Source organism: Saccopteryx leptura, chromosome 4 (assembly GCF_036850995.1).
Source record: "Saccopteryx leptura isolate mSacLep1 chromosome 4, mSacLep1_pri_phased_curated, whole genome shotgun sequence".
NCBI lineage: Eukaryota > Metazoa > Chordata > Mammalia > Chiroptera > Emballonuridae > Saccopteryx > Saccopteryx leptura.
The window spans coordinates 214,822,298-215,060,464 of NC_089506.1; the positions used below are offsets into that span (position 1 = coordinate 214,822,298).

Here is a 238,167-nt window from a genome sequence, read left to right on the forward strand (position 1 = left end):
CAGGCTCCCTGTCCCCCAGGCCCCCAGGGAAGCACTGGGTCATCGTGAGTCATCAGACTGAGTGCCTTCCCTACACGCTCTCCTGCAACACCAGGTGGAGGAGGCTCCCAGGTCTTCGAGGAAGAGAGACGGGGCCTCTGAGGGCCACACCCACTGAGCGCCAGTGTCACAGGGGCAGTGCAGAGTGGCCTCCTGACCCTGCTAGGCCTACAGGCACCCCCACCCTACTTCCAGATGACCAGCTTCTCCTCGAGCCCAGGGCATACTGTCCAGTTACAGCAAACGCGGTGTCTGCACTCGGAGGCCCCCAGACTCACACCCTGGTGTCGGCGGACCATGGGGGGTCAGGCCATGGCTGTGGCAGCTGGCCCCCTTGGTCACTCCTCCATCCCTAAGTCCCTCCCCACAAGGGCATGAGGCTCCTGTTCTGCCCTTCCCCTTGGGGTTCTTTCCCCACCCCCACCTCCAGCACCTGTCCCGCGCCCACCCTGTCCTCTGCTGCATGCAGGGAGGACTTGCCTGTGAGCTGCCCACGCCCGCACACCCCGGATCCTGGTAGAGCACCCCCACCCCGCCCAGACTCCCAGCTGCACAGCCTGCGATGGGACTGGCCACCGGCCCCGTCCTGTTATCGCCCCCTCCCCAGGCACAGCCCCCCAGTAGCAGACACTTGTCTGGGCTGCAGCCTGTGGTGTGGGCCCAGCTCACCTCTGCCTCATTGGAGGTGGTGCTGCATGTGGCCCACGACATCCTGCAGTAGCTGAGAATGCACGGACAGCCCTCCCTACCCTCGAACTCCTTCTGCGGCACGGTGAGTCTGCGCAGGGCACCTCTCCCATCTCCCACAGTGTGCGTCCCCTCCCCCTTTCCTTTATACAGGCATGGTTCAGGACTCACGAGGGCCCGCGCCTGGTCTCCCAAGACTACCCGTCCGCCCACTAGCTGGGCACCAAGGCCTGCCTGCCGCTCTGTGTCCAGGCCGCCCTCCACGTGCTCTCACGGAGCTGTCCTGGCTGATGTCGTGACTGGACCATTGTCCTGGCCCTTGGGGTGAGGCTGGTGGCTGGGCTCAGGACGGAACATCTCCTGAAGGCCTCCCCTTCACTTGCTCTCATAGGAAAACTTCTAGGCACTGAAGCTGCTTCTAGAAGGCCTCACGCCTGAAACCGCTGTCCTCTTCAACATGCAGAGGTGATCACACAGCACCTGAGTTGCCAGAAGCGAGCCCTGCTGAAGATGTAAGAGCACAGTCACGGCAAGGGGCCCGCCCCAGGGTTGGCTCCCGCACTGACAGTCCAGGTGGGCCTGGGTCTCGGGTTCAGCAGGCATGTCTGACCTGTTTCTTTTGAAAAACAGAGAGGGTGAGCTGCCCCCAGAATGTCAAACAGCTGGCATACTCGAACCAGCTGCCTTGCTCCACCTTACAGAGGACTCACGTGCGGGGTCAGCTCAAAGATCACCGCAGCCTTCCACACATCCCTGTCCTGCTTACCTGCTGTACCCACACCGCGTGGTGCTGCCGCCCGGTGCCTGGGTGGGGTTCTGAGCAGTCATGGCATGGAACTGGGGGTGCCACTTCATGTTGAAAGTGAACGGTGGCCACTCAGAGCAAGCCGCCAAGAGTTCAGACAAAGCCCTGCTTTTGCACCTGCCAGCCAGACTCCCAGGGCCGCGGCCCCAGCCTGGGTGAGGACACACTAGTGGCCCAATGCATGTCCACTCTGCTCACTCACTTTGTGTGGCTTGTGTGCCTTTGAAGGTGCAGTTAAGTAAACACCAGGACCCCCAAGGGAACCCCTCAGGGTGTGCGGGCACACATAGCAAAACCAGAGCCAGCCTGTGCCAGAATGTTCTGCGCCTATGCAGACCCAGGGCCCCAACTATGTAGGTGAGCTGCTGCGAAATGCAGCCCATTGCCATCTTCCTGTCCCACTGGTGTCACCACAGCCAACAAGTGGCATCTGTCCCTGTCTCCCGGCAGGGACAAACCAGTTGTGGTGGCAGTTCTGACCCGGCAGGATTCATCCAAAGGGTAGTTTTGTCATCATCAAAGGGAAGTTTTGTCATCAAGGCCCCGGGGTTGGCCCTTGGCTACTCAGGACCCTCCACCTACTGGTGGTTCGGTGCCCAGCTGCCCTGTCTTCACTCCTTAGGTGTCCCTGGCTGCTCAACCTTTGTCATTTCTTTTTCTTTTCTTTTTTTTTTCCCAATTTTTTTTTTAATTTTATTTTTTATTTATTTATTTTAGAGGAGAGAGAGAGAGAAAGAGAGAGAGAAGGGGGGAGAAGCAGGGAGCATCAACTCCCATATGTGCCTTGACCGGGCAAGCCCAAGGTTTTTTTTTTTAACTTTTTTTTTTCAATTTTTATTTATTCATTTTGGAGAAGAGAGAGAGAGAGAAAGAGAGGAGAGACAGAGAGAGAGAAGGAGGGAGGAGCTGGAAGCATCAACTCCCATATGTGCCTTGACCAGGCAAGCCCAGTGTTTCGAACCAGCGACCTCAGCATTTCCAGGTTGACGCTTTATCCACTGCGCCACCACAGGTCAGGCCAATTTTTTTTTATATTTTTATTTTATTTTTTTACAGAGACAGAGAGAGTCAGAGAAAGGGATAGACAGGGACAGACAGACAGGAACGAAGAGATGAGAAGCATCAATCATTAGTTTTTCGTTGCGCATTGTGACACCTTAGTTGTTCATTGATTGCTTTCTCATATGTGCCTTGACCGCGGGCCTTCAGCAGACCGAATAACCCCTTGCTTGAGCCAGCAACCTTGGGCTCAAGCTGGTGGGCTTTTGCTCAAACCAGATGAGCGCACGCTCAAGCTGGTGACTTCGGGGTCTTGAACCTGGGTATTCCGCATCCCAGTTCGATGCTCTATCCACTGCGCCACTGCCTGGTCAGACTCTTTTTCTTTTTCTTTTTTTTTTTTTTTTTGGCACTTTAGTTGTTCATTGATTGCTTCCCATATGTGTCTTCACCAAGGGGGCTCCAGCCAAGCCAGTGACCCATTGCTCAAGCTGGCAACCTTGGGGTTTCTTTTTTTTAGATTTTATTTATTGGCCCTGGCCAGTTGGCTCAGTGGTAGAGCGTCAGCCTGGCCTGCAGGAGTCCCGGGGTTCGATTCCGGGCCAGGACACACAGGAGAAGCGCTCATCTGCTTCTCCACCCCTCCCCCTCTCCTTCCTCTCTGTCTCTCTCTTCCCCTCCCACAGCCAAAGCTCCATTGGAGCAAAGTTGGCCCGGGTGCTGAGGATGGCTCTATGGCCTCCACCTCAGGCGCTAGAATGGCTCTGGTTGCAACACAGCAACGCCCCAGATGGGCAGAGCATCGCCCCCTGGTGGGCGTGCTGGGTGGATCCCAGTTGGGCGCATGCGGGAGTCTGTCTGACTGCCTCCCCCTTTCCAACTTCAGAAAAATACAAAAAATATATATATATATTTTATTTATTCACTTTAGAGAGAGAAGAGAGAAGGGCTAGGAGCAGAAAGCATCAACTCCCATATGTGCCTCGACCAGGCAAGCCCAGGGTTTCAAACCGGCGACCTCAATGTGCCAGGTCAACACTTTATTCACCTCGCCACCACAGGTCAGGTTCAACCTTTGTCATTTCACAGTAAGTGCCTGCTCACATGGGAGGAGAAGGAGGTCCTGAAGCCAGAGGGTCCTGCTGGGGCTGGTGGGATAGATGAGGGGTTAGCAGCCTGGGTCTGTGAAAGCTGCCTTCCTAGAGCAAGGCAGTGATGCCATGGATCTCACCTGCTCCCACAGCCTGTCACAGGCCTTCCGCTCCCTCCACAGACCTTCCTTCCAAAGGCCAAACGTCAAGGCCACAAACTACCTGCTGCTGAGCGGTTTCATGTTGTTAATAGAATATTTGTGACTTTCTTTAGTCAATGCGCTCAGAGAGAGAAGTCACTTTGCAGCGTGTGACACCAGAGGGGCTGAGACCTCGGCCATATCTGGCATTTCCATGGGGGGGGCCAGCCCACCCGAGGAGCCATGGCCACGCCCTCCTGCTTGGACCACAGCACTGTTAGGATAAACCGCGTTAACCACAGTGACTTCCCTGAGACTTTGTAACTCAAGAGGCTGTGCCGACCAGGGCCAGCTGCCCACCCTTGATTTCCTTGGAATCGTTTGTTGTATGTTTTACACTCATGCATCTAAGAGCTTAAATTATTTTTGCAAATCATTTTTGAACTTTCAAAGATTATGTAAAAACTGTTTATAGTTTTTTTATGAGCTCTATTTAACCAAGTAAAATAAAAAATTTCTGGTTGGCTCAGTGGTAGAGCATCGGCCTGGCATGCAGGAGTCCCGGGTTCAATTCCCGGCCAGGGCACACAGGAGAAGCGCCCATCTGATTCTCCACCCCTCCCCCTCTCCTTCCTCTCTGTCTCTCTCTTCCCCTCCCGCAGCCAAGGCTCCATTGGAGCAAGGTTGGCCCGGGCGCTGAGGATGGCTCCATGGCCTCTGCCTCAGGCGCTAGAATGGCTCTGGTTGCAACAGAGCAACGCCCCAGATGGGCAGAGCATTGCCCCCTGGTGGGCATGCCGGGTGAATCCCGGTTGGGCGCATGCGGGAGTCTGTCTGACTGCCTCCCTGTTTCCAACTTCAGAAAAATACAAAAAAAAAATTTTCTTTGGTGGTTTTCCAACCTCCAGGTTTGCCTTTTCCCGGTTCAGTTTCCAGGGATGGAAAACAAGTCTGCATGTTCTCCCTAGAGCTGCAGGGGCCATTGTCACTGTGCCTCAGGCACAGGGCATGGGGGGTGGGGCTGTTGTAACCCCAAGGCTCCCATGGCCTCCCTGGGAGAGAGGACTGTTGGGCCAGGCCCTCCCTGTGCCCCTGCCTGTCACAGTCCTGCAGCATTGGCCACTTGTCTTTTGGCTTCCCCACCTGTGCCTCTGGAGGGTTGTGTGTAGGGTCTGAGTCTCCACCCCACCCCACCCCTAGTGGTCTCTGAAGCACAGCTTCAGAAACAGGCAGTGGGGTTCTTTTTTTTCTTTTTTAAGCGAGAGGAGGGGAAATAGAGAGACAGACTCCCACGTGTGCCCCGACCGGGATCTACCTGGCAACCCCGTCTGGGGCTGATGCTCAGATCAACCAAGCCACTGACTGCGAGAGGGGCAGAGAGAAAAGGGAGAGGGGGGAGAAGCAGATGGTTACTTCTCATGTGTGCCCTGACTGGGGATCGAACCTGGGATATCTGCATGCCGGGCTGACGCTCTAGCCACTGAGCCAACCAGCCAGGGCCGCAGTGGTGTTCCTGCTAGAGGTCCTGTCACCTTTGCCTGGGCTGCCTGCCCTCTCTCAGCGGGGAGCCATGCAGAGGAAAGCCCCAGTCTCTGGAAAACCCAAGTGGCGCTGTCCCCATACATGGAGCTGGAGCCGACAGTGGCTGAGGGTGGCACTGGATGGCTCAGAGGTGACCTAGTGACAGGCTGAAGATTGGAGCCACACTGAGAATAGGCAGGGACAGCACCCATCTGTGGGTCCTGTCTGGTTGGGGCATTCCCTTCCCATCCTCTCTGAGCCCTCCTCCAGGACGCTGCCCAGAAGGTGTCAAGGCAACTCACACACCATCTTTTTATTGTTCCTGAACTGAAAGCATCACTGCCACAGGGTCTCGTGTCCCCCACCTCCCATGCTTGCCATGGTCCCTGGGAGGCCTGGCCTGAGTCACCCTGTCCCGTGAGGGGCCTCTGCAGGTGTGCGGCTTGGGGCTGCAGTTTCTAGGCCAGCGAGGAGCTCTCACCACCAGCCTAGTTAGTTGAGCTAATTTCAGAAAGGTGTTTGGTCTCCCTGGACCCACTCTGGGAGTCTGGGAATTGGCACTCAGCTGGAGCACAAGCTGTCACTGCTTCTCATGTGTTCCCCTCCCACCATGAATCCTTGGGTCTTTGAGCTTTCTGGACTGGCCCAGTTCCCCTGGGTGGCTCCAGTGAGGGGGACCGCCTGCACCTGGACATGTTTGGGGTCCACAGTCCACCTCCCAGGAATGTTAGAAATAGGAGTCACAGGATTCCCCAACTCTCACCAAGAAGGTGGGCTTTGGCCCTGGCCAGTTAGCTCAGTGATAGAGCATCAGCCCAGCATGTGGAAGTCCCAGGTTCAATTCCCAGTCAGGACACAGGAGAAGTGACCATCTGCTTCTCAACCCTTCCCCCTCCTCCTTCTCTCTCTCTTCCCCACCCGCAGCCATGGCTCAAATGGTTTGAGCAAGAGGCTCCAGGTGCTGAGGATGGCTCCATGGCCTCACCTCAAGTGCTAAAATAGCTCAGCTGCAGAGCAACGGTCCCAGATGGGCAGAGCATGGCCTGGTAGGGGGCTTGTCAGGTTGATCCTGGTCAGGGCACATCCAGGAGTCTGTCTCTGCCTCCCGCCTCTCACTTAATAAAAAATTTTAAAAAAGGAAAGGAAGGAAGGTGGGCTTCCTGGGCTCGCACAAGCAGACATTCTTCAGCTTGGCCACCAAGCGCAGCTCTGGCCCTCAACACATGGGCCTGCCTGAGTCAGCACAATGGTCTCTTAACCCCAACTGTCCCCATAGCAGGTTTAACCGGTGCTCAGAGACTGGTTCAACATGGAGGCAGGGGAAGTGCCGGATCTGTGTCCCACACAGCTCCCACCCGCAGGCCCGGCTGCGCTGTGCTGCGGATGCCCAGGTGACCTCCAGTGTGGGTCTCTGAGCCCTGCCAGCAGTCCTTAGTGGATTTTAGCTGTGACCACGCAGAACCTCCTCATTTCACAATGGAGAATTCAAACAGCCCCTGCAAAGGGGTCCACACCTAGCCAGGTCACATCAAGGCTTCTCTTGGGACACTCAGGCCAGAGCCTGGTCCCGGATACTCAGTTCTACCTGTGCCCTCCGAGAGGGGACTGGGTAGGGGGGCCTGGCCAGCCTCGGTCTCAGTCCAAACCTTGAGTCATCTTGGGAACTAACAAGAACCCCTGCCCTGAGCCTCCCAACAGTGTGAACAGGGCCCCCAACCCCAGGAGAGCCCCAAGCAGCCCTGTCACAGCACGGGACGGGCCAGGCAGGCCCAGGGGGTGGGGTAGAGAGAGGCCATGCAACCATCTGCCCTGAGGGAAATGTGGATGCCCTTGGTTCTAAGCCCTCCACCCACCCACCCAAATCCGTAATAAAAATAATCCCTGGCTTCCCTGATGTGCCCTAGTTTCCGAGTGCCTCCTGGTCTGTCATCACGTACATGCTCGAGGGGCCAGGAAGTATCACTGACCCCTTTTACAGAATCACAACAGGAAGGACCCAGGTGTCTGAAGGAGCAGGGGGCACCCCATCCTAACTTTCAAGCGGAGCAGAGTGACTGGTCATAGCGGTCTAGCCCAGGGGAGGCCACAGAAGCACCTGCTAAGTGCCTGTTCCAGGCCTCCCCTGGGGGAGCCTTGGGCTCCAGCTTCCTTGGGTCCTTGTTTGGAGAGCTGGGCCCTGCCACCTAGGGACCTGCCCAGGATACAGCCTGGCACCTGCGTCACCCAGTGGGCCGGGGCCAGGGGGTGGGGGAGGTACAGTTTCCCTAAGAGTGGAGCAGGGCAGTGGGCCCACTGGGCACACCCAGGGCATCTCTGAGAAGAGGGTGCAGTCTTGCACTGGTGGCATCCACCCTGAGGGCTGAAGGGCAAAGCAGAAGGACCTTAAGGCTCAAGGCCAGAGCTGACTTCGCACTGCATCTCCCACCCCTGGAGGCTGACCCAGCCAGGCTAAGTCTCCTGTGCGGGGTGGGGAGAGTGAGGGCGGTGCCAGGGCCTGGCCCCAGGTGGCTGGAGTGGGCGGGCACCTGCTGGGCTTTGCCTGCCTGTGTGCTAGGTTCACTCGTCCATCACTTAGCCCTCGCGATCACTTTGCCATCACTTGATCCTTGTCATCACTTCTCCCTCACCGTCACCGCCCAAGGTAGGTCTGATGAACCGGTCCCTTAGGCTGAGCAGGGAAGTGAGACCCAGGGTTCTGAGCCTTGTCCAGCTCTAACTGGGCTGAACTGGACAGACCTAACCCGAGAGGAGAAGCCTCTGATTCCCTGTCTTCCAGCGATGGGTAGCCGCTCTGAGAGTCCCAAGGGGCCAGGCCAGCCGTGCGTTGGACCCCTCTGTGTGCGGGCGGGTGGGGCGGGGCAGCCAACAGGAAGGCGAGCCGCGTCCGTCAGTGCGCCGTGCGCGCCGCCCGCAGTGCCCGCCAAGCACCGTGCTGGGGGCGGTGTAGGTTGTGGGGCAGGCAGGGTGCGTGGGACTGGAAGCCGGGCTTGGCAACCGCTGCGCACAGGTAGGGCCCGCCAGTGGAGGAGGGGTCTGTGGCCAGGGCCACTGCTGTCCCTACACTGGGATGCCCCCCACCACCACCTGGCTGTCCGCGTGAGAACCTCCTCTGGGGTCGGGGTGCTGGAACTTGGGGCCTCTGGCGGAGGAGCTCCTGCACACCTCCCCTTGCTGCCCCTCAGAGATGCTCTGCTTCCGTGGGCTGTCACCCTGGCTCCCAGCTCCCCGGCCCACACTACCTCCCCATCAGCCACTCTCCCGGATCACCACAAAACCAAGGCCCTCCCCCACCACCCCACCGTCCCAGCCCGGGATGGAGACCGTCCACCAGGAGCCCCTGATACAACCTAAGGCAGGCAGGGTCAGACTTCTGTCGGCATCTGTGGTGCCCTGCCCATCCTCCCAAGGTCAAGAAAGCCGATCCCTTGATTCCCAACCAAAGTGTTGGGGGTAGTGGCCAGGGGACAGTGAGAAATACCCTGGGTCCCTGGAACGGGCTGGGATGGGGGAAGCAAAAAACAACTCATTTGCCCTCAACTGGCTTAATCCACTGAGAGGTCTCAACCTGTGGCTTTGCCAGGCTGGTTCACAAGCATAAACTAGGCCATGTAGGTTGTCAAGTTCTAGAGGAGACATTGGACAGCAGGAAACTGTAGCTGTTCTGCATCCTGGACCTCCTGCGCGGCCTCTGACCCCCAAGACCCCCCCCCAGGAACCCCAACCCCCAGCCAGAGATGCAAAATGCAGTCAAATCCTCGTAGCCCCAGGATTAACTCGACCTCCATAGGGGTTTTGTCCATGCAAAGTGGGAGGGCACACATGCCAGCAGCCACACAAGCTCCTGCGCCCTATGTGATGGTCTGGGCTGTGCCTCTGCAAGCAGGAGTGGAAAGTGGGCCTTGCAGCTGGGGAGCGAGGGGAACCCATCTTCGCTATGTGCCAGTCCCACTATCTCCCTGTCTCCCCAGCAGGGACCATGTTCCATCCCTCTCCAACCCAGTGGCCCAGCTGTGCTAAAGCTTTAATTGGATGGAAAGTTTCCACTGCAGTTAATTAGCTCCATGGAGGGGGGGCACATTCACCTACACATTGGGCCTCAGACCCAGGCCCTGCACCTCAGGGCTGTGTACCTGGGAAGCACAAGGGGCTGGTGGTATGACCCCAGGGACCACCCTGGGCTGTGGGTTGGGAGTCAGTGTGCGATGGGGCTCCATTTATGTGGGGGGCTTCACGGGGGGGTGGGGAGGGAACCTTGGGATGACTGCAGGCTGACAGCTCCAGGGTTCTACTGCCTCTTCCTGTGTCCTCCAGCCCCAGGCTGGCCTCTTCCGAAGCCCCCGACGCCATGGAGGAGTGGGATGTGCCCCAGATGAAAAAGGAGGTTGAGAGCCTCAAGTACCAGCTGGCCTTCAAAAGGGAGATGTCATCGAAGACCATTCCTGAGTGAGTGCCTCAACACACCCAGGGCCAGCTGTTGATTTGCATCTCATTTCCCTGCCTGTGTTCATTTGCATAAGCTAAGATCAAATCCTCACAGGTAGCCACTGGGCAGCACTTCTGAGGGGTCAGGTGCCCACTGCTCACCCATTCTCCCTACCCACAGGCTTCTCAAGTGGATCGAGGATGGAATCCCCAAGGACCCCTTCCTGAACCCTGACCTCATGAAAAACAACCCGTGGGTGGAGAAGGGCAAGTGTGCCATCCTGTGACCCCACACCTCACGCCCAGGTCCACGCTCTTTGTGAAGGGAGCAGCTCTGTAAAGGGGACATTTATAAAGACTTTCCAAGGTATCTGTGCTTTTGTACATTTTCTAAGAACGGGTGTCCTGTGTGGATCTGGGGATGTCCAGCATGAGCCCAGTGTCCAGTGTAGGTATCAGTCATGAACATCAGGTATGTGGAGTAGATCTGGGCATCCAGCCTGGATCTGTGACCAGGGCATCCGCTGTAACCCTGGGAGTAGTGAGGACTAGGGTGTCCAGTGTGACCCTGAGGTGCCGGTGGGACCCAGCTACAGCAGGTCCCTGATATGCAGGCTGCGTCGCACAGCATTGGAGACGCCCTCCTTGAAGCGGAACCAGACGTCACTCCTGCCCACTGCAGTGCCCATGCGCTGTTCAACTGCATCCGTCTCAGGGGCTGTGTCCTCTGTGGGAGCCGCAGGGTTGATCCTCTGCCTGACCCCTGACCCCTGACCCCAGCCCCCACCTGCAGCGCTCCTACCCCAAACACACCTGCACTCAGGACTGCCGCTTTCCTGATGACCACACGACCGAAGAAATCCCTCTCGGCCTGAAGAGGGTGGCTAGTCAGGCTCATGGGGGCACACAGAAGACACTCCCTGCCACCAGGGGAGAGCTCTCCGAAGGAGAACGGGTCTCCTGGCACCTCTGAGCAGTGGCCCTCGGCCGGGGCTTAGACATCTCTCCCAGCCCCTCCCCATCATTGCACGCTGGCCTGCTCAGCAAGTCTTCCTGCCCCACCCCTCACAGCCCAGATCAGACCCTCACAGGCAGCAGGAAGCAATTCTGAGGGGCCGGGAACCCACTGCCCACCCGTCTCCCCACCCTCACAGCTGCCTGCTCCGTCGGGGAGGGCCAGGGTAGCAGGTGCCAGTGGAACGCACCCTCCTGCCCAGCTGGGAAACTGAGCCCCAGTGAAACCCTACCCTGCTGAGCAGCAGGGAGCTGGACCCTTAGCTGGGTCCCTCAGGGGAACACCGGCACAAGGTCACCCAGCCCACCTGCACGGCCCCTTCCACCCCAAACCTGGTCCTCCAGGACAGCTCTCTTCAGGATGCGCTCCAGCCGCTGCTCATGGCTACGGGGCGTGGGTGGCTGTGCCCCTCTCCCCCCAGCTTCCCTGTGTGGGTCCTGGGCCCTGGGGGCACTCTGGTCCACCTGCAGGAAGTGGGTGCAGTGACTGGGCTGGGCCATTCCAAGGGCAGTGTCCACTCGGGGGGCAGTGCCTTACCAGGCCCTGCTCTGCCCAAGCCGGAGGTGGGCTTACCTGGGGGCTGTCCGCATCTCGGGCCACGGCCTCTGCCCGCCGCATCTTCTCCACTTCAATCTCACGGGCAATGAGCTGCTTGGCCTGGTAGGTGAGGGGCTTTCGGGCAGGCAGCTCAGGAAAGTGGCAAACCTCCTCCAAGTTCCTGCTCGGGGTGGGTGGCGCAGGACACCCAGGCACCCACTCAGTGGTGACGGGGACAGGGGCAACCCACCACAATGACACCAAACGATAGGAAGTGGAAGCTGAGGACTAGGATCCAGTTCCAGCTCTGCAGTGCCCAGCCCAGGCCAGCAGGGGGCTTATCTCTGAACCTGTTCCTTCAACTGTCTATGGGCATAAGAAGGGCCATGCCCAGGGCTAGGAAGGTGGAGGGGAGTGAGACAACATGGCAGGGCCGGGACTCAGGCTGGGCTTCACGCTCAGAACCCGCCATTACTGCCTCCTTGCATTGGCACAAAGGAACATCTGCATCCCAGATACACTGGGGTCCTGCTGCCCAGAGGCGATCCATCCCCACAACCATCTCGGGACAGAAAAACAAAGCCCTGGGGTGGCTCCTGGGGGACAGCGGGCATTGAGAGTTCTGCAGTAAACCCAGGTCCTGAGGCTATGCCCAATCTGGGGGCCCGCTTCAGTCACATGTGGGCAAGAGCTAAGCTAGAACCAACAGCCCCCAAGCTCTGACACAGGAACAGACCGACACCTCGCCGAGGCCGTGCTTTTAGACTGCTGGCCCAGCCCCCAGTCCCCCGTCCCAGGTGCTGCAGAGACTCACGGCTCCAGCCTGTAGACATACTGCCCGTCGGGCGTGCGCTCCTGGCGGTAGGTTAGGTTGTAGGCAAGCATGGTGCCCACAAGGCCGGCCAGCTGCAGCTTCTCACGAGCACTGTACAGCTGCGTGCTCACCTGTGGGCAGGTAGGCAACAGGCACGGGAATGCTGAGCATGGCCAGGACCCCGGCAGCTGGCAGCTAACCCTCCTGCTGAGTAAGGCACTCACAGGACGCAGCTTAGGCACGAGGATGTCCAGGAGCAGACAGAGGGTGTCTAGGACAAGGGCTTGGGGTGCTGTTCGGCAGCGGGTGGCCGGTGCAATACCCGACACCAGCGTCTGGATCAGGTTCTGCACCTGACTTGTCCGGTTCTGGGCCTGGGGTGGAGGGTAAACCGGAATGAAGTCAGCCAGGATCCCCCAGGACCTGGGGCCCAGCCTAGACAGGGACAAGCTGCAGGGCGCACCTCCTGCTGGCCACTGGGGAAGGCAATCCTCGGCACATGGCTGGAGGCGAACAACAGGTGGAAGGCCACGGGCAGGAAGGGCTGGTAGCGCAGCAACTGGAAGCTCTGGCCGTGGTGGGCAGCCTGGCCCAGCAGGTCCTCAAAGGCCAGCCAGTCGAGTCCCACACACACGGTGCCCAGACTGGAGTCCCGCAGGCGCAGGCGCAGGAAGTTGTCAAACAGGCCCTGCGGTTGGTGGGTCCCTGAGTGCCTCCAGCGTCATCATCCACCCGCCACAGCACAGTACCTTCCTCTGGAACCCTTCACTGCCCATCTGCCCTGCCAAGTACGTCTCTTAGAAGAGCAGCAAACACCAGTGAGTGGCCACAGGGCCCTGAGGGGAGAGCAAAGGGGCCCACCTGCCACCCCCACTCTGGTTTGACCAAGATCCTGGGATGTGCAGGAAAGAAACCCCTGCACCCCTGCACCCCTCCCTAAAGTAAGTTCTGTCCATCAGGCTTGAGGGCAGAGCTCCCGCGATCCTTCTACGAGGAAGTCCCATCCCCTCCTGCCACTGCTTTGCCCACTGCACCAGGGATTTCTGGATTTGCATGGATCCCTGACCACTCACCCAAAGCGGCTTAGAGAAACAGCGTAGGCCGGGCTTTTAGTTGGGGGGGCATCTCTACCACCGCTCAGACCAAAATCCCTACCTGCTCTCTGACATGTCCCCATTTCTGCAGCTCATGTGCAGAATCAAGCCCCTCCCAACCACTGGATCCGGCTGCCCAGCTGCTGTCACTGCTGCTACCTCTCACACTGACTCCCAACTGGCAGCCAGAGATCCTACAATCAAAGACACCCCCACCCTCAGCCCACTGCCTCTCCCTCCTAGCCCATGATAGTGACCATTCCCCTCCTAGCACCAGCCAGCCCCTCCTCTGGCCCTCTGTCCTGCTCACAGTCCCCTCAGAGGCCTCTAATGCCCTGTGTCTGCCCCACCTGCTGCTTCTCTAGCTTGGCACTATCTGAATTGCCTTCTGTTCACTATCAGTGAACACTTCCCCAACCCTGGGCCCTGGAAAGAAGGTTCAGCTAAAGCATGGTTACCTGGACGACCTTCTCATGCTCACCCGCGGAGGCAGCCACATGCAGAATATGGTAGAACCGCTGTGCAGCCATGGTCAGGGGTGCCTCGGCTGCCTGATGCCCCACGCCCATGAGCCCGTCGCCCAGGAGCGTGTGGGTAGGCAGAGTTGGGTCCTGGCCCACACGTCGCCTACAGAGGGGGTGCGGAGGCTGGAGTGGAATCCCCATCCACTTTATTCCTCTTGACAGCACAGTCCCAACCCAAGAGAGCCCCAAGGAGGGAGCAGTGAGGAAGGCGGAGGCAGCCCTGAAAGCAGGGCCCAGGCAGCCTTGGGTGTCCATCAGCAAAGGTTTTGTGTGTTTGTGTGTGTGTCCTTTATATGCAGGGTTTGGTGTCCTGGGCTTGGTCACCATAGATATTGAGGTGGAGGCTGGCCCACCCTCTCATTCTGCCCATCCCATTTACCTCTGGGCACGGGGCAACTGGAAGACCTCCTGCCACACAGAGAAGAGCCCCTTGCGTTGGTCCTTGAGGCCGACTCGTGTGGTCTGCACAGCCCGCACACTCAGCTCCCGCTGGCCCCGCCCATGCAGGAACTGGACACAGGGCGTGGGAGGTAAGAGTAGCTGCCCCTGCCCCTGCCCCAGTCCCACCCCACCACAGCCAGCTTCCCCCTGCCCACCTGCAGGGTGTTGATGCAGGCACGGATGTCGTTGTCCGTTTTCTCGCAGAGGGCTGCCAGGGCACCCGGGTCAGCCTGCAAACCCTGCCGTAGGGAGATCTGCAGGAGGAAAGAGCGTGCGTATCCACCTCCCTCAGAGCCCTACCTGTGGTCACCTCCTCCCTGGAGACAGATAAGTAACTGTTCTCATCCTACAGGAGATAAAGGCTGCAGGCCCTGTGAACTGGGCCTACTGTCCACTAGGGACCCCCCACCACCAAAGTGATCCAGTCACCCTCACCCTCAGGACCTGGACCAGCTGGAGGGGTGGGGGGCTGACGGTGGCAGCAACAAAGGAGACGGGGCCCTAGGTGGGACAGGGGTAGCGTGGGGAGGGAAGGATAAGACCACAGAAGGGGTCCCGTGCCCCCACCCGCCATTAGCCATGCAGCCTGGGCCCTGGGCCCCATCCCCTGCCCTCGCTGACCTCCTGCAGCCGCTGCACAAGCCTGGATGGTAGTGTAGGCGGAAAGTGAAGCAGAAAAGCCTGCTGCCTCAGCTGCCGCAGAGAGGGCGCAAACCTGTGGATGGGCACATGGAGCAGGAAAACCTTGTAACAAATCCCAGCCTCAAATCCACTCGGTGGCCAGGTGGGGCTAGAATGTACCCTCCCAGAGGCTTCACGTGGAAGCCCTGCCCTGGGGAACACCCTGAGGCCCCCCACCCTGGAGATGCTTCCCCACTCAACTCACTGGTCATTGCAGATGCAGATGACTGGCCTCATCAAGAGACCCCCCTCTGCCCGCAGCCGTCGCCCCTCACCCGCCGGCATGGCCAGGCCTATTGGCTCCGCCTCCTTCGGGCCTCTGCGGTTGATGATGCCGAGGAGCACGTTGATGGCAGCCTGAGGGGAGGTGCAGCGGGCACAATGAGCCACAGCCCCACTGCCCACGCACCCACCACCCAATGGCCAAGTACCCAGGAGGCCCACCGTGGGGGCCCCATCGATCTCGTCAATGACCAGGCAGTTGGGCTTCCCACCAACACCCAGCACAGACTCCATCTGCGTGGCCGCCTCGATGTGGGTGCGGAAGGCCTCAGGGCTGCGGTCGTCACTGGAACCATGAAGCGGAAAAGGGACCATCAGGGGACCTGTGGCCTCAGCCAAGGCAGCAGCCAGTGTCCCTGGCAGGATGATCTCCCAGGGCCAAGTTGCTACACTTACATCTTGAGACTACCACAAAGGAGACCCCCACAACATGGCTGCCCCAGATTCCAGTGACCAAGGACCCCCCCCAAGTCCACTGCCAGTGTCCCTGGGACCCCAGCCCCACCTCTAACCCACCAGTGTCCCAGACTCAACCAGACTTATCAGGACAGACAAGAGGCCCAGAGGCCAGGCCTTCCCTTCCATTCACCTTGCATTCATTTCCACCACAGAGTACCCAGCATGCCTTGCGATCACATGGGCCAGAGTGGTCTTGCCCAGCCCAGGGGGTCCACATAGCAGAGCCACCTGCAGCCAAGACATGAAGGCATGCTGCCAACCTGCACCACGATGGAGAGGTCCCGGCCCAAACACCAAGGCTAATAATCCTGTCCTGTGAAGCTTGGTACTGGGGGATGTCCCCTCAAACACACCCCAATCACCAGATGAGAACCTGAGCGTGTTCATAGCTCAAAAATAGCACTTCAGAATGAGACAAAGCCCTGAATAAAGCAAGTGATGGTGGGAGCTGACAGGGACACAGCCATTACTGTCATGACAGCTCCCTTGAAACCACCGTCGACCACAATCATCCTTTAGGAGGTACTGGGTCCTTCAAAGACAGTCATGTCACTGACACCCCCACCAACATGTCGTCGTGCCCACAGTCATGATGGGCAGTAAATGCGTCCTATGGCCTCCGGAGGTGTAAGGGCACTAGTCAGTGAGCCTAACCCCTGGGCTTGGAGGTGTATGCCGGGCAGACAGGTAGGGCTCACTTTCTGCCTAGGCCGCCGACTCAGGTCCAGCTCAGCCTCCAGCATCTCCTCCAACACCTGCTCGTGGCTTTTCCACTTGCTGGAGGCTGTGGCCTCCTTGCCAACACAGGCCGCCTCCACACTGGGCCTAGGCTTCCGGGCTGGCCTCTCTCGGCCAAATACCACCAGGTCCCACAGCTTCAGCCACTTGAGGAGGCAGCGGTTAGTGAACTGTGGGAAGGGAGGCATTGTTTGGAGTACCGCCAACACCAAGGACTCCACATGCTGTCATAAACCCAGACACATACAAAGATGCTAAGGCTGAACAACAAGTGACCAACACACATGCACCCTTCTTGTTAGTGGCAAAGTAAGGCTTACAGAGGGGTCTCCACCCCACAGTCCTGGTTCTGACCACTCTAGAAGCCCCCACCACTCCCAGGGGCATCAGCTGCTGAGAGAAAAGGAAACAACGGCTCCAGGAATGGGATGCTCTGGATCCCCAGCCCACGGCATAGGTGACCAGCAGCATGCCAGCCCTGTGCTGGCCTCAGTTTCCCCATTTACAACTCAGCAAGGCAGACCATAGTCCCCCTCTTGACAACAAGGACGCCAGTCACACTGAGCAAATATAGGCCTCACATCATCGCTGAGCAGCTCGGTGTAATGCTGGGGTGCAAACTCATCCACCCAGAGGCAGTGTTTGGAGTCATCTTGGCTATTGGCTGGCACCTCCTCAGGGGCCTCCTCCTCCACCTCCTCTGTCCTGAGGCTGAAAATCATTGTACCCTGAGCCACCTGGCCTTAACCCCAGCAAGGATTACCCTCCCCCCACCCAGAATTCAGACTGGGGTCAGCAGTTCAGGAACAGTTGAGGGTACCCGGGGCAAAGGGCCCACTGCATCACCTGTGCAGCGTATCCGAGAGCCGCTGGGCCTCTTCGAGCAATCGCTGCTGCCGCTGTGCACAGTGGGGAGTGAGAGCAGGATGACTAAAACAGCCAGTCACCCCAGAGCCACCCCTCCACGCCCAGCAAACCCCAGCAGACCCCACCTCTCTGTCAACCTGTTCCTTCAGAGAGGCGAATGACACACCCAGGAGATCCAAATGGCCACGTCCACGCCATGGGATATCCGAGAACGAGCTCTGAGGGGGAGGAAGAGTGGCAGTCATCTCCAGAACCCCTCCTAGGACATGGAGTCACCCGAGCCCCTCCCACCATGCTCAGGGACTCAGGCTGCAACCCCAGCATCAGCAGGCCTGGAGATGGAGAAGCCCCCTCTCTGACCAGGGACTGGAAAAAAAAGCCACTAAAATGGAACCATTTTAGTGTCTAGGAGAGAGGAAAGATGGGTAAAAATAGGATAGACAGAGAAGACAATTATTATTGAGTGGATGACTAGAAACCAGGTGAGCTCCCTGAGATGTCCCCAAGGTCCTGGTGTGGATACGATGCCCAGGACCCTTTTCTGGGCAGCATTAAGCCTACCGATCCCACAGGAGGGCTGTGGCTAGCTTAGCCACCCACCCACCCCCCCCCGTGGACAAACAGCACCCACCTGCACCCCAGTGCCAACTGGGTCAGCCCGTAGCACCAGAAAGGCCCTGTCACCGCCTGTGGAGGTCACGTTGATGTAATCCTCCAGGATGGGGGGTCGCCTCAGGACCGGATTGCGAGTGGCTGGTGAGGCCGGTATCAGACCCATGTCATCACCAGCATCCACAATCCTGAAAAAGGACCAGGGCGGTCTTGGGACTCCTGCCACACGTTAATTTTCAGATAAGGTGCCCAGATCCACCCTCTGCTACCAAGCCCTTCCACAAGCCCCGAACCCCAGGCCTTGGGACTTTGTATGAGGAACAAGACACTTCCAGCCTGACCAGGCGGTGGTGCAGTGGATAGAGCGTCGGACTGGGATGCGGAGGACACAGGTTCGAGACCCTGACGTCACCAGCTTGAGTGCGGGCTCATCTGGTTTGAGCAAAGCTCTCCAGCTTGGACCCAAGGTTGCTGGCTCGAGCAAGGGGTTACTCAGTCTGCTGAAGGCCCAGGGTCAAGGCACATATGAGAAAGCAATCAATGAACAACTAAGGCGTTGCAACGAAAAACTGATGATTGATGCTTCTCATCTCTCCGTTCCTGTCTGTCTGTCTCTATCTATCCCTCTCTCTGACTCTCTCTCTGTCCCTCTCTCTGACTCTCTCTCTGTCCCTGTAAAAAAAAAAAAAAAAAAAAAAAAGAGAGAGAGAGAGAAAAAAAAAGACATTTCCAATCCCAAGAGCCTAGGACACCTGTGCCCCAAGCCACACACCCCTCACCCCACAGCTCAGCTGGGACCTCAGGACTCAGTGGGGGAGTGATGTCCTGAGGAGGGGAGTCAGGAAGCAGTGTCTCTTCCATCTCATCCTGCTCAAAGTTCAGCCTCTTGACCACCTCGATCCTGGGCCGCTTGACTTTGGGGGCTAGAGAGACACAAACAATCTCAGAAAGAACAGAGGCGCTTCCCCTGTCTCGCACCCACCCCTGTGGGGGGCCGCGGCCATACTCGGGAGCAGATCCCTGTGCCTCTGTCCGCTGGTGGCCTGCTGCCTCTTCCTGGCACCGCACTTGCGGTTCCTTGAAGGTCCACCTGGAGAAGAGGGAGCTGCAGCGTCCCCTCCAGCAATGGCCTCCTCAAACGTCAGCTGGATCCGGTCCCTAGGGGGTGACAGGGCCGCTGACCCTGCTGGGAGAGAAGAGTCACAGCAACCGCCTCAGGGCAGCCTACCTCCAGACGGTCAGCGGCGCAGGAAGGCCCCTCTCTGTCCGACGCGCCCCCGCCTCAGGTCGCGACTGCCTCCATCCTTCGCTCGCCTGCCCGCACCCATCCGAGGGGCAGGCCCGGACCCAGGAGGCAGGCCGGGACCCTGTCGAATTACAGCCGCGGCGGGCCCCGCGCGCGCACCTTCCAGCTCGGCCAGCACCTCGAGTTCGGCCGAGAACTGGCTGTCGAAGTCGTCCTCGACGCCGTACAGTTCCCGCTCGTAGTCCTCCATGGTCGTGCAGTCCCGTAGAACATGCCAGTCTCGGCTCCTGCTCCGAACCTCCCGCGCCGCAGGCCGCGCGCCACTCCCGCCCCCAGCGTCCTGGCGCCGCCAATCAACGGGCGGCGTGGCCGGCGGCACTCACCATTGGCCAGATTAAGGGGCGGGGCGGGGGCGGGGCTGCGCGCGCAGGCCGGGTGGAGCCGAGTCAAAACTTGGAGTTAGCGTCTGGGGACGTAGGCGGGGCTGCGCGGGCAGGCCAGACCTGGAGAAACGCGGCTCCGTGGCCGAACGAGAGGTCCCGGGGACGTGGCTCGAGAGGCGCGGGACGCGGGGCTGAATCCAGGGCGGGCCAGCGGCCTCGGGGGCCCGGACGGCGCAATTGGACTGCAGGTCGGTTCCGGAGTGGGCGGAGTCGCAGGAGGGGCTCGCGGCCGGGGTCCACCCGAACTCCTCGGTTTGTGCCATCACGCGCGAGGGAGGTGGAGGCTTCCTCGGAGGGGAGGTAGGGGATGGGAGTCTGCGTGAAGGGATGTGAGTGGGCGAGGGTGGACTCCACCCCTACAGCAGCGCCCTGCACCCTTGCGCCCGGCTGATCTATGCCACCTCCGGTCGTGTGCGGGCAGAGCAGCCCCTTTCCTTGACCCTCTCCCCACTCGGAGAAAGGCCCTCATCACATATTCCTGGTCTTTTGGGAAAAGTAGGTGGTAGAAGGCTGTAATACAAGACTACTCTACTCCCAAGGACTGGGTCTGGGCTAAACTGCGGGACTGCCCCGCCGTCAGAGCAATACTGGCTCCCCACACTCCCACCCAGCTGACACTCTTTACTTGTTTCAGGGGTGGGAGTATTAAGGGGCTCGGTGGATGAAGGTGCGGAGTAGGTGGACACACTTGCTTGACATACAACATCTGTGGCTTCAGACCCAGGGCTCTGGAGAGTAGAGTTGTCTATCTTAGTTGGGCTAGTCACCCCATGAACCACCACTGCACACACTTGCTCTGTTTGCAGGCGCCCACCATGGAGCCAGGCAGCATGGAGAACCTGTCCATTGTGTACCAGAGCCATGACTTCCTGGTGGTGAACAAGCACTGGGACGTGCGCATCGATAGCAAGACATGGAAGGAGACACTGACCCTCCAGAAGCAGCTGCGGCACCGCTTCCCTGAGCTGGCTGATCCAGACACCTATTACGGGTTCAGGTATGAGGGGACATAACACGGGTATTCCAAGGCAGCCTCCACTGGAGAGAGGTGGTCGCCTTCAACTCAGCCACTTCTGTCCCTTTGCAGGTTTTGTCACCAACTGGACTTCTCCACCAGTGGAGCACTCTGTGTGGCCTTGAACAAGGCAGCGGCAGGCAGTGCGTACAAGTGCTTCAAGGAACGGCGTGTCACCAAGGCTTACCTGGCTCTGGTAAGGCTTGGCCAGTCCTGGGGCTTGGGGACACCAGTGCTCAGCCCACTTCGGCAGGCCCTGAGTGTCGGGTGGGCTCCCCTGCCCTGCAGGTTCGAGGGCACATCCAGGAGAGCCAGATGACCATCAGCTATGCTATCGGCAGGAACAGCACGGAGGGTCGTGCCCACACCATGTGCATCGAGGGAACCCAGGGTACAGTGGGAAAAGGGGCAGGGGCCACAGGGCACCTTCCGCCCAGGGGGACCTGGGGTGGGTAGAGCCAACCCAGGCGACTGCCTTGTGTAGGGGTGGGCTGGGGCCGCAGGGTTGTCCCAACCAACCCTTACAGTCTCCCTATCAACCCCCCAGGCTGTGAGAACCCGAAACCAAGCCTCACGGAGCTGGTGGTTCTAGAACACGGGCTGTATGCAGGTGACCCCGTCTCCAAAGTGCTGCTGCAGCCCCTCACAGGTATGTTCAGGTGTGGGACCTGGAAGCTTCCCAGGCTCCTTAACTTACCACCCACAGTGTCCTGCCCGCAGCGTGGTAGATGCCTGGTGTCAGCGTCTCCTCAGGCAGAGCGCTGCAGCGCTCCTGTTCCGTGGGGAAGCACACTGAGACACAGAGAGATAGAGTAGCCTGTCTGGGCCCACCCCAACCTTTGCCTGCAAAGCTGACCCTCCTCTGCACATTTAACCTTGCAGCCTGAGGATTTTGCTGTATGAGTGGTGTTTTATTTTTATTGGATTTATTGGGGTGGCATGATGTTGTAAAATCATATAGATTCCAGGTATACAGTTCTGTAGTACATAATCTACATATAGCATTTTGTGTTTACCACCCCAAGTCAAGTCTTCCTTCATCATCGTCTATTCCCCCTTTACTCTGCTCCACCTACAAGTGGTCTTGCTGGTCTGGATGTGAAGCCAACAGGAAGACTGGCCTGAGTTCTCCATTCTACTGAGTGCCACCCTGGCCCTACTCTCAACAGAGGTGACCCTAGAAGTTGACTTCCATTATGAGCTTTTATGTCCTCCTCTGTAGTAGAAAGCAGGGAGGGTTTCTGTTTTCAGACATTGTATGAGGCAGCTGGGGACAGCGCTGGGTGTGATATGACCAGTGGGTGGCAATCATGGAGCAAGACGCCTGCCTCACTGGCCCTCTCTTCCCACACAGGCCGGACACACCAGCTGCGCGTGCACTGCAGTGCCCTCGGCCACCCTGTTGTGGGGGACCTGACCTACGGGCAGGCCTCGGGCCGGGAAGACCAGCCATTCCGCATGATGTTGCATGCCTTCTACCTGCGGATCCCCACGCAGACCGAGTGTGTGGAAGCCTGCACACCGGACCCCTTCGTGCCCACCCTTGATGCCTGCTGGAGCCCCCACACCCTGATACAACCGCTGGATCAGCTTGTCCAGGTCCTGCGGGCTGCCCATGATCCTAAACCCACAGAAGGGGGCCAGGAGCCCTGCAGCCCCTCCATTCGTCTGCCTGAGCCAGGCCGGCCCCCACCGCCCCCTGCCCGTCCCCCTGAGACAGAGGCACAGCGGGCCTCATGCCTTCAGTGGCTGTCAGAATGGACATTGGGGCCAGATAACTGAACACATGGGCCTAGTGTTGGGGTGCAGGATGGAACCTTCAGGTAGATGGGAACTGCAGGTCAGAACCCAGAGCCCATCCCGAGGTAGAGGTGTCCCAGCCACGGAGGACTGAGGCTCTACCCCAACTCTAGCAGCCAAACCTGAAGGACTGAAGGGCCAATAGGGGGAGCCAGGCAGCCACGATGATGGAGGATGAAGGGCCCGTGGAGTAGGACCAGCACCCCAGAGGAAACCAAGGCCTCCCAAAACACCTTTCTGACTCCAAAGCTTCACTCCCAGCCCCTGTTTTGAGACTTGCCCAGGGATTGCCCTGGAAAAGGACCTGGGTCAGCCCTTTCCTGGGTGGCCTCCTCCCCCGGCGCCTAGTCCAGCTCCCAGAGCACCCTGCTCCTCTCTGATCAGACCCTCTGCCATCACCCCAGCTCAGCTGAGCACTCTCCGCCTGCAAGTCCTGACTCATCCCTTGCCTGGCCAGTCCTGCTCGTGCCTTGGCTTCTGCCTCCACCCACATCCTGATCATCATGAGGGTACATTTGGGCCATCCTCCTGGCCTGACGTAAATACTGCTCTGTGGGGTCCTCCCACACAGCCATAGTTCGTTGGGCTTTAGCCTAGGCGCAAGGGCAGCCCAGCTTCCGCCTCTGCCCCTCACAACACACATCACTCAGCCGTAACTGAGCTCCTGAACATAGAATAAAGGCTCAGTGACTAATCTTGTGAACAACCATGAATAATTCTGATGCGGGGGTTCCGGGGGGAGCCCAGACTCCTGTACCCTTCTCTGCACCAGGCAGACTTCTGTGCCAATCCCCCCACCCCTGGAGGGCCCGGGACTGACCTCTTGGTCCTGGCTGCTGAGCTGTACCCCCATGCAGCGAGCACCTCCTGCCCTGGTTGGGAGAAGCTGGAAGATCGCCAGCCCTCCCAACCAAAGACATAGGTATGATACATCCATCGAGTCTCACCACAGTCCGTTACAGAGCTGCTGCCCCAGCCACCGTCACATCAGCCTTCTACTGTGTCAAAATGCCATGAGAGGCTGTCACCTGGACCTCTATCCAGGATGAGGCCACATGCCATGGCCTGTACATGGCTGGGCCAGATCCCTCTTTTCTCTAAGTGAGACAGGTCCTGCCATGAGGCTCCTGGGCTGGATCTACCTGTGATCACAGCAGGATCTTGGCTGGGACAGAGCCAGAAGCAGCCACCATAGGGCCTCTGCAGAGACACAGTTCCCAGCCCCTGCTCTCGACCTGTTTCCTCATCTGTAATGGGAGGGGCTCGGACAAACCAGAGGGACACCTGTAGTGGTATTCCAGGTGGCCAGATGGTTTTTGTGGTGTGCCCAACCTGACTGGCCAGGGATGTGATGGGGTAGCACCGCCAGTCCCTATTCTCGCACAGCCTGCTGTTGGCAGTTCTCACACTTGCTGAGACCTGCCCTGCCTCACCCTGTGCCCCTGCCCTCAGGTCCCCCCACATCCCACGCACAGGTGTCAGCCTGGGTGCATGGCCTGGTCATGCTTCCAACTCTGCTGTGTGGCCAAAGGCAAGTTGTTCAGCCTCTCTGGGCCCAAGTTTCCTAATCTGTGAAAACGTATGGGCTAAGGCTGACTCAGTGAGGGAGGCAGTGCGTGGAAGAACCAGGGCAAGACGTGACCACAGCCCAGCAATTGCTCTGTTGCCCTGGTTGTTGGCTGGGGCCGCCCTAGAGGCTGAGCCTCCTGCACCCGTTGTGGCCTCCTGCATTCTCTGGCTGCTTCCTGCTCCCGTGCCCTCTGAACAGTGGGAATCTCCAGCGCTGAGACTGGTGGAGGAGACCCCACTACCACGTGACATTCCACTCCCTAAACATCCTTAAACATAGAGCCATAGCAAGCTCTCAGCCAAAACCTGGACTCCGTGGGAGCAGTGTGGCTGCCAGGAGCAATCCTCAACTGGTGCCTCCAGCCGCCGGCCCCCTGACAGGTCAGTGCCTCTGCCTGGCCGGGGGCTGGTGTGTTGGTCACATGCGGCCCTGTGGTGCAGAGGGCGCTCAACCAGCAGCTGAACCCAGGCCTCTCACAGGTCGGGAAGTTCCTCCTGCAGTCATCCCTCCTGCTTAACCTCAGAGGCCTGTCTGGTGGAGTGGCCCCAGGGCACATGTGGCACACCCTCCTGGCGCCCTCATGCCTTCCCTGCTCCTGGCACGCAGGTGTGTGGCTACGCATGCTGGCTCTGCTCCAGCACCCACAGAACAGAAACACTGCCGCACACCTCACTAATGTCCCTGAAGGACACACACATGCACATAGATGTGCGTGCTCCCAGGCACACATATACAGGCTCCCGTGTGCACATGCAGACACCAGCACACACAATGGAGGTAGGGGTGCATGGGTGTGAACATATGCACGACCCCTCGGTGGGAAGGGGTTATGCTGGGTAGTCGCCAACCTTGCGCTCAATTTCCCACTCTCCTGGGGCTGGGGAGCAGGTGCTGCTGTGCTGGGGCCCCAGGGGCCGACATAGCCGCGTCACCAGGCACAGCCCCAACCCCTCCCTTACACATTGATCTGGCAGGTGTCACTACAGGAGTGAGTGGCTGCACAGGCAGCGTTCTGGGTGAGGCATGGAGGTGAGTGGGGACCCTAACACCGCAATCCTACACCGCCCCCACCCTGAGGCTCAGCTCCGGGGACTGATGTGATCAGTGGGCTGGCATCGACAGTGTCCGGAGTGTCTGGCGCACTGTTACAACCCTCTGCATCTGCCACCTGCCGCAGGGCCACAGAGCACCACCCTCTGCCACAGAAGGTCTCTGTGCTCAGGTGAGAGGTAGGGGTCAGGGTGGGGGCCACCACTAGCTGGGCCCAAAGGGCCAGGCTTCTGGTCTGATCTCTGCAGCTCTGGGAAGATAGCTGAGCCCCTCTGACCCTCCGTTTTATCCCGTGCATGGGGTTACAGTAACCTCCCCATCTTGCTCCTGGGCCATGTGGAATCCAGAGACTCACAGGTACCCCAAGCTGTGAGACTGCAAGGCTGTGCCCAGGAGTGGACAGTGTGGGCCAGACTCCCTGATGCTCCTCACCTCCCAGGGCCTGCATCCCCACGCCTCACAACTTTCGTCTCAACCATAGCTCGGCTGCCCCTGGGGTCTGCACCATGGCTTGTGTCTGGGGCCAGGCCTCAGGCCCAGAGACAGGCAGAGAGCTGCCTAGGCTGCCTAGATGTGAGGGTGGAGCCATGGCCACTCCAGGGCCGGTCGGGAAGCCACCAGGTCTCTCCCCTGTCTGCCTGTGGGGACTCACTGGGACTGCTGGCCTGTAACGAAAAAGAGCTCTTCTGTTCACTGGAGACCATCACCACCAAAGCCACAGCCTGTGGGTCCCTGAGCCCCAATCTGAGATAAGAAGGGCCTGGCTCCTCCTCAGGCAGATCCCTTTTGTTCCAAAGCTACGCCTTTTGTGGCGCTGTGCCCCTCCTTAAAGATGGGAGAGAACACAACTGCAGCCTGCTCGGGTTGCCTGTCCTGCCAGGCACCCGTCTTGCATGACCGTGGATGGCGCCCTCCTCTCCTGTGCCCCTTGGCCAAGGCTGGTGCAGGGAGACGGTGGGGCGGCCTCATCACTTCCTGTCTCCTCTCCAGCTTGTCCTGGACCCGCTGCTCAAGACCCCTGTGCCTTCCTGACACAACGTCCTGTGCGCCTTGCACGGCCATGGGCCCCAGAGCAGGTGTGATGACGCCCCTCAGAGAAGGGGCCCCCGGGGCTGCGTGGCGGAGATGTGGAGAGTGCTTGCCCTCTGCCCACCGTGCCCTCCTGAGCCTGCCGTCGAGGGTCCGGCCCCAGGATGCCCCTCCTCGCGGCTGGCTGGAGGTCACGGAAGGGAAGGAGAAAGGCAGGCATGGCACTGGGCCTGGGGTCCTGGAGGGGACCAGGCAGGGACAAGGAGAGGTAATTGCTAGAAAGGGCTCAGGAGGAGGTGGGGGTCTACCCCAGTTCCTCTGCTTGGGGTCTAGGGGCTCAGACTGTTGAGGACAGAGCCACGAAGATGGGAAGTACATGTACATGGATACACACATGTGTGGACACTGGTGAGTACACGTACAGGCCATCACATATGTGTGCACATGCTTCCAAACACAGAAAGACACATGCCACCAGGTACACATAGGTACACATCATCACCTGCATGTGTACTGCCATACCACCACATAGGCGTACTATACTGAGTATTCATTCACACACCATAGGCATGTACATGCCACCACACGCATGTGCACATCACACATACATACCATCACAGACACACACAATAATGTCGGACAAAAATGTATACAGTCAGACATACTGTCACACTCACATTCTCTTAGGCTGCAACACACAGGAGACCAGGGCCACATGGCTGCCGAGGTCTCCATGTTGGGGCGGTCACAGACGCACCCAGGACACAGGGGTCCCCGGGCAGAGTGCACTGGACGCTCCCACAAATGCTCTTGCCCTGAGGCAGGCCCAGCCACTCAAGGGGCTTCCGGCCTATTCTGTTCCAGGTGTCCTGGCGAGCCCAGGTCTCATCCTCTTCGTGTGGCTCACTGCCCACTGCTCTCGTCCCCAGGCCGAGGGCTTCACCCAGAAAGGGCTGGATGCCAGCAGGGGTGACCTGTGGGCTCGGTGAGTGCCAGCCCCTCCTGCAGGCTCTGAGTTCAAACCCAATTTCCTGCAGCTGATTCTCTGGCAGGCCCAGAGGGCAGGGAGGCCAGGCCTAGCGGGCTGGGCAGGCCCGGGGGGCAAGGGCAAAGGACCAGGCCCAGGGATGGGGGCGGGGGGCAGGGTGCACACGATGACTTGGGCATCGCTGTGGCAGGCTGCTAACTCCCGGCTCTGACCTGGGGGCCCGGCCCGCCTGCGCTGGTCACTCTCCCACCTTGCCCTGAGATGGCCTTGAGTCCGGTGCACTGCCTCAGGGTCACAGCCACATGGCTGGCAGCAGGTCCCCAGGCCATCACAGCTGGCCGGAGCGAGGAGCCCTCCGGAGCCCCACACAGCCCCCCACAGCTCACACTGCTCCCCTTGGCCCGGCAAGGCCTCAGACTTCTTTTTATCCTGAGGCTTGGCTTTGCCACCCTCTCGGGCCCCAAACAGACACTGCATCGTTTCCGCACGCTGTCCCGGGGTTTCGTGCTTAGTCTTGGCTGTCCTCTTCTTCTCTGGGGAGTTGAAGTTCACTGATCAGCCACCAGTCACTTGATCAATCAGTTGACTGAGCAGGCAAGGCTGGAGGCCCACGTTGGACCAGCTGGGCCCAGGCTAAAGTCCCAAAAGACCCCCTCCACATGCATGACTTTATAGACTCACACCATGAAGAAAATAGATGGATCTGGCTGCAGTGGCCCAGCAGGTGCCCAGGCCACATCTCCGAACCCTCAGCCATCTCTGGGACCGGCTTGGGAGGACACAAAGACCCAGCCTCTCGCAGGGACCACCCCTGCTCACAGCACAGAGCCTGGACTGGGTGCTCGCAGGACTGAGGGGGTGAAGCAGGAGCCTTGCCCCTGTCAGAGCCCTCCCTGTCATGCTTCCTCTGTCTCACTCCTTCTGTGCTGGGATCTGACCTCCATCCTCCATGCTGCAGCCCCTCCTGCCCCCACCTCCACCCCTCACCCCTGCCTCCTCTGCTCAGTGCCAACACCTCCCTCCTGCAAGGCTTCTGGTGCCAGCCAGCCAACCAGCTGTCCCAGGGCCAGCTTTCGGCTCTGATCAGGAGGATGGCATCACAACAGGTGCTCCTCAAAGCCTGGCAGGTAAGAAGCCCCGCTTGGCCTGAGTGGGCTGGGTGTTGAGGGCAAGAACGGGGTCCTAGGAGAAGGACTCTGGAGATGGGAGGAAGGGAGAGTGTCCCCGGCAGAGGACACAGGCCAGCCAGGGCAAGGACCACCCGGGCAGGACGCAGAGTGTGCTCACCTAGAGTACTAGGCCCGTGCTGGGGACGCTGGACACAGTCGTCTCCAAGCCCACTGCCAACTTCACAGCCACCCAAGCAGCATCTCTTAGCCCAACTCCAAGGGGACAGAAGCCTGCCCACCCTGTCTGTGGTTCCCCAGGACGGCTGCTTTGAATCATTTCCAGGACTCCTTAGTCAGTTGCCCACAGAACTCGGGCTCCTGTTCTTGGTTCGGTGAGGGCTTGTCCATCTGGCCTGCACTGACCCCTTCTTGCCTCCGTCTGGCACCTGGTGCCCCCTTGAGGTCCTCAGACCCCTGAGGAATGTATTCTAGCCTGCTGGCCTTTCCCCCACCTGGGCCATGAGGGGCTGCCTGAGCCCACCTCGGCTCACAGCTGACCTAAGCATGGACTGCCCTGAGTTGGAAGGGAGGGAGGGAGGAAGAAAGAGCTATCATTCTGTCTTATAATGTATAATATATATATATATATATTATAAGTTAGTATAAATCTAGTAGCAAGCCTGACCTGTGGTGGCGCAGTGGATAAAGCGTTGACCTGGAATGCTGAGGTCGCTGGTTCAAAACCCTGGGCTTGCCTGGTCAAGGCACATATGGGAGTTGATGCTTCCAGCTCCTCCCCCCTTCTCTCTCTCTCTCTCTCTCTTTCCCTTCTCTAAAATGAATAAATAAAAAGCTAAATTAAAAAAGTATAAATCTAGTAACAAAAGGAAGAAACACACACAAAAAGAAGAAAACAAAACAAAATACTAGTAATAAATTTGAAAAGACCCCCAAGTAGGCCATGCCGGACAAGAAGTCTGGGCAGGGGTGGCATTGACCTGAGGCCAGCCTGGGGTGGGTGATGGTCATGTTCAGACTGGGTTGACCCATTCTGAGGCCATTCTGATGTGAAGGTTGAGGCAGGGAGAGGAAGGCCTCAAGTCCAGGTGACACAGAGCAGGCAGAGAGGAGGAAGAAACTGGGTGATGTGGGGGCGGGCACAGGGGGCTTGAGCCCAAAGGCCCCACACTGAGGGGCGGGTGACGTGGCAGAGGGAGGGGGCTGGGCGAGGGAGTAATGCGCCTTACACCCTGCCCAGCTCAGCTGCCTGGCCAACCTGGCCGCCCTGCATGGCCTCCAGAGGGACTTTTTGCTCCACCCACCCGACCTGTTGCTCTTCTACAAGTGAGTGCCCCTCCCGCCCGCCTAATGTCCAAGAGGTGAGCATGCTTCCTCTGGTTCCAGGGGTCCTAGCTCGCCAGGGGCACCTGGGCCACCCCAGAGGACCCCTGGCTGGCCCCGCCCTCCCGACAGCCCCCAACCCACCTGCAGCCTGGGGCAGGTAAGGGAAGCCGACTGCTGGGCCTTCATCCACCGAGCCGCCCAGGGGGACACCGAGCTGCTGGCCAACCTGCCTGACCAGAGGGCCGCCCTGCAGCGCTCAGCCTTGGCCTGCCTGGTAGGCCCTGGGGCAGGATGGGAAGGGGGGAAGGGGGGAAGGGGGGAAGGGGGGAAGGGGGGAAGGGGGGAAGGGGAGAGGGCCAGGCTCCCGCTACCCTGCTGTCCTACAGGGGGCGCCCCGCCCACAGCTCAGCGCCTCAGACCTGCTGCTCCTCGGGACCCTGGTGTGTGACATGGATGCCTCCAGCATCGTGGCCTCGGACCCTCGTGTGCTGCGGAACCTGCAGCGCTGCCCCCGGCTGACCCCCGCCCAGCAGGACGCTCTCAACACAATACTGGCCAGTGGGAGGACCGTGCTTGGGTGGGTGGGTGGGGCCTGTCCCCTCTGTCCCCTCTGTCCCCTCGGTCCCCTCTGTCCAGGCCGCCCCACCTGGAGACAGGAGGCAGACAAGGGCTCGGGCCCAGGAGTTCACTGAACTCCATCACCTGGCTGACCTCCACCTTCTGAGGCAGCTCACAGCTCTACCGACCTTACAGCCTTTGGGGCACGCAGATTTGGGGGTGCTGCCAACGCCCACCGGGCCCCTCCATCCCCCTGCCCCGAAGTCTGGGTGGGAGAGCCTCTTCTGGGTAGGCAAGGTGTCCCCAGCAGGGCAGGCCCTGGGCACTGTGCGCTCAGGGAAGGACGGGCAGCCTCCCTCCCTGAGTGCAGGGGCTGTGGGGCTGCCCCAACCCTGACCCGCACCCCTTTCCCACACACCAGGCCCCCTAGCTCCTGGAAACTGGGGGGGCTTCAGGCTCTGGGACCACTGGCCACCTACATCAGGCCCAGCCTGTGGATGCAGGTGCAGGAGGTAGGACGGTGCCCTGGGGTGGGGTGGGGGGAACTGAGCAGCGGGCCCTCGTCACAGGGAGGGTTGTCCAGCCGACCCCTCACCACTCTGTCCGGGCCCGAGGGCTGACCACACAGCCACTCCAGTGCCTGAGCGGCATCTCCAGTCGTGCCCATCACAGGGTTTTCCATCTGTGGGGTGGGAAACCAGCTGACCCAGGGTGTGGAGTCTCCAGCACCCCCTGCCAGGCCGTGGGCCTGGACTTCTTTGGCAGCATGGTGGCCTCATGCCGGGCAAGGCGGCTCAGCCAGCGTGACACCAAGCGCTTTGTCACCAGTTTCCTTGAGACAAAGGCCAAGGCCAAGTCAATGTCCTCTCGGCCCAAGCGGGGCACAGGTCAGTGTAGCCACTGTGGCCCGGGGACCCGGCTCTGGACTCCTGATCCTGGGGTGGGAGCTCCCAGGGCACAGCCTCACCTGCTGCTGCACCTACCGGGGTGGGCCCAGGGTCTGTGTCTAGCACAGGTGGGTCTCAGGCAGTGAGGCTAAGACTTCTGAGTCAGGGCTTGGCTGGGAGTCGAAGTCAAGGCCAGGGTTGACTCAGTCGACTCTGCGCCAAATTCTTAGCTAAAGGTCAAGCTTGGGGAGAGAGTCAAGGATGGGTCAGGGTTCGGAGTGACGTGGAGCCCAAAATCAGCAGTAGTATCCAGCTCAAGCCATAGATGAGCGGCTGGGTCATCAACCCCACCCCACCCCACCCCTCCGCCAGTCACAGGGAGACCCTGCGTCCAAGGCAACATCACGGCGGCCACGCTGCGTGACAACCTCTTCCTGGTGCGCTACGACTGCTCACAGCTTGAGTCCTGCCTGGGCAGCCATGTGCTCAGAGCCAACCTGGACCCCCTGCTGCAGCACCCACTCCCAGCTGAGTGCCAGCGTGTCATCAAGAACAAGCTGGCTAGGGTGCGCCGAGAACCGGGTGGAGGCAGCTGGGTGGTGGGCGCTGGGGGGCGGGGCCTGACCCGCTCACCCGCCTCAGATCTACCCGAGCGGCGTCCCAGAAGAACAGCTTCGGCTTATCACCTCTCTGGTCTACCTCTACTCTGGCACCGAGATCGGCCAGTGGAACATCACGTCTAGGGACACGGTCACGGCCCTGCTGGCCTCGGATGTGGCCCTGGAGAACCAGACGGAGGTGAGGGCACAAGGGCTGGGGCAGGGTGGCAAGGATGGGGGTGGAGGACCCGCTGATCCTAGTCTCAGAAACCCCAGCCCCATCGACACCAGCCTTGCCCCCAGGCCATCCTGCAGAAGTTCCTGGACCACAAAGGCAGCATCACTGGCACCCTGCTTGTGGCCATCGGGGGCTCCCGCCTCTGCTGGATGAGCCCCCAGCAGATCCAGGCCATCCAGCCCTCGGAGTTCCGGTGAGCCTGCCCCTCAGCATGCTCACTGCGCCTTGGGCTCAGCTCCACCCTCAGCAAGGAGGACTGGAGGGGGAGACTGAGGCTCCGGGGGCGGGTGACTGAGGCCTCGGGAGGGGCCTGGCCGGCCACGACAGGTGTGTCAGTCTCCTACAGCTGCCAAAACAAAGTTCATCAGACTGAGCTTTAAAAGAACAGACGTGCTCTCTCAGTCTGGAGGCCAGAAATCTGGAGTTAAGGTGTGAGCAGGGCCAGGCTTCCCGTGAAACCCGTAGCCGCAACGTCTTCCTGCCTCTCCCAGCTTCCGGGGTTGCCGGCAATCCTCGTATTCTTTGGCTTCTGACCTCCTCACCCCATCTCTGCTTCCACCGTCATCATATGACTGCCTTTCTCTCTGTGTCTGTGTCTAAGTTGCCTTCCTCTATGACAGCAGTCATTAGCTTTTAGGGCGCACCCGAATTCAGTAGGACCTCATCGTACTTTGATTACATCTATGAATAGGAAAGACCTTATTTCCAAATAGGGTCACATTTTGAGGTTTTGGGTGGATATAAATTTGGGGAAGACACTATCAGCCCAGTATAGAGGGCAAGAGGACAGCTGTGCTTTAGGGAGAGACGGCCAGGCTCAGCCAACCAGAGGACAAGGGGCTCCCAGCCTGCCCATCAGCCTGCCGCCCCTCCCCAGGCTGGCTGGGGCCCCGGACATCTCCTCCTGCCCTCAAAGCCGAAAGGACGTGCTCTACTCCAAGGCCCGAGAGGCCTTCGGCAGTGCCAGCATCACAGCTGCCTACTACCACGCCATGCGCCCCTACCTCGGTGAGACCCCGCCCTGAGAGCAGCCACCCCTCCCCCTGAAGCCCCGCCCCTCCCCTCTCACCGCTCCCCGGCCCGCAGGCGGCGCCCCGGTGGCGGAGCTGGAGAACCTGGCCCGGGCCAACATCTCCATGGACATCTACACCTTCACCAACCTGAACCCCCATGTGCTGCAGGTCGGCCCTGGGGGCTACTCCGGGGGGGCGGAGGGGCAGGCTGGCCAAGCCTGGGGTGCCCTAGGCCACCCCTGTCACTTCTCCAGGCTGGTTCTGCCAGGTGTCAACCCTGTGCTCACTCCTTGGGGAAGCACTGCCCTGCTGGGTCTTCCCTTGGCCGCAGAGTTGGGCCCCTTTGTGACTCATTGTCTTTTCTCCATGTCCCCCCCCCCCCCACCTCTTCAAAGAGCCTAAGTGTCGACAGTGTGATGTCACTGCTGGGCCCAAACGTGGGGGACCTGCTGAAGGCACGCAGCCATCCGACCGTCAGCTCCTGGCTCCGCAGCCTGAACAGGTCGGCCCTCGGCGAGCTGGGTCTGGACACGGGCCTCTCCAGCCCCGCCGGCCCCGCCAGCCCAGTCCTGTCCACCGCTGGGTCTCGCCACACCACCCCCCGGGCTTCCCACCTAGCCGCCACGTTGGGCGGGCCTGGGAGTGACGCCCCCACCTCAGGTATAGCCCCGCTCCGAGCCCTCCCCCTCATCTGGTCTTCCCCTCCTCGGCATGGCCTTGTCTGCCCAAGGCCTCTGTGAACCCCAAACTGCTACTTGTGTCCATTCTCATACTCTCTGGTGGCCAACTCATTTGGCCAACTCATTTTCCATTTGCCTCTCTGGTGACATTTGGGTGACACTGGCTTCACCCTGTATCGTCCAGTGAGTTATTAAAGGACAAAAATCGCCTCCTCCAAAATCCACTGATTTGCATAAAGTAGGGGCCAAATCCCAAATCCCCAGGAAGGGGAAACTGAGACCTTTGTTGGGGCCCAGAACAGTGGCCACTCATGGCCTTCCCCACCCTCAGGGATGGCGTGAGCCTGGAGCCCAAAGGGAGGGGCTTACCAGGAGCTGCCAGAACAATCCTGGATGTGGCTCCCAGCAGGACTGACAGGTGCTTCCTCTGCGTTCCACCTACAGGCAGCCCACCAGCCCACCTGGGGTCCCTGCCACTTGCTGTGCTCCTGTCCTCCAGCATCCTGTGGCTGCTATATCGGGGCACCCTGGGGCCCAGTTGGGACTGCTCCCAGGGCACCTGCACAATGGCCTCTGCAGACAGCACTGTACTGGCACCTTGCGGGAAAATTGGGGCTGGTAGGCGGAGCTGGATGCCAGCCAGGCCCAGGTGCAAGCCCCAGGCCCAGGGAACCGGGCCGTGTCCCACATCCTAGGAGCCTGCAGGGCGGGTCCCTGCCCCCACTCGGCACCCAGGACTTGGAGCTGAACTGTGACTGCTGGGTCACCAGCTCTGGCCAGCTGAGGGAGACACTGCCCCCACCCTCTGGTCTCCTTCAGGACAAAGAACTGGGCAAGGGGAGGGCGTGTCCATGGTGTTTACTTTGCTGATTTTAATAAAGGACAAGGTGATCTTCCTCTGTGTGTCCCTTTGTTCTAGGCCCAAGGAGGGGCCTAGAGACCCTCTTAGCCTAGAAGAGGACTCTCACCTGCTAGGTCCTGGGGACTCACCAAGGCCATCCTGGGCTTGTTGGCCTTGCCTCAGGAGAGAAGGGGGCAATGGAACAACATCAGGAAGGCCCCAACCCACACCCACACCCAGCTTGGAGTCCCTGACCAGACAACACTCTTTTCCAAGTACACATAGAAGAGGCTGCAACTCAGGGAGTCATGTCCACAAGGTTACAGCCCTCAGACCCCCTGCCTCAGGACACCACCTCAAGGCCTCCTACCCTGTCCCCAAACCACCACAGGTCACCTCTTTGGAGGGAAAACATACTCTCTTTTTATTGGGCTCCAGTCCCCTGGGGTGGGGCAAGGACCACCCAGCCTGCTCCCACCAGGCGGGAGTCCACAGCAGGGCCCAGCTCAGCATCCAGAGCAGCGTGCTCAGTTCAGGACCAAAGCCAGGAGCAAAGTTGGGATCACAGTGAACGCAGATCCAGGTCCAAGGAGGTGGGGGCCCCCCGAGAGGGCCTCTGCACAGAACGGGGGTGACTCAGACCCTCCACCTCGCTCTGCCCCAGCCCCACCCGGCCGGCTACCCCAGCCCACCTCGAAAGCTGAGGTCTAGGACCAGGTAGCCGTTGGGAATGCCACCACGGAGCCCCAGCCCCAGGCTGTCCAGGTCGCTCTGCCGCTGCCGGAGGATCCAGTCCCGCACTGGGCTGTTCCGCTCCTCTGCCTTCAGGCCCTCCAGGTTTGGACCCAGAAGTTTCTGCACCTCGGCAATGGTCAGGGGCTGCAAGAGCCCCCTTGTGGCCGTCAGGGTCTCCCTGACTCTGTCCAGAGGGCTGCTGGACTCTGTTGTGTCCAAACCAGCCCGTATTTCACCAGCCCACGGACCCTGCCATAGCCCCTCCAGACCTTGAAGTTGGTCCTCCCGTAATAGCTGCCCCTTCTGAGTCCCCGCCCTCTCGGTGGCCCTGCCCACATCTGGACAAGCCCTTCCGGTGGCCCCTCCCTTCCCATGGCCCCATACCAGCAAGGCCTCTTTCCTCAGTTTCTTAAACGTGGCCACATCCATGCTTGTGTTATGCAGAATGAGAGCCCGCAGGTCGTCCGTGGAGGCCCCACCTGTGCCCAGGGAGAGGGGTGCTAAGCGTCAGACCTCACAACACTCCCCCGTCCAGTCTCACCCTCTGACCACCAGCTGTGAGACGCCCACTCCCTTTACTGAGATTCCCTTTTCCTAAGGAATTTCAGGACCCTGGTTGGCCTGGGGACCACCTGACTCTCCCAGTCAGGGGAGAGGCTGGAGCAGTCAAGTACCTGAGAAGGGGTCAGAACTCACAAAGCCCCAGCCCTATCTATACACCCTTACAGGGATGGAGGTCACACCACCAGGGAAAGCCCAGGGAGGCAAGAAGCTGGCAACACAGATGGCGACCTCAGGCATCCTGTCCTCCACGTCCTGGCTCACCCAGGAAGGGCTTGATCCTCGCAAAGTATGCGGAAGCGCTCATGTTGCGGAAAGCGACGTGGGCCTTGTGGTAGAGAACAGCCATCTGCAGCGGGCCGCATGCATCCAGGTCCTGAGGCCTGGCCGCCCTGGGGGTGGGGGCAGTGTGGGCCAGGACGTGAGCGGGAGCCCACACACTCCCCACCCTGGCAGACCCCTGGGACTCACTCAACAACATCCTGTTGCACAAAGCTCAGCTGCTCAGGACTGAGGGAGCAGAGGTAGGTAGGGTGAAAGCTGGCCAGCATATCCAGGGTGACCTTGTCCAGCTGGCCCCCTCCTACCAGATAACGGGCAATCAGTGCAGCCACCTGTGGGAGGAGCCCAGTGAGGTGCCTTGGGGCAGGAAGAGACGGTCCCTTCAGGACTGCCAAGCCTCACACCCCGTGCCCCCCAGGTCCGCACAACCTCACACCCTGTGCCCCCCAGGCCTGCACGACCTCACACCCTGTGCCCCCCCAGGCCCGCACAACCTCACACCCTGTGCCCCCCAGGCCCGCACAACCTCACACCCTGTGCCCCCCCAGGCCCGCACAACCTCACACCCTGTGCCCACCCCCCCCCCGCCTGCACAACCTCACACCCTGTGCCCACCCCCCCCCCGCCTGCACAACCTCACACCCTGTGCCCCCCAGGCCTGCACAACCTCACACCCTGTGCCCACCCCCCCCGCCTGCACAACCTCACACCCTGTGCCCACCCCCCCCCGCCTGCACAACCTCACACCCCATGCCCACCCCCCCAGGCCTGCACAACCTCACACCCCATGCCCACCCCCCCAGGCCCGCACAACCTCACACCCTGTGCCCCCCAGGCCTGCACAACCTCACACCCTGTGCCCCCCAGGCCCGTACAACCTCACACCCTGTGCCCACCCCCCCAGGCCCGCACAACCTCACACCCTGTGCCCCCCAGGCCCGCACAACCTCACACCCTGTGCCCACCCCCCCAGGCCCGCACAACCTCACACCCTGTGCCCCCCAGGCCTGCACAACCTCACACCCTGTGCCCCCCAGGCCCGTACAACCTCACACCCCGTGCCCCCCAGGCCCGTACGACCTCACACCCCGTGCCCCCCAGGCCCGCACAACCTCACACCCCGTGCCCCCCAGGCCCGTACGACCTCACACCCCGTGCCCCCCAGGCCCGTACGACCTCACACCCCGTGCCCCCCAGGCCCGTACGACCTCACACCCCGTGCCCCCCAGGCCCGCACAACCTCACACCCCGTGCCCCCCAGGCCTGCACAACCTCACACCCTGTGGCCCCCCCAGGCCCGCACAACCTCACACCCTGTGCCCCCCAGGCCTGCACAACCTCACACCCTGTGCCCACCCCCCCCCCAGGCCCGCACAACCTCACACCCTGTGCCCACCCCCCCAGGCCCGCACAACCTCACACCCTGTGCCCCCCCCCCAGGCCCGCACAACCTCACACCCTGTGCCCACCCCCCCAGGCCCGCACAACCTCACACCCTGTGCCCACCCCCCCAGGCCCGCACAACCTCACACCCTGTGCCCCCCCCCGGCCTGCACAACCTCACACCCTGTGCCCCCCAGGCCCGCACAACCTCACACCCTGTGCCCCCCCCCCGGCCTGCACAACCTCACACCCTGTGCCCCCCAGGCCCGCACAACCTCACACCCTGTGCCCCCCAGGCCTGCACAACCTCACACCCTGTGCCCCCCAGGCCCGCACAACCTCACACCCCGTGCCCCCCAGGCCTGCACAACCTCACACCCCGTGCCCCCCAGGCCTGCATAACCTCACACCCTGTGCCCACCCCCCCGGCCTGCACAACCTCATACTATGTACTCTCCCAAATAGGTCACCTGAGCATCCATTTTTCTCCCTTCGCTGACTTGAAGCAGAGATTTCACGGTCTCCAGGGATGTCACGTTCCACTTGTGGATGTCCTCGGGGGTGACCTCAAGGAAGAAGTAACTCAGCTGCCGGACCAGGGACTCAGGGTACCCCTGTGGGTAGAACTGCCAGGGAAATTGACCGTGAGGGCTACAGCCACTCCCCAGGTGGCTGGGGAAGGTTTGGGCGCTGCATGCAGGCAGGAACCCAGGTCATGAACTACCTGGTCCAATTTGCGCTTTAGAATGTCAAGCTGCTGGTAGGTGAAGGGAACGGCATTCACCCGGTCGATCTGCTCAGCCAGCAGGGCCCCTTCCACGCAGGCGTCCAGCTCCCACTCCTCGTAGAAGACGAGGTTTTCGTCCACCACATGGGCCTCCTTCCCTGGCGGGCAGGCCTTCTCTGCAGGGGGCAGGTAGGGGGGCCGGGCTTTTCCAGTCAACCCCCTCTTCCTCCCACACCCATGCTGACACCCTGGGCAACGAAGGACCCTCTCCAGGCCTCAATTTACCAATTAGCAAAATGGGGCATTTCCGAACACTCCTAAGTTGTCACAACTGAAGGCGCTGAGCAGCCAGAAAAGGGCCACAGAGCCAGCAGGTGAGACCCCACAGTGCCAGCCCGCACCCTCAGGGCCCCTGACACTCAGCCGGGCTGGGCCCTGTGCTCACTCTCTGTGTCCCGCAGGGCCCTCGGGAGAAGGACAGCCAGCTCAGCCCGCTGCCAGGAACCGTCCTGGGAGGCGCGCCGCAGCCGGGCAGCTGTGACAGCCTGAGGACAGAGCAGGGGTGTGACTGAGCCACACAGGGCCCAGTGTACAAGGACCCCCACTTAAAATCAGAAAACCCTCCCGTCTCCCCAGAGGGTCCTTACCTGTCCTGTGTCTGCAGTCTGGGCCCTGGAAAGTAGCGCCCACCCTGCAGGGCAGCGACACAAGGTTCGAGGGGATGGCCAGGGGCTTCTGGGGGTGCATGCCGCGGGCCCTACCCTGGAGAGGAAGGGGGCAGAGCCAGCCCCTCCCTGGCCCCCAGCCCCGCACGCACCCCACAGTGTGGAGACAGAGGGTTAGGCTCCTGTGCCCCATGATGTCAGAGCCCAGCACACCCCAGGCCAGGGCCTCCCACAGCCTCTTCCTGGGACCCCACTGCTCAGGGCGGTCAGACAGCTGCCCCACAAACACCCTCACGTTGGCCTGAGCCCCCATCACATCACTGCCCTGGTCCAGCCTCTAACCGGCGGGGCACAGCAGAAAGAGACATGGCTGAGAGAGAGCCCGCCCAGAACTCGGGCAGCGGCTAGGTTTAGGGCACCTGCCCGGACTCGAAACGCTTGCCGAGGTTTGGGAAACCTGCCTGGGACTCCAGGCAGCTGCTCAGATTTGGAATACCTGCCAGGCCTGGAGGCACCTGCTGAGGACAGGTGGCACTGTCCACAGCCTGGGGAGAAGGCATGGGGCCAGTAGAGCCTTTCCTAAGGCCCCGACCCCCTGACGATCCTGGGCTCCCTCCAGCACTCCCCCGTTCCCACCCTTCGCAGCAGCCCACCCCCATTACTCACTGAAGCCGAGAAGCAGGAGCAGGAGGCTGCCGTGGGTGGGGGTCCCGAGGACGCCCAAGGCGGGTCGAGCGCTCTGCAAGGCCATGGTCTGCGGAGGACAGCCACTCTGATGGCCCCACTGCTCACACACCCACAGCCAGTGAAAGGCTCTGAGACCCCAAGAAGGGCTCCAAGTAGAACCTGCTTAGGCTCCTGCAGCACTATCTGTCCAGCCCTGCTCTAGGGACCAAGCAGCTCACCTGGCCCGCCTGGCCTGCCCCCTCCGGGAAGCTGGTCCCTCCTGCCAGGGGGTGTGGGGTCTGAGTCAACCCGGCCCCAGCTGTGAGGGAGAGGTGGCAGGCAGACAGCCGGCCCATCCATTTCCTGAAGGCCAGGGCAGGGCAAGGGGAGGAGGCAGGGCCACCTCTGGCTCAGGCCGGCCTGTTTCCTCATTTGCACCAGGGGGGACTCATCAGTTCAGCGCTGGGGGTTCTGCTGAGTGTATCCCCCCAGCCTGGGGCATGGCCGTCTGCCCCCCCCCCCCACGCTGCCACATCCACAGCCGCTGGTGCTGGGCTTTGTGCAAACCGAGGGCTCTGGCAGGTGGACCAGGCTGGGTGGGGCCCACCTCTTGGTTCTTTTCTGAGGTCCCTCTCCAAACAGAGGCCTGGGTGGTGCCAGAGGGCAGTGCCCTTCCTGCCTGCCAGCCCCTTGGGTGGAGTAACACGTGGTCAGGCATTCCTGTGGGGGTGGGAGGTCTCCTTGACCTCTCTAGAATGGAGAAGTAGGTGGGGAAGGTTGTCCCGGGGTAGAGTGGGATTTGAAGGACACCAAGCCATCCACACTGTCCCCTCCCAGGGAGGCCCAGAGCTGGAGGCCACCTGTGGCCCCGTGGAGCAGAGCTATCCCCTCCCCAAACCTTTGTGCCTGTGTCAGCCCCACCCCTGGCTCAGAAATGGGGTTGGCACATTCATGCTCTAGCAACCCCTTTCACCTGTGCAAAGAGCCAGCCTGCAGGGAGTGTCTTGGGCAGTGGCAAGGCCCTGGGGGGTCCCTCTCCTTCCTCACCCGGCCCCAGAGGAGGTGGGAGAAAACCAGACCCCAGACCAGAAAAAGGGCAGTGGGCGGGACCAGGCAAGAGCAGCACCCCCCACCCGCCCTGCTTCTCGCCTCAGCCCCCACCCAGCTCCATGTAACCAGGGGCCCCCAGCACCCCAAGTAGGACCACCTGGGAGCCTCTGTAAGCCACCATGGGCCCTGGCCAGGTCGGGCCACAGAGACACCGGCTGTCTTAAGGCTGCAGCTTCCAAGCTTGTCAGAGCAGGACAAGTAGAAGTCAGGGTGTTGCAGCCAGCCCAGGGCACGGTTATTTATGTGCATCGTGAAAACAATTGCCAGACATTTAGCGGGTCCTGGGGGAGCAGGACAGGGTAGGACTGAGTGCCGTTCTATCTCTGACCCTGAGTTCTCTAAGACCAGCATCCACTGACTACCTGTTACTCACAAGCCAGCTGCACACTGGCTTAGGACCTACTGTGCGCTGAGCCCTGCGCAGACGCTGGCACATGCTGGAGCAGGAAAGATTCAGGATTCAGGCCCCGTCCGGGACCCTGGGTGTGGGGCCTGGCCACAGAGAGGGCTGGCCCTTCCCCACGCTCCTGCCGTGCCTCTGCTGCCAGAGCCACAGGCACCTGGGGTCTGAATGGACCACAAGCTCCTCAGAGTACAGTATGAGGTAGAGGTGACTATGATGGAGAAATGGCCAATTCCTCCCCCACCCTGAGTCATGAGCTCACAGCCTCTGGCAGGTGCCTGGCCGCAGGACGCTGGCAGAGGCTCTCTCCTGCCCAGCCAGTCCCACCCACCTGCAGAATCTCCCGGCCCAGCCCGGCCTCAGTCCCCAAGGTCTGGCCCTCAAGTGATGGAATATGAAGTCAGACCACATTCCCTGCCAACCACAGGCCTCTCTGCAGAGGGTGGGCAGGAGAGCAGATGATGGGTTTAGAACAGGTCTCAGATACAGAGGCGCTATGCAGTCAGCCCAGGGTCACACAGCAAGTCAGGAGGATCTGGTGCTAGGACAGAGCTGACTCTCAGGAAGGGGGGTGGTCATCACAACGAGGACTAGGGAGGCGGCGTCCATGGTGGCGGAGGCAATGGCTGCCCCACCTCCCCAGAGCCTGTTTGTTTGGGGCTGGTCAGGGCCCCCCACCCCAGGTGGGTCCTCGTACCAGTCTCAGCCTAACCTCTGCTCCCACCCAGAGCTGCGCGGCTGGAAGGTGCTGATGGAGACTTCCCAGCCCTCTCCTCCCCAGGTGTGCCCAAACACGTGACGCAGACCCTGACTGGGCCGCTACCCACCTCCCCAGCCCCCACAGATGAGGCTGTACTTAGCCCCTGGTGAATCTGAACACTGAGCTGGGTACTGGGAGACCCCTGCAAACACCCTGGTGCCCCCAGACCCCACCCAGGATCCACGGGGCCCCTGCCCACAGCCACTCTGACATTCCAGGGTGATGGACCAAACCTGAGCTCCTCTGCCTTGGTTTCTTCGATTGGTACGTGGGTGGTCAAGAGGCCAGCAGCCTCTCGGGCCTGTCAAAGAAAGAAATAAGGCCTTACTGGGGCAGCTGAGCGCACTGCTCACGCTCCAGGAATGTGTGGGTGGGGACCCTGCGGAGGGGCCGCCCAGGGAGGAGGGGTGCAGGGTGCAGAGCTGCTGGCCCTTCCCTTGGTGGGCGTGGGTAGAAGCCCAGGCTGACCGTCATGTACCAGGCATGTGTCTGGAGCCAAGGCCTTGCTTCATGGGCTCTTACTCTCCTATTTATCAGGAGGAGAAACTGAGGCTAAGTGAGTGGTCAAAACCCCACAGCACAGCCAGGGTGTAGTCTCCCACTGACACCCTGGCAGGGTCTCCACAGGCCACCCAACCGAGTCATTCTAGGTGGTAGCCACAGGGCCGGGATGTGACTCCCAGAGTACTGGCCACTTTCGAGTGAGTTCTGGGCTCGGGATAGTACAGTGTGGACATCGCCATGGGGTGAAACAGTCAGGTGCAAGAGCCCGGGGGTTGGGGGAGAGAAATCCAACCCACTAGCCCCAGCAAGCACACACAGCACTGCCCTGCACGAGGGTGGAGCTGGTGAGAGCCCACCTACCCCCACATTGGCTCTCTCCCAGATGGGAGGTGGAAGCCACCTTTCTGACGCTGTGGCCGCTGGCCGTTGAGTGTGGACCACATGCATGTCTGTGCTGGCCCGGCTCCAGTGCCTGCTCACTGACTCCTGAGACCACAGCCTTCGTGGAGTGACCCTGAAGCTGAAGTCCCTGGAGGCTCCCGCACCTCCCTTCCAGCCGCTCCTCCATGACTGTGTGAACAGGAGCTCCCTGTGGGGAGCTTCTCCGGTGCCAATCCTGCGGAGGTTTCTGTTTGCTGAGCCAAGTATAGACAGCGCTCACCTTTTCCGTGGGCTGGGTTTTCTCCTATATGCAGTTAAATCAATGTAATTAAACAGGCATGCCTCGCGGTGCATAAAGCATCAACCTGGAACGCTGAGGTCACCGGTTCGAAACCCTGGACTTGACTGATCAAGGCACATATGGAAGTTCGTGCTTCCTGCTCCTCCCCCCTTCTCTCTCTCTCTCTTTTCTCTCTAAAAAATGAATAAATAAAAATAAACAGGCATGTCTTGCTTTATTTTGTATACAAGGATATTTTGTATACAAGGATACTAGGGCTACTTAATGTTTTTTAAAACACATTTTAGCCTGACCAGGCAGTGGCACAGTGGATACAGATGCTGCCTTCTTTTTTTTTTTTTACAAATTGAAGGTGAGACTCTTATCCAGCAAAAATATTATGACTCACTTTATTGCAGAGGTCTAGAACTGGGCCCACAATATCTTTAAGGTGTGCCTGTACGAAATTCAGCAAGGCACAAGAATGAACTTACCGAAGTCAACAGAAGAGTGCCTTAAAAATCCTGTCTATCCACTGAAAAGTTCTGGACAAAATGTGGAAAACCAATTAATTCCCCAAGGACCTTGAGAAGTAAACAAAAGTCAGCTCTTGGAGGGGAATTGGTGTTTGGGGACAGATGCCAGCAAGGAGTGGTTCTCTCTTTGTGTGTGTGTGTGTGTGTGTGTGTGTGTGTGTGTGTGTGTGTGTGTGTGTCTGCCCTGAAGACAGTCAGAGGCGTGGCCCCGTGGTATGAGCCTTCAAGCTCTCTACCTGAGCCTCTTGCTGACCCCTGAGTCACGTGAGTGCAGCACAGACTGGAAACAGCTCCACCAAAGATGAAAAATGGGTCAGCCCCCCTCGGGAGTGGCAGAATTCCCAATTAAAGTCTAACCAAATTCATGGCCCACCGAAACAAAAGCAGGAATAGTCTTCACAGGTCTATGCAATGTGATAGTCACAATGTTCATGAGAAAATCCAAAAGTACTCAGCATAGGAAAAGCCAGGCAATTGTGACCCACTTCAAGGCAAAAGGCTAAACTGAGGCCAATGTCACAATGAGTCAGTCAGTTATTAGAATGATCAGACAAGGATACCAGGGCTATATAATGTTTTTTAAAACACATTTTAGCTTGACCAGGCAGTGGCACAGTGGATAGAGCGTCGGACTGGGATGCCAAGGACCCAGGTTCAAGACCCCGAGGTCGCCAACTTGAGCGCGGGCTCATTTGGTTTGAGCAAAAGCTCACCAGCTTGGACCCAAGGTCGCTGGCTTGAGCAAGGGGTTACTCGGTCTGCTGAAGGCCCGCGGTCAAGGCACATATGAGAAAGCAATCAATGAACAACTAAGGTGTCGCAACGAAAAACTGATGATTGTTGCTTCTCATCTCTCTGTTCCTGTCTGTCTGTCCCTGTCTATCCCTCTCTCTGACTCTCTCTGTCTCTGTAAAAAAAAAAAGAAAAGAAAAGAGGCCTGACCTGTGGTGGTGCAGTGGATAAAGCGTCGACCTGGAACACTGAGGTTGCCGGTTCGAAACCTTGGGCTTGCCTGCTCAAGGCACATATGGGAGTTGATGCTTCCTGCTCCTCCCCCTTCTCTCTCTCTCTCTCTCTCTCTCTCTCTCTCTCTAAAAATCAATAAATAAAATATTTTTTAAAAAATAAAAGAAATAAAAATAAAAACACATTTTAAATTTTTATTTATTGATTTTAGAGAGAAAAACTTTGATTTGTTGTTCCACTAATTTATGCATTCATTGGTTGGTTCTTTTGTTTAAATTTTATTTAGAAAATAAAATTTGGCCCTGGCCGGTTGGCTCAGTGGTAGAGCGTCGGCCTGGCGTGCGGGGGACCCTGGTTCGATTCCCGGCCAGGGCACATAGGAGAAGCACCCATTTGCTTCTCCACCCCCACCCCCTCCTTCCTCTCTGTCTCTCTCTTCCCCTCCCGCAGCCAAGGCTCCATTGGAGCAAAGATGGCCCGGGCGCTGGGGATGGCTCCTTGGCTGCTGCCCCAGGCGCTAGAGTGGCTCTGGTCTCGGCAGAGCGACTCCCCGGAGGGGCAGAGCATCGCCCCCTGGTGGGCAGAGCGTCGCCCCTGGTGGGCGTGCCAGGTGGATCCCGGTCGGGCTCATGCGGGAGTCTGTCTGACTGTCTCTCCCCGTTTCCAGCTTCAGAAAAATACAAAAAAAAAAAATAATAATAAAATTTAACAGGGTGTTTCAAGTAAAAGTTTCTATAGCGTTTAAACTGTTGATTATATTGTATACCCATCACCCAAAGCTATTGCAACTATACCCAACAAGGTCATGGAAAATAGGCTCTTGTGATGGAAAGGTAGGAAAAAAAAAATATATATATATATATATATATATTTTAAAAAGAACCAAATAGCCTGACCTGTGGTGGCGCAGTGGATAAAGCATAGACCTGGAAACGCTGAGGTCGCCAGTTCAAAACCCTGGGCTTGCCTGGTCAAGGAACATATGGGAGTTGATGCTTCCAGCTCCTCCTCCCTTCTCTCTCTGTCTCTCTCTCCTCTCTCTTCCTCTCTCTCCTCTCTAAAAATGAATAAATAAAATTTAAAAAAAAATTTTTAAAAAAGAACCAAATAGAAAATTTTAGAAATGACAATTTCAAAATGTGGAATTTTAAAAATTCACTGGAGGGGCTTGATAACAGGATTAATCACTTCCAAACGAGGGTTAGGTAAGAGCTTCTCAACTGCACAGCTAAATGGATTCTAAAATGTGGCCATTTCCATTGTGCTTGCATTGAGAACAATAGTTCGAGCTCAAAGATACAGCCCCTGCCCACGTGCGTGGGAATGAAGAGTTCACTTCTTGTTTTAACTCTGACGGCACGGGAAGTGTATGGAGCATGTGACTTGTGACTCACGTAACATTAGTTGTTAATATGACGCTAATGGACTGTATGTTTTGTAAGTACTGTTTTCCCTTGCAATTTTAAGTTGACTTCATTATCAAGTCTGCAGCAAATGTTAAATTCCAAAGATACTCAGTTTTCAATAACTCAGGTGAAAGGAGGGTCCTCTCTGTGAATATACTGACCAACATTGTACACTTTACATTTTTTTAGATTAATTTTTAGAGAGAGAGGAAAGAATGATAGAGACAGAGAGAGAACGAGAGGAACATCGATTTGTTGTTCTACTTATGTATGCACTCATTGGCTGATTCTTGTCTGTGCCCTGACCAGGGACTGAACCCCCAACCTTAGCATATCAGGACTATGTTCTAACCAGGTTGGCTATCAGGCCAGGCTATACCACAACTTTTCTATCCACTCATCTATTTATTGGGGTGTTGTTTTTTTTAATTGATTGATTTTAGCAAGAGAGGAAGGGAGAGAGAAAGAGAGAGAGACACTGGTCTGCTCCTTCGTGTGCCCTGACCAGGGATTGAACCGGCAACCTCCACTCTTTGAGACGAAGCTCTAACCAACCAAACTATCCGGCCAGGGCTACTTAATGTTTTTTAAAACACTTTTAAAATTTTTATTTACTGATTTTAGAGAGAAAGGGAGAGAGAGAGAGTGAGATATAAAAACTTTGATTTGTTGTTCCACTAATTTATGGATTCCTTGGTTGATTCTTTTGTTTAAATTTTATTTAGAAAATGAAATTTAACAGGGTGTTTCAAGTAAAAGTTTCTATAGTGTTTAAACTGTTGATTATATTGTGTACCCATCACCCAAAGTCACATCATTTTCCGTCATGTATATTTGTACCTTTTTACTCCCCTCCCCCACCCCTCCCCCATTTCCCCCCCTCTGGTAACCACTTCACTTTTACCTATGTCCATGAGTCTCTGTTTTATATTCCACCTATGTGTGAAATCATATAGTTCTTAGCTTTTTCTGATTTACTAATTTTACTCAGTATAAAGTTCTCAAGGTCCATCCATGTTGTCAGAAATAGCAGTATGTCGTCATTTCGTATGGCTGAGTAGTATTCTATTGTATATATGCGCCACATCTTCTTTATCCAGTCCTCTATCAAGGGACACTTTGGTTGTTTCCATGTCTTGACCACTGTGAATAATGCTGCGATGAACATGTGGGTGTGTGTGTTTTTGCATACCAATGGTTTCAAGTTTTTGCGGTAGATACCCAGTTTATATGGTAATTTTATTATTAATTTTTGGAGGGCCTGACCTGTGGTGGCGCAGTGGATAAAGCGTTGACCTGGAATGCTGAGGTTGTTGGTTCAAAACCCTGGGCTTGCCCGGTCAAGGCACATATGGGAGTTGAAGCTTCCTTCTCCTCCCCCCTTCTCTCTCTCTCTCTCTCCTCTAAAATGAATAAATAAAAATAATTTAAAAAAAAATTTTTTGGAGGAACCACCATACTTTCTTCCATAACGGTTGTACTAATTTGCATTCCCACCAGCAGTGGATGAGGGTTTCTTTTTCTCCACAGCCTCTCCAACACTTGTTATTACCTGTCTTGTTGATAATAGCCAATCTAACAGGTGTGAGGTGATATCTCATTGTGGTTTGGATTTGCATTTCTCTAATGGCATTGGTTGATTCTTGACTGGGGATCAAACCTGCAACCTTGGTGTATCAGGATGATGCTCTAACCAACTGAGCTGCCTGGTCAAGGCTCTCCACTCGTCTATGCATGGAAACTCGGGTTGCTGCCACTTCTCAGTCTTTGTAACACTGCAATGAACATAGGAGTGCATTTTTCTCTTAGTGTTAGTGTAGAGTTAGTGTTTTGGGTTTCCTCAGGTATATACCTGGGTCATAAACCACTTCCGTTTTTAAGTTTTGGAGGAGCCTCCATGCTGTTTTCCACGGTGCTTGCACCAGTCTTTATTCTCACAACAGGTTCCCAGCACGAGGGCTCCCTTTTCTCCACATCGTTGGCAGCACTTGTCATTTGCTGAATTATTGATGAGAGCAGTTCTGACAAGTATGAGGTGGTATCGCATTATGGTTTTATTTTGCATTTCTCTGATGATCAGTGACATTGGGCATCTTGTCATATATCTATTGGCCATCCGTATGCCCTATGCCCATTTTTTAACTGGATTGTTTGGGTTTTTCTGGTTGAGTTGTATAAATTCTTTATATATTTTGGTTATTAACCCCTTATCAGATGTATCATTGGCAAATATCTTCTTCCATGAAGTAGGTTGTTTTTTCATTTTGTTAATGGTTTCCTTTGATATGCAAAAACTTTTTAGTTTGATATAATCCAATTTTTTTCTTTTGTTTCCCTTGCCAAAGAAGATACATTAAAAATATATATATTACTAAGAGTAGTGTCAAGGAGTTTATTGCATATGTTTCCTTCTATGGTTTCAGGTTCTACATTTAAGTCTTTAATCATTTTGAGTTCATTCTTATATATAGTGTCACCTGACCTATGGTGGCGCACTGGATAAAGTATCGACCTAGAATGCTGAGGTTGCCAGTTCGAAACCCTGGGTTTGCCTGGTCAAAGCACATATGGGAGTTGATGCTTCCTGCTTCTCCCCCCCCTCCCCCCTCTCTAAAATGAATAAATAAGATATTTATTTTAAAAAAGGAATTAATTCTAATACATGCTACTATATGAATGAACCTTGAAAACATTATGCTCAGTGGAAAAAGCCAAACACAAATGATTCCATTTACATGAAATGTCCAGATTAGGGAAATCGATACAGACAGAAAGTATAATAGAGGTTGCCAGGGTCTTGGGAGACCAAGGAAAGGAGAGAGTCAGTGTTTAATGGGTCAGAGTTTCTTCTTGGGAATATGTAAAAGTTCTGGAGATGGATGGTGGTGATGGTTGGACGACACTGTGAATGTGCTTATGCCACTGAATTATACACTTAAAATTATTTAAATGATAAGTTTTATTTTATGTGTATTTTACCACTATAGAACATCAATAGCACTTCTTTAGGTCAGCAGCAATAACAAATTTAATAGAAAAAAATGTCATTTCTAATTAAAAAAAAATTTTTTATTGATTGATTTTAGCAAGAGAGGAAGAGAGAGAGAGACAGGAACATTGATCCATCTCTGAATATGCCCTGATCAGGGATTGAACCAGCAACCTCTTTGCTTTCGGACAATGCTCTAACCAACCGAGCTATCCGGCCAGGGAAATTTATTGATTTTTAAAGAGAGAGTAGAGAGAGAAATGAGGATGGAGCAGGGAGCAGGAAGCATCAACTCATAGTAGTTGCTTCTCATATGGGCCTTGACCGAGCAAACCCGGGTTTTCAAACCGGCAACCTCAGCATTCCAGGTCGATGCTTTATCCACTGTGCCACCGCGGGTCAGGCATGTCATTTCTAATAACAATGAGGTCCACAAAGTCCTAGAATCCAACCTAACTAATAATGCAGAATACCTTTAAAATGAACAATCTGGTATGATAAGAGGTCATGCTCCTAAAATTATTCTATAAATTCAATTCCATCCCAATAAAAATTCTAGTAGAATTTGTTTCAGGAACACAACAAATTAATTTTTATTTTTATTTTTTTATTTTTTATTTTTTTTGTATTTTTCTGAAGCTGGAAACGGGGAGAGACAGTCAGACAGACTCCCACATGCGCCCGACCGGGATCCACCCCGCACGCCCACCAGGGGCAACGCTCTGCCCACCAGGGGGCAATGCTCTGCCCCTCCGGGGCGTCGCTCTGCCGTGACCAGAGCCACTCTAGTGCCTGGGGTAGAGGCCAAGGAACCATCCCCAGCGCCCGGGCCATCCTTGCTCCAATGGAGCTGTGGCTGCGGGAGGGGAAGAGAGAGACAGAGAGGAAGGAGGGGGAGGGGGTGGAGAAGCAAATGGGCGCTTCTCCTATGTGCCCTGGCCAGGAATCGAACCCGGGTCCCCCGCATGCCAGGCCGCCGCTCTACCGCTGAGCCAACCGGCCAGGGCCAACAAATTAATTTTTAAAAAAGAAAAAGAAAAAAGAATAAATAACTGTGATCTAAAAAGAAGCAGCAAGCTCTCAGATATTAAGACAAAGCCACAGTATTAAGATAGGAACAGACAAAGGGACAGACCAGAGACTTCAAGCAAAAAAAAATACCCATGTGAACGTCAGACTTCATACATGCAGAAGGGTGGTTCCACAAAACAATCACAGGGGCTGGGGGGAGGGACAGAGCTGTGGGACAGATGGCATTGAAAAATATGACTCATTGTGTCAAGAAAAACAAAACACCCCTAGCAGCCTTCTTGTATAAGTTGGATACCAAAATGCTCAAAGACCTCCCTGGGATAGAGGAAACAACACGGATAGGAAGACAGGGCACAGTGGAGGAAAATGCCAGAACAGAAACTGCTCCACAAAGTGTGAGTAGATTTGACGTCGCCAGAATGTAAGATTCCTCTTAAATAGACAAATCAGTAGCTAACAGGGAGAAGAGATTTCCACACCTAAAAGTGCCCATGGCTTAGTAAGTGTTTTCCTCAGGGTTGTGGAAAACAAATCATAAATCAACAAGAAAAACAGGAAACCGATAGAAAGGGAGCCAAGGAAACCAGCAGGAAATCTCCCAAGAAGAAGACTGCACGCCTAGTGGTTTACGAAGACAGGCCCCACCTTTGTAGTAACCACAGAAATTCAGATTCAAACAAGGTCCACAAATTAGGAAGGTGGATAAAAACAGGTGTTGATCGTGTGGAAAGACAGATCCAAGAATAGATTTTTTTTTTTTTAAATAAAAGTAAGCGATGCTCATTAAAGAAGTGGTGGAAATCTGGACTGTGAAAAGAAGACGGATGCCCCGGATCCCACCTCCCACCAGGCTACTTTGCAGCCTGGCGCTGAGCTTCCTCCTAGTCTTGGGTTAGCATTCTGCAGGGTGTGCTCCGGCACAAGGCCGGCTTCTTGCACGCCTTTCATACCCCACACTTGATCCCTATTCGTCCGTGCTCTATGTCAGGGGTTGGCTCTAAGCACCTCCATCCAGGCTGTTGTTGGCCTTTTCACTCTAAAAAAAACAAAAACAACTCTGAGGTTGTTTATTCTACACATTTTAAAAAACTTTTTTCTCTTTTATTTTCACATGGCTAAATCTGTTCCTCGTTAGGATACCTCCAGTCACGTCTAAGAAGTCTGGCTTTGCTGGTTTGATTGCTAGTGTGGACACATTAAGCTCTAATGTGATAATCCCCATGAGGCCAAGGGCCACCAGCCAGCTCCCCTGGCAGGACAATGTTCGCAGAGGGCAGGAGCTGTGCCCCGAGCTAGTAGATTGGCTTCTGCTCTGATTTCTCAAAAAAAAAAAAAAAAGTCTGTGTCCTTAGTGTGGGCAAAATAGAAAAGGAGACCAGAGCCCACTGGCCGGGAGCCTGAAGCAGACTTATCATTGGGTCTGTGCACCTGGTTGCCTCTTCCAGGCAGCCTCCCTTGGTTGGCCCGGTCTTCCCGAGTCTGGGAGGTCAACCCTTCTCCCTGCCTCCCACGAGACTTCAACATTGTCCCGGAGGCTAGGTTCCACTGCCTTATATCAGATTCCACCTCGGCATGGCCACCACTGGCCTCAGGGGCTGGTTCTGAGAGTCACTGACCCTCTTCCTGGCTTGTGACCCCTGCCCTGCTCACTCACTGTTCCCAGCTGCCATACACACTCACAGACACACCTGCCTCGCTTCTGTGACCACCTCCTGCGGGCAGGGTGGCCTCCGGGACAGGAGCCCGGGTTGTGGAGCCGAGGTCCTGGGTCTCCCCAGGACTGGAGGACAGGGGCTAACCCAGGAGTTGTGTGAGGACTGTTCAGGACAGGAGGTGGCCCCAGGTCGCCAGCTCCACACCTCCCGTGGAAGGGGAACAGAGGCCAGAGACAGAGAAAGAGCCAAGGCCTCCGAGAATTCTGGGCCGGAGCACTGGGAGGACACCCTCGCCCTGGGGCACACAGCGCGACCTCCTGTCTCTCTGCCCACACCAAGGCAGTGGCTCCCTCCTCTAGAGCTCCCGGAGCCCCCAGCTCGGGAAAGACCTTCTCTTCTGCAACTTCCAGGGAACCCCCAGCGGCTGCCGCCGAGCGGGGTGAGTGGGAGGCAGCCCCAAAGGCGGCTGTCGTAGGTAGAGAGCAGGAGGGCCCACGATCTCACAGGCTGGGAGCGCCGAGGCTGGGCTGCCGGGGGCCTAAGTGCACGGTTTCCAGGGTGGCCCTCTCACGGGCAGCAGGCCAGGCCTGACCTTCACAAATCAGTAAAAATATCACACGGAGGGAATCAGCCAGGCTGCCAGTGACAGAGTGGCTCTCGGGTTCGGGGTCCCCCTCCGGCCGCCCACGACCCAAATGGCCCCTTGATGACGTGAGGGGCTGAATACGAAGTGTGCACGTGCAGAGGCGCCCAGGGACCTCGGGCCAGCCCAGCCCTGACGCTGTAACACACAGCCGTGACCATGATGGTGTAACACGGGGGGTTGGGGGAAACACCCCCAAAGCAGTTCACCTGCTGCCACACCCTCCAGACAGGCAGGCTGAGCGAGTCCCCTGGAGAGCGTCACTCTGCGCAAGCCTGCTGCTTCGGGACTGGGGCTCAGCCCTGCCCACGCTGTGCCCACTCTCCTGAGAAAGCAGACCAGGCAGGCTGGCCATCCGAGCCTGCAGCCCAGAGGCCCATCGACGGAGCGGGGAACTGCTGTGCCCAGCGCCCCCTAGCAAAGATGGAGGCTTCTGCTCTCAGCCTGTCTGCTGGTACTGCTTGGCCCACAGTCCCCACAGAGCTGTGGTGTCTGTGTCCCCTGTTTGGGCCTCGAGGGGCCGGGGCAGGCCCAACCTCACATGCCTGTGGACGGGTCTGCAGCGCACCTGTCCTCCCAAGTATCTGAACACTCCCACCCCACAACAAGGTCTTCTCCCTGACCTGCCCTTGCTGCTGTTTCCTGCACACACACACACACCCCCCAGGCAGGGGCGGAGGAAGGACCCCTGCAGGGCCACCTAGCTCCTGGCCCAGTATAAACCTCCTCATTAGCTGCTAATTATGCTTTGTGCCTGGCCTCCCAAGGCTGTTGCCAGACCACACCTGTTGACAAGATGTGGCTGGCCCCAGTGGGAAGAGGCCACGTGTTGATTATGGCGCTAATGATGTGCTCATTGCCCTCAGTAATTCCCCAAGTAAAACACTGGGTCTGGGATGCAAATCTCGATTGTAAAGCAAGCGGTGGGGGTACGGGGGTGGGAAGTTGGGGCTCAGACTCAGGGCCAAATTGTCACCAGTGCCTGCATGTTTTCCTATTCTCAGATTCTGAGAGCGACAGGCTCAGGACTCGCACGTGCCGGGAGCCCCCCCCCCCGTACCCCAGCATTCGGAGCCTGGAGAAACCTCAGAGGTGTGGGAGGGTGTGGAGGGACAGGCCCCGAGGCTGTGCCCCGATGCCCACCCAGACAGCGTGGGGCACCCATGACACACAAGGATGAGGGCTGATCTACCCAGAAGACCTTACGAGATCTACCCTTCTCGTAAGGAGACTCCCAGTTGACCACCCACACTAACACGCTAAATACTCCTGGTTTACACAGAGCCTGGGGTGGGTTTGGAAGGTGAGAGACACCTGGTTGGGTAGGAGGCCAGCCCTGTAGTTGGAGGGTCGCCTGAGCCAGGCCCTGGGAAACCTGTCCTCTGTTCCACACGACTGTCCACACGGGTGGGAGCCCATGGTCCAGCCCCCTCTCACTCCTCCCACCTGGCAGTTCCTGACCCCCTAAACTTGATGTGGGTAGCTTTCAGTATCTGATCCTGCAGCGCTGGGAGCAGCAGAAGGAAGCCCCCCCCCCCATGGTCCCTGGCCGCCCCTCCCCCAACCTGAGCCTGATGGCCGACATCGGGCAGGACCCTGGATGTATGTCGCTCCTCCGACAGTTCAGCCGCGCAGAGCAGGGAAGGAGCAAACCCCACTTCTGTTCAATTTCTATGGGGTCCTTGACTGACCTACAGCACAGTAACATTGGAGAATGCAATAAACTTTTCTAAATCCCATGGTTAGGAAAAGTTGACATTTATTTTGGCAAAGACAAAATATCTTTTTTTTTTTTTTTTTTTTTCCTGAAGCTGGAAACGGGGAGAGACAGTCAGACAGACTCCTGCATGCGCCCGACCGGGATCCATCTGGCACGCCCACCAGGGGCGAAGCTCTGCCCACCAGGGGGCGATGCTCTGCCCCTCTGGGGCATCGCTCTGTTGCAACCAGAGCCACTACAGCGCCTGGGGCAGAGGCCAAGGAGCTGTCACCAGCGCCCGGGCCATCTTTGCTCCAATGGAGCCTTGGCTGCGAGAGGGGAAGAGAGAGACAGAGAGGAAGGAGGGGGGGCTGGAGAACCAAATGGGCGCTTCTCCTATGTGCCCTGGCTGGGAATCGAACCCGGGTCCCTTGCACGCCAGGCCGACGCTCTACCGCTGAGCCAACTGGCCAGGGCAAAATATCTTTTACTTGTCCCCACCCTGGGTCATTTTACAGAGGCTAGCTGCCTCAGAAAGACATCTCCTAGCCCAGCCCCGGTCTGCAGCACAGCCCCTGGGTCGGGCAGCCTAGCCGGCAGGCATGGCCTGGGCTGTGTCCCCTCCAGCCCACCAGTCCCCTGAGGCCGGCCTAGCCCACATGGGAGGTGGGCGACAACCTAGTGAGATGCCTCCCGTTATGTAGCTGTCCTCCAACCCCACAAAAACCTAGACATGTGGCTGTGGGGCACTAGATGGTGGCTCCTCAAACGATACACCCAACCAGAACCTAAGGATGGGAACCTATTTGGAAAAAAAAGTTTTTGTAGATGTAATTAAGTCCTCTGAGAATCTCTAGACGAGGTTGTCCTGGATGAGGGTGGGTCCTAAATCCGATGACAAGTGCCCTTGTAAGAGAAGGGAGAAGACACGCAGGAGCTGTGTGACCACGAAGGCAGAGGCTAGAAGTGATGCTACCTATGGCCAGGGCCACCTGGAGCCTCCGGAAGCTGGACATGGCAGAAGGGTCGTCCTCTGGAGCCCTTGGAGAGGTCTCAAATCTGCCCGCGCCTTGCTTTCCAACTTCGGCCTCCAGAACTGAGAGACTAAATTTCTGTTGTTTTAAACCCCCCAATGTGTAGCCCTTTGTTACAGCTGCTCCAGGATACTAACACAGGGCCAATCCCTTGGAGGGTGAAACGGACACCAACCCACAGGAGGGGGCAGGCTGTTATAGCTTGATGGAAACCACACCTGCTCCCACCCAACCAGCAGCTGGTTGGCTCTGGGCAAACCTGTGGGCAGATCCGGAGCAGAGGCCAAGCTCTGCACCTGTTCCAGCTCAGGTAAACGGGCGCCCACACACCGTTATATGTCACACAAGCCAGCGGGCCAAGCTGACCACAGGAGCCACGGCTCCTCCACATGTCCTCAGCTGGCCCTTGACCCTCCCCACACACAGCCGCACATGTGCAAACTCTGGTATTACACATGGGAAGCGCACGGTAAGTACTCACTAATGATGATGATGAAACAATTCGCAAAATGTGAGAGCAGGCAGACCGGAGGCGAGGCGTGATGTTGGCACTAGAGCCTGAGGATCTCTAGGGACACTGTCACCCAGGCACTCCTACGGGGACGGCAAGCCCCATGGCTCCAGCCAGGGCAGAACAGGATGTGCTTACTGCTTGACCCCTGGGGCCACCTTGGGACAGGCAAGGTGTGTGTCAGCTTCTAGCCACTCATTTTAAATATAGTTTTTTTCTGTTTTTTTGTTTTGTTTTGTTTTGTTTTTGTGACAGGGATAGAGAGAAACAGAGAGAGGGACAGATAGGAACAGACAGATAGGAAGAGAGAGAGACAAGAAGCATTAATTCTTCGTTGTGGCACCTTAGTTGTTCATTGATTGCTTACTCATATATGCCTTGACCGTGGGTCTTCAGCAGACCAAGTAACCCCTTGCTCGAGCCAGCGACCTTGGGCTCAAGCTGGTGAGCTTTGCTCAAACCAGATGAGCCCGCGCTTAAGCTGGCAACCTCAGGGTCTTGAACCTGGGTCTTCCCGCAACCCAGTCTGACGCTCTATCTACTGCGCCACCGCCTGGTCAGGCTAAATATAGTTTTACTGAGATAATAGTTCACATATTATACAATTTGCCCATTTAAAGATTGAAACCAATCCAGCAGATCTACATGTCAAACTCCTCACCTCCAGTGTTGGGGGAACTATGCCCGCTGCCTTCAAATGGAAACCACCCTTTGTCCTCCAGCCAAAGCCAAAGCCCCTCCACTACAAATCCTCTTCATCACACCAACCTGATCCTGCCCCAATCCCAGCAGCACTTGTTATTGTTACAAGTATTTTGCAAACCGGCCCTGGCCGGTTGGCTCAGCGGTAGAGCGTCGGCCTAGCGTGCGGAGGACCCGGGTTCGATTCCCGGCCAGGGCACACAGGAGAAGCGCCCATTTGCTTCTCCACCCCTCCGCCGTGCTTTCCTCTCTGTCTCTCTCTTCCCCTCCCGCAGCCAAGGCTCCATTGGAGCAAAGATGGCCCGGGCGCTGGGGATAGCTCCTTGGCCTCTGCCTCAGGCGCTAGAGTGGCTCTGGTCGCAATATGGCGACGCCCAGGATGGGCAGAGCATCGCCCCCTGGTGGGCAGAGCATCGCCCCTGGTGGGTGTGCCGGGTGGATCCCGGTCGGGCGCATGCGGGAGTCTGTCTGACTGTCTCTCCCCGTTTCCAGCTTCAGAAATGAAAAAAAAAAAAAAAACAAAATAAAACAAGTATTTTGCAAACCTACTTTGGGGCATTTCAGTGAAACTAAGTTTATCTTGTGCTCAGCTAGTTATGAAAGTTTCAGCTAGTTCAGATTTCAGGCATGACATCTCAGACCTCACTCGGGTCTCCTTAGGACAAGGGGGAAGTTGCTGCGAAACAGGCTGTCCTGGGAGCCAAGAGGAGCAGCTGCAGGGCTTGAAGAGGCCACACCAACCGGTGGTCCTGGGTCCCTGGACCATGCAGCACACCCATAAGCAGGTGTGGCAGTCACCAGGTAGTGTCAACCTCAGGGCAAGAACCCCAAGAAGAGAAGGCACCCAGGCCGGGCTGGCCCCTCAGAAATTTGATATTCCCACCAATACTCTGGGCGGAGCCTGCCAGGACACCCATAGGGATGGACCTGGCTGGGGCCCAGGGAGGGATGGCCGGACTCAACCACTGGAGTTTTCTGAAAAGCCTTAACAAAAAGTGGTAATTAAATATATCAATAGCCTGGCCTGACCTGTGGTGGCGTGGTGGATCAAGCATCAACCTGGAATGCTGAGGTCGTTGGTTCAAATCCCTGGACTTGCCCGGTCAAGGCACATATGGGAGTTGATGCTTCCTGCTCCTCCCCCCTTCTCTCTCTCTCTCTCTCTCTCTCTGTCTCTCTTCTCTGAGATGAATAAATAAATAAAAGTAATTTAAATGTATCACTAGCCTGACCTGGGGTGTCATGGAGGATAAAGCATAGACCTGGAATGCTGAGGTCGCTGGTTCGAAACCCCAGGTGTGGTCAAGGCACAGATCAGAAGCAACTACTATGAGTTGATGCTTCCTGCTCCTCCCCACCCTTTCTCTCTCTCTCCTCCCTCTAAGATCAATAAATTTTTTAAAATCTTTGAATATATAATTGTATTTGACACATTTAGTAAGTAGCTCAAGAATTGAGGGTCCTGAGGCCCTGGCCAGTTGGCTTAGCGTAGAGTGTCGGCCCAGCGTGTGGAAATCTTGGGTTCAATTCCCAGCCAGGGCACACAGGAGAAGCGCCCATCTGCTTCTCCACCCCTCCCCCTCTCCTTCCTCTCTGTCTCTCTCTTCCCCTCCCGCAGCCGAGGCTCCATTGGAGCAAAGTTGGCGCAGGCACTGAGGATGGCTCCATGGCCTCTGCCTCAGGAGCTAGAATGGCTCCGATTGCAGCGGAGCAACGGCCCAGATGGGCATAGCATAGCCCCCTGGTGGGCATGCCAGGTGGATCCTGGTCAGGCACATGCGAGAGTCTGCGAGAGTCTGTCTGTCTGCCTCGAAGGAAGGAAGGAAGGAAGGAAGGAAGGAAGGAAGGAAGGAGGGAGGGAGGGAGGGAGGGAGGGAGGGAGGGAGGGAGGAAGAGAGTGGGAGGGAGGGAGGAAAGAAAAAGAAAGGAAGGAAGGACGCCAGCCCTGGAGGGATAGCTGATAGCGGTGTTGGCTGAGCATCATCCTGAAGCACAGAGGTTACTGGTTTGATCTCTGGTGAGGGCACATACAGGAACAGATCAATGTTTCTGCCTCCCTCTCTCTCTTTCCCTTTCTCTCTCTCTAAAATCAATAAAGATAAACATTTTTAAAAGATTAAAACAATAAAATAATAATTGAGTCTGACAGCTTTGGGTTTTCAAATCTTACAAATGGACTTTTCTCAGGCTGGTCTCCAAATAACAGAAAAGGGCGTGGAGGCCATCCGTGGGGCTCCGCGGGCCCGCCCGGAGCCCAAGGCTCTGCACTGAGCCGCAGTTGAGAAGAACCGCTCCCTATCGCTGTCACTTTCATTTTCTTCAGTAACTGGCGACCTTCTGGGTTCTTGGGCTGCAGTAATATGTGAAAGGAGACACACCAGAAGCAAGGCCGCTGCTTCTACGAGCTCCTGGGGCGGAGACCACCGCGCCACACACCGGGCGGGCCGGTGAGCACTGCGTGAGTGAGGGAGATGTCGTTCGTGTCCACGCAACCCCTCAGCCCATGCCCCATAGGCAGGGAAGCATGTCGGCTTCTCCGCGAGACTGAGTCCGCCAGCAGGGGGCGCGCGCCCTCCAGACACCCAGGCGCGGGGCCAGATGCGCATGCGCCACACGGTGCGCTTTCCGGCAGCGTGGCGGAATCGTCTCGTCGTTTCGCGCTGTTTGGCGACCTCTGCGCGTAGCGCCGGGCGGTAGTGTGGCCGTCATGGCGTCGCCCTTCAGCGGGGCGCTGCAGTTGACGGACCTGGATGACTTCATCGGGCCGTCTCAGGTGGGTCGGCCAGGGTGGGCAATGGCCGTGCTCAGAGGATTGAAAGGATGGTTGCCTCCTCTTGTCTCAGTTTCTCCTCCTAAGAAATGGGCTCAGGACTAAGAGACCCTGGACCGCGCCGCCGGGGCGTCCGCCACTCTGGCCGACTTCCTACCGACTGGGAAACAGAAACCCGGGAGGGCGGTGTCCCACCGGGTTATTATGCCCTACCGCGGGTTTGGGGTTGTAGGCTCTCCTTCCCGCACAGCCCAATGAAACTAGCAGGAGTCCTCAGGGCGACCGGGTTAGGGGAGTGCGCTGTCCCCCTTCACAAATGGGTGTACGGAAGCCGGAGGGTGCCAGGTAGTTGCCGCCAGTTACTCAGCTGGGGAGTGGCGGGCTCAGGAGTGGGGTTGCGAAGACCCCGCCAAGCTTCTCTGAGCCACAGCTCCTCCTGCGTACAGGTGAGATATCCCCACCCTAGTTGCTAGAGCAGAGGAGCTGGTCTGCTGGAGTCTCGCACTGACTGCTGTCCTGGAGGACAGAGCTTGCCCCTAAAGGCGACAGCAACTACACTTGAAAGAGGGTGTCGCCCTTATCTGGTGGACCTGCCTATCAATTGCCACCAGCTATGCAGGCCCAGAGCTGAAAGGGCCATAGTTGAGTCTCCGGAGGAGGAAGGGGAGGGGAACACCCCTGGGCAGGAATGAGCTCGGACAGGCTTCCTGCCCGGTCTTGCTGAGACTGGTCACTGGTCGTGTTTAGGAAGGCCATGGCCAATGGCCAGTGAGGTTCTCCTAGTGATGATGAGGCAGACAGGAAGGTGAGGAGAGAAATGAACTTTGTTCTGGGTCACTAGGCAGGGAGGTGACAACCAAGCAAATCATCAAATTCCTGCCAACCCCTAAGGCTTTCTCTCAGAAGTCAATGTAAGATTGACCACTGGCTGGGGGCCGGGGGGCAAGCCTCCTGTTTATACTGAGAAGGGTAATGGTCAATGTTGGCAGGTGTCTGCTGACAGGTTAGCATGCAAACCCACTTAGCACCAGCCTTCATTGACTGTGACCTGCAGAGTGACCCTTAGTGCCAGCAAGGTGTTTTAACATGTTCCCCGTGGGTGAGCAGGCCACCCTTCTTCTTCAGGAGCCTCTGCCCACTCAGGCCTGGTTTGGGGTCTCTTTCTGACATAGGACTGCATCAAGCCCATGAAGGTAGAGAAGAGGCTGGGAAGTGGCGTGGCCAAGATCCACATCGAAGATGACGGGAGTTACTTCCAAGTCAGTCAGGTAGGTTCTAGATCAGATGATCTGAAACTCAGGCCACTGTTCTGTCCCGTCACAAGTGCGGTGACCACGAGAACTACGTTTCCAGTCTTTTTTCACAGGTCAGATTCACTGACTGTCAGGGAGCCTGAGAGAACAGTGATGGAAGGGGCCAGGGACATAGAAGCTGAACATGGAGCTTGATTCGTTCTGATTTTCCAATTCAGACCTCTTAGTTCTTAGTGAACACCTTCTTCCTGTATTATTAGCAATGACAATATCCTGATCTAATGGTTTAAAATTCACTCCACCTACCTGCCATTTGGACTCTCAAGAACATCTGTGCCATCCCATTGACTGTAATCATCAGGTGCACCTGGCCCAGGAACCCCTTTTAAGCAAGGGGAGGAGTCTGACTAGGTGGTGGCACAATGGATAGAGCATCAGCCTGGGACTCTGAGGACCCAGGTTTGAAACCCCAGGGTTTCCGGCTTGAGCACGGGCTCACCTAACTTGAGCGCAGGGTTGCTGTCTTGAGCATGGGATCATACACATGACCCCATGGTCGCTGTCTTGAGCCCAAAGGTCACTGTCTTGAGCAAGGGGTCACTAGCTCAGCTGAAGCCCCCTGGTCAAGGCACATATGAGATGGCAATCAATGAACAACGAAGGTGCCGCAACTATGAGTTGATGCTTCTCATCTCCCTTCCTGGTTGTGTATGTGTGTGTCTCTCTCTCGCTCTCTCACTCTCATTTAAAAAAGGTGGGGGGTCTGACCAGGCGGTGGCGCAGTGGATAGAGCGTCGGACTGGGATGCAGAGGACCCAGGTTCGAGACCCCGAGGTTGCCGACTTGAGCGCGGGCTCATCTGGCTTGAGCAAAAAGCTCGTCCACTTAGACCCAGGGTCGCTGGCTCAAGCAAGGGGTTACTCGGTCTGCTGAAGGCCCACGGTCAAGGCACATATGAGAGGGCAATCAATGAACAACTAAGGTGTCGCAATGCGCAACGAAAAACTAATGATTGATGCTTCTCATCTCTCTATCCCTGTCTATCCTTCTCTCTGACTGTCTCTCTGTCTCTGTAAAAATATAAATAAATTTAAAAAAATAAAAAAGGTGGGGGGAGCCCCAGGGTGACTCCTGGCGGGGAAGGATAATGAATCAAGCCTGTACAGTAAGAGAGTTGACTATTCACTTGGTGCAGGAGGGTGAGACAAGGATCCTGCCTGATCCTGTCACAGCATGGGGGACTGGGTCCTTTTTAGGGAAAATACACCTCAAGAGGGGTCCCACGAGTGAGGGGACCCAGTTGAGTCGGGTGCCAGCGTGCCCTGCTGTCCAGAGCAACAGTGCTTGATTTGGAGGAAAGTTGGCAAGCTCACCAGCCTCCTGTGTGGCACAGCACTGCACCCCAGGGCTTTAGGCCAAGTTGAAACAAATCAGTAAATAAATAAAAACATGTGTTGCTCAAAGTGCGGCAAAGCGCAGACCTAGTGAGCTTGGCTGGGAGATCAGTCTTCTCAGCCCTCTGGTCAGATCCTCAGGCCCTGTGGCACACCTGGCCTCAGTTCAGACCGTTCCTGCTTTTGCAGAAATAAAGCGGTTCATCTGGGATCAGCTGCATCTAGGAAAAGTCACTGAGTTTGGACCTGGTGGTTTGACTCAAACACCAAGTTGCGTGTCTGCTTGGCAAAGCCTTACTTGTTGCTGTCCATTGTATCCCTCCTCGACTCCAGGTGTTGGCACTGAGCGGGTGAAGCCCACGGACACAGGCCCCACCCTCTCCCCCCTCTGCCCTCCTCCCTCCCTCCCTCCCTCCCTCCCTCCCTCCCTTCCTTCCTTCTTTCCTCCCTCCCCTCCCTTGCCCTTCTCTTCTCCTTTCAGAGCCTAGTCTTTGGCATTTTCCTCTCTTCACGGCCCCATGAGAGCAGCCTGGGGACCAGCGATCCTTCCAGGACTTCTGGAGAGTCGCAGGCCTCCAGCTGAGTTTGTACCAAAGTCAGAATTTGATGGTGCTATTTAAGTCTAGAATCTGTTTAAGTACTTCTGTAATAAATACCTTTTTAAAGTTTAGTGGCATGGAAAGCCAGCCAGCTGCCATGTTGGTTGTCAGGGTTGTAAGTAAGAGAGTCAAGGTCTCCTGTAGGCCCCGTCACCTTGAGAGCTGTTTCCTCATGCAGAGGGGCCCTGCGCTTACCAGGTTCTCATGCTTCCAGCACGGGGGGACGCAGAAGCTAGAAAAGGCCAAAATCTCCCTGGACGACTGCCTGGCCTGCAGCGGCTGTGTCACCTCAGCCGAGACTGTGCTCATCACTCAGCAGAGCCACGAGGAGCTGCGGAAGATTCTAGACGCCAATAAGGTAAGTGGTGGGCAGTCTAAGAGACTGCTCCAGCCCGGCATCAGCGCCAGCATTCTTGATTTGTCCTGTCGAGGGCTGCTCCTCTCCTGGGGCTTCCTGTGTCTCCAGGGACAACCCCTCTCAATTTTTAAGTCTAGTCAGTGACATCTCAGAGAACTACTTATCAGTATTTCAACAGTGAAGTGCCCGGCCCTAAACTTTGGGTTCTTTTATTTTTATTTTTTTTAATTATTTTAGTGAGGAAGAAGGGAGAGCGAGAGGAGAGAGAGAGAGAAGTGGGGGAGGAACAGGAAGCATCAACTGCCATATGTGCCTTGACCAGGCAACCCTGGGGTTTCGAACTGGTGATCTCAGTGTTCCAGGTCAACTCTTTACCCACTGCGCCGCCATACGTCAGGCCAACTTCGGGTTCTATATACATAAAAATGGTGTGCCCTGATGGAGTTATGTCTGCTCTTGCCGGCTCTGGCCCCCTGGGACTCTGCATACGATTTGCAAAGTGAGTGATGTGTCCTTTGCTTTGCAGACAGTGGCCCCCGGTCAGCAGAGGCTGGTTGTCATTTCAGTCTCACCCCAGTCCAGAGCATCATTGGCTGCGAGATTTCAGTTGACTCCTACAGACACTGCCAGGAAGTTAACTGCATTCTTTAAAAAACTAGGTAGGTGAGGCACCTTGGGTGAGCACTAGAGGTCGGAACATGGAGGCATTGCGGGGGGGGGGGGGGGGGGGGTCAGGCCTCCGGGTCACTGAACTTAAACATGGCAGAAACTCTGTTGTGAGTCTGACTTCAGCTTGAAGTTTCTGCTCAATGCAATGCTCGGAAGCAGTGCTGTTTAAGAGAAGCCGTCTGAGTCCTGACTGCGCTCTCCTGGGTCTGGAGTTCACCACTCTTTCTTTTTTTTTTTTTCTTTTCTTTTTTGCAATGCTACCTCTTATTTATTCCTTCTTCTGTGAAAGTATGGTTTCCAAATTAACAACAAGGCACATTTTCCAGGTCCGTGCTGGGTCTGCCTCTGAATGGCTGACCTCTGTGTAGTGCCAATAGCAGGGAGGACATGGGGTGACCCTGGTGCAGGCCACGTCCTGGGCAGGTACTAAGTGCAGGTAAAGGAAGCCAGTTGTCACATGCAAGCTTCCCAGCCAGAAACACAGGCTGTCCACAGCACCAGTGTGTCCTGTCTAGAATGGCGCGTCCTGTGGCCACTGTGAAAGGTGGACCCTCCCCTCGCCCCCGCTCCTGGCGACATGGTCAGCAGCTCCTCGCGCTTTGGCCATCTTTCACGGGGCTCAAGGGGGCGCTGCACTTCCAGGGGCGCACTACGTGTTTGACACCGCCTTCTCGAGGAGCTTCAGCCTCCTGGAGAGCCAGCGCGAGTTTGTGCGGCGATTCCGGGGACGGGCCGACTCCACGCAGCCTCTGCCCGTGCTGACTTCCGCCTGCCCAGGTGTGCTCACACTGCTAACTCCGAGCAGTGGGTATTGGCAATGCTGGACTGGGGGGCGGGGAGGATGTTGTCAGCCCAGAACAGCCTCTTTGGCAGGAGGAGGTGTTCTGAGAGTCACCTGTAGTCACTTCAGTTCCTGAAGACAGTAATCATGTGGGTGCTAGAAAAAATGAAGAGGATGTTCGTTAATGCTCTGGGACTCCTTGTACAAGACGGTCCACCCCCAGAATGTCATGTCAAGCCAACAGCGGGAGGTGACTTATGAGCCTCCCCCATCTCTTCCACGTTGGTCTCAGGCTGGATCTGCTACGCCGAGAAGACCCATGGGAGCGCCATCATCCCCTACATCAGCACCGCCAGGTCCCCACAGCAGGTCATGGGCGCCCTGGTCAAGGACTTCTTCGCCCAGCAGCAGGTAATGGGGAGTCGAGCCAGGAATGATTCAGTGAAAGACGAGCCAAGACCTGCAGTGTCCAAGGGCCCATTCACAGACTCATGGTCACTCGTGGCTGTTTGGGGCTGTGCCCACGATGTCACTCTGTCCCAACTCTAACAGGACCCCCTCACTGCTGGGGTCAGGCTGTGGCTCCACATTTCCCCATCTCTCCATGCAGCGTGTGACCCCTGATAAGCTCTTCCATGTGACAGTGATGCCCTGCTATGACAAGAAGCTGGAAGCCTCGAGGTCGGACTTTTTTAACCAGGAACACCAGACGCGAGATGTGGATTGTGTCATCACGACAGGTAGGGGTCCAGCCGCCCTGAGCCCCTGCACCTTCGGTGTGGTCCCCAAGCCCAGAGCACAGATTGGCATTGCCTGGGCCCCGCCCACAAGCACTGGCTAGAGGTGCAGAGCAGCTCGGGCCCAGCGGGAGGCAGCGGCCCTCCCCTCGAGCCTGCTTGGTATTTGCAGCTGTCTTGTCTCAGGGACCTGAAGCAGATGGGTCTCCCAGCACCACCATTGTTTGCTCTAAAATAGTCTGTATAGATCCTGGTCCGGTGGTTCAGTGGATAGAGCGTTGTCCCGATACCCTCAGGTCACGGGTTTGAGCCCCAGCCAGGGCACATACAAGAAGCACCCAGTGAAAGCACAACTAAATGGAATGACTAAGTGAAGCAATGAATTGATGCCTCTTTCTCTCTCTCTCTCACTCTCTCTCCCCCGCCTCCATTCTTCTCTTTAATCAATGAAAAAATTAAATAAAGAAATAAAATAGTCTGTATAAGGAGAAGGGTGGAGAGTTTTGTCAGCCTTTCTGGCTCACACTGGTTATCCCATGTCTGAGTTGAACAGCCTCGCAGGGTCTCCAGGTGCCTCAAAAACAGAAAAACAAAAGCTGGGCAGCTCAGACAGTCAGGGGAGGTCTCCGTGCATGAGCATGTGCCCAGATGTGATGGGTGCACGGTGTATGGGCCCCAGGTCACTGTGAGGGTGGGCGCGCTCCCGGCGGCACGGCGGCTCTCCTGAGGGTCTTCAGAGGTAGAGTCCTCTTCCTCACCCCCGAGCCAGGGAGTGGACATCTGGGCCTCACGTACCAAATTACAGGCTGCTAGGGTTACAGATCTGTTTTCCTGAGACCCCAGCTGATGAGCATCTGTGCTGTGGTTCCGTCGTAGGAGAAGTCTTCAAGTTGCTGGAAGAAGAAGGGGTCTCACTGTCAGAACTGGAGCCAGCCCCCCTGGACAGTCTGTAAGTCACCCCCTGCCATAGTGGAAGGGATGAGCATACATCTGGTGTCAGGGTCGCAGGTGTCCTGGCAGGCCGCGGAACCACATGCAGACGGGCAGTGTCCCCCTCTCTACCTCTTCCCACTGCAACTTCCGTCTGGTTGGCTCCATGCCTGCCTTGTGGTCTGTCCCGTGTCCACAGAGGTGGTCTTCAGCAGAGCTGACCCTAACTTGATACTGGTCTGAACTCACCAGGTACAGGTGACTTAGTGGAGGGGGACAGTCCTCTCCCACCTGCTGACACACTAACAAAGCCCCCAGGGGTCCGTGACCCATTCCCACTTAGAAAGCAACCATGAGAAACAGGTCACCCGGAAGCCTCAGCAGATAGCAACGCTGCTTCCCTGAGTCCTTACTCCCTCGCCCCCCCCCCCCAGGTACAGCAGTGTATCTGCCCAGGAGCCCGCCAGCCACCGAGGCGGGGGCTCGGGGGGCTACCTGGAGCATGTGTTCCGGCACGCAGCCCAAGAGCTCTTTGGAATCCACGTGGATGAGATCACCTACAGGCCCCTGAGGTCAGTGGGAAGTGCTGCCGCTGGGGCTGCCTCAGCCCTGGGCCCCTTGCTGGGTGGGCTAGGTGGAAGACAGTGAGCTGGGCTGGCGCAGACCCTGAGACACTGGACTGGAGCTGGTCCTACTTCCCAGCTTGTCCGAGCGGGCCAGAGCTCTCTGGGCCTTGGTCTTCCCATTGTAGAGATCAGTGTCCCCTGCCCACACCACGGCAGTCCAGAGCCCCTAGAGGCTCGTGGTGGCAGTGCGGTGTGCCCGGCACAGAATGTCCCACTGGGACATTGCATCCCACAAAGGGAGGGTATGGCTTTGTGTGTGACCCCATCACACCACACACTCATCTTTAGGAAGTGGGGTTCCCATTCTACAGATCAGAAAACTGAGGCTGGGGTGGGGTCACCTGCCAGCTTGTGGAGTTAAGCTTTCTGCAGTCCCTCTCCATCACTGGCCTCCCCCCTGGAGCTGGTGAGGTGACAGCATCTCTGGGGGTGGGGATGAGCACGGCCTCTGCCCCCCAGGAACAAGGACTTCCAGGAGGTGACCCTGGAGAGTGAGGGCCGCGTCCTGCTCCACTTTGCTGCAGCCTATGGCTTCCGCAACATCCAGAACCTGGTGCAGAAGCTCAAGCGAGGGCGCTGCCCGTACCATTACGTGGAAGTCATGGCCTGCCCCTCAGGTGCGCACAGCAGGCCCCTCTGCACGGACCGCAGGGCCCTCCTGGGACCAGAGCTGTGGGCAGCGGCTGTCCTGAGGGCTGGAAGGGTGTAAGTGGGGCTCTGACCCCTGGCATGCAGACAGCCTCGCCCATCCTGTCCTGCCAGGTTGCTTGAACGGTGGAGGCCAGCTCAAGGCCCCCGAGATGCCCAGCAAGGAACTCCTCCAGCAGGTTGAGAAGCTGTACGACATGGTCAGGACGGAGGCGCCGGAGGACGCGCCTGGGGTCCGGGAGCTCTACACGCACTGGCTGCACGGCGAGGGCTCAGAGCGGGCCGGCTCTCTGCTGCACACGAGCTACCACGCGGTGGAGAAGACTAGCTCTGGCCTCAGCATCAGGTGGTAGGAGGGCTCGCCGGAGCCAGTGCCGGGACCTTGAGACCCCAAGGCTTGCCCCACAAATGCTGGGTGAGCTGTGAGGCTATCCTGGAACCCACGTGCAGATGGAACTCGGGACCAGGAAAGGTGACTTCCAGCCTGCACTCACCTGGACTCCCGAGTGCAGGCCAGTTTCCGCAGACTGATGTCCATGGCGGAACCCTGGCTCTTCCTGGTTTTGGTGACCCAAGTATGTGAAGGTTTCAGCCAGTCCCGTGAAGAGCCTAAAGTGGAGCAAAGATGGGGTGCTCCCCAATTTCTAGAGCTACTCCTGAAGCTTGGGTAGGGATGGGCCCGACCTGCTGGGCTGGTCAAGCTTATAGCCCAGCATGTAGAGCCCTGTTGCACTTGGCAGAAAGGACACTGGTAGGAAAAGGGCACCCAGCCCGTGGCACCCCACATGCTGGGGAAGCTGTGCCCACTCCACCTGGCAGGCCCACCTAGGACTGGGTGTTTATTTTGACAAAGCTGTGGCCTCGGCCTGAGAACCTACGTTCTCTGCCGCTGGCTCCCCACTCAGTGGGGGGGGAGGGGACAGGACAGCCGGGCCCTGCCATCAGCCTGTCCCCACTGAGCTCCTCCCGTAATAAAGGAATCTCCCTCTGAAAAGAGCTTCTGAGAGCTTCTGCCAACATTTTAAAAAGACCTTTCAAAGCGTTCAAGTTCAAAAGCCCTGTGCACCTTGCTAGTGTATTACCCAAACACATAGGTCCTGGGCTCAAGTGTGCCCCTCTCCAAGGCCAGGCAGCCCGTTGGCGGGCCTGGAACACGCTGCCTGACTCCATAGCAAGACCGTACGGGACTCCCTTTGACTAAGGTGTACTCAGGAGCCCCTACTGCAGTGCCAAGGGGGCCTGGGACTGTAGCTGCAATGGCTCGGCCTCCCGCTCAAAGCTGGCATCTCGCTGCAGAGCACCCCCAGGACCTCAGCCAGGGCCACCTTGCCAGTGAATCTGCACACAGGCTGCTTGCTGTGGGAAGAGGGGACACCATGGGGGCTCAAGGGGAATTGTTGGGCAGGTGCTGGCAGAAAACACTTAACAAGCAGCTTCTCACCATCGCTGGTCAGCACAGTAAGAGCTGGTCCCTGGGCTCTCTCTCTCCATGTCCAGCTGACTGCCCGGGAGGCCCCAGGAACAGTGGGCTGGCCCTGAGGCGCTTGCACTGAAGTGCAGTCCCTGGTGTGAGCACAGGGCCTCCCAAGACACACTGGCTCAGGCCTTGCCGTATGCACCCAGCCTGCCCCGCATCACCCTCAGTGAGCCGGCATACCCCCGGCTAACCCAGGTCTGGTCACCCTGGGCCAGTCACGGCTGACTGCCCTGCAGTGCTGCCCCTGGGTCCCAGTTCTCCCCCGACCCTCCAGCCCTCACCGTTGAGAGCGGAGAAGTGGCCCCACCTTGGCTCATGAAAGCTTGGCCCTCACATGGACATCGCAGAGGTCCACAAACTCGAGTTTTGGCCTGAGGGAAAGGGACATGTGTGCTTATGGCCGAAGAACAGCTTCTGGAGAAAGGCGGCACCTGGGGTGCACAGCACTGCCACAGGCAGATACAGGGGAGGACCTCACGGTGGGTCTTCCCTCTCCGGACCCTAGGCAGGGCTGTGCGCAAGAGGGGTCCGCTCCACACGCAATGGGGGCCAGAAAAGGAGCCTCCGCTCCCTGCTGTAGGGACTCCTGGGAGTGCCCGTGTCCCTGGCTTCAGGTTCTAGCGACCGGTGGCTGTTGACGCCAGCCCCTTGTCAAGCCACCGCCGGCTGCAGGCCACGCCCCCCAGCGCGTTTTTTTCTACCGCTTCTGCTCCCGGCTCAGCCCCAGCAGGGTCTCGGTCCCGCAGGCCCCCTTCCTTCAACAGTCCCGGTCCCCAGGAGGCCCGCCCCGCCCATCGCTGCCCACCCCGACAGCCCACCCCCCAGCCGCCTACTTACCCGTGCAAGCCGCGTCCGCCCGCTGTGCCGGCGGCCTGACGAGCGCTGGACAGAGGCGGACTTCGGGCGCCGGGCACTGGACCTAGACAGAGCGCTGTGCTCAGCCTGCCGCCTCCTCGGCCCCGCCCCGCCCGACCCGGAACCTGCGTGCGCCTGGGACCCAAGCCCGGCGCTGGGAGTGCGTGAGCACTGGAGAGCCTTTCTGCTCCCCATGTCCCTGAGTGGGACATCTAAGCCCCTTTCCCTCAGGCCAGGGGGTGCGGGGGTCTGTCCGTCTCAGCGCTCGACAGCCACCAGGAGACACACAGAAGTCTCCCAGTGAATGTGCGAACCCGTACGGTAGGAAGGCAGGGCAACTCAGTGTCAGGGTGACAGTAGCTGCCGGGGCAGGTCCTTTTCGTGTGCCCTGTCACGTACCTGCCTGGACTGGGCGCTTTCAAGCACCCCTGGTTCCATCCGCGCCCTGGATAAATGCAGAAGTGCTGGGCTGCATTTCCCAGCTGAGGCAATTGAAACCAGAAAAAATGGGTCGCAATATATGGAAGGAGTTGTTTCCCCTCCTCCCCATCCACTGAACTACCCTGCCTGCCCTCCTGTGAGTGGGAGGGGGGAAGAGAGGGCGGGAGACTCCGGGGAACAACAGAGGCCTTGGCAACACAATCCACCGTGTCGCAGCAACAGGCCAGTTCGTGAGGCTGCACTGTGCTTGGGGCAGCCAGACTTTCTTTTGCCAATGGAACCTGCGAGAGTCCCAGGCCCCAAGCCAGGGGCCCCATCTCGGGTCACTGAGAATGTGAGTCCTTCCACGATGCTGCTGCTCCTGCCATGGGGCTGAGGTTCTCCCTGAGGCCTCGAGGACCAGGAGGGGTGCCTGGCTTCGCCACCTCAGCTAGGCTGGATATGTGAGAGTGGCTCGTGGCTCCATAAGAGTGGAGGCCACAGCCTGGGGGATGGGTGGTGGTTCCTCCCTAGGTCCTACCACTGGCTGAGGATTGGCTGCCAGAAGTCCCTGGGGATGCCCCAGCCTGGGCCGCCAGTCTTAAGACAGAGCTTCCCTCAGACCTAGAACTGAGTGAGGAGCAGCGGCTGCGGGTGAGTATGGGGGCCCTGAGGAGCTAGCAGGAGGGAGGGTGCCCATAGAATTCCACAGGTACCACCTCTCACTATGACCACCAACAGATCTCCAAGGAGCTGCTCGACCTGCAGATCGCGACCCATCGTCTGAGGCAGCAGCAGGAGGCTGAAATCTTTGAGCTGAAGAGCGAGGTGGGCGCTGATGTGTGCCCACATGTGCCAGCCCAAGTGCTTGAGGGGTGCATACTATGACCAGTGCTGTGGGGGTGCAGGTGTGCCCCATATGACAGGACACTCAGACAGCACCTGAGGCCCTGAATGTACCGCATATGCTGTGTATCTACGTGCGCCAGATGGATGTTGATCTGGCCCAGTAGGCAGGTGTACCTGCTCACCCTGGTCAACCCACAGGTCCTGCGGCTAGAGAGCCGGGTGCTGGAGCTGGAGCTGCATGGAGACCGTGCAGCCCCAGCAAAGACTGATCCAGGGCACCTTCAGGCATCTGCACAGGAGCTTGAGCACAGTGCCAGGGGTCAGGGACACTGCAACCATCGCATCCTCCAGGTCATTATGAGCACATGGAGGGCCTGGCTGTGTGGGAGCCAAATAGGGACGCAGAAGGGGAACAGTGAGGCTGGGACCTACTCTCCCATACAGGCACAGCCCGAGAACTTCCGGGCCCCTGAAAGTGAGCTACAGAAGCTGGGAAATGGCGTGAGTGTACAGCTACCTACCCTGGGGCCTGTCCAGGTTTCTCCTAGCCCAGGGTTGGGGTGGGGCAGTACAAAGGACTGAGAGCTTGGAGTCTCAGCCAGCCAGCCCCGTGTACTCTGTAGCTGCCTGGAGAAGAGAAGTGGGTGCTGGAGCAGCACAGGGCCCAGCAGCAAGCACTGGAGACGCGCGTGTGAGTGGCTGCCATTCCTGGTACAGTGAACAGTGGCTGCTCCCAAGGGGCAAAGAGTCCCTTACCCTGGATCCAACTGAACTTCTTACCCTCCTGCAGGGCAGCGCTGGGGCGACAGCTGCAGGGAGCCCAAGAGGCGGCCAGGACAGCTGGGCAGCAACTGGCTGCACAAGCTGTGGTGAGGCCCAGCCATACCCTCTTTGGGGTCCAGGGGAGGGGTCCTACAAGCTTAGTAGAGGTCGATCTCAAGGAACACAGGTTCAGGGCTGCCTCTGTCCCCAGGTGTTGTCCACCTGCCAGGGCCAGCTCCACCAGGCTGAGGCCGAGAATGCCCGGCTGCAGCTGCAACTCAAGAAACTGAATGAGGAGTACAGCATCCGACTGCAGCGCTGTGCCCGCGCCCTGGTGGTGGGTACTGGGTGGAGTGGCCTGTCACGAACGGGAGGTCCCTGGGTCCTGGGGAACCCAAGCCTGGCCTGGGTCTGCTGGGCTGCACCGCAGACCCTGCCCCACACAGGGCAGTTGAGGGAGGTGAGGGGCACTACCAAGCCCAGGCCCCACCCCATCTCCTCCAGGAGTTCGCAGATGGTGAAAGCCAAGCACCTGCAGCTGTAGGCCTTCGGACATTCCTGGAGACCGTTCTGGAGGACATCCGAGCTGCACATCACAGCCGTGAGCAACAGCTGGCCCGGGCTGCTCGCATCTATCGCAAGCGCCTGACGGATCTCAGCCAAAGGCATGAGGCGCTACTAGGCGCCCCCAGGTAGGCCCCTCCCCTGAGATGAGCACCTGGGCTGGGGTGGCTCTACATGACCTTGCGTGTGGCTTAGTGTGCAACAGGTGCTGGTGGACCCTACTGGGGCCCCTGGGATCCCCAAGGCTACCACTGATGCAGTCGCCTCAAACCTGGAGCCACCGCCCCTGCACCTGGTCACCAAGCTTAGCCACCTTCCGGAGGACCAGGCAAAGCTGGAGACACAGCTCCAGCAGCTCCAAACCCAGGTGACCCCACACTGACCTTGGGGTAGAGAACCCAGAACTCACTCTGAGAGCTCGCCTTGTTCAGCTGACTGAGACTCCCTATCACACAGCCTTATATCACTGAGAGCTCAGGATGCTGTTCTTGTTCCCACAGAAGGGACCTGACAAAGCCTCTCAGGGGAGCACATCAGAGCCACAGTGAGTGCCGTGATGGAGGTGTGGGGGAGACCTGCCAGGCGGTCACTTATTCTACCAACTCTCAATTGCTGGGTGGCAGTGAACAAGGTGGTGGGTCTGTGCCCTCAGGCCTCAGTCTGTACGGGAGGCACTAATAATTACACAACAGCCAAGTGCCTGGGGTCGGAGAGGACCTTGACGGGAGAGGGGCTGGCCTCGAATGGGAGGGTTAGGGAGAGCCCAGGAAGAGGCGCTCCAGTTGAGTTCAGAGGAGCAGGCTACCCGGTGCCTTCACAGCCCTCGTCTCTGGACCACGCGGGCTCGCCTCCAGCATAGGGGCAGGCCTCCTACCAGCATCCTTACAGACACTGGGGTCGCTTCCCAAACTGGCCTATGGCTTAACTGTCCCTGAACAGCCAGCGGGCCCTCTTGGCCTAGGTTACCCTGCCTCCCATGCAAGATGGCTCCCATAGTGGCAGGGTGGGCCCATGCTGTCCTGAACTTGTCCATAGCAGGCACCTCAAGGAGCTATGTGCTCTGACTTGAGCAGAGTCATTGGTCGGCTCCTAGGCCAACACCAGCCCTGATGTCTATTCCCTTCTTCACTCATAGGGGCCCGGAAGCTGCCTCCTGGGCTCAGATCCAACAGAAACTCCAGGACTTCTACCGTGGCACTCAGGTAGTGAGTGGGCAAGGCCTGGCCAGGGATCCTTTTTCATACCTTGTCCTAGCTTATGGTCTGTGCCCCTTCATGCCAGGCAAAGCTGGAACAGGAGCGGGCACAGCTGCTAGTCAGGGCCACGATGGCTGAGGAGCAACTTTCTGAGCTTCAAGAGTATGTGGACCAGCACTTAGGCAGGTAAGCTCTCAGAAAAGTGGGACGGGTGTGGGTCCCAAACACTAGAGGCAAGGTTTGTCCATGGCCAGGCAAGTGACTAAGTCTGGTCCCTCCGAGCAGGTACAAGCAGGAGATCCTGAGGCTGAGAAAGCTGGTGGGTTCAGAAGACTCCCAGAAAGTGGGGACCACACCTCTAGCCAAGTCTCAACGTCCAAGGACCCGCAGCCGCTAGCCAGTCATCAGATAAACTCAGATCACAACTCTGCCCAGCCAGCATGGAGCCCTCCCCACGGCCCTACTTTGGGGAGTCCTTTGACCCAACCCTCCAGAAAACAAGAGTCAGGGTGGAGCCCCCCGACTCTTTATTGTGTCCACATGGTCAGCCAGCCTGAGGACCAGGGGCCCTAGGGACCGGGTGTTGGGGCAGCCTGCCTAGCTGGCCCACCAGTATGGATGTCATAGGCCCAGACACGGTCCAGGCCCTCACCCAGCACGGCCACAGGCTTCCAGGTGGGGAGGGGGTAGCGTCCCGACACCACACGGGCCCCGTCGGGGAGTTCTGCCTGCAGTTTTCCTTCGAGCAGTGGAAGCTGTAGGAGTGAACAGAAGAGTGGGGTGAGCAGCTGGGGAGACACAGCTGTCTCCTCCCGCCTCCCCTGGCACTAGCAAATCCCAGACCTACCACGCTGGGGGCCAGGAACACGGACACATTGTGGCAATCCCTCAGGCTTACCTGTGGGAAGAAGAGGTCACCCCAGTAGGAAGAGATCTAGTGGGCATAGGGTTACCTCAATTTCTGAGGGCCAGCCCCCGCACCATCCAGGAGGCAGGGACACCTGGGGCTGTCAGCAGGGCACCCAAGCCAGAACTGGAAGCCTGGAGATCAGCGTGGTGTCTGAAGGGGTCCAGGACTTGCCAGGTTACCTTCCAGAGGTCCTCGCGGTGGTAGCAGACACTGCCAGCACAGCCTGCCCTCCAGGCATACAGCCTCGCAAGCCCCACCAGCCAAGGGTTCAGCTCATAACCCACAGCTGGGCGGAGACCGCATCTGTGGGCAGCGAGTACCTGCGGGCACCAACAGTCAGAACCAGAAGGTGGGGAGGTGCTCTGGCATGAAGCGGGCTACCCCTCCCCCCGCCCCGCCCCCCAAGTACTTACAATCCTGCCGTCGCCAGAGCCTAGGTCCACCAGCTTTCCAGAACGGCCTCGCAGCAGCGACAACACGTGCTCCACCTGCCGCACACTCGCTCCAACATAGGGCACCTGGGCAAGGAGACAGCTGTGGCTGGGAGGGCTGAAATCTGTTACTCAGGCTCTTCACCTGTCCATTCCCCAAACGAGAATCACACTGGTCGCGAAGCGGAGCTTGCCTCCGGGGCTCCTTTTTTAGCACGGGCTGTCGTGCCCCACCTGAAACGGGTTCCAAACTACAGCCCCGGTAGCTCTTAAGTGCAGTACCCTCCCCCGCTCCGCCGCAACCCAGCTCAGAGCCTCAAGGCGGGCCCCGCCCCCAGCCCTGGCCCCGCCCACTGGCCTGAGCCCCGTCCCTCCGTAGGCCCCGCCCCCTCACCTGCAGCCGCAGCGGCACTCGGCGGAAGCCGGGCTGTAACAGCAGCGCCCACACAGCGTAGGCGGCCAGGCCGGAGCCCGCCGCCACTTGCACCAGTTCCAACGCGTCCAGCCGCCGCTCACGCAGCTCAGTGAGCGCCTCGATCGGATCGTCCGGCTCCATGGCTGCGGGACACGCTGCTCAGAGCTGTCCTTCCTCGGGTACAAGACCCTCTCACCCGCCAGCAACGACGCCGGAAGTGGCGGGGCGGAGGCCCTAGCGACACAGGAAGGAGCAGACGGAACACGCGACTAGTCCCTTCGCGTTCTGCCCTGCGAGGGCTCAGGGTGCCTCTCTGGCGTTCACCCTAAAGCAGCAGTTTTTAACCGGTGTACTGCAAAATAATTTTTTTTTTTTGGTATATTCTTTATTTCTTTAGAGCAGGGCAGCATTAACTGGTTGGAGTTGTCCCCGTGGCCTCCCCTTATGTCCAAGAGAGTGTGACTTCATTTCTGGGCACACCGATGTCCATATCCAGTCAAAAGCACAACAAAGGCCACCACGTAAGGAGGCAGAGCTGTCCCTTTCTGCCTGAAGGACCTCCAACAAGTCCCCCTTTAGTGGAGAGCTCCACTAGTGTCCTTTCTCCCAGGTCTGGAGGTGGGGGCTTCCTTCCCATCACAGCTTCAGAGCCTTCCTGGGGCAGCAGCCATTGTGAGGGATGGGGGTGTCATCTGTGATTGAGATCACTTCCAGGCCCCACATTGCCCGTCCCTTGAAGGCAGACTAGTGCCCTGGCTCCAGGCCATTCGCGCCCTTGCCTGTAGCTTTGTCTGCGGCAGCTGTGCCTGCTTTCTGTGCTGCGATGCCAGTACCCTTGGCATTCCGGAATCTCTCTCTCTGTGCCGCAGGAAGTGTGGGCAAGGCACTGGTTAGTGGCAGAGACTACTCGGATCCACATGTTGTAGGACACCGTTCTGTGTGCGATGGGGACCTTCTCAAATTTCTTTCTTGCCAACCTCAGGGAGCTCTCCTGCCCTGGAATTAGAGGGTAAATGCTGAACACGTAGCAGCTCACTGCCAGAGCCCGAGCTACCATATTCTCAACTTCTGGCCGCCGCCTCTTGCTGCTGCTGGGCGCCCTTGTGAATGGTGGTGGCCGGCACCTGGACCACCGACCCTGCTTGTTGGTGGGCATGCCCATGACTGCAAGAGCCGAGCCCGCGTTCCTTACAACCTGCATGACTTGAAATTACCCCTTCCCCACCACCCCCACCCCCGCAAGAACTTTTAAAACATGTAGGACCTGCCCTACCCAGGTAGCCCAGTTGGTTAGAGTGTCATCCTGATAGGCCAAGGCTGCGGGTTTGATCCCTGGTCAGGGCACCTACAAGACTCAACCAATGTATACAAAAGTAAAATGAGCCTGACCTGTGGTGGCGCAGTGGATAGAGTGTTGACCTGGGACGCTGAGGTCACTGGTTCAGGGCCCCGAGCTTGCCTGGTCAAGGCACGTGTGGGAGTTGGTGCTTCCTGCTTCTCTCCTCCCCCCTTCGCTCTTACTCTCTCTCTCTCTCACCTCTGTCTCTAAAATAAATAAATAAAATATAATTAAAAAAGAAAAGTAAAATGAAACAACCAGTCTCTAAAATCAATAAACAACAACAGAAATACAGTACCTGACTATTTAGTCAAGGGCACTGACCTCTTTTCCCTTGGTCAAATAAAAAACATGACAACAGTGGCCCTGGCTGGTTGGCCCAGCAGTATAGCATCAGCCCAGTATGTGGATGTCCTGGGTTCAATTCCCGGCCAAGGCACACAGGAGAGGTGCCCATTTGCTTCTCCATCCTTCCCCCCTTTCCTTTCTATCTCTCTCTTTCCTCCCGCAGCCAAGGCTCCATTGGAGCAAAGTTGGCATGGGTACTGAGGATGGCACCATGGCCTCCACCTCAGGTGCTAGAATAGCTCCTGTTGCAACGGAGCAACACCCCAGATGGGCAGAGCATCACCCCCTGGTGGGCTTCCGGGGTGGATCCCAGTGGAGCGCATGCGGGAGTCTGTCTCTCTGCCTCCTTGCTTCTCACTTCAGAAAAATACAAAAAAAAAAAAAAATGCAAACAAAAAACAAACAAAAAGAAAAACATGACAACAGCCAACATAACAATAGCCTTCCAGTGTGAATTAATCAATTATATCTATTTTTTTAATCAGATCAGCAAAAAACATATTTTTTGGTGATCTGCAGAATGTTAGTGATTAGTTTATGCATACCATGAGATGATAAAGGTTGAAAATCACTGCCCTAAAGCATGGACCTTGGCCATCACTTCACAGGTTCTAAAGCCAGCAGCTAGACCTGTGGCACAATAACTTCCCTTGCCTCAGAGGCATTCCTGCCACTGTTCTTTGAATTAAGTCCACTGAAGGAACAGTCACGGGTTCCCCCCACCCATTATGCAGTAGAAGCCCTCCTGCCTTCTCATCACACTCAATACTTTTCTGCCAGTTGTCTCACCTATGAAACCCTCTTGCTGACTGCTCCTCATATAACTTTCTCACTGTCTTTTTTTTTTTTTTTTAACGAGAGAGACACAGAGGGAGAGGGACAGATAGAGACAGACAGAGGGGGGAGAGAGATGAGAAGCATCAATTATTCATTGCAGCACTTTAGTTGTTCATTGATTGCTTTCTCATATGAGCCTTGACTGGGGACTACAGCAGAGTGAGTGACCCCTTGCTCAAGCCAGCAACCTTGGGGTTTCAAACCTGGGTCCTTTGCGTCCCAGGTCAACACTCTATCCACTGCACTACAGCCTGGTCAGGCATCTTGCTGTCTTAATCTTGATCTGGCTATCAACCCTTCCTTCATTGACAAAACCCCTCAAGGCAGCTTGATGCTGACAAACCACCTTTTGACTCCCCATGATAATTTATAGGAAGTTCCTTTAACCACCCTGACCTGGTAGCTCAGCTGGTTAAAGCATCATCCAAATACACCAAAGTTGTGACTTTGGTGCCCAGTCAGGACACATACAAGAATCAACCAATAAGTGAATAAATAAGTAAAACAATAAATCAGTATCTCTCCTTTACTCTCTCTCAAACCATCAACTAAAAATGATTTTTTAAAAATAAGTTCTTCTAATGCAGATTTTCTATGGTTTACTGATCATTCTTACTTAAATGGTAAATATTGGGCAGGCTATGCTATTGTAACTGCTTTTGAAGTTATCAAGACAGAACTTTGCCTGTGGCTACCTCTGCCCAACAGAATTATACACTTCTGTCTGGCTTGTGCTCTAGCCAAAGGCAAAACCACAAACATTTATACCAACAGTTGCTATGTCTTTGGGGTAGCTCATGGCCTTTAAATGCTATGGAAACCACGATGTTTCCTAACCTCTTATGGGAATACAATTAAAAATGACTCAAGTTCAAAACCTATTAGATGCCATACACTTACCAGCCACCTTGGCTATGAAGATACTTGGACATTCCAAACTTGACTCCCTAGAGGCTAAAGGAAACCATCTCACCAGTATATTTCTGCCAAGAACACTGCTCTCAAAAGAACCAATAACCAAACCTCTGTCATGGTCCAAAGGGATGTTTCTCCAATGATAATTTAGAAAAATTGACTAGTGATACTCTAAAATTGGCCCCAGAAAAAGGAAAAACAATATTGGAACTCTAATAACTGTTGGTTCGATAAAAAGAGAGAACTCTGGCTTGGGCCAAATAACAAGCCATTCCTGCCAGAAATTCTAAATTCCATTATAGACATGCTTGAACTGTTGGTCTACTGATAAAATAATAACCTTTATGAAGGTATGGAAATGTTAATAAGGCCACAAAAAGCACCTACTTTTCTTGCTTTATCTGCCCAAAAAATAATACAGGGAAAACTGTACATATCACCCTCAGACATTTTAAATTATCCAATGGACCTGACCTATGGAGGTGCAGTGGATAGTGTTGACCTGGAACACTGAAGTCACCAGTTCGAAACTCTGGGCTTGCCTGGCCAAGGCACATATGGGAGTTGATGCTTCCTGCTCCTCCTCCCTTTTCTCTCTCTCTCCTCTTGCTCCTTCTGTTCTCTAAAATGAATAAATTTTTTTAAAAAAACTAATAGGCAAAATTTATGGACACCTTGGCCAAAAGTGTTGCCATCAGTCCTTCTAAATCCCATGTCCACCCACTTTGAAACTGAAACCCTCACTCTTTGAGACAGTCACACTGCGCCTGATTCATCTGGTCCCTACCTCTTTTGACCCTCAGCTGATGAAGGGAGATATACTGCAATACTGCAAAAGTTGAATTACGTCCATTCAAAACAGCCATGTTTCAGTTTGCAGTAGCCACATCATCTGTTGCACATGGCTAAATTCTTCTGGAGAAGTAGAAACCCAAGTACACAAAATTTCTGGGACAAGCCTACTGGTTACAGAAAATTTCATCTGATTCTCCGTGGTCCTTTGACCGGTTTAAATGGTTAACTCAGGTTTGAGCTCCTACTTTAGAACGATTATACAAACTGGATTGTATCCTGCTCCTCATTTTGTTTTGTATCATTTTCAAACTTTGTGCCTGTTGCCTGTCAAGCTTCTGGAGAAACAATGCACTAAATGATGCTGGCTTATTCCCTTGAAATGACCTTTAATGCTTAGGACCCTGACAAGAGACTTTAGATGGGAATGCCTGAGCGGCCTTCCTTCTGCCCCTTTTTGTTACTCAAATGAGACCTCAACCACTTCCAATCTTTGTGCACTTTCCCTTCTGCATGGAACACGACAACCAGGAAAGGTCTTCCCTGACACAGAGGGGAAAACCACTCAGTGTGGAAAACTGATTATCGGTTAGTGATGCTTTCAGAGAAAGATCTTGATCAAAGGGGTAAATGTGCAAACGAATCAAGGAAACCTCATAAAATCGGAGTCAGGAAGCCTTGAAGGACAAGCTTCCTGCACTCCTCACCGCACCTCGCAGACTCCAACAGAAGGAAGCCTGCCGCCTGGCCTGCGGTGGCACGCTAGACCTGGAACACTGAGGTCGCTGGTTCAAAACCCTGGGCTTGCCCGGTCAAGGCACATTGATGCTTCCTGCTCCTCCACCCTTCTCTCTCTCTCTCTTCTCTAAAATGAATAAATAAAAATAAATTTTTTTTAAAGGTTTAAAAAAAAAAAAGAAGCCTACCTCACTACTCCAGCAGGAGGAAGATCTTCTCCTCACCCAGCAACTGCCCAGCCAAGGCTTCTTGGGGTGAAAAGCCACCACCACCTGACCCTTGGCTCTCCTCTAATGGACTTTCGCTTATAACTACCTCTCCCAACTTCCCTCTTTATCATATTTTCCTATAAAATAACGTTCCCCTTTGCTCTCCAGTCTTATCTGGGTTTTACCATTTTACCCTAGTATGCAAGCCCCAAACTGCAATTCCTTGGCCACTCCCAAATAAACTCATTTTTGCTGGTAAAATGGCTATTTTATACTTAAGGTTGACATTGGGAACTGGGCTCACTGGGGAGAACATCTAGGCCTGGCTACCCTGGGTCACAGTCAGGCCCTGCATAGCTGTCTCAGGGAGACTGGTGGGGGGCTCTGCTGATCAGGGCACCCCAAAACCCAGACAAGCCTAGGAGCGGTTGCAGGGAGGACACCCTTTGGGCTCCTTCCCCCAGCTGAAGGTCTTTAACCCAAGGAGGCAGGAAACAGGATGTGCTGGAGTCTGAGGGAGAGGGGCAGGGAGGAGGGGCCGAGGCGAAGGAGACCCAGCAGACCCAAGACAGATGCCTCTCTGTGAGCGTGCTGGGAGGGGGCCGGGGGAGGGGCCAGCGCTTCCGGTGGCTGGGAGGGGGCCGGGGGGAGGGGCCAGCGCTTCTGGTGGCTGGGAGGGGGCCGGGGGGAGGGGCCAGCGCTTCTGGTGGCTGGCCCAATTATGATTGTCAGAGAAAGCCCCAGGAGCTGAGACTGCTCTCTTTCTCCAGAAAATGTCAACAACGATAAAAACTGAGTTCCCAGCCTGACCTGCGGTGGCGCAGTGGATAAAGCTTCGATCCGGAACAGGGAGGTTGCTGGTTTGAAACCCTGGGCTTGCCTGGTCAAAGCACATATGGGAGTTGATGCTTCCTGCTTCTCCCCCCTTCTCTCTCTTCCCTCCCTAAAAAAAGGAACAAATTTAAAAAACAAAACAAACAAACAAAAAAACCCCCAAAAATTGAGTTCCCAGAGGTGACCTGAAAAGCCTGGGGGTGGGAGAGACAAGTCTGGGGACAGAGCCAGGACCTCCACTTCACCCCCCTGGGTCCCAATGGCCATGAATGCCAGGAACCGTCCGCACACAGCACTCGGCCTGGTTCCTCCGCCATCCACGGCCCTGGTCTGGAGCCCCAGCAGGGATGCAGGCTGCTTCGGACACTGGGCCCACCCAAGATCCCGGCCTCCATCCCAGCACACACAGAGCACCCCGTGTGCTTGTCAGTCCTGGGCCCCAGCTGCCACCAGTGCTGAAAGACAGATGGCCCTGAGCGGCAAGAAACTGAGGTGCCCTGCTCCCAAGACCCGAGTCCTGGGAAGGAGGGCCAGCTCCTCCCGGCTCAGAGATCCTGTCTCCTTGGGGCTGTTACTGTGCCCTCCCCAGAAGGGAAGGGTGTGCCCCCGGCTCCGGGCTGGGGGAGCCTCCCACGGCACTTTCCTCTTTCCCTGCATCATCCTCGGTGCCTAGAGAGGAAGGGGTCCTGTGGGGGCCCTGAACAGCCTTGTCCCTTCCCCAGCCCCTGCCTGGAAGATAGCAGGACCCCTGGCCTCCAGCAGCACCCTTCGCTCCCTCCCCAGCAGGGAAGGCAGGGAAGGATGGGAGGCTGTTTCTAGAGTTCAGTCCTGGCATCTCCCCAGACTCGAGCTTTTCCTTCCCGGGTACTATGGGGTTGGGGCAAGCAGAATGAGCTCTTTCAGGGTTCAGAAGCCCAAGGGACCAGTGGCGGCAAATGACCCTGAGAGGCCCGACTGTGTGTATTCACCTACTGGAATCAGCAACAAGCAGGACCCCACAGGGGAGACCCCATGCCCCATGGGCTCTGGACATCGGGATGTTCAAGCCAGGGCAGGATGGGGCCAGGATAACTCTGCCGGGTCCCAGCAAGCCAGAGGGAAGTCACTACCTGGCCAGACTACAACCCCTTTCCTCTCAGGCTGGGAGTGATGCTGGCCTTCCAGCCCCAAGGGACACAACCTGCCTTAGCTCTTAGGAGTTATGGCCCCTTTTCCACTCCCGCTCTGAGCCTTGGGAGCTCCTGACCTTGGGACAAAAGCAGCAGAGCTGAAGCTCACGTGGGTGGGTAGTCCCTGCATACACCCCCACTCCACAGCAGCCCCTCTCCAGGATATGGGCATGGGTCGCTGTCCCACTCACTTACTAGTTGGTGGGCTTAGACAAGCCACCACTGCCCTCAGTCCTGTCTCCTGCAGCGTAAAGTAGGCTAGGTTCAGGTACAGGGCATTTGACCTACATTGACTACTAATCAATGTTCTTATTGGTTATTGCTATTCCCTCAGAAGCAGTTGGTACTGTGATGCCCTTTGGAGGCCACCCTCTCCCATCCACCCTCCTCCTGCCCCCCCCCCCGCCCTGCTGCCAGACCTCTCAGTCCAATGCCACCTCACAGGGGTAAAGGTGGGTGGCTTGGGGCAGCTGCATAGGCATGACTAAATTCCTGGAAGCAGGGTGCAAAGCCAAGCCAGGCCTCACCAAAACAGCTGTAGCCCATGAAGAGGAAGGTGCCAAGGCCAGGACGAACTTCACAGTGCAGCAGGGTGCGAATGGAAGCCTGTACCTGGCCGCCAGAGCCACCCACCTGGAACAGCGGCAGTGTCTGGCAGAGGGCACGGGCAGCTGCCACAGTGATTAACAGATCCTGCAGCACTGTGTCGTGGGCAACCCCGTGGGTGGTTCCCATGGGTCACTGCAGGGAGACACATTAGCTAGTGGCCGGCATGTAGGGGGTAGGCCCCAGGCTTCCCCCTCCCCTGCACTTGGTGGGGCAGAGACTCTCACCAAAGTTGCTACTGCACAAGGCCAAGAGGAACTTGGCATCTCTACAGAGCCTGCAGATACCTGGCATGCAGGAGAGATGGTGAGTGTAGGCCCTGCCCTCTCCTGGATCCCCCAGCCTCCCCGTACCAGCCAGAGGCAGAAGAGAGAAGGCAAGTGAGCAGACACCCCCCCCCCCAGGCTAGTTGGGATCCCAGGGAGCACATGTGCACAAACCGCATTTGGGTGATGCTTGCAGGCTCATATGTGTACCACACACATGTGCATAAACATGGGCTTGAGGGCTGTGCCCAGAACAAGAGGACTCACCCACCTGAAGCTCAGCATCCTGGTGCACACTCTGGCACAACAATCTTGTATATGTAGTAACCACTGTGGCCTCCCAGATCTGCCTCCAGGGCCCAAAGAGATGGGGGGGAGCAGCAGGAAGTTAGAATGGGCTCTGGAGTCTGGCCCCCAACCAGGAGGAAAAACTGACAGACCCCACCCACTATGGCAGGGGTTGGGAATCTATGGCTCGCAAGCCAGATGTGGCTCTTTTGATGGCTGCATATGGCTCGCAGACAAATCTTTAATAAAAATAATAATAACATTAAAAATATAAAAACACTCTCATGTATTAAAATCCATTCATTTCCTACCGCTCATGTTCATGGTTGCGGGTGGCTGGAGCCAATCACAGCTGTCCTCCAGACAACACCAAATTTTTATTGGATAATGCGTAAAGTACACTGGTCATTGTATGGCTCTCACGGAATTACGTTTTAATCACTTTTTTTTTTTTTTAAATTTTATTTCTTCATTTTAGAGAGGAGAGAGAGAGACAGAGAGAGGAGAGAGAGACAGGGGAGAGGAGCTGGAAGCATTAACTCCCATATGTGCCTTGACCAGGCAAGCCCAGGGTTTCAAACCGGCGACCTCAGCATTTCCAGGTCGACGCTTTATCCATTGCACCACCACAGGTCAGGCGGAATTACGTTTTAAAATATGTGGCGTTCATGGCTCTCACAGCCAAAAAGGTTCCCGACCTCTGCACTATGGGGTCCAGCTCTAAGCTCCAGGACAGCAAACAACTGGGCCTGCTGCCTTGCGGAGAGTTAGGGCGTCTCCATGGTGACACGTTCATACTGGACTTTTCTTTTATTGGGCTGGGGGAGGGAAGTCACCGCCCCGCGAGGGAGTCCTGGATAGCTTTGGGTGGAGGTTTTCTCAACACCCCCTGCCCCCCCCCCATACCTGGGTCATCCCCAGCCTCTTAAGGACCAAGCACCTGGGTTTCCCAGCCTGGCCTCCTCGTCCACCCATTCTGTCCCCTGCCAGCTTTCCCTAAGATGAGTCACGGGGATTGCCCACCCACCCTCTGGCCTGTCCTGGTGCTGCTACTCCGAAAAACTCTGTTTCTCTCTGTGCGGTGAGAACAGGCACTTCCCACCCCGCCTGGTCAGGGTGCGACTCCGGTGATTCCCACTGCTCCCTACCCAGACGGTGGGCCTGCGGCGGCAGGAAGCTACGCGGCGGCTGAGGTCGCGGTGCGGGGTGGCCTGCAGGAAGAGGGCGCGGCGCTCGCGGGGACCCCAGCGCGCGCATCGGCCCCGGACCCGGCCCTCAGCCAGCAGCCGCTCCAAGGCGCCGCCCGTCCGCTCAGCGAAGACCTGGACGCCCGCGAAGGGCCGCGCCGGCCGCAGGTAGGCGATGCGGGGCCGCGCGCGCAAGTCGGAGCCGCCCAGGGTCCGGCGCAGCGCCCCGGCCGGGGATCCCGGCCTCCGCACAGGCCAGGGACAGCTGCCCCACGCTGCCGGGCTCCAGGGTCAGGCCGCGGAGGACAGACACGCGGGGCTGACGCGGGCGTCCCGCGACCGCGCCGGGTGCCGCCCCTCCCATGCTGCCGCGCCCCGCAGCCGCACAGCTGCGTCCACTCTGTGGACAAGGAAACTGAGGCCTAGCGTCCTCTGCCTAGTGTCCGGAGGGAGGGCAGGGACACAGTGCCAGGCGGAGCGCCCCTTCCCAAATGCAACATCCCGCAGGCCCCTCCTAGGGGAGAGCGCAGCCGCAGAGGACTGGCCGCGGGGTCGTACCTGCCTCTCCAACTGCAGCGGTCCGCCGAGACGCCGGCGCGGGCGGCCGTGGCCAAAAGGCAGCCGCAGAGTGCGCAGAGCAGCGAAGGGGGCGACAGGACGCCGGGACAGGGCGGCGGGAGCGACCGGGGTCAGGCGCCTGAGCTGCAGGAGGAGGGCCGGCCGGGCTGCCAATCGCGGCCCGGTCCCGGGACTTTCGGCCAATCGCAGCGGCGTTCGCGGTGTAGAGGACACTCCCGCGACCACCGAGGCGCCTGGGAGGGGGTTCCGAGTTCTTCCTGCTCTGTGCCGCCCCTCGAGGTCCCCCCGTCCTCAGCCTTGTGCACGCGGCCCCGGTTGGCCCGCAGTTCTTCGAGCCCTTGGCCAAGATGTGGGTAGGTTTGGTGCCCACTGAAACCTGGGGCGGGGGGGGGGGGGACACGGAGAAGTGCTCATCGCGAGTGGTCTTTTCCAAGATTGGGACCTGGGCTCTCAGCCTCCATCCTGCCCCAGCCTGGGCCCAACCAACATCAGGAGGCTGCAGATACCCAAGGGAGAGCGGCCAGATGTTGGGGCTGCTGGCATCTGTTGCAGGAGCCCAGGGGCAGTCCTGCACTGCAGAATCGGACCTCAGGGGGTCCCGCCCGACATGGGACCCTGGGATGGAGTGGATTCTTCAAAATGAAATGAAAGGCCTGACCTGTGTTGGCGCAGTGGATAAAGTGTCGACCTGGAAATGCTGAGGTCGCTGGTTCAAAACCCTGGGCTTGCCTGGTCAAGGCACATATGGGAGTTGATGCTTCCTGCTCCTCCCCCCCTTCTGTCTGTCTGTCTGTCTGTCTCTCTCTCTCTCTCCTCTAAAATGAATAAATAAATAAAAATAATTTTTAAAAAAATGAAATGAAAGGACTTGGTGCACAGAAATTTCCCACAGACAGGATTTCCCCTGAGGGGAGGGACTGGGGAATGGCTGGCCAGTGGGGACTGGAGAGATTCCAGGCCTGAGCAAAGGCCCTGAGGTGGGGGACAAGTGGACAGAGCTCTCAACAACCCTGGAAATCTCTGGGGTCAGCTAACAGAGGTCTTAGCCACAAAGCCAGAAGTCTAACTTCATACCCAGTCCCTTGGGATCACTGGTATCTTTAGCAGGATCTTCGAGAACTAGTATAGATTCTCTGCCATCTGTGGGTGTGAGCCCTTCACCTCACTGTCCCTCAAACCAAGCCCTCTTGCTATCCCTGAGAGCATGGCTGACAGATGAGGCCAAATGGCCCAAGGGGAAGCAAAGGTTGGGGCAGCTGCCAGACTGAGCGTACCATTGCCCTCACCCCTGCTCCCAGGGCCCTCCCAGGCCAAAGAAGGGCAAGACACCTACAGGGCTTAGGTGGTAGGGTGAGAGCTGCAGGCTATCACTTTCACAATAGCCGAGAGGTGGACACAACTCAAGTGTCCATCAACAGATAAATAGATAGTCAAAATGTGACTACAGAATACAATTTAGCCTTAAAAAGGAAAAAAATTCTGCCTGACCAGGCGGTGGCGCAGTGGATAGAGCGTCGGACTGGGATGTGGAGGACCCAGGTTCGAGACCCTGAGGTTGCCAGCTTGAGCGTGGGCTCATCTAGTTTGAGCAAAGCTCACCAGCTTGGACCCAAGGTCACTGGCTCAAGCAAGGGGTTACTCGGTCTGCAGAAGGCCCGCGGTCAAGGCACATATGAGAAGGCAATTAATGAACAACTAGGGTGTAGCAATGCGCAACGAAAAACTGATGATTGGTGCTTCTCATCTCTCTGTTCCTGTCTGTCTGTCCCTGTTTATCCCTCTCACTGACTCTCTCTCTGTCTCTGTAAAAAAAAAAAAAAAAAAGGAAAGAAATTCTGACACATGTTATAATATGGATGAGCCTTGAGGACATTCTGCTCAGTGAAATACTGTAAGCCAATTACAAAAGGACAAATATTGATGATTATACTTCTGTGAGGCTTATTCATAGAGATAAAGTAGAATGGTGGGTGCTGGAGCTGGGAGGAATTTGGGATGGGAAATTAGTGTTTAATGGGAACGGAGTTTTGGTTTGGGATGATGAAACATCCTGGAGATGGATAGTGGTGAGAGTTGCATGACAAAGTGAATGTACTCAAACAGTACTGAACTGTACACCTAAAAGTGGTTAAAATGGTTGTATTTTACCCAATTAAAAATAAAAAGGGCCCCTGGCCGGTTGGCTCAGCGGTAGAGTGTCGGCCTGGCGTGCGGGGGACTCGGGTTCAATTCCCAGCCAGGGCACATAGGAGAAGCGCCCATTTGCTTCTCCCCCCTCCTTTCCTCTCCGTCTCTCTCTTCCCCTCCCGCAGCCAAGGCTCCATTGGAGCAAAGATGGCCCGGACGCTGGGGATGGCTCCTTGGCCGCTGCCCCAGGCGCTAGAGTGGCTCTGGTCTCGGCAGAGCGACCCCCGGAGGGTCAGAGCATCGCCCCCTGGTGGGCAGAGCGTCGCCCCTGGTGGGCGTGCCGGGTGGATCCCGGTCGGGCGCATGTGGGAGTCTGTCTCTCCCCGTTTCCAGCTTCAGAAAAATACAAAAAATAAATAAATAAATAAAAATAAAAATAAAAATAAAAAGGGACCTGACCTGGTGGTGGCGCAGTGGATAGAGCCTTGACCTGGGACTCTGAGGACCCAGGTTCGAAACCCTGAGGTCACCGGCTTGAGTGTGGGATCATAGACATGACCCCATGGTGACTGGCTTGAGCCCAAAGGTTGCTGGCTTGAAGCCCAAGGTCACTGGCTCAGCTGGAGCCCTCCTCCCCATCAAGGCACGTATGAGAAAGCAAAGAACAACTCAAGTGCCACAGCAAGTTGATGTTTCTCATCTCTCTCCCTTCCTGTCTCTCTTTAAATAATAAAAAGGGATAGCTAGGGCCTGGGCTGGGTACTAGAAGGCAAAAGAGGCACTGTAGGAGGAAGGGAAAGAGCACAGGGTCAGCTGCTATAGCTGCCCTTGCCAAGGTGGTGGATCCACTAATGCAGGGGTCCCCAAACTACGGCCCGGCGGGCTGCATGGGGCCCCCTGAGGCCATTTATCCGGCCCCCGCCGCACTTCCAGAAGGAGCACCTCTTTCATTGGTGGTCAGTGAGAGGAGCATAGTTCCCATTGAAATACTGGTCAGTTTGTTGATTTAAATTTACTTGTTCTTTATTTTAAATATTGTATTTGTTCCTGTTTTGTTTGTTTTTTTTACTTTAAAATAAGATATGTGCAGTGTGCATAGGGATTTGTTCATAGTTTTTTTTTATAGTCCGGCCCTCCAATGGTCTGAGGGACAGTGAACTGGCCCCCTGTGTAAAAAGTTTGGGGACCCCTGCACTAATGGCTGGTCACTAAAGCCTTGGCCTCCTCTGCCCAGGCTTCTAAAGTGGAGAGTGGGCTCCATGCGCCCTCTAGTGGCACTGTGGAGAAACAGCCTCAGACCCACCTCCAGCCTGCCTAAGGCCCCCAGCTCCTCACCCCAACCCTCCCCCCAGATATTGGGCGGGTGTCTGTGGATGCGAGGGAGGGGTTCCTGACAGGTGACTTGGTCCAGAAAGGGCACACATCTGCGCTTGAGCTGTCTCTTCACCAGGCCTCCCCAGCCCTAGCCTCTTCTTTGAGGGCCCCTGAAATGATGTCATTTAAAGGAGACCCCAGGGTGAGGGGGGCGGTGTTCAGGGGTAAATGGTGATACAGAGACTAGACTTGGGGTGGTGAACACAGTACAGTGTACATATGATGTGTTGTATAATTGTGCACCTGAAATCTGTATGATTTTGTTAACCAGTGTCACCCCAATAAAGTCAGTAAAAAGGGGGGAAAAAGAAGACCTGACAGGACCGCCTGTCCTCACAGCTCCTGGCCCCACCCAGGAAAACACCTAGGTGTTGTTAGCCATTGGAGGTCTGCTGCCTACGGGACAGGATGCCCGGAAGGCCATGTCTGGCTTCTGTTGCTGTGGTGCAGGACCTGACACACGGCAGGTACCTAGTAAACACCCGGAGACTGAGTGTGTGGCAGAGTGGACGAGTGAGTGAGTGAGTGAGTGCATGAACGGAGGAATATCTCAACCCTCAGGCAGCTCCCTCGATGTCTGTGCTCAGTTTGAGGGCTCCTTCACATCTCCCAGTGCCTGACCCTCCAAAAAGGGCCTTTTCCTATTCCCACTCAAAACCTAGGTCCTGGCAAGGGGCTGGAGCCAATGTTGGGACAAGGAGTAGTGTCTGAGGTGAGGTGAGCCCTGCCCTGCACAGTGCCTGTAACAGGTAGCACTGACCTCCGCAGGGAAGGCAACCCCACGGGTTGAAGGGCACCTGCCAGGAAGCCTGCAGTGCTGGGGGCACAAGCAAGGAGCAAGGCACAGCCTGGCATGGCCAGGGGCCTGGCAGAGCAGCACAGAAGCCAGAGAAGAGTGCCCAAGTCCGGAACAGGCCAAGGGCTCCAAGGCCAGGATTGCGCTAAAGGGCAACCCCCTGAACCAGGAAGTTGGCCAGTGGGAGGCAGGCAGCCAGCCAGCCCCAAGCCCATCAGCCAGAGGAGAGTTTGGACAGTGAACAGAGCCCCCATGGAAATAGTAAGAAAGCCCAGAGAGAGAGGCCAAGCCTCTCACTTGTCCAAGAGCTCCCGCCTGGGCTCCCACTCTTGCAAAGGCAGGGCAGAGAGAGAGATGTGGGCCTAGCGAAGGCCAGCTTCACCCATGTCACTGAGAGCCTGTGGCCACTCAGATGTCTGCAGTCAGGACCACTCGCACTCCTGAGTGGGGCTGGGGGCCAGGGACAGCAGGCACAGTTCCACAGCTGAGGGCCAGGGGGTGTCTGGAGCCTGCCAGAACCTATACCACTCAGTGATGTTCTCTGATGGTACTGTGAGCACAGACCTGGATCACACTTGCCCAGCCTGACTTAGGGCACCCTAGGGTGCTGAAATGACCAGCTCCACCCCAGAAACCCCGTCAGGGAGATGGTCATATCTGCCAAGTCTTCCGGGCAGCCTGTGCTGGCTCTGGTTCCCCTCGCCTGCACCCCACTCTCCTACCCCCACCCCAGGCAGTATCTAGACTTGCCACCTATGAGCCTGCCCCTGGAGACATGGGGCAGGTTTCCAGTAGCCAGGATATTTTCCTCACTTTGACAAGAAACACACACACATGCACACACACACACGCACACACGCACATGCACACATGCACACACACCTTGCATCTTCTCCAGGAGCCAAAAATGCAATTGCAGGCTGATTTGCAGCTGAGCTAAAAATAACTGCCAGACTCCAGCCAGGACTGAGAAAATATCCCATTGCTAGGAGACAACTGTTACCAGGAGACTGCCATTGCTAGGCGACAGGGTTGCCTTGGTGACAGCTAGACTCTGAGTCATCCTCAGCCCTGGCGGCTCCACCCCACTGCCTGGTAGGTGGGGCCTGGGTCCCAGGAGGAGGGAACGCAGGGAGCAGAAGCTAGGAGATAGCGGAGAGACACATCACTTGTGGTTGTCCACCCACGGCCACCACGGCTAGCCCGGGCTGAGACGTTCTCATTCCTGTAGGCATCCATTCTGGCTGCCGAGTGTTGAGTGTGTTTGGCTAAACACATTGTGGCCTGCCCAAACCCCAAGGGCCCCTCCCCAGGCACTGTCAGAGCCCCTCAGGTGGGGCTGAGGTAGTGATGGGCAGTGTCCATCTCATGACTCCATAGCAGGAGGCTTCAGGGCCAGTCTAATCACTACTGGGCATGAGGGTCACCCCACCTGTGCTGCACTAGACCTTCAGGGCACCCCCTGGGGCCCCAGGCCCACTTCCCAGGAGACCTGGGGCCTGCTGAGGGAGGGAGTATTTGGACCTAGGCTGGTGCTCGAGGGCACACATACCACTCCAGAGCCTTCCAAGGAAAGAGGCCTGATGACCTCTTGTGAGGAGCCTCAGGGTGTTTCAAAGCCACAAGGGGTGACCCCATTATGGGCATCCTCATTCCCTGATGTGACAGTGCCTCCCTCTCTCATAGCCCCAAGGTCTCGGGACAGGATGTGCCAACGGCCTTCAGTTCTCACTCCCCGGGACTCCAGAGCTGGAATTCCCCAGCAGCCTGAACTGAGGAGAGTCCATGTTCAGGCATGGAAACAAGGGACGGTGCTCCAGGTGAGTTGATGCTCTAGGGGAGGGACCTCGTACCTTCTTGGCCCAGGAGGAAGGACAGTGTGGCAGAAGCTCCAGAATAAGGGACAAGGTTGGGGGTTGGTGGCCTGTGGGCTTTGTAGGCTGCAGAACAGAGTCCTGGGAAGATGGGGACCATATCTGCACTTTGTTTTTTTGTTTTATATATATTTTTTAATTTATTCATTTTTAGAGAAGAGAGAGAGAGAGAGAAGGGGGAGGAGCAGGAGCATCAACTCCCATATGTGCCTAGACCGGGCAAGCCCAGGGTTATGAACCGGCAACCTCAGCATTCCAGGTCGACGCTTTATCCACTGCGCCACCACAGGTCAGGCCATATCTGCACTCTGAAGTGACCCCTCTGCATCACGGGGAGAATAGGTGGAGGACAGCAGGGTCAGAGCAGTGAGGAGGTAGCTGTCATCAGCCACGGAGGAGAGAGGCACCTGGCACAGAGAGGAGGGCACAGGTGGAGAGGCAAGCTGCCCACGGGAGTTCGGGAGGCAGGCCTCCCACAGCAGTATTTCATATCTCTCTGAATAACTGCTCTTTGCTCAGGTTCTTCCAAGGAAGGCAAGCTTCTCAGGCCCCTTTGAGGGCACAGCTCGCTCTCTGCAAGAAGCCCTGACACCTCCTCAGGAACAAGAACCCCAGCCCCAGGCACGAGATGAAGCTCTGCCTGCCCATCAGGACTATATCCACACTGGGGTCCATGCCAGCCTGAGCCTGTGCCCACGGGGTGGAGGCTGAGCTGGAAGACCAGCTTGCCAGCCTCGCATGCCAGAGGTGACTGGACAGGTTGCACAAAACTCTAGTCACCCCAAATGTCCTCACACATCCCATCGTGCCTGCCCATGCCAAGCCTCCTCCTGATTCACGTCCGCCCAGAGGCAAGACTGATTCTTCAGTCTCTGCCACACCAGGGAGCTGCCTTCACCCAAGCCAGGGTCCCACACACTGAAAGAACAGCACCCCCCCCCCCCAGACCAGCCAGGGTCCCGCCAGCCTGGCTCCCCCCTGCCGCTCCCATCCTCACTGGACCCTGCTTCTGGTCATAATGCTGCAAACACCAAATACCAACTGGCTCCATTTCTGTGAAGACACTCTCAGGGAGCCTCCCTCAGCCCAGACGTGAAGAGCCTACTCTGCTCTCCCCACACGTGGTCCCCCACTGTCGCTGCTCCTAGGAGTCCGCAGGATGAGTACTGTTAGCCTCTGTCCTCCTCTCTGAGCCTGCTGGGAGGCCTGGTATCTCTAGTGGTCCAGACAGCCCTCCACAGCTACCTGCCACATCCCACTTCCTCTGCCCTCTCTCCCAGTCTGGTCCCCACAAAGTAGCCGCCACCCCAGCCTCCCATCTGCTACAGAGGAAACTTGCCAGACTCCTTAAGGCCACAGGACCTTTGCACACCGGTTCCTGCACCACTCACCATCTCGCCCTTGGGGTGTCCGCTCAAGTGCCACGTCCTCAGGAGCCTTATCACCCCACCTGGAAGGCGTCACTATCACTGACCCTCTTCAACACTCATTGCACTCAAAATGATCACTTTTTAAAAATTGCTTCGAGAGAGAAAGACAGGAAGAGAGAGAGAACTATCGACTTCTTGTTCCACTTTTTTATTCATTCATTGGTTGATTCTTGTATGTGCCCTGACCTGGAATCAAACCCGCAGCCCTGGCAGTTGGGAAAACTAAGCAACCTGGCCAGGGCCAAAGTCTCAGAAATGATCTTTTGGTCATTTGTTTCTCAGCTCTGCGCGTGTGTATGTCTCCCACTGACGGGGGTTCCTGGGTCTGACACCCAGCAGGTGCTTGGAGGATGTGAGGGCCTTGAAGGGCGACTGGGCGCCCGCTCCGCAGGAGGTGCAGGAAGGGTTAGGGTTAAGGTTAGGGTCCAACCGTCATTGGCCCCGCAGGTGGCATCCTGGGGTTAGGACGAACGGGGCCGGCCCGAGTCCCACGGGACCGCCCGCCCGCGCCAAAGGGTCGAGTCTTCTGTGCACGCAGGATCTGGGGTCCCCACTGCTCTGGGCAGGCAGGGCTCGCTGCACGCCAGCTCTCCGGCCCCGCGCCCTGCCCTCCCCTCGCCTCCCTCCCTCTCGTGCCCTCCTCTTGCCCTTCCCTCCTGTCCCCGCGCAGCCGCGCGCCGACGTTTGTTATTGTGAGGGCGCCCGCGGCGAAGGTGGGGGCAGGGTGCGGGCCGGAACTGGCGCGTGCCCGTGGGCGCCGCGGCGGGAGCGCGCTGTGCGCGCGACGGGGCGGGGCGGGGCGGGGCTCGGAATCCTGGGCGCTCCCGCCCGGGCTCCCCAACCCGGATTGGCTCCGACGCCGGGAACGCGCGAGGGCGCGGCGCGTAGGGCCGGGCGGGGGGCGCGCGCGGCGCCGCCGGCGACCGCGGAGGAGCGGAGGGAGGAGGGTGGAGGAGGACCGCGGGGAGGAGGGCGAGGGGAGGGAGAAGGCGCCGCCTGGCTCCCTGCAAAGCGGCCTTATTTATCCGGGCACAGCCTCAGCCTCCCCGGTGGGAGGCTTGGGGCGGCCGATCCTCTCCCACCGGGGAGCTCCTCTCGGGTACGGCCGAGGTGGCCGGCCAGGCCGGGTACCGGACGCGGGGTGCGGCCGGGCCCTGCCGGCCAGGCCAGCACCTCCGCCGCCTCCCGCTTCTCCGGCGCCCATGCCGGGCTCCCCATGACGGGAGGACGCCCGGCGAATAGCGTGGCATGAGCCTGGAGCCCGGGCTGAGGTAAGGTGTGCTCCTGGACAGGCTGCAGGGTGGGGAGGGGCCAGGCTACGCCACCACGGCGACCACAATGAGAGGGCGGGGAGGGGGCCTGAGACAGCGCCTCTGCCACCCTGAGGACTTATGTAACCGCAGCCCCTTCCCTGGCTGTGGCCGCTGGGAGTCGGGCCCTGCCAGGCCTGCCCACAGCCCCTTACCCTAACGGAGGGCCTGGTCGAGGCCCACTCCCCATGGCAACTGGACCAAGACTGTGGGAACCAGAAATGCATGCCCGCAGCTCTCCTGAAGGGGTGAGGTCCTGGACCGTCTCTGAGCTGGCATTACCCACCTCGGCACCCGGAGCTCCTGGGCCTATGAGGTGTTAGATACGATTACACTCCGGGTGGAGCTGTGTGGACAGGTAGCCTGAGGGGCCTGTCTGCCCCTGGCCACCTTCTGTCCCTGGGCCCATATGGAGCTGCCACAGTGGAAGAAGGAGAAGGAGGGGATGGATGGGAGGGGTTTGGGCACCTGCCTGGTTAAGTAGGAGGGGTCAGGCCTTGGCCAAAGCTGGAGGGTATCAGAAGGGGAAATGGGTACCCCGAGACTTGCTGGGGAGGGGTCCTGTACTCCTGGAGTTTGAGTGGGTGGGGAGAATCGCACACCAATCACCCCAGAAGGATAAAAGTCCTGGCTATTGGAGCCTCAGGGAGCCCACAGCCCAGTGGCCACTCCTCCAGCCCCTCCCTGCTTCTGCACAAGAAGCCTTCCCTCCAGAGAGAGAGCAGATGGTGGATGCCACCTCACCTGCCCCCTCCATCGGCACCTCCCCACACCCACCACCTCCTAGGGCCCAGTGACCAGAGTCAGCTCAGGCCACCCTGGTGCCAGGAAGGCACAGGGCCCCTCTTCTACCAGGCTCCTTGAAAGCTGCTGGACAGCAGCCTAGACTCAGAAGGCCTGGTCTGGGCTGGGCCCCTGAGACGTCCTGTAGACCAGTGCGTAAGCCTGATGGAGACTCATTGGTTCAGCAGGAGGTGGCCATAGGGCTAGACCAGAGCTTTCTGGAGAGGAGAAAGTCATGCCCCGGTTGTAAACATGGGCAGTACAGGGTGGGCTGTTCAGGCCCTAGGGGATCCCTGACCTCGGCTACCCCAGTGCCTGCAGACTCCACTATCTGGCTCCCTTCACCTCAGCCATCCCTCATCTGCCCCCTCATGGGCCATGCCCGTGAGCAACCTCTAGTGCTGGGGAGGGAGGTTCATGGGACAGGCACCACCCTCCGGCTCACACCCACTTCCAGGGCACTTGAGCGAGTCCTGTCTCCCACTGATGAGAAGAAAACAAGTGGATCCGAGGTTGGGGGACCTGGAGCCCTTCAGACAGCTGGGCCCAGGCCCAGGAAGGCCTGTACTGCTGAAATCCAGAGAGACATCTCACCCTGAGGTAGGGGAAAGGGCTCCTGGCCTGGCCTGCTCTGCTGCACACAGCCCCGTTTTATGACATGTATCTGAGAGGCTGGCATGGGGGAGGCGTGGAGGTGGCAGTGAAGGAGGGTCTGTGGGGTCAGAGGGTGGCCCAGCATCTTCCCCACCAGCAAACTGGAGGAGTTTCAACCAGACCAGCTGCAGAGGATGAGCTTGGGCTACCTTCCCCCACGGGGCAGGAGAGAGGGGGCGGGGTCGAGGTAGCCACCCAAAGCAGCATGCACCAGACACCTTAGGCCTGGGCCCAGGGGTGGGTGGGTGGGGGGTGAGCTCAGGTCTTTCAGAGGAGAGGGGCTGAGATGAGGCCTGGAACACAACATCCACTCCCCAAGGCAGCAGTCTCACATGGCCGAGCTTCCCTGAGCTTGGCCAAAGACTTGAAGCACGAACTCCAGTCTCTCTCAAGGCAACGTGCGCCCTTCGCAGAGGCCCTGGTGCATGGGTGGGGCAGCCTGCACCCCAGCAGCATCTCCACGCTGGGGGCGGGAGGGGAGCGCTGCTGCTAGGACATGTGCAAAGTCAAGTGCCGGGGATGCGAATGTGCCTGACTCACGGGCTTGTCACGGAATGTGTCAGCCTGCACCATACCCCACTCCCAAGCTGCCCTGGTTGTCACCCCAGCCCCAGGGCCACCACCAGAGATCGAGCTATGGGATATTTTCTGGCTACCCACACCCCACCTAGCTTCATGGCCCTCAGCAGGCAGGGGTAAGTAGTCAGTGCTGGTTTTACTGGGGCCAGGCCCCCCAGTATCCAGGGCAGGCTGCCGCAGACGAGGCATCAGGGATGGAGGAAGAGTCCTCTGAGGTGGGGGTCCCCAGGGGTGGAGTGTTTCCTGGGAACAAGCAGTCCAAAAGAAGAGTGTCCCAGTGGTGGACATGGCAGCTTGCAACCTCTGGAAGGAGAGCAGGGGTGTGACAGGGACAACGGTGGGAGAGACCGTTCCAAGCTGGGAAGTCACAAGGATGGAAGAAGCAGAAAAAAGCGGAGAAAGAGGCCACGGGAGGTGCGCCTGGCCAGCGGCAGCCGGCCAGGGGCCCCGGATTGCCCTCTGGACCACCGAGGCTGGCCTGGGCTTTGGAAGTCAGACAGATAGGGACCTTGGGGTCAAATCCCAGCTTTATACAACTTCTAAAAAGATACTCTCTGAGTCCAGCTTTCCCCCACTGGGGTCAGGCAGTGTGTGGAGTGCTCTGACCAGCAATGGGGGGCATGGTGTGGGGAAGAGCAGGATCGCTACCATTCCTTACTCTTGCTGGTGCCTGTCCCCTTCTCCCTGAGTCTGGCCAGATTATGGGAGACAGACAGCCAGCTTCCTTAACCCCACAGCTCCCAAAGGGGAGTCTCAGCCAGAGAGGAAACATGTGGTGTCCTCTTCCTAAGGGTCAGAGCTCCAGGATCTTGGGGGCCTTCTCAGAGATTCTGGCACCAACCCAGTCTCAGTGGCCTTCCTCCCCATGGACACTGGCCTCTGCCACAACTGGGATTATTGAATTGAGCAGCAGCCCCCCACCAAGTGCCCTCCTCTTAATCTAACTGTCCTCCGGTAAGCCTCATTGGCCTCAGGCAGCCACACTCTTTCTGCATGACCCTGCTAACTGGACTGCCATTCCTCATTCATTTATTCAGCAAGCACTGAGAGACCCCGAAGCCATACCATTTCTTCTCAAGGACTCAACAGTGATGATAGCCCAGCTGACGACTGAGACGCTGGAGGTGTTTTCTCAGTGCTGGGGATCCCGTGTGTGTGGGGGCAATAGGGGCAGTGCTTACACCAAAAAATGGAAAAGAAGGAGGTTGCAGGGTTAAGGGGCACAGAGGCCTACCGAGCAAGCAGGGGAACCAGCATGTGCCCAGGCGGAGATGGGGAGGGAGGAGGAATGCAGGACAGGAATCGGGGCTGGGGAGATGGCAGGCAAGGCTGTAAGGTCGACTTGCTGGGTCTCAGGCTCTAGTGATGACCTGGAAAAGAGGCAGCTCCTTATGAAGGCTCAGCATGGCTATCGGCAGACTGTCAGCCTGGAAGTCACAAAGTTCTGTAGTCCTCGCAGGAGACTCGAGGACCCCACCGTGCTCCCCAAGTCCACGCTGGCTCCCATGCCTCACCAGGAGTCTGCTGGGGAAACACGGAGGCTCTCCCAACTGGCACCCTGATCCAGCTCTGGCTCAGGCTGATGGGGACAAGCAAGTCAAGTAGTGGCCACAGCGTCCCTCTTTCCCTGGGGCAAGCCCAGGAGCCTTAAGCCCTGGGGATCTCCCCTGGAATTCTACTCCACACTGAGCAACAACCCATGAGGGCTAGGTTAATAATAGTGCAAATGTGGCCATCTTTTTAAAAAGACTCCCAGCATTAACTCCTGGTATTTATTGACTCCTGCCTAAATGAGGAGGCAGCCCCCAGCAAACTGGCAGCTGCCCTTAACCCCTCCTAGCAAGAAACTCCAAACATGTCCCCAAGCCACACTGGGTACTGTCACAGGTACCAGGAAGGTGGGGGCTCTGCAACCCATCTGGCCAGAGGGGCCTTGTCCTAGTTCTCCCGAGCTCTCTTGCCGAACTGAGTGTGACGAGTCTCTGGAACCCGGCAGAACCATGAACAAGGTTGAGGAGCAGCAGGGCTGCCTCTAGGAAGGCAGCTCCAATCCAGGGCCTGGGGTAGGGGACTGGGAGCGCTGACTGACAGGCAGGACAGTATCTTCTGGCCAGGGATGGGGGTGTGGAAAGAGAAGCAGACAGAACTCTAACACTACCCCCAGGCTGCAGAGGGTCATCCTGCTCCTGGCCACTCCTCGTGGGTTCTCACCAGTGGCAAGTTGGTTTTCACCAGCTCGGCCCTGCGGCTTGGAGGGTGGGGATGGTTCTGTGGGCGTGTGCAAATGTGAGCGCCACTGGGGGACAGGAAGGGAGCCTCACAGTTGCCCTGGACATCCACGTGCATCCCCCCAACTCAGGAGCTCCACGTGCACACCATGGTTGGGAGCATTTTCAACCTAAATCTGCTCTTGAGTTATTTCTCCCCTGTTGCCGCCCCCGCCGCCTCCTTAGGATCTTAGACAAGCAGGGCGGCTTCTTTCCTCCCCCCTGCCCCCCTTCCTCCGCCTCCAGGGCCCATCCCAGCTAAGCTGGGTTTGCCGGATCCATCCGCCCTACACCACACCACCAGCCGCTGTCCGCGGTGGAGGCGGCTGGGCCTCGCCTCCGAGCACGCGCACAGCGGCTGTAGGGGCGCTGTCCATGGTGCTGCGCGCCGAGGGGCCAGCCGGCCGCGCCTAGTCTGTGGGAAGCGGCGGCGGAAGCTGGGTGGGCGGTGCACCCTGAGCCGTGAAATCATGGAGTCCCGCTCCAGGGACACAGAAAGTTTTCAGGCTGGGCCTGCCTCTCTAAACCCAGCAGCCCAAAGGAAGGAGCTACTGGGACAAACTAGCCCCCGGATGCTGGAGTGGGGGCCGGTTGTGGGCTTTATTCTGTTCTTCCAGGAAACACTGCTGGCCACGATGGTCCCCTTCTCCTGTAGTGACGTTAAGAGCAGCCCTCATGTTAACCCAACCCCGCTACTGTAGGAAAACTAACTCCTTGGAGCCTCAGGTTTTGAATATGACCCCCTCAGAGCGGCTGTGATGTTGAAGTCCATGATTATCCCAGTGGGCAATCAGCAGATGTTATGGATGTCATGTATCAGCTTGTGTGAAGGCATGAGCTATAGTGAGGGGCCGACCTGAGCTGCCAAGTGGGGAAGGCTTTGAGTCCAAAGCTGGTTGGCGGTCATGAAGGCCACGTGTCTGTGCCTCCTGTCAAGACATGTTAGTGCTGGCAAGGATTGTCCTGTCCAGGGCGTGGAAGCAATGGAGGGTGTGGTCCTGGAAAGAGCAAGGTAGGATTGCCCACTTCATTCCCATGGCTCCTGTCCCCTTCCACTCTGGCAGGCCATGGGGTTCAGAGCGATGTCTGTGTCACTTTCCAAGTGCTTTTTGTGAACCATGCGCTATGCTTAGCTTTTTGCACATGCTGTCTAGTGGCAGGAGTATTGTTACTTCCCAGGCTTCTAAGTGAGCAAAGTCAGGCTTGGAGAAGGGATGGCCTTGCTCAGGCCACACAGCCAAGGCGAGAGGCCTGTTCTGAGTCCAGGGTGTGACCTTGTAGGGGAAAACAGTGCACAGCCTCCTCACTGGATGTCTCGTGTGGGCTGGGCAGGATATCTGGAATGTGGAGCAGAGGTAGCACTGTGAGGGTCCCACTGCCCCTTCTCTCAAGGGCCATCTGTGGCCTGTGCCTTCTGTCACGCATTCACAGCCTTGGAGGCCTGAGAAGGGGAGAGAGGGTGGTCTCATCCCTACCCTGGAGGGAGCTCTCTTCACAGTGTTCCATAACCTGCTCTGGTCCAAGCCTCTGTTCTACCACCGACTATGACCTTGAGCAAACAAGTCATACTGCCTCAGCCTCAGTTTCCTCATCTGGTCAATGGCTGCAGTATCCACAGCATCCTGAGCCACAAAACCTGCTGTAGTCATTGAGATTCTCAGGGACTGGTGTGTGAATCTCAGAGTACTGGGACTACTCCAGAAAGTCATGCTGACACCCCAAAGTGGAGGGGACAGAGACTACCCCAAATCCTTTCCCTCAATTGTTCAGCCCCTACGAAATGGAGGCAGGCACTGATGGCAGGCATCAGGGTAGCAAAAGTGCAGGGAGCATTTATGGATGAGTGTTGTCTCTCTCCACCTCTGTTTTCTCATCTGTGAAATGTCAGAAGCCTTGTGAGTGGGTGCAGGTTGAGCTCAGTGCACACCCTAAGTGCTCAGGGACTGGCCCTCTCCATTTGCTGCTGTCAGGGAGGGGAGCTTGCACTTAGATCCTTTTCTGTCAAGTAGTTCTGGGAGTGCCCTGGTAGAGGGTGTCCAGAGACAGGAAGGGGCCCAGCTCTGCCCTGCCCTCCCAGAGAGAGCATGGAACTCACTACGGGCCCCTATCTGCAGAGTGACGGAGGAAGATGTCCAGCCCTGGAGTCGACGGCGACCCCAAGCCCCCATGCTTGCCTCGAAATGGCCTGGTGAAGTTGCCGGGCCAGCCCAATGGCCTGGGTGCAGCCAGTATCACCAAGGGCACGCCAGCTGCCAGGAACCGCCCCTGCCAGCCACTGCCCCCACCCACTCTCCCACCACCACCCAGCCTGGCTGCCCCGCTACCACGGGCTGCCTTGGCTGGGGGCCTGTGCCCCCCAGCAGGGATACCCGTTGGTGGACCAGCCTCAGCCCCAGCACCTGCGCCCCCAGTGGAACGGCCACCACTGGCCACAGATGAAAAGATCCTCAATGGCCTCTTCTGGTACTTCTCGGCCTGCGAGAAGTGTGTGCTGGCCCAGGTGTGCAAGGCCTGGCGACGTGTGCTCTACCAGCCGAAGTTCTGGGCAGGCCTCACGCCTGTGCTGCACGCCAAGGAGCTCTACAACGTGCTGCCTGGTGGTGAGAAGGAGTTTGTGAACCTGCAGGGCTTTGCTGCACGTGGCTTTGAGGGCTTCTGCTTAGTTGGAGTGTCCGACCTGGATATCTGTGAGTTCATCGACAACTACGCCCTGTCCAAGAAGGGTGTCAAGGCCATGAGCCTCAAGCGCTCCACCATCACTGATGCTGGCCTGGAGGTGTGTACTGCTTCTGGCTCGCTGGCTCAGAAGGGATGGGGATGGGGGCAGGGCCAGACAGCAGCCACTGGACAGGTGTGAGGGTGAGGGGAATTGGGGGTTGGGCCCAGAGGAAGCTCAGGCACATGAGAAGCAATATAGCTGAGGGCTGAGTCAGTGCCCTGAGGTGGGCAGGGGGAGCAGGACTAGTCACATAATTTGAGCAACTGAGTCCAAAATGAAAATGCAGGTTCCTTGCTCAAAGATGAATGAACAGTGCCAGTTGGGAGGATACTGGAGGTAATGGGAAGAGCAGGGCAAAGGGCGTCCTCTTTTAGAGTGTGGTTGAGGTGTAACACTCGCTGTAAAGTGCACTTGTACAAGAGTACAGCTCCATGTATGTTTACACACGACTCCTTCCACCCTATCTCCTACCCTCCTCACCATGCCCTGTGGGGAGGGGCATACCTGGGCAGCCTAGGTGGATGTGAAGGTCAGGTCTCCTGACCCCAAACCTACTGGTCCACAGGTGATGCTGGAGCAGATGCAGGGTGTGGTGCGCCTTGAGCTGTCTGGCTGCAACGACTTCACCGAGGCAGGGCTGTGGTCCAGCCTGAGCGCACGCATCACCTCGCTGAGCGTGAGTGACTGCATCAACGTGGCCGATGACGCAATCGCAGCCATCTCACAGCTGCTGCCCAACCTGGCCGAGCTGAGCCTGCAGGCCTACCATGTGACTGACACGGCACTGGCCTACTTCACAGCGCGCCAAGGCCACAGCACGCACACCCTGCGCCTGCTCTCCTGCTGGGAGATCACCAACCACGGCGTAGTCAATGTGGTGCACAGCCTGCCCAACCTCACGGCGCTCAGCCTCTCTGGCTGCTCTAAGGTCACTGATGATGGTGTGGAGCTGGTGGCTGAGAACCTGCGCAAGCTGCGAAGCCTCGACCTCTCGTGGTGCCCGCGTATCACTGACATGGCCCTCGAGTATGTTGCCTGCGACCTGCACCGTCTGGAGGAGCTAGTGCTGGACAGGTGTGTGTGTCCCCCACCCCCAGGCCGTGGGGGTGAACAGTTTAGTGAACAGTTCCATAAGTAGTGGGGCTACAATGAGTGGGGAGGGTGCTGAGGGGCAGGGCCCTCAAAACGCGGGCCTAGTGTGGGTGAGGCGGGGCTGTGGAAATAAAGGTGCTATTACCAGTGGGGCAGGGGGTGAGTTCACGACAGGGGCACTGCAGGAAAAAGGGTAAGGGGTCGGAGCTGAGGGGCAAGGAGAGAGGGTTTTGAAGGTGGGCAGTCCCGCTCTGTTGCAACCACAGGTGTGTACGCATCACGGACACTGGCCTCAGCTATTTATCCACCATGTCGTCCCTCCGCAGCCTCTACCTACGATGGTGCTGCCAGGTACCGGCCCTCCAAGCCTCCGAAGATTGGGGAATAGGCAGGGGAGGTGGGGGGGCGCGGGTAATGCCCCGCCCAGACAGGCCTCTGATCTGCTCCCGGCCCACTCAGATCCTGTAAGGAAGTCTGGGATACCTCTACACCCAGCGGCCGAAGTAAGCGGAGCGTGCGGAGTCCCCAGGGCCCTCAACGGCACTCCCCAGCTGCCTCCTGGCTCCGTGGGGAGCTGAGAAACCCCCGTTTTGAACCCCGCTCCCTGCCCCTCCAGCAGCTCCAGGCCAGCGGCCTGACCCCAGGAGTGGGTCTCCTACAGGGCGCGAGCGGAAATAGTTAACTCGCTCCGCCCTCCCGCCCAGGTGCAGGACTTCGGGCTGAAGCACCTCCTGGCCATGAGGAGTTTGCGTCTCCTGTCTCTGGCAGGTGAGACTACCCCCTGCTGCCCTCCTGGATAGTGACCATGCCCCCCCCCCCCCTACACACACACACTTAGTCCGACCCCGCCAATCCTGCGTCTTCATATCGGGCTGACTCGCTGTTACCAAGCTCCAGGTCAGAAGATTAAGGTGCGGGGCACACTCTAGCCCCGCCCCTGCCCCGCCCCCGGGCTCCGCCCACTCAGCCACCGCCGGGTCCCCCGCAGGATGCCCACTGCTGACAACCACCGGGCTGTCGGGCCTGGTACAGCTGCAGGACCTAGAGGAACTGGAGCTGACTAACTGCCCCGGGGCCACCCCCGAACTCTTCAAGTACTTCTCGCAGCACCTGCCCCGCTGTCTCGTCATCGAGTAGCGCGGGGCCTCCGCGCCCCCGTCACAGGAACCGTCAGGCTCTGGGCGGGGACGCGAGAGCACTACTAAGGCCCCTCTTCCTGCACCCCTTGTCCAGCGCAAGAGGCGGAGTGAATCGGGGGCTAACCCTGCCCCGGGGCTCCCCCGGCTCCTCTCCTGGCCCTGCCCAGGCAGGGAGGGGCGACGGGCGATTCCCGCCCCACGCACGCACGCACACTCGGGGATTTGTGCATGCCCCTCGCTCGCGCCCTGCACGCCCACCCTCCGCTCCTCTGCAGCCACCTCCTATCATTCGCTCGCCCGCGGGGGTGGGCGGGGGCCGGGCCTGCTCCTGTGGGGCGCTTTAAGCTCGCCAGACGGCCGCCGTTACCACCTTCCCCGCCACACCCCGCTGTCTCCCAGCGGCCCCCCCGTCTCGGGCAGGGCCCAGGGGGCTGAGGGAGACTGGGCCCCCAGAACACAAGGGCCCGGAAAAGCCCCATGGGCTGCCCGAATCTTCCACCGCACCGCGCCTAGAGCCCTCAGAAGGTACAAGGGGAAACAGGCCACCGCCAAAGCCATTGCCCGCTGAGGAGCCCAAGTCCCACCCGCCCTTCCTCCACCTCATGCCAGCCTGACCTAAGAGACCTCCCCTTTTCTTTGCCACTGTGTGAGACAGTCCCACCCCCATCCGCAGGTCTACAAGTTCTTGGGCCCTGGCCAGACTGGGGCTAAATTAGGTTGAGAGAAGAGCAGAGTGGTTGACAATGACTTTGGCATAATCAACATTAGCCCAGCCAGCTCCAGTTCATCTCAGCCCAGAAGTGGTAACAGCTAGACCCAAGCTGCAGTGACTCGGGGCCCACAGGTCTTGGGAGCAGTCCTAGGTGGACCCTATACTGCACCCCCTGTAGCCAGCTGGGCCCAGGCCTCTCAGCACCACACTTCACCCTGGGCAGGTCTGTCAGGTAGAAGCTGGAAAAGTGGGCCTCAGCCAAGGCTCAGGGTCAACAGCAGCTAGTGACTCCGATCTTCCAGTGGCCAGCACACCCATAGCACCCAGAGGAGGGAGGGCTCCTTTCTAGCTACTACCCACCCCTCCTCAGTTTCCCAAACATCTGCTTGCCCAACTCGGCTCTAACCATATTCTGTCCAATCCCAAGACTTGGAAGTCCTAGGGGATGCTGGCACATCTTGGTAATTGCTGCAGAGGGGGCTGGGACCCCTTTCCATCCCAACCTTGAACCCCAGGAGATACAGCACCCACATCTAATCTTGGGACACCCCTGCCCCCAAGTGGTTGGAAGAGAGTAACCAGTTTCCAGAGGGTGAGAGAGAGAGAGAGAGCTGGAGAGAAAGAGCGAGCGAGAGATGCAATTGAAGCAGAGAAACAGTTCAACAGCCCAAAGATCTCTCTGCCCCTGCAGTGCCCGAAGGAGGCTCCTGGCTGAAGTCAGGAGCCAGTTTCTTTGGCCCTTCCCACAGCTCCTTAGTGGGGAGGTGGCAGCTGTCCAATTGTCCAAAGTATTAATGTAACTGAAGCTGTGACATTTCCAACAACTTTAGAAAGAAAAAATAAGGGGAGAGAGGAAAACCCAACCAATCCCTAAAATCATTTTCTTATTGTACATAATGATCTCATTCTCCTGTATATGCGGAAGATATAACCTTATATTTGGTAAGTGTTTCTTGTGCTATTTTATCATGTGACCTGTTTATAAAAATATATATTAAAAAAAAAAGTTGTAAAAACACGTGTCTGAGTTGTTAGGTCATCAGACCATGGTGGGGAAGGTGTATCTGCCTAAGGGGTTCAAGTCTCTGGATTCTTGTGAACCTTTCAACTCATCAAACTTGTTGCTTCTTTCAATAAACATGTAGAGGCTTGGTGCCAAGGTGCCAGACTGGAAACCCAGCACTGACCAAAAGAGAAGGTCCCTAAGCTCTCCTTTTAAGGGTTGCGGTGGGGGTGGGGGGACAGAGGGAGCAGGAACAGAGCCAGAGTAACCAAAGAAGCCTCTTCTGCTGCGAGCACCCAAACCACTTAGTAAAAACTATTTCTGGGGATTAGGGTAGATGAGGAAGGAGGTGGAGATGGCAGGTACTAAAGTCATTACACCCAATAGTCCTTCCAAAATACCTTCAGAAGGGCAAGAATGAATCCTGTTTCATGTACAGGGTAAATGAGGTTAAGAGAGGGGCAGGGATATCCTAAAAGATCATACAGTGCAGCAAGGACAGACCAGAACTCACACTCAGGAGAGAGGGAGGCTCAGAGAGGGTCACTTGAACTGGGTTGTGTGTACAGGTGGTCAGGCACTGGAAATTTATGGAGACCAAGACAGACATGATCCCTGCCTGGTGGAGCACATATTCGTAAGCAACAGACAATGACCAGTAAACAGAAACGGGTTGTGACAAGTGGCATTGAAAGTGCTTGGAGAGGCCATGTTAGATGAAGTGGCCAGAGAAGGCCTCTGGGAATGGCACCCTCAGGTGTGGGAAGAAGACGCGTTCTGGAGAGGAAGGGGCCTAGTACAGGTGGCGGCGAGACAGGAAAGAGCTTGGCGGGCTGGAAGGAGGAATGGAAACTGCTGTGGCTGGAGGTACGCCGGGAAAGGAAGAGGCCAGGGATTTGGGATTTCCACGAAGTGGTGGGGAACTACGGGGCACTTTAGTCCAAAGAGTGGTACCTGGCTGTTGTGCGGGGTTCGGATCACTAGAAACAGGAGCCCAGGAAAGCCTTTAGAAAAACCTACTTAACCTGGGGTTCAGGGGAGATGAGGAAGGAGGCGGAAACGATTGGAGGGACTCGGACCTCGTTTAGGGACTCATGGACTTGCTGACGGACCATTAGAGGAAAATGAGCTCTGGTAATAAATATTGTAGATTAAAAAAAAAAAGACCAACCCATGAAGTGAAATCTGGGGAGACCCTCTACCTCAGGCCTGGGCCAAACCTCCGCCTCTATCGGCGCTGGTCACTGATCCGGAACTTTTTTTTTTTTAGAGAGGAGAGAGAAAGGGAGAGAGAGAAACAGAGAGAGAGAAGGGGGAGGAGCTGGAAGCATCAACTCCCATATGTGCCTTGACCAGGCAAGCCCAGGGTTTCGAACCGGCGACCTCAGCATTTCCGGGTCGACGCTTTACCCACTGCGCCACCACAGCTCAGGCAGATCCGGAACTTTTGTGGTGTGGAAGCCCGTTCCCGGTGGGGGGCCGACAATATACGGACCACTTCCGACGAGGGGCGGGAAAGAGGTTATTTCCGGTGCGTCAATTCCGGCCGACCGGGCAATTTTACTAAATGGTTCGGGTGCTCGCGGAGGAAACTTCTTCGGTTCCTCTGATCTGTTCCCGCTGCCTCCGCTCCCCCAACCACGACAACCTCCGAGCCGCCGGCATTTCCTGACTCTCCTCCCGCCAGACCCCTCAGGCTCCTTAAACGGCTCGGTCTTGAAGTCCCTCTGGGCCCTCCGCACCTCTGTCCTTCGGGCCCCCCTCTAGCCCTTCAGCTCCGTCCCGGAAGGCCCCAGAGCTGTCTGTGTGGATGGTGGTAACCACCTCACTTCTCTGTCGGGATTGGCTGACTGATGACCACTGACCGCTGAGATCTGATTGTTGAGGGGATGGAAAGGTGGCCTGGGCTGGGACTGACCAGGTAGGGTCTTCCCCACAAGTCAGACATGGGACTGACCAGCTGCAGGGTAGCTGGTCTTGGGAGCAGTCCTAGGTGAACCCTACACTGCACCCCCGGTAGCCAGCTGTGTAGAAGCTATGGCACCTTCTGACTGCCCACCTAGGGCGATGGAACATGCCTGTCAGACTGACTGACTAATGGTGGACTGCCCTGGACTGGCTCACTAAGACTGACTAGCCCAGGTCTAAGCAGCTTTGGGGGATGCAACTAAGGTGAAAGGTTTGAACCGACAGGGCCCCTCCTCTTAGGGTGACCAGGGCAGCCATCTTCACTGACCTCCTGTCTCCACTACCTGTGCAGCCATGGAGAAGATGTCCCGCGTGACTACAGCCCTGGGTGGCAGCGCACTGACGGGACATACTATGCACTGCCATCTGGATGCACCAGCCAATGCCATCAGCGTGTGCCGTGATGCGGCCCAGGTGGTCGTGGCAGGCCGCAGCATTTTCAAGATCTATGCTATTGAAGAGGAGCAGTTTGTGGAGAAGCTGAACCTGCGTGTGGGCCGCAAGCCTTCACTCAACCTAAGCTGCGCTGATGTTGTCTGGCACCAGATGGATGAGAACCTGCTGGCCACAGCAGCCACCAACGGTGTGGTAGTCACATGGAATCTGGGCCGACCATCCCGCAACAAGCAGGACCAGTTGTTCACAGAGCATAAGCGCACGGTGAACAAAGTCTGCTTCCACCCCTCTGAGGCCCACGTGCTGCTCAGTGGCTCCCAGGATGGCTTCATGAAGTGCTTCGACCTCCGCAGGAAGGACTCTGTCAGCACCTTTTCAGGTGAGGCCCTCGGAAGTGGGATGGGCAGATGTGCGTCATTATAGGTGTCTGGACTATCTAGGCAGGTTAAGAAGTACTGCGTGCACCAAAGCCCTTCAGATATGCTCCCAGAGCGCTTCCTGGAGGACGCAGGTGATCAGGGGAGGGATGGGGCAGGCTTAGTTGAAGTGTGGGGAGTAGCTGGAGTGTGGCTGCAGCTCTGATGCACTGAAGGGCCAGCAGGATTCAAAGCTGGGTATGGGATGAGGAAGAAGGCAGAGACTGAGCAGGCCCACAACCAACCTGGGTGGCTGAGCAGGTGATAGTTTCGCTGCCTCCTCTTTTCATGCCTCAGAGCTCAAGGCTGTCTCGTTGCAAGAAGTCCACCGGGACCTCCAGGGTCCTCAGCCCAGGTTTGCAGAGGAGATGGGGTGCACTGTCTAGTCCCCCCATGGTTCTTTTCCCAGCAGGCCCAGTGTTTTTTTGTTGTTGTTTGTTTGGGGTTTTTGTTGTTGTTGTTGTTGTTTGTATTTTTCTGAAGCTGGAAACTGGGAGAGACAGTCAGACAGACTCCCGCATGCGCCCGACCGGGATCCACCGGCATGCCCACCAAGGGCAACGCTCTGCCCACCAGGGGGCGATGCTCTGCCCATCCGGGGCATCGCTCTGTTGTGACCAGAGCCACTCTAGCGCCTGGGGCAGAGGCCAAGGAGCCATCCCCAGCGCCCGGGCCATCTTTGCTCCAATGGAGCCTCGGCTGCTGGAGGGGAAGAGAGAGACAGAGAGGAAGGAGAGGGAGAGGGGTGGAGAAGCAGATGGGCGCTTCTCCTGTGTGCCCTGGCCGGGAATCAAACCCAGGACTTCTGCACGCCAGGCCGATGCTCTACCACTGAGCCAACCGGCCAGGGCCTGTTTGGGGTTTTTTTTGTATTTTTCTGAAGTTGGAAACAGGGAGGCAGTTAGACAGACTCCCGCACGCACCCGACCGGGATCCACCCGGCATGCCCACCAGGGGGCGATGCTCTGCCCATCTGGGGCGTTGCTCTGTCACAACCAGAGCCATTCTAGCACCTGAGGCAGAGGCCACAGAGCCATCCTCAGCGCCAAGGCCAACTTTACTCCAATGGAGCCTTGGCTGTGGGAGGGGAGGAGAGAGACAGAGAGGAAGGAGAGGGGGAGGGTTGGAGAAGCAGATGGGTGCTTCTGTTTTTTTTATTTAAAAAAAATTTTTTTTTTGTATTTTTTTTATTTACAGAGACAGAGAGAGAGTCAGAGAGAGGGATAGATAGGGACAGACAGACAGGAATGGAGAGAGATGAGAAGCATCAATCATTAGTTTCTCGTTGCGGCACCTTAGTTGTTCATTGATTGCTTTGTCATATGTGCCTTGACTGTGGGGCTACAGCAGAGCGAGTAACCCCTTGTTCGAGCGAGCAACCTTGGGTCCAAGCTGGTGAGCTCTGCTCAAACCAGATGAGCCCGCGTTCAAATTGGCAACCTTGTGGTCTCGAACCTGGGTCCTCTGCATCCCAGTCTTACGCTCTATCCACCGCGCCACCGCCTGGTCAGGCAGGCCCAGTGTTTTTGAGCCAGTTCTCCCTTGTCCACCTCAGTGAAACCAAGTGAAGCACAGGATAAAGGCCTTGGAAAAGTGAGGGTGGGAGTCTCTGAAGACAGACCCTGAGCTACCTGTGCTGGAGTGAAGCTGGACACTGCCCTCAAAGGCTCTAAGTGTGGCAGTTTTGGGGCGTGGACATGGATCCTCAAAGACTCCAGTCTTCTGGAATTGATCTGGAGCTCCAGCTCAAGGTGGAGGGACTGGGCATAGGCTGGGGTACCCTCATCTGGGCCTCCTTCAGGGGCCTCCGAACTCCTTGGAGAGTGTGGATAGGCAGCCTAGTGAGGCTCCTGTCTACCCAGGGCTCTGATACCCAGGCCTGAAGCCGGGCCGTAGCTTTGCATAAGGATTGACATCAGAGAAAGAATCCAGAGCAAAGCGAGGTCCAGGAGTACGTCAGAAACTACCTGATGCTTGGGTGACCTGCTTCCCAGCCCAGGCATTGTGTCTGCGAGGCCTCACCTCTCCCTGTCTACTTGGGAGGGTCCACAGCCACTCTGATGGCTCCCCTCTTTGCCACTCTCCCTTCTGGAGTCCCCTGCGACCTGTCCCCCTCACCTCTCTTTCCATTGACATCCTGTCCATAGGCCAGTCTGAGAGTGTACGGGATGTCCAGTTCAGCATCCGGGACTACTTCACCTTTGCCTCCACATTTGAGAATGGCAATGTGCAGCTCTGGGACATAAGGCGGCCTGATCGTTGTGAAAGGATGTTCACAGCCCACAATGGGCCTGTCTTCTGCTGTGACTGGCACCCTGAGGACAGGTATGGAGTGGCCTTGAGGTGGGGGCAGCAGGGTGGGATGGTTGGTGCTCACGGAAGGGCTCTCTCACTGCCTCAAGTCTTATGAGACAGAGAGTGGGGAATTCTGCTACCCCAGGAAAGGAAACTGAGGGCTTCATGGGCCTTCCGTAGGGGCTGGCTGGCCACAGGTGGGCGTGACAAGATGGTGAAGGTCTGGGACATGACCACACAACGTGCCAAGGAGGTACACTGCGTGCAAACCATTGCTTCAGTGGCCAGAGTCAAGTGGCGGCCCGAGTGCCGCCACCACCTGGCTACGTGCTCCATGATGGTGGACCACAACATCTACGTGTGGGATGTGCGCAGGCCCTTTGTGCCAGCAGCCATGTTTGAGGAGCACCGCGATGTCACAACAGGCATCGCCTGGCGCCATCCACATGACCCCTCTTTCCTGCTCTCTGGCTCCAAAGACAGCACACTGTGTCAGCACCTGTTCCGTGACGCCAGCCAGCCCGTTGAGCGTGCCAATCCTGAGGGCCTCTGCTACGGTCTCTTTGGGGACCTGGCCTTTGCTGCCAAGGAGAGCCTTGTGGCCACTGAGTCAGGGCGCAAGCCCTATGCTGGGGATCGGCGCCACCCCATCTTCTTCAAGCGCAAGCTGGACCCCGCTGAGCCCTTCGCAGGGCTCGCCTCCAGTGCCCTCAGCGTCTTTGAGATGGAGCCTGGTAGTGGCAGCATGAGCTGGTTTGTTGACACCGCTGAGCGTTATGCCTTGGCTGGCCGGCCTCTGGCCGAGCTCTGTGACCATAATTCAAAAGTGGCCCGGGAACTTGGCCGAAACCAGGTAGGTGGGGCTGGGCTGAGGGGGGCCCAGGGGTCATGACCTTGAGGAAAGGTTAGCACTCCCTGAAGTACTGCACCCAGACCCTTCCCTGAGTTCAGTGCACTGACTCTCACTCGCCCCAATAACTGAGGGTGCTCAGGGCCCCAGAGCAGGGCAAACACCAGTGCCATCCTGGGGATACAGGTGTTGGGTATCCTGGAACTTAAGCCCCTTTTTCTGTCTCATTCTTGCTTTGGACTTCTAAGGTGCCTGGCCCTGTAGAGGTCCACACTGCCTTTCTCATCATCTCCCTGGGACTCCGGGCTCATTTCCACACTACCTCCCACAACTGCTTCTTTCTGTGCCCTGCAGGATGGGGGCTGGGATTTTTTGTCTTTCCTGTGGGCCTCAGTTTCCCTACCTGGAATGGGCCAGGATATTGGGACCCTGGAGCAGCTGTACACTGAGAGTTTGTGGTTCCATCCAGGCAGGCGGGGCTTCCTGCATGGGGCACACAGGACTCAGGACCCCATGAGTGACTGGTGTCCACCCCTAGGTAGCACAGACATGGACCATGCTACGGATCATCTACTGTAGCCCTGGCCTGGTGCCCACTACCAATCTCAACCACAGTGTGGGCAAGGGCAGCTCCTGTGGCCTGCCACTCATGAACAGGTAGATTCCTGGTGGTGGCTTTCTCAGCGGGTGAGACTGCAGGAGCCTACCCACCTATCCACCCTCCCTGCCCTTAGTTTCAACCTGAAGGATATGGCCCAAGGACTGGGCAGTGAGACCCGCCTGGACCGCAGCAAGGGTGACGCACGGAGTGACACGGTGCTGCTTGACTCCTCAGCCACACTCATCACCAATGAGGGTAGGCTGGAGGGCAGCACAGGACATTGTTGGAAGTGGGGCTGGGGCATCCCAAAGCAAGCCAGCAGTAAAAATCCCTCCTTCGTGGGCAGATAATGAGGAGACCGAGGGCAGTGATGTGCCTGCTGACTACCTGCTGGGTGACGCAGAGGGCGAGGAAGACGAGTTGTACCTGCTGGATCCAGAACACGCACACAGTGAGTTGGGGCTGGGAGAGCAGTGCTGGGAGGCGGAGCCAGCGGCTCAGACCGTGCCTTCCATGCCCGTGCCTCGCAGCGGAGGAGCCCGAGTATGTGCTGCCCCAGGAAGCCTTCCCGCTGCGCCATGAAATCGTGGACACGCCGCCAGGCCCTGAGAACCTACAGGACAAGGCCGACTCTCCCCACGTGAGCGGCAGTGAGGCAGATGTGGCCTCCCTGGCACCCGTGGACTCCTCCTTCTCGCTCATCTCTGTCTCACACGCACTCTACGACAGCCGCCTGCCATCCGACTTCTTCAGTGCCCTGGTGTGCGACATGCTACGCTTTTACGCTGAGCAGGGCGACGTGCAGATGGCCGTATCCGTCCTCATTGTGCTGGGTGAGCGCGTGCGCAAGGAGATCGACGAGCAGACCCAGGTTGGTGAGCGGGCGGGGGAAGGTCTTCCCGCACACTTGCCTGTGCTTGCACCCAGCATGCTGGGGTGAAACCCCTCAGCGTGCCCAAGACCCGGGCCTCCCTCCTCCCTCCCTGCACCACAGGAGCACTGGTACACGTCTTACATTGACCTGCTGCAGCGCTTCTGCCTCTGGAACGTGTCCAACCAGGTGGTCAAGCTCAGCACCAGTCGTGCTATCAGCTGTCTCAACCAGGCCTCCACTACCCTCCATGTAAACTGCAGCCACTGCAAGAGGCCCATGAGCAGCCGGGGCTGGGTCTGTGACAGGTGCCACCGCTGCGCAAGCATGTGTGCCGTCTGCCACCACGTGGTCAAGGGTTTGTTCGTGTGGTGCCAGGGCTGCAGTCACGGAGGCCACTTGCAGCACATCATGAAGTGGCTGGAGGGCAGCTCCCATTGCCCTGCTGGCTGTGGCCACCTGTGCGAGTACTCCTGACCCACTCGCACGGCTGGGAGAGGGAGGAAGCTGGAGCTTTTGAACCAAATAAATGAAGTTGAGCCACAGTCTGAGGCTGCCTGTCACTCGGTCAGTCGCGCCGCAAGCTGCCCTGTCATCTCGTAGGTCGATTCTGGTGGGCGGGTGGCAGTGTCTCCAAGGGCACTGGCAAGTTACTAGCAGTCCTAGTCTTCGCTTTTCGGAAATCCCGCCCCCTTGGGGCGGGCCAAAGGCGCCCGCTTCCGGGAGCCGTCCCAGCGCCGGGGCTGTTGCCACAACGACGGGATTCCCGTCGTGCCTTGTGGCGGCGGGCTCATGGCGGTGGGAATGCTTCCTCTATTACTGCTAGTTCTCTGGCTGCTGGTGGCTTCTGCCCGGCGAGACCCCATAGGAGACAGCGACGGAGGGTGGTGAGCGGTGCCAGGCGACCAGGGAGGGGGTGCAGTGTGGGGGGCAGCCCGGGTCGCTGACCGGCTGTGCCCACAGGCAATGGTGGGGACCTGGGGTGCCGGCGGCCGTGGCGGAAGAGGAGCACTGCACAGTGGAGCGCCGGGCCGACCTCAGCTACGCCGAGTTTGTTCAGCAGTAGGTGCATCCTTCCACACCGCCACACATCCAACGCCCAAAACCCCTCCCAGGATCTGTCACCCTGCACCGACATCACGCCCCCCACCCGTGTCTGCCTGCCACGCACCGGGACCCCATGACCTCCAGCGAGCCTATGGGGGCAGGGGGCGGGTCAGACCCGATTATAACTCTGTCCTTCCTTCCAGCTACGCCTTCTCCAGACCTGTCATTCTGCAGGGACTCACAGACAATTCAGTAAGTGCTTGCCCCTCTCTGGCCAGTTCTCCCCACTGCGAGGGGCCGGGCCCTTAAGTCCTTTCCCCACCCTCCCGCAGAGGTTCCGGGCTTTGTGCTCCCGCGAAAAACTGCTGGCGTCCTTTGGGGATAACGTGGTAAGGCTGAGCACTGCCAACACCTACTCCTACCAGAAAGGTGAGCTGCCCCACCTCACAGCCCCCCTCACTTGCCAGCATCCTAGAGCAGGGGTCGGGAACCTATGGCTCGCAAGCCAGATGTGGCTCTTGATGGCTGCATCTGGCTCGCAGACAGATCTTTAATAAAAAAAAAATGTTAAAAATATAAAAAATATATATATATATAAAACATTCTCATGTATTACAATCCATTCATTTCCTACCGCTCATGTTCCCGGTTGTGGGTGGCTGGAGCCAATCACAGCTGTCCTCCGGGACAACACCAAATTTTTATTGGTAACGCTTAACATACATGGGTAGTATGACTCTCATGGAATTATTTTAAAATATGTGGCGTTCATGGCTCTATCAGCCAAAAAGGTTCCCGACCCTTGTCCTAGAGGCATCATCCATCCAGTCCTGACCCATCCTCTTCCTTCAGTGGATCTCCTCTTCCAGGAGTATGTGGAGCAGCTGCTGCACCCACAAGACCCCACCTCCCTGGGCAATGGTGAGCACCTGGGCTGGCAGCAGTGCGGTGGGGAGGGGGCACTTGGGAATGCCCGGATGCCAGGATCCCCGCACCCTCCTGTGTTCTCTGCCGGCAGATACCCTGTACTTTTTTGGGGACAACAACTTCACTGAATGGGCATCACTCTTTCAGCACTACACCCCACCCCCATTTGTTCTGCTGGGTACCACTCCTGCTTACAGCTTTGGGATTGCAGGTGGGTGCCTTGCAGGATCAGGGGGGGACCTGGGGGGTGTGGAGTGCAAATTGGGTCAGCCACTAGCTGCTTATAACTGACCCTACAGGAACCGGCTCTGGGGTGCCCTTCCACTGGCATGGACCTGGGTTCTCAGAAGTGATCTATGGACGCAAGGTCAGTAAAAGGTGGTGGTTGAGACTTGGGGCTCACCGAGCACAACACAAAGAGTGATCCTGCTGTTTCTGCCCCCAGCGCTGGTTCCTGTATCCCCCTGAGAAGACACCTGAGTTCCACCCCAACAAGACCACTCTGGCCTGGCTCCAGGACACCTATCTGGCCCTGACACCATCTGAACGGCCCTTGGAGTGCACCGTCCAGGCTGGTGAGGTCAGTGGCTGGTAGGAAGGGGTTGGGCTGGGCTGACCAAAGGGCCCCCACTAATCCCTGTGCCCCACTCAATCCAGGTTCTGTATTTCCCTGACCGATGGTGGCATGCCACACTCAACCTTGACACCAGTGTTTTCATCTCCACCTTCCTCAGCTAGCCAGAGCGGGCAGCTGGCGAGCCCAGTCACACACCAGCACACACCCCTCTACTGCTCACAGGTTTTATTACAGAGACAGTGGTGGCAGCAGCAGCCTCAGCCCAAACCACCCTAGCCTGCTGTTTCCGGCCCAGAAAGGGATGGGGAAGGAGTGGGAGGGCTCATGGCCTACCAGCAGAACTGATGGAAGTTGGGATGGGGACACCAAAACAGGGATCCAGGGACACAAACTATGTACAGGGACTGGGGGCTACTGCCCCAAGGACCTCCTCGGCCACGGTGCCAGGCAAGGTGGGGCAAGTGGCCCTCTCATTCACTCTGCCTCAGTAGTCCTCTACCCAGCCATTCTCAGAGATAAATGCATCGATGACCTCTTTCATGGCGAGGTTGGGGATGAGCTGCTCCTGGGTCAGAGGGCTCCGGGTCACAGGATCAAAGTGGCCCACACGCTGCAGTGACAACAGGGTCAGAAGGTGCTTGGTAGGCCAGGACCCTGCCCCCAGTGCCCATGAGCCCTCACCTGCAGGTGCTCCTCAATGTCCTTGCGGTCATAGGTGATGCCACTAGGTGTGATACATGGCTCCCGCATCAGTTCAAAGCTGATTTTGCCACACAGATAGTCAGGGATGTCTCGCTTCTGCATCACACAGGGTCAGGTCAGGGATCAGGAAAGAAACAATACTCCAGTTCCTACTACCTACAGGCCCCAAAAAACACAACTCACCTTTCTCTTCTCATCCACCTGGGAGAAGAGCTCATCCATGTCTGCTAAGTACTTGTCCTGCAAAGAACCAATCAGCCATGTGTGGACTAGACATCCCTTCTCCCTTCCCGAGACACAGAAACACACAGACCCAACAGAAGTTAGGGGCACTCTAATGTCACATGCACACAAACACACAGACCCACACATGGGCCAGGGCACCCTCACGTGCTTGGCCTCGATGCAGGCCTGCTGGGCCCGGATGTGACCATCGTCCTCATCACCCTCATGGTTCCGCTGACACTCTTCAAGCTCCCTGGAGGTTGACCAGGAGCTGGTCAGAGACAGGTCTGGCCAGGAAAGGTCAGACTCCACCCCCACCTTAGGCTTGTTCAGGCCTTGTTCCCCTCCATCTCTTATTCATTGGCCTTCAATAAACACTTGTGTTAATGACTTAATGTGGTGACTTGTTTAGGGGAGAGAGACTTCCTGGAGTCTGCCACCACAGCCCACCTCTCACGCTCGGCCACAATGAGTCGTGTGAGGTAGGAGTGCAGCTCGTTCTCCTGGTGGATACGCCGCTCCTCGATGCTATTCCAGCGCTTTTTCTTGGCGATGCGCAGAGCGCTGGGGATGTCATCCCCAAAGTTGAGCCGTTGCTCCTTAGCCAGATTGTAGGCTGGGGGAACAGAGGCTTCAGGTCACCCTCTGGCCAGTCCACCCACCTGGTCCCAGGTACCCCCATAACCAACCTCGCTGCAGGTTGGCGATTGCCTCATCATAGCTCTCCATCTCCAGTTGGCATTGCCCCAGGAAGAAGTGTGCCTTCACAGACTGCCCATCCAGCTCCAGGGCGCGCCGGCAGTCAGCCAGGGCCTGCTCGTGCTGCTGCATCTTCAGGTAGCACAGTGCCCGGTTTGTATAATACACTGCCACCAGCGGGTTCCGGGTCTGGGAACCAAGGCAGGCCAGTCAGCATGCGGGAGTGATCTCTGCCTGCCTGCTCTGTCCCAGGCCCTGTCCTGGATTGGGAATCAGTGTTTGGAATCAAAATACTAGAGGTTTTACAGCTTCAAAACCTCTGAGCTGTGAGAATGAGTGAAGGGTGGTGTCCTGGCCCTGAGACCTGCCTTAGCCCTCTTGACTCCAGTACGTTTGTAAAGACATGTTACCCAGAACTGTGAAGATCCCCAGCTTTAGGCCTAGAATCTGGCCCTGCTAGTCTCAAGCGCCCTGAAGCTCCCACCCGCCATAGTTCTCCGACAACCAGCCCTGGCTTCAAAAATAGTGGCCTGGGCACCTCTGGAACCAGATCATTGAGCCCCCAGAGCCCAAGCGCCCCTCCCCCGTCAGAGCCAAGACCCTCCAAAGAACCGATGAGGACGGTCGGGCAGGCTCCACCCCCTCTACTGGCCCGGACGACGATCCCCTCCCCGGGCACGGGTGCACTTACGATGGCACGACCGTAGCAGGCCGCCGCCTCTGGGTACTTGCGGCCCACGAAAAGCCGGTTGCCCTGCTCCTTGAGCTCCTGCGCGCTCGGGCTTTTCTCCGGGCTTCCGCCAGCGGCGCCCAGCCTCGCGCAGCCCTCCTTCTCCTCCTTGCCTTTCATTGCGCCGCGCGGCACGGTCTGGGCTCCGCTCCCAAACTCCGCCCCCGGCCCGCCTAAGCCCACAGCCCGAGCCCGCAGCCCGAGCCCCGGATCCGCTCGGGCCCGGTCCAGCGACCCGCCACCGGAACTTCCGGCCGCGTGGGGCGGAGTGAGCTGGACGGACCGATAGGGGAGGGTGGGCGGGGCCACGCGTGCGCCCGACGCTCTGCGGGGGCGGGGCTGAGAGCTCTCGGCTGGAGCAACTCAAAGCCGCTACGTCGGAAGTCTGGAGAAGTTCCCGGGGCTGCCCCAGGCTGCTCCGCCCCTCATGCCGGGGTGGGAGTCGTCCTTTCAGAAGCCGGCCCCGCCCACGCCCCGCAGCCGCTCCCTCCCATCTGAAGCCCCGCCCAGCGCATGAACGTTGTGGCCGCTCACGGGCTGTTGGGACGAGAGGGTCCGAACTGCTGGGCCGCCGTCCTGGCGCGCCACGGGGAGGTGCTGTGGGCTCGCAAGAGCCCCAAGGGACGACTGGAAACCCTGGCCCAATGACAGGGCGGTGGGGGCGTCGGTAGGGCGGGCAACCCTCGCTGTCCAGACTCCCGTCACCGTTCTTCCCCAGGTACGGAGGGGATTTGCCCGCGGCCCTCAAGGGCCGAGCGGAGAAGCATGTGATACAAGACGAGCTGGAGCGGCTGCTGGCGTGGAAGTTCGCAGTGAGGGGCTTCCACTTTGGGGGGCGGAACCTCGGCGGTTGGGCCCGCCTCCTGGTGTTGAGGCTTCCTCTTGGGGGAGGTCCCTTACGGCTGACGCTATGGGGCGGGTTTCCTTGTGGGGTGGGTCCTCCTTTTGTGGGGCGAGCGCCCCTGTCGAGTTCCACCACCAGTGACCGCTCCACCTAACCCAACTCCGCTACAGAAGAGCCACTTTTGGCTCCGGCCTCAGGTTAGTGGGGAAAGCTGGTCACTTGGGCAGGTCGCAGGCAGGACCTTTTAGTGTTTTTGTGATGCGAACTGACGGCCACGTCCATGACACGGAGGTTCACTGGGAATGGCAGCCCACACTGAGGTTATTCTGACACTGGCAAGGTCAGAGTGCTGGCCTTTCACTTCCCCAGCGGTCCCGGCTGTTGGAGCTCCTGAGGGGGCAGCCTTCGTGAGCGATGAGGCAGTGACGGCAGTACCTGGCCTGCCAGCCCTGCAGTGTATTGTCAGGTACTACCTACTGTACCTGGGCCAAGTGCAGGGGCGTACCACAGCTCTGAGCCGAGGTAAGGGGACGGTTGGCGGGCTAGGAGGGCACCTGGACCTCTGGTCAGGGTGGAACGTGCAGAGCTGTTCTGAAAGGCAGAGTGGCCAGTGCCCTGGGCCCCATGCTCCCTGCGCGCATCCCTAGGCAGTGCTTTAGGGTCGTGGACCACTCACCATGTGGAGACAGAACTATGCATATGGGCTGTGGGGCAGAAGCTGTGCCCCAACCTGCTCTCTGACCTCAGCCCTAACCCAGCCACACGTGAGGATACCAGGCCAGCCACTGAACTTGGCTGTGGCCTGCTCACCCACTGTGTGTCTGTAGATGCTCAGTAAATGTTTGCTGAACTCACTCCTGACCACGAGGACCACAGCCACTGCCCTGGGGCTCCCGCCTCCCACACAGATACATCTACAGGTGCAGAGCAGCAAGGGGGAATCTAGTCTGCCCACGTGGAGGGAAGAGCCCTGGAAGTCTGCTCAGTGAGTGGGGGGAGGCTGGACCAGGCCCCAGAGCCCCAGGACAGCTGCCTCGTGCTGTGTAAAATATTTATTTATTCTCCAAAAAGGCTCAGACTGCAAGTCTTGGGGGGAGGCCAGGGTAGGGTCTCCTTTGGGGCCACCCTTGGGACCTCCACCTCCCAGCCTGGCCCAGCAGTCCTAATTCCCCCACCCCAGGCCTGGGAGGGGGGCCAGGGCTGGTGTAAGGCTTGGCCTGGACTTAGTAGGCCACAGGGTCCTCCTGCCCTCACAGAAGCAGCAGCCTTGAGATGTACATTCACAGAAGGCGGACATGCAGGCCACACCCTAGCCCATGTGGCCCCAGGAGCCCCTCATGGTGGTGGGGGGACGTGGGCACCCAGCAGGTCATAGGCGAAGATGTTCCAGAAGATGGCGAAAAGCAGGAAGGTGCCGTAAGCAAGCAGCACCACCCACCAGCCGCACTGGTCCCGAAGGCGCTCCTCGTAGCTGCGCAGGATGGTCAGGCCCATGCTGACCCCCACCACTGCGCCCGCCAGGTGCGCCATGAAGCTAGGCTGTGGGCCCGAGGCTGGCAGTGGCGGGGAGAAGCGCAGCCACACAGCCCGGCCCACCTCGGAGCTCACTGCAGAGGGAGTTGGCACATGGGAGGCGGCCTGGCTGTGAGCTCAGTACCCCCCTCCGGCCCCCTTCGCCCCTACTTACTGCACACCAGAGCCAGCACCATTCTCAGCAGCTTGTAGGGACACCTCATCCCAGCCCAGTTCTAATGGGGCACGAGACAGGCCGTGAGGCAAGCTTTGTGAGCCCCTCCCACACCCACCCAGGCTATTCCATTACCATGACGACATTAGCCAGGTGTGCGGAGCACAGGGCGTAGACTCCACCAGAGCCCCCCACCACAGGGGCCCGCATGTCAGTGATGGAGACGGTCAGGGAGCCTGTGTGAAGCAAGGGACAGCTGTGAGGGTACAGCCTGGCAGGGAGGGGGCGAGGGGCTACGCTCCCGCCTCACCTGCCAGCACGCCTGCCAGGTAGAGCAGGCTGATGCGGAGCAGGCCGTGCACCATCTCCAGGGGCACCCCAATCATCAGCTGTAGGAGTGCGTTGAACCCCAGCTGCTCCAGCCTGGCCATGTGGGGGCAAATGGGTATGAGGGATGGGGTCAGCCATCAGGGCCACGACCACAGCCACTTAAGTCCGAAGTGCCGGAAGTGGGCCCTCACCCGACGTGCATGAACATGTAGGTGAGGAAGCGCCAGGCCCGCGCTCGGTGGCCAGGGTGGTATACAAGGGGGCTCTTCATGTATTCTGGGTGGTAGGTCTGCAGTACCCACTTGTTGAGGCGGGCCCCGTAGCACAGGAACACAATGATCTAGGAGAGAAGGGCGTTAGGACTGGGCCAGGCCAGGGAGGTGGGTGGCACATAGGTGGGCAGGCTCACCTGGGCCAGGGTGACTGAGGCCATAAACACAGGGGGTGGGCAGCTTCGGTGCCGGTAGAAGTACCAGTGGCGATCCACCTCTCGGGGCAAGATCTCATAGGCCACGTAGCGCACAAACCGCTTATAGACGCCCAGGCCCGGGTCGTCTAGCAGACCATCCCGGGGCAGTGCCCGCTGTCCATTGGCGATGGCCCGCTTAAAGCTGCTTGAGCGCTTGCTGCTGATCTGGGGGGGTTGGGGCCTCAACATGGGACATCGTACTACCCCCTGACCTCCATGCCCACCTGGCCCACCCAGCTTCTCACAGGGTCTGAGGCCCTGCCCCAGTGGGAAGGTAAGGGAAGGGGGTCTGGAAAGAGCATGCAGGAGCCTCCTCTAACTTAGGCTAATTGTCCTTTTAGCCCACCCAACTTCAGCCAGGGCACTATCCTGGCCAAGGCCTGGGCCCCACCCCTGCAGCCCACCCACTGTAGCACTGACCAGGTCCACCAGCTCCTGGTAGCAGACCTGGCCCCGCTCATTGCTCTGGGCCAGGGCCACCAGCATGTCCAGCTTGGCTGGATCCAGGGGTAGCTCATGGCTGTGCACCAAGCCAGTGAAGGTGTCCGCACCGATGAAGCCTGTGTTCTCAGGGTCCAGCTGCTGGAGTGGGGTGGGGGTGGGGGTCACTGGCCAAAGCCTGAGGGTGGACTGGGCCCACAGACCAAAGGGCTGGGCCAGGCCAGCTGGAAGAGACAGTCTCCCAATACCCTTGGGCTAGATCCCTGTGCCCACATAGTCCCAGGATCTGCCAGGGAACCGGTGCCAGGGTCCCAAGTGTGCAGGGTTCTCTCCACCTCATTTCGGCCCTGCCCATCCTGGAGGAGTAGGGCTAAGATCTGAGGACAGTCACCCTCCTGCCTGCCCCTCGCCAGGCTCCCTCGGCTGGCTTGCCCTCTCCTGGGGTCTCGGGCAGCGGGCCAAGGTCGTGCAGGAAAGGGTTTGGGGAGTGGACATGGGCGGGGGCTGGGCTGGGACTCTGCGAGCTACGTTTCCCCAGCCCAGCCCAACGGTGGAGGACCGGGGCCCCTCTCCCCAACGCACCTGCTCCTGGATAAGCTGTAGCAGCGAGCTCCTGTCCATAGAGCTGGGCCGGGCCGGGGGCCGGGGTCTACGGCCGTAGCCGGGAGGGGCTGCTCTGCGGAAGACTCCGCTCCGCCCCGGCCCGTGCGCTCCGCCTGGCGCCGCGTCACCGAGCCGCTCGCCTCCGCCACACGCGTGGCCGGAACACGCGCGTTCCCTGCACGCGGACGCGCTCTCGGATAGGGACAGCCGGGCCAGCGCCCGGGTGCCCCTTGTTTGCTCACCGTATGCGGGTTCCTCCAAACCCACCCCCGCCCTGGCAGAGCATCTGCTGCGAGGCTGCAGCTGCCCCTCCTACGGGGACAGCAGCTGGGAAACAGCCACAGGCGGCATCCAAGCTCCTCTTGCGCACCCCTCTTCTCCCGGAGTTGGGATCCCGGCGCCCACGTCACCTCCTTCGGGAAGCCTACCTAGACCACCCCAGTGCCTGTGATTCCCCAAGCCGGAGCTCACTGAACGCGCCTGCCTGCCAAACACGCTAGTCCAACCGCAGTTGGGCAGCAAAAAGGCTCCAGGGACCCACCGATGGGCACCAAGGCCAAAGGACAATTAGCCAAAGTTGAAGGAGGTTCCTGTATGCTCTTTCCAGACCAATTCCCAGCACACACCTGAGCTGGAGGTCTGTCAGGGCTCCTGCAGCCATTATGTTTGACGGTGACAAGGGAGCCTCCAGCCCCAGTAGGGTACTGGGGAGCCAAGGCACACATGTGGATATTGGGCAGATCCCCCAAACAAGGCTACAGATAGACAGGAAGGGGCCGTGTTTCCTGGGGAGAGCAGATAAGACCCCTCCAGCACTGAGATTACAAACCAGCCATGTGTAACCACAACCCCTTCAAGGGGCACTCAAAACCCCAACGCCATGAGTTAACAGTCCTCGCAGCTGGGCCTCAGGATAGAGGCCCAACAAGCCAGAACTGCACCTCAGCAGCCGGGAGGATGGTGGAATGATGAAGGTACAACTTCAAGTTTGACCCCAGCCTAACCAGTGGTGGTGCAGTGGATACAGCCTCAGCCTAGAACACCCAAGTCCCAGGTTCAACGGCTTGAAATCACTGGCTTGAGTGCGGGATCATGGACATGATCCCAAGGTTGCTGGCTTGAGCAAGGGATCACTGGTTCAATTGTGTTGTCCCCCCACCCCATCAAGGCAGTATAAGAAGCAATCAGTGAACAACTAAAGTGACACAACTACAAGTCAATGCTTCTCATCTCTCTAAAAAAAAATACAAAATAGAGTCTGACCCCCAGATCCTTCTAGGCCAGGCCTCGAACATCCCTACAGAACAGGTAGCAGCCCCAACTCCATGGAACAGCACTCCAGGTCTCTGGACGAGACCCTGGTATAGAAGGAGCCGTCTGAGGGGTACCTTTCTGGGTAGCAGGTTCTTCTACCTAGTCCTGCCATGGGCTCTCTGTTCCAGGCCACAGAACACTGGCCAAGTAAGCATTTGGAACAGGTGTTGAAACATAATCCCAAGTATGGCCCCCTCCTCACTAAGAGTCAGTGAGTGACAGAGACCTCTGGTCTGAGTGTGAGGAAAAACAGCTTCCCCAAAACAGGAGCTACTTTGCACACCAGAAGCAGGACATTTTATCACAAGCCAGTCCCAACTCAGAATCCCAGATCCTCCCCACAGCTCAGGCAGGCTGCTGGGATGGATGCTGAGGTTGGGTAGGAGGCAGGCCAGGAGGACCTTGGGTATCAGGCTCCCTCAGGAAAGCCTGGACCTCGGCAGGCGTCCCCAAACTGCGGGCCGCATGCAGCCCCCTGAGGCCATTTATCCGGCCCCCCACTGCACTTCCGGAAGGGCTACCTCTTTCATTGGTGGTCAGTGAGAGGAGCACTGTATGTGGCGGCCCTCCAACGGTCTGAGGGACAGTGAACTGGCCCTCTGTGTAAAAAGTTTGGGGACTCACACTGCAGCTGAGACACAACAACCTCATGTGGGCTTGTGTGAGGTCTCAGGCTCCGAGGGGAAGCACGGGAGGGTCAGCAGTGAAGTTTCTAGGCCACACCAAGACAAAGGACATATCCAACAAAAGCCACCTTCAGAAAGTCGAGTCCAAGGTGAAAAAGATACTGAATTTTAATCAGAAAACCAAAACTCATCTTCCATGAGAGAGGTGCAGCCCCCCGGACCAGTCTTCCAATGGTGGGGAGAGGAAGCAGCACAGTGATCCGGCCACTTTCTTCCCTTCACTTCCTGCCTTTGGCCCAAAGATCTGCCCTCGGTCCTTCATTCCCACTGGTGCTTGGGACCAGGAAAGGGCGGAGCCCTGAGAATTCAGGTCTGGGATCACAGGCTCTCTCACCCATACCCAGTGTCTCAGACAATGCCCACAAAGGCGGGTGATGCTGGGTAGGACCCAGGCTGGCAGGACCTGGGGCCCATCCTTGGGGCAGTGGGCAGGCTGCCCTCAGGAGCAAAGTTTAGACAGAAGGAAGCTCCACTAAGTGGGTGGCCGGACAACACCCCAGTACCCTGAGATCAGAATGCAGGGCACCGGGGCCTCATCGGCTCCTCACCAGGACCCTGTAGAGTGAGAAGCTGAGGACAGCAGCAACAGCAGCCCCAACAGCCCCCAATGTCACCCGGAGCCAGAAGGAGGTGGTATGCAGCTCCCCATGGACCAGGTACCTGCAGGAGAGAGAGGCTGGCTAGAGACACCTTCCGGGTGCCGCCCAGATGCTTGCTGTTGTACCTCCCTCAGCCCCCTTCTCCTGCAGTCACAGAGCTCCAGAGAGCAGCAACTTGTCAGTATCAAACACAGCAGCACTCCCAGACCAGGGGCAGCTGGTGAGACCGAGCCCCAAAGGGCCTGCAGGGCATCAGCACCAGACCAAGGCGCACCCTGCACCCAACTCCAATCCTGATGCTCTCCCACCACAGGGACTGTGACTTTGACACTGATACCCACGGGAAGGTGGCCATGGTAGCAAGCTGGGTGAAGATGGCTGTGCTGGGCTCTCCTGGGCCGGCACAGGAGAATGGGGTCGGGGCAGGCAACCGGTGCCTGCGGCAGAACTCGGCTGGAGAAAGGCCAGGCGGTGAGACACCTTCAGCCAAGTCAGCCTTCGAGGAGACGAAGAGGCAGGGGGTTTGCCCATCCATATAATGGCGCTGCAAGGGGAGTGGTCACGTGAGGCAGTCCTGGGGCAGGCATGGTAAGGGTGCTGGAGGACCCCCACCCACAGCCATGCTGTACACAGGACCCTGATAGGTGGGGGCTTGCCTTGTAGACACTGGTGCAGATTGCAAAGGACCGGTGGTCACTACCATCAAACATCAAACAGGCGACGTCACAGGCAGCATCAGGTGAGGTGGACAGCAGGCTATCTGCATCTACCTCACACAGCTAGACAGAGAGTAGCCTCACGGGGAGGCAGGGGGCTTAGTTCCCCAGGCCACATTGGGACGGCAGTGCCTGAGTGCATCTGGGCCTATCACAGGGGCCTCCCCAACCCCAACACTCACTATCAGGTATTTCTCCTGCCCGTTGACCTGCACTGTGTCAATGGCATAGCTGGCAGGCACCTTGTGGTACTCCTCGGCGTCCTGATGCTGAGGAGAGAGGTACCTGAAGCCTGCTGGCCCTGATGCTCCCCAGAGCGCTTACCCCCACTGAGGTCCCCTCACCCGGTATGATGCTCACCCCGAGGCCATGGCCAAGGAAGGCCTGTAGGAAGGCAGACTTGCCCACTCTGCGGGCCCCTACCACCTTGCACAGGAGGACATTCCTTTGTGTCTGTCCCTTCTCCTGGTCCAGCCTCTTCTCACGAGTGACTGTGGGAGGATGGAGGAGACAAACGAGAGTGAGGAGCTGCCAGAAAGGAGCTGGGCCAGGCCACTGTGAGAGTGGGCACCCACCTGTGATGGCATGGGCCTGGGAGTCCTGCTTGCAGAGGGTGGGGTAGCCCAGGTAGCCAAGATGCTCCAGGCAGTGCTGGACATCTAGGTAAGTCACCAGGCTGGAGCACGAGGGAGGGAACAGGAGCATCGTGAGGAGGCGGCACTGTTTGGTGGGTGGGGGCAGAGGGGGCTGCACTTACGTCCACTGGCAGAGGTACCCATGCAGGGTCAACCGGCCTGCTTCAGTTCGGACCTCTCGCAGGAGCTGAGGGCCCCAGGGGGCGGCTGGAAACACACTGAACAGCTCCTGCAGCTCCACCAGGGAGAGGGCACCGTCATGGTCCTGCAGGCAGAGGGGCATGGTGACGCTGGCTGGGAGCCAGGAGAGGAAAGCAGGACAGGAGCAGAGCAGGGTGACTGCGCCCTCACCTGGTCATGCTTCTCAAACACTCTCTGCACAAACTGGTAGCCAAAGTGGTTGAGCTCGGTGCTGCAGCCAGCGGGCACATGGAGCCTGTGGGGTTGCCATGGGTTCCCCCGTGCTCAGCACACCTCCTGTCTGCACAGCTGGACCCTCCCTGCGAGCCACACTGCGCCCCCGAGGCTCCTGCACCCTCTCCCTTGGCTGAGCACCACAGCAGAAAGCAGGCCGAGATGTGGCTGGGGCCGCCTGCTCAGCACAAGTCCCAGTCTACCTGCCCACAGCAGGGTGCTCCTCCACAGCCATCCTCTGCCTGAGCAAGGGCTCCCACCCCACCCCGGCACCATCAGACCCTGGGAGCCCCACCCACCACTCACGGGGGGAAGAGGTAGTCGGTGGACAGCTCGAGAGTGTCACTGTAGCCAAAGCGCCGAAGGATGGTCCACGTGGTCTCGTGGCGGCCGCGCTGGATGAAAAGCATGTTCAGGAAGAGGAAGCCTGTTCAGAAAGGTGCAGAGAAGGAAGCACTGGGTATTGGCTGAGCCATTCCCCAAACCAGGGGACAGAGAGGGGGTCAGGCCTCACCATCCAGTGTCAGCCGGTCATCCCGCACACCTCCTGCCACGTGCTTGCGCACCACCATCTTTACATCTTCCAGGGCCTGTGGGGCCAGGGGATGCCCGAAACAGGTTTTCTGCCTCCGAGAAAAAGTTGCTGTTAGCCAGATGCACCATTGACTGCTTGGCCTGGTCATTAATAACATGGAGCCCGGATGGAGCCCAAGAAGGATGGGCCCCACCAAGAGGGGAATGGGGCCCCACCTGGAATGCGTTGAGCTCCTCATCACTGAGTGCCTGGTCCACATCCTGGTCTGACAGCCTGAAGATGCGCGTGAGGGCCTGCGTGCACGCAGGCCTGAGCTGTGGGGACAGGCAGCTCAGCACGTGCCCCTACTCCCCCCTGCTAGCCACCCCACCCACGCCAGCTGCTCACCTGCTTGGTCTCAGGGTCATAGAGGGGAGCTGTGGGGTGCAGCACGGCCTTTTGTGCATAGTAGAACAGCTCTGAGATGTTTCTCAAGTTCTTGGCTGAGCACTGGGAGCCACCAGGACAGACTCAGAGAGGTGCCCGATGCCAGGGAATTCAAACGGGTCCCCACAAAGACGTAGGCACAGGTAATCAGCAGCCCCCTCCCTAAGGATGCCCTCAACAAAACAGCTTGCCTGACCCAAGGTCCTGGCCCTGCCCCTTCTCTTCTCCACCCGTTCCCCCTACCTGGCCCTGCCATGCGTGCCTACTCACCTCCACACAGGTCTCGATCTCAGGGAACTGGCTCATGATGGGCAGAACAGCCTCCATGGAGCTCCCTGGCCGCAGGTCTGACTTGTTGCCCACCAGGATGATGGGGACTCTGGGGAGAGGCCCATGGTCATCAGGGACAAGACAGCTAGAGGAGAATGGTCCCCCTGGGCTCTCCCCATTACCTGGGCCCCTTCTCAGTCCCTCCATTCACCAGTGGGATCCATTTGGTTCGAATCTGAAAGGCAAGGCCTGGCATGAAGCGAGAGGCTGCCCAGACAGCTCCCAGATGGAACGTGTGCCTAGCCCAAGGGAGATGGGGGGCAGGCTAGGCCTACTGAAGGCCAAAGTCCCAGCCACTGGGAACAGGTGGAGTGTGCAGCTGACAGGTGTGGCTTCACCTGACCCTAGCAGTTCCCAAACACCCCCAAGGGACCTGAGGTCAACAGCCCCTTCTGTAAGTGTAAGTGGTTTAGACTCGTGACTGTCCACACTGTCTGCAGGGAAATAGCATCACAGGGGGCTTGATGGGGAAGCTGTGGGGTCCTGACCACAAGCTCCCCAGCACCCAGGGTGGCTCCGGGAGGTTCCCTGAAGCACTCGTTAGAGATGGGGCTGGCCATGGGTGTAAGTCACCCCAGAGCCAGCATCCGCTGGGCATCCACCTGGGGTCCATGTGGAGGACAGGCCGATGACCAAGGTGGGTGATAGCAGGAGGGACTCAAAACAAACAGGCACTCTCTTGCTCACCTTCTCGATGGTGGCCTCCTCAGACACGTCGTACACCACACATACCACGTTTGCCTGTGGGGAAGCATACATGGTACAGCATGACCAGAGACTCACTGTCCATGCTGCCCCAGCACTCACAGGCGGGACAGGGCACGGATCAGAGGCCCAGGGACAGAGGGAGCCATCCTTTACCGGTACTCCTCAGCCAGTGCTCCCTGACCCTGTCACTGGGACTGGGGGGCTGCTGTGCTAAACTCAGACAAGCCCTTCCTGCTCGTTTCCAGGCCCCAGTGCTGCAACTTGGGTCAGTGAGTCCCCTGAAGGGCTCAGGGCGGACACAGCCACCCCCTAAACTTGGCACTCCGCTTTGGCCTTGGCCCTTCACTCCTGTGTCACTATGGGCAGAAAAGGTGACAAGGACAACACAAGGAGTAATGACAACAAGAAGACTGTTCCTCAGGAGCTGTGGCCTCAGTCCTTGCCCAGTGGCACCCCTACGGCACAGAAGCTGCACAGGGAGAAGGCAAGGCTATAGGGGCAACTTCCTAACAGGATCTTGACCCAAATGCATGTCCTCCTGACAGGAGACAAACAAAGGGCTGTTCGGCCTGCAGCCCTGGTCACAGCACCACAGCTCAAACACCCAGGACAATGGATTGCACTACAAAGTGGGGGGTAGGTGGCTGGGGACAAAACTGCTTAAGGAATCACTTTGAAGGACAATGACATCTGTCCCCCAATATCTGCTGAAAAAGCGAATGTGGGTAGGAGAGGCATGGTCCCTTTCCTCCCCAACTCCATACTGAGAAATCATGGAAGAATTAGGCTGCAGACACCCTGAGCACCTTAATCCAATCCCTCGGAGAGACAAGCCCATCAGGCCTAGGCAGCAGCCCACCAGGGCCTGGGCCCTGAACCAATCCCTTCTTGCTTTCCTGGAACCCTCTTCCTGAGCCCCCAGAACACACTGTACCTTGTGGATCTCGTCCTGGAGCTCCTCCACCGTCTGCTCGGCTTCTGGACGGAAGAAGAGATGGCACTGCGAGACCTTCTGCCCAAAATGCAGCTTCCGGGCAGAACCCTGGGGTGGAGTCGGGTGGGGCGAGTGGAGGAGGGGCTCTACCTGAGGAATCTACGATGTGAGTGGGCACCTTCTCTGGGGTGACGTCCGCAGGAATGGTGATCTCTTCTGCCCGGGGCGGGACCTGAAGCATATTGGCGTAAGGGTGGCCCAGGGACAGAGGGAGGTACTCCCTGGGGCCTCAGTCCCCTCCTCTGCACGACCATCCTCACCTCTTCAGGGAACTCCTCGCCCACCAGCGACATGATCAGAGACGTCTTCCCCACCTGGGCTGCGCGGGATAGCGCGGTCAGGGCAAGACCAAGGTCGCGGCGCCCCCATAAGACCGGCCCGACCCCGATTCCCGCCCAGCCCCGGCCCCCGCGCCTACCCTCGCCCAGCAGCAGGATGCGGACGTCCCGCTTCATGGCAGCCCACCGTAGCTGCAGCCCAACACTAGTCTCAGCCTCTCCTCCGGCCGGAGGCGAATTAAGCTCTTCTGCCCACACTTTCCTGCTCTCCTCGAGCCGCACTTCCGGCCCCGCCCACACGGCCTCACTAGCGAGCCGGGCGGGCCAGAGCGGCCGGGCAGCGGCGCCTCCCTGTGGGCGCGCCGGGCACTGCGGGCACTGCGGACGTTGTGCCGGACACAGGGGTGGGGCCTGTGCCTCAGGTGCCGCCCAGCCCCAGAGACTTCCCGCTGGACGATGACCGGCCCACTCCAGATCAGGTAAATCTTTCAAGTGGACAGGCCAAAGCCTCAGTTCTTGCAGGGAGCAGGAGGTCTGGGGCTTGGGCAGAGGCTGAGCTCAAGACAAGCGGGAGAGCCAGGCCCAGGGCAGGAGTCTGCAGTGACCAGTAACAATGCTACAACGCAATGCCCACGTTTATTTCAACTGTACAGGTAGAAACACAGGAAAGCACTCAGGTGCTAACAAGCACTTTACACATGCTCAGAGTCTTGATTCAAACACAGAGTCCTGAGCCCCTCCAGTGTGACGGGGCTGAGCCTGCCCAGCCATCCTAGCCCGGAATGAGCTTCTCCACTAACCCAACTTCTCAGCAGAGCCTCTGCCCAGACCAGGTGCCCAGTGTGACCAGCAGGACACATCTGACCCCAGTGCCCCACTGTGGCTCAGCAGTCTGTGACCTCCCACACTAGGATCTCGTTGTGGGCCGCTGTGAAGAGCAGGCTGGCAGACGGGGCAAACCTACAGAGCTGAACACAGTCGTCGTGGCCAGCAAAGTCCTGCGCGGCCCCCGACACACAGTCCACCAGCCTCAGCACACGCTCTGCAGGAAAACAGTATAGGGTGGGCCCTGTGCCCATGTCTGTAGCTCCAGGGCCCAGGAGGATCCAACCCACACTGGCTGTCTGCAGCTGGACGCTGGTGAAGCACAGAGGACCTGTGCTGAATGGCCTATGTCTCCGCACTTGCGGCCACCTGCCACTGGGACTGGGGCAGCGGAGTCAAGGACAAGCCTATCGTCGTCAGGGTATATCTAACAGCAGGCGGCTTCTAAGGTTCCAAGCTGGGCCACCTCTATTCAGTGCTGGGTGCTATACTCAGCACCCCACTTAAGACATGGGGAACCCAGATACAGATGTGAGGAGCATGTCTCAGTGTGGGGGCACGGGTACGTCCACTCAGTCCCACTCAAGACAGGCTGAGTCTGTGCCCACCAGTACTCACCAGCAAAGCCGATGGCCATGAGGCGGGCCCTGGGGGACAGACTCAGGGACACAGCAAAGAAAGGCAGCGGGATCTTCTCCACCACCTGCGGGCAGCAAGCGTAAGGCACTGGTCAGGGGTTGCCACGGCCCAGGACCCCCTCCCAGAGTCCCAGAGGGCATGCGCGTACCTGCTTCTGGCAAAGGCTGTAGAAGACCACCTCCGGATGTGGGCCGAGGCCTGCCCACACCACCAGGGCCCTATCCCAGGGGCAGAAGGCAGCGAGGGAAGGCGGAGGGCAGTCTGGAGCCTACGGAAAGGCACAGCATGCTGTGGCGGGGTGGGCAGACACCATCCCCCCCTGAGGTGCCACCGAGACCCTCACCTCCGTGAGGGTGGGTGCTGGGAAACTCAGCCAGTCCACGAGCTCACAGCAGTTCTGCAGCCAGTCAGAGGCCCAGATGCTGACCCGCTGGTCTCTGCTGGCAGCCAACCACAAGTCTGGGCCCTCTACTCCAAAATCTACATACTGGGGAGGTAAGGGCAGGTGGGTACCTCCTGCCCCACTCTGCCCAAGCCCCCTCCCTGCCAGTACCCCTGAGATAGGACCCTGATGGCTCATGAGGCCACTTCACCTCCTTGCTTGTGCTCTGGATGGAAGAGATGGGAGCGCCTTGGTGGTCCCTCAGTACATGGAAGGTCATCCCCGTGCAGCAGCGGCTCACAGCCACAAGCCCATCCTTGTCTCCAGAAATGATGGTCTGACCTGGGTGTGGCAGGGGCCACTGTTACCTTGTGAACCCCCAGCCCAAAGGTATGACCTGGGCGTGGCAGGGGCCATACCATCACCCATGAGTCCCGCTCACCGTCAACAGAGAAGGCAATGGCTGTCAGTGCGGCCACGTGTGGCTGCATCTTGAGCTCCATTGCGATTCGGGAGATGCTGAAGACACGCAGCGTGCCATCGCTGTAACCTGCCGCCATGCGCTGCTGTTCTGGGAGCCTGCAGGATGGGGGGCTCCAAGCCAGGCAGAGGCAGCTCTGGGGAGTCCCAGTAGAGAAACATCAGTGCTCCCCTAGGGAGCAAGATACGGTCCCAAGGCCAAGGCCGAGGTCAGACACTAAGGCTGAAGGGAGGGTGGATGGGCAAGGCCCCAGCCCGAGCACACAACCCCAGCCCCTGGTGCCCTGAGTACCTGGTTCAGCACCTGGAACTGAATCACCAGCTCCATGCTGGCTAAGGACCACACCCTCACACTCCCATCATCTCCACACGTGGCACAGTGGGATTCACTGGGGCTGAACACCACCTCGTTCACCTGTGGGTAGCCAGCCAGCCCTACCTGAAACCCCGTGGTCCTCGGGCAGAGAGAGGACACAGTGGGGCCAGGTCATTCCTATGACAGCATGTTTCCCTCCCAAGCCCGCCAGGCCATGGCCACCTTCACGTGGACTGCTCCCTCCCGAGTGCCCCACACAAGCCCCGGGTGGAATTCAAATGGCAAGGAACCCATCGGCTATTGAACCGGACTGTCCTCTCACTGGGACTCGAGAGAAGTGCTCTGGAAGAACCTAAAACATGGTGATGGGCCACATCCCCAGAGGGCTACAGACTACAGGTAAAGGAAGCGCGAAACACTTCGGACCATTCCAGGGACCTCAGCACCGGGGGTGGCGGTGTGACTTCCTGAGATCGTCAAGTGGGCATCAAGGGAGAAAACAGGCCCGTGACTACTGAGAACCAGGATTTCTGGTGTGGGAAAAAGGGGATACAGTCGCCATACGCCAGTGAGATGAAATAAAACAGCCTAGTCCTGCATTTAAGCTTCAGATGGAAGTATGAACTCACAATATATTTTATCTTTAAAAATAATAATTTAGCCTGACCAGGCAGTGGCGCAGTGGCTAGAGCGTCGGACTGGGATGCAGAAGGAACCAAGTTCGAGACCCCGAGGTCACCAGCTTGAGCGCGGGCTCATCTGGTTTGAGCGGAGCTCACCAGCTTGGGCCCAAGGTTGCTGGCTCAAGCAAGGGGTTGCTCGGTCTGCTGAAGGCCCGCGGTCAAGGCACATATGAGAAAGCAATCAATGAACACTAAGGTGTTGCAACGCACAACAAAAAACTAATGATTGATGCTTCTCATCTCTCTGTTCCTATCTGTCTGTCCCTGTCTATCCCTCTCTCTGACTCTGTCAAAAAATAAATAAATAAAAATTAATAATAATAATAATTTAGCTCTTTCCAGCTGAGAAGCAATGGGCCCCTCTGGGAAGAAACAGCCAAGTCCAGTCCTGGAGGGAGCCACAGAGAGAGAGCCTGATGCCCTGCCATTCTACATGAGAGGAAAATCGCCAGTGAGCATCAGCGTAGGACCCAAATGCTGCTACCCTGATAGATGAACGAACACAATGCGTTCTGTCTGTGCCATGGAACAGCATTTGACAATACAAAGGAGTAAGGCACTGACACAGTACAGCACAGATGAAACCTGAGAACATGATTGATGCTCAGAGAGAAGCCAGACAGAGGACCATTCCATTTATGTGTGTGATTCCATTTTATAGGGAGTCCAGAACAGATAAATCCATAGTTACTGCTTGTTCAGGAGTGGGAGGTAAGTGCTCACTGGGTATGGGCTTTCCTTTCGGATGATGAAAATGCTCTACAGTGGGCTGTGCTGATAGCTGTACAATTCTGTGAATATATTGAAAGCCACTGACTTGAAGTCGCTGAAGAATATGGCATGTGAATTATACCTCAATATAAGACTGTTACCAAGAAACAAAAAAATATATATATAATCCTTACTCCTCTCAAATTTATTTGATGGCTACGATTACCTCCAAAAAAGTAAATACAGGTTCAAGAAAGAAAAAAGGACTCGGTAGTCAATTCAAAGGCCCTGTCACTGGCTGAAACCAGGGCTCTGTGAGCAGTGACCGGGGCAGACCTGGCCTACACGTATACCCGAGCATCTCTTAAGACCTGAAAAGTAAACACACTGGTTGTTATTGGCAGAACCAACCCAGTGCTTGGAAGCCTGGTCCACGAGGGAGAGAACCAGCTACCATGCTGCTCCTGTCCAGGCTTTGCCTCAGAAAATCCAACGCTCACGAGGCCAGTACCATGCTGCTCCTGTCCAGGCTTTGCCTCAGAAAATCCAACGCTCACGAGGCCAGTACCATGCTGCTCCTGTCCAGGCTTTGCCTCAGAAAATCCAACGCTCACGAGGTCAGTACCATGCTGCTCCTGTCCAGGCTTTGCCTCAGAAAATCCAACGCTCACGAGGTCAGTACCATGCTGCTCCTGTCCAGGCTTTGCCTCAGAAAATCCAACGCTCACGAGGCCAGCTCTGCCTCCTGGAGAACAGACTCCTGCCACCTGCAATTCCACCAGCGTGGTGGGCCCCTCGGGACAAGGGCAGCGCAGAAAGGCAAGCAGCTCCCGTGTGCTTCCCGGCGGGAGACATAGTTCACACAAGGAGCTGCGGACCGACTGGCAGGACCAGATTCTGGCCCCGCCTCCAGACTCTCGAACCCCAGAGAACATGGGAGCAGGAAGGCAGGCCCCACCCTGGTCTGTGGGAGGCTCAGGGGTGGATGACCTGGTTTCTTTGCCAAGGGAGAAAAAGCAACAGAGCAAAGAAGGACCAAAAAGAAGCCAGGGTGGGGTGCTGACACGAGTGGACACTGTGGACTATGTCAACACAAGATGAGTGTGAGGTTCTGAGTATGCGGAGTCCTTATCCTGAGAACCTCAAATATTTACACGTGGAACAATCCCATTGCTGGGCCTGACTCAACCATGACACATGGGGGCGGGAGACACAACAGAGAGCGCCAGGCAGGATACGGGGCTCCCGGCAACTGCCTGTGTCCAGGACGGAAGCCCCCAGGACATCTTTGACAGAGAGCTGGTGGCCCGGCAGCCTCACCTTGCTTCTGTGGCCACTGATGAGGCGGGTACTGGTGCCCTCGGCCCAGCTGACGTACCAGAGCGTGCCTGCTGTGGTGCCCACCACGCCCATGTCCATGCTGTCGTGGAAGACGGCACTCACGATGGCCCCATCCAGGGTCAGCTCGCGCTCCATGAACACGGAGCTAGACCTGGAGGGGGGTGGTCAGTGGGTCCCAAGAGTGGCAGCAACAAGGGACCAGAGGACCCGGGGCTTCTGGGGTGCATCCATGTTCCTGAGCCCTGGCCTCACCCAAGCACGATCCCACAGAAGGCAGGCCCAGCTGGAGACAGCATGCCGGAGTGCGGCCCCGGTCAAGGCCACCAGCACCACGCGGAGGCTCACCTGGCTCCCGAGCGCGTGCGCCTCAGCTCTGGCACAGCGCCCACGGCCCATAGGCGCAGGCGCCTCGTGTTGCTGCCGCTGACCAGCCGTGACCCTGAGCACAGCAGCACTCCTAGGAAGCAGGTGGCAGCGTGAGCTGCTTCCCTAGATCCCGGGGACTCCAGATAGGGCCCTAATGCCCCAACTGGGGCCGACCCCCTAGCTGGGAGGGGTGTCAGGGACTACTCAGGCACCCACCGATTTCACCTTCATCCGCCTCCCAGGCCAGGAAGCAACGGCGGGCACGCGTGTCCCAGACGCAGACCTGGCCGGCATTGGAGCCGCAGTACAGCAGGGGTGCAGCCCCATAGCACAGCGATGTCAGCTCGCCCGCACCCACAGCCTTGGGGATGGGCTCTCGGTGTGCCTGGAGGGACACAGGGCAGTGTGGGTCAGTGACACTCCAGGACCCAGCCAGACCTCATCCTCCTAAACCGTCCCTGAACCCTGGCACCTGGAGGCTGACGTCAGCCCCGTGCTGCTGCAGGAAGCACAAGGTGAGGGCGCCCTGGCCCACGCAGGCGAGCTCAGCAGCGGCCCAGGGGCTGAAGGCCAGGCCGTGCACCGGCTCCGGGAGGTGGGTAAAGGAAACAACTTCGCAGGTGGCCATGCTCCACAGGGCCAGGATTCGGTCACCATAGTCCCCTGGGGAGACACATGGTAGTCACATCAGGCAGGGGAGTCCAGAGGCCACCACCCTCTGCCCCCACTCTCCCCCCAGCTGACCCAGTGTGACGAGGAGCCTGTCATCCCGGGAGAAGGCCAGGGCTTGTACAGCAGTGCGGTGGGGAGACAGGAGCTGCTGGCAGGAGCCCCCGGGCACGTCCCAGAGGCGGACCTGGCAGCAGGAGGCGGTGCCTGCACATCCCGCAGAGGCCAGGACCTGGGGGGCCGGGGGAGGGTTTGGTCAGTGGGGTGGGGCAGTCTAAGGGCCCAGCCTGGCTCTGGGGGGACGGGAGACCAGAACAGAATCCCCTGGGCTGCTCTGGAGCCCCCCCCAGGAGGAACACCGGGATGCGCGACACGTCCCCGGATGCAGAACGAGCACCTGGGCATCGTGGCTGAGAGCCAGTGTGGAGATCTCCGTGGAGTGGCCGAGCCAGTGCTGTTGGACGCCGGAGTGCAGGTCCTCCACCACCACCAGGCAGCCGCACGTGTAGGCAAAGAAGCCTGCAGACAGGGAGGGTCATCCTGCCTGCCAGTTTCAACAGCCAAGGGGATCATGCTAAGCCCTCTGGGAAAATGCTCCGAGGTAGCACAGGGAACATGGGCCAGAGTTACAGGTGTGACAGGGAAATGCCACCTCTTATCTCAAACCACCATCCCAGCCAACATTTACTTGCCCTCCTGGGGCCTGGGGGTGGACAGAGCTGGGCCCAGCCCTGCCCTGCCCTGCCCTGCCCCTCCTGGGCGGGGAGCCAGGGTGGACAGCGGCCCCTACCTGTGTCTGGCCTCCAGATCACGTTGGCCCGTCCGTTCCCGTTGTAGCCCACAACAGCCTTCAGGTGCAGCCACTTGCCCTCGGCAGGGGGAGAGGAGACCTTCTGTGAGGAAGTGGTCCCAGGACGTTGGTGTACGGCACAGTAGCCAGCCAACCTCTCCCCCAGCCCGCCACCACCAGCTCAGGCTGTGACCCACCAGGCTGGAGCCTGGAACAGAGTGGGGAGGTACAAGCTCCCAGGATGGGACAAACGGCAAGAGGGTGGGCCCAAAAGCTTGCACACAGGAGGCCAAGCAAGGACAGGAGCTGGGGCTGCAGACAGGGAGGCAGCAGTGGGAGGTGTGGGGGGTCCCTGGCGTCCAGAATGACCAGGCCAAGGCAGCAAGATCCAGGGGGCTCTCAGAGACAGGGTACTTGAGGAGGTGGGCGGGAGCCAGGACCTCTGGGTGGAGACAGTGGGTTCAGCAGGACACTGCCCAGGTCATGAGTGTCAGTGACAGTGGGAGCATAGTACAGGGTGGAAGGGCACCTGCGAGGTGACGAACGTCAAGGCCTGGACTGCCATCAGCTTTGGGAGCAGCCCCAGGGACACCCCAGGGAACCCGTGTATTAGGTAATGCTCCCAGAAACCACAGGGCTGTGCCACCCTCACCCCTGAGCACCCCCTACGGCAGAGGCGGTGAGGATCCCACCCCAGCCAACCTTGGCCGTCACGGAGGCCTTATAGCGTGCTATGAAGTGTGTGTAAGAGTCTGGGCGGGCAGTGGGCTGGGTCTTGGTTCTCCTGGTGCCCTGGGCACCTGACAGAAAAGAAAAAAGCCACAGAAAGTCAAGCTACACAAAACCATTGAAACCCCTCCCTCACACAGTCACCCCCTCCTGGCTGGACAAGAAAGTCCATGACCCAGGAGATGCCCGGTCAGAGTGCAGGTGAGCCACACCCCACCGCCCGGCCTCCAGGGACCGCAGGCTCCTTCACTCGCCAATTAAGTGACCAGGCCTGATCTCACGGGGTGACCCCAATCTGGGACCCATGGGCACCTGAATTTGGGCCAAGCCTGGTCATGAGTATTCCCGCCCTACACTCTTACTGGGCTGACCATGGGGGTGGGGCAGCATGTCGAGGCCCCAGGGGCCCCCTGCAGTACCCCGGGCCCCATCTCCAGCCCCGTCTCCAGCCCCACAGGCCTCCTTCTGCACCAGCACGGGCGGGCCTGAGGCCTGGCACAGCCTCCTGGGGCCATGGCTCTCCTCAGAGGGTCCTTCTTCATCTGACACGAAGAAAGTGCCTGGAGAGGTGGAGGGCAGTGAGAGGAGGGCACAGAGCCCCCTCAAGCCCTGCCCTTCCCCACAGTCCTGGAGCAGCACCAGAGCCCACCAGATGGGAGCCGTGTGACCATGCCCTCCCGGGTGCTCTGGGATCCTTGCCCTTACCATCACCTTCACTTGAGGGCCCAGCACAGGTGCTCGGCTGGGGTGGGGCTGCCTGGGACGGCACAGGCCCCTGCTGCTGGGGGAGCCCGCTGGCCCCAGACACCGCACCCTCCAGACCCTCCAGCTGTCCTGCATTCGGGCCTGGGGACGGAAGGAGCTAGGCTGCGCTCAGGGTCTGAGGAAGGCGGAGCGCAGAGGGGAGGAACCCCATGTCCTCCCCCGTCCTCCCATGCCCTGGAGCCACCCGGACAGGGAGCCGCAGCCTGCCACTCCCAGGGGCTACAGTGCCAGCATCGGATGTCACCACAGACCTTCCATCATGGGGGCACACTCACCAGCCTCAGAGGTCGGGGGGGCCCCAGGTGCATCTTGGACGCTGCAGAGGCAACAGGAGAGGGTGTTGGGTGGGGAAGATGCAGCAGGAGGCTTGACAGACACAAGTTAAGGGCACCTGCCTTCCCGGGGGCGACTTCTCCGGGGAGGTCAGGATGTCCCAGAGGAAGATGGCATCACCCACGCTGAGGAGATGCTGCTGGTCAGGGGTGAAGGCCACAGCCTGCACGGGCTCTGAGTGACCGATGTACACCTGGGGGGCATGCATATCACATCAGAGACCCCAGTGCCCTCCCACACCCAGGTCTGGCCAGACTGGCAGCTGGACAAGAGGTCCTCATGTGGTGGCAGGTCCTGTGGGTCTCCTTCTACTCTCCCTCTCCCCCGCCTGCCTGTGCCCACCTGCGCCCACTGGCTACACACACCTGGCAGCTGGGCTTGGCCTGCGTTAAGTAGTCCCACACTCTGATGGCTCGGTCGGCCGCTGTCAGCAGGAAGCGGACATCCTGGCTGAGAGCCAGGGCGTGGGGGGCCACAGGGTGGACGCCACTCAACTGCAAGACAGCAGTGTCATGGGGGACACGAGCGGAGCACACAGGTCCCTGAACCAGGGCAACAGCCCTTCCTAAAAAACGCGCCTCGAGGACTGGAAGGCAGCCCAGCACCTCCCCCCCACGAGGCACTGGGGATACCAAGGTGGGGGCCGAGGGGAGGCCCAGCCACGGCCACAGCCCTGGACTCACCTCTCGGGCCACGTGGCCTGATGTGCTGTCGAGCACCACAACCTTGCTGGATGACGTGGACACCAGCAGGTTGCTGAGAGGTGCGGGACTGAAGCAGATAGCCACGGCCGAGTCCAGGCGCCTGCTGGCTAGGTCCAGGGTTCTGACGTCAACCCGCAGCAGCTGGGCAAGAACAGCAAATAGCCCCCAGCCACGACCTCTGGGCAGAGCTCACGCCCCCCCAGGCAGGGCACAGGAGGCGGGCAGCTGGGACAACACCCACACCCCTCCCTGAGGCCCACCCTGGGCATACATGTTCTCTGTGCCTCTGAAGTGAGCACGGTCCCCTCTGCCCCCTCGATGCCGTTGTACTCACACAGGGCCACGGAGGGCCCTGCCTCTGCATGCCTCCCACCCTGGCGGAACTCAGGGGAGCCATGTGCAGTCCGCCAGCCAGGCCGGTGCAGGCCCACCCACACTGAACACACAGAAGGCTCTGGCGAACTCACATCTTCCAGTGAGGCTGCATCCCTGACGGTCACCATGTACTTAAAGGGACCCACGAAGGCCAGCAGACGGCCGTCTCCACTGACTGCCAGGCTGCAGGAACTTGGGTGGGCATCCCGGCACACCACGTTAGCTGCCGGAATCACAGGGACAGCTGGTCAGCTAGGTGGGGAGAGGCTGCCCACAGCAGACTCAAAACCTGCCCACAACTGCAGAATCAGCCCAAGGGGCCTGGGTATCAGAGCGCCAAGACACTCGGGGCCCTAGGGACTGTCAGGACCACTGGAGTTCTCCTGGGCCAGGGGTGACCCCAAGTGACCACCCGACTGGCTGTGGGAGGGCAGGCACCCTTGGGTGGGGCCTGGGTGTCTCTGCCAGCCGGGGGCTCAGGCTGTTCACCTCCTTCAGGGCTGGGGCAGGCATAGACCCTCACTGGTGTGTTCTAAAACCACGTCTGCCCCAGGGGTCTCGGAAGCGAGGCCACAGAAGGCAATCTGCTGTCAGCGGACACTAGGCGAGCCCTACCCTCAGTGGAACCTGTGAGGGCAAGGCTGGGAGGCCGGGGTGCGGCCGAGGAAGGCGGCGGGGGGCGGGGCTCTGACCTTCAACACGCAGGACACGGCAGCAGCTGGCAGCACAGTGGTACTGGACCAGAGTGCCCTGGGAGCAGGCACTGAACAGGAGGCTGCCATCGGGGCTGGTGGCCAGGCCGGTGACGGCTCCTTGGTGACACCTGCCCACAAAGGGATGCCCACTGCCTTGGCTCTGCGCTCCATCATCCCTGACCTCCCACGGCTGGGCCTGGTCAAGTCCCCAAGGGGCAGCAGAACAGAGGAGCTTCCAGTAGACAGCCCTCCTCCACTCTGCCCAGCTACCCACACTCTAGGGGACCCCACAGGTTTCCACCACAGGCACCTGTGCGGCTAGGGCCAGTCGGCAGGCACCCACCTGTGTTCCACCAGGGCTTCGGGGGCGTCCAGGCTGAAGGAGCGGATGGCCCCACTGCTGAAGCCGCAAAAGAAGGCTGGCTGCGTGGGGTGGAAGGCGACTGCACAGGGGGCTTCCTCGGGTGACTCAAAGTCGTAGAGCTGGAGAGTGGGGCGCCGTGAGGGTGGGCAGGGTGGGTGCTGGCTGCCAGCTGGCCCGGAGAACCCGAGAGCCAGTCTCTCTTTAGTGCCCTGAACCCGAGGGTCCCCAACACAGGCCACGGGACAAAGCTTTCCCTAGCCCCCCGCCTGCCTGGGCCCTGCCCCCAGGCCTCAGTGTGGCCTGTGCCTCTCCAGTCCTCCCCTCCTGGCCACACTCTACCTGCTGCAGGGTCACCAAATCCCAGATGCGGACGGTGTGGTCCTGGGACACAGTGGCCAGCTGCCCCCGCTTGCACTCGAGGGCAAGGGCCTGCACTGGGGCAGTGTGGGAGCGCACCAGCAGGCTATACTCCCGGGACGGTATGTCCAGAAAGCCCAGGTGGCCAGAGGTGGTGGTGGATAGCACACGCAGGCCATCAGGGCTGAAGCAGACTGAGCTGATGGGGCCCTCGTGCTCTGCAGGCAGGGTGGGTTGGTGACCTCCCAGGCCCTAAGTGGGGCAGGCCAGGCACCAGGGCAGACTGGCCACACCTAGACTGTACCTCCCTCCCAGCCCCCCAGACACAAACCCATTTCCTTCCTGCCCAGAGCCCCGTCTCGCTGTGGACAGGGACAGGCGGCTCCCCCACGGCCACCCACTCCTGGGCTCAGCAATGGTGGACTCCCAGGGTCAGGACACAGCCCGTCGGAGCCCTGGGACTGCCATCCAGTCCAGGACTGGCCCAGGGACGTGGTCCTTCTATGGTGACCGTGATGGTGGAGTGCTGTCTTGTCCCTACCTGCCTCCAGGAGCACAGAGGAGAAGTCCAGGGGCCAGAGGCGCAGGAGGCCGTCCTCCGAGCCTACGGCACACTCAGCCTGGGAGACACCGATGCTGCTGATGGCAACGCCAGGACCTGGGGGGGGGGGGGCAGGCAGCGTCAGCAGAAGCAACAGGGCTGCTCCTCCCACCCAGCAGGGGCCACTCACCCAATCCGAAGCTCTGCTTCTGTGGGAGGGGGCGGCCGGGGGTCTGCGTGGGCAGGAGACGACGAATATACCGCACAGCCATGCGCTGGTGATCAATCTCCAGGATGTGGCCACTACGGCTGCAAACGTAGCTGCCCAGGGAGGCGGCAGGTGAGGGCCAAAGGGGCAGACAGCAGGGCCTGCCCAGTGAGGACAGAAGGGCAGTACTCACAGTGTGCGGCTGTCCTGGGCCTGCCCGAAGGCCAGGTCAGTGAGTTCTAGTGCGTGACGCTCCCCCAGGTCCACAGGGCAGGAGCGCAGGCTCCCACCTCGAAGCCGCCACAGCCGCACATTGCCCCGTCCGCACGACGCCATCCTGCAAAGGGGTATGAGGGTGAGTGCCATCCACTCTCCACAGGGAGACCGAAACTGCTGTGGAAACGGGCCGGGGAGGGGGGACAGGCTCTGTGGTTCGACCCCTATCCAGATAGGAGGCCCAGTTACCTACCTGGCTTCATTAAAAAAGGCAATCTCAAAAGCCTGGATGTCAACGTCAGTGTTCACCTTCGCGAGAATGATGGCCTCACCACCTCGCCCCACCTGGCCAGTGCCCCATGCCACCACCATCTGCAACAAGATCCTGCTAAGGCCCTGCGGCATCGTCTGCCCGGCTGGGCCTCCCCTAGGCTCTTTGCTCCGATGGGAGCCAGCCTGGCACTCGCCTTGGGAGGGTGTGGGGAGGGCGGTCCCCACGGCCCCGAGCGACCTACACTGGCCTAGTCCACCCTGTGCAGACACGTGAGGCTGACACATCCCCAGAAACAAACAGAAAACACCAAACCACAAGAAGCGAGAAGGCCCAGCAGTTAAACACACAAAACCTGGCTGCTCTAGGACTCCAGAACATGCTGCCAAAGAGAGTGAGGTGAGTTACTTATTGGGCTTTTTAAATTTTTACTTACTAACAGGAATACTGATCTGTTCCTATACGTGCCCCGACTGGGGACGGAACTGGCAAGCTCTGTGCTTCAGGACAAAGCTCTAACCAACCAAGCTATGCAGCCAGGGGGAGAGTGAGATGAGTAATTTAAATGTTGACTCCACCCACAAGGGGTATAAGACACCTGCACTGTGTGTGGGCAGGGCGCTTCCTGGCAGAGCCAGGCTAGTCAGGGGAAGGCTGCTTCCTAAGTGAGCTGGACTTGACCCCACCTCCTCAGCCCCGTTACCGTCTTCCCATGGCGGTCCTTGCCAGCACAGCAGAGCAGCGCCCCACTGCGGGAGAAGCTGCGGGGTGGAGAAGACCGTTAGTGTCCCTAGGGCTGGCCCCTCCCCACCTCCGAGGCCCCTCACCCACCTGAGGGAGCAGATGGTGTGCGCAGGGCTCCGGAACAAGGACAGGCAGCCCCTGGTCTGGAAGTCCCAGAGGCGCAGCACGCTGGGGGGCTGTGCCTGGGCTGAGGCGAGCAGCGAGTTGCTCCCGTCCAACGCCAGGGCGGAGACCTGGGGAGGCAGCAGGTTGAGGAAAGCTGTGTGGCCTGTGGACACAAGGACCGCCGGGCCAGGCGGTGCCCACCTTGTCCGTGTGGCCGAGGAAGAAGCTCTGCTCCTGAGTGTCCACGTGCAGGACCACGATGACCGCGTGGCAGGGGTACACGACGGCAGCCCCGTCCTTGGTCCACAGAGCCTGTGCGCGGTGGCAGAGGCCGAGGTTACAGGCCGGCCAGCCTCGTCTCCCCACCCTGACACACCCTTCCCCGTGTAATGTGCACAGGAGTCAGCGGGATGCACACACCAAAAGGACAGAGAAAACTTTCAAACACGTGAATACACGTGCACGCACACTCACACACACGTGCTGAGTTTCCTCTGACTCCTGCTGCAATATAAAACATTTTACGGTTCGGGCAGCATACACGTGGAGCCTGCATCCAGCAGACTCACAAGCCCAGGGGCTCCTCTCCCACTGTCCCCCACCTACTCCACAGGGACCCACAAGTCATGCCCACACCGGCCGCATACAGCTGCATCAAAGTTGAAGGGCTGAGAGCTCACAGGTCTCTGGAAGCTCAAACACTCAGAGCAACACTGACTCAGCCAGCGCTTGTGAAAACGTAGGAGGCCTGCGAGTGTAGGTGACTGAGGAAACAATGAGCCACAGTACAGGTGTGGGCAGGGCTGGGCATCCACCACCAACCTCAGGTGATACAGGGCCTTCTCACCGTCTCCCTTTATATATGCAACACATGTCTGGCCCAACAAGAGCATGGGACCCCTCACCCATTTGGTGCTGTGGCCCCCAAGGCCGATGACTCTCTTGAGCCTCAGGACAGGATCTGGCAGGAAGCTCTGAAAAAGGTAAACTCACGGTGAGATCCCCAGAAGGCCAGACCCCAAGCAGCAGAGGCTGTCCCCCTGGGCTGGGTCCTGCCTCCCAAAAGCTGCTTAGTCCTGGGTGGCTTCTTCGGTCGGTCTGTGACAGGAACCCAGGATTCTGGCCACATTGCCAAACCGTCCAGGGACCCCAGGTGCTGCGCCTGAGTCCCCCACAGACTACCTGGGGCTAGGAGTTGGTGGCCAGGCACTAGCCCCTCCATACTCTTCATTGAAAGGGACTTTTCCCAAGCCCTGGCCGGTTGGCTCAGCGGTAGAGCGTCGGCCTGGCGTGCGGGGGACCCGGGTTCGATTCCCGGCCAGGGCACATAGGAGAAGCGCCCATCTGCTTCTCCACCCCCCCTCCTTCCTCTCTGTCTCTCTCTTCCCCTCCTGCAGCCAGGGCTCCATTGGAGCAAAGATGGCCCGGGCGCTGGGGATGGCTCCTTGGCCTCTGCCCCAGGCGCTAGAGTGGCTCTGGTCGCGGCAGAGCGACGCCCCGGAGGGGGCAGAGCGTCGCCCCTGGTGGGCGTGCCGGGTGGATCCCGGTCGGGCGCATGCGGGAGTCTGTCTGACTGTCTCTCCCCGTTTCCAGCTTCAGAAAAGAAAAGAAAAAAACCAAAAAAACAAAAAAAAAAGAAAGGGACTTTTCCCAAAGCTGCTTCCCGCCTGTTCTGCTTTCTGCTGGGCGGCTGGATGAGAAGGGATCCTCAGAGGCCCATCGGCCCCACGCATGGCTCATGGTGGGCACAGGCCCAATAGCCCCATTCCTACTCCTCACCATGGCCCCACCCACCTCTATGGCTTGGCCCACCCCTTCCTTCCCCAAGACATGCACTCACCTCATGTTTGGGCACATTCTCCGGGGCCGTGGACAACACAGCCACCTTACTGACAGGAGCGTGAAGGCCACTGCCAGCAGCATGCTTGTCAGTGGGCTTTACAGAGGCCGACGGCTCTTGGCTATGGCTGCTGGGGCTGCCCACGATGGAGACTTCTGAGCATTCACAGGACAGGCTGTCCTCTGGAAGGAGCCCTGAGGGGGCCCAGCAGGACTGTCGGGGACAGTGTCCGTCAGACCCTGGAGCCACCTCTGTTAGCCCTATCTCTGCAGTCACGGGCACTCACAGCGGTGGGGCCAAGCATCTGAACTGCAGGGGACACGCTGTCCTGTCTGGCCTCGCTGAAGGCCACTGGAGGAAGAAGCTGTGGCACGCGCCTCGCGAAGACTGCAACGGAGCAAAGGGCCACACACCCCTCTGAGCAGAGTGCCGAGGCCTGCAGAAGACGGGGCCACACGCATAGCCCCGGCCCTGCAGGAACCACACCTCTGGATTCACCATCCCAGCCCCCAGCCCCCTCCCACAGAGCTCTGCACTCCCCACAGGCCCACCTGCCTCAGGAGGGGAACAGCTCCTCTGAACCAGCTCGGATGGCGCTGCCCAGTTGCTGCTTGGAAACCTCAACGGGGCGGAGGGAGAGTCAGGGTAGGGGCCACCCTGCCCTCCCCTACCAGCCTCCCGGGCACAGCCAGAGCTGCTCACCGGATGTGGATGTAGTGGTCATGCCAACTCTCCCCCTTGGGCACTGGGAATGCCATTTCTCGAGGCATGGGGGTGACAGGCAGATTTCCCCGCCGGGCCTTGGTGACAGTGACAGCTACAAAGAGCAAAGTTGGTCCAGGGAAGCTCATCCAGAAACTTCTCCCAGCCCAGGTAAGACTCAGCACCAGGCACCTACAGGATATTGCCGACCACCTGTCCAGCCATCACCTGCCCCATGAGGGTCCCAGGAGCTAGGGGCTCAAAGACAGCATAGCACGGCATCTTCACCAGTTGCCAGGGCCTTTTCCAGGCATAGAATCTGGGGGGTAGGGATTGAGTTGGATCAGCCCACCTGTAAGCTGAGCACAGGGCGTGGGGTGCAGCCCTCACCTGGGTCAAAGCACAGGTCACTGGTGTAGAGGTTTCGAACAAGCAGGCTGGCACACAGGCGAACACTCTTAAGGTGGCTGTAGTGCCGGTTCAGGTAGACAAGGAGGAGCTCACGCAGATCCAGCTGCAGGCAGGTCCAGCGGGCACCAGGGAGAGCCACCTCTATCAGGTCTGCAGGGGGCAGGCCAAGGTCAGCAGTGCCCATCCTCTCACCAGCCCACCCACAATGCCTTCTGTCTTTGTCCATGTGCCCCCTACCCAGGCTGCCCACCCTCCAGGCCGGGAAGGAGGCTGACTGGACCTGCCCCACCTGCCCCGGGGCCTGCCCTCCCTTTCTCTCTGCCCTCAGGCTACCTCTCCTGGATCATTCCTGTCCCATTCACTCCCCATGTCCCTGTCACCTTTCCTGGATATCCCAGCCTCACAGATGTAGGGGAACTGAAGCCACGTAGCTGTGGACTTGAACTCCTTGAAAAGGTTGGAAAGGGACACACGGATGACCTGGCTGTCCTGCAGGGACAAAGAGTGGCCATAAGGAGAAAAGAAGGGGCACCAGGAGTGCAGAGCCCCCAGCACAGACCCTGCTCCCGACCTCGGCACCTTGGTAGACAAGTCCAGGTGGATGACAAAGTGCTTGGTGGACAGGGGTCGGAAAAGCAAGTACAGGTACCGTCCGGTCAGCCCCAGAGACTGGGTGCTGGTTTTGGGGAGCTGGATATAATTGCTGGCAGAGACAGAGCCCCGAATTCGATACACAGTGCACTTTAGGGTCTTGTCCTGGAGAAAGGGATGGAAGTCGGTGTCCCCCACAGAGCCATACCAGAAGAGGCGCCGCCGCATAACTGTCCAGTGGCGGGGCTAAGTGTCCCAGGCAGAAAAGAGGTACTCACCCTTTCTGCTGCCAGATTCCCTGGCCCACTTACCATCACTGTGGCCACGTCGCCTTCCTTCGTGGACCGCCTCCACTGGTCCACTTTGAAGTGTCTGAAGACGTTGAGGAATGGGTGCTGCCACACTGGGGGGGACAGAGAGGCGTAGGGACCTGCCCCCAGGTGCCAGACCCACGTAGGGGCGGGGGAATGGGTCTGCTCGCTCCCCAGGAGTGACAGTAATCAAAGCGCGCGTACTGGGTTCGCACCCATACTCGGCACCACCCGCCCGAGGGCCCGCGACTCGGCGCAGACGGAGTCAGGCTGCAGGCTCAGTGCGCGGCGGCCGTCCGACCCTGTTCGTTCCCCGGACTCCGGACCCCTACCCGGAGTCCGCGGCCGCGAGCCTACCTTGCGCCATGGTCCCGGGCTCACACTTCCCGCCTCGGCCGCTGCGCGCCTGACGCAGGGAACGCAGCGCGCGCCTAGCAACGGCCCCCTGGCAACGGCGTCACTTCCGCCTTCTGGACGCCGAGACCACGTGACCTCGGGGCCGCAACCCGCACCTCAGGGGCGCGGGGTTGGGCGGCAGCAGACTTTCGGGGCTCCTTGAGACCCTGGCCGGCCCACTCCGTACCCTCCCCCCGCTGTCGCACCCTGGGACAGCAGCGCTCCTCCCCAGGGTCCTTCGGCCATTCCCAAACCAGGACCCGATGGTCTCCAGCAATGGGATTGAGACAGGTTCCTGACTCGTCCCGGGGCCCATCTGTATATCGGGAATGAGATGCAGCCCCAGGGGCGCTCCACACCCACTGAGAGCCCAACCCTCTGGAGGAAGGTGCACACCTGGGTAGTGGACTTGATCCCGTCAGCGGTAGATGAGGTTACCCTCCCCCCCAACAAAGCTACGTAAGCAGTGTCCCACAAGCCCCTAGGGCCGAGCAACCCCAGCCACACTCACTCCCCGGGGCTTCCCTCAAACTCGTGGGACCTTTGTCCACTCTCCACACCAGGTCTAGGAGACAGTACCATGTGTCTTGAGACCTGGCCCCAATCCTGGGACTCTGGGACCACCATTCTGGGGGCCAGTTACAGAACATCTCTGGGCCTCACAGCTGGGCTCAGGCACCTGCCAACACCAACAGGGAGAGGAAGTGGGAGTGGGTGTCAGGAGGGGCAGGGTGGGCTGCACAGACTTCTCAGGACACAGGAAGGCACTTAGGCAAGAAGCCAAGAGGACCCCTCTACCCCCACACACCAAGTAAAGGCCACTCTGAAAAGGCAGTTTCTTGACTTTATTAGCCTGGAGCTCCACTGTGCCAGCCCCAGGGGCTGGTCCACAGGCACAGTGAGCAGGATTGAGGTAAAACAGGTTCAGCCCCTGGCCCCTGGCAGCCTGGGACAGCTGGGCCAAGGGGTCAAAAGGTATAAAAGTCCAAATGCTGGCACTTCAGGTGTCGCTGGCATCCAACTTGGCCCAGGGGAAACACGACCTGCTGCAGTGGTTTACAGGGTGTCACGGTCCTCTTCTAGCAGAGGGGCAGCCACGGGGCAGGGCCAGGCCTGTCAGGCAGCGTTCCTTCCAAGGCAGTGGCTAGGAGCAGTTAGTGATTCTGGCCAAGAACTGCTGTGCCCACCATTCATCCAGGTCAATGGGTACAAAGTCTGTGGACAAAGCAGAAGGTTAGGCAGTGAGGTTACTTTCCAACCTCTCCCTTCACACTGACCACAGCCCCTTACACCCAGACCCCAAATATGGCAGGCAACTGAAAAGACGTGGGTCAGGTCCAAGTTCCCTTCACTATCCCCTAGGGCTAGACCTGGAAGGGCTCAGGTCAGGGTGGGAGCGGAGGGGACTCCCTGAGGGCGGGGGAGGGCTCACTCTGCAGTCTTGGGTTGGGGGTCCTCTCCACATACTGCACAGGCCTTGGACTGCTCTCACTGGCTGGGCCACCACCCAGCTGCTGCTCCACTTGCTGCCAGGCTGTAGGGAGAGGGCAGGCAGGCTGAACCAGGCCCCCGGAACCCTGTTTCCCCACCAGGGTCTGGTGGCCACTCTGGACCACAGCCCAGAAGTGGAAGTGGGCAGCCTGCTGGACGTCAAGGACAAACAGGCTGAAGGCCCAGGAAGAACCCAGTCCTCCGGCAGTGAGTCAGGTTACAGTGGGGAAGAAGACCAGTGGCCTGGGCCACACCCTTGGGCCTCCAAACTACCTTCGGACACAAAGCGGACATTCTCTTCGTGGGCCAGTGTATAGGTCTCCTGGGTTGCCTCGATGGATGGGGATGTGGTGGGGGGCCGCCGGCCATTCACTCGATTGAACACAAGCCTTGGCCCCGGACTGTGGGAAGAGGGAGAAGATAGTGACTGTCCCAAGCCCAGGTGCTGCCTGGCAGAGTTCCAGGAACAGCCTCAGGCCATACCCACTGCCCCCAGGCCAGGCCCAGCCTGCGCCCTTCCCTGAACTGCAGCCTTCTAACAGCCCGTAGCCCTGAAGCACTCCTGTGTCCCAGCAGGCTCCCTGCTCAAGGCATGCAGGACCCCTCCTAGGGTCTCTCAGGCGTCCCCTGCCACCTGCCTCCCACTTCCCCTTGCTTGGCCAACAGTCCAGGTTCTGACTGGAGCTGTGACCAGGTCACTCAGTCCCAACCCTACCCACCAGGCACAGTTTTTTGGCCATCTTCTCCCCACAGAAGCTTGTCCATCTTGCTGATGCCACAGTGTGGGAATAAGGCCCCAAACAAGACCCCAATGGCCTCTGCTCCAGGCCCCACAGGGATGAGCCCCAAAGGAGGACATCCAGTATGGGCTGGGTCGACCTGTGTGCCTGCATACCCCTGACCCATTCCTGCAGGCCCCAGACAAGGGCAAGCCTCTTGCTCATGGGAGTGGGAATGCTGAACGAGGAGACGGCCCCCAAGTGCTGGAGCTTGGCCCAGTGGGCATGCTCTCTCCACATGGCTGCGGGGCCCATCCTGGCCAGCTGGGCCCCAGATAGCGATGGGCCCTGGAGGGAGTGGGGCCGCACCTACAATAGGAAGTGGGAGCTGGGAGGAGTCCTGGGCTGCACGTGCCACTCCGCCAGGCACTCGCCTGCTTTCCATCCTGGGCTCAGGTGCCCCACTGCCGCTCGGACTTCCTCCTCGGCCAAGAGGGGCACTAAAATAAAGAGGAGTGTCTTGAGGGGCACTGGTCCCACCAACTGTGGGCTATAGGGAATCTAGGGCGTGGGGCTCCCCCGAGTCTAGCTGTATAAACCAGAGGGTGTGACTTGGATTGCCCCTCGCCTGCCCCTCCCACCTCCTGCTAGGCTGCAAACTTCAGGGGGATTTGCAGGCTGAACATTAAAGAACAGAATTGCAGCCCTGGGCTTCAAATCACAGGGACCAAGGTAGTGGCGGACACCCACCTGCCCCTCTAGCCTGGCCACTCCCTGCGGCAGTTACTGTGGTTACATAAAGCCAACACACAGGCTCTCTGGAGGGAAGGGCGCAGGCTCTCATGTGCTCCTGTAGACGAAGGCCACTCTGTGCCTGTTCCCAGGGACACTGCCAACTGGCAAGCTCCAGCCCACAGCACCCAAGTCCCTGCTCAGCACCAACAGGGGCATCCTCTCACCTAGTCCCCTCCAAGACCCCCCAAGGCAGACTACACCGCTTTTCAGCCTAAAAACCTGGGCTCAAAAGAGAAGTGACCTGTCGAAGGTAACATGCTGTGAGCAGGTAGCAGCATCAGGACTTAATCTGAATTGCACATCTGTCTGACCCCAAAGCCCACATTTCATACAGGTCCCACGCCCCCTCCCCTCCCCATCTGATTGCCTGTCTGCCCCTGGACCTCTGGTGGTCACATGGCCCCATTTTATCTTCTCCCTAACAGCTGATATAGCCTCCATTGATCTGATTCTCTCTCCTGTCTCTGGCTAGGAGGGAATGCTTGTCAGAGGTCAAGACTCATGTGGCCTGTTCACCACCATGGGCAGTACCCATGACCCAAGCCTGTCCGTTTAGTGGGCCAGACACTGAACATCTGCAGAGCACCAGGCCTGCAGGGTGGATAGAGCAGTGGCCCAGACACCCTGCTCTCGCCTGGGCCAGTCAGGGTGAGGGATAGGGGTAGTGAAAAGGCTCTGCAGGGAAGAAAAGGAAGATAGGCAGGAAGTCAGGGGAGAGCTATTTTAGAGGGTGGCCCCCTGAGAAGGTACAGCAGTGGAGGTGGGGCTTTGGCCTCCCAGTGGAGGCTCTTCAAGCCACAGAGACTGGGAGGGGACAGGTCACGGAAGGGGGAAGGACCTAGGAGGGAAGGGCAGCCAGTACGGCCAGCACACTCTCTTCCTGCTCATGATTCCTCAGCACCCAGCAAGATGTAGCGCTACTCTGCGTGGGCTGCCCAGCGGCCTCAAGCCCAGCTTGTCAGAACCCTAAAACCTGGCCGGCTCAGGGCACACTGAAGATGGAGGTGACGCCTGACCTGTGGTGGCGCAGTGGATAAAGCGTCGACCTGGAAATGCTGAGGTCACCGGTTCGAAACCCTGGGCTTGCCTGGTCAAGGCACATATGGGAGTTGATGCTTCCAGCTCCTCCCCCCCTTCTCTCTCTCTGTCTCTCCTCTCTCTCTCTCTCTCCCTCTCCTCTCTAAAATGAATAAATAAATTAAAAAAAAAAAAAGATGGAGGTGAGGCCTCGTGGGAATTTTAAGGGCTCTGTATTATACTTCTGTGTCCTTCCCTGGCACCCCCAACCCTGGCACAAACACACCCTGCCTTCCCCAGCAGGGGGATCGTGGAGAAGAAGATGGTAAGTCTCCCCAGGTAAGACAGTAGAGAGCACCTGGGCCATTCCAGCGCCAAATCCATGCCTGGCTGACCAGCAGTAGCTGCACACCTATGCCTAATGCCCTCCCCCGGAAGGTGGAGCAGCGGTGAAGACCGGGGCTTGACCAGGCAGTATCACTGCACAAGCTGGGTCCCAGGGAGCAGCTCACGTTCATTCTCAGGAGGCACCTGGGGCAGGCCTAGAATATTTCCTCACTAGGATCCAGCCCCAAAGTGTCAACATGCCCCCAACAGAAGACCCCTGGGAAGGAACTCAGCCCAGAAGAGTCCCCACAGGGTGCCCCCATCCGTGGCATTGGAGGTCTGTAACTGAAGGAGAGGGCAGGCTGAGGGATAAGCGCTCCCTTCCCATACACACCCCTGACCTCCTGGCCAACCTTGGAGGCTGCTTGTCCTCCACTTGGGAAGTCCCCCTGTCGGCACCCTCCTCAGCACTGCCTCTCGAGGCTGCCCCTACCCACAGTCGAGGTCAGGAGCCCTCAGCCTGTGCGAGCCTAGACCAAAGTGAGGGCCCAAGAATATATAGACCACCTGAACCTAAAACCAGGGCTTGAGCCAAGTAAAAGGTTCAGCTCTGGGAGAGGAGGATCTGATCTCCGGTTTTTGTAGTGTGGAGGCCAAAGTGTCCAAGACTGAGTCTCCTATGGCTGGTCTCAGGCTCTTGGCACCAGCAAAAAAGGCAAAAACTGCAGGCTCTAACAAGCCCTGACCATCTGTGGGGGGCCCCCAGGGCCCAGCCAGGGTGCTCGTGATGAAGGTCAGAAAAGGGCAGTGGCTTGGCAGGGCCAAAGGGAACCACATGCACCTCTTCCCCAGCGAGCTCTGCAAGCATGGAGCTGGCAGCTAGTGACAGGGTCCTTGAGTGCCAGCGCCCTGGGCCATTCTGCACCTGCCCAAGGTCGCCAGGACATCAGACTCAGACGCCTGGAGCCCCTCCGACCTTGGAGCTGGTTGGCTTTCTTCCAGGGTCCCACAGGGCCCGGAGTATGGGGGTGTCCAGCACATCGGACCCAGCCCCCTTGGACCCAGCTAGGAGCCAGGTGAGCCAGTAGGGCTGAGGTGTGGGAGTCAGAGCTGCCCTCACAGGCCAGACCGGAGCGGGCGGGGTCAGCGCGCCCCGCCCCTGCGCGCCCGCCCACCCCAAGCACGTGGCTCGGCCTCCGCTAACCTTTCCCCAAGGTCACCCTCCTGGTCCCACAGCAGCCCGCGGGGGAGGGGAGGAGAGGACAGGGCTCAAGCCGGAGCCCCGCGTCTTACCTTGACAGGGGCCAGGGTTCTGGTGGCTGAGCCCGCGGGGGCGGCGGAGTGGGCGGTGCGGGCTGCCGGCATTTCAGGAGTTCGCCGAGCCTGCTCTCCACTTGCTGCTGTGTGGGCCCTGCGGGTACAGGGAGGATGCGTCAGCTGTCGGTGCGCCTGGACCTCGGGCCGTCCAGGCGCGTGGACCCCTATCCGGCTGTGCCGGCCTCCCGCCCCTGCGCACCTGTGCGGCGCTGCGCGACCAGCTTGCTGGGCCCCTTGGTGATGGTGTACATGGTGCAAAGGGCCGCCCCGTGCGGTACTCTGACGCACACCCTCGCCTACCCGGCCCGCGGGCAGGTCCCGCGCTCTCCTGCCCGAGCTCGCGCTAGGCAGGCGCCGTGAGCGCGGCCCCTTTAACGGGCCGCACGGCGGAGAGGGGGCGGGCCCGCTACACGCCCCCGGCCCTTAAAGGGCCCGCACGGCTCCACCGGCCCAACGGCACGAGACAGGGGCGGTGCTGGGCTCTGAGAAATTGACCCCACCAGGCACAAAGAGGCTAGGGCGGGGCGGGCAAGAACAGGCGTCCCGCCCCACAGGGCCCAAAGCCAAGGCAGCGGTCGTGTCACGGGACCTGAGATGCCAGTCCACGGCGCTGCCCCGAGGCCAGGTGAGCCAAGGGGCACTCAGACCGTGGGCGAGGCTCTCGCTCAAGGCGTTTGCTGGGTCAGCAGTGATGTCCAAGATACCCCCCAGCCATTCACAGACGCTGGGGTATTCCTTATGCACCCTGGACACGAGGGTGCCCCCATTCTTGTCAGTGGCCTCAGTGAAGGTGCCTGGGTGGGCCCGGCCAGTGTGAGGGGTCCCTCTTGGCCTGGGTGTTGGGATTGAGGGGAGAGGAGAAAAGAGGGTCAGCACCTTGTGTTTGGGCCGTTAACAAATGCCCTGGGAATCTTCCTTCCACCCCACGGGACAGCAACTGTGGGTGCATTCTGCTCCAGGTCTCAGCCTCCCATGCCCAGGTGCACCCCCAGCTCCAGGGTGGAGGAAGCCACTTATCAATCCAGGAGCCAAGTAGGGGGTGTGATGTGGGGAGAGAGGTGAGTGAGGTGACCTAGCTTGCCCGTATCATCCTGCATGGGAGAGAGCATACAAGACCCACTGTACTGCCTGACCAGGTGGTGGCACAGTGGATAGAGCATTGACCTGGGACATTGAGGACTCAGGTTCAAAACCTCAAGGTCACTGGCTTGAGCCTGGGGTTGCTGGCTTGAGCATGGGATCATAGACATGACCCCACAGTGGCTGGCTTGAGCAAGGGGTCACCGGCTCAGCACATACAGCAATCAATGATCAACTAAGGTGCCACAACTTCGAGTTGATGCTTCTCATCTCTCTCTAAAAAAAAGAATCACTGCACTGACATTGCCTCAAAGACAATTGACCTACAGAGACCGTGGAGGCCAAGGAACAAGGCATGCTCTACACCATAGACCACTTGGCAACCCCATCAAGGAGGGTGCTACCCCCACAGGGTGATGACAATGACTTTCCTTTCTCCCAACTCACAGACTGCTCAGAGCTGTCCCTCCCAGGCTCCAGATTGCAGACCTGGTGAGGGGAGGAGGAATGGGTTTGTGAGCCTGCTAGAGTTCAATCCTTAACATCTTTCCAGCCAAGAAAATAAACTGCCCAGAGCTGTCCAGGAGCCGTGGAGTTTGCCCCCAGTCCCTCAGGGCTCCTACAAATGTTTCATGAGGCTCTTGCCGGCTGGTACCAGGGCCTGGGATGTCCAATGGGGCCTTGTCTCAACCTAGGAGCATCTGCCACAGGGGCAAGGGGGCTTAACCTCAGCACAATGACCCAGGGGAGTCCTGGAGCAAATCCAGCCCTCCTCCCCACACCCCAGCTTCACAGCAGAGTGGTCTGAAGACTCCTATGCAAGCAGGGCTGAGAGACCAGTACAGAGGCCACAATGGGGACAGGAGTGAGTGGTGAGGAGAGGAACAAACCAGCTGGAGGAACCCCTCCTCCACCTGCTCCGTGCTGAGTCCCTCCGGGGCCACCCCATGCACCGGTGTACGGTGCCCAGGCCCGCTCAAGGGCCCTCCAGGAAGCTTGCATCCCAGGCTGGCTGGGCTGTCTTCCCCCGCATATCCTAAGCAAGGCTCAAGGACAAATGCCCCCCTCCCACATGCCTCCTCAGGCTGGGCTGGGCCTGTGACCCTGAGAGGCAAGAGGGGGGCTGGGCCCTGCAGACAAGAGCATGTCGGGGGAGTCTAGGATCCCCTTTCCTACCCTGCAGTGCCCATACCTCCCCCGGCAGCATCAAGGACAATGTGTTCCTGCATCATCTGTGCTGGCTGTCCTGGCCTTTCTGGTGGCCTCGGGCACAATGCTCAGGCTCAGACTCTGGAGAGACAGCACAGGGTGAAGGGTCAGAGGGGAGGGTTTGTGTTCCTGGCAGAGGGAGCAAGGCCCCAGAGCACCTCCCCACCTCTGTCCCCGAAGCTGACAGGAGCTCGCCGACAGCTCCTCCTCTCCAGGTGAGGCACCCCCTCAGACTGGCCTGAATGAGGGGAAGGCAGCCCAGCCTTTGCTTAAGCCCTCTGGTAGCCAATGTCCTGGCCCTGCCCACAGGCCTTGTCTGAGGCCAGAGGTTGGGCCCCGGGCACTGGAGAGACCAGCCCAACTGAATGGTCCTGACAAATGGGAGAGGAGGGGGCACAGGTCAAGCAGGGAGCTGGAGGGGTGCGAGGGTGAGACAGTTCGGTGGTCTCTAAGACACCCTGAGCCCAGGGGGCAGGGGGACTGAGGATGGAGGAAGGCCAGGTTGTGGGGGGACCAGCCGGAGGGGCCAGGCCTCCGCCCGAGGAGGCTGACCAGCCTCGCTGCTCCCAGGACCCAGCTGAGAGCACAGGATCCACCCCGGCCTGGACAAAGCCTGCCATCCAAGGGGCGTGGGCTGGGCCCAGCCAGAGCCCCCAAGAACTCAGGTTGGTTATGAACCAGCAGGGTTCTGTCTCCTCAGACACACACCTCCCTGGCCTTCCCCTGTGTGGGGACTGTTCAGTGATTTCATTGCTGTGGGACCCACAAACTAGATACAGCCAGAACAGAGATTGCTTGGACCCCGCCCATGTGCCCCAGGTGTGCTGGTTTGTGCTCGGGCCTGGAGCAGGCCATTGCCCTTGCCCAGACAAGCATGTGAGGCATCTCCCCCTCACCTGGGACAGCTCACACCCCAGTGCCCCATTCATCTCACATTGTCCTAAATGTCCCCATACCACATTAAGAATTGTTAACCTCTTTCTTTGGTCTCTTGGCCCTGAGAAATTTCCCATAACACCCTGGATCATACTGTCTGATGGTGGGTCCTACAGAGGCAACACTGCGCAGCCAGCAACTTCCCCCTTGTCAGAAAAGTTAGGAACCCACCCTGGAGACTGAGAGGGGGTCGGAGGGAGGGACCTCACCCAGCATGCAGAACAAACAAACAAACAAACAAACAAAAAGGCTATCAGGGAAAGACCAGGGCTTTACCTCACAGACCCCACTCATCATAATAAAAACAGGTGCTGCTCTTCTCTTTCAAGAGGTTCGAGCAGTAGCACACCCCTACCTTCCTTCCCTCTCAGGCGTGCACCTTTACTTTCCTCTACTAAACTCTAAGGGTCCCCACGAGACTTGCAAACAGGGGAGCAGTGAGCAGCAGCAGTTCATCCCAGGCTAAACCCCTGAGCCTGTCCCCAAGACCCCTTTCCCTCACTTCAGTGAGCTGATGGCAGCCACCTTGGCCCACTCCTTTCCCATCATATTTCTAGAGAACAAAGGCAGAGCACCATCTAGGCTCTTGAGTCCTGCTGCTTCTTCTACCCTAAAAAGGGCTCTAGATGCAATACTAAACTTTTGTATAAAAGAAGAAAGAGGCTTCCGTCTTCAGTCATCCTCAATCATTTTCCAGATCTGCCATCCATGCCCTCACCAACTCAGACCAGAGGAGGAGCTTCTGCCGACAGAGGGTGATCAGCAGGCTCCAGGAAACAGCTGTGGCCGGATGCTCCCACGCCCACCGCCCAGCTTCTAAGGACTGCCCAGTCCACTCCCAAACCCGTGCGCAGTGGGCTGAATGGTGGTCCCCAAAAGATACGTGCACCTTATTTGGAATAAATAAGGCAAAGATTTTGAGATAAGGTCACCCTGGATTTGGGTGGACCCTAAATCCAACGATGAGTGTCCTTTTAAGAGAAAGGAGAAAGATATTTGGTCGCGGAGCTATTGAGAGGCTGTGACCAGGTGAACGTGGAGACAAGCTGGAGTGGGGTGGCCACAGCCCAGGAATCCCTGGAGCCCCAGGACATGGATGAAGGAGCCTCCTGTGGGCTTGAGGGAGCTGACACCTTTATTTTGGATTTCTGGCCTCCGGAACTGAGAAAATAAATATCTGTTGTTTTAAGTGTGAGAGTCATTGGTTACAGCAGACATACAAGGGGAGTGCCAGTGGGAAAGGGACCTGGAGGGGAAGCACCCAAGGTGTGTGCAGGGTCTGGGGAAGTGAGGACCCCCCTGAGGGGGAAGGTTCAGTGAATGGTGGACCTGAACCCTGTTTTTCTGGCTCCAGTCGTCTTGGGGCCAGCACTCAGAGAGGCTTGCTCCACAGCCCCTTGGTGGGTGAGCAGGACTGGGAGGAGGTAGGGGGCCTTGGCCCAGGAGCCCTTCCCTCACCAGGCGTTTCCTGAGCAACACGCACACGCACACGCACACGCACACTCATGCGCGCCCCAAGGCAGGTCTGGCCTTGGGAGGGCAATACAGCATGTGCCTTGCTGGAAGGAGGAAGGAGGCCGGGGCCTGGACTGGGGCCCAAAGCCCAGACCACAGGGAGGCGCTGCAGTGTGGGCACTCCCGGGATCCTCCCCAAGTCTGACACACATCCAAGATGTTCCAGAAAACACGTGCTCACATGTTCACTCACATGCTCACACGTATTCACACAGGTCATACCTACACACGTTTGCACGCACTCCCAGCAGCGAAGGCTGCTGCTCAGCCTTGTCCAGCTGCTTCTGTCTGAGGCTCTGAGCTTGGTGAATGCTGAGGGCAAACGGCTCACACAGCGTCCAGCCTAGAGTGATGCATGTGCAGGTAGTTACCAACCTGAGACAAGTGCTATTGAACAGAAATTGCTGCTGGGCATTTGGGCAGTTCCTTAAAGCTGCCCATAAGACATGGGAAAAGCAGGCCAATCAGTCTGACTTGGGCTCCTCTCCTCTGAATGGACACATAGTACAAAGGAAAACTTCTACATTTATAACGCTTCTGACACCAAATGTGTAGGTTTTCCTCATGGAGCAATTCTCCAGTTCTCTGCAGACACCAATTTAACTCATTTCTTACACTAACCGCCCAGCATAGCGCAGACCCCACAGGCTGAGGGCTCAGTTCCACAAGACCACCACTTCAGACCACATCACAAATCCAGGTTGTCATCTATGTTTCCGACAGTCCAGCCACAAATAGGGGTTCCCACGACTGACCTCCTTGGGCTCCATAATTAGAAAGGCTCACAGGACTCATGGAAATGCTTTACTTATGTTTACTAGTCCATTATAAAGGGAACAACTTGGGAACCGCAGACAGAGACGCTCCAGGAAGCTGTGGGAAGGGCACGGAGCTCCCATGCGCTCTCCAGGAGTGCCACCCTCCCAGCACCTCCACGTGTTCGCCAACCCAGGTCTCCAACCCCCACCATTTAGGGTTTTTATGAAGGTTCCACTGCACCGGCTGATGAAGTCAGTGGTCAGTGCTGATTAGCGCGGTCTCCAGCCCTTCAACCTCCAAGGAGGTCAGGGGTGGGGCTGAAAGTTCCAGCCCTTTAATCACAAGATGGGTTCCCCTGGCAACCAGCCCTCATTCTCCAAGAGCCACCTCACTAGTATACACCCAGGTAAAGCTGAAGGGATTTATTAATAATAACAAATGCTCCTCTCGGCCCAACACTCAGGAGATCCCAGTGTTTTAGGAGCTCTGTGTCAGGAACAAAGACAGAATAGATATCTGACAGGATCACAGGGTGGCCTGTGCCCCAGGAATCTCAAGTGAAGCCAGCAGGAAGCTGGTGCCTCTAGGTGGGTGAGGAGTGGTGTGAGGGGCATGGGTGAAGGGCACAGGCAGTGAGACCTCAGGTGACCATCACTGGTCACAGGCGGGGGTCAGGCAGGAATGCGCATCTAGAGACACATATCCACCACGGAAAAATGCTCAGCCGACCATCCAGGAGAAAGTGAGGCAGAAAGCGAGTCAGGTAAGGAAAGCGGAGGGCGGTGAGACAAGAAAGAATGCTGAAGGAAGCCGGGGGTTGAGGTCACAATGCAGAATGATGACGGGTCGTCCTGGAGGAGGAGGGAGACCGATCTACGAAATGGAACTTTCTCAGGGGGACTGTCAGGACCAGCCACCCTACACCACTCGCTTCCTTCCCCCCAGGTCTGACCAGACCCACACGCTGGCCCCTGGTCCCACCTGCATGCTCCTGGCGGGCAAACCCAGGCTAAAGTCTGAGTGTCGTTGGTTATGAGGGCCTCACTCGGAAAAAACTGCCCAGTTAATCTTTTTTTTAATTAATTAATTAATTTTTTTTGGTATTTTTCTGAAGCTGGAAACGGGGAGAGACAGTCAGACTCCCGCATGCGCCCGACCGGGATCCACCCGGCACGCCCACCAGGGGGCGACGCTCTGCCCCTCCCGGGCGTCGCTCTGTTGCGACCAGAGCCACTCCAGCGCCTGGGGCAGTGGCCAAGGAGCCATCCCCAGCGCCCGGGCCATCTTTGCTCCAATGGAGCCTCGCTGCGGGAGGGGAAGAGAGAGACAGAGAGGAAGGAGAGGGGGAGGGGTGGAGAAGCAGATGGGCGCTTCTCCTGTGTGTCCTGGCCGGGAATCGAACCCGGGACTTCTGCACGCCAGGCCGACACTCTACCACTGAGCCAACCGGCCAGGGCCTGCCCAGTTAATCTTGACTACAGGGCACGGCCCTCAGCCTGCGAAAAAGGGCCCCTCTGAGACTTGGGCCCAAAGCCGACAACTGAGGAAGCACCCTAGACACAAATCGGCCTCCGATTTGACTCGGGGGTCACTAACCCCTTACGACACCCGCAGACCCCAGGCTACCGCGGTTCAGCTCAGGGTCACACCCAAGCCCTGAGCATCACAGCCCCTGCTCGAAGGCCTGCCCAGTTCCTCCGAGCCGGACCGCAAACCCGCCCACCTGAAGCTCCGCCCCAACCGGAGTTCCGCTCGGGCTCCAGAAGGGTCGCGGTTGCCATGGTTTCAACGGGGCAGCGGCGCAGGCCACAATCGAAGGGGTCCACAAACCCACGTCCCTCATCTCGGTTCCTCACCCTCCAGCGCTGGATGCCGAAGCGACACTGCGTGATCTCCCACCATCGCGGACTGCTCCGGCCGGCGGTCCTACCCTTCTCGCAGGCTGTGGCGCGTCAGGCACCGTCTCTCCTCCGCGGCGACCGCAGCGGCGGCGCTGCGCATGCGCTGTGGCATTTCCCTGCCGTGAAGGCTGTGTCATCAACTCCTAGATCTTGCGATCCACCACCAACCCAGCAAGCGCCGCTGGTGTAGTGGTATCATGCAAGATTCCCATTCTTGCGACCCGGGTTCGATTCCCGGGCGGCGCATACCTTATTTTGTTTGTTATCTCTACTGAAAAAACTTGGTGACAGCAGAAATTTCAGGACGAGAGGAAACTGGAAGCATAGGGAAACCTTGTGTTCCGGTACAACGCGAACGAGACAGTTTCAGAGTCACAAACGTGAAAATGTTAGGACGGCCATGGCCACAGGCTGTGGAGCGAGGAACGCCTACACATCAGCGACCCGTACATTTATATGTACTTAAATCCCGCCAGGGTACCTCCCCGGCGCGTCTTCGGAGGATGCGGGCCCTTTAATCCGCTGCGCGCGTCCTCCTGGGAACTGTAGTCCGTGGGGGCGGGCTTCGCGATGGCCGGACTACAGTTCCCGGGGGGCCTCGCGGCAGCGGGACTACAGTTTAAGGTGGATTAAGTGCGCGGTAATAATGATGGTGGCGGCGGCCGCGGAGCGGAACAAGGAACCCATCTTGCGCGTGCTGCGACAGTACGTGGACCCGGCAAAGCGCGGCATCCGCGTGCTTGAAGTGGCCTCGGGCTCCGGCCAGCACGCGGCCTACTTCGCGCGGGCCTTCCCCCATGCCGAGTGGCAGCCGTCAGATGTAGACCAGCGCTGCCTGGACAGGTGCGGGGGAAGGCGGGACCCCGGGTGGCGAAAGTGGCCCCGTCCCACTACCCCGGCTTCCCATGCCACCGCGACCGCTGTGAGCAGGGCTGCAGGGGGCGTCAGGAATGTGTGCACAGGCCGCCCCCACCCACGAGCTGTCTCCCGACAGCATCTCGGCCACCACTCAGGCCCAGGGGCTGTCCAACGTGAAGGCGCCGCTGTACCTAGACGTGACCTGGGATTGGAAGCAATGGGGCGGGATCCTGCCGCAGTCGCTGGACCTGCTGCTCTGCATCAACATGATCCACATCAGTCCCCTGAACTGCACCGAGGTCTGTGGGAGCGTGGGCGAGCCACCCAAGGGCCAGCTACCTGCACCATGAGGCACTCTTTCCCCTGCATTCTAAGGGAGCGTGATGCTAGGTTTGCCCCATTTGCTAAGGCACTGAGGCCTGAGGAGCTCAGGTTGAGTCTCCAGCCCCTAAAGAACCCTGGGGAAAGTTCCTTACTGCCTCCCCCCTCCCTAGGGGCTCTTCAGAGCAGCAGGACACCTGCTCAAACCCAAGGCGCTGCTCATCACCTATGGGGTGAGTGTTCCTGCCTGAGATGGAACTCCCTTGGCTTGATCCCAGCCAGCCTCTGCTGTCTCCCCCTTTCTGGACTCCCTCCCTCCTTCCTACCTGTCTCAGTATTTTCAGTTGCCCTCACCCCCACTCCCTGTCACCGTTGAAACAGGCTCAGACTTTCCCCTCTCAGTCTCCGTGAGCTGCCTATGCTCATGGGAGCTGGGAGCAGTGTGTCCTTTTCATCCCCTAGGGGCCAGCCTGCATGTCTGCCCAGTGGTTGACGGGGGAATGGCTGACCCTGGGTCTGTGGGCAGAGCTGTGCCCCTCTGTCTCCACAGCCCTACGCTGTCAATGGGACGATCTCTCCCCAGAGTAACGTGGACTTCGACCTGAACCTCAGATACAGGTTAGATAGAGCTTAGGAGGGCAGGGATCCTGGCTGGGAGGGCAGGTGAGCTAGGTGACCCCCCAACTCTACCTCTTCACCCCTGCAGGAACTCAGAGTGGGGGCTGCGGGACACAGCCTTCTTGAAGGACCTGGGCCAGGCCAGTGGCCTCCTCCTGGAGAGGATGGTAGGTGGGGAGGGTTGGGGGGTCTGGGGGGGTCTCCCTGGGCAGCTTCTCCAGCCAATGTATCTCTCCAAGGTGGATATGCCAGCTAACAACAAATGCCTAATTTTCCGGAAAGAATAACCCCTCTCCCACATCCCTGTGTCTCCAGGGAGGCCTCTTCTGGGATAAACCCAGACAGCCAGCCCCTGCCTCCATGGACCAGGCCATGGGGACTGGCCCTGCCCATTCAGGGGGCTCTTGACCAGTGGCCACAGGGCTTCTGAGAGCCTGGGAATAAAGTGTTTCCTGCTCTTCTATTGCTGGTGTCCACTACGCCTCTTCCTACAAGCACCCTTGGTGGTGCTGGGGGGGCGGGGGGATAGGCTATGTCCCTAAGGGCTCCATTACCAGGGGCAGGTGGGGTCTGGCCCGTGGGGTCAGGGCTTGGGGATGTCCTGGACCCTGCTGCTCCGCTTGGGCAGCAGAGAAGGAAGGGAGAGGATCCAGGGACTGCTAAGGCAGGAATGACCCAGCTGCAGGATCCACCTCCAAGCCTGGTCCTGCAGGAAGACAGGAGGCTTCCCAGAAGGGAACTGGAGCTCCCTGGTCAACTTGGACTGGAGCTAAAGCTTCAGTGTGGTGGCGGGAGCCCAACTGCGTTACAGACTGGACGAGGAAAGGGTGTAGCTCTGGGAGGCTCAGCAGCAGCAGGCCACAAGTTCCATCCAGGGAAATACTTTTATTTGGGGGACTGGGGAGACTGGAGGGCAGGGGTGGGCTGAGCTCCAGGCAGGCCGGCTAATCCTGGAAGCGGTTGAGTAGCTCGCAGGCCCTCTTCTCTAGCAACTCTGCGATCTTCTTCACGCGCTTCTCGCTGGCAATGCGGACATAGCTGCCAGCATCCAGGACAGCCACACCGTCTCGCACTTCGCCCATAATGACCAGCGGGCCGTCACCTGCTGTCACATTGGGGCAGGGGCAGGCCCAGTCCATGCCACTCAGCGTCACCTCCAGGTACTTGGTGCCCAAGAACCTGAGGCCCATCTTGTCGTCCTTGAGCACATCGTCTAAAGCCACGCGGGCGATGCTGCCACCGCCGGCTTCAGACTCCTCTAGCACTTCTGTGAGCCGCCCTACAATGGCGAAGTCACTGCGGCACAGACTCAGTGCCAGCTTGCTCCTGAGGCGGCAGGCCCTGCAGGGTGGCATGCGCGGTACAGGGCAGGCATCCTCACAGCTCTCTTGGCTCTCAAAGTTGTTGCTGTTGCCTTCACAGCCACCGTACATAAAGGGGTGGCACTGCTGCAGCAGCGGGCTATAGGCCCAGCGTGGCTCCCAGCCCTGGCAGGGGCCCTGCACAGCCGGCAGCACACAGTGATCACCGGGCCCGTGGGCACAGGCTTGCTGGCACTCCTCATAGGTCTCAAAGCCCTGGACACCCCCATCACAGCTGCCAACTGGGAAGGTCATACAGCCACCCCGCTGGGTGTCAAAGTGCCAGAGGACGTTGCCAGAGAGGGGGCCAGCACAGGCCTGTGCGTTGGGCAGGCACTCGGCAGGGGCACTGGGGGCCCTGTCCCTGGCTGGATCCCGCTGGACCACGGAGAGTGGGAAGTCGGCCCGCAGCAGGCCAGCAGCGTTGCGTGCAGTGCAGGTGTAAAGGCCTGCGTCCTCAGGCCGGGCATTGTAAAGCACCAGCTGCCCAATGCTGGTGACCACCACATTGCCGTACATCTGGTCTGGCCGCATAATCAGGTTCTCCCGCTGGTCACTCTGCTTCTCCCAGGTCACAGCAGGTGGCGGGCGGCCACTGACATCGCAGTGGAGGCTGGCAGTGCCCCCCACATACACCACTTGTGGGGATGGGCTGCTGTAGAGCGCAGGTGGCACCGGGGTGTCCCCGGGTGTCGGGCGGGCAGTGGTCTCCGGAGGTCCTGGGCTGCTGGGCGGCCAGCTGAGGATGTGTTTGCAGGGCACAACGTGTAGGCGGAGGCCGCGCAGGCAGGCCTCTGCATCCATGTAGCAGCGATTGTAGTAGGTGAGGCCATCTGAAGCACAGGTGAAGCTGGGCTCCTTCTCGCAGCGGTCACGGCAGCGGCACACAGGCTGCCCGTCCCAGATGTCACAGTCGGAGCCCTGCTGCGGGCATGAGAAGCCCTCGCAAGAGGCCACCAGTATAGGCGTGGCTGAGCCACCCTCGGGGAATCGGGCAGCCACGCAGCTCTGCAGCCCACACACGTTGGTGCAGCACTTCTCAGTGGCCAAGCAGTCCTGGGGGGTGGGGAGAGGCTCAGCGGGTGCCTGAACACCCCCCAGCCCTGCCCAGGGCTCTGGCTATGCCAGGCAGGGTGTGCCCCCCATTGTCTCCCCAAGCCTCAGTCTCCCACCTGGAAAGCCGAGCAGGTTTGCATGAATTTGCTTTCCATCCAGTGCAGTGACCTGTAGGTCGCTGCCTCACTGACCAGCCCCATGTGTCATCTCACTTGACTCCTCACCCCCCCCCCCCCCGCAGGTTTATTATTCCCATACGAGGAAACAAGCCCAGGGAAGATAAGACAGCATGCTTGAGGCCACTTCAGGGGATGTGTGGCCAGGCTGCAAAGGTGGGACATCTGAATGTGACCCCAACTTTTCTACTTGGGTCCTGAGAACAACTAGCCCCAGGGTGTGGGTGGGCAGGTTTGGAGAGTGATGAAGGCAAAGACTGGGGGTGTCACTTGAGACCCTCATAAGGGGCATGGCCTGAAATGCCTGCAGGAGTGTGGGAAGAGGAAGTGGACTCTCGGGGCTGGGATCTGGGCTTCACCCAGGCCACCCTAGTTCCCTGGGATGCCCTCCAGGATGGGTGGGTAGGGATAGTGCCCACACTCACCTGGTCCCCGATGCATTCGCGCTCACAGGTACTCTGGGCGTCCACCCACAGGTTGGGGCTGAGCTGGTTGGGACACATGCCAGGGTGGCTTTCAAGCCCCTGCAACAGGCTGGCCCCTGAGGTCAGCCCAACCATGAGGAATAGCAGCAGAAGCAGGCTCTGGGCTGACATGGGGACCACGGGCCTAGCGGGTATGGGGGTGTGGCTGCCAGGCCTTCAGGCTCCGCTTTGCCCAATCCCTTCAGGCATCCACCCTTCCAGGCCTGTGGTCAGTGACCCTGACCTTGGGCCCCGGGCAGATCCTCTGGGATCCCTGTTGTCCCCCAAGGTCTGAGCCCACAGCAGATGCTCCCTCTCAACACCCCAGTGCAAGGGGCTGGGTGGGTTCCAGATCTCTCTGAGCTCTGACGCGACCCCTTTCCTACCAGGCTCCTCTGTGGTCACTGCAGGACAAGGGGGCGTGGTGGGGGGAAGGGCTGGGGAGGGACTGAGGCCCAGGAGCAAGGAGACACTGGCCACGAGGGTTGCTGAGGGGCGGAGAAGGGCCGGCTCTGGCTGGAGTGGGGAGGGGAGAGGACACTGTAACTGGAAGCCCTCCTCCGTGTCCAGGCCTTGGGCTCAGGGGATCAAAGCAGCCTCAAAGATCGTCCCTGCCTGGGTTCAGGACCCGGAAGGAGGGGGAAGGGAGATCAAACACAGGGGCTGCCAGAATCCGCCTTTCCAAACCCTTCCCCTGGGCCTGGGGCCCCAAGAGCATCTGCTTTTGAGACTGGATGGAAACCATCCCGTGACCCTCTGTCTGACCTTTTGACCCAGGAGGCAGAGGTAATAAGAGCCTGGTCTGCTCAGCATGAGAACAAGAGACCCCAGGTGCAGAGGACGCCTATAGTCTGCCCTGAGAGGAGGCCTCAGGCATAGAGGCCACTGAACCAGACTTTGGGACTCAAGGCCCAGAGCCCTCCCACAAACCTGCAGCCCAAGATACAGCCCCGAAGTGTGGGGGTAACTTTCAGTGTGACTGTCCTCCTATCCCCACTGATCTCCAGGGCATCCACCATTGCCCAGGGCCCAGGTCTTCAGGACTGGAGTGAGTCTCAGGAAATGGCCCACCCCAGGTCACTGTCATCCATGGTGTCCCTGGCTCCATGCATAACCACCCTCAGAGGTTAGGCCCTGCCAAGGCCCTCGGTGATGGTTCAGGATCCCAGGCTTTAACCCGCGGGGCAGTGGGGAGCAGGTGGTCCTGCCAGCCAACTGTGTGGCTAAAGCACTAGGAAGGACAAGCTAATGCAGCTCTACTCAGCCCTCACGGCCAGGATGTGTACCAGTCAGTGAGACCAATCATGGGGGAAGGGCGGGCCAACAAAGCAGCTCTGGACCCATCGTGTAGGAGTGCAGAGCCACTCACCGCATCACAACTCCAACCCACCAGCCAGTTAAAACCAGAGACTTTAATTCATGTAAAATGTAGCCTGGAGCTCAGAGCTGAATTACATTTACTGTACAAAGAAACAAAAACCGTCCAAACCGAGCTCAGGAATGGTGCGAGCGTCAGCAGCAAAGGGTAGTGTTTATGTGGTGAACGCAGGACCGTCCACACCATCAATATAAAGTCCATGTTATTTGGTTCGAAGTCCAAAGGAGGAGGCTCTGTTGGCAGGACAGGACAGGTGGGCCTCCTCTGCCTAACCCCACTGGTGGCCAGGCCTCGACCATGATCCCCAGGCATCCCTGCTCACAGGGGCACGCCCCCTGCCCAACCTGCCTCCCAGGAACAGCAGGCATGGGCCTCCCCCAGGAGACACCCACCACAGAGGAGTCCCAGAGTGAGGGGTCTCAGGTCCAGGGGGAGCCCTGCAGGAGGTAGAGTTGAGCACCAGTGTGACTGGTGGCCATGTCACCAGACAGGCAGGAAGGAGGAGGCTAAGCCTCCAGCTCAGGGCTGGTTCCGGGTCACGGAGGAGGTCCACTACTGTGACTGTTCCAGGTGGCCTGAGAATTGGGTCAGAATGGTTCTGGTGACATGTGACCTCGAAGAGGGGCAATGCTGCGTGAGGAACAGCTATGGGTTGACACCGAAGGTTAGGGAACAGAAACTGGTGAGAGTGGGGTCCAAATGCCCAGAAGGCAAGTGGGTTGTCTCAGTCCAAACCTGCAGAGCACCAGCAGCCCCTTGAGCATGTATCACCCAGACAGCTCTGCATCTTCACACGCAGAAAGGCTGATCCTAACTCACGTAGCAACATAAGTGATCAAAGGTGCCTCCACACAGGTATGGGTGTGGGACGCACCCTTCTCTTCTCCCAGAAACATCAACACTGCTTGGAATCCCTGGCTCCACCACACACAGGGACTTCACCCAGGAAGCTAGAGCCCCATGTGCACCAGGCCCACACCCACACCACTGCCCAGAACTGTGCGGTAGACGCACTAGCCACCATGCGAGGGGCTGGCATGGGTTGCAGGGTCTGAGATTGCTGCCCAGAGCTCCATGTATCCCCACTGGCCTCTGTACAAGCCCCATACCACGTGGTGTAAGTGCCGGTGTATTCCTTCTCATCTCTGCCCCAGCCCCACCCTCTCCAGCATCTCAGAGCTCATCCCCACAGGGGATGCGAGCTCACCCCTGCGGCTGCATTAAGGCTTCCCTGTTGGCCCTTTAAAAAGGTATAAAGTGGTGAAATGTCTTCTGTATAAATAAGAAAGTGAGCCAGGCCCTGTGAGACCTGAGGACAGTTCACTTGGCGTGGGACCAGGCAGAGCATATGGGGACTTGGGCTTGTTTTGAAGTGCAGTCTGCTGTCCTACAGGGCTCATCTGGCTGAGACCACCTGCCCCACTAGGTGTGCCCCACACTCCCAGGAGGCTTCGTGTGGCCAAAGTCTTCCCTGCACGTGATGTTGCCCGGAGCCTGGCAAGGAGCTTCCCCAAGCATGTCCAGATGGCAGCGCCCGCCTGTCCTGCTAGGAGATCTTGCAGTTGCTCCTGGAGCAGTTCTGGGGCGGGCTCTGAGGGGGGCGGATGGACTTGGACCTCTTGAGGCTGTTGCCCTTACTGCCGCCACCCCCTGCCCCACTGGCCAGTGAGTAGGAGCGCCCGTGCATCATGACAGCATTCATGCCATTGGCCATCGAGAAGGACTTGAGGTGGCTCTTAATGGTGACGGGCAGCGGGAGCTTGTCGATGAGGTGCACGGGGGTGCAGGAGACGATGGCACGGCAGCAGAGGTCCTGCAGGCTGAACACTGTGAGGATGGGGTGGTCAGAGAGGGGCAGTCAGATGACAGGGTCAAACCCTGGGGAAGAGGGGTCAGTAGTGGCAGGGGAGGTGTCAGATGGAGGGTAAGACTGTGGCAGGGGTCAGACCATGGGGAGGGTGGTCAGATGATGGGGGGAGGTTCAGACAAGAGGGAAATGCAGTGAGGCGTCAAGAGATCTCAGAGCCTAAGGACCCGGGGTGGAGGACACTGAGGGATGAGCTGTCATATGGCCAGATGAGCACAGTTAAGCTCAGTGGGGAGCTGGAGGTTTCCAGACCAGGATCCTGGATGCTCTACTACTCCACTCGGCGCTGGGCATCACCAGGAGCAGCCCCTGGATGGCACCCTGTTCCTGCTTTCTCCCTAGAGCTGCACAGTGAGAAGTGTCCTTGGGGACCCCATTTCTAAGGGCTTAGCCAGCTCTGCCCCCAGCACTTCGCAGGAGACTGAAGCTTCCAGGAACCCTAGCCACCTCCGGCAGGTCTGGGGGACACGGCTTGAGCCTGAGGGACAGGGAAGTACATGGGATTAGAAGCTGTTCCCCTGCCTGCTCTGGGACACATCAGGGTCCATGACACTACCCCAGCATGAGGCATCATCAGGGTGTAATGCAGATCCCTCCTACAACTTTAGGACCCCCAAACAAAGCACACGCAAGACACAAGCTGGTTCAGCTGCGGTGAACTAAGTTCTACAGCTGGGAAACCCAGACACCTGGGAGGGACCGCGACCTCTGAAGGGTCGCCTGTTCACTGCCTTCAACACTCAGGCTTCAGGTCCCCGTGCCCACTGCCACATCTCACCTCGGTTGGGCCTCCAGATCTTCTCCATGCCGTGCCGCATGAGCACTATACGGGACAGCTCAGTGAAGGACTCGGTGACATTGAAGTTGCACAACGGGCTGACCTCGAAGAAGGTCATGCAGTTCTTCTCTGCATAGGCACGTGCCTGCTCCGTTGGGACTTGCCGCTTGAAGGCCAGGTGTAGCCGGTTCCCAACCAGGATCCGGGGAACCCCAGGTGCATGCTTGGGGGGCAGAGGACTCAGCACAGGTACAAACATGGGACACCCCTTCCCCTGGCTGTCCCCATCCCAATTCTATGACAAGGTGGGGCTTAGACCTATGAGGCACGAGACCCTGAAGTTCAAGTGCCATGGCGATTGGTGAAGAAGAGGATGCAGAGCTGGGGCCACAGGAGAGGCAGCAAATGGGGGCCACAGGCACTCCCCTAGGGCGTGAGAGCACATGTGTCTGGGGAGGGCGTGACCATGGGAGGGGATGGCCGCAGGTGCACACTTACCTCATCAATCTCCTTGATCCACCGGTCAATGCCATCAAAGGACCAGCGGTTGGTGATATCATATACCAGGAGGATACCCTGCAAGAAAGATGCAGGTGTCTTAAGGCTGACAAGTCAGCCAGATAGAGGCCTCTGTTCCAGCATGCTGGAGCCCCAGCACGCGTCCACATCCTTCCTTCTAGCACAGACGAGGCAGAGACACTCGGCAATACCGAACAGCTTTCATGGTGGTGTGGACAACGCACCGAGACATCCTATCATGTTTAAGGGGGCCTCTGGTATTGGGCACTGTGTTTCCACACTATGACCAGGCCCATGTGGCCCTCATGTGTGGTGGCAGCAATGCTATTGATGGTCAGGATCTCAGACGCTCAATGCTGCCCCCCTCCGGCTCCTTGGGGACTTGGCTGGGGCAGAACAGGCTTTTTTTTTTTAACTTCTTTCCTCCAAGCACATTGTAAGCACTATCCTGTGACAGTTAATAAAAGTCACAGGAGCAAAAACAGGGCACACAGCTCTACGGTAAGGAGCAGACCCTGTGGACAGTCCTAGCAGGCAATCGCGGGCAGCATTCCTGACACGGTCCAACAGCACACTTTGTCTTGGGGCTCCACAGGAGCTGAGCAGAGGGGTTGAGTTTTCCAGCCCAGACCTGAAGCAGCTGCGTGTGCAGCCCCACCAGTCAGCAGAGGGTTTGCTACAGGACTTTCCTGCCACATCCCTTAGAGGCTAATTATTCAGAGGTCAGCTCTGGGCTGTCTCGATCTGCCTGGAGTGTCTCAGCCATGACCCATCACAAGCCTCAGAAAGGTGACTCCAGAGAGCACGCCCAGACCCCTACCCGCCCATCTGGTCCCACACTCCACTTTGAAGCAGGCTCACACCTTCCCCATCCCACTGTGTCTTCCTTCAGCCTATGTCTCCACCATAGACAGGCAGGAGAAAAGAGCAGCTGAGATGGAAGGCACAGATGTTTCCATCTCAAAATAAGAGATTTTATTTATTCATTTTGAAGGGGGGGTGGGGAGAAGAGAGAGAGAAAAAGGAGCAGGAAGCATCAACTCCCCTATGTGCCCTGACCAGGCAAGCCCAGAGTTTCAAACCGGCGACCTCAGCATTCCAGGTCGACGCTTTATCCACTGCGCCACCACAGGTCAGGCTCAAAAATGAGCAATTTTAAAGCCTTTCCCCTTAAAAATGTCCTTCAAATAATTGGAAGACTTAAGTGTAGCCCCTAGGTTACACGGAATGTAGAAAGTGCTTTAACGCCCACCCAGCGGCTCCTGCTCTCTGGACAGAAAGCCAGAGAGAACAAGCAGAGCAGCCGCTGCACTGGGACGAAGGGCTATGCCTGGACAGAAGGACCCTCTCGAGCCCTCTGTGGAAGAAGCAGAGACCAGTTCGGTGGGAACACAGCGTAAAAACTGGAAGGGAACCACAGGCAGCAGGAGGGAGTCCTGCTGCATAGGGCACAGGGAACATAGCCCTTTGGTCCGGGTTTGGGCGCCACTGATCTGCCCAATTTCCTCCTATGAAATCACTGAGGCTATCTGAAGACCAGCGCTGGCAGATGCTCCTCACAGCATGAAACAAGCGACACATGCAGTCAGGGGCTGCTGAGTAAGCTGAAATGCAGACAGGCCTCACAGATGATAAAAGTAACAGCAGTGCAACTCAGCGTTTACGTGGCAATCCAGGGCAGGTGCACAACAGACTGACTGCATGGTGAGAAACAAGGATCCCAAACAATACATACAGTATGGTGTTTTATTTATTTATTTGTTTATTTATTTTTTAGAGAGGAGAGAGAGGGGGAGAGGGAGGGCAAAAGGAGCAGGAAGCATCATCTCATAGTAGTTACTTCTTGTATGTGCCTTGACCCGGCAAGTCTGGGGTTTTGAAGTGGTGACCTCAGCATTCCAGGTCAACATTATCCACTGCGTCATAATAGGTCAGGCTACAATATGGTGTTTTAAATATATACATACAGCACACAACACAGAAAACGTTTCCATGGATGTAACCACATTTTGAAAGGCTGGATAAGAGATTATCTCCTTGTTTATGCTTATCTATGTAACATTTAAAAGCTTAAACTAGGTTCTGGATGGTTGGCTCAGTGGTAGAGCGTTGGCCCAATGTGTTGATGTCCCGGGTTCGATTACCGGTCAAAGCACAAAGGAGAAGCAACCACCTGCTTCTCCACCCTTCCCCCTTTTGCTTCTCTCTCTCTCTCTTCTCCTCCCCTCCTGCACCCATGGCTCAATTAGAACGAGTTGGCCCGGGGCGCTGAGGATGATGGCTCCATGGCTTCCACCTCAGGGGCTAAAAAATGGCTTGTTTAGCCTGATCAGGCGGTGGCGCAGTGAATAGAGCATTGGACTGGGATGCAGAGGACTCAGGTTCAAAACCCCGAGGTCGCCAGCTTGACCTTGGGTTCATCTGGTTTGAGCAAAAAGCTCACCAGCTTGGACCCAAGGTCACTGGCTCGAGCAAGGGGTTACTCGGTCTGCTGAAGGCCCGCGGTCAGGCACTTATGAAAAAGCAATCAATGAACAACTAAGGTGGCACAATGAAAAACTGATGTTTCTCATCTCTCTCTGTTCCTGTCCGTCTATCCCTCTGACTGTCTCTGTAAAAAAAAAAAAAAAAAAAAAAAGGGCTTCTTGCAATGGAGCAAGGACCCCCAGATGGGCAGAACATCATCCCCTAGTGGGCTTGTGGAATGGATCCTGGCCAAGGCGCATGTGTGAGTCTGTCTCTGCCTCCCCTCCTCTCGCCAAAATAAAAAAAAAATTTTTTTAATACAAATAAAAGCTTAAACTAGTCTGCAAAAGCCCATCTCATGGGCTCAGGATTCAATTGCAACCTGAGGCTGGTGGGGAGCTCCATGGGTTGGGGTTATGACAGAGGAATATTCCCCCAACCCACCAAACACAGGGAGGAAGGATACAGAGCTCATCACGATGCAGACAGCAGAGACCACAGTGATCATGGACTTGGCAGGGAAATCAAAATGAGGGTCTCAGTTGTGTGTCTCCAAGAGGCAGAAGGAGAGGCAAACGGATTCTTACTATACTTTTTTTATAAACAAAAGTAATACATGCTCACATTGAAAAAATATTAGTACCCTTGGAGTATAAATAGCAGCTTTCCCACTCCTCCACCCCACCCCCACCCCTCCAGGAATAACCTGCTATTATTTCTTTGTTTTTTTTCTTTTTTCTTTTCCTGTTATTGTTTCTTGATGTTTCTGCCCAGTGTGGCGTTTCTAACACAGACAGGTCCTGGAGCAAACTGGCCAGCCCTCCTGCACGGCCCCCACCCAGGCCTGGGCCTAGGCAGCCCTCATCAGTCAGTGCTGGTGTCAGCTCTCAGATAATTTCACCTTATTTTATTATAAATCTGAGTACATACAGCTCGACCTGTAGGAAGTGGAATGTCTGGGTAGGCCCAGGAGTTACTTATCAAGCTGTAAGTTTATATACCTGAAAATTTACAGATTTTAGTTATAAACAGTTTGATGAGTTTGAACAAATATATATACCTGTGCAACCACCACCCAAACCAAGGTATAGAAATGTATTTTTTAAAAATTCAATTCATTGGCCCTGGCCGTTTGGCTCAGCGGTAGAGCGTTGGCCTGGCATGCGGGAGTCCTGGGTTCAATTCCTGGCCAGGGCACACAGGAGAAGCGCCCATCTGCTTCTCCACCCCTCCCCCCTTTCCTTCCTCTCTGTCTCTCTCTTCTCCTTCCTGCAGCCAAGGCTCCATTGGAGCAAAGTTGGCCTGGGTGCTGAGGATGGTTCTGTGGCCTCTGCCTCAGGCGCTAGAATGGCTCTGGTCGCAACAGAGCAACGTCCCAGATGGGCGGAGCATCGCCCCCTGGTGGGCATGCCGGGTGGATCCCGATCGGGCGCATGCGGGAGTCTGTCTGACTGCCTCCCCGTTTCCAACTTCATAAAAATACAAAAAAAAACAAAACAAAATAAAAAATAAATAAATAAAAATTCAATTCAATTTTGGCATGTGAAATACATTTGTATGGTGGAGCTCCCACGGAACACAGGCTGCACGCAGAAGCCTCTGCCCCACCCCCAAGCACTTACACTCTGCCCAGAGCACTTGACACACTGAAAGTGAGGAGCAATAAAATAAAATGGAATAAAAAGGTGTCAAATAGTCCCTGACCCATACTCCCACCCACCTGGTCAGTGACCAGGCACATGCTGGTGTCCTAATCAGGACCTGCTGAATGGTAGTGCACTTCCCAGACCATTTTCCATGTGAAACCCTTTTTGTGTGAACAAACTGATCACTCTATCAGTAGAAAGAGACCAGCACCTGGCCTACTCTTCCAGCTAACCCTAAACCCTTGACTATATAGGATGTCCTGCCTGACCTGTGGTGGTGCAGTGGATAAAGCCTTGACCTGGAATGCTGAGGTCGGCATTTTGAAACCCTGGGCTTGCCCGGTCAAGGCACATAAGAGCGTGATTACTACGATTTGATGCTTCCTACTCCTCCCACCCTTCTCTCCTCTTTCTCTCCCCTTTTTCTAAAAATAAAAAAATTAAAAACAGCCCTGGCCGGTTGGCTCAGTGGTAGAGCGTCGGCCTGGTGTGCAGGAATCCTGGGTTCAATTCCCGGCCAGGGCACACAGGAGAAGCGCCCATCTGCTTCTCCACCCCTCCCCCTCTCCTTCCTCTGTCTCTCTCTTCCCCTCCCGCAGCCAAGGCTCCACTGGAGCAAAGTTGGCCTGGGCGCTGAGGATGGCTCTGTGGCCTCTGCCTCAGGCGCTAGAATGGCTCTGGTTGCAACAGAGCAAGGCCCCAGATGGGGAGAGCATCGCCCCCTGGTGGGCATGCCGGGTGGATCCCGGTCGGGCGCATGCGGGAATCTATCTGACTGCCTCCCTGTTCCCAACTTCAGAAAAATACAAATAAATAAATAAATAAATAAATAGGGTGTCCTCCTCCACCACCCCACCCCGTCACCAGCTCTCTCAGCACACTGAGCCCAGGGGACCTGCTCTCTCCTCAGCAGCAGAGGCGCGAGTGGCCACCTCACATCTCTGCAACAGAAAGCAAGGGCCACGGGTCTAGGAGGTCAGGGAAAGAAATCTTATTTCTCATGGTAAGAACTACAATGCCATTCTGGAATACAGCTTTGTCATCTTCTTGTGTGTATAAAATCAAGTATGTGAGTCACTTCTTTAAAAAAAGAAAAAAAGTGGGTGGGGACTGATGGTGTGCACTCATCTGAAGGGCACCGAGCTCTGCAGGCAGCTCTCACTATTCAACCCCACCTCCCGTGCTGATGCGGGGTGGGTGCTGACAATGCCTGCAAGCTGGGGTCCACACCCTGATTACTCAGATCAGCAGCTCTAGCTGGAACTGCTAGCTAATCATCACCTCTGCAGGCCCCCAGTACTGGCACACACTGGGAGACCATCCGGCTAGGGCTGCAGGTGCCATCGCCCATATACCCACACCTCCGCAGGAGCTCCCAGGACAAGAGCCGCCACGCCCAGCCTGGGGGTCCTCAGCTCACCCTTCTGCAGAGAGGAAGGCCACACTCGGGGTCTTCTTGCTTCCCGCCATGTCTGACAGGCCCCTACTGGGGAAGGCTCAGGTCAGGGGTCCCCAACCACACCTCAGCAGACTCGACCAGAGCTTGCCCCAGCTTCACGCCCTTGCAGCTCCCGCAGGTCCCACACAGCAAACAGGAGTGCAGAGCGCCGAGGCAGCTGCAGACTTCATCAATTCTGATTAACGAAGCAAAAAGGACACCCCATGGGCTTCCCCAGGAGCCCAAGCCAGAGTGAGGGGGTGACGGGAAGCCCCTGCTCCTACTGAGTACAGCGAGAGGCCCCACAACACGCCCAAGCACCCCCTCTCACACGAATGTGTGCTGCTCCTGGTGGAGGGCCCTGTCTGGTGTGTGGAGCTGGGCTGGGCAGGTCTGAAGTTGGGGGTTTCCTTGACAATTCCAGAAGACTAGGGAAGTCATGGCCTGCTCTGCATTACAGACAGGACTGGTCAGGCCCTTCACTGACACAGCAGCGGCAGCCTATAGCTGGCCTGCTCATGCAACTACTTCTACCCCCTCCTTCGAGCCTTGAATCATAGCCTGATCCACTTAGCACGTGAGCATGCTCAGGGAACACAGAGCACAGAGCAGTGCGAGCATGCCTCTGCACGCCCCCCCCCCATTCCCCTGGTACAGCTCCCAGGGTTCCCCTGCACCCATGCATACCCACTCACACTAAATCTGGGTGCACTTCCATGGCAACCCCCGGGATAGCCCCCATCTCCTGCTCTTCACTAACACCCTGCCTCCGTATCAGCCTTTCCCGCAGTGGCTCCAATGCTCAGTCCCCACAGTCCTGATGAGGGATCCAGTCAGCTTGCCCTGGGAGCCCACGGCCCTGAGATGCACCTGCTTCCCCAGCAGCTTCATGCTCCACACTTGGGAGGTCCTGGGTGATGAGAAGTCATTTTTGGCTCCTAGTGAACCAGGTGACCAGTGGCATCTACACAGAACAAGGTCCCAGACTGGCCACAGGGGTCAGTAAGGCCACAGAGTGGGAGCAGATTGGAGACATGGGGACCTGATGCATTCTGACAGCTGAGACCCCTCACTCAGACAGCAGTCTAGTTGAAGCCTGGTATCCCAACATCAAAACTTCTTAGAAAGAGTCACGACCCCAGAGGGACACGACTTGTTCCTCTGGAGAACAGGCCCGGCAGCGTCACTGTCTTACCTGTGCGCCTCTGGAGTAGGACCTGAAGATGGTGCAGAACCTGCCCTGGCCTGACGTGTCCCTGAAACACAAGGGGAGTCAGTGGGACGGGACGTGTAGGAGCTGGCATCCAGTGTGATTCCTGCATGGCGCTCCCCACCCCCCGGGTTACAATGGCCAACCTCTGTGGGCCTGAGAGCCCAGGAGACCACCTGCCAGACTGGAGAACCCCAAACCTACAGGAATTTACATCTCAACTTCAAGGTTCTGGAAAATGCTCCTTATTCTTGACGTGTAGCCTAGTGAGGGGAGAGGGGCCGCGGCTACTGTAGAAATGAGGCTTACGGGCAAGGGGAGCTGGGCTCTGTTAGAACACACAGCCATGGACTCTGGTTTCTGTATCACAGAGCTGAACTCCTTCTGTGTTTACATAAAATCTCTTTAAATAGCCATTTCACGTAAAACGTAAACAGGACTCCTTCCTTCCTGTTCCCTTACAGATTCTCCACTTACTTCACTTAGCTCCCGAGGCTCCCGCAATAACTCTGAGGTGCTGTAGCCCCCACACCTAGGCTCCACACCCCCACACAGTCCCGACTCACCAGAGCTCCAGCTTGACCCGCCGGCCATCCAACAGGATGGTGGTCGTCTTGTAGTCGATTCCTGCAAAGAAGCAAACAGTGGCTGAAGGTGACACTTGGAGATGAGTCTGCCAGGACGCGCCTTGCCAGGGCTCAGTAGATTCAGGTAGAGGGGCACATACCCCAAGCTGAAGCCCTCTTGTGGCTCCAGCCCAGGGACATAGCGAGCTGGGCACTACAGCACCAGCCAAAGAGGGTGGCAGAGGAGTAGAATCCAGCAAGCCTGTAGGAGGATGGCTCATCTCCAACTGAACTACTTTGTGTGAATCTCAAGTTCAGACATTTCTGAATTCCTGGGTTCACCATAGGCCCCAGGCACTGACAACTGGAGCATGTTTGGAACACGAGAGTAAAGAGATTTCCAAAATGCCATTTCTCTGGAGAGCTCTCTGCAGAACCGATGCATGCCATATCTTTAGTTTTTAATTTTTTATACTTTTATCAGAAAAAGTCAGCCCAACAGAAGTTGGTAGAATTAGGGACAGTGCTGGGCATGTTATCTTACATGGAAGATCTTCAACTGGTTTATGGACCATCTAGAAATTTCTTAAAAGCTCAGTGTTCCCTCCCCCCTTCTTCTTCTTTTTTTTTAATTTATATTGATTTTCAGAGAGAGTAAGGGAGGGGTGGAAGAAGAAAGAGAGAGAGAGGGAGAGAGAGAGAAAGAGGGAGGAAAAGAAAGGGAGAATGAGGGAGAGAGAGAGAGAGAAAGAAGGAGAGAGGGCAGGAGAGAAGGGAGAGAGGAAGGGAGGGAGAAAGAGGGAAGGAGAGGGAGGGAGAGAGAGACAGAGGGAGAGGGAGGGAAAGAAAGGGAAGGAGGGAGGGAGGGAGGGAGATGGAGAGAGGGAGAGGGAGGAAGGGAGATAGAGGAAGAGAAGAGAGGGAGGTGAAGAAAGAGAGGAAAAGGGGAGAGAGGTGGGAGAGAAAGAAAGAGAAACATGATTTGTTGTTCTACTTATTTATGCATTCACTGGCTGATTCTTGTGTGTGCCCTGACCAGGAATCAAACCCGCCACTCTGGTGTATCTGGGTGACCCTCTAACCAACTGAACTACCTGGCTAGGACCTCCTCCCCCCTTCTTCAGACATAAGAAGGTAATCAGTTTCATGACTTTTTATAACACTTGCTCCAAGAGGGCTTCAAAATGGGCATATTATCATAGGTGTCTCACACAGTGTGTGTGTGTACACACGTGTGTGCAAGCTGACCTCAGAGTGGCTGCACATGGCACTCTCTCAGCACCTCAGGCACTGGTGCCTCTACTCCCCGCTGTGCTTCTGCCTGGCCAACTCCTAACTGCAAGTCAAAACCTGGCTTCCATACATCAAATGACACTTAACAGAAGGAAAATGCAACCCTCAAAATGGAAGAAAATATTTGGAAATCATATATCTGATAAGACATTGCTATTCAGAATATATAAAGAAATCCTATAATTCAACAATAACAATAAAACAATGAAAAATTGGAAAAAAGACTTGAATAGACATTTCTCCAAAGAACACATACAGCCCTGGCCAGAGAGCTCAGTTGGTAGAGCATCACCCTAATAAGCAATGATCACTGGTTGGATCCCTAGTCAGAGCACATACAGGAACAGACTGTTTCTGTCCGTCTCTCAGCCTCCCTTCCCCTCTCTCTAAAAAAATTTTTTCAATTTAATAAAAAATAAAGTGGTATTAAAAAAGAAAGAAGACAGCCTGACCAGGCAGTGGTGCAGTGGATAGAGCGTCGGACTGGGACACGGAGGATCCAGGTTTGAAACCCCATTGGTCACTGGTTTGAAGCCCAAGGTCACTGGATTGAGCAAGGGGTCACTTGCTCTGCTGCAGCCCCTTTTCATCAAAGCACACATGAGAAAGTAATCAATGAACAACTAAGGTGCCACAACAAAGAATTGATACTTCTCATCTCTCTCCCTTCCTGTCTGTCCCTATCTGTCCCTCTGTCTGTCTCTCTGTCACAAAAAAGAAAGAAAGAAGACATACAAATAACCACAATCACAAAAAGATGCTCAGCATCACTGATCATCAGAAAAATGCAAATCCAAACTACAGTGAGAGATCAGCTCACACCTATTAGATGGTTATTATCGAGAAAACCAGAAAACGCAAAGGTTGGGTAGGCTGTGGAGAAATCAGAATCCTTGTGCACTGCGGGTGGGAATGTAAAATAACACAGTCACTATGGAAAACAGTATGGCAGTTCTTCAAAGAATTAAATACAGAATTACCATATGATCCAGAAATTCCACTTCACGGTTAATACTCAAAAGAAATGAAGGCAGGGATCTGACCTGTGGTGGAGCAGTGGATAAAGTGTCGACCTGGAACACTGAGGTCGCCAGTTCGAAATCCTGGGCTTGCCTGGTCAAGGCACATATAGGAGTTGATGCTTCCTGCTCCACCCCCCCCCTTCTCTCTCTCTCTCCCCTCTCTAAAATGAACAAAAATCTTAAAAAAAAAAAGTAAAAAAAAGAAATGGAAGCAGGGAATGTATTTGTACACCTGGGTTCATAGCAGCATTATTCACAATAGTCAAAGGTAGAAACAACCCAAGTGTCCATTCAGGGATGAATGGATTAACAAAATGGCCTATATGATGGGATACAATTTAGCCTTAAAAAGGGATGACATTCTGCCTGACCTGTGGTGGCGCAGTGGATAAAGCGTTGATCTGGGAACAGTGAGGTCGCTGGTTCAAAACCCTACACTTGTCTGGTCAAGGCACATCTGGGAGTTGATGCTTCCTGCTCCTTCCCCTTCCCTCTGTCTCTCTCTCCTCTCTAAAATGAATTTTTTAAAAAAGGGATGACATTCTGATACATGCTATAACATGCATGAACCTTGACATTATGCTCAGGGAAATATGCTAGTCACAGAAGAGCAAATATTGTTTGATTCTACTTCTATGAAGTCCCTAGAGTAACCAGTATCATAGAGACAAAGTAGAGAGTTGACCATGGGCTGGGGGAGGGGAAGGGGAGTCAGTCAGTGTTGAATGCAGTTTGGGAAGATGAAAAGTTCTGGAGATGGATGGTGGTGATGGTCACACAACAGTGTACATGTAATGATACGCCTCTGACCTGTACACCTAAAAATAATTATTAAAATGGTAAATTTTATGTTATGTATATTTTACAACAGCTTTTTAAAGTGAGGGATTCTCTTGCACATATTCTCCCATGAGAGATCCTTCAGGAAGAAACACAACCCAGGCCTGTCCACCATACCTCCTCTGCATCTGCCCTCCCGCATCTGCTAAGAACCAGCTCCTTTAGGTGGGAGCTCCTGGATTTCTGTCAAACAGGAAGCACAGATCTGGCCCGGGACTGGCCTCCTTTCAGTCCTGTCTCCACAGCTTCTGGGAGGCGGACCCTAAGAGGATGATCTCCAGGACAACTGCAGATGCGGAGACCTATCCTCCAGGCAACAACAGAGCTGCCTCCCCGTGGCAGAGCAGCCCTGCAGGCAGGCTCAGGCCTCCAAGGACTGGACATTGACTGCTCTGCTCCCCTCCCCCAGGCCAGCCCCCTTGAAAGGGACGGTCCCGCAGCCAAGCTACCCAGAAGTGGCACTGTGGCCCAATGGCCCCACAGGGAACTGTGGGGAAGAGAGGGAACCCAGGAAGGCTCCGGAGGAGACAGGGTACAGGGAACTAGTTCCCACCCTCCACCCAGCTCTGGGCTCCCTCCCATAACCAGCATCATGAGTGTTGGGTGCCCTAAGCACCCTGCTGACCCATCTGCCTGAGTTCCATCCAGGACAACAGGACATTAACTTTGGTCTGTGTCAGAAATGACACCCAGTCTCTGTTCTTCAGCAGCTCTGCTCGATGCTCTGCCAAACACACACACGAGACCTGTGGGGACAGGCCTATGGGGACTGGTAACAAGCAGGGGCTGCTGTCCTCCCGACACCTCCCACAACTGAGTCAGAGGGCTCATTAGAGAACAAGATTCTTAAGGAACAATGCAGAGAAGCTAGAGTTTGATGGCTGAGCAATGTCACCACTGAAGTGATTTAGACTCAGACAGTGACTGGGCTCTCTGGAGCCCTCTGGCGCTGACCCTGGCCTCCAGGGAAAGGTGGCTCCCATGACTGGTGCCAGCATGAGCACCCAAAGGAAGGCTGAGCACCCGTGTGAGGGGCCTGAAGAAAGTGGGCAGCAGGTCCCTATAGCAGAGAGCAGGACTCAGCTCAGAGCTGAGGACAGGCCAGGGGCAAGAGGTCAAAGTGGGAGGAGGGGGAAAATGGTGTGGGTGGAAAACCCCTCAGTTGACAAACTCACTTGGATATTGAAAAATTCAAATATATTCTTCATGCTTACTCTGCCTGTCACCCCACCACGTCCCAAATCTGGATAAAAACTTACAATGATTTATAATATAAAAAATATAGACATACGAAGTCCAAAGAGAGAGGCCTATAGAAAAGTAGACTCTACCTGCTGTAAACAAAGATAGGTACCAACCAAACTTGACTATGAATCAGCTCTGACAATTCTTTGGTCTGAAGATTTGTTGCTGAAGAATTTCAGTCACCCACTCCCTCACTTCACCCCTACCCATCAGTACTTAAATATCAAGCAGCTCTTTGAAAAACAATGATAACCAGGTTTCATTAAGAACATTTTTTGCCAGGCCCTGGCTGGATAGCTTGATTGGTTGAGCATCATCCCGAAGTGCAGAGGTTGCCAGTTCAATCCCTGGTCAAGGCACCATACAGAAACAGCTTGATGTTCCTCTCTCTCTTCCCTTTCCTCTCTTGCTGAAATCAATAAATAAAATTAAGCCTGACCAGGTGGTGGCGCAGTGGATAGAGCATTGGACTGGGATGCGGAGTACCCGGGTTCAAGGCCGTGAGGTTGCCAGCTTGAGCATGGGCTCATCCGGCTTGAGTGTGGGCTCACCAGCTTGAGCACAGAGACCCTGGCTTGAGCATGGGATCATAGACATGACCCCATGGTAGCTGGCTTGAGCAAGGGGTCACTCACTCTGATGGATCTCCCGGGTCAAGATACATATGAAAAAGCAATCAATGAGCCTGACAAGGCGGTGGCGCAGTGGATGGATATGGAGAACCCAGGTTCAAGACTCCAAGGTTGCCAGCTTGAGTGCAGGCTCACCTGGTTTAAGCAAAGCTCACCAGCTTGAGCCCAAGGTTGCTGGCTCAAGCAAGGGGTCACTCCGTCTGCTGTGGCCCCCCGGTCAAGGCACATATGAGAAATCAATCAATGAACAAGTGAGGAATCGCAATGAGGAATTGATGTTTCTCATCTCCCTCCCTTCCTGTCTGTCTGTCCCTATCTGTCCCTCTCTCTGACTCTCTCTGTCTCTGCTACAAAAAAAAAAGCAATCAACGAATAACTAAGGAGCTGCAATGAAGAATTGATGCTTCTCATCTCTCTCCCTTCCTGCCTACCTGTCCCTATCTCTCTCTCTCTCTCTCTCTCTCTCTCTCTCTCTCTCACACACACACACACACACACACACACACACACACACACACACAAAACAAACCAAAAAACATTTACTGCTGGCCCTGGCTGGTTGGCTCAGTGGATAGAGCGTTGGCACAGTGTGTGGAAATCCTGGGTTCGATCCCTGGTCTGGGCATACATGAGAGGCCACCATCTGCTTCTCTTTCCCTCCCTCTCCCCCTTCTCACAGCCAGTAACTCCACTGGTTCGAGCATCAGTCCTGGGTGCTAAGGATAACTTGGTTGGTCTGAGTGTCGGCCTCAGGCACTGAGGACAGCTCAGTTGATTTAAGCCTTGGCCCCAGAGGGCAGTTGCTGGGTGGATCCCAGTCTGGACACATGCAGGAGTTGGTCTATTTCCCCTCCTCTCACTTGAAAAAAAAAAAATTCACTGCCTGACCAGGTGGTGGCACAGTGGATAGAGTATCAACCTTGACGCTGAGGACCCTGGTTTGAAACCCTGGGGTTGCTGGCTTCAGCGTCGGCTCATTTGGCTTGAGCATGGTCCCATGGTCACTGGTTTGAAGCCCAAGGTAGCTGGCTTGAGCAAGGGGTCACTGTCTCAGCTAGAGCCCCCTGGTCAAAACACATATGAAAAGCATCAATGAACTAAAGTGCTGCAACTACATGTTGATGCTTCTCATATCACTCCCTTCCTCTCTGTACAGCACAGTCAAGACCATTCAGAACAGAAATCAGCTATTAGGAGATGGAACCCTGGTACATCGAAGTCAACCAGGCCTTTTGGGGACTGAAGCCACTCACAGATGAAGAGGGGTCACATGGGATGACTAGGTCTTAGACTTGAGGACTACAGACACTCCCTAGATGAACACAGGGCTTGGGGAGGCCAACAGGGGTCAGCAGCAGGTGATCAGAGGCTCTGAGGGGAAATGGGTAATGTTCTGAATCCTAGCCCTCTTCATAAGACCCTTTTACTCTGAAAGGTTTCAGGGCTTTATTTGTCCAGAGTCCTGGGGGGTACTTCTCACTCTCTGTGCTGGGAACCTGGGCACAGTTCACCCCCCTATCCACACATTCTTCTGTCTCACTACCTGCCCCCCCACCCCCAGCCAGGGAGTGACCTCTGGGATAACAGCCAGTTTTCTCATCTTGTTCTGATTTCTGGGAGATGCCTTCACCTTTATCTTCCAGCCATTCTATGATCTTTTAAAAAATCTAGCCCTGGCCAGATAGCTCGGTTGGAGTGTCAACAAAACCACAGAACTTCCTGGTTCGATCCCTGGTCAGGACACATAGGAACAGCTCGATGTTCCTGTCCCTCTGTTTCTCTGCCTGTCTCTCTCTTAAAAAAAAAAAAAATCTGCTATTTTTTTTCATTTAATTTTTAAAAGCTCTCTTTGGTCTTCTGGAATGTTCCCTTCTTAAAGCATCCTGTTCTTGGTTCTCAGATGCAGTACTTCTTTATCTCAGACATTATCATATGATCAAATTCTCGAATGTCTTTCCTCACCTTGTGGTGGCTCTCGGCTGTCCTTTCACCCCTCAGAAGTCCTGAAAACCCATGGGAAGTTCTGGGTGACTCTGTCTTGTGAACTGGGCTCACAGTGGAGCTGCCAGGTGCCTCGGGGAGTACGAAGCTCACAACTCTTAGACTAATGACAGTTGCAGGAAACACTGCCTGCTGCCAAGGGCTCATTATCTAAGCGTGAGGGGTGAGGGGCAGCCAGAGTCTCCCATTTGGAATGGACTTACACTTGGCCCTCCACCGTGCCTAATTCTCCCACAGGGTGGACCTCCTGTATCTCGGCTGAGGACCACCCAGCCATTCAGCTCCTGCTCTGATTTCAGCCTATCCTCCTTGCGCTGAGTTCATAGGGGCCTGGGACGTGGGGCGCGGGATCCAGAGCTGTAGGCTCGCTGCTGGCCCCTCAGCCCAGGCTTTAGCTCTCTGCACTCAGCCGTGGCAGTGGCACCTGCTTCCCAAAGGTCAGCTGCTCTGACCTGATGAGTTCATAAGTTTTTAAGGATGTCTTTTGTTTCATGGGGTTTCTGAAGGGAATGGTAATTTACCTGACACAAACTGCTTTCTAAGTGTCTATTATACAGAAGGCCTGGTTCCAGGAGCTGATGGACTCATGCTACCAGGCTGCCCTGTGCCATGTTTGCAGGGCTGCCTTCGCCTTCCAAATCACAGGAGACTGGGTTCTGTTTGTTCAGAATTTGTGTGTGTGTGTGTGTGTGTGTGTGTGTGTGTGTGTGTGTGTGTCAGAGACAGAGAGAGGGACAGATAGGGACAGACAGACAAGAAGGGAGAGAGATGAGAAACATCAATTCTTTTGTTGCGGTTCCTTAGCTGTTCATTGATTGACTTCTCATATGTGCCTTGACTGGGGGGCTACAGCAGACTGAGTGACCCCTTGCTCGAGCCATGCTCAAACCCAATGAGCCCGTGCTCAAGCTAGCAACCTCGGGGTCTCGAACCTGGGTCCTCCGCATCCCAGTCCAAGGCTCTATCCACTGCGCCACCACCTGGTCAGGTTGTTTGTTCAGAATTTTACCAAGAGCTGTTCACTACTTAGGAAGAAAAATCTCATCACCCATAGTGACACCTACACCAGGGGCATTTTCACTGTCACCTTCTCAGCATCTAGCACAAAGGTACCCAAGCACTGACCTACTGAAATACACATGATCTTACAACACATTGCACCGTTTTTCCCTTATATTACAAATATATGCATATATGCACATCTGTTTTAGTTCTGAGTGTAAGTAGAACAGATTACCTATGAATTTCATTCGTGTCATTCATGCAGTAAAAGGGGATGCTGCAAAGCACTGGTCCAGAGGACCTGCTGGGGCCCAGCATGACACGCTAGCAGCCTCCCCACACTGTGTCCCTGTATCACTGGCCTCGTGTAGCAGTAATGTCCCTCGTGACCCTGTTGTCCCTTGATACAGCCAAGGCAAGGAGAAGCAGAAAGCAGCTCACTGGCTCCAGAAATATGCTGACGGAGGCTGGAGTTGCAGGAACATTATAATTACCTGTCATCTGCTGACTGCCATCCTTCACAAAGGTATTTCATAGCACGAATTCAGAGAGGAGGAAGGAGGAATGGTACAAAAATGATCATTAAAGTTTCAACTTTCTGGAATGTCATTTTATTTTCCAACAGTCACCCATGTCTGGTGATCTAGGGAGTTTACCAGGGCACCCCTCCTACCTGCCGAGACCTACTTCATCAGGAGCTGTAAGCAGATTTGTGGGGACACACAGGAGGAAGGCTGAGGACTGGGTAGCACAGACCAACAGGACATCAGTTCTGTCTGCACCTGGCCTCCCACACTCGGGAATGGGACTTATGCTATCGAAGTGGAGCATCTGCGGCCACATGGCCAGGCTGTCAAGGACAACCCAGCGCGAAGTCCACTCTTCCAGGGCCGGCTATTTTCCTGCACAGCAGCAAAGTAGCCCCTCTGTGGGCTGAAGTCACGGCACAGCGTGCTATCAGGAGTCCCTGGACAGAGCAGGCTGGAAGCCACAATTTCTTCTTCCACATCCCTTCCTTTAGAGCATCACAACTCTCGCACATCTGTTAGCACTGACGCAGGACAACAGACCCCAAGAAAGCCCACCTCACTACAGCCGTAGGATATTACAGGTAACCAGGGCAAGGGAACACACACACATAAACAAGAACCAAAAATTCTCAGCTGTCTGCTTAGATCCACCCTCTCAGCTTGTTTTGGGTGCATAAAACAAGATTGCTGAGCCTGACCAGGCGGTGGTACAGTGGATCGGCCTGGGATGCAGAGGACCCAGGTTCAAAGCCCCGAGGCTGCTGGCTTGAGCAAGGGGTTACTCGCTCTGCTGGAGCCCCCCCACCCCCAGTCAAGGCACATATAAGAAAGCAATCAATGAACAACTAAGGAGCTGCAACTGTACGCTGATGCTTCTCATCTCCCTCCCTTCCTGCCTGCCTCTATCTTTTCTCTCTCTATCTCTCTCAAAAAAAAAGTCCTGTATTTCACTTGTTGTTTTTTTATTTTTTTTGAGAGAGAAAGAGAGACAGGGACAGACAGGAAAAGAGATGAGAAGCATCAACTCATAGTTACATCACTTTAGTTGTTCACTGAGTGCTTCTCATACATGCCTTGACCAGGGAGTTCAAGCCACGACCTTGGGCTTCAAGCCAATGACATTTGGGCTCAAGCCAGTGACTATGGGATCATGTTGATCCTGTGCTAAAGCAAGCAACCTCGAGCTCAAATTGGGTGAGCCTACACTCAAGCTGTCAACCTCGGATTTCAAACCTGGGTCCTCAGCATCCCAGGTCAACACTCTATCCACCGCACTACCACCAGTCAGGTCGAAATACAGGATGTTTAAAAAAATTAATCATAGCCCTGACCAGTTGGCTCAGTGGTAGAGTGTCACCCCAGCGTGTGGATGTCCTGGGTTCATTTCCTGGTCAGGGCACACAGGAGAAACAACCATCTACTTCTCCACCCCTCCCTCTCCCTCCCTCCCTCTCTCTCTCTCTCTCTCTCTCTCTCTCTCTCTCTCTCTCCTTCCTGTAGCCACGGCTCAACTGGTTTGAGTGCATCAGTCCTGGGCACTGAGGATGGCTCCTTGGAGCCTCCACCTCAGGTGCTAAAAATAGCTTGGTTGCGAACATGGAACCAGATAGGAAGAGTATTGGTCCCAGACAGGGGTTGCCAGGTGAATCCCAGTCGGGATACATGCAGGAATCTGTCTATCTCCCTTCCTCTCACTTGGAAAAAAAGAAAAAAAATTAATCATAACCCCAAAACACAAAGATAACCACCACTAATGTTTTCACACAAGTCACTCCACAATTCTCTTTCATTTGACACCTATTCATGTACAGTACTATATAAGTAGGCATACTTTTCCCCCCTTTACCCTTAGGCTGTTCCAGGTTTTTCATTTTTATTAAAAACAAAACAAAACAAAACCACAAAGCCTTCATTACCTCTAGTTGTGACCCCTATTATACTCTAGGAAGGATTCCCTAATTACTTGGTTAAAAGGGAAGACTTCCTAAGGCTCTGGATACATGTTGCAGAGTCCTTTACAGAGAACACCATACACATGCCCCTGGTGTACTTTTAGTGCTGACTGTTATCAGACTTTCTCTGTGATTAAGTTAACGGTGAGTGTTCCATCCTATTTAATTTTTTTTTCAATTGAGAGGAGGAGAGATAGTGAGAAAGACTCCCACATATACCTTAATGGGGATCCACCTGGCAACTCCATCCTGGGCCTATGCTGGAATCAACCGAGCTATTTTTAGCATCTGAGGCAGACACATTCAGACAAATTAACCTATCCTAGCTCCTGGAGCCATAGCTCGAACCAACAGAGTCGCTGGCTGCAAGAGAAGAAGAGGGAGAGAAGGGCAGATGGTTGCTTCTCTTGTGTGCCCTGACTGGGGATGTCCATATGCCAGGCCGATGCTCTATCAACTGAGCCAACTGGCCAAGGCCCTCTTTAAAATTTTTTAAGTCGATTTGAGAGAGAGAGAAAGAAAATTTGATTTTGTTTTCCACTTACTTATGCATTCATTGATTGATTCTTATGTGCCCTGACCAGAGGTCAAACCTGCAACCTTGGCATATCAGGACAACACTCTAACCAACTGATCATTCTACTTAATTTTAATTTTTAATTTTTTAATTTTTTATTTTTCTGAAGTTGGAAACGGGGAGGCAGTCAGACAGACTCCCGCATGCGCCCAACCGGGATCCACCCGGCACGCCCACCAGGGGGCGATGCTCTGCCCCTCCCGGGCGTCGCTCTGTTGCAACCAGGGCCATTCTAGCACCTGAGGCAGAGGCCATGGAGCCATTCTCAGCGCCCGGGCCAACTTTGCTCCAATGGAGCCTTGGCTGCGGGAAGGGAAGAGAGAGACAGAGAGGAAGGAGAGGGGGAGGGGTAGAGAAGCAGATGGGCGCTTCTCCTGTGTGCCCTGGCCGGGAATCGAACCCGGGACTCCTGCATGCCAGGCCGACGCTCTACCACTGAGCCAACCGGCCAGGGCCCATCCTGTTTAATTTTAAAGTTAAATATTTGTCCATGTTTTTTTTTGTTTTTGACAGAGACAGGAGGAAAAGAGATGAGAAGCATCAACTTGTACTTTACTTGTTCATTAACTGTTTTCTTTTTTTGTTTGTTTGGGTTTTTTTTTTTTTTTTTTTTTTTTTACAGGAACAGAGAGAGTCAAAGAGAGGGATAGACAGGAATAGAGAAAGATGAGAAGCATCAATCATCAGTTTTTCGTTGTGACACCTTAGTTGTTCATTGATTGCTTTCTCATAGGTGCCTTGACCATGGGCCTTCAGCAGACCGAGTAACTTCTTGCTCGAGCCAGAGACCTTGGGTAGAACCTGGTGAGCTTTTGCTCAAACCAGATGAGCCTGTGCTCAAGCTAGCAACCTCGGGGTCTTGAACCTGGGTCCTCCGCATCCCAGTCCGATGCTCTATACACTGCATCACCGCCTGGTCAGGCATTGACTGTTTTCTCATACATGCCTTGGCAGGGAAGGGGGGCTCCAGCCGAGCCAGTGACCCCTTGCTCAAGCCAATGACCAGGCTCAGGCCAGCAACCAGGGGATCGTTTTGATGATCCTGTGTACAAGCCAGCTCAAGCCGGCAACCTTGGTGTCCCAGGTTGATGCTCTATCTATTGAAACCACAACCAGTCAGGCAGGCTACAAGATTTTTTTTTTTTGGGCCTGACCTGTGGTGGCGCAGTAGATAAAGCGTCGACCTGGAAATGCTGAGGTCGCCGGTTCGAAACACTGGGCTTGCCTGGTCAAAGCACATATGGGAGTTGATGCTTCCAGCTCCTCCCCCCTTCTCTCTCTTTGTCTCTCTCTCCTCTGTCTCCCTCTCTGTCTCTCTCTCTCCCTCTCTCCTCTCTTAAAAAAAAAAAAAAAGGCAAGTGAAAAAAAAAAAAAAGATTTTTTTTTTTTGTACTTTTCCGAAGTTAGAAGCAGGGAGGCAGTCACACAGACTCCCGCATGCACCTGACCAGGATCCACCTGGCATGCCCACCAGGGGGCCATCGCCCATCTGGGGCGTCATTCCTTGTGGTGGAGCCATTTTAGCGCCTGAGGCGGAGGCCATGGAGCCATCCCCAGCACACAAGCCAACTTTGCTCCCATGGAGCCTTGGCTGCGGGAGGGGAAGAGAGACAGAGAGGAAGGAAAGGGGGAAGGGTGGAGAAGCAGATGGGTGCTTCTCCTGTGTGCCCTGACCGGGAATCAAACCCAAGACGTCCACACACCAGGCCAACGCTCTACCACTGAGCCAACCGGTCAGGGCCTACAAGAATTTTTAGAACATACAATACCTGACTATTTAGTCAGGGGTACTGATCTCTTTTCCCTTAAATTGCCAAATTTAAAAAAATGACAACAGCCAACACAACAGTAACAGTCTGTTGTGTATGAACGAAAATTATACCTATTTTTTTGTCAGATGAGCAAAATAGATAATATATTTTTTGGTGTGCCATAGAATTATTATTTATTTTTTTTGTGTGTGTGGCAGAGACAGAGAGAGTCAGAGAGAGTGACAGACAGACAGGAAGGGAGAGAGATGAGAAGTATCAATTTTTTGTTGCAGTTCCTTAGTTGTCCATTGATTGATTTCTCGTATGTGCCTTGACTGGGGGCTACAGCAGACCGAGTGACCCCTTGCTTGGTGACCTTGGGGTCTTGAACCCGGGTCCTCCGCATCCCAGTCCGACGCTCTATCCACTGCGCCACTACCTGGTCAGGTGTGCCATAGAATTTTAATTAGTTTATGTGCACCCTGAGATGAAAAAGGTTGAAAATTCATGTTTCATTAGAATCTCTTCTCTGTGACTCTTTGTGTGACCCTAGCCAAGTGGCTTAAAATAAGGAAAATACTCCCACAGATAACACTACCACCAAGTTGTTCTCATCACTGAGGCGCCCAGTCATTGCTTATCTAGATCAAATCAAGTCACTGCCAGCCCCAATGGCCAAGAAAGCTGTTTGCATACATGTATGTGCGTGCGTGCAAGCATGAGTGTGAGTGTGGACTCAGGACTGCGGGCTCCTATGGAAGATCTGTATCACAGGCCAGTGCAGCAACTTCTGCAAGCTGACGAGGATTCTATCTGCCACCCTGCTCCTGAGATCTGTGCCCAGGGACAGGCCTCCCCCACTGTCCAAACTATGTCTTCAAGAAAACCAGATTCAGTTCCTAAAGCCTTCCAGCAGTTTGAGGACCACCAATACCAGACCCAGGAAGAGAGAGGACCAAACACACAGAAATCAATACAAAATGATCATGTAAATAGGAGATTTGCTGAATGAGTGCGAAGTGGTGTATCTGTAACAGCAGTGCTGGGCCCAGGGGCTTTGGGGTAGATACCAACAATGCACACGGGCAGGGTAGACAGTCATTGCTGCTGCCAAGTTAGTGCGTGCAATTCCTCTGCAGTGACTCTTGGACCTAAACACAGAACCTCAGCACCCTGTTAGATGTCACCATGTTACTTCAGTCACTCAAGGTTGTACAAAGCATCCAAGCCCCGATAATGTCACTTAATCTGTCACCCATTCCTCCCAGCAAAGATCTAAGTAGCAGGCACTCACCCTACCTTGGCCTAGTGACAGACATATGCCTAGAAAGGTCTAGGCTGGCGAAGACCCAGCTTATGACCCCAAGAACCACAGATGGAATCACAGGCCCACCTCAGCCACAGAGCTGCCAACCAACTGGTGGCTTCCTGGGCTCACAAACACATGCTCATCACCTAGCTGATATCTCTGTCTAGAGTTGACAGGAATTCACTTGCCCAGAGATCTGGCACCTGGCTGTCTGCACTCTGACACTTTCCAAAATCTGTGAAGTGCCTGCCTTTCCAGCCCTAGGGCCTTTTTCCATTCTCTGTTCTTCCTCAAAGATGCTAGGACACCCACCCTTTCTGGAGTGGGGGACTCCTTCTCTCGGGATGCTGGCCTCCTGACCCCACGCTCCCTGCACTCCTGTTAGACCACTCCTCATCTTCCCTCCCTCTTCACAATCCTGAAGGTTTGTCTTTTTGAGTGCCCCCCACCCTGCATGATTTGCTTCCCACTCATGAGTCTAGCCAAAGTGCCACACCCCTCTGTGACATCAACACCTAATACCTTGAGGGGCCAAAGCTTATCTGGTCATGCCCACCAACCTGCTCACCTTGTCCATCAGTGCAGAGTTTACTTGTCCCCATCCTTCCTGTACCCTCTGAAGGGCACATGTCCACAGTCATTGAGATACTCGATATTCCCACTTTGGCAGAAGACAATTGTGCACTGTGGACATCAGAGTCTGCCTATCACTACTGACTCTATACGAGCACAATCATAACCAGGAAACCTCGGTTACCACCTCAAAGTTCGAGTTCACTCTATTCACTTGTATTTACCCTCATTTCCCATCCTAATGAGGACCCCACACACCTAGTGCTGGCTTAGCCCCTCCTGGTCTCTTATGCCTTGTACTCACAGTCCTAACATCCTGCTCCCGAGGGTCCAGGGCAGTACACCCTGCCCCAGAAGCCATCTCCTCTCCCTTCTTCCATGCTCCAGGGCAGGGTGCCAGAAACTGAGACCCTCCCCCACTTTCTCCAAACACCCAACAGAGGATGCCCTGACTGATGTGGTCCCAGGCCCTACAACACCCCAACGAGAGGCCGTCATCACACAAGGTGCTGCCCACTCCTGGGGCTGCCTATGACTCTGCCTCTTCTCTTCCTCACCTAGGCCACAGACTAGGTAAGTGGCCAGCTTCTCAGGGACCAACAATTTCATACCTTGCCAACAGTAGTTCATACAGAGCAGGAGGCAAGAGTACCTACAAGACTCTCTCACCTTCTTCCCCACTTCCTGTAACACATTTCTATTTAGTTCATCATCCAAGCCACTACTAGCACTCTTGCTAATGGGAACAATGACATTATATGTACACAACACAAGACAGCAATGTCACTGCGACCACACAACCTCGAAAGAGGGACTGGCTCTGCCCAGCAGTACACCTGTCGTGGAAGCATTTGCCTGTTATCTGCTTAGCTTATAGAAAGTAATAAAGATCGAGGAAAAACTTTAAGATTGAAAATATTCAACCCACTCAACTGTTTGCTGAAAATTTAAGAAAGGTCACACAAATCCAAATTACAAATCAGCCCAGTTAGCAGCACAATCTGGAGTGGATAAGGTAACCTGTTCCCACCCCAGCCCCTAGCCTGCCACCCTCTCAGGTAGGGGCGGGCTGGTCTTCACACCACACACACAGGCGAGTGCCTCTGGCACAGGGGTACACAGGCAGACAGGTCTATGCAAGAACCTCTGTGGCCTTTTGGAAACCTGTGGTTTGCTGCCCTGGTTGGCAGCTGACCTGGGAGCTGTCGGGGCTTTGCTACTCTGCTGGATCCAGACAGGAAGGAGGCAGCAGGGCAGGGACAGTGCAATGAAGGCAGAACAAATGGGCCTCAGTGACTGGTCCCAGGCCCCAGAACAGAGGGAGGAGGCAGCCCCGGGACCAGGGACAGAAGTGCCAGGAGAAGGAAAGAGGAGTTCAGTTTGGAATGCACTGAGAACAAGGGAGTGTAACGCATAGGAAACACTAGAGAGGAGGACTGTGGCTGCATAGAAGCAATAGAGAGAGGGCTTGTGGTCATCGGAGAGAGAAGCCAGGCCCAGGCCCAGGCCCAGGCCAGAAGTGAGGGCAAGGGTGCAAGAGCGCCTAGTGAGAGGGTCACTCCCACCAATCAAAGTGCCAGGTCCAGGAAGACAGAAGTGCCAGGCCCTGTGCTGCCTGAGATAGCTGCTGGCTCTCCAACTGAGTCTTGGTTCCTCATCTGTAAAATGGGACGATGACGGCACCTCCATCACAGGGTGTCAGTGAGGACTAGATGAGGAGCTGCACCAAGCTCGGCCCTGGGCCTAACAGTATCATGCTCAGGCCAACATCCACCTGGGAACCAGCATCTGACAGAGGGAAGGCAAACCCCAACAAATCACCAAGAAAATAGACAAAAGCCAGACATGAGTGCCCAACCAAGTACAGAGAGAGAGGGGGTGAGAAGGGGCTGTGTGGTGGTCAGAACGGGGATGCTGCACACAGGCTGCTCCTTCATTTGGCACACACGTCTGGCTAGTGCCTCCTGGGTGCAGGTCTCATGCTACTGTTGAGGACAAAGCAACAGAAGAGACACCAGGGCTGTACAGGCCAGAGGCCCACTCTGACTCAGGAAAACAGCATGGAGAAGCATCTGAAGACACCGTGTACTCTCTGAGGTTTGAAACGAGAACGGAAACCCACTTCCAGCCAGGTGAAAAAAGACATTTGGAACTGTCTAGTAAAAAGACATAGAGGCCCTGGTCAGTTGTCTCAGTGGTAGAGCATCAGCCCAGCGTGTGGATGCTTAAGTCCCGGGTTTATTCCCAGCCAGGGCACACAGGAGAAGTGACCATCTGCTTTTTCACCCTTCCCCCTCTCCTTCCTCTCTGTCTCCCCCCTTCCCCCCAACCATGGCTCCACTGGAGCAAGGTTGGCCCGGGTGCTGAGGACAGCTCCATGGCCTCCGCCTCAGGCGCTAGAATGGCTCCGGTCACATTAGAGCAAAGCCCCAGATGGGCAGAGCATCGCCCCCTGGTGGGCATGCCAGGTGGATCCTGGTCAGGTGCATGCAAGAGTCTTTCTGCCTCCCTACTTCTCACTTCAGAAAAGTACAAAAAAAAAAAGGAAAGAAAAAGCCATAGAGCTGGGAAATGTGGTGAGCTCTGGCCTGGCTGCTGGGTTGCTGATGTGGACCAGAGCCCACACTCTGGTCCCCCGGGGTTGAAGGTACACAGTGTCCTCCCTGCATAGGCACAACACTAATACAGACATACTCAGCAGGCCCAACATTAGCGGCAGACCTCAGCATTTGCCTGACTTTGTCCACACCTGCACAACTGTTTCACTCCTCCTGTACATCGGACCTCCTTTCTTCCTCTGCACATGTGGGGCTCAGAGAACCCAAGTGTCACATACACTCAGCAGCTCCCATCAACACTGACCCCAGAGGAGCAGACGGGAAGACAGGGAGTTAGGCCTCTCTCAACTCTTCCAAGACTTGGGCATATCAACTATATCACATTTTCCTCATCTTTCTGTTGACCTTCAACATGAAGATATGTGAGCATCAATGTACAGAGGACAAACTCTCAATCAGGACCTTCACCACCCTCGGGACAAGACAGGCTGTACACCAGAGTGCATCCAGCACACCGCCCTGCGGACCCACGGCCCTGGCGCAGAGTCAGATCTGGCAGTGCACTTGGGAGCAGAAGCTGCTCACGGAAGCCTCTACCTTCTTCCTGCCAGCTTCTACAACTCAGACTCCTTGCCGCTTATGCTCTAAAGCATGTTTGCCCAGAAGATGGCCCAGTGGAACCTTTATGCAAAGTGCTCTGCTTGCTTCTGAGGAAAGTACCGACCTTCCCCTAAAGTCACTGGTTATTAAGAAAAAGGGAGGCTCTGGCCAGTTGGTTTAGTGGATACAGCACTGGTCCAGTGTATAGATGTCCCAGGTTTAACTCCCGGTCAGGATACACACGAGAATCAACTATCTGCTTCTACTTCCTTCCCTCCCCCCTTCTTTCTCCCCCCCCACCCCCCACAGCCACTGGCTTCACTGGTTCAAGACTGGGCATCCAGCAGTGAGAATAGCTCAGTTGGTTCAAGCATCAGCCTCAGGCACTGAGGCTAGCTCGGTTGGTTGATTCAAGCATCGATCCCAGACGGGGGTTGCCAGGAGGATCCTGGTTGGGGCACATGTGAGAGTCTGTCTTATTATCACCCTTCCTCCCAATTAGAGAAAAAAAGAGAGAGAGGAAGAGAGGAAGAGAGGAAGGAAGAGAGGGAGAGAGAGAGAGAGAGAAAGAAAAGGCCCTGCCTGGAGCATCACCCCAAAGCGCAGAGGTTGCCAGTTCAATCCTCGGTCAGGGCACAGTCAGGGACAGCTCCACGTTGCTGTCTCTCTCTCCCTGCCAGAAAAGAGAGAGAGAGAGAAAGAAAGAGGAAAGGAAGGAAAGAAAGAAAAAGAAAGAAAGAAGACCTCCCAAGAAGGTCTTCAAGTCAACAGAAACATATAAGCACAGCACACACTGGAATCACCAAACTCCAAGAGCCCCTGTGGGCTCCCGCAGGGGTTGGCACATTGTCACATACGGCTCATCACTACTTTGGGCGCCAGAGCTAAAAAGGCCATTTTGATGACTCACATGTTTATGAAGCTGGGAAAAGCAACCTGCACTCATGTACATATCTGAGGAACAAGCTAGACAAGACTTCAACGTGGGTAAGTCATCTGGGTGGCTCAAGGGAGGGGATTTGGTTAAACGCTTGTCACTGGTGGGGACCTCCCTGCCATGGGTAATCTGCTCCTGGTCAGAAGAACCACAAAAGTTTTGGCAGAAAAAAAGAGTCTAGAATATGCTGAAGGCTTTAAACAACAAAGGGGGAAAACAAATACATATATATCTTTTGTAAGAAGATCAGAAATAAAAACTTTGGGCCTGACCAGGTGGTGGCGCAGTGGATAGAGCGTCAGACTGGGATGCGGAGGACCCAGGTTCAAGACCCCGACGTCGCCAGCTTGAGCACGGGCTCATCTGGTTTGAGCAAAGCTCACGAGCTTGGACCCAAGGTCGCTGGCTTGAGCAAGGGGTTACTCGGTCTGCTGAAGGCCCGCGGTCAAGGCACATATGAGAAAGCAATCAATGAACTAAGGTGTTGCAACGAAAAACTGATGATTGATGCTTCTCATCTCTCTCCGTTCCTGTCTGTCTGTCCCTGTCTATCCCCCCCCTCTGTCTCTGTAAAAAAAAAACACAACTTCGATTACAAGTTTTTTAAAGGAAAAATTCCCATGACGCTGAATCCAGAGCACCAGTGCTCCAGAGCTTCCAAAACCCCAACAGTCTCCGTTAGGAAGCCTTTGGAGGAGCAGAAAGAAGTACACTCGGGTCCAGTAACTTCACCCTGATAAAGAACAGCAGGCCTTGGGGTCAGTGTGCTGATGATGCCTTGACTGTAAAGACCCGCTCCTCATGTTGCGCATGTCTTTACCTCAAGGACCTCTAGACACAGGGGCCAGGTACTCTGCCTTCTCCACTTAACGCCAAGGGGGAGCTGCGGTACCCTGTGAGTGTGCCCTGGTCCTAACAGCACATGGAGCCTAAGAGTGGGCTTTCTGCTCCATTTCTGGCAGATGGTCCTCTCCTGGACCAGGCATCTCCATTACCTCAGGCAGGGCTCCACATCTTACTTAGTCAGCATGTCACAGGAAGTGAGGCAATGCACTGCAACTTGACAGAGGGGACAGAGGTGGTTCCTATCTTTTCAGCTAGTAGCTCTGTGTTCCCTGAATGCTCACTGCATTGGCTGGGGTACCTGATGGTGAGGCTAGCTGACCCTCAGGCATGTAAATCTATGTCCCAGGAAACTACTGTTGCCCCTGACAAAGCCCAACCCCTCTCACACTCTTCACACATCCCACCAGCAGCCCAGGAGCAGGGTTCCAAGAAGCAACACTACCCCTGGAAAAGCAACTCAACCACCCACTCACTGTCTGAGTCAGGAGGGCCACCTCTCACCGCAGCTGCCAAGTGTCCATTAGGGTTAAGGTGGCAGCGGCTGGTGAAGGGGTCTGCTAAAGCCTCAACACCAACAAAAGCCCTCCCTCTAGCAAACCTGGTGGGTCTCACACTTTCCTCCCTCAGCTAAAAACAAACCCAGAGTTCCTCCTTCCTTGCCCTTCCAGATGTCACCTCTAAGCTAGGGCTGACAGCCCGTGCTTCGGGCTGTGGCTCAGCTACCAACTGCTGGAGCTGTTACAGGAGGAAGGGCGTTCAGCCAGCCCAGGTAATCCAACAACCTTGACGAGTCCTAAATTGAGAGGGTCAGAAAAGCTGCGTCGCCTGACCAGGTGGTGGCACAGTGGATAGAGCGTCGGACTGGGATGCAGAGGACCCAGGTTTGAGACCCCGATGTCGCCAGCTTGAGCGTGGGCTCATCTGGTTTGAGCAAAAGCCCACCAGCTTGGACCCAAGGTCGCTGGGTCCAACAAGGGGTTACTCGGTCTGCTGAAGGCCTGCGGTCAAGGCACATATGAGAAAGCAATCAATGAACAACTAAGGTGTTGCAACGCGCAATGAAAAACTAATGATTGATGCTTCTCATCTCTCTCCGTTTCTGTCTGTCTGTCCCTGTCTATCCCTCTCTCTGACTCACTCTGTCTGTCTCTGTAAAAAATAAATAAATTAAAAAAAAAGAAAAGCTGCGTCCACACTCTCAGCTGCCCACAGGCAAGCAATTTACAAACAGCAAATGCTCAGAGCAGTCAGACAGGACTGACAAGAGCCCAAGAAACAAAGCAACAAAGGGTGTGGAGAGAAAGGACCTGAAATAGAATGAGTTAGACAAGACAGAACTCCCAGAAGCACCAAAGGAACTTGGAGAGACCGGATGCTGACGACTATAAGCAGAATCCCTGGTTCTCCTAACGAAACACCCGGTGGGGCCTGGGACAAGGCCCCAGTCAGAACGGACACTGGCCGCACTGCTTCTTGGCCAAGATAACTACGTTTGTTTACATTACATATGTAAATTAAGGGGGGCCCAGACAAGTGCTGGTGATGTGTATTTTAGCCACCACCCAGAAAGTTTAATAACACCATGAATGGGGCATTTTCCTCCAGCACAAGGTGTTGATTCCCTGAGCACTGAGTAAACACTTTAGGGGGCTAGCCCGCCTCTGAGTCCCCCCCCTCCCATCTCTGCAGACACCACAGGGTTGTGAGAAAACCCTGGTGGTACCTGGCACATCTCGTCACAGGTTCTCCAGCTGGACCCCACAGAACCCAGGGCGCCATGAGACCTCCACCCCTGGGTGCTCTCCTCTCAGCTACAGCCTTCCTCCAGCTCCCAAAAAACATTTTCGTCACACGCCTCCTAGGTGTGTAGTTACCCAGAAGACACCAAGCTTCCCGGCTACGAAAGCCTTTTCCCAGAATGCTCACAGCAAAATCTCAGCCTCCCATTAAACCATTAGCCTCTGAAAAGACCTCAAGCTGATCCGTAAAGTGCCAAACCGATTGTAAGCGCAGGATCCAGCTGCTTTCCGCCAGCCTCGGGCCTCCATCCGAGTTGACAATGGTGAGAAAGAAAACAGACTGCAAACTGCCACAGGCCTGCTCCCTGCCAGGCAGAGTTAGGCTTTAACCGCAGTGAAGGGATGAAGAAAGGCAAGGCGCGGATCCTTGGCTCCTAACTGCAGTCCAGCCGGGTCGGGCAAATGGCTGGCTGGCGGGTTCTCATCACAGCCCCGACGTTGACAGGAGCTGGCAGATCAGGTCCCCCGGGGAAAGCGCCTCCCAGGCCAGCTCACTGTGGGGACTGCGTGGCTCACACCGCCTCCGAGCAGCCTTGGGCCCAGCCGGGCGAGCTCTGCAGCGGAGCGCCCTGAGCCCTGCCCGGGAGGGGACGGGGAGCGGCACCCGAGGCCAGGCCAGCGGCGGGGCCTCCTTACCGTTACTGTAGGCGTACGGGGACTCGGCCGCGCCGTCCTGCAGGCTCTCCAGGATCTCGCCCTTGCCCACATCGCTGTCGCCTACCAGCAGGAATTTGAGCAGGTAGTCGTAGCTCTTGACCGGGCTGCCCTGCGTCCCCATCCTCGCTCACGCGCGCGCAGGCCGCGCCCGCATGCCCACGGCGCCAGCCGCGGGTACACGGCGGGGAGGAGGCCTCCGACCGACCTGCGGGAACCGGGCGTAGGTGAGCGGAAGCTGGCGAGGCCCGGCCCGCGAGGGCCCGACCACCTCCGACTGCCACACGGACAGCCCGGGTCGCACCGCCCAGTCGCGCCCGTCGCCCGCACCTGCTCCTCTGACCGCCTCACCTCAGGGATGCCGCCGCCCCGCCGCTTCCCGCACCTCGTCGCGCAACCCCGCCCCGCCCCCAGACCACGAGCTGCCATTGGCCGCCCGCCCATACCCATTGGCCTCCGCATACGTCCTTCATGTCCGCCCGCCCCCCACCGTTTCCCACACAGCCCAGGAAAGCCTCCGGTTTCCCCGCCCCATGCCGCCCCCTTTCGATCACCATTGGTCACCTATCCCTCCTTTTCTAAGATCATTGGTCCCAGAGGACGTCTGTCATGATTGCCGCCCTCCCCGCCGCGGCCCACACAGCGTTGTGGAGATTACAGCCGCTCTGTCTTGTTGCTGTCGCCATTGGTCACTCGCTTCCCGCTTTCCCAGAACCATTGGTCCACCTGCACGTCAGTCAGCACCACTACAGCCCTGGAGCGTCCCGGAGCCACCGCAATCCCGCCCACTGCCCCAACATACTTCGAGCACTCGCCTGCTCCACCCCCCCCAGTCACCATTGGCCACCGAAGCCAATCCTCCCAGAGCCATTGGACTACCACCACATCGATCACCGCCGTCTACGCCCACCTTCTTCCCGCCCCTCCCCTACACGCTCACCAGTCAGGAGCTTGGAACTCCAGTTTGTTTGCATACGCCTCCTTTTTTCCCGTGGACGGGAGCTGGATGGTGGCGGTCCCCGGGGTGAGGTGACACGGCTGAGCCCGGGAGAACTAAACCCCTTGTTAAATTGTGACCGGCTGGCTTCCGCAGAGACTCCGGAGAAAGCAAAGCGGCCCCTGAAACTGCGCTCAAGGAAGCGGGCCCTCCCGAGGTAGGGCGTGATCCAGGCGTAGCCAGGCAAAGGCGGCCAATCGGTGCTGCCCCAGGGAGGCGGGACTTCCGTTGCCAGGAGGGGGTGGGCCCGAGGGGGCGGTGGCTGGGCCGGGAGTTTAGGCGCCGCGGCTCCGAGTGGATGGAGTGAACGACCCTGGGGTGCAGGCCCGGGCCTCTGCCCTTCGACCTGGGCAAGGCCGTAGGTCACAGCGCCTGGCTGTGAAAGCCTAACGTTCTAGAACCTCGGCGGCTCCTGGTGCGGATGACTCTTCAGCTGTCAGAGGTGATAGCAGCACAGGCTCCAGTGGCGGAGCGACAAGGTTCTGCCCTCACGGCCCCTGGGCTGAGTCTAGATGTCCAGTCAGATCCGCGTCAGACAGGTGAGGGACTTCATGAGGGCCCGTGACGCGGGCGAGGACCTGCGTTATGGCTTGACCACAGAGGCCTCCAGGAGGAGGTGATTTTGGGGATGGGTGGGTTATTTTTCTATTTATTTGTTTATTTGTTTGTTTAGAGAGAAAGAGAGAAGCATCAACTCGTAGTTGCTTCACTTTAGTTGTTTATTGATTGCTCCCTGTAAATGACAGGCTCAAGCCAGCGACCCCGTACTCAAGCACGCGACCTCGGGTTTTGAACCTGGGACTCTGAAGTCCCAGGTCAATACTCTGTCCGCTGCGACACCACGGGTGGGTCAGGATAGGTTATTTTTCTTAATGAGCAAAGAAGTATAAAAGCCTGTGAACAAAAAAAAAAAAAAAAGCCTGTGAACATGTGTGAAGATGTGAAGTTTCACTCAGTGAAATGGAAATTAAATTAAAATGATACCGTTTTCACCCAACAAATTGGCAACATCCCTTGTGGGGCTGGGTGTGGGGAACAGCCCTCAGGGAGGGAGGTGGGACTGCCTAGTAACTCCACGTCTGATTTCTCATGGAGAAGTCCTCAGAAAGGAGCTCAAAGAATTTCACTGCAGCCTTGTAGTGATGGGCGAAAGTCTGGAAGCTATTAAATTAAGGAAGTGAGCAACATAAGGCGAGGACAGCACCAACCTGAGAAGAAAACAAATGCCAGTATAATATGTACAGTGTAATTTCAACATTTATGCTTAAAACAATCTACAAATCATTTCATTCTAGATTTTATTTTTCTTTAGAGAGAGAGAGAGATGGGAAGCATCAGCTCACAGTTGCATCACCCCAGCTGGTCATTGATTGATTCTCATACCTGCCTTGACAGAGGGGCTGGGATGGAGGTTCAAGCTGAGCCAGTGACCCATTGCTTAAGCCAGCAACCTTGGGCTTCAAGCTAGCAAGCCTGCACTCAATCCAGATGAGCCCACACTCAAGCCATCCATCTTGAGGTTTGTTTGTTTGTTTTGTTTTGTTTTTTTGTTTTGTTTTGTTTTTTAGAGAGGAGAGGGAGAGACAGAGAGAGGAGAGACAGAGAGAGAGAAGTAGGGGAGGAGCTGGAAGCATCAACTCGCATATGTGCCTTGACCAGGCAAGCCCAGGGTTTCGAACCGGTGACCTCAGCATTTCCAGGTCAACGCTTTATCCACTGCGCCACCACAGGTCAGGCCTTTTTTTTTTTTTTTTTTTTTTTTTAATTTTTTTTTAATTCATTTTAGAGAGGAGGGAGAGAGAGAGAGAGAAGTAGGGGAGGAGCAGGAAGCATCAACTCGCATATGTGCCTTGACCAGGCAAGCTAGGGTTTTGAACCGGCAACCTCAGTGTTTCCAGGTTGACGCTTTATCATTTTGGGGTTTTGAACCTGGGTCCTCAGAACCAGCACAGTGGATAGAGCCCTGACTCAGGACACTGAGATCCCCAGTTCAAAACCTGAGGTCACCACTTCTGGTGCAAGCTTGAGCATGGGGTCACTGGCTTGCGCACAGAATCATCAACATGATCCCAAGGTCACTGGCTTAAGCAGGGGTCACTGGCTCTGCTTGAGACCCTCAGTGAAGGCACATATGAGAAGCAATCAATGAATAGCTAAAGTGAAGCAACTATGAGGTTGATGCTTCTCATCTCTCCTCCCTCTCTCCCTTCCTGTCTCTCTCTATATGTGTATATATTTTTAAAAATAGATTTACATGTAGAGAAATAGAATGCTTGTCTTGAAGGATATGTCTTCCAGATATATGGACGTGTCAACAAATGGACAGCATTGTTACCTCTGGGGTAACTTTTTCTTCATTGAAGACATTTTTATGAGAACATATTCACATAGGACATGTTACTTATAAGTAAGGCAAAAAGTTAAGCATAAAAGTACCTTACAATGCAGCAATTACACTCCTAGAGAAATGAAAACATATGTCCACACAAAAACTTATACATGGGTCCTGGCCAGAAAACTCAGTTGGTTAGAGCATCATCCCCATAGGATATGCAAAGGTTACAGGTTTGATCCCTGGTCAGAGCACATACAGATATCACAAGAATCAACCAGTGAATGCATAAGTAAGTGGAACAACAAAGAAATGTTTCTTTCTCTCTCAAATCAATAAAAAAACAACAACACCTCGTACATGAATGTTCACAGCAGCATTATTCACAATCACCGAAAGGCAGAAACAACTTAAATGTCCATTAACAGATGAATGGACAAACTGGTATATCCATACAATGTCTATATTCATCCACAAAAGGAATAAAGTACTGATAATTGCTATATTCCATTTATATGAAACTTTCAGAATAGGCTAGTCCATAAACAGAAAGTGGATTAGTGGTTGCCAGGGCCTAAGGTAAGGAGAAATGGTGAGCGACTGCTTAAGGGATTTGGGTTTCTTTCTGGGGTGATAAAAATGTTCTAAACTTGGTGATGGCCATCTGACCAGGTGGTGGCGCAGTGGACAGAGCATTGACCTGGATGCTGAAGACCCCGATTTGAAACCCCCAGGTTACCAGCTTGAGCACAGGCTTACCGGCTTGAATGGGGGGCGGAGGAGTCTCCAGCTCTAGTGTGGGGTCATAAACATGACCTTAAGGTTGCTGGCTTGAGCCCAGGGTTGCTGGTTTGATCCCAAGGTCACTGGCTTGAGCAAGGGGTCACTGGCTCAGCTAGAGCTCCCTGATCAAGACACCTATGAGAAAGCAATCAATGAACAACTACAAGTGTTGCAACTGTGAGTTGGTGCTTCTCATCTCTCTCCCTTCCTGTCTCTCACAAAAAATAAATAAAAAATAAAAATTGGTGATGGTTGTACTACTTGGTAAAGTTACTACAAATAATTGTGCACTCAAAATGGGTGAGTTCTGTGATACGTAAAATATATCCTCAATATATCCATTTAAAAAATAACAAAGGTTGTCAAAACAGAGCCAAGCAGCCCTTACTAGACCAGGCACAGAGTATGTGAGCTAGGTAGAAGCCACATGAGGTAGGACTTCCTAAAAAGCAGATCTGTGCAGAGGGAACAACACAGCAACCAGGCCCCAGAGCGCTGCCCGGAAGCAGCCTGGCTGGCATGTCCTTCCTGCAGGTGTGGAATGGGCAGTAAGAACTTCCCTCCCAAAGGGTCACTGCACCTACACCGTGCCTTCAACAGCAGATGGTCTTCACAGACAGCAAGCCCATTCATGGGCTGCTTAGCATCACACCAAGTAAACCCCATCCCAAAGCTGCAGACAGCCTTGACTGGACCGCGAGCCCTTTTATTTTGGCAGAGTGCCTGGGGAGGCTTCCCAAGGAGGTTTCTCTGTGGGTGGGCAGCACCTGATGACTGCCTAGGCCTTTCTCAGTTGCATTCAGTGAGAGGCTCTCCAGGTATCCTCCTGGCCCCCTGGAGAAGCCGAACGCTGGGATAATTGAGGGCAGAGGCTAGCCAGAGATTGGCAGGGCCACTAGGAACCCTGATGGTCTTGCTTGTGCCTTTCCTCAGGCCATGTCCCCTCCCCCAGGAATGGCTGTTCCTGGACGCTGGATTGTAGCAGACATGGCCCCCTATGTTTACAGAAAGGGCGCCGGCACCCACAACACAGCGTTGACAGAGACAGCCAGCAGGAAATCTTGTTGGCCCTCAGCAGGTCAGGGGTGGGGGATAGCGTCCCCAGAGAGGCCAGGGACTGAGCACTGACTTGCAGCACAGGGGAGCCACAGCTGGTGCTTGCCCATCCTTCAGACTCCAACTGGGACATCAGGCCAGGGGTCACTGTGCCCAGTTTTGAGCCTACCTCTGCCTTGGCCCTGCTCTGAAGTCACCCAGTCCCCTCTCCAGAGACTGGAAGCACTGAGGGGTTAACTTTGTTTTCTTTTTAATGATTTTATTATATTATTTATTGATTTTCGTGAGAAAGGAAGGGAGAGAGAAAGAGATAGAAACATCAATCTGTTCTTGTGTGTGCCCTGACCAGGGATCAAACTGGCAACGTTCGTGCCTGCAGACAATGCTCCAACCGAGCTATCTGGCAGGGGCCTGGGTTAACTTTCTGTTTCTGGGGTTGCCCATCGGAATGGTTGGTGAGAAGTTATCACCTGCCCAGTCTTCAGAAGTGCCCTATTACCTCTCAGGACCTCCCCTGAAGGAGCTCCAGCATCGGCAGGCCTGCTGCCTGGTTCACTGTCACCCAGGAAAGAGCGAGAAAGTGGGCTCCACATGCACGGTTTTTGGCGGCCTTTCCCAGCACAGCCTGTGGAGCAGGTGCAAGCATCCCTGCTTTGTAGGTCGGGAGCCTATCCACTGGGGGTGATTCTGGGAGCAGGGGGGGCAACCACCTGCCGGGGCTTGTGATGCTTCTCTGGGATCCTGCACCTCAGATCCCGTCCGCTTTGGAGCACAAAGACACTGCTAGCGTCCACAGGCTCTAGGGCAGTGGGCCCAGCTGAGGAGGATTGCCAAAGGGGCGCCACTCCCTGGTGGCCAGGGGACCTAAGGACAGAGCACTGACTTCCCACTCAGTAGCATACCCTTGTGCAAGGACGTCCTGGGGCCCGCTGAGTGCCAGGTCTGGCCTGGGGGACTAGCGGACAGAACAGCATCCCAGCTCGAGGGCCCTCCGGCTGAGCACGAAGGACTTCATACAGACCTCCGCTTGCAGGCCTCGCTCAGCCCAGCCGAGGCACCATGTGTTGGGGGGCTAGAGGCCTGGAGATTGTATCTGCTTTGGCTCTTACACCCCTGGCTCTGGACAGGATGGGGCCAGGCCTCCAGACCCAGCCTCTGTCCAGGCGGGGGGTGGGGGTAAGGGGAGAGGTCTAGGGCAGTGTTTTGAACTGCCAATCCACTGCTGAAAAACACTGCTTTAGGGTATCTTGCCCTCCCCTCCAGGAGACACCCTGCCCTCTATGCTGTGTCCCAAGCGCTTTCCTCGAGAAATATCTGGAGGTTAACCAATGGGACAGATGGAGCTTGGCCCTGAGGCTCTATACACAGGCTCTTGGGAACACCTACAAAGGTTTCAGTTGCCCTGGATGCCCTGGCCCAGGTTGGGTACCAAGGAGAGGCCCCACTGAAGTCCCATAGGTGGACAGAACCAGAAACCTCTCTGTGTACATCTGGCAAGAACCAGGCCTGGCACCAAAGCTGTCACTCAGGAAGTGGACAGGCAGACCAGCACCTAGTGATGTTACCACCATCTTGTGGCGGTCTGGGCCAAGCAGCAGGAGACCCAACAGAAGGGGTAAAAGGGGTAAAAGTGGGCAAAGGATGAGCAGGTCGGCCAAGAAGAGTGGGTAGAAAATTCAGCACAAGTGCAGGTGTGGAGACTGTTCTCAGTAGGAACTGGAGGCACAGGCCCTGTCCACCAGGACCCAAGCAGGCACCCTCTGGGGGTGGAGATGCAGGACTGGAAGGTGCCGAGTGACTCCTCTTGGCCAGCCCCTTCCCTACACAGCCAGGACAACAGACACAGGCCCCCAGAGGATCCGCGGAGGCTGTAGGACAGTAAGGGAGTAGAGTCTTCGAGTTTCAGGTGATGACCTATTTATTCATCAGAGCCAGGAGGGAGGCCTGCACCTGAGACCCCCATGCAAGGGCAAGCTGAGACCAGAAAGCAAGTGGCCCTGGGCCCACTCTCCCACATGGGGACGTCTTCAAGGGGCCAGCGCCTACATATCCACCCAGCAGACCTGTGGAGCCATGCTCCAGGAGACAGGGTGCCCAGTGCCCCCCATTTTGGCATCACCAGAAAAGGTGTAGTAGTCATCTCAGAATGGGGGAACCAGCTGCCCCACCACTCCAGGAGAAGGGGGCCCTCACTGTACATGGGGCAATGGGAAACAGTGTCACAAACATACAATAGGTTTTAATGTCATAGCAGAGAAAGGAGGAGCCAGGACTTGTCCCACCAGATGTTGGGCTTTGGGAACTCCCCCAGGGACCCCCCCACTGTGGTCGCAGCCAAGGAATGCGAGTGGCAGAAGGGAACAGTCCCAAGTACCCTTAATGGGCAGGGAGCACTGCCCCACCCCGATTATGGCATGGAGTTTCCACCTCCAAGATGACAAACTACATGGGCCATGGTCATATCTTCAGGCTTCCTTACTCCAGGGATTCATCTCCTTACTCCAGTAGGCAGATGCAGCCTGCATGCCAGGACCCCTCCGTGGGGGCCATAAAAGCATCTGCCCCAGAGCTGCCTGATTCTACAAGAAGCCCATGAGGGGGGTAGAAGATCTGGCCAAGGGAGCTGTTCCTGTAGGGGCACAGGGTGGGCATGGAGCAGAAACCGGGCAGTCAGGTGGGTGGGCACTCAGCTTCTGGCACGGCAGTTCTGAGCACCCAACATGGGCTGGCTCTGCACAGGGACTCCCAAAGGCCTGCGGAGGCTCCTCAAAGCCGTCTCCCCAAGGAGCATCAGAAGTAACCCTGTGCATGTTAGGGTGCGCGGCACTGGAGGAGCCTGCCTCAGGGGGGCTGCTGGTTTGGGCCAGGGGTCAGCCATTGCTTGGATCACCCATGTTGGCTGGCTGTTGCTCCACTGAGGCAGCTGGGAGGTGTTGGGGACTCAGGAGTACATCTGCAGAAAAACCCCCAAGGAAGGCAATGTTTGGGGTTCAAAGTCTCAAGAACTATTGAGTGCAACCTTGAAGGAGTCGCTCTACCCCGTGACGGGTTGGGCCATCTGTGGAGCAGTAGTGATACCTGTCAGCTCACCCTACTAGGAAGGACATAATGGGCAGGGGCAGGGCCTGTGGGGGGTCGGAGAGCTGGGTAGGCCTGGGGAACTGGTGGGCATTGGGCTAACAGTGCCATCACAACAGACTGGAGGTGGGTCCTGCAGCCAATGGTGCGTGTTGTGAAGCACAGGCCAGACGACCCTGCTGGCCACCCCTGCACCCTCCTGCTCACCAGCCCTGTGACCTCACATTCAACCTCAGAGTTGGGAGGACATGTGACAGGCACAGCCTGTGGAGGTCCCAGACGACTGGAGGCCGAGATGGCAGGGTGCAGGGCCACATGCTCCTTGACAGTCAACACGACCCTGGCAGGACAGGAGGCTGGCCGTGGCCACGCAGTGGTGCTGGACGGGCTGATGGCCAGGGTCTGTCAGTCCTGCTTGTCCCCTCTCTGCCTCCAGGGGTAGATGAGCTCCCCGAAGAACAGCTTGCGGCACAAGGATCCCCAGGAGTGTTTGGGGTGGCAGCCACAGCTGGGGAGGCGGTAGGTGTGCACCACGCGATTGTAGGGCAGGGGGTTTATCTGGAAGCACAAAGGCAGCAGTCAGCCTGGGTACAGCCCCCAACTCTCTGGGGCTCAAGATCTCCAAATCTTGGAAACCCTCCTGAGGAAATCACTGCTCTAAACACTTATGGGGCAGGACCTGCTGTACCCCCGCTGTGCTCCCGTTGTGGCTGATGGCAGCTCAGGAGGGAATGATCTGCTCTAACAGGTGGCAGAGAGATGGACCGGGCTGATAGAGTGCAGACCCCTCCGCTCCAGCACCCACGGAGCTCCTAGCAGCATCTTCAGATGGGACTCAGAACACACTACACACCTGAGAAACCACACAGAGCTCCAGCTGCCTCAGCATCTGACCTCTCACAGTGATGCTCAGGCCAACTGCACCTGCCTGGACCCAACACTGGCACCCAGGGAGTCACCCGGGGTAACCCGCAAGTAGCCTGCTCCCGCCTGAAGCCTGGGAGCACCAAGACTGTTTCAGATAAAGGAGTCCAACAGAGAACACATGTGTCCTGAGCCTTCGCCAATCTGCGCTCTTCACCAAGAACAACAGCTCTTAGGGCCCAAGGCAGGATTCAGGGACCCATGGCCAAGCAAGCAGGAGCCCTAGGAGGCCAAAGGCATATGACAGTATAGGGGATCCCATCCATGGGCCCTGCTGGGGAAGGTTCCAGGCAGAGATGGTCATGCCCTGGAGTCTTGGCGGTGGGAGCGTCTCCCCTTGGGGCCCACCCTCAGCTCTGCTCTCCTGCTTGTACCTTACACTGGCCCATGATGCCCCAAACCCAGGGCGGCACAGAAGAGTGCCAGGAATGCAGGCAGCATTGGGGGGGTCTGTCCACAAGCAGCAATATTTGGGGTACACAGAGGCCTCACCTGCATCAGGAGTCGGAGGGGCTCACCAGCCTTATGCTCCAGGATTCGGAACTTCGCGCCAGCTGGAAGGAGAACAGGGTGTTTGTGAGGGAGAGGAGGGCCATCCAGGGCTCCCAGGGCCCCAGGGCCCGGCAGGCTGCCCCAGCAGTCCTGCGCTATGGGTCAGCAGAGGCAGGCACAGCCAAGGGGACTCTGGCCATCGAGGCCCCTTCATTTCTGGGCAGCACTCAGAGGGCTACCGGGGCTCTTCTGCCTTCCCATTCGCTTCTGAATGGGCCGCTGGGCCGATAGCAAAGCCTCCTGCACACGCCACTGACAGGACAAAACCGACGTCCGGCCAGCAGAGCAGAGCAGCTGGGCAGCGGGGCGCAGCCTGTGCGGCTTTCCAGATGACATGTGGGTCTCCCAGAGCCAATGGCACTTGCAGGCTGGTGGCTGTCCTACTGACGTCTAAATGTCTTCCAACTTGTGTGTGTGGCCGACTGGGACCCACCACAGCCCTGGCCTGCAGTTTGGGCCCCCAAGCCCCGGGATTCCCAGGCTGAAGATTTTTTTGAAAAGAGACATAGAAGCTAATTATCATTTGATGAAGAGGCCCAAGGCAAACTCAGGGAAGAAGAGAGGAGGCAGCAGCATCTGCGGCCTTTCTTGTGAAGTTGAGACGCCTGCTCTGGCAGTGAGCCAGGGTGTGGGAGGAGGCTGCCAAGCCTCGGGCTCTCCACCAGCACTGTCCTGGCATTCTGGGGGGGGGGGGGGTGGGCGCTGGAGGCAGAGTGAACATGGGAAACACAGCACATGCCTCCCTGGCCTGGCCCTCTGTGGAGAAAGTGCCTTCGAAGAGACTTGGAGGACACCCAGCAGGCAGACTTTAGGTTCGAAGCCTTTGGGACACCCATATGCACATCCTCTGGCTCTGAGCTGTCTGAGAGCAGCTACCACAAGCTGTGGGGTGTGCCTCAAGCTTCCCAGCTGCAAACTGGGTGCAGGGGCTTATGGGCATTGTGGACACCTGGGGGCCTTTGAACAGCTACTGGATAGGGGCTATGCTGGAGCTCTTTCCCTGGTATGTTCAAAGCCCCTGCACCAATCCACAACCCTGTGACCAGTGAGGTGGGCCCGAGGTCTAAAGGGGGACAGCCTCCCTTAGGGGCATACAGCCAACCCAGTGGTCAGTGTCAGCATGTAGCCGGGTGGCCACCTGCACAGGGTGGGCCCGAGGTCTAAAGGGGGACAGCCTCCCCTCAGGGACATACAGCCAACCCAGTGGTTAGTGTCAGCATGTAGCCGGGTGGCCACCTGCACAGGGTGGGCCCGAGGTCTAAAGGGGGACAGCCTCCCCTAGGGACATACAGCCAACCCAGTGGTCAGTGTCAGCATGTAGCCGGGTGGCCACCTGCACAGGGTGGGCCCGAGGTCTAAAGGGGGACAGCCTCCCCTAGGGACATACAGCCAACCCAGTGGTTAGTGTCAGCATGTAGCCGGGTGGCCACCTGCACAGGGTGGGGCCGGGGGCAGCTGGGAAGGGGCCTGTTGTCCCAGCAGGTAGTGGTCTGCTGGGTCTGCTGGGAGGGCACTCTTTTTTTTTTTTTTTTTTTAACAGAGACAGAGAGAGAGTCAGAGAGAGGGATAGATAGGGACAGACAGACAGGAACGGAGAGAGATGAGAAGCATCAATCATCAGTTTTTCGTTGGGACACCTTGGTTGTTCATTGACTGCTTTCTCATATGTGCCTTGACTATGGGCCTTCAGCAGACCACGTAACCAGCGACCTTGGGTCCAAGCTGCTGAGCTTTGCTCACACCAGATGAGCCCGCGCTCAAGCTGGCAAGCTCAGGGTCTCGAACCTGGGTCCTTCCGCATCCCAGTCTGACACTCCATCCACTGCGCCACCACCTGGTCAGGCTGGGAGGGCGCTCTTGTCACGGATCTGGCCAGCCCATGTCCTCTATCTAGGCCTGCTGCCTACACAGTTGAGGGGCACCAGTAGGCACACACAGCCCCACACAGCCACATGGGACACATCTTCTGTGAGCCACATTCAGGTACCACGTACACCACAGTGGACCGGTCTCAGGACAGAGATTTACACTTGTCAGAAAAGGATGAAAAAAAGGGAGGTTCGCCTTGTGGCCTCTGAACTTGAGCACCAGCTGGGCCCTCTAGCTCCAGCTCAGTGCAGGCAACTGGTCCAGCAGACACCCTGGGACCAGAAGTCTCTGTCCACCCTGGCCACCCGCCCTATGCACACCACTCCCAGGCAGGAAGCACACATGGTATAGTTGGTGCATCTGTAAAGCCCATGGGTGTGTGCCCGCCGACCCAGCACAGACTTACCTGCGAGCCTGTAGGGCCGGCAGAGCCGGAGGCCGAGTGCATACAGCGGCAGGGAGTTGATAAGGTCCATGAGCAGATGGATCACACCCTGCACGGTGACCACCAGGAGCCGGAGCTACAGCACAAATAGTGCTCAGGGCCTCTGAGCCAGAGCCATGGCCAGAGCCATGCTAGCATGCCCCTGAGCAGAACAGCCTGTCAGATCCTGGGCCACAGTAAAGGGTGACCAGGGACTCGAGCCTCAGGAGAGCATGGATTCCTCCCTGAGGAGGGCAAGGATCCCGTCCTGAACCTGAGGCCCAGCACCAGGAGGCAGGGAAGCCGCAGGCAGGAGTAGCTGGCCCTCCCACAATGTCACAGAGACAATGCTCTGGCCCAGAGAAATGAATCACCAACCCCTTGACCCAGGCCACCTAGGTGCTGCTCCCCTTCTTCTATCTGGGCCCCCGCCCCCACCGTGACCCACCTACCATAGCTCCTGCCAGAGCAGTGGGTGGTGTTCCCCTGGGGAAGGACTCCTACTCCCTCCAGGGCTCCACACACACCGCCATGGTCTAGAACAGCCACACCCCACATGGCCTGCAGGGCTGGGTAGCCTGCCCATTCTGCCAGGCTGGCAGGCACAGCTGGCAAGGACCCTCAGCCAGATGTGACACCCAGAGCCCCCCACAGCTCACCAGGGTGAACACCAGGTAGTACAGGGCCGTGGTGGGCAGCAGGAAGACCAGGATGGTGAAGAGCAGGGTCCCGATGAACAGCTACGGGAGAAGGGCACCCTCAGCACCAGCTGGAGCTCACACTGGGGACAGCCCGCAGCACTAGCCACACCCCTGCTTCCCATCACCAAGCTCATCCTGTCACTGAGGAGAAAGGACCCCTGCTGGTGGGACACTGACTTCCGGAAACCACTCAGGGAAGCCTGCTCAGGACCACTCTTGCCAGTGCCCGGCGGGAGCTACTGCGTGACCTCCAGACTTAGTGACGCAGGGGGGATGGTGGAGGAAAGAGGACCCGCCAACAGGGAGCACAGCCAAAGACAAAGGGGCTGTGAACATTAAGCAGGGGAAAAGTGCCCTGGAGGGCAGTAGTCAGGGTCCGAGTGTTAGGTCCGAGCAAACTAATAGGGCAAGCCAGAGCCAGGCCCTGTGCCTAGGTCGCCTCCAGGACCCACTGCCAAAGTCACTTCTGATGCCCACAGACCAGAGGTTCCCTGGGGCGCAGAAGCCTCCTGAGAGCCGGGTCCCCCTCCCACCTGCAGCGGGGTTCTGCACTGAGGGCCCCACATGACCCTGCCCCTCGCAGACTCCCCAGGCCCCCCAGGGTTCATGCTGACTCTGCGGCAAGTGAGCTGCAGAAGAGGAGAGTGGCTGGGCTGAAGCTGGGAGGTCACACTGGCCAGTCGGGCCGGGGGCTCCCTCCCCTGCCGTCTTGCCCAATACCTGGTCTAGATCGTAGGAACAGGAGTCCACCCTCTGGCGCAGAACATTCCACTTCTTTCCCCGGAACAGGCGCCAGAGTGAGGACAGGCCGCAGATCTTCAGGCAGTACAGCCTGCAGGACATGGGCACTGTCAGGGCTGGGCCTTGGAGCCCCCCCATGGCCACCCAGCCCCAGGAGCCTGCCTGTGGTGCCCAGGACATGCAGAGCTGCCCTGGGCCCGCCTGCACGCGTGGGGAGCACACACCCACCTGGCACCATAGACATAGAAGCAGTAGATGTGGAAGGTGAGAAGGGCAATGATGTCCGACAGGATGGACAGGGCAACGGTCAGGCCCAGGCAGGCCGAGAGGCCCACGTGCCACAGGATCCGCTCGACGAAGGGGGACATGAGGTGGATGTAGCCTGGCAAGAAGGGGTTCAGCCCTGAGGGGGTGCTCACTGAGGATGGCGCCTGAGGCTTCTGGAAACTGAGAGTGACAGACTGTGCCACTGGCCACCACTCAGCAGAGCAGCCAGCCTAGCACAGCAGGGTTCCACACCCCCCGAATACCAGGAGGGCAGGAAGCAGGGACCAAGGGGACAGTGTTAGGTCTGGGCCCTAGGCCTGGGTCCCACTGCCCTGCTCAACCAGGGCTGGTGTCCCTGGGAGCACAGGCTTTAAGAGACAAATTAGGGGTCACCAGGAAGTCCCACAGCCCCCGACCACAGCACTCACTGATCCACAAGTGGATGTGGTACAGGAAGAAGCGGCCCAGCACCTGGTCCAGCGCCCGGTTCATCTTGAGCCCAGCGGGGGCTCCCATCAGCCATTGCAGCAGATGCTGGAGCTCCTCAGCTACTTGCTGAGGGAACAGAGGGGCGTGTTGTCTATACACTGGGCCAGCCCGTCTGCGCAGGGCACAGGTAGCCTAGGCTCCCTCCTCCAGGATGGGCTCATGGGGTTTCCTACCCTTGTCTGGGCACGGAACCCATCTTCACAGATGTTCTGGGATGTGGGGCTGAGAGGCACAACCTACGAGGCTGATAGTCCACCCCTGGCCCTCTAGACAGGTAGCTCCTGATAGGAGTCAACTGCCAGATACAGCATCCTTTCCCCGTCTTACCAGTGTGGCCACTGTACCCACAGGAGCCCTCAGCCCCAGGTTCCAGGATGTGGGAAAGACCCAGGCTCACCGTGAACCTTGCAGGGGGAGCCCACTGGCTGTCCCAGCCTTCCTCCACCAAGGACCCACCCCACCACCTGCAACAGCAGAGGCCTGGGCCTGCCCTGGGTGAATGACCTCAGGTGAGGGTAAGGTGTCAAGCCAGTCAGGGGCCCAGGTAGCAGGTGGGAGGGTGGGAGGGTCCCCTAGAGTGAAGGACAGATGGGGACTCAGAGTCAGGATCAAGGTCGTGAGGGCCAGAGACAGCACAGGGACGCTTGTAAGCAAGCAGGGAAGCTAACCAGCATCCTGGCTGCCCTAGAAGGAAAGCCAGTGTCCATGTGGCATGCTGGCCCCAGTGGGCAGGCCCTGAGGACTCTCAGCCTCGTCACCAGTGCTGGGGCCACAATCAGAGGTCTGCCTCCACCCCACCCCCACCCCGCCCGCCTTGCAGGCCTCTCCCAACCCTGCGTGAAGGCCTCAGCCGCGTGGGGAACAGTGAGAAGGGGAACAGAACATTCTTTATAAATAGAGCTTATTTAATATTTAAAGGATAAGAGCTTGGCAGCAGGAAGAGGCTTTCATTTTTAAATTAAATATTTATATTTCTGAGCAGTTTTGCAGAAGGGAGGTCTAGGGTGAAGTTGGCCACAGGCAGAGCACAGAGAAGCAGACAGAGTAGCGAAGCCTCTCCCAGGCCCCAGACTCTCCCTTCTCCTTCCTCTCAGCTAGGCCACCCAAAGAAGGCATGGACACTCAGCCTGGGAGGGCTCCTGTCCACAGAGTCTGGCCCGGCCACAAGCAGACCAGTAACATGACTAGATGCTGATGACAGCCAGTAGAGGCCAAACCCCCACAGGCCACCCAGTCAGGCCTCGGTCTCGATCACAGGAGGCCCCCAACGGGACCCGTGGGGCCAGAGGGAATGCCCTAAGCAGGAAGACAAGCTCCGAACAGAACGGACAGGGCCTCTGGCTCTGAGGAAGGGAGGCAGAGAAGCTGAATGCAACAGGTGGACCCTGGAAGGGGGATATGGCAGCGAGGAAGGGGATGGCACCTGGGGCCTAGAAACATTGCCCAGACACGCAGGGCAAGCCCAGGAGCACAGCAGACGAGCTGGCACATCTGGATCTCAGCACAAGAGCTACAGAACCGATGCTGGAAGTGATGTGACCACTGAGGGGTAGGAGGCCAGAGCTCAACTGCACAAAGACAGCCCTGGATATAGGGAAGGTTTCCATGATGCTGACCCTGCCGTGGTCCCAAGCCAACAGCCAGCCAGGAGAGCAGAAATAGTCACAGACTGGGGGAGGCAACGGGACACTGTAACACTGGGCCGGGTGGGGGAAGTGGCTCCCCCTAAAAGCCCTGACCCACAGGTGGCCCCTAGACATGGCCATCTTTAGGAAGAAAAGGTAGAAGCCAAGAGCTGCAATGTGACCCAGTGTGGGAGGGTGGGCACGTGGCCAACCCAAGTCTCCATAGCCCCCAGGGAACTGGTCTAAGGTCAGTGATGTGGGCAGCTTTCATGACCACAAAAAGTGGAGGAGAGCCTGACCTGTGACAGTGCAGTGACTAGAAAGGCGACCTGGAACACTGAGGTCAGTGGTTCAAAACCCTGGGCTTCCCAGTCAAGGCACATATGATAAGCAAGCAATGAAAACCTAAAGTGAAGCAACTATGTACTGATACTTCTTGCTTCCCCCACCCCTCCTCTCTCTGTAAAATCAATCAATTAAAAAATCTTTTTTTTTTTTAAATGAGAGGAAGGGAGATAGTGAGACAGACTCCCCCATGCGCTCTGACCAGAAGTCACCCTAGCAAACCCCATCTAGGGCCGATGCTTGGGTACCAAACTATTTTTAGCATCTGAGGCTGATGTGCTTGGACCAATGATCTATTCTTAGCACCCAAGGCCATGCTCAAACCAATCGAGCCACTGGCTGTAAGAGGGGAAGAGAGAGAAGAAAGAGAGGGAGGGAAGAGAAAAGCAGATGGTTGCTTCTCCTGTGTGCCCTAACCGGGAATTGAACCCGGGACGTCCATATACCAGGCTGATGCTCTATCCACTAAGCCACCGGCCAGGGCCAAAAAAATCTTAAAAAAACAAAAAGGAAGAAAAGAGCTTCTCTTGCTGGTTGAGGGGCCTCTGCTGCCCCCAAAAGGGCCTCACCCCCACCCCAGGAAATAGGTGCTGGAGTCCAGGCCTGGCTCCACCCCATCCAACTCACATCAGCCACGGGGACAAGAGTATCAGCCAGCTGCCCGATGCAGTCTTTCCTATGGAGCCAGGACAACAGTGCGAGGCCTAGGGTCACATCGAGGAGCACGGAGACAAGCGTGTTGGCCTTCCTGGAAGGAGGGGTCCAACAGGAATGGGTGGTGAGGGCAGCCTGGTCAAAAAGGGTCAGTGAGGAAGGATCTGGTGCAGAGACGGGGGTGTGGTACATCAGGCCACTGCCAAGCAGACCCAGGGTAGGCCCCGAACCTCATCAGCTGGGAGGGGTTCTCGGCCTTCTGGGTGCTAAAGATGAACGTGAGCTGCTCCAGCCGATGCGTGAGCTGCTCCCACGTGGAGAGCTTGCTCCATATGAAGGGCAGTGGCCACAGCTTGAACACCCTGTAAAGGAGAAGAGATGGATAGGCCTTCAGCTCCTCCTGGGGCTCTTCTGCCTGCCAGAGAGCAAGGGCTGCCCCAGTGTCACCAACACCCCTCACTGCGCAGACAGGAAGCGCCAGGCAGGCTCAGCGAGAGTCCCTGGCAGCCCCAAACACTAATGGCCACATTCCTGAACTAAGCAGGGCAGGGACACAGGTGGGAGGGCCCAGATGAGCAGGCCAGCGGGGCTCACGGTGCATTCACGATGACTAACTGGGAGCCCAACTATCTCACAAAGCACTGACCCCAGGACAACTGAACCGCAGCAGTGGAGAGAACGTGCTGTCTCACCGCCTAGCGCCTTGCCGTGCTGGATGTGTGACCCTCGTCAAGAGTCTCGGGGCTGACGTGGCTGCCCAATGAGACTGATTTTTCACCAGAGGAAGCACTGAACAAATGTTGAGGGAGGAGGTTTGCAAACAAAGATGAAGAAAGTGCCAGATTGCAACTCAGCTGTGCCCAGAGCCCCTTTCCACTCACACCCTGCTGCTGGCAGGGAACAGAAAGGGTTGTGCAAAGTGCAGAACCACCAGCCAGCACGCACTTGGACTCTCGGGAAGGAAGAGGGCTAGACCTTGAAAAGTTTAAAGACTCCGTCTCCAACCGAGCAGCTTTGAACCAATTCCAAGAAATAAAAAAAAGAAAAGAAATGAAACGCGTTCAGCATATCCCCCACCACTACCAGCTCCAATCAAGTGGAAGGTGGCCTCACGCTGGCTGCACAGAGACCCCTGCCTGCACAGCGGCCTCCCCAAGGTCCAGTCCAGCCCAGCCCCGGGCAGCCCAGGCCCTGGCAGCATCCCTGGGCCTGCCCTGGGGGAACCAAGGGGGCTTCACTGCAGCACAGTGACAGCCATGACTCGCGTGAATATCCCTGTGCTCATAAGCACTACCAGTCATTGACCAACACCTGACTGATGGGCTAATTCATATTTGGGACACATGAGAAGTTCTTAACCTTTCTTGGGTCCTTTGAAAGCTGATAAGAGCTAAGAACCTTCTCTTTCCAAAATTGTACCTAGGCCCAGACACACTTTCACATACTTCATTCTAAGAGATCTTTGAAGCTCTGAAACCTCCCCATTCCCTACAGCCCTCACAACCCCAGGTGTGTCCACACACAGCTGCTGAGAGGTCTCTGCCTTGCCCTCGTGAGAACGCAGGACCAGCCCCCAGACCACACAATGTGTACCCTTGGGCCGAAGGGGAGGGGGTGCCTGAGGATGTAGCACAGCTGCTCTCCCCCAGGGAGATGGATTCTCACAGAGAGGGGGCCCCTACAGCTCAGCTAGAAAACCTTGGTGCTGCCCCAACATTCCTCAGGGCCTTCAGGGACTTTTGCAAATCCCTTGGCCAAGTCTGAAGCCAGGAATGCTCCAGGTGATTCTCAAGAATGGCCAAAGCTGGGGACAGCCACCCCACACCCATGGCAGTCAGTGAGTGGACGCGCCCCCACAGCCTCCAGGGCTACCTCCTGTGGGGCCTGGTGCTGGGGCTGAGGCTGGGGCAGTGGGCGGGCCAACGTGTGTTCAGGAGGATGGACAAGGCCCAGGCAGGGCAAACACCAGTCCTTGGTCAGCAACAACCCAGGCTGTCCGTCATCTCATGGGCTGAAGCCATTTGCGGTTCACCCAGTACTCCTACCCAATGGGTCCCACACAGTCACTGAGATTGCCAGGAAACCTGGCTCTTCCTCAGGAGTGAGAGGCACTAGAACAGCAGCCACCGCCAGGACGTCCTCTGAGATGCTAGGGGAGGGAATATGGGAGAGCTGAAGCGTGGGGGGCAGCTGTGAGCCTCAAAAGGGCCCATCTGGGCCTCCACACGAAGGGGGTGGGCCTAGGGCTCCGGGAGTCTGACTCCTTCCCACCCTGCCCCCAGGGGCACCTACCGGCAGGAGCTGGCAGCTGAGATGAGTGACAGCAGGCTGGCCAGCAGCAGGCAGACAGGCCCTGAGGCCCACTTGGCCAGCTCTACGAGGATGCTGGCCTCCACACCCTCTGACTGCCAGTGGCTCAGCTGCACGAGGCCCTCATTGAACCGGTCACTTCGGAAGAGTGCCTCACTTCGCGCCACCGTGTCGAAGATGGCAGCCAGGCCCCTGGTGCTGGCTGTGGCCCCCCCAGCCTGGCAGTCAGGCAGTGCTGCAGGTGGGTGCAGCTGGGACAGCAGCACCTTGCGCTGGTCATAGAAGATGAGCATAACCTGGTCCTCGCTGGGGGCACTAGCGGAGGCAGGCTTCTGCCAGCGGGTGGCCTTGCAGCTCCATAAATTGCTGCCCCTCTCCCGGCACAGCTGGAACCAGGGCTTGTGGGAGAAGATGGTACGCAGGCCCTCCAGGAAGTGACCCAGGCTCTCCTCGGGCTCCTGCTGACGGTGGCACCAAGTACCCAGCACGGCCACGCCTACTCGGCCAGCCTGCCGCACCTGGGCCAAGAGCTCCTTGACGTGGATGGGGATGAAGGGAAAGTGCACCACAGCCAGGACCACAGCGCTGCTCTGCTCAGGGACCCACCGTCCGACTAGGAGGCCGCTGTCCGCTGAGGCACAGCACGTGGGGAAGAAAGCCTTAAGCACCATCCTGGAGACACTGGAAGAGAGGAAAGAGTCTCGGCTCAGAGCTGCCACTGCTACTATGTCCCCATGATCCCACAGTGGCCAGCCGCACTGTGGCTGCAGGCCATGGCCAACGTGTAGCACAAACACCCTAATGGGCATATCACCGATGGCCACCGAGCCCACTGGTTTGGTCATGGAGGCTGGTGTGAGGTCCCTGGCTATCCATCTCCCGTGGGTGCTACCCTCTCTTTGCCCCAGGCTGTTGTAAGCACGGGCCCCATATCACCCCTCATTCCTACCCCAGGGTTGGTCAGTGCTTTCCCCCATTTCAGAAACAAGCAGGCTGAAACAGGACAAGGTTACACAACTCACTTATTATTACAGGGGGTACAGAGATGAAAAAGAGTTGGTTGTTGTTGTTTTTTCTTTTTCTTTTTTTGTATTTTTCTGAAGCTGGAAATGGGGAGGCAGTCAGATAGACTCCTGCGTGCGCCCGACCGGGATCCACCTGGCATGCCCACCAGAAGGCGATGCTCTGCCCATCTGGGCATTGCTCTGTCGCAACCAGAGCCATTCTAGCGCCTGAGGCAGAGGCCATGGAGCCATCCTCAGCGCTCGGGCCAACCTTGCTCCAATGGAGCCTCGGCTGCGGGAGGGGAAGAGAGAGACAGAGAGGAAGGAGAGGGGGAGGGGTGGAGAAGCAGATGGATGCTTCTCCTATGTGCCCTGGCCGGGAATCGAACCCGGGACTCCTGCACGCCAGGCCAACGCTCTACCACTGAGCCAACCGGCCAGGGCCTGTTGTTGTTTTTTCAGTAAGTTTCTTTTTTACTGATTTTTTAGAGAGAAAGGAAAGGGGAGAGAGATAGGAAACTTGATCTGGTCCTGTATGTGCCCTGACCAGGATTGAACCCACAACCTTTGCGGATCGGTATGCTGTGACCAACTGAGCTATCCAGCCAGAACAAGAGGGAGGCTTTAACCTTTGTTTTTAAAGAAACTGATTGGTTTTTTATAATGTGTTGCACATGGAAAAATGTACTCTCACTAACAATGAAAGTAATGCAAATTAAAACTCTGAAGAAGCCCTGACCAGATTGCTTGGTTGGTAAAGCATTGTCCCAAAGCACGGAGGTTGCTGGTTCATTCCCTGGTCAGGGCACATACAGGACCCGATCCATGTTCCTCTCTCTCTCTCTCCCTTCCTCTCTCTCTAAAATCAATCAATAAAAAATTTTTAACTTTGAAGAACCTTGATTTACTTACTAAGCTAGCAAGAATAAAGATAAAAATTTAAACAACCCTACTGGCGGCTGTGGGCACTGGTGCAGACCCCCCAGAGATGCCTAGGGACATGCCTGGCACCCTGAGCCCACACCCCTGCCCGGTGGGCCTCCTGGAGGAGCCTGGGGGCTCCGAGAACAGGCTCAGCTCTCACAGGGTTTCCACCTCCACTCTGCTCCATTCTGTGGCTGGGCCCATCCTGCCCTGGGGGCCCTGTCCATCCGCCACTTCAGGGCAGGGCTCCCACCAGCGAGATTTCCTCTGGTCATAGCTGAGCACCTCCTTTGGGTAGTATTCTTCCAACCAGGTACCTATCTACAAATAGGGAACACAGAGCACCACCATCTTCTACCAGGATGAAGGACACCAGACTTCCTGGCCTCTCACTACCCTCACATGGCCTCGGAGCAACAAGAAGTTCCAAGTGACTGCAATTCCTGAAGTTTGTGGATCCTGAGCCTTAAGTTGCCAAGAAGTAAGCTCACTGGGGATGCGAATTTCTCAGCCAGCACTTCATTCTTCCACCTGAGCCCTCCCAGATGGGGCCTGACAGGCAGCAGGACCTCACCCAGCAGGGACTGAGGACATTCATCTTGAGTCATGCCCTACTTCACCATCATAAAGAGCAGAGCAGCTGCCCTGAGCTAAGACCACCCCAAGTTGGAGTACACACTGGAGGATAGAAACACAGGCTTTGTATATGTGCTGCTGAAGAGAGCACTAGAAACACAGGCTTTGAACTGAGCCTGGGCCTCCAGGTCTCAATGCACACCAGGCGCTTGGGGACAAGAGGAGAGAGAGAGAGAGAGAGTGAGAGAGGGAGAGAGAGACACACGCACACACACGTTAGGGCAGTCTAACATTGCGGAAGGCACAGGGAGCCTTATTCTGAGGACCAGGGGGCACTGGGAGGCCTCACACAGACACAGGCACCGAGGGCTTAAGAGGCCACTGATGTGGCTACGCTCCTCCCCTGCAGGTAGCAAGCCTGGGGTGAAGGGTCAAGGTTTCTTCCAGCCAGCTTATAAAAAGGGCTTCTCACAGCTGTAGATTTCAGACGAAAAGGGCCACTCTGAGTCCAACAGCAGCAGAACTCCCAAATGCCCTTCCCCCAGTGATGAGGAAGGGAAAGCAACAGTGGAAGCTGGCAGGGGGAAGCCTGGAGTCTGAGAGCATCCCAGGGCCAAATCCCTGTGGCCATCATCAAGGGCATCCAGGGCCAACCTGTCTTCCTGACCTTCCTACAGGACTGCCCTCCTGATGGCATCGTGAGAGGGACAGAGCAATTCTGCCTTTGAGGCAACTGGCTTGGCAACCACCATGGGGACCAGCCAGCACAGTCCAAGCCTCTCAGTGCCAGCCTGTGGGGACATCCCAGCTCAGTCAAGTGACACCATCACACCCTGCCTGAGGACTCCTTTCGCAGGAACTCAGGAAAACTGCTCATGGCTACTGCTGGAAAAGAAGCACAACTGGCCGAATGGTGCACAGATGCTATGGGGGAAGTTGATTACATGGTGTGTTCACTTTGGGAAAATTTGTCACATTGTGCCCTTTCTTTGTATTAATTATGCTCCATCTACAAAGCTTACAAGGAAAAAAAGAAAGAGAAAGAAAGAAAGAAAGAAAAGAAAGAAGAAAGAAAAAGAAAGAAAGCAGCTACCTATGTCTAAGGAAGAGCAGAGAGAAGACGTTGATGTTGTTATCCGTGGGGTAGCAAGAAAGAACTCTTAACAGATTATGGGGCAAATTCCCATCCCCGCTCCCACCTCAGCCTCTGGGAGTGATGAACACAAAGAAGTCTGCTCAGATCAGACAGCCAGAAAGAGATGAAAGAGCAGGCAATCGATAGCAGAGGTGCAGACGGGAGAAAGCAGGGCAGTAACTTGGGTAATGTGCACATCTGTAAAGACTGTGATAAAATAAAATAAGCTAGTGCACATACCTGGAAAAGCCTCCCAGTTAAGAATGACACCAAGTTCCCTTGTGAAATGGCCCACTCCCAGATCAGTCAGGATCTCTGGGACACCCCTCCCCACAGAACCAGAGGCCAACAGTCTACCTTAAGAAGTGGAAGTTCTACTTCCCTCTCATCCTCTGCATGAACTGATTCCGGGGAGAAAACCAAGTGATGACTGACTGGCCAGAAACATCTCACTGGCTGAAACCTTCCTCTGGGAAGCCTTCCAGTCACTGCTCTCAATCGCTTACAAAAATGTTAATTTTTACCCCTATGTTGTTTGTGCTTTAAAACAATTATTTTCCTCATATTTTGTACACAGTTCTTTTCCCCCACTCATTTCAAAAGAATAGACATGAACTTAGAATTCTGTTTTTGCCCTTTACTGCAGTCAGATACAACCATAAAGTGCTGACGGTCAGTTCCTCTGACCCTGAATACCCTTCCAGAGAGTCCACAGCGGGGGCCTAAGTTGGGTGGATCAGAGAGAACCGGCCAGGCGCCCTTCACCCTACAGGGTGTTGGGACCAGATTCCCCGCCAAGAGCACCTACACTGCCCGGTCACAAATCCTCCCTCTGGGAAAACGGGCTCCTGAGGTGGGGCTGGCGGGGGCCTCTCGCTGCCTTCCTAAGTCGCAGGCCGGCGCCCTTTTTTTCAGATGATCAAACAGAGACTCCGAGAGGCAAGAGACCTGTGCCGGCCCCGGAAGAAGATTCCGGGAGACCCTTTCCCTCCTTCGCCTGTGCCCAGGCCCGCGGCCGGGCCGGGCAGCTCCTCAAGGTCACAGGGCACGAACGCCAGCCCTCTATGCAAATGCTCACCGGCTGCTCCCGGGGGCGGGTCCGGGATGGGGCTGGGGACTGCGCTGGGCGGGCCCGGGCAGACAACAGCGGTCGTAGCCCCCAGCCCTGCCGCAGATGTGCCGCGGGACACGAGCCCCATTTCCGCCGACTCCTAACGTTGCCGCGTGACGGTCCGGACCCCAAAGGCGCTCGGGCTACCCACCGGCCTTGCCCGAGCGTTCCGTGCACGCAACGTTCCCGTCCCGGGAGCCCTTGGCTGGCGCAGCGTCGTTACCTCCCCACAGCCTCCTTGTTCGCCCCTGCTGCCTCCTTGACCCTCCCTGCAGCATCCTTGTGCCCCCGCCCCAGTGTCTTTGTGCCTCCCTCAGCGTCCTTGTCCCCTGTCCAGTCTACCTGCTGTATCCCCAACACCCCTGCCTTCCAGTTCCTCCACCTTCCCACAGTTGCAAAACCTCCCTAGGGTTTCTCCATCTGAGGGACCCAGGCTTTTGAGGGTCCCCCACCCTTTCCGGGTGAATGCTTCCCCAGCCCCAGGCTGACCCCTTTGCACACTGGAGAGGGCTGCCCCAGTTCTCGCCCCCACCCCCACCCCCACCCAGGACAGGTGGGCTAGGAAGTTGTTGGGCCCTGGAGGACCAGCCCAGAGGCTTCAGCCACCTGATCTGATCATCAGGAGGAGCCCCTGGCCCCTCCTGCTCCAGGGAACACTCACCCCAGCACCAGCAGCAACTACTGAGTACCTACTGCCCAGGCTTTACATTGACCTGTTCGATCCTCTCACCCACTGACTGAGACGTATGGAGAGAATCTTACCAGAAGTGAATGGCCTCAAAACCACAGACCCCAGTGTCCTAGTGATAGGAACATCCCCTCATCAGCCCTCAGGGGCAGGACCAGGCGCTGTCCCCTTCCCCTGAAGACCCCTCGCTGGAACCTGGACCCTGTCTGAGCACCAGACTCAAAGTCACCCTGCACTTCCCCGCCCTTTTGGGACCTCATTTCCCTGCTGTTTTTAGGTAGCAAGTTGACCACTGCCCAAAACTCTCCCAGCACCCCCAGGCACGAGCTGTTGGGTCCTGGTTTACAGAGGAGAAAATGAATGATCAGATAGCCTGTGAGACAGTCTCACATGGGAGAAATGGCTAGGGCCATGAAAGCTCCCAAACCAGCCATGTGACATCCCAGGGTGCCTCCAGGATAGCCATTTCTCTGCCTCCCCCTTACCTCAGCTGGGCCCAGAGAGGCTGCAGGAGGCTCAGAACCTGGGGCGTCTCTGAGAATGGGGGACTGTGAGGGGCCGCACCCCTGCCCAGGCCACCCAGCCCTGCCGAACCCAGCCCAGCCACACCCTCCCTGCCTGCTTGTGACTGATTAAGAGACTGGGACTAGGGCACCTGGCGGGAGATCCTGCCTGGGTAAGTGCTGGCAGCTGGCCCAACACGCCAAAGATCTTCAGGCTTCAGCTGCTGGCCCTAAAGCTCAGGCCTCCGGGGCCTTGAGCCAGCGCCAGGGTCTAAGTGGGCGTAGGGGTGGTGAGCACTGGAGCACAGTGAACTGGGGCATGGAGAGGACCCGACTTAGGAGGCTGGGAGGCAGCTGTTTTGTGGCTGCTGACAAAGTCTGAATTCTTTCCAAGAGGAAGACAGGAGGCCAGCCCAGGGCCTGGTACACTAGGTGCTCAGCAAATGGCAGGATCAGGAAGGCATGGCTAGCAGCCCTGGAGGACTCCACCACCCTGAATGTTCTTCAATGTTCTTCTCATGGTGCTCTGAGGACTTAGGGGCTGAACCCACCAGTGAGGGGACTGGTGTCATCTGAGCCCACCTGGTCAGGCCAACTATGAGTGGTACTGGTTCATCTTTTTTTTTTTTTTTTTTTTTTTTTTTTTTTTTTTTTTTTTTTTTTACAGAGACAGAGAGTCAGAGAGAGGGACAAATAGGAAGGGAAAGAGATGAGATGCATTGCGGCTCCTTAGTTGTTCAGTGATTGCTTTCTCATATGTGCCTTGACGGGGGAGGAGGACTACAGCAGAGCCAGTGACCCCTTTCGCAAGCCAGCAACCTTGGGCTTCAAACCAGCGACCTTTGGGCTCAAGCCAGCGACCATGGAGTCATGTTTATGATCCCACGCTCAAGCCAGGGGTCCCACGCATAAGCTGGTGAGCCTGTGCTCAAGCCAGATAAGCCCACGCTCAAGCTCGCAACCTTGGGGTTTTGAACCTGGGTCCTCCATGTCCCAGTCTGACTCTCTATTCAGTGTACCACCACATGGTCAGGTGATACTGGTTCATCTTGAGGTGGCCATCCCCTGCATTCACCACCACAAGCTTCCCCTGGGACACATAGGCCATGCCCAAGGGCCACCTCAGCCCGTCAAACACCAAGCATATGGGTGCCCCAGCTGGGCCCAGAGAGGGTCAGCCTCGTGCTGCTGCTTGTCTACCACAGTAACATTACCCTCTGAGTCAGTGCACACACCCACCAGGCTGCCAAAGGCATGCCCCATCAGGCCTCCCAGGGAGCCCAGGGGCTGGTGGGCACTGCCAAGCACTGAACATCCCCGAACTCCTTGCTCACAGCAGAGTCCCAGTGTGCCCCAGGCCCACCAGCAGGGGCCGTCCAGACCCCGAATGGAGGGAGGGGGCAGCAGCGACACGGCGAGGCCCTGAGAAGTTGTGTACAGCCCCAGGCACAGAGTCTGCTCCCAGGAAGTAGCCGAGGGCATCCACAGCCAGCCCGGAGGGACCAGGAAGGTGCCCACTGTCACACAGTAGCCTTGGGGGCTTGGAAAGTGTGCTGGAGTGTGTAAACAGCCCCATTGACAAGGTCACTGACCACAGTGAGCCCAACAGCTTTCACAGCCACATCCTCTGACAAAAAGCCCCAACCCCTGGCCCTCAGCAGGGCAGGTAGCAGACAGAGTCCCTCAAGGTCTAGCACATAGATGCAGGGGGTAGCCCCACCTGTCAGAAAGAGCAGGCCACTGGGGAGCAATGCAGACCCCAGAGCCCCCCTCCAGGCCCTGCAGGCACCAGGAGCTGCCTGAGCATTCAGGAGTGAGTAGTCTCCAGGCCAGGCCGGAGTGCGGTGAAGTCCATGGGAAGCAGCTGGCCAGCTGGTGGGGGAGGCCCAGGAGAGCAGGGCAGGAAGCCAGAGGGTGGGCGTGTCAGCTCAGCCTCTGTGAAGCAAGTTACTGTGGTTAGGCCAAGTTTGGGGCTGCAAGAGAGAGGATGCCCTCCTCACGGTGTGCCAAGCAGCAGCGCCCTCTGTTCCCCTGTGCCCTTTCAGGCAGTACTGGTATTCTCCTGTTTTACAGATGAGGCAACTGAGGCACAGGAGTAGGGGGCGGGGGAGCTGGATTCAAACTCAGTTCCACCAGGTCCTGAGCCTGGCTCAGCCCACAAACCCAGCAGCCAGGTGTGTTTCTAGGTCCTGTTTTCCCAGATGTGGTCCCTGGAATACAATCCTGGGACCACATCTGGCAGACATGGACCCAGGACGGTTGCCGTGGGTTTTGCTCTGAAGCCTGAATGAGCTCTCTCGGCCATTGAGACGTCTCAAAGTGAGGGTGCAAGTGCCAGATGAGCAGCAGCATTTCTCAAACTCATCTGCCCAGGAAACCCTTCCTTCCTTAAGGCAGGGAAAGTGACCCTTCTTGGGTGCAACCCGAGACCTCACCCACTGCCCCCACACAGTCTCTGGAGACCTCCAGCCCCTGAGGGATGAGGCAGGAGTCCTGCTCTATGCCTGTCCACCTGCCCTCACCCAGGGCAGCCCGTGGGAAGGGCCTCCTATCTGGAGCTGGCCTTGGGCCCTGCCCCCGCAGCAGCCTCTACTGTTGGAAACTAGATCCTGAGGGAGTGGGAGGGGCCGCCTCACCTTGGGCAAAGGAGGAGGGGGCAGGAGAAGCCACTGCCACCCTATCGTGTTCTGACACTCCGCTGCTAAGCCCCAGAGACTCCCCAGGGCTGCTACATTCACGCCTTGGGGCCTTTGCACTGGCTTCTGGGACATTCTTCCTGCTGCCCCTGCTTGGCTGGATGCCACTCCTGGTCAGCACAGCCAACCCCTCCCCGGGGAGGCCCCCTCCGCTGTCCACATCCCACACTTCTTTGCCATGTCTGTCATGAGCTCACTCTTCAGAAGGCTCTGAGCAGCTGTCAGCAGATGAGGTGGCCTCACCCGCCATCCGCAAGCAAGACCAGAGTCCAGGGTGGAGGGTCTCCAGGAGTCCCTGTTGTCCCCCACCCCCAGACTGGACAGGCTGGATCCTGTCGCTGTGATCCCATCTGCACCTGTGAAACCTGGGTGACCTCCCCCAACGGGGCCAAGTTCACATCTTCCCTGTGGATGAAGAGAAATCAGGGGCCAGCAGACATGACACCTTCTGGTGCCGATGGGAGGCGGAAGGCTCAGGATCTGGGGGTTCTCTGGACACTTCCTAACTCAGCTCTCAGACCCCTGCAGCTCCTCTAGGAAGCCCCTGAAAGGTGGAGACTCAGCCTGTCTGCTGCTCACAGGTCTCCCCACTTAGCTGGCCTGCACCCTCCTCTCTGGACACTGGCTCTTAACGCCCCTTGGTGGGGAGGGTGGCCGATGCTATCTGCTGCCCGGTGCAGTTAATGGGGCGGCCACAGGTCCTGCTGCGACTGGCCCCAGCCCGGCTGGTCCAGCCTGGGGAGCCAGGCACAGGCAGGAACTGCCTTCCCCAGGGCCATTCCTGAGTGGGCAGAGAGGTGTGGTCAACTCCTGGGGAGAGAAGTGATTAGCTGGGTCCATAGGTCCCCTGGGAACCCCTCCCTACCTGCCCCCCACCCCTGCCTGTGGGAAAGGCCAAGTCTGGCTGGGCTGTGCTAGGAGGGAGGCAGCGAGCTGTGAAGGCCACCCGATGCCTATCATGGCTGCAGGGGCTGGCAGGGGCCCAGTGGAGGCCATGCTGGGCAAGCAGTCCTGGGCCACAGAATGTGGGGGGTACCTTTTAACCCCAGTGGGAGCAGCCTCCCATTTGAATCTGACATCAGGGCTGCCCCGCCAGACACGGGGGCTTGGCAGCATGCCCCGGGGGCCCTGCACACCACCGTGCTGAGACAGGTCTCACCAAACCCCAGGCCACAGGCACCTGCCTCTCCTTGCTCTGATCCCTCCGATGGAGAGCCCCCACTCTGTCCCCAGACTCTGCACTCCCGGCGAGCGCTCAGTCTACAGGAGGCAGGGCAACATCCAAAGGTGGACAATGGCAGGGAGGCCCGGGGCACTGCCCACCCCGGCGGCCCAGGCCGGGTACATTTCCGCAGGGGGAAGGTGCTCCAGTGGCGACAGTGGAGCAGCAGGGGAAGGAGGAGGCTCAGACAGAGTGTGTGAAGGTGGTTTCTATTTTAATGTCCACAACTGTGATCAAGAAAAAGCCGTGACTTGCTGCTGTCCCTGTGTGGCTCCAGAGACAGGCCACGGCCATGGTGGGTGGGGTTTATCCATGGGCATGCTGGGCAGGCTCCGGGCCTCGCCCGCGGGAGGCTGAGGCAGGCAGGGGCCAGGTGATGGGCATGGGATTGGGTAAGGGCCTCTGTGACAGACAGAGGTGGCAGCAGGAGCTGTGGTCAGACCTTGGTACCGGGGGAGCTCTGCAGACCAGAGACAGCCTCCGAGGGCCAGGAGCCCCCAGCCCTGCCCCGGGGGCCCCAGCCACTGCCAGGAAGAACAGGGTCATCTGGGGCCGGAAGGGGCAGAGCGGGTGGTGGGACACTGGAGTCAGCCTCACACTTGGTGGTATGGCCCGAGAAAGGCTCGGCCGCTGTGGAGCCCAGCACTCTGGGTGACTCAGGGGGTCCCCGGGCCAGTATGGACCCCAGCTCTGGTTGCCCCCAGGCCCCTGAGGATACCTCGGGGACCTTGGAGGGCACCCGTTTCACAGAGAGGTCAAGGGGTGCATCCGGGGGCCGCACAGCCTGCTCCAGCACCTGGTGGATGGTGAGGAGCTCTCTGCGGATCTTGCCCAGCTGCTCCCGCAGAGGCCGTGGGGCCAGGCCCCTGGCAGGTGCCAGCTGCCCCAGGCGCTGCTCCACCCTCGCGTAGTCGCTGAGGGCCTGTGTCAGGTCCTCACACACATGCCCAGGGCCCCCCAGCACCAGGCCCGATGGCTGCTGGCGCAGTGAGGAAAGAGGGCTCAGGGTCTTGGAGTCGCCTGGCTCCTTGTCCTCGGGCCAGAGAATCATGGAGGGACCAGTCCGCAGGCTAGGGAGTAGGAGCCGGTCAGAAGGCTGTGCTCTACCCGCCCCCAGCACCCTCAGCCTCTGCCTCACCCCCACCCCGCCCCCTGTACAGTCTGTCTTCCTGCCTAGAGAGACTTGGAACCCCAGGACAGAAAGGCTGGCCTTCTGGTCTCAGTATCCCCTCTGTAGCCTGAAGGCCGTATTCCTGGACACTGATCTCAGGACAGGGGCCCAGGCCTCCTCCCCCAACCTCACCCCTGCCCATGACTGGGGAACTCTGACACCTACCTGTTCTGGGAACCAAAGTTGGCCATGCTGGAAGGGGCCTTCGGGGGCTCCAGCCTGCTTCCTAGGGGCAGCTTCCTCTTGGGGTCACTCTGGGCAGCCAGCTCCAGCCCTCCCTCCTGCCCTGGGTCCCTGGAGGCGCCACAGGGCCAGGGCCCACTCAGCCCAGGTACGGGCAGTTTCAGAAGCCTGGGGGCCAGAGTCCCAGGGGACCCCTTGGGAGGGACAGGGGGCTTGGCAGCGGCAGGCTTGCTTGCCTGTAGCCCCAGGCTATGCTCCAGGAGCAGAGGGTAGTACAGCCGGGGCACAGGGGTGGGGCGCTCAGGGGGCTGCAGGGCAGGGAAGGCGGAGGCTGGGGGAAGCAGGGGGCTAGCCGAGCCCAGGAAGGGCATATGGGCTGCAGTGGCTAGGGAGGGCCCCAGGTAGGAGAAAAGGCTGGGGGCAAGAGGGTAGTTAACTCCCAGCAGAGACAGCTGGAGGCTTTGGGCCTCAGGGAAGTCACTGGAGGTGGGCGGAGGGTAACAGGGAACACTGCTCTCAGGGCCCACGGAACCTGGGTCTACCATCACCATGCTCCTGGGGCCCCTGCCCAGCCCCGGCTTCCACGACTCAGCCAGGAGCCCACCAAGGCCCACACCCTTCTGGGCATCCTTGGCCACAGGGGGTGGCGTCCCTGGGGACCCCTCAGCCTCTGGCTTGGGGCCCCCGACACGGCGGTGCAGGGAGAGAACGTCAGTGACAACAAGGTCGGGTGTGGCGGGAGTATCTGGGACTTGAGCCCCTCGGGAACGCCTGTCAGGGTCTGCGGGGTCAGAGGGGCAGTCCGTGGTGGGCTCAAGGGGCCGGGACGTGGCAGGGGCACGGCGGCATGCCCAGTCGGGGGAGTCGAGCAACAGCGAGAGGGAATCCTTGCAGAGACTGTACTTCATATGGTTGTACAGGTGTGATTTCTCCAGGCAGGTGAACGGGCACTGGAAGCACTTGTAATTGTAGGGCTTGCCCCAGGGACGCGGGATATAGTGTGGCTTCTTGGGCTTCCGTGCCCGTGCCCGTGCGCCGGAGCCCAGGCGGCATGAACCGGCCACCTCTCGGGACATGGCTGCCTGCTAGCGGGCAGGCCACGGCGCCATGGCCACCTGCAGACAAAGGGGACCTCGTTCAGTGCCTCTGTCAGCTCCCAGAGCTCCAGGGCCAGAAGCTGGGCATGGCACAGGCTCCACCCTGCAACCTGGGCCTCCCTGGCCTTTGCACATGCAGCCCCCTGGCCTGGAATGCCCTCCCCTCCTCACCCTTTATTCCTCTCCATGCACACTTCGAGGGTTACGAGGTTTAGCTGGCAAAGACGCAGGATGCCTGATTACATCTGACTCAGATAAACGACAAACACTTTTTTAGTATCAGTATAATTTGGCCAAAATTTGGAACGTATTAAAAAGTATTTGTTGTTTACCTGAAATTGAAGCTTAACTAGGCATCCTGTATTCTATCTCTGCCCCAGGCCTGGCTAGCCCCCAGCCATCCTGGGCCGGCTGATTCCATTTAAGTCTGTTTCTGTCCACTCGGAGGGCAGTTGGTGAGTGACTGAAAGAAGCCAAGTATGACCGGGCCCATTCCGGGGGACATCAGCTCTTCCTTGTCTTACTCCCTCCCAAAGACCCCCTGCCCGTGCCAGGAAGCCGAGATAAAAGCCACTGAGATGAGAAACCCGCAGAAGGCTCTAAGCCTCCGTGTACGCGTGAGTGTGTGCTCCTGCTGGGGACTGGAAATCTCTGAGGGGGTCAGCCTCACACGGGGCGAGGCCAGGCTGGGGGGGCGTGGACGTCACAGCATGGCCCCACAGCACAGCCACCTGCTCAGCCTGGCTCCATCTGGGTGGCTTCGGGCAGGTCAGCAGCCAAGCCTGCAGTGGCCAAGCTCGGCCAAGACCTTCCTCTCCCCATGCCCTGCATGTTCACTCAGAAGCCGCTCTTGCACTCCATCTGGGCCGCCACCTGGGCTGTCCACCACCCCGTGTGTGCCTGCGTGGGGCACAAGGAGAGCGTGTGCACACAGGCGTATGGGGCTCTAGATGAGCCTCACTCAGTGCCTGCAGGGACAACCTCTGCACGGCTGGGCTGACCCGGAACAGAGCGGACCACCAGAATGCATGGGGCCGGGGCACACGCACACAGGCCGGGGCACACTCACCACATTCAAAGTGGACACGGTAACTGCATGTGAATGCACTCACAGCACAGGCAGGGTGTGAGCAGGCACTCAGACACATTCAAGCAAAAGGTGCATGTACGTACAGACACACTACACACCCGAGGACACATATGGTCACAGTCATTCTCATGGATATGGACGGACACACTCATCCTGTTCCCCAGGGCTCAGGGCTAGCCAGTGGGTTAAGGGGGTGTGGGGGAGCTGGAGCAGCTGGGCAGCCACTGAGAGCAGGTTGTCCTCCTTGCTGGCCTTCAGGCTCTGCACATGGCAGGCAGTCATGTCTGCTGCCCTCAAACACTGGGTGGGCACCCTCATTATGGGCACAGCCAGAGGGGCGGAGCGGGCTGTCCATCGAAAGAGGTCCTTGAGAGGGGTGTCAGCACGGTCAGTGACAGGACGTGGAAGACAGGGCAGGTAGAGACTATCTGACTGGTTTGTGGATGTTCACATCTGGGAAGGGATGGTGCTCCAAGGGAGTGCAGGGTGTGGGAGGAGGGGCTGCAGACCCCCTAGACTTGGTGGTGGGTGCAAAGGCAGGCTCCATGCCAGCCCTTAGCCCCCCCTAAGATGCCGATGACAAATGGGCATGTGCGCTAGGGAGACAGAGGCGGCTGTGCTGGGGCCATCGATCACCCAGCCCTGGGAGCCACACAGCTGTGCTGCCTGGTGCCACAGCCCACCTCACCTCCCAGCCCAGCCCCCGGACTAGGGGTTCTCATCCTAGGCCTCAGGACTCAGATGGCAGCCTGGGGGGGGGGGCGACTGTTCAGGATCTATCTCAGCACCTGCTGACTCCATAGGGACCCAGAGGATGCCTGACGCCCACTTGGCATGCTTGTGCACAAACAGAAAACACCCCCATACACCAGCATGCACACCCATACACCCAAAAGCACATTCATTTGCACACGTGTCCCAACCCGTGACTGAGTGCATGTTTCCAGAGGGGCCTGCACCCACACTGTGCTAGTCCAGACATCGGGACCCCACTTTCCTGAGGGAGTACTGGTGTCAGGCCAGGAGCAGGAGGCCCACCCCAGGGTCCGAGAAGGGACACCAGGTGCCCGGAGCAACCACTAGCTACGGAGGGATTACAGCTCACCCATCCCGCTGGCCCCTTTGGGACTTGGTGGGTACACCATAGGGTGTGGTGTAGAGGGGATGACCAGGCTCGTCCTTGGACGAGGATGACACCCCAACTCCCTTCTCCTTGTACTCCCCAGCCTCACCCTGGAGACCGCCCTCCTACAGGGACCTGGCTGCTTCGCCCAGATGAGCCCAGTGCACGGAGACTAAACGCAATGAAGTGGGGGACGTAGGGCTGGGGTTGCCTGGAACGCGCTGGGATACTCCCCGAGTCCCACCGCCCCCGCAGCCCTCGCGCCCAGCCCGGCCCCACGCGGCCCGAACTTCGCTGGATGCGCTGATGTCCGCGCCGCCCTACCTGCGCCCCCGGCCGAAACAGAGCCTGCGGTGCCCCGCGAAGTCTGCGCGTCGCCCAGAGGATCATGCAGAAAGAAACTTCTCGCCCCCGCCCCAGCCGGTGCCCGCCCCTTCCCCGGGCCGCGACCCCAGACCGCGAGAAACCGGCTCAGGCTCTCGAGGCAGCCACACGGGCTTCCGCAGGGGAAACTGAGGTCAGGTGCTGGGAACGGGCCCCCGCGCGGTCTGCAGTCACTCACTTGGCAGCGAGTCCCCGAAGCCTCCGCCACCGACCGCGTCCCACAGACGCTGACTCGCACCCACCGAAGTTGGCGGCAGGAGCGGCCGCGCGTGCGCCGCGGCGCCGGGCTCCGGGGGGCGCTGCGACCTCCGACACGGGCTAGCGGGGGGAGGGGATGAACGACCGCAGGTTGCAGTCTCCCCTTGGCCACGCCAGGTGACCCCCCCTCCCAGCCCCGTCTCTCCACCTCCCTCTGCCCACAGTCACCTCCTCGTGCGCACTCACCATCCTGTCGCGCCCAGGACTTACCTGCTCAGCTCTCTCCGTAGCGCCGGTAACTCCTGTGTAGAGCGGTGGCCGGTGACACCAATGGCACCACCAGGGACCGGCAGCGTGGCGGAGGAGCCAAGAGTGGAGGCGCAGGTGTGCAAACGAATGCGGGGCGCCTGGCACCGTCCCCGCCCCCCGTCGCCTGCAGGCTGCCGCGGGGGTGCGTGCAGAGGCGGCCAGGTCTCCCGGGGTCCCCGCAGCGGTGTGATGGGGTGTCAGCGGCCGAGGGCACATGGAAAGGGGCCGTCAGCACTCATCCGTCAGGGCAGGGCTCTGGCCCCTGACAGCTGCCCGCCTGAGCCAGGGCCTGGGGGCCAAGCCCCGGGACAGGGGGTGCGACAGGGGGACAGAGCCAGCCTGGAGAGAGCTGCAGCCCAGCCTAGGAAGGGACAGAGCCCAGTCCTGAGAGAGTTGGAGCCCAGAGCTCAGGGGCATAGCCCAGTGCAGACAGTGGAGCAAGAATCCCTTTCTGGTCAGCTCTGCCTGGCCAAGCCTTGCCTCCAGTGCTGTTTCCTGTTCTCCAAACAGGAGGCTGAATGGATTTACACCCCCAAACCCGTGCCCTGCCCACTGACCCATTCACTCACTCCCCCCTTCCTGGAAGCATTACTGCCTCCCCCACTTGCAGCCCAGACTCCTCACTTCCCCGGCAGGTGCCACAGGAAGATTGCACAGCCAGCCCTCCATCTTCCTTCCCATCTGCAGGACTCCTCTCCACTATAGGAGGACCTGGGGTGGGTGGGGGCTGAGGCCAAGGAAAGGCTTGGGCATCACAGACCCACCACGACACCCCACCTCCCAATGTCCTCATGGCCAGAGCTGCTCCCAGCCCCACCAAGGGTAATACCAGGTTCCACATTGCTCCCTGCGCTATCAATTCTTAACAGTCTGGGGTCCCTTTGCTTTTCAGCTGGGTCCTTGTGGAAACTCACTGGGCCAGCCAGTTCCATTCTGGACATAGATACAGACATGCCAGGACAGGGCAAGGCCATGTTTCTCCCAGTAAATCTGCCTCATTCAGGGGGAGGTATCTTAACCCAGAGATGCGTGATGGTGTCATTTCTGTCAGGGGACGGGTTCTGCAGCCGGAGGGCTGAGTGCTGTCGCAGGCTGGCCCCGTGGAGGCACAGGGTGCCCTATGAAAGGGTGCCCACTTGGTTCTCCCTGCAGACTCAGCTTCAGGCTTCCTGGGTATCCCCAGCCCAGTCTGAGGGGCAGGAGTGTGTTGGGGAAGGAAGGAACACCCTTAGGGTGCTTCTCGGTGTCTCACCTTGAGTGAGGAAAAGAGAACTGGAGAGAACTGGACCCAGAGTCTAGCATGTCTTGTGAGCCAGGCTTCAATTTCCCAGTCTGTGCAGGAGGGTGACAGGCCACGGCTGTTACTGGCACAGTTCTCCCCGTTCAACCACAACAGGCGTTCACAAGGAAGAAGACCCCCCCCGTGTCCTGGTTCTGGGGGCACCAGGGTGAGGACACTGATCTGAGGGTGAGTGCCCAGTTTGGTCTCTCTCCTGCCCCAGTGCTACCTCCCCTGATGCAACTTGGGGCAGCTCCATTTCTCCCCGTCAAGTCCACAGGGCAGGAAGGGCGGCTGTGGGTGGCACAGCGTGCCAGCCTTCTCCTCTCTGCCTGCCTGGCCTGGCTGAGCGGCTGACCATGTAGGCAGCCCCGGGCCGAGGGACAGCTTGAGCAGCCATCAGGCCGGCAGCCCTGTGGGGAGTGGAGGCCAGGAGACCTGCTCCTTCTGCACACAAACCCGATCCAGGACACGTTCAGCCAGGCCCAGGCCCCCTCAGCACAGGCACTTCCCAGAGAGGGCAGAGGGCACAGGTCACCTTGAGACAGAGGTGATGCCAGGCCTCGGCCCCTTGGTCCCAGGAACAGCTTTGTGTTTCCCTGCCCCTCACTGGCTGATCCCTCTGAGGAGAGGCCACAGCTGTCACCACCGGAGATGGGCTGTTTGGAGGCTGTTGCCATCGTCCCGGGGAAGGAAGGTTATGGTCAGGAAGCTCGCTCGAAGCACATCGAGCAAACAGGCCAGTGAAGTTCAGGTGACCTTCCCTGAGAGGAAGGAGGGGGCTAGGACTCTGGATTCTGGGAAAAGGAGGAGGAGGCCGGGGAGGGTGATCTCAGCACCAGCCATGGTGGCAGCTATTATGGCTGTTTTTGTTGTTGTTTTTAAATTTTTATAGAGAGAGGAAAGGGGAGAGAGACAGAGAGACAGGAACATAGATCTGTTTCTGTATGTGCCTGACCAGGGATCGAACCCACAACCTCTGCGCTTTGGGATGACGCTCTAACCAACTGAGCTATCAAGCCAGGGCTATGGCTGGGTTTTTCTTCCAGAAATTTGGGTGAGAGGAGAGTTAGCAGCACCTCCAGAGGAACTCAGCACGCAAGGGGCACAGCCTGGGTACATTTCTGGGCTTCCAGGAGGGGTCTGTGCAGGGAGCACCAGCCGGCCCTCAGCTTGCTGCCTGGGGCCGGGTGGAGGGATCAGTACAGTAGCAACTGCACCCGGTGGCCAGTGCATGGAAGTGCGAGTCAGGTGCGCCCACCACCCAGGACCGGGCAAGGCCGGGTATCAGTGCCAGTGCCCCGTGCCCCTGTGCTTTCTGCCCAAGGCTCTCTAGGCACATCTGCCTCCTCACAGCTGGTACATTGTGCCTAGAGCCTGTCCCATTTTCCACCCAAGTAGGGTGTGGGGCAGGTGGATGATAACCTGCTCATTGGGACCAACCCCACATGTTGTGGTGAACTTGGGCCCAGGGGAGTGGCCTGTCTCCTGGCAGTGACAGGGACCCCAACTGGGGACTTGGTCCCCCCATGTTGCCTCGAGTCCTGAAGCCCTTGCCTCAGTCCCTTCACCTGCAGAATGGGTGGTGGAGACTCTCTGGGTACTTCTATCACCAGTGGGGTCCTAGGGAACAGCCTTCTTTCCTCAGCTGGTCCTGGTGCAGGGTGGTATGGGGACCCACTGCCATTCCCTCTGCCCCCAGCCAGAGCTCATCTTGGCCATTAAACTCTGCCTGGCTTGCCCGCAGCCCCTGCCTATCACCTCCATTAATGCTGGTATGTGTGTGCTGGGGGTGTCATGGCAGAATGGACAGTGGGCTCCAGGTAAGCAGAGGCAGTGTCATGGTGCCCAGTAGGCCTGTCTCATCCCCTCAGCATACACACACAGTCCTGGCCAGGACAGGGGCAGGGGCTGGGCCAGCCTGTGCCTGCCCGGTGGGTAGAGGAATGAGAGGGGGGCTGGAGCCCCCAGGTAGGGTCTGGTATGCACTGGAGGAGTTAGCACCATGCTGGATGATGGCCATGGCTCATGTTCACTCACTTACTGATTTGCCCTGGGACACATGGCAGCCTCAGCGTGTTCCCAAGTCCCTGGGGCCCAGAACATGGATCATCTTTGGCACCTCTAACAGTCACGGTAGAGGTGCCCTCAGGGACCTACTGCTGAGAGGCATGGACCCAGGGCTTGGGTAAGGGGGGCACACTTGAAGTCACTGACCTCAAGAGCACAGGGACCTACAGCAGGGTTGTGAGGGGAGGGGCAGAGCCAAAGCGATGAGGCTGGTGACTGTGTGGATCAAGATTTGAACAGGGCCCTGGCCAGTTTGCTCAGTGGTAGAGCATCGGCCTGGCGTGCAGGAGTCCCGGGTTCGATTCCCGGCCAGGGCACACAGGAGAAGCGCCCATCTGCTTCTCCACCCCTCCCCCTCTCCTTCCTCTCTGTCTCTCTCTTCCCCTCCCGCAGCCCAGGCTCCATTGGAGCAAAGTTGGCCCGGGCACTGAGGATGGCTCTGTGGCCTCCGCCTCAGGCGCTAGAAATGGCTCTGGTTGCAACAGAGCAATGCCCAATATGGGCAGAGCATCGCCCCCTGGTGGGCATGCCGGGTGGATCCTGGTCCAGCGCATGCCGGAGTCTGGCTGCCTCCGTGTTTCCAACTTCAGAAAAAAAAAAAAAAATTTGAACAGGATTTGCCCTAGCTGAATAGCTCAGTTGATTAGAGCATCGTCTTGAATCAGTGGATGCTGGTTTGACCCCCAGTCAGGGCACATGCAGGAACAGCTCCGTGTTTCTGTCTCTCCCCCTACCCCCTTCCTCTCTCACTAAAATCAACTTAAAAAATGTTTAAAGAATAAAAATAATTCAAACAGTATTTCAGGACCCCACTGCAAGCACACAGAGGACAGGGAGTTCCCCAGGAAGTCTGTGAGGGGGAGCTGGCCCACCCTGATATCAGGGACCCCAGGTGGCCAGCAGACGAGGGTAGCTGGCCCCTGCCCGTGTGCTTTGCTGTGCCTTGGCCTCCAACTAGCTGCACTAGCTGCAGGGCTGTCTCCTCTGGAAGCCCTGCCGGCCTTCCCCATGTGTCCTACCGCGGGACCCACCCAGCGACCCACAAGATCATCAGCCACCGTTGGTGTGGGGACCCTCTGTGCCTCAGGCTGCTGGGACAGAGGAGAGGTAATGCAGTGGGAATGAGCTTCCCACCATGGGAGGCATGCAAGCCAGGACAGGAGCCTTTGGATCACTGAGGGAGCAGCCTGGCCAGGCGGATGGGATGCGAGGCCTGGGCCGCCCAAGCCCCCACCCGGCTCCCGAGCCGGCACTGGCCGAGCAGTGCCCCAGGCCGACAGCAACCATATGTTGGAAGAGGAGCTGTGTGCGTTGCTCCTCGGGCCCCCGGGGCCTGGCCTTCCTGGGCCTGTCACAACTGATTTTCCCTGCCTGAGTGGCAGGCTGGCCAGCGGGTGGGGCAGGTGGGGGCTACAGAGTCTCTGCATGGCTCTCAACACTGGACCTGACACTGGGGGTGGATCCAGGTGCTGGCCCCCAATATATCCTTGTGCACCCCACCCCCTGTGGTCCCATCCAGGTCAGGTCGGGCCCGAGAGGAGCCCTGGCAGCTGGGGGTCATCCTCCTGCTGGGTCATGGCTAGGCGGCCAGGGGTGCACGCAGGCTGCACAGCCCCGGCCCCGGGGCAGGCGGGAGAGGGCCCGGAGCCTCGGCCCTGTCAGCCCAGCGCCCAGAGCTGTGCAGAGGGAGGCAGGAGGCAGAGGCTAATTTGTACACTAAGTGCTTCTGACAGGGATGCCTCACAAGTGAGAACACA

General features: G+C 57.4%; 23 protein-coding genes, 1 long non-coding RNA gene, 1 other non-coding gene and 1 pseudogene across 51 annotated transcripts; 11 read left to right on the forward strand and 15 right to left on the reverse strand.

Annotated features, from left to right (window-relative positions):
- Window positions 1–7,666: 7,666 nt before the first annotated feature.
- GNG13 (G protein subunit gamma 13) lies at window positions 7,667–10,074 on the forward strand. The gene is made up of 3 exons (XM_066382995.1): window positions 7,667–7,923; window positions 9,594–9,725; window positions 9,886–10,074. Exons 2-3 carry the CDS (start codon window positions 9,628–9,630, stop codon window positions 9,989–9,991), a joined length of 204 nt encoding a protein of 67 aa, XP_066239092.1. The 5' UTR covers window positions 7,667–7,923; window positions 9,594–9,627; the 3' UTR covers window positions 9,992–10,074.
- On the reverse strand, window positions 10,038–19,327 carry CHTF18 (chromosome transmission fidelity factor 18). Of its 2 annotated transcripts, none has more exons than XM_066382994.1 (22): window positions 19,174–19,327; window positions 18,775–18,951; window positions 18,541–18,691; window positions 17,788–17,956; window positions 17,282–17,374; window positions 17,136–17,188; window positions 16,871–17,000; window positions 16,250–16,459; window positions 15,682–15,779; window positions 15,255–15,378; window positions 15,016–15,167; window positions 14,751–14,844; window positions 14,285–14,383; window positions 14,068–14,198; window positions 13,623–13,791; window positions 12,534–12,758; window positions 12,295–12,444; window positions 12,071–12,201; window positions 11,293–11,437; window positions 11,052–11,183; window positions 10,518–10,575; window positions 10,038–10,431 (listed from the first exon to the last, which is right to left on the reverse strand). In XM_066382994.1, exons 1-22 carry the CDS (start codon window positions 19,262–19,264, stop codon window positions 10,295–10,297), a joined length of 2,919 nt encoding a protein of 972 aa, XP_066239091.1. In that variant the 5' UTR covers window positions 19,265–19,327; the 3' UTR covers window positions 10,038–10,294. The 2 variants fall into 2 exon arrangements, with proteins under 2 accessions (XP_066239091.1, XP_066239090.1); XM_066382993.1 differs by having other exon boundaries at window positions 18,775–18,954.
- A 114-nt stretch (window positions 19,328–19,441) lies between these two features.
- RPUSD1 (RNA pseudouridine synthase domain containing 1) lies at window positions 19,442–22,965 on the forward strand. Of its 2 annotated transcripts, none has more exons than XM_066382996.1 (6): window positions 19,442–19,757; window positions 20,264–20,454; window positions 20,545–20,668; window positions 20,761–20,863; window positions 21,020–21,121; window positions 21,827–22,965. In XM_066382996.1, exons 2-6 carry the CDS (start codon window positions 20,273–20,275, stop codon window positions 22,252–22,254), a joined length of 939 nt encoding a protein of 312 aa, XP_066239093.1. In that variant the 5' UTR covers window positions 19,442–19,757; window positions 20,264–20,272; the 3' UTR covers window positions 22,255–22,965. The 2 variants fall into 2 exon arrangements, with proteins under 2 accessions (XP_066239093.1, XP_066239094.1); XM_066382997.1 differs by having other exon boundaries at window positions 19,442–19,645.
- A 1,932-nt stretch (window positions 22,966–24,897) lies between these two features.
- On the forward strand, window positions 24,898–34,172 carry LOC136402545 (mesothelin-like protein). The gene is given in 18 exon segments (XM_066380006.1): window positions 24,898–25,064; window positions 25,883–25,968; window positions 26,786–26,906; window positions 27,916–28,036; window positions 29,277–29,362; window positions 29,510–29,636; window positions 29,749–29,939; window positions 30,342–30,432; window positions 30,660–30,807; window positions 31,180–31,373; window positions 31,450–31,605; window positions 31,710–31,837; window positions 32,522–32,652; window positions 32,731–32,825; window positions 33,053–33,317; window positions 33,782–33,935; window positions 33,937–33,986; window positions 33,989–34,172. Coding segments are annotated over 17 exon segments (2,118 nt in total). The 5' UTR covers window positions 24,898–25,064; window positions 25,883–25,952; the 3' UTR covers window positions 34,033–34,172.
- A 411-nt stretch (window positions 34,173–34,583) lies between these two features.
- On the reverse strand, window positions 34,584–42,650 carry LOC136403799 (mesothelin-like). Its single transcript, XM_066382998.1, has 12 exons — window positions 42,636–42,650; window positions 41,704–41,771; window positions 39,198–39,285; window positions 38,514–38,557; window positions 38,312–38,411; window positions 37,864–38,042; window positions 37,610–37,765; window positions 35,946–36,088; window positions 35,739–35,866; window positions 35,298–35,392; window positions 34,871–35,057; window positions 34,584–34,794 (listed from the first exon to the last, which is right to left on the reverse strand). Exons 3-12 carry the CDS (start codon window positions 39,280–39,282, stop codon window positions 34,706–34,708), a joined length of 1,206 nt encoding a protein of 401 aa, XP_066239095.1. The 5' UTR covers window positions 39,283–39,285; window positions 41,704–41,771; window positions 42,636–42,650; the 3' UTR covers window positions 34,584–34,705.
- A 15,785-nt stretch (window positions 42,651–58,435) lies between these two features.
- On the forward strand, window positions 58,436–67,578 carry CIAO3 (cytosolic iron-sulfur assembly component 3). 2 transcript variants are annotated; one of them, XM_066383001.1, is made up of 11 exons: window positions 58,436–58,581; window positions 59,751–59,846; window positions 62,023–62,182; window positions 62,709–62,841; window positions 63,494–63,628; window positions 63,925–64,043; window positions 64,243–64,372; window positions 65,246–65,318; window positions 65,734–65,871; window positions 66,385–66,542; window positions 66,688–67,578. In XM_066383001.1, exons 2-11 carry the CDS (start codon window positions 59,818–59,820, stop codon window positions 66,924–66,926), a joined length of 1,314 nt encoding a protein of 437 aa, XP_066239098.1. In that variant the 5' UTR covers window positions 58,436–58,581; window positions 59,751–59,817; the 3' UTR covers window positions 66,927–67,578. The 2 variants fall into 2 exon arrangements, with proteins under 2 accessions (XP_066239098.1, XP_066239097.1); XM_066383000.1 differs by having other exon boundaries at window positions 62,039–62,182; window positions 66,688–67,577.
- A 2,020-nt stretch (window positions 67,579–69,598) lies between these two features.
- CCDC78 (coiled-coil domain containing 78) lies at window positions 69,599–73,138 on the forward strand. Its single transcript, XM_066383007.1, has 14 exons — window positions 69,599–69,680; window positions 69,860–69,979; window positions 70,067–70,153; window positions 70,373–70,525; window positions 70,619–70,675; window positions 70,798–70,865; window positions 70,965–71,043; window positions 71,148–71,273; window positions 71,441–71,628; window positions 71,696–71,867; window positions 72,001–72,044; window positions 72,636–72,702; window positions 72,782–72,882; window positions 72,982–73,138. Exons 1-14 carry the CDS (start codon window positions 69,621–69,623, stop codon window positions 73,091–73,093), a joined length of 1,434 nt encoding a protein of 477 aa, XP_066239104.1. The 5' UTR covers window positions 69,599–69,620; the 3' UTR covers window positions 73,094–73,138.
- A 68-nt stretch (window positions 73,139–73,206) lies between these two features.
- On the reverse strand, window positions 73,207–74,741 carry ANTKMT (adenine nucleotide translocase lysine methyltransferase). Of its 2 annotated transcripts, XM_066383010.1 has the most exons (5): window positions 74,432–74,594; window positions 74,020–74,124; window positions 73,786–73,926; window positions 73,544–73,594; window positions 73,207–73,451 (listed from the first exon to the last, which is right to left on the reverse strand). In XM_066383010.1, the coding sequence occupies exons 1-5, from the start codon at window positions 74,591–74,593 to the stop codon at window positions 73,266–73,268; spliced, it is 645 nt and encodes a 214-aa protein (XP_066239107.1). In that variant the 5' UTR covers window position 74,594; the 3' UTR covers window positions 73,207–73,265. The 2 variants fall into 2 exon arrangements, with proteins under 2 accessions (XP_066239107.1, XP_066239108.1); XM_066383011.1 differs by lacking the exon at window positions 73,544–73,594 and having other exon boundaries at window positions 74,432–74,741.
- A 347-nt stretch (window positions 74,742–75,088) lies between these two features.
- LOC136403806 (small ribosomal subunit protein uS11m pseudogene) lies at window positions 75,089–75,700 on the reverse strand (annotated as a pseudogene).
- A 6,355-nt stretch (window positions 75,701–82,055) lies between these two features.
- METRN (meteorin, glial cell differentiation regulator) lies at window positions 82,056–84,660 on the reverse strand (the record flags this gene model as incomplete). The annotated part of the gene is given in 7 exon segments (XM_066383667.1): window positions 82,056–82,097; window positions 82,099–82,366; window positions 82,460–82,526; window positions 82,773–82,893; window positions 83,942–84,215; window positions 84,217–84,280; window positions 84,540–84,660. Coding segments are annotated over 7 exon segments (957 nt in total), but the record flags the coding sequence as incomplete, so codon positions are not given.
- A 72-nt stretch (window positions 84,661–84,732) lies between these two features.
- LOC136402546 (uncharacterized) lies at window positions 84,733–92,275 on the forward strand. Its single transcript, XR_010750986.1, has 3 exons — window positions 84,733–84,912; window positions 90,543–90,676; window positions 91,250–92,275. It is a non-coding gene; the product is annotated as an uncharacterized lncRNA (long non-coding RNA).
- An 804-nt stretch (window positions 92,276–93,079) lies between these two features.
- Window positions 93,080–102,874, forward strand: FBXL16 (F-box and leucine rich repeat protein 16). Of its 4 annotated transcripts, XM_066383014.1 has the most exons (8): window positions 93,080–93,431; window positions 94,711–94,853; window positions 96,278–96,440; window positions 99,868–100,529; window positions 101,038–101,546; window positions 101,831–101,915; window positions 102,269–102,332; window positions 102,553–102,874. In XM_066383014.1, the coding sequence occupies exons 4-8, from the start codon at window positions 99,882–99,884 to the stop codon at window positions 102,699–102,701; spliced, it is 1,455 nt and encodes a 484-aa protein (XP_066239111.1). In that variant the 5' UTR covers window positions 93,080–93,431; window positions 94,711–94,853; window positions 96,278–96,440; window positions 99,868–99,881; the 3' UTR covers window positions 102,702–102,874. The 4 variants fall into 4 exon arrangements, with proteins under 4 accessions (XP_066239111.1, XP_066239112.1, XP_066239110.1 ...); XM_066383015.1 differs by lacking the exon at window positions 96,278–96,440 and having other exon boundaries at window positions 93,080–93,436; XM_066383013.1 differs by lacking the exon at window positions 96,278–96,440.
- Window positions 102,875–105,979: 3,105 nt separating this feature from the next.
- On the forward strand, window positions 105,980–112,438 carry WDR24 (WD repeat domain 24). Of its 4 annotated transcripts, none has more exons than XM_066383019.1 (9): window positions 105,980–106,339; window positions 106,679–107,161; window positions 109,346–109,523; window positions 109,674–110,346; window positions 110,882–111,000; window positions 111,078–111,199; window positions 111,291–111,395; window positions 111,475–111,815; window positions 111,939–112,438. In XM_066383019.1, the coding sequence occupies exons 2-9, from the start codon at window positions 106,681–106,683 to the stop codon at window positions 112,290–112,292; spliced, it is 2,373 nt and encodes a 790-aa protein (XP_066239116.1). In that variant the 5' UTR covers window positions 105,980–106,339; window positions 106,679–106,680; the 3' UTR covers window positions 112,293–112,438. The 4 variants fall into 4 exon arrangements, with proteins under 4 accessions (XP_066239116.1, XP_066239117.1, XP_066239115.1 ...); XM_066383020.1 differs by having other exon boundaries at window positions 105,980–106,234; window positions 106,627–107,161; XM_066383018.1 differs by having other exon boundaries at window positions 105,980–106,234.
- Window positions 112,439–112,538: 100 nt separating this feature from the next.
- Window positions 112,539–114,698, forward strand: JMJD8 (jumonji domain containing 8). Its single transcript, XM_066383030.1, has 9 exons — window positions 112,539–112,702; window positions 112,779–112,877; window positions 113,066–113,114; window positions 113,195–113,291; window positions 113,715–113,783; window positions 113,881–114,000; window positions 114,089–114,156; window positions 114,235–114,369; window positions 114,447–114,698. Exons 1-9 carry the CDS (start codon window positions 112,608–112,610, stop codon window positions 114,525–114,527), a joined length of 813 nt encoding a protein of 270 aa, XP_066239127.1. The 5' UTR covers window positions 112,539–112,607; the 3' UTR covers window positions 114,528–114,698.
- Window positions 114,577–116,982, reverse strand: STUB1 (STIP1 homology and U-box containing protein 1). The gene is made up of 7 exons (XM_066383028.1): window positions 116,684–116,982; window positions 115,983–116,181; window positions 115,744–115,909; window positions 115,459–115,546; window positions 115,252–115,308; window positions 115,048–115,164; window positions 114,577–114,976 (listed from the first exon to the last, which is right to left on the reverse strand). The coding sequence occupies exons 1-7, from the start codon at window positions 116,840–116,842 to the stop codon at window positions 114,851–114,853; spliced, it is 912 nt and encodes a 303-aa protein (XP_066239125.1). The 5' UTR covers window positions 116,843–116,982; the 3' UTR covers window positions 114,577–114,850.
- A 1,630-nt stretch (window positions 116,983–118,612) lies between these two features.
- Window positions 118,613–121,210, reverse strand: RHBDL1 (rhomboid like 1). 2 transcript variants are annotated; one of them, XM_066383027.1, is made up of 8 exons: window positions 121,076–121,210; window positions 120,473–120,631; window positions 119,993–120,217; window positions 119,775–119,923; window positions 119,564–119,676; window positions 119,389–119,489; window positions 119,254–119,314; window positions 118,613–119,173 (listed from the first exon to the last, which is right to left on the reverse strand). In XM_066383027.1, exons 1-8 carry the CDS (start codon window positions 121,112–121,114, stop codon window positions 118,902–118,904), a joined length of 1,119 nt encoding a protein of 372 aa, XP_066239124.1. In that variant the 5' UTR covers window positions 121,115–121,210; the 3' UTR covers window positions 118,613–118,901. The 2 variants fall into 2 exon arrangements, with proteins under 2 accessions (XP_066239124.1, XP_066239123.1); XM_066383026.1 differs by having other exon boundaries at window positions 118,614–119,173; window positions 120,473–120,634.
- A 1,969-nt stretch (window positions 121,211–123,179) lies between these two features.
- RHOT2 (ras homolog family member T2) lies at window positions 123,180–129,032 on the reverse strand. Of its 4 annotated transcripts, none has more exons than XM_066383025.1 (19): window positions 128,872–129,031; window positions 128,714–128,772; window positions 128,544–128,625; window positions 128,394–128,437; window positions 127,439–127,492; window positions 126,874–126,926; window positions 126,692–126,800; window positions 126,383–126,484; window positions 126,211–126,309; window positions 125,975–126,083; window positions 125,767–125,887; window positions 125,398–125,482; window positions 125,169–125,311; window positions 124,987–125,087; window positions 124,772–124,902; window positions 124,594–124,680; window positions 124,352–124,474; window positions 124,037–124,239; window positions 123,180–123,756 (listed from the first exon to the last, which is right to left on the reverse strand). In XM_066383025.1, the coding sequence occupies exons 1-19, from the start codon at window positions 128,906–128,908 to the stop codon at window positions 123,630–123,632; spliced, it is 1,869 nt and encodes a 622-aa protein (XP_066239122.1). In that variant the 5' UTR covers window positions 128,909–129,031; the 3' UTR covers window positions 123,180–123,629. The 4 variants fall into 4 exon arrangements, with proteins under 4 accessions (XP_066239122.1, XP_066239119.1, XP_066239120.1 ...); XM_066383022.1 differs by having other exon boundaries at window positions 128,394–128,434; window positions 128,872–129,019; XM_066383023.1 differs by having other exon boundaries at window positions 128,714–128,767; window positions 128,872–129,005.
- Window positions 129,033–129,348: 316 nt separating this feature from the next.
- WDR90 (WD repeat domain 90) lies at window positions 129,349–146,633 on the reverse strand. 4 transcript variants are annotated; one of them, XM_066383033.1, is made up of 42 exons: window positions 146,553–146,633; window positions 146,196–146,287; window positions 145,873–146,049; window positions 145,674–145,782; window positions 145,273–145,443; window positions 144,883–144,997; window positions 144,732–144,799; window positions 144,467–144,567; window positions 144,181–144,393; window positions 143,246–143,314; window positions 142,542–142,652; window positions 142,323–142,468; window positions 142,195–142,252; window positions 141,474–141,592; window positions 141,198–141,341; window positions 140,987–141,117; window positions 140,797–140,913; window positions 140,238–140,473; window positions 139,878–140,017; window positions 139,532–139,662; window positions 138,932–139,062; window positions 138,444–138,605; window positions 138,126–138,254; window positions 137,823–137,953; window positions 137,703–137,743; window positions 137,368–137,508; window positions 137,082–137,222; window positions 136,636–136,733; window positions 135,934–136,033; window positions 135,541–135,662; window positions 135,219–135,375; window positions 134,947–135,137; window positions 134,691–134,859; window positions 134,454–134,565; window positions 134,088–134,259; window positions 131,350–131,472; window positions 131,020–131,194; window positions 130,789–130,919; window positions 130,539–130,682; window positions 130,344–130,463; window positions 130,175–130,259; window positions 129,349–129,773 (listed from the first exon to the last, which is right to left on the reverse strand). In XM_066383033.1, the coding sequence occupies exons 1-42, from the start codon at window positions 146,560–146,562 to the stop codon at window positions 129,616–129,618; spliced, it is 5,391 nt and encodes a 1,796-aa protein (XP_066239130.1). In that variant the 5' UTR covers window positions 146,563–146,633; the 3' UTR covers window positions 129,349–129,615. The 4 variants fall into 4 exon arrangements, with proteins under 4 accessions (XP_066239130.1, XP_066239129.1, XP_066239128.1 ...); XM_066383032.1 differs by having other exon boundaries at window positions 137,025–137,222; XM_066383031.1 differs by having other exon boundaries at window positions 135,934–136,036; window positions 137,025–137,222.
- A 788-nt stretch (window positions 146,634–147,421) lies between these two features.
- On the reverse strand, window positions 147,422–159,764 carry MCRIP2 (MAPK regulated corepressor interacting protein 2). 2 transcript variants are annotated; one of them, XM_066383036.1, is made up of 5 exons: window positions 159,613–159,764; window positions 152,234–152,351; window positions 148,356–148,483; window positions 148,024–148,125; window positions 147,422–147,806 (listed from the first exon to the last, which is right to left on the reverse strand). In XM_066383036.1, exons 1-5 carry the CDS (start codon window positions 159,656–159,658, stop codon window positions 147,736–147,738), a joined length of 465 nt encoding a protein of 154 aa, XP_066239133.1. In that variant the 5' UTR covers window positions 159,659–159,764; the 3' UTR covers window positions 147,422–147,735. The 2 variants fall into 2 exon arrangements, with proteins under 2 accessions (XP_066239133.1, XP_066239132.1); XM_066383035.1 differs by lacking the exon at window positions 159,613–159,764 and adding an exon at window positions 152,457–152,646.
- Window positions 159,765–159,832: 68 nt separating this feature from the next.
- TRNAG-CCC (transfer RNA glycine (anticodon CCC)) lies at window positions 159,833–159,903 on the forward strand. The gene has a single exon. It is a non-coding gene; the product is annotated as a tRNA-Gly (tRNA).
- A 319-nt stretch (window positions 159,904–160,222) lies between these two features.
- METTL26 (methyltransferase like 26) lies at window positions 160,223–161,917 on the forward strand. The gene is made up of 6 exons (XM_066380009.1): window positions 160,223–160,500; window positions 160,652–160,814; window positions 161,010–161,069; window positions 161,387–161,454; window positions 161,543–161,621; window positions 161,694–161,917. The coding sequence occupies exons 1-6, from the start codon at window positions 160,304–160,306 to the stop codon at window positions 161,739–161,741; spliced, it is 615 nt and encodes a 204-aa protein (XP_066236106.1). The 5' UTR covers window positions 160,223–160,303; the 3' UTR covers window positions 161,742–161,917.
- Window positions 161,918–162,398: 481 nt separating this feature from the next.
- On the reverse strand, window positions 162,399–164,762 carry WFIKKN1 (WAP, follistatin/kazal, immunoglobulin, kunitz and netrin domain containing 1). The gene is made up of 2 exons (XM_066380010.1): window positions 164,473–164,762; window positions 162,399–163,871 (listed from the first exon to the last, which is right to left on the reverse strand). Exons 1-2 carry the CDS (start codon window positions 164,641–164,643, stop codon window positions 162,399–162,401), a joined length of 1,644 nt encoding a protein of 547 aa, XP_066236107.1. The 5' UTR covers window positions 164,644–164,762.
- A 1,142-nt stretch (window positions 164,763–165,904) lies between these two features.
- On the reverse strand, window positions 165,905–199,649 carry RAB40C (RAB40C, member RAS oncogene family). Of its 4 annotated transcripts, none has more exons than XM_066383038.1 (7): window positions 199,441–199,649; window positions 198,483–198,708; window positions 176,380–176,440; window positions 175,799–175,859; window positions 169,033–169,110; window positions 168,535–168,757; window positions 165,905–167,716 (listed from the first exon to the last, which is right to left on the reverse strand). In XM_066383038.1, the coding sequence occupies exons 2-7, from the start codon at window positions 198,622–198,624 to the stop codon at window positions 167,436–167,438; spliced, it is 846 nt and encodes a 281-aa protein (XP_066239135.1). In that variant the 5' UTR covers window positions 198,625–198,708; window positions 199,441–199,649; the 3' UTR covers window positions 165,905–167,435. The 4 variants fall into 4 exon arrangements, with proteins under 4 accessions (XP_066239135.1, XP_066239138.1, XP_066239137.1 ...); XM_066383041.1 differs by lacking the exon at window positions 199,441–199,649 and adding an exon at window positions 198,947–198,965; XM_066383040.1 differs by lacking the exon at window positions 199,441–199,649 and adding an exon at window positions 198,852–198,904.
- A 7,358-nt stretch (window positions 199,650–207,007) lies between these two features.
- PIGQ (phosphatidylinositol glycan anchor biosynthesis class Q) lies at window positions 207,008–223,694 on the reverse strand. Of its 3 annotated transcripts, none has more exons than XM_066383044.1 (11): window positions 223,571–223,694; window positions 217,630–218,328; window positions 215,568–215,699; window positions 215,311–215,431; window positions 212,653–212,779; window positions 212,186–212,339; window positions 211,937–212,048; window positions 211,175–211,255; window positions 210,498–210,612; window positions 208,163–208,224; window positions 207,008–207,304 (listed from the first exon to the last, which is right to left on the reverse strand). In XM_066383044.1, the coding sequence occupies exons 2-11, from the start codon at window positions 218,316–218,318 to the stop codon at window positions 207,152–207,154; spliced, it is 1,746 nt and encodes a 581-aa protein (XP_066239141.1). In that variant the 5' UTR covers window positions 218,319–218,328; window positions 223,571–223,694; the 3' UTR covers window positions 207,008–207,151. The 3 variants fall into 3 exon arrangements, with proteins under 3 accessions (XP_066239141.1, XP_066239139.1, XP_066239140.1); XM_066383042.1 differs by lacking the exon at window positions 223,571–223,694 and adding an exon at window positions 222,365–222,518; XM_066383043.1 differs by lacking the exon at window positions 223,571–223,694 and adding an exon at window positions 222,095–222,273.
- Window positions 223,695–224,594: 900 nt separating this feature from the next.
- On the reverse strand, window positions 224,595–226,534 carry NHLRC4 (NHL repeat containing 4). Its single transcript, XM_066383668.1, is given in 5 exon segments — window positions 224,595–224,759; window positions 224,762–224,898; window positions 224,901–224,950; window positions 224,952–225,141; window positions 226,528–226,534. Coding segments are annotated over 5 exon segments (549 nt in total).
- A 1,180-nt stretch (window positions 226,535–227,714) lies between these two features.
- On the reverse strand, window positions 227,715–233,729 carry PRR35 (proline rich 35). 4 transcript variants are annotated; one of them, XM_066380011.1, is made up of 4 exons: window positions 233,023–233,729; window positions 232,733–232,872; window positions 228,843–229,975; window positions 227,715–228,576 (listed from the first exon to the last, which is right to left on the reverse strand). In XM_066380011.1, exons 3-4 carry the CDS (start codon window positions 229,934–229,936, stop codon window positions 227,943–227,945), a joined length of 1,728 nt encoding a protein of 575 aa, XP_066236108.1. In that variant the 5' UTR covers window positions 229,937–229,975; window positions 232,733–232,872; window positions 233,023–233,729; the 3' UTR covers window positions 227,715–227,942. The 4 variants fall into 4 exon arrangements, with proteins under 4 accessions (XP_066236108.1, XP_066236111.1, XP_066236110.1 ...); XM_066380014.1 differs by lacking the exon at window positions 232,733–232,872; XM_066380013.1 differs by lacking the exons at window positions 232,733–232,872; window positions 233,023–233,729 and adding an exon at window positions 232,495–232,572.
- Between the last annotated feature and the right edge of the window lie 4,438 nt (window positions 233,730–238,167).

Excerpts from the sequence above, each read along its gene's own strand:
- GNG13 (XM_066382995.1), top strand. The coding sequence starts at position 9,628 with ATGGAGGAGTGGGATGTGCCCCAGATGAAAAAGGAGGTTGAGAGCCTC. Across the intron at positions 9,726-9,885 it reads TCATCGAAGACCATTCCTGA|GCTTCTCAAGTGGATCGAGG; the intron begins GTGAGTGCCTCA and ends CCCTACCCACAG.
- CHTF18 (XM_066382993.1), bottom strand. The coding sequence starts at position 19,264 with ATGGAGGACTACGAGCGGGAACTGTACGGCGTCGAGGACGACTTCGAC. Across the intron at positions 12,445-12,533 it reads TCCCCAGTGGCCAGCAGGAG|GCCCAGAACCGGACAAGTCA; the intron begins GTGCGCCCTGCA and ends CCTCCACCCCAG. Across the intron at positions 11,438-12,070 it reads TATGTCTACAGGCTGGAGCC|GAACTTGGAGGAGGTTTGCC; the intron begins GTGAGTCTCTGC and ends CACCCCGAGCAG.
- RPUSD1 (XM_066382996.1), top strand. The coding sequence starts at position 20,273 with ATGGAGCCAGGCAGCATGGAGAACCTGTCCATTGTGTACCAGAGCCAT. Across the intron at positions 20,455-20,544 it reads GACACCTATTACGGGTTCAG|GTTTTGTCACCAACTGGACT; the intron begins GTATGAGGGGAC and ends GTCCCTTTGCAG. Across the intron at positions 20,864-21,019 it reads GTGCATCGAGGGAACCCAGG|GCTGTGAGAACCCGAAACCA; the intron begins GTACAGTGGGAA and ends TCAACCCCCCAG.
- LOC136403799 (XM_066382998.1), bottom strand. The coding sequence starts at position 39,282 with ATGGCCTTGCAGAGCGCTCGACCCGCCTTGGGCGTCCTCGGGACCCCC. Across the intron at positions 38,043-38,311 it reads GGCCCTGCGGGACACAGAGA|AGAAGGCCTGCCCGCCAGGG; the intron begins GTGAGCACAGGG and ends TGCCCCCTGCAG. Across the intron at positions 37,766-37,863 it reads TAAAGCGCAAATTGGACCAG|TTCTACCCACAGGGGTACCC; the intron begins GTAGTTCATGAC and ends TTTCCCTGGCAG.
- CIAO3 (XM_066383000.1), top strand. The coding sequence starts at position 58,516 with ATGGCGTCGCCCTTCAGCGGGGCGCTGCAGTTGACGGACCTGGATGAC. Across the intron at positions 63,629-63,924 it reads GCTGACTTCCGCCTGCCCAG|GCTGGATCTGCTACGCCGAG; the intron begins GTGTGCTCACAC and ends CGTTGGTCTCAG. Across the intron at positions 64,373-65,245 it reads GGATTGTGTCATCACGACAG|GAGAAGTCTTCAAGTTGCTG; the intron begins GTAGGGGTCCAG and ends GTTCCGTCGTAG.
- CCDC78 (XM_066383007.1), top strand. The coding sequence starts at position 69,621 with ATGGAACCTGCGAGAGTCCCAGGCCCCAAGCCAGGGGCCCCATCTCGG. Across the intron at positions 70,866-70,964 it reads CAAGCACTGGAGACGCGCGT|GGCAGCGCTGGGGCGACAGC; the intron begins GTGAGTGGCTGC and ends ACCCTCCTGCAG. Across the intron at positions 71,044-71,147 it reads AACTGGCTGCACAAGCTGTG|GTGTTGTCCACCTGCCAGGG; the intron begins GTGAGGCCCAGC and ends CTCTGTCCCCAG.
- ANTKMT (XM_066383010.1), bottom strand. The coding sequence starts at position 74,593 with ATGGAGCCGGACGATCCGATCGAGGCGCTCACTGAGCTGCGTGAGCGG. Across the intron at positions 73,927-74,019 it reads GCTCTGGCGACGGCAGGATT|GTACTCGCTGCCCACAGATG; the intron begins GTAAGTACTTGG and ends TGGTGCCCGCAG. Across the intron at positions 73,452-73,543 it reads TGTTCCTGGCCCCCAGCGTG|CTTCCACTGCTCGAAGGAAA; the intron begins GTAGGTCTGGGA and ends TCACTCCTACAG.
- FBXL16 (XM_066383015.1), top strand. The coding sequence starts at position 99,882 with ATGTCCAGCCCTGGAGTCGACGGCGACCCCAAGCCCCCATGCTTGCCT. Across the intron at positions 101,547-101,830 it reads GAGGAGCTAGTGCTGGACAG|GTGTGTACGCATCACGGACA; the intron begins GTGTGTGTGTCC and ends TTGCAACCACAG. Across the intron at positions 102,333-102,552 it reads GCGTCTCCTGTCTCTGGCAG|GATGCCCACTGCTGACAACC; the intron begins GTGAGACTACCC and ends GGTCCCCCGCAG.
- WDR24 (XM_066383019.1), top strand. The coding sequence starts at position 106,681 with ATGGAGAAGATGTCCCGCGTGACTACAGCCCTGGGTGGCAGCGCACTG. Across the intron at positions 109,524-109,673 it reads GACTGGCACCCTGAGGACAG|GGGCTGGCTGGCCACAGGTG; the intron begins GTATGGAGTGGC and ends GGCCTTCCGTAG. Across the intron at positions 110,347-110,881 it reads GGGAACTTGGCCGAAACCAG|GTAGCACAGACATGGACCAT; the intron begins GTAGGTGGGGCT and ends GTCCACCCCTAG.
- JMJD8 (XM_066383030.1), top strand. The coding sequence starts at position 112,608 with ATGGCGGTGGGAATGCTTCCTCTATTACTGCTAGTTCTCTGGCTGCTG. Across the intron at positions 113,784-113,880 it reads CCCCACCTCCCTGGGCAATG|ATACCCTGTACTTTTTTGGG; the intron begins GTGAGCACCTGG and ends CTCTGCCGGCAG. Across the intron at positions 114,370-114,446 it reads GCACCGTCCAGGCTGGTGAG|GTTCTGTATTTCCCTGACCG; the intron begins GTCAGTGGCTGG and ends CACTCAATCCAG.
- STUB1 (XM_066383028.1), bottom strand. The coding sequence starts at position 116,842 with ATGAAAGGCAAGGAGGAGAAGGAGGGCTGCGCGAGGCTGGGCGCCGCT. Across the intron at positions 115,165-115,251 it reads AGGTGGATGAGAAGAGAAAG|AAGCGAGACATCCCTGACTA; the intron begins GTGAGTTGTGTT and ends TGTGTGATGCAG. Across the intron at positions 114,977-115,047 it reads ACATTGAGGAGCACCTGCAG|CGTGTGGGCCACTTTGATCC; the intron begins GTGAGGGCTCAT and ends TTGTCACTGCAG.
- RHBDL1 (XM_066383026.1), bottom strand. The coding sequence starts at position 121,114 with ATGGACAGGAGCTCGCTGCTACAGCTTATCCAGGAGCAG. Across the intron at positions 120,635-121,075 it reads TACAGCTTATCCAGGAGCAG|CAGCTGGACCCTGAGAACAC; the intron begins GTGCGTTGGGGA and ends ACCCCACTCCAG. Across the intron at positions 119,490-119,563 it reads CCTGGCAGGCGTGCTGGCAG|GCTCCCTGACCGTCTCCATC; the intron begins GTGAGGCGGGAG and ends TGCTTCACACAG.
- RHOT2 (XM_066383024.1), bottom strand. The coding sequence starts at position 128,908 with ATGAAGCGGGACGTCCGCATCCTGCTGCTGGGCGAGG. Across the intron at positions 126,927-127,438 it reads AGGAGGCCACCATCGAGAAG|ATTCGAACCAAATGGATCCC; the intron begins GTGAGCAAGAGA and ends CTTGCCTTTCAG. Across the intron at positions 125,888-125,974 it reads TGACCGGCTGACACTGGATG|GCTTCCTCTTCCTGAACATG; the intron begins GTGAGGCCTGAC and ends CTTTCTGAACAG.
- WDR90 (XM_066383031.1), bottom strand. Across the intron at positions 144,800-144,882 it reads GACCACTACATCCACATCCG|GTTTCCAAGCAGCAACTGGG; the intron begins GTGAGCAGCTCT and ends CGCCCCGTTGAG. Across the intron at positions 131,473-134,087 it reads TCAGTGGCCACAGAAGCAAG|GTGAACGAGGTGGTGTTCAG; the intron begins GTGAGGCTGCCG and ends GGCTACCCACAG.
- MCRIP2 (XM_066383035.1), bottom strand. The coding sequence starts at position 152,508 with ATGTACACCATCACCAAGGGGCCCAGCAAGCTGGTCGCGCAGCGCCGC. Across the intron at positions 152,352-152,456 it reads GGTCGCGCAGCGCCGCACAG|GGCCCACACAGCAGCAAGTG; the intron begins GTGCGCAGGGGC and ends CTGTACCCGCAG. Across the intron at positions 148,484-152,233 it reads GAACCCTGGCCCCTGTCAAG|TCCGGGGCCAAGGCTTGTGT; the intron begins GTAAGACGCGGG and ends CTCTTCCCACAG.
- METTL26 (XM_066380009.1), top strand. The coding sequence starts at position 160,304 with ATGATGGTGGCGGCGGCCGCGGAGCGGAACAAGGAACCCATCTTGCGC. Across the intron at positions 160,501-160,651 it reads GACCAGCGCTGCCTGGACAG|CATCTCGGCCACCACTCAGG; the intron begins GTGCGGGGGAAG and ends GTCTCCCGACAG. Across the intron at positions 161,622-161,693 it reads GCCTCCTCCTGGAGAGGATG|GTGGATATGCCAGCTAACAA; the intron begins GTAGGTGGGGAG and ends TATCTCTCCAAG.
- WFIKKN1 (XM_066380010.1), bottom strand. The coding sequence starts at position 164,643 with ATGTCAGCCCAGAGCCTGCTTCTGCTGCTATTCCTCATGGTTGGGCTG. Across the intron at positions 163,872-164,472 it reads GCGAATGCATCGGGGACCAG|GACTGCTTGGCCACTGAGAA; the intron begins GTGAGTGTGGGC and ends CCCACCCCCCAG.
- RAB40C (XM_066383038.1), bottom strand. The coding sequence starts at position 198,624 with ATGGGGACGCAGGGCAGCCCGGTCAAGAGCTACGACTACCTGCTCAAA. Across the intron at positions 176,441-198,482 it reads CCCGTACGCCTACAGTAACG|GAATCGACTACAAGACGACC; the intron begins GTAAGGAGGCCC and ends GCTTCTTTGCAG. Across the intron at positions 175,860-176,379 it reads CGGGTCAAGCTGGAGCTCTG|GGACACGTCAGGCCAGGGCA; the intron begins GTGAGTCGGGAC and ends CTTGTGTTTCAG.
- PIGQ (XM_066383044.1), bottom strand. The coding sequence starts at position 218,318 with ATGGTGCTTAAGGCTTTCTTCCCCACGTGCTGTGCCTCAGCGGACAGC. Across the intron at positions 215,700-217,629 it reads TCAGCTGCCAGCTCCTGCCG|GGTGTTCAAGCTGTGGCCAC; the intron begins GTAGGTGCCCCT and ends TCTCCTTTACAG. Across the intron at positions 210,613-211,174 it reads ACTACCTGGTGTTCACCCTG|CTCCGGCTCCTGGTGGTCAC; the intron begins GTGAGCTGTGGG and ends TTTGTGCTGTAG.
- PRR35 (XM_066380014.1), bottom strand. The coding sequence starts at position 229,936 with ATGTCCCGAGAGGTGGCCGGTTCATGCCGCCTGGGCTCCGGCGCACGG. Across the intron at positions 228,577-228,842 it reads AACTTTGGTTCCCAGAACAG|CCTGCGGACTGGTCCCTCCA; the intron begins GTAGGTGTCAGA and ends CCTACTCCCTAG.